General features: G+C 42.0%; 9 protein-coding genes and 2 non-coding genes across 29 annotated transcripts; 4 read left to right on the forward strand and 7 right to left on the reverse strand.

Moving 5' to 3' along the window:
- The first annotated feature begins 861 nt into the window (after positions 1–861).
- On the forward strand, positions 862–57581 carry abi1a (abl-interactor 1a). Of its 14 annotated transcripts, XM_030398620.1 has the most exons (13): positions 862–1107; positions 15174–15341; positions 32190–32366; positions 37593–37607; positions 38208–38311; positions 38928–39077; positions 46051–46151; positions 47241–47486; positions 50617–50913; positions 52809–52895; positions 54120–54305; positions 54681–54725; positions 55219–57581. In XM_030398620.1, exons 1-13 carry the CDS (start codon positions 991–993, stop codon positions 55392–55394), a joined length of 1869 nt encoding a protein of 622 aa, XP_030254480.1. In that variant the 5' UTR covers positions 862–990; the 3' UTR covers positions 55395–57581. The 14 variants fall into 14 exon arrangements, with proteins under 14 accessions (XP_030254480.1, XP_030254483.1, XP_030254481.1 ...); XM_030398623.1 differs by lacking the exon at positions 52809–52895; XM_030398621.1 differs by lacking the exon at positions 37593–37607.
- An 822-nt stretch (positions 57582–58403) lies between these two features.
- pdss1 (prenyl (decaprenyl) diphosphate synthase, subunit 1) lies at positions 58404–64054 on the reverse strand. Its single transcript, XM_030398641.1, has 11 exons — positions 63865–64054; positions 63110–63177; positions 62537–62669; positions 62134–62261; positions 61822–61963; positions 61629–61740; positions 60086–60195; positions 59903–59983; positions 59569–59682; positions 59382–59462; positions 58404–58559 (listed from the first exon to the last, which is right to left on the reverse strand). Exons 1-11 carry the CDS (start codon positions 64018–64020, stop codon positions 58419–58421), a joined length of 1266 nt encoding a protein of 421 aa, XP_030254501.1. The 5' UTR covers positions 64021–64054; the 3' UTR covers positions 58404–58418.
- Positions 64055–64416: 362 nt separating this feature from the next.
- Positions 64417–69774, forward strand: LOC115570212 (protein adenylyltransferase SelO-like). The gene is made up of 19 exons (XM_030398635.1): positions 64417–65219; positions 65309–65427; positions 65513–65641; positions 65959–66023; positions 66105–66161; positions 66277–66375; positions 66639–66706; positions 66791–66878; positions 66984–67053; positions 67226–67298; positions 67382–67465; positions 67555–67684; positions 67800–67844; positions 67931–68012; positions 68173–68265; positions 68414–68490; positions 68919–68962; positions 69129–69208; positions 69306–69774. The coding sequence occupies exons 1-19, from the start codon at positions 65006–65008 to the stop codon at positions 69426–69428; spliced, it is 1740 nt and encodes a 579-aa protein (XP_030254495.1). The 5' UTR covers positions 64417–65005; the 3' UTR covers positions 69429–69774.
- A 259-nt stretch (positions 69775–70033) lies between these two features.
- Positions 70034–96419, reverse strand: apbb1ip (amyloid beta (A4) precursor protein-binding, family B, member 1 interacting protein). Its single transcript, XM_030398619.1, has 14 exons — positions 96203–96419; positions 90047–90106; positions 88094–88181; positions 86315–86607; positions 84576–84653; positions 81994–82153; positions 77533–77654; positions 76237–76311; positions 75922–76065; positions 75480–75590; positions 73161–73259; positions 72939–73062; positions 72757–72818; positions 70034–72028 (listed from the first exon to the last, which is right to left on the reverse strand). Exons 2-14 carry the CDS (start codon positions 90104–90106, stop codon positions 71387–71389), a joined length of 2058 nt encoding a protein of 685 aa, XP_030254479.1. The 5' UTR covers positions 96203–96419; the 3' UTR covers positions 70034–71386.
- A 3934-nt stretch (positions 96420–100353) lies between these two features.
- On the forward strand, positions 100354–107309 carry nell3 (NELL (neural EGFL like) family member 3). The gene is made up of 5 exons (XM_030399054.1): positions 100354–100838; positions 100957–101674; positions 102135–102694; positions 103457–103523; positions 103680–107309. Exons 2-5 carry the CDS (start codon positions 100978–100980, stop codon positions 105209–105211), a joined length of 2856 nt encoding a protein of 951 aa, XP_030254914.1. The 5' UTR covers positions 100354–100838; positions 100957–100977; the 3' UTR covers positions 105212–107309.
- Positions 107310–119078: 11769 nt separating this feature from the next.
- gad2 (glutamate decarboxylase 2) lies at positions 119079–140207 on the reverse strand. Of its 2 annotated transcripts, XM_030398304.1 has the most exons (16): positions 140132–140207; positions 139796–139858; positions 139492–139638; positions 138574–138807; positions 135967–136057; positions 134091–134203; positions 133473–133588; positions 133010–133089; positions 132199–132253; positions 131993–132109; positions 130503–130567; positions 130321–130399; positions 130076–130225; positions 129275–129382; positions 126343–126432; positions 119079–123323 (listed from the first exon to the last, which is right to left on the reverse strand). In XM_030398304.1, the coding sequence occupies exons 1-16, from the start codon at positions 140205–140207 to the stop codon at positions 123150–123152; spliced, it is 1758 nt and encodes a 585-aa protein (XP_030254164.1). In that variant the 3' UTR covers positions 119079–123149. The 2 variants fall into 2 exon arrangements, with proteins under 2 accessions (XP_030254164.1, XP_030254165.1); XM_030398305.1 differs by lacking the exons at positions 138574–138807; positions 139492–139638; positions 139796–139858; positions 140132–140207 and adding an exon at positions 137005–137117 and having other exon boundaries at positions 123150–123323.
- A 2858-nt stretch (positions 140208–143065) lies between these two features.
- myo3a (myosin IIIA) lies at positions 143066–209509 on the reverse strand. Of its 3 annotated transcripts, XM_030397469.1 has the most exons (38): positions 209422–209509; positions 200751–200934; positions 197212–197346; positions 189046–189150; positions 188773–188872; positions 182828–182904; positions 179002–179147; positions 175047–175112; positions 174741–174896; positions 174286–174327; positions 172688–172784; positions 171908–172024; positions 170614–170718; positions 170389–170472; positions 169672–169874; positions 167386–167484; positions 167149–167263; positions 165602–165728; positions 164952–165162; positions 164030–164177; positions 162113–162266; positions 161734–161822; positions 161483–161612; positions 160861–160943; positions 160558–160599; positions 158949–159029; positions 158628–158708; positions 158341–158546; positions 158125–158236; positions 156346–156508; positions 156156–156242; positions 155951–156074; positions 154524–155856; positions 154285–154429; positions 150562–150653; positions 149380–149420; positions 145374–145709; positions 143066–143752 (listed from the first exon to the last, which is right to left on the reverse strand). In XM_030397469.1, exons 1-38 carry the CDS (start codon positions 209448–209450, stop codon positions 143638–143640), a joined length of 5760 nt encoding a protein of 1919 aa, XP_030253329.1. In that variant the 5' UTR covers positions 209451–209509; the 3' UTR covers positions 143066–143637. The 3 variants fall into 3 exon arrangements, with proteins under 3 accessions (XP_030253329.1, XP_030253330.1, XP_030253331.1); XM_030397470.1 differs by lacking the exon at positions 158949–159029; XM_030397471.1 differs by lacking the exons at positions 158949–159029; positions 174286–174327.
- On the forward strand, positions 167881–167962 carry trnas-gcu (transfer RNA serine (anticodon GCU)). Its single transcript has one exon. It is a non-coding gene; the product is annotated as a tRNA-Ser (tRNA).
- On the reverse strand, positions 168437–168509 carry trnaa-agc (transfer RNA alanine (anticodon AGC)). Its single transcript has one exon. It is a non-coding gene; the product is annotated as a tRNA-Ala (tRNA).
- Positions 209510–219990: 10481 nt separating the features above from the next.
- LOC115570115 (coiled-coil domain-containing protein 106-like) lies at positions 219991–231330 on the reverse strand. Of its 3 annotated transcripts, none has more exons than XM_030398411.1 (6): positions 231145–231328; positions 227387–227426; positions 226875–227092; positions 226573–226785; positions 226272–226478; positions 219991–220948 (listed from the first exon to the last, which is right to left on the reverse strand). In XM_030398411.1, the coding sequence occupies exons 2-6, from the start codon at positions 227407–227409 to the stop codon at positions 220569–220571; spliced, it is 1041 nt and encodes a 346-aa protein (XP_030254271.1). In that variant the 5' UTR covers positions 227410–227426; positions 231145–231328; the 3' UTR covers positions 219991–220568. The 3 variants fall into 3 exon arrangements, with proteins under 3 accessions (XP_030254271.1, XP_030254272.1, XP_030254273.1); XM_030398413.1 differs by lacking the exon at positions 219991–220948 and adding an exon at positions 223375–223930 and having other exon boundaries at positions 231145–231330; XM_030398412.1 differs by lacking the exon at positions 227387–227426.
- Positions 231331–232590: 1260 nt separating this feature from the next.
- On the reverse strand, positions 232591–241373 carry anxa13 (annexin A13). The gene is made up of 11 exons (XM_030398414.1): positions 241225–241373; positions 239996–240071; positions 239803–239897; positions 239543–239713; positions 239412–239445; positions 237363–237442; positions 236985–237053; positions 236798–236899; positions 236465–236540; positions 236107–236219; positions 232591–233878 (listed from the first exon to the last, which is right to left on the reverse strand). Exons 1-11 carry the CDS (start codon positions 241237–241239, stop codon positions 233759–233761), a joined length of 951 nt encoding a protein of 316 aa, XP_030254274.1. The 5' UTR covers positions 241240–241373; the 3' UTR covers positions 232591–233758.
- Between the last annotated feature and the right edge of the window lie 20357 nt (positions 241374–261730).

Here is a 261730-nt window from a genome sequence, read left to right on the forward strand (position 1 = left end):
TTCATAGCATCTGAATATTTGTTACCATGTGAGTATGAATAGATGCCTAAATGAATTCAGACGTAAACATAATCATAAGATAGCAATGTACAAAAAATGTGAGCTATATGTGTTTAAAATGAAAAGAGCTATGCAGCGTGTTATGACTAATGTTCACAGTGTATGTGTACAAAGTAAACTTAGATAAAGCAAAATTTCCAATTTTCTTTTTACAAAAAAATTAAATAGTAATAATAATACACTACTTTTCTTTTCTTTTTATGTCAATGTTTTTAATATTCTGTGATGTTATTTTGTGATTTTATGCTTCTATCCTATGTAAGGTGACCTTGGGTGACTTGAAAGGCGCCATCAAACAAATAAAATGTGTTATTATTATTATTATTAATTATTCTTATTCTTATTCTTATAATAATAATAATAATAATAATAATAATAATAATAATAATAATAATATTAAAGAGATAATTATAATTATAGTATTCAGGAATTGATTGCTGTTAACACATAATGATGTTGATGCCTTGCTAGCAGGGCCTCTACAGACATATTCTGATATTTTGTAGACAACAAAATTAATCAAAAACCATTACTTTGGTAAGGTAGGCTGTATATTTATAAGTTATCTGTTTATATTTGAACATTCATAAGCAATCGGTTAGTCATATATGTATAGGAAAAAAAATAGATGAAATGTATTTTAATGGGAAAATGAATGCATATATAAACATTCAAATTAAGTTTTACATTGGAGATTCTTTTAGGGATAGCAGGTTGCTAGCATATCAAATACTCGTCCCACTTTTTTTAAACCTCAGAGTGGCTCCTCCTTCCCGTCACAGACGATCTCGGGCCTGACGTTACGCCAAAGCGAGGGCAGGAATCCCACAATAGCATTCAGAGGATTTTTTTACGAGGCAGCGCTGAGCTGGTGGCTGTTTCAATCAAAGGGAAGGCAGAGGGAAGGGAGGCTCTGCGGAGAGATGTAAGATGGCAGAGCTACAAATGTTGTTAGAGGAAGAGATTCCAGCCGGCAAAAGAGCGCTTGAGGAGAGTTACCAAAACCTGACGAGAGTAGCGGACTACTGCGAGAGCAACTATGTCCAGGTGAGAGAGTTTAACCGCCGCGGTACGTTCAGGCTCCCCTTTTGTCGCGGGATTGAATGGTTGTTGGGACAGGAAATGTGGATAAAGAAACTGGGCTCGGCTGTGAAATGTAGTTGTCCGCCTCAGAAAAAAACAAAAACAAACTTGGAGCTGTGGTAACAGTTCGTTTCGGACGCTCTTTACTGCAGCGGGGGATTTATCTGTTCGAGCCGTTTATCACATTTATTCGGTTCACACAGAGGGTGTGTCTACTTTTTTATTACTACACTGGGTCGCTTCAAAAAAAACTGCTCCCACTCTCCCTGCTCATAGGGAGGCCTGTGTGTCTCACAGCAGCTGCCTCATGAAGTTTTTACCTGCTCGAAATGATTCATTTTAAGACACGGGAAAGAAAGCTAAAGCAGTTTATTCTCTTTTAAGCGAAATTATAGCTATACGTGTATGAATATCACAGCAACACAGGAGTTCTTTGCATCCCATAAGGTCATTAAACGCACCATTTAATACCACAGAAACAGTTTAAACCCCCATTGGGATGCTGCAAGGAATATTACAGTGGAGGTATATGGACTTGTAAGCACTCAGTGCCATTAAAGCAGATGCTGTAATGTCAGTGCATGGCTGTTATTGCTGCTGCACGGCGAATAAGTTAATAAAAGTCGCATTAAATGCATGGAAGACAGCTTATTTTGAGACCTGTGCAGGATGTATGTCGTGTTGGACAGCTCTGCTCTGTTGTGAGACAGATGGAGGGACTGTAAAGCAATTGTTAGTTGGTCAATAAAAGGTTGGAGGTATTGATTTTTTTCTCTCTCCCCCCCCCCCCCTTCACTGAACTTCTTCTTCATGGGAACTGGAGCTTGCTTTAATCTCATGTGGCCTGCATATCAGACTCCACATCTGCTTCTCGATAAACTGGCTGATTTCTGTGTCTGACACAGAGGAACTTGACAACCAACTCTGCCTTTTTAATATGGTGTCACGGTGACCACAGTCTGCTTTTGCGTCCATTAATTTTAGTGCAGTGATAAATGTGGTAAGCCACCGCTGAGAGAGAGAGAAAATAGAGTCCGAGCTTTGTCTGATTGAGTGACAGACAAACAAACGGTGGCGGCGAGAAAACATGTTTCTTTTTCTAGCAGGAAGACAGCCCACCATATCTGCTACAGGGAGGGTGTGTCCGCTCCAGCTGTACTCCCCAAGGACTCCCTGTAATTTTGTTTTCTTCCTCGTCCTCGGATGATTTGGCACGGCGACGCAACGGCTCTGAAGCTGTGTGCCAGTTAAAGCAGCTCTCGGGGCCAACACTGCAGAACAACAGGGCGGTCATCTTTTTAAAAAAAAAAAAAAAAAGCCAAATGGGACTTTCTTTGAGGGGGGTAGGCAGTTATTTGTCATGAGAGCTCAGGTGAAATACTTGATCTGGCGGTGGAGTTTCCTTTGCTGTGGATTTTGTTTACCACAGCCTTCTGTAACATGAGAGAGGGAGAGAGGGAGAGAGAGGGAGAGGCATGCAAACTGATTTCCCATGATAAATGAGATCTATAATAAAAGCAGAAGCAGTTTATATTGGGTTAGGATGGGACTTTTCTTTACTTTCGAGTTCATTTTTAGCAGCATCAAATACGCAGCTCTTGAAGGCCAGTGTTTATATCTTAGCCTGTAGGTTTTTGCAGATATTTAGTATTTCAGTTCACCATTTCCTACAGAAATAAGATTTTTTTTTTTGACTGTTTGACTGACAAACCTTTCATCAGTAGATATTTTTCTAAACTGTTAGGTACTGAAATGTTGATTCTGAAAGGCTTCTTTTGGTTAATCTTGCTCTGCTGTCTGGGCACCGGTTGCTTAATTTAAAATTGTACCCAGCTCTTGTTTTAAGAGCCCGACCAATACATCAGTCAGCCGATATTAGCAGCCGATATTGACCCACAGATATATCGGTATTGGCGTAAATGTCACTTGATATGAAAACTCTTTATTGCAGAAAAAGCTGTCTGGGATCATTTTTTAAAATAAGAAATTCACTGCAAGTTTGCTGTTTCGGTGCATGGATGTCATTTTGGACAACACGTTTGTTGTTAATCTGGAAATACCCTGCCTTTGTCACGTGATATCTTTGAGGTTTAATTGCCAATAATGTGTTTATAGACGCAGAAATCTTTACTTCCCATTATCAGCGTCAGCATCGGCCACAAAGATGGGAGTATAAACCAAAACTGATGTTTAATTTCCCACATTTGTTTTAACTAATTATCTGTTGGCCTGTTTTTGAACCTAGTCTGTGGTCTTCGGATGTCTGATTTGGTTTCCTTGTCTCACACCTTGTTCTGTACTGAGACAGTTCTTGATTTAACTCATCATGTTGCCATTTTTAGACTTGCACGTATTCTTGCGGTGTTTCGGTATATATATATTTTTTTTAAACACAAACTTTAGCTTGTTCTGTTGGATGAAAATAGAAAAACCTTTTGGGTATTGAAGTCACTGTTGATTTGGGAGCACTTCTAAAACTTCTTCTCATCAGCAACAAGTTTTTAAAGTTAAAGCAATAACCTGGACACGCTTGAAAGGTCAATACTGATACTGCTTCACTGCCTATATGTGCCCTAATTCTGTCCAAAGCAACTCACAATCAATTAATTTAGACCTGATTGGGAATAGAGGATGGAAACCCGACCTTCTTTTAGTGAAAATGTAGCGTGAACATGAATTAACATTGTGGAAGATGATGTGAAGTAATAACTGATAATAACAGATGTATCTGATGAATCTTGAATGCACCACAGAGGCTGTTTGTTACTTTCTCCACTGCACATGTCTGTAATCAGGGAAAACAGGCAAGCTGTAACCATGGTAACAAGTTCATGACAGGATAACACGAATTCAGGGCTTCAATTTGCACGAACTGCGTCGGGCAGGAACGCCAAAAAAACAGAACGCGACCCCGAGCGTCGATCTAAACATGACCTGCGTTGTTTGAAACGGCGAGAATTTAGTGTTTCTTCCCCAGAGAGGCTCCAAAAATAGCATTTAACATCCTCACGGGACTAAAACGTCTCCGCTGAGAAGCAGATTTAATGACACTTAAAATGTCATTTTCATGTAGCTGTGGATGAAGAGCACAGCAGGGGCGCATGAAGTCGACAGCCCTCCGTGTAGAATTCATCCCAACTTTAACTAAACCCTTTGAAAAGTTCAGTTCGGCGCGTTCGACCGATTTTCGCAGCAGAGCACCTTGTTTAAAGCGCCGGCGTTAAAAAAAAAGCAGGATTTTAAGCTTTTTTCCGGCACACTCACTCACCCTGTGTGTCAGACCAACAGCGCACTTTTCGTAAGCCCTCTCTGTCTGCTGCAGATAGAAACACACACAGAAAACTGTGCACAGAGAGCGCACATGTCAACATGCCTCAGCTTGAATCGGCTCGTCCTCTCAGCACTCCTCCCTCCACGTTTCCATCTCTCTCCCTCTCTCTCTCTGTGTTCTCTCTCTCTCTCTCTGTTCTTGTCATGGAGGCTTTGCTTGTTGTGGACTGTGGTGCAGCTCAGCAGGCTGAAGCAGATGGTGAATTCTCCCGTTCGACCACGGACAAATCACTGTCCCACTTTCCCGACTTGACAGTGACTTTTGTTTTTTCGTCCGAGTGTTTTTTTTTTTCTTCTCGACTGCGTGTCCAAATGTGTGTGGGTGTGTGTGTGCTGTATGACACACTGACAGGTCAGAGTTATGTTTCCTGTTTGCTCCCTGGAAATTCCTCCTCTCCATGTCAGGAAGTGGCTTAATAATAGAGCCAGAAAATGACCTTTCACATTAAGATACCAGCATCAGATATTATTCTGAGTAATCCGGAGGTTTTGTCTTTAAATATTTTCCTGTTTTTGTAAGGTTGTTAAATGGAAAAGAAACGGCTAACCTGAGAAGATATTTTGCTCACTTTCTTTTTCTCTTTCTTTCTCGTTGATTGAATTCAGCGCCCTGTTTGTTTAACCTCTGTGACAAGGACGCGTACTACACTGTATGCAAAGTGGGCCACCTGGCCATGTTGGCAGGACACACTCCAGGAGCTGCTGGCTCCTTTGTTAAATACAGCGATGCTACAAGTCAGGCTCTGTTAGCTGTATTTGATAGAGAATACATCTACTGATATTTTGAACAGTTTTATGTATATTTTTCAATGATTCCAGCTTCTTTGTGTGAATATCTGCAGCCTTTTCTTTGTCATACAGTAGCTCAGAGATGCGCAATATGTATTTTTTTAAAACCGCTAATCAATAATTACCTGCTTCTCATGTCAGATACCGATAAAATTACTGATAATTTCACATTTTTGTATTTTAAAAAGACGTTCCTAACCTGTGGTTTATGCGCACCTGAGGGTCAGAAAGGCTGAGATGTGGTGAGCAAAGACGGATGATTTAATGCATCAATCGTTTTGATAAAAAGTTTCAGCTCAGGCTCTAAAAAGCACAAAACACTTGAGAATAAGAGTTTGGGTTAAATTGAATCAGCATAATTTCTTTGTGTTGGCCACACTGTGATGTCAGCTTCAAAAACTGTCAGCAGCCTGTCGGCACCTCGGATTTAAAGGCTTGTTTACATATTTATTCTTTAGATAGATATTTATTTATATATTCTATCTTCATATATGTGATAGGCACTCATTTGTAATCTGTAACAAGACACTTCCTGATGGACCTCTGATTGTCAGCTAACACATTTTAATTGGCTAATGCTTAACACTAATTAATAGATTATAAAATGAATCATTAACATCCGGTGTTGGCAACTTGCTTCTTTCAGTTAATGATGGTGTAATCTATAAAGATGTCGTCATAGAAAAGGTCACATTGTATGAAGATGGAACAAGAGAGTGTTTGTCATTCTCTCTCTTTATTAATGATTTATTTATTAACAGTTAAAGCTCAATAATGTTGAACAACTTCAAGTCAATGAATCAATAAATTGACAAGTAGTTTCTGACTTAGAATACTTAATATAGTTTAATTACAATAAGGTTACCTGAGAAAATTGTATGGTCCAGGGCCAGTTGTACATAGCAGGATGTTGTTATAATGTGTATCAACAATGTGAGATAACTTAGGTTATCAAAGGTCATAACAAAAGAAGTTGTTAGGTAAAAAAATAAAAAAAATAAAAAAATAAATAAAGAAAAGAAAAAAAAAAGAAAAAAAAGAAAAGAAAATGTAAAATGCAAAAGACAAGAAAAGATCAGGATGAAGATTTTATCCTGTGGGTAATGGGGGCGGGACTTGATAAGCTTTGGCTTCTCCCACTTTTCCCTTTCGGCCATGTGTATTGTATTAATTGAACAATGATGAAATGTGATGTTTATGAATTGACATGCCTGAAATAAACAACATAAATAAAATAAATAAATAAATAAAAATATATGGCTATTTTATGCGGAAATCAAACGTTACCATCACCCATTAATTAATCCCTTTCACTTCTTACTTTTTAATATAAAAAGTCTTCCACAAACAAAAGGGAAAGGACTTGATTAATTTAAGATTATATAAACCATGTTGCTAATACATGTCCATGAAATTGATTGTACAGTCATTACAAGGAGCAGATGGAGAATAAAGGTTGAATAAACAGCTTACAGTAAGATGGAAAAAGGGAAATGGAAGTAAAATGTGTGGCAAACCAAGAGGTCATAAGTCCGACCAGGACCGCTGTTGCAAGCTCGGGGCATGTGACTTCGCCTGCTGAGCCAGCATGATGCCCACTCCATCTCGGACTGTTCCTAAATGAGCAGCTTTGAAATGTTGTGTTGTAAATGCAGGTGGCATGTCAGAGGAGGAAGGACAGACGGCCACATAACCTTGGCGTACCTGTCCTCTGCTGCAGGACGAGGGATGTGGGTTTCTCTCCTGGAGGAGAGCAGGTGGCGGATATATTTTTTTAACACAGTTCTGTCTCTCTGGGTTACTCCGAGTCCTCATTTCCTGTCCTTCTTTCCTCGACTCTCTCTCGGCGGAGTGGCCTGGTTTTTCTCCCAGCATGGAGAGGCCTGGCGGCTCTCAGCCTACCAGCCAGGCCCATTCATCCTTTTGACCACCTGTCACTCCTCCCCCTCAGTCGACCGAGCATTGGTTCGCTCCAGACTGATCTTTTCCATTCTGGTTAGAGCGGAGAAGTTTCATACTGACATCATTGTTTCAGACTTTTAAATGCTGTCTGCTTGTGGTCGTTTCATACGGAATATATTCTTTCTCCAAAGTCACCTTTTTATGGAACAGAGCTCCTCTGAAACATAATGAAATGTTTGTGTGTAGTATTTTGCTCTCAGGTAGGGAATAGTGACTTTCTGCCTGGATGAACCAATTAACAAGTCACTCAAGAAAGGTTAATGAGTTTCCTCCATGTGCAGAACTGTCCTTTGTGTCTCTTCCCTGACATACTGAAGGAATTTTTAATTGTGCGCTGGCAGTTCTTCAAGGTCAGGTAGACCTTATGGCCTTTCAGTCAGCCTCCATCTGCCCCGGTGTAGGAGGAGGAATTATGGATTCACGCAGCGTACCGCTGAGTTTTTATAAAGAGCCAAGACTTCGCTCACGGAAGGTTTGAAGTTGTTAAGATGCTGGCTTTTCTTTATTCTCGACACGTTCCAGAGTCACTTTCAGCGCCCTGTCTGTCTCCTCAGGTGGTTGTGTTGGTTTTTCACTTTTTATATTAAAAACGTGTAGATGGTTACTCCTCATTCTGAGATTGATGAGATCTCTGCCATTTTATTAAAATCAATATGTTCTGCAGCTCTTTCTTGGATTATGCTTTTAAGTAGAACTCCCCCCTTTCGCTCGGGTTCTTGTTATCATTCAGATGTAATCTTAAATGAGTGAGACTGGACAGGGTTTCCAGAGACGGTCAGTCACCTAATGCCACCGTGCAGTGGCGTGCACAGACTTTTTGAAGGGCAGGGGCGAAAAGAAGGGCACTTTAGCATGCGTTTTGGCTCCCAAGAGGGCACTTTAGCACACGTTTTTGCAACCCAAGAGGGCAGTTTATCATGTTTTAACCAGCCAAGGGGGCAGTTTAGTGTGTTTTGCCAACCAAGAGGGCACTTTAGTGCGCATTTTGGCTCCCAAGAGGGCACTTTAGCACACGTTTTTGCAACCCAAGAGGGCAGTTTATCATGTTTTAACCAGCCAAGGGGGCAGTTTAGTGTGTTTTGCCAACCAAGAGGGCACTTTAGTGCGCATTTTGGCTCCCAAGAGAGCACTTTAGCATGAGCTTTGGCTCCAAGAGGGCACTTTAGCGCACGTTTTGGCTCTCAGGAGGGCACTTTAGCGCGTGTTTTTCAACAATTGGGCCACCCCTTGTGCACACCACTGCCACCGTGATATCAAGTCCTAAGTCACCTGTTAGTTTCTCGCTCAGGTGAGGTTCATTCACTGTGAAAGAATTGAAGATTCAGAACATGGTGTAGCATTTGGCTGCGTGGATGCTTTTCATTCAGTCCAAACTAAATAAATGCGAGTTATTTGTTCAAATGAGATCGTTTTGAAAAGCGATTGACCTCAAAATCCTCCCACAGTCACCCCAACCAGGGTTGTTCTCGTTAGTGAGAAGTCACATTTTTCGGTGGTTAGTAACCTTGTCACCATGACCAGTACTCATAATGAACAATAAAAAGGGGAATAACAATTTCTCCGAATGACTGTAAAATTATCTTTGTCATTTTGTCATGTCAAAGGAAATATACTCAGAACTTCTCGTATCATTTACACCAGAATGTATCACCAGATAATGTATGGCAACTGGTTTTTACCTTCCAGTTTTTTGTGTAATCTATCACTGTAGTAACTTAATGGCCAGGAAATGGCTTGAGTAACACCCCGCCAGATCCTAAACGTGTCTTTCATGTAATCTCACATCCATTGGCTTCGCCTTATTCCCACTCAGCTGATGGATGTCAGACAGCCTCATCAATACAACATCCCCACAGAGCGCCGGCTCTCAGCTGTCTCACTTACCCTCACCCTGTCCAGTCTGCAGTAATCGCCGATCGATACATCGCACGCAGCAAAGTGCCGCGTGAGCTCTGCGAACTTCCTGTTGGATTTACACCCGTTCTGCTCTCGCCCGTCGGTCGCCCTGCAAAACTCAGGTGTTGGGAGTTTGTCAAAGAGCTGCTTCTTTTAGAGAAAAATGAACCCTCTGCGGTTCTGTTAAATGTTTGTTTTTCAAGTCCTCCAATGCGTCTCTGACACTCGCAAGTTCTCAGGCAACGCTTGAGAGTTTGAAGATGTATGACATGGTGCAGGATTCCAAACATTCCTGTTAGTTTTTTTTGTTTTTTCTTTTCGTTCTGAGAGCATTCCCCCCCTCCGGACATGTGGGAGCACGGAAACGCAAATGTGCTTGTCAGCTGTACAAATGCACAGTCGGATTGCACAGTAGAGACACTGTTGAGTGTTGTTTTACTGCTGAATGTTCATACATGTCTCAACATTCAGTGCAGTACAAACAGATGTAGGTAGTCGGTGTGGTTCGTGTCCTGTAGTGAATACTCCTGTACAGCTGCAACAAATAGCCGATCAGATGATGGGATGATTAATTGATTAGTTGTTAGTTAATCACAGTATTACCAAATATTTGATGTGGACAGGTGATTTAAGATTAAAATGATCATCCTCTCTATCTGTCGAATGTATGTTCATATGATCATTTCACCGTATTGTGCAGCCCTAGTTGATCACGATTGATAATTTATCATGTCATTTCAATCATTTTTCAAGTAAACAATTCAAACATTTGCTAGTTTCGGCTAAAAATGTGCTGCTTTTCTCATTTCTGACAGTAAACAAAGAGTCCTTGGGTTTTGCACTGTTGGTTTGGTTGGAAGAAGGAACGTGAAGACATCGCTTCAGGCACTGCGAAATTGTAATGAGGATTTTTCATATTCCTGACATTATAAAAGCCAAACGATTAATTTGTTATTCTTGAAATATAATCTGCAGAATAATCAACGAAGAAAACAGTCATTAGCCGCAGCTGTAAAGCCCTCATGAGCTTTGTTTTTTATCTCGCTTCCCTTAGATCCTCTGAGTCATGTCAGGGAGTCGGGAGGAATACTCATTTTTATCCGTTTCCTACTTGCGCTCAGGCTTTCTGGGTGGAGGGTGAGCAGCTTCAGTCCCCGGGGAGGAAGTGTGGACGTTTCCTTCCTACTGTGTCAGTGCAGCCGGCGGGGGCCTCGACTGACTCTGAAGCAATGCACCACCTTGTTTCTCGTGCACTTGGGTGGCGGTTGTCGGCCGTTATCTTACCCGACTGGATTGGCGACGTAGCGAAATTGAAGTATTTAACCAGTTCGGCTGCAGATCCATTCTTGTGACTGCCACTCCCTTCTTCCCTGCTAAATTTATCAGCCCACATACGTGAGATTTTGGAGAATTCTTAACTTTAGTATCACAGACTTTCCTTCACTGGATCTGTATTTTTTTTGCTCTATTCACGCAGTTGTTTGATTATCTAGCTTGCCTCAGCTCCGAGCTATAATTTAATTGTACGTACACACACATCGCGCATTCCTCCGTGCTCCCCTTTTTATAAACCCGGCTGAGGTGCTGACGGCCTGTCTTCTGCTGCCTGGATATTCTGCACTCTCTCTTTCAGTCATTACTCAGCTCAGAAATATGAGATAAAGAGCCCCGGGAGCACTAAAGCTCTCTGGGAGCTCACCTCATTCTCCCGCGGAGGTATTGTACTGTCAGCTCACCGGTGCTGTTATTTACCTCACTGAGCCAGCACACAATTTGTTCCTTTCCTGGCAAATGTCTCCAGCGCTGTACCCCTGCTGGATTCCTCCCAAAAGATGGATGTAATTGGGAGTAAACAATCTTGTGGTAATTGGACAACAAATGTGGTTAGTTTTTTTTTTTAAGGATTTGTAGCCGGCCGACCTCTGATGCGCCAACAAGTGAAAGGACGAGGGGAGGGCTTTAACCAGAGCAGACGGGTCTAAGAAGCCGCCAGTGGCGATGCAATCAAGTGTCGCATCTGTCCTCCCAACGCCCACCGCTGACCTCACATCGCGGCTCCGGCAGCTAATGCAGCTCAGATCGGTTTATCCAGAAATACAAAGAGGAAGCTTTTTTTTTTTTTTTTCCCACCGTACAGCATGTTTTCCCAACACACGGACTCTGTTGCGAATCAGTTCACTTCAGCCTGGGTTTTAGAAAAGTATTTCAGCGCAGCTGACCGCAAAACACGAGCCCTGGATTTGACAGAAGAGTTACAGATGTGCGATCACCGCGAGGCCAGAGATTTAACCTCGCGTAAACCGAGCGAGGAATTGACGTGTTGATCTGATGACGTTGTAGTTGCGGTTACCGTGTCACTGGGGGAGGAAAAGAACTGAGTAACTGTAGGAGAGGGGGATGACTGTTATTGGTCATTGGAGAACTTATTTTAAGGCCTCGTTTTTGATTTGAAACGGATGCACTTTAGTCGTCTTGTGCTGTTTCATCTTCAAGTCAGTGAGAGAGAACATTTCTTTTCATTCAGATCCTGCCATTGAACTATTTTTCCTTCAGCTTATATGAAGTCTATTGATCTTCATCTCTTACTTGGAGGACAAAGCGAGCACTCATGCAGACTACATGATCAACTTAAAGAGCATGAAAGTGGATTGGACACATCTTAAAGAAATCAGTCGCGGCCATTGAAACGCACAAACAGGACAAACAGCGTCACATGATGTTCTGTGGACTGAAACGACGACTATGGCTTGAATGAATGTTTGTAAGAGAGAGGAAGTAAATTTGTATTTCTTTATCTGTTTACATCACAGATCAGCATTTGTGCACTGAAGCGTCAATGGGGCTGTTTGTCTGTGCACTACAGCTGCAGGAGCAAAAAGTTAAATACACAGTTTTATTACTATTTTGATTACAACAGCGAAAAGCAGTATGTGTTAGATTTTGAGTTTATACAGATCAATGCAGGATGTAACTTTGTTTTCTGTATATATCACAGTTGAGCATTTGTGTTAGGTAGCTGGAGCCTCGGTGAACTCTGTAGCAGCAAGATATCGGCTAAACCGAGTTAAAGGGTACACCAGCTATTTAGTATTGCACGTTTATTAAACTGAAAGACTAAAAAGAGGCAGCGGAGGCCAGGATATGCAGATTTAAAGTCCCTAGAATGAGTCGAGGATCACAAGATTCCAGAGTCATGTATTTTTAATTCTACAACACAGGGTTGTACAAGGAAATGTAAGCAGTGCTAGTCAAGAAAAACTATTTTTTTCGTTGGAGGATGAGTTGAGGAGTCTCGCAGCCGGAGGAAAGATGTTTCTAGTGCTGTGGGACGGCCAGAGTCCGACATTTCCAAGAATACAGAGTAGATCTTTGGTTCCTGATAATAAATACCCACATCTTTCATGCCCCACACTCAAAGTTTGTTGCGCAGACTCTCCTTGTGTGTGTGTGTGTACATATATACAACATTGTAAGCCAAAACCTGCGATACCCCGATGACGTGATCAGGGTTGTTTTCTCAGAATTTGGAAAGCTCCCTCGAGAGCCACAGAAGATGATCTACAACTGTGTTTACAGGCTGTAAACATGATACAATGCACATCCTAAATGCAAGAAGGGCTGGGCAAACACTTTTGTAAGTTTTAATAGCCACTTGTCATGATGTGGACACTCAATATCATAATGTTATATTAGGTGATGTTATCAGTGTCGGTGATCAGTAGGTATGTTGTCACGTCACGATAAGGACATAAAAGTCGATATATTGCCCAGCCCGATGGTAAACAGCTCCTTGAAAATTGATCGTCATGTCTAAAAAAGGTGGACGGCCGCTTTTGATTGTGCAGTTTCTCAATGTCGCTGTCGCTATTTGCATTGCAAATCACAGCAAAAAAGCTGTTGCTTTACATATCACAGTTGAGCATTTGTGTCCGGTAGCTGCAGCATCAATGGTGCCGTTTGTCAATGCTGAGTTAAAGTGGTACACTGGAAATTCAGAATTGCATTTTCATGAAATTGTGGGCCTTTGAAGAACCGAAATGATTTTAAATTAAAGCAGCAGAGACCAATATACCCTGACGTATTGCTCCCTTGCATGCGTCAAGAATAAAAAAATCTTGGATCTTACATTTCTTGAGTGGAGTGTCTTTTAACGTAATAGTAAGCTGCAAAGTACTCAAGATAATTAAACTCAACTTTGCAATATTGAGAAACTGGGGCACTCCAGCCATTTTACACACAGTGTTTGCATTGCAAATCAAAGCGAATAACTATATTTTTTAATTTTTGCTTCTTTTTTCTCTCTGCAATAGAAATGAAATTCTCGTTCTGAGAATTCTCGTAGCTCGAACAACCGCCTCTTGCAGCGTGATATGTAGGCCAGCAGTTCTGTACAGGCAAGCATATGCTGTTCATTAATCTGTCTGAAATCTCTCGTCCCCGTACAGCAAAAGCCCATCTTGCAATTTAGAAACTGCTGTCGTGAACATAAAGCTTTTTTTTGTTTGTATGTTTCTGTTGTTTTATAAGTCTCCCTGCAGCTGCTGCTCCGTCCACCGCACTGGATATTGCAGCGTCAGTAGTAGTAGGTGTCTGTGTGTGCACATGAATGACTTGCATGCTTTCAACAGATGGCCTTTTGCTCCGAGCCCTCGGGAGGAATCTCTCCTCCTTCCCCGGGCTGTTATCTCACAGCACATCTGCTGCTCTGATCCCCGCTAAAAAGAAACGCCACTAACGCTGTCAGCTCCTCACCCGGCCGACGCTAACCGGCAAGGCGGCTCTCCAGGTCGGGAGCTTTTAGCCGTACGGATTGCCTCTGGATTAGTTAAGCGCTGCCACCGGGAATCCGTAATGAGAGTGACACGGTTGTTTTCATTATATCCGGCCATCCTCTCTTGACCAAACGTTCTCTTTTTTTTTTCCAGTTTTGCCCCTAACCACAACTACCGATAATTATCTCCTTCACCGCTGCCATGATCACCGACCCCCTGCTAAGGCGAGCCTGTTATCACAGCACAGCGTTGCCCCTCCAGGCGCTGCTCTTTGGACTCAACTTTATGAGTGAGCGCTGTTGGGAAGATCCCACAGAGATCAAACGTGATGGCTCAGTTAGGAGCTCAACTCTTTGCCTCAGCCTGTTTTTGATGTGAATGTGTCATTACCACAGTTTGTCTGGTTTAACCACTTTTTTGTACGTCTGAAGCTGTCAGTGTGCTGTTGTATCAAAGCGCTTGTCCATGCATAGAAAAGAAATCCTACCTAGCCTGTTTTTTTTTTGAATGGTTTCCCAGCAGGTGAGAGTGGGGCCACGGTGGAGGTTCTTGACTTTTACGCAGTAGTTAATGAATGTTACAATCGGGCAGAATAGCGAGAGACGGTTGCCACGATGCTACCTCACAATGCTACGTTTGCCACGTAGCATTGTGAGGTACACCTTGTGTCAACTCTGTCACCTGCTAGTTAGCTCAATAACCAGCCAGCAGCCTCATGCTAATGAGACTCATTGACTCATTGGCAACTGTGACAGATTTGTTTTGTCGCTTGTGCAGTTAGCTGTTAGCTTTTGCCTTTTGTGACCAAGCAAACGTGGTTAAATGCTGCAAACACGAGCAGTTGAATGTCCCAGTGACAAACAAACATTCAGCCATATGTATACATAGTATGAAGGCCAAATACATTTTCAAAAAGCATTTTTTAGGCTTCTAGATGGCTTCACAAATCAAAATGATCTTCTCTCAGTGTGGTTGAGTTAAAAGGTGCTGTTTGCTCTTAACACTCGGTTCTCACAGCTTCCAATATGGCTGCCGTGGGATCAGTTACATCATCCCAAATCCCTCCAGAGAGAGTATGGTATCTGGGGAATGAAGGGGGGGGGGGGGGTCTAGGCTGCTCTATTGGCCCGAATCCACCGCAAAACCTGACCTGAATATGGGGCTCGAAGATGGATGCCAATGTTGTGTGATATTAACAGTAACTGGGTTCCTCCTCCATCTTTTTTCTAACTGTTTTTTTTCTCTCCTCCTCCCCTTTTTAATCCCTTGTTTCGTGCTCAGGCCCAGGACAAGAGGAAAGCTCTGGAGGAGACCAAAGCCTATACCACCCAGTCCCTGGCCAGCGTGGCCTACCAGATCAATGCCTTAGCCAACAATGTACTCCAGCTGCTGGACATCCAGGCCTCGCAGCTGCGGCGCATGGAGTCCTCCATCAACCACATCTCCCAGGTCAGAAACACACAGATACACACACACACACACACACACACACACACACACACACACACACACACACACACACACCACAAACCGTACAGCTGTGAAGAATGGTACCCCGCATGTCCCACTTCTTGTCTCACTTTCACACTGACGCTGTTATTTTCAAACACAGAACGAGCTCTCTGTCTTGTCTATGGTTCCCTTTTCATTAGTTTATCAGCCTCGTCCAAGTGTCTGACTGGCTGTGTGTTTAGATAATGACTAGCGGTCTGTTTGTCTTTCTGTTAACATTGTGAAACACACAGTCAATCTCATAAGAGTCTGCATCCATTAGTCTGCAGCTCTAATGGCTCAGCAGCCCTAACACACATAAGGACGTGCCAGTATTAATATCTAATATTTTGTCTATGTTTTATCTTTTCAAATCGGTCTTTTAGTTTCTTCTTTGACCTGCAAATGCCACATATTTTAGCAATAAGAATGAATTTGACCACTAGCAGACACACTGACCTTTTATTGGACATAGAACTTTTCTGTCTCGTTTTACCTCGTGAAGGTAAAAATCGACAATAACTTTTTTTTTGCAAGTAGAAGGACCGTGTGCGGGAGCCCTCTCTTCTCTTTCTAAGTTTTGAAGTTGAAAGCGGCTCACTAACGGAGGGCAAAATGATCGTCAGAGATCTCGCCACACCCTTTATACACAGGTAGCTAACTCTCTAAATACCTGGTTGCATGAGGTCATTGTGGGACAGGTTTTGAATTAAAGAGCAGGACCGTTTTATAGAAAATAAAACTTATATGATATCATGATTGTTATTAGGATACCAACATATACCGTGATGAAGAATTTCATACATGTGGCTCAGTCGAGTTTTTCCTCACCTAACATTTCCCTTCTGACAGCATGCGGCCATGTGCAGGTAAATCCAGCCGCTCATCCAATGAAGGCATTAAGAGCTCAGACAAATCAAACAAAGAGCACCAGGCATGTGGCATCACATAGATTAGATCTGCCAGGCATTTACCTAACCTGGAACAATTATAACCCAGTCGTAGTTGAATCAGGAAATATTCTTTTGGAGCGATAGGAGGAAGGAGTAGTTCCTTTTGGGTTTTGTCTTTCCCATGTCCGCTATCTGTGTTTTTCCTCTGACAGAGCTTCGCCACGAGTGCCAGAAATTCTTTCAGGATACTCTGAAGGTCAGATTTTCAGTCTAATGGAGGGAAAGAGGACTTGTGAGACCTGAGGGCCTGAGAGAGAGTGAGAGAGCAAGAGAGAGAGAGAGAGAGACGGAGAGAGATCCGGCAAATCGGAGAAAAGGCAGACAGAAATGGAAGATGGATGATGACAAGCAAAGAAAGGCGAGAGAGAGAGAGACCCAAAAAAGGCATATTTGCACACAGGTTTTTCGAGTCAATATCCTGACAAACAGCGTTCAGCTAACACCAAGGTCACGCAGCCGGGCCTCCGTCTCTATGACAACCCCCTGGGCCACGTCACAGAAGCGTATGAAAGACAGTCAGAGACGGTACTCCAGACGGGCGAAGAAAGCCATTCCCTTACATTTAACTCCTGGCTTGGCTTACATTGTCTGACGTCTGTCTCCGTTGTAAATGCCCATCACTGTCTTTTGTCTTGTGCATGGGAAATTCCATCCCTCTCGCGCTATATTTATGCTTCCCATGCTTGTGTGTACTTTGTGTAGTCATGGTGAATGGTGTCCCAGTGGGTCAGCTGATTGCCCGGGCAAGATTTTCCCCATTCTTTCAGCCGGGTTTCTTCTTTTTGCTAGCTGAGGCCCCTCATGGTTTGTGCACACAGAACTATCTGTCGGTACTAGTCGGTAAATTAAAGTCTTACCGAGGCAAGATAACATGTTTTCCATCAAAGGAAGACTTATGTGCCGTTCTCTGGCTTCTCTCGCTCGTTGTCACACCCAAAGAGGCTGACGCACCCGGCCGAGGACAGACACTGTCAAGGCCGTTAGCAGCTGTGACTCTGTTCAGTGCAGTGTGTCCTGCATCACTGGCACTGGACGGCCCGTGTCAGCAGCATTTTGGTCGATTGAGGATGTAGAAATAATGACTCCAGGTAGGCAGATCAGAGCGTGAAAAGCCTCAGAGAGGCATATTATTATATTATTACATATACCAGCTATTTCATATTCATGGTGTGTTCAAGTGCAGCTTTTTTGCCGAGACACAGGTGACGTGAGGACACAGCTAGTTCTTTGGCGTCAGTTTGGTGTATCAGAGCATTAAACCGCAGCCGTAGCTGCCAGTAGTTCCTCAATCAGTTCAGCCACAAGTGCGTAGCTTAAAGCCCGGCACGATGGATTCGCCAGATCACGTGACCTTTTTGTTTCAAGTCAAACTGAAGTCGATCCAAAGCAGATCTTCCAACTACAAACTCATTTTCCCTTCAACATCGTAGCTGCAAAAATAACACACTAATCCTTCTTTGGTCTCTCTCATCATTATCCAATTTGCATGTCTTGTCAACTGAAAAATGCGGATGATTTAACAGCTTTGCCTTGATAACTAACTGGAAAACGGAGATTGCCTAATGATCCTTGCATTCGCGACATCTTCATCTCCGTCTAGTTGGATAAGCAAGAGGAGAGGTCCTGATGTTGATGGCCGTAATGAAGCGGAGCTCTGTTTTAATAATAAAGAGGCCGGGCTGCGAGCTCTGCAGGCTGTGGGCGTGTTTTATTGCTCTCCGCGGTCTGGTTCAGAGGTGGATCATTATCATGTTGCCCTCGCAGCTCATGGTTGTGAGATTAGCGGCAGCCCTCGAGGCCGGTGTTGCATACTGCTGAATGGGTAATGGGGAGGAAAGCCTGCAGTTGGCAGGATATACTGTATGTTGTTTTAACAGGGGAAAGGGAAGGAAAGGACCCTCAGGTGAATAATGGAACAGGAGAGATCCGACTCCTTTATTCTCGAGACACCATTAATAAACACACCTCAGAATTAATTAGGCTATACAGCGACATATTTTCTTCCTTCCATAGTCGTCCTGTAAGTCTTTTTCGGTACCATGAAGTGAGGACGCCTCAGAATGTGGCTCTCTGACATTAACGTGTCAGTCAGTGTGTGGCGAGACGTTGCCTGGCGTCAGGGCTGTTTCCTTTCGGTCTGCCCACAGTTACAAGGGGTTCGCTCTGGTCAGGGTGTGTCTTCTTAGTGGTGGCATGGAACTGATGCATCCTTTCTCAGATGAATACCAACTGTATTGTACTAAAGTGTATAGTAACAGTTCAGTTCAGTTGTAAGTCATAAGAGCAGTGTTTATCTTTTGACACATCTTCAGCCTCTGGAAAGCCTCTAAATCTTATATTAAAGGAGACATATAATGCTCATATTCAGGTTTTTGATTTGTTTAGGTTATTTCCTGCTTTAATGCTCAAAAAACACATCAGTTTTCTCATAATTTCTCATACAGGAGCTCTGATTGGTCAGCTCAGCCACGCCTGAGCAGGCCTCGATAATCGCATCTGTGAGCTTTTTAACTTTTCAACAGGTCTCCTCTAAAAACCTACATTTAAACAACTGTAAGGCTGCAATGAATGATGAATTTCTCTATTGGTTCCTGGAGCCCACTTTGATGCTGTCAGAATATTTATTTCTACATTATTTATTCAATTATTTTTGTTTTTGCTTGTTTTATTTGAAGGATTTTCGGGGGCTGGAAATTAAAAGTGATCCAGAAATTTGCAACAAATAAGCCCAGGTTTGACGAAGTGTACCTTATTTTGTGCTCATGTTTTTTCTGGTTTGAAACAACTAGTTAATCTTCTTATTGACTAATTGTCAGACCACTAATCAGGATGATGATAGACAACGTTCATCATCTGGGAATACGTGCGTTTTGGAAGCCATTTCACTCTCGACAAAATCTGAATCTTAGCTGCTAGAATTGAACATGATTTTAAACAGCGTGCGGTGTCTTTATTAGCTCTGTAGCACCTCTACCTGGATCTGTCGTTGATATTCATTGGACGTTCGGGTCGGGCTGTGTGTGACTTAACTGCAAAACGCGTGTTTTGAATCTGCGACCACAGATGCACAAATGTTTGTGTGTGCGCGCCGACAGGTTTGACAGGTTGTTTGTGTGTGTGCGTGTCGCCTCTCCCGCTGCGATTGCCATTCACAGACCGGGGGTCGTTTCTGCAGTACTGAGGCGGAAGGGCTGATGGGGGGGGGGGGGGAAATAGAGTAGCTCGCGGGGCTTCCACCTTGTGCTGCGTGTGAAGTGGCTGCTAAGAGGCTGCGAACAGGGAGCGCTTTGTCTGCCCGGAAAGAAAATGCCTCACAGTGAGAACCTCTCTGTGATACCCCGAATAAAGAGGGAGAATAGTGTGTGTGTGTGTGTGTGTGTGTGTGTGTGGATCATGCGCATACGGCCTGTGTTCGTGCTGCAGCTCATGTGTCCTTTGTCGCATTTTTGCTTTTTATTTATTTAACTATTTATAACTTTTTTTCACCTCAGCCCTCAGCGTATTTTTCTCACGCACCAGATTATTCCTTTTTATAAATTCTGCCACATCTTTAGTGTGTGCCGGTCTAAGAGCTCAAACAGAGATAGAATCATTACCGCCAAATTGAGCGCGACGACCTCAGAATACCCAGTGATGCATTCACACTTTTAACGTCCACACCACACACACACACACACACACACACTGAGTCATAATGGACACTGCTTTGATCAGTTTTAAGCGTGTGGTTGAAACAGAGTGAAGCACAGCCGCCGGCTGAAGAACGTCCGCTCAATTCTTTTAAATTGTTTTTGAAACGTTAGCAAGAACAAGTGACCAGTTCTGTCCACATCTGTGTCATGGCAGCGTGTCAGTCGGTCGCGGAGGAAATGGTGAGTCAGTCGCAGGCAACAATTGCAGGAAATGCTGGTCAGCAAAAACTTAAATTGGGAGTCGAGACTATACAGCAGCATCAGTGAAGTCCCGTAGAAGCAAAGTGCGAAAGCCACATTCATCCGATCAGTTTGTAAGCAGAGCTGATGAAGTGATTAGTTGTCAACTATTAAAGGCGTAAAAGGCTGTGGGAGATTTACTAACTCACTGTCTGTTGATCATTTTTGAGGGTTTTAAAGCAAAATTTCTCACAAATTGTACCTTTAGATAAATCTCCAACTATTTTTTTAATCTGTTGAATCGAGAAAGTCAAAATTCTCTGATATCAGCTTCTTTAATGTGAATATTTTCTGGTTTCTTGACTGGTTTCTTCCTCTTTTTTGGGTTGTGGAGAAAACAAGGCATTTGAGGATGCCGTCTTGGGCTTTCGGAAACACATATTGTGTTTTTTCAGCCATTCATTTTGAGATTTTATACACCAGACAACTGAGAAATGAATCGGCAATGAAAATAGTCGTTAGTTGCAGAACTGGGCTGCTGTGCTACCACAGATTGACCACTCGGTGTTAATTAATCAAGAGAAAATCTGAGTTCAGGAGTTGACCATGTGACCTGATGGATTCATGGACGTGATTGCACAAAATCACATTTTACAAGCTGTGTACTACAGTGATGTAGACGACCTGGACTCACATTTGGAGCCGGTCAGTGTGCCGATTGAACCTAGAGACCACAGCGATGAAGCAGCACAACAGCAAGCTGGATGCAGAAAGCACCTGACACACACACACACATCTCGAGTGCACTCCCAGTTGGCTCCCACAGCTGCGAGGTTCACTGAGATGCTCTTACAGTTACAGAAGACTCTTATCTGATCACATGAGTCAGCCCGCGGTTGGTGGACTCGGTTTTGTAATTGTTATCTCAGTCTGGCACGCCTTTTTTATTGTTTTGGTTATTTCTCATTCCAGTCCTCATTCCTCGGATTTAAAGTTGCATGTCGTTACACTCGGCAGCTAGTGTGTGAATGAGTGTACGGTGTGTGTGTATGTGTGTGTATGTGTGCAGTGCTGTGATAAGAGCAAACACGCATGCAAAGACTTTGTGTCTGTGTGCTGCAGTGCTGGCTTTTTGACCTACCGTCGAGGAAGGATGGCACTCATCCAAACAGGAAATGAAGCCGTATAGCTCTCCCTGTGTGCGTGTCTGCGAGTGTGTCTGTGTGTGTGCGTGCCTCTTAAGTTTCCTGCTGATCCTTGCCTGTGTATTTTGGTCTCTCTCCTGCCTCTCCTGGTGGTCTCCTCCACGTTGCCTGGCTGTGAAATGCAGAGTTTGTCTGTATTTTTTTCTCTCACTGTTGGATATTTAAACTATTCTACAAGCCTCTCTCTCTCTCTCTCTCTCTTCAGTGGATTAAAGCGAGGTCTGTGTTTGTGTGGCCCGATCTTTGTGTGGTCCATTGCCTCCGGGCACTGGTTATTTAAAGGTTAAATACATGGGTCTGATATTGGAAAATGGCAGATTTGTATTCAGAGGATGTTTTGGAGGGGAGAGTAACAGTCATTGACTTGAATTCACGACACGCCTGCAGCTGATGATTATTTCCATTGTTTGATCTGTCTCTGAACTTTTTCACGATTTGAATCATTTCTAGGTTTATAACATACCGAATTGTGTGAGAACAACACTAACATGGTTCTGAGAGCCATTTTCAAATGTCAAGTTAAAATAATATGAAATGTCTAATAAATCCCAATCTGTGAGGCTTGAACCAGAAAACCACTCGCTATCTTTAGGCGGTATAACAATCGCGTAGATTAATCAAATGCACAGTTTGCACAGTAGCTTTCAGTTGAGAAACTAATTTAATAATCGTTTCGGCTCTAATTGAGTGATTTTGTCATTTGCAGTACTGATTAATTGAAAAGTAGAGCGACAGTGTTTGTTTGCATTGTATTCATAAAATCTAATAAATGAATTCTCTAAGTATTTGTTGATTCAAGCCTCTCCAGCATAAAGGATTTATTGTTTTGTTTTTTTTAAAATCTCATTCCATCATAAACTGAAGCCCTTTCGACTTTTTAAAAAAACATTTTTAGAGACACAAAAGCGATTCCAAGGTGACGTCTTCAGCTCTGAGAACTCACAAATAATTATTAATACATAAAAAAAAAAGTGATTCATCAAAAAAAATTAAATGACATCGATAATGGAAAGCTCAAACATGGTGGCGCCCAGCTAATGCAGCTAATGAGAGTCAGTGGGGGGGGAGACTGATGATGGTGAAATAAATTAGAATTGGAAGCAGTTTTTAATCTGGACTGGAAAATGAGTTTTGTAAACCAGAACACTCAACATTTGGTAGTTATTGTGTAGAAGATCATTCTGTTGTCAACCTTTTGCAAATATAAAATATTACAGGCAAAAACTTTGTATTCTTATCTTATCTATAATCGTATTGTACTACCCATTGGGACTGCAAGAAAACACTATTCCCATCATATTGTACTTCTTTTTTCAATGCATACATAAATAAAACGGCATGAAAAGGCCCATCACATCTTCCCAGTGTCCAAGGTGAAAATGCCAACAAACAGTCCAAAACCCAAAGTGCATCCCACGGATCTTCACGTTCGATCAGCCGCAACCAGTAAATGTTTGTCAGATTGGCGAAATAATTAATTTCAATAATTCATCAGGTGTCAAGATTGGTTAGGATATCTCTCAATCTCTGCTTGATTAATCATTTATCAATTCAGGACCGTTTAGACCGAAGCTGCATTTTCTTCCTGAAAGTTGTGTGTTTTTGTGTGAGTTGCAACGCCTTTCGAACGTGAAGTCTGGCAGCGTGTGAACAGAGGTAAAAATCTGAGCGAGTGATGATGTGAAACGACTGGGGACTGATACTGTTCAGTGAATCGTCAGCTGCTCGACTGTGTGGTTGCTTCCTTCTTCCCGCGGCAGAGCACCATCATCATTACCAGCGCATTCTTTCCCACTTAACAGCCCCTCTGCAATTACATCTAATCATTAAACCTCTGTTCTGCAATTTCCTCCCAGTGTAAGAGAAATGCGAGCAATTATTTGACAGCTCCGTATAAACACAGCTGATTACAGGAGACGCAATCTGTAGCTGATATCTCTGCCGTCATGTTGGGATAAGCCTTTGCATCATACAGGCTTTACGCTCAGCTTGTATGCAAACTCAGTCAGAGCACTTTTCCTGGCCTCAACCCAAAAGTTAGATTGGCAAAAGTCAGCTGAGGTGTTTCCATATGTGCTGTGTTGGCAAACAAAGCGTCGACCTTGGCATGTTGTCCTGACTCTTTTTTTTTCATAATGGAGGGGTTTTTTTTTTGTCTCTTCTGGGAGAGACGATGCCTCAGAGGCTTCACACTTCCAATTCTCGCAACCTCCGCTTCTGGCTCCTTCATAACACACATCAGGCTGTTAGATTTACCAGAGGAATCCGGCTTTTGAGGGATGTTTAACAAGAAGCTGCCAAACTGAGAACTCCCCCCGGGGCGTTTGACCTCCCATTTTGGCTACGACTGCAGATGGAAGCGCCGACATTCTCTGATTTGCAGTAACTGCTCGGAGAAACAGCCCCAGCAAAGGGCCTTTGGACAACTGTTTGACTGCACAGATGAGGGCCTTCAGATGTGGCTGGCTGTAATCACGCTGAGAAACAGACCAGACAAAGACTCATTCGCTCTGCTTTAACAGCCGTTTTGGCCCAGTGCAGAGTTGGGAGGCTTGGATTGCACTGTTTGTGCAGATGAGGCAGGACACAGTGACAAAGAGAAGACACAAGACTGGAAGCTGCAGCAGACTCGAGGGTTAAAGGGGTATTCTGCTGTGCAAATAATTCATACTTACCAAAAGTTTTGGAATTGGTCCAGTGGATTGCCTCAGCTGGCAGCTGTGACATGTCATTCTTTGGGGCAACTCCAACTGTCAGAGTTACTTCCACATAAAGACAGATTAATATTCAAGTGTTTGACAATGTTACAGAAGCAATTCCTACAGAAAGTAAAGAGTAAGATCCTTTCTGTAACCAGAAAAGTCCCTCTAAAGGAGAAGTCTTGCTCTGAAATGTAGCTTGAAGTGAGCCTTTTAGCGGACGTAATCTTGACAGTCTGAGTTTCCCCGAAGGATTCAGTGCAGTCACCGCAGCTATGATGCAGCTGCCAGCTGAGGAGATCTACTTAGAACAATTGCAAAACTTTTGGTATGAATCATTTACACGCCAAGAGGCAGGAATGTGACTGACAGTTAACCAGTTCAGATTTAGAATAAGGGGCAATAGAGCACTGGGTTCTGGTGTTTGGGCTTCACTATTGAGTCTCAAGATCCACCTGATGGTCATGGTTAGAAACATTTGATTTGACCAAGTTTGATAACTGTTTTCCTACAAATATATGTTTTATCAATCAAAATAACACAAACAACACAAACACTTTCTTATCTGTCTGGGAAATATGGAGCTACAGTCAGCAGCAGGTTGGCTTAGCTTAGCACAAACACTGGAAGCAGATGGAAACATTTAGCCTGACTCTGTCCTTAGTTAACAAAATCTACCTACCTGCCTACCAGTTTGATAATTCATACAAACCAGTGTGGAAAAAACAGCAATTTGCCGTCAATTTTGGGCACAACCATCCCATTTAATATCGTCTAAACAAATGTTGTCTGTAAAAGACTGTAGCCTCCATAAAACACAGTCAAGAATTGGCAAAATTTAATTCAGGAGTCAAGAAAGAGTTAACAAGACCATGAATCTGAACAGGCAACGTTTAGTCTGCACTTGATAGATGTTGCCAGGGACACATTTTGGATAGCACCAAAAAAGTATTGAGGTTTAATACTCAGCCCTTTTTCTATGAAACAAACCCAAAATGTTTTCAAGACTCAGTCCTCAGTTGTACTCTCAGCTCATCGACGAATCTCACCCATAACAAGGCTCTGAGTCTTCAGTGGTAAATCATTACCGACATAGACATTGCTCCATGCTGTCAGAAATCCAGTGTTACCAAAGGCAAAGACAGACGCCCATTTCTCCACCAACAGCAGACTCGACACATGCTGACGCAACAAAACCACAAGGTGTCTTCATGATACAGCTGTATGATCACATTTCCAGTGCGTCTGACATTCCACAAAAGCAACATGTCTAGGACTCCTATCTGAGGAAGCTATTTCAGGAAATGTAGGAAATAACTGTATTACAGGCAGACCTGGCAGGATGAAAAGTAGAAAAGCATACATCAGCACTTAACACACTTCATGAAAAGAAAAGCTGCTAGAGCGCACTTAGCATCACAAATTGTTCAAATCCGAAAAGCTAAGAAATCTCAGCGTTTCCTGGAAAAACAACAGTTAGATGGAGAAATGTTCGCGTTCTCATCTGGCTTTCTTCACCTGTTCGCTGCTCCGACCATTGTGTGAAATCCTCTTGGAAAGTAAGCCTGAAATTGAGGTTCAAATGTGTTAAACAGGCGTGTGGTTCACAGTTATTATCTCCTCGTAATCCCACAGAACAAGGATTTCCAATTTCTGGACTGCTGTAAAGACAAGCTTATCTTAGCTCCTAGCCAGGAACGGCCTTTAATAAGACCATGTGCCATGTCTTGTTTCATAATCATTTGTAGATCTGGTTTATGACATTACTCGCCAGTAAAAATAGTCCACGTCTTAATGTTCTTGGATAGCGTACCATGGGAACGGAGCACTTTTCAGTGTGTGTGTGGTATTTCAGAGGAGCAGGAAGAAGATTTATTTTTCAAATCTTACCAGCGTCTTGCCGTGGAAGTCTTCCATTAACGACTGGCTCACCTGTCTGGCTATCCACAAATAAAAACACATCAAAAAGTATGCAGGGTGCGTTTGTCTCGTTGCCAGTTTTCCCCATGTTGTGTGTAAGCTCCCTACTACGTCTACAGTACATGCTCTGCAGCTTTTTGGTTTGTCTGTGCGTTTGTGCATAGCAGGCATTTAATTGAGGATATCATCCGCTGGCCAGCCTGCCGAAGTGCTGAAAAGGCTGTTTTTTTCTTTCTCTAACATGTGCTGAAGTGAAACCAGCTGTCTCGATTCCATATCAAAGTCTACAGAGGTGTTTTTTTTCTTCTTCTTTCTGATCTTCTTCTTACCTCATCCCTCACAACCGTGTGTGTTTGTCTGGTGGGAAGTCGTCAAGCAACGTTTGCGTAAGGCTTCGAAATTCCGTTCCATTCGTGGTGCTTTGATTGGAGATTTATGCACCTCTTGCTGATGTTGTGTGGACACATTCTGTCAATGTGTGGCCGGCTTCCCATATACTGCCTCTAGTCTGAGCAGTGTGAATCAGTGTGAGGGAGCGAGGCGGTGTCAAAGGAGTTCACTGTGGAAAGAATCTCGTCATACATTTGCAGATTCCTCATTCACTGTCTTAAGTCTAGAAATGGTGCCGGATGCAAAAAACTGTGTCAGTGAAAAGATATTTAAGCATCTGCTCTTCACTGCATACACTTAATGTATTGTCTAAGATGAGAGGCACCTAACACACAGAGAACAATGCACAATGCTGGGAGAGTCATTATTCATTGACACACCTGCAGTGATGGAAGACGGTTACGCACAGATTCTTATGAAGACTTCCTTTTACCTAAGTAAACATTACATGGAAGTGGAGGTGTGCAGTTTGGATTAAATTAACTATTAATGACAGGGAAGCATAATAGTATTGCAGTGTCATTGGTATCAGCCAACAAAGACTTAAAAAAGAAATATCGGCATTTTTCCCAAATTAAAATTGCTGCCAACATGACGGGACCGAAAGTTAATGCTTTAGCTAATTATGTGTAATGATAACCGTTGACTAAGCAGTTTTCTTAGGCATAATAATACGTTTATTCTGCCACAAGAGAGACTTGATGATCTCTGCAAGTAGTCCAAAAAAAATATGTGCATATATTTGTATCAGCAATTACCCAAATCAAGTTTGAAAATATTGGCAGATCAGATATCTGCAAAAATCCAACAACGTGCATCCCTAAGCAATAATGTACATAATTCATATCACACTATAAACTCAATTTTCTGGAAAAATAACTTGTCAAGCATTAATATCTTAAAGTATTTGGCTTATCCAGCAAATAAGAAAGATGAGCACATTATTCCCATTTGACTATTTAATATTGCCATTCTGGCTCCCCCTATTGGGAAGCACATATTGTGCTGTTTATTGTTCCCTGTATTTACCTCACCTGTGTATATTGATGTAATTACCAGGATACTTTCACAATCAGCAGTGACTCTGTTCAGAGAAACATGTATTTACAACGCTGGGTCTTTTGACATCATCTGGTCGGTGTCCAAAAAGCGATCCCGAACTGCCCAGTTGGGTAAACAAGTCAATGTTTCATCGAGTGACACAGCATCACGTCATCGGATTCCTGGGTGTTGAAGTTCAAACATTTTAAAAACAGCGGACCCTGTGTCCTGTTTGGAGCTCCGAGCTGGCCAAGTGCAGCTGTAACCAAAACGGCAACAATCTGGATTAAAAAGAAATAAATAACACATTGCAAATATTTAGGCACTTGTTGCTACTAACAACACAGCAAGGATCTCTCATCGTGGCAACCACTGCACTGACTCACTTGAATCCCAAAATGGGAAACTTCTTCAGCCCAAAGTGATCTCAACTTGATTTTTTTTTCTTCTTCTGTCTGGCTAGAACGTGTTGATGACGATGATGTAGTTGGCAGCAGTTCCATTGTATGACCTAGATCCGCAAACTAGTCAGATAGGTGGGTGACTCTATACTGGGTGTGGAATAACTGAAAAGACACAACTAAAAGGTTGCAGGAGAAGAATTGGGTGGAGGGAAGGGAAGATAATGGAGGCAATGAGTAAAAGAGCAGTTCAGCAGCGAGAAGTGGGGGGCACTTAAATCCTAAAAGCCTGTAACTGATGGATTAGCTAAACACGAGAGCCAAAAACTGCTCAGTGTGCTGGGAAAACACCCGCAGGCCTTTTAAACATATGGAGGACAGTGGATGAAAACACATGTGGATCATCCACCTTTCAGTTTGGCAAGATGTGTTCTGAGTTCAGTCTCTTTCCACTTTACACATGGACCATTGGGATCAAGTTGAACGCCTTCCGTGCCAGTCAAAAAGTCACAGAGCCAGTCAAAGGAAGAGACGGGCTTTTAAGTAGCTGTTGCTCAGATTGTAACTCCCGACTGGGTTCCGTCAAGAGGGGTCATCCAGAATGTGCTTTTCTGCTTAGACCTTTTGCATCTTTGTCAGATCCATTTAATGTTCTTTGGGCACCAGTCATTGGATTAAAGAAAGCCCTCTCGACAGGGCGTAGGTGCCACTCGCTGTGTGAGAGTTGTGGTTTTTGAATTTACCCTTCTGTCAACACTTCTGTAACATCAGCTCGCACTCTTACAGTACAGCGGGGCTGTTTCTCGGCATACAGGAAGGAGATGAACTCAAAGCACTTCGCCTTCTCACTTCCCTCCTTTGCCAGCTGCGATGATGTTTGCCTGCCCGCTGCCCTCCGATAAGGGAAATATGCTCAGCCTGGACCAGATGCATTCCCAATTTAGCGAAGTTATTTCGACATGAGATCTCTTTCTTGCAGCGGTCTGTGCTGGAACTTAACTATTTTTGAGTGTGACTGACAACCACTTCTTCCTCATGCTGTCTTAAAAATAACAATGTTCCATAACTTTACAAGATCGCTGCAAGATTAATTCAATTTGATATAGTTTGTAGTCCCTTAATGCTACTATTAAAAACAGAAAGTATATGGATGGGTAAATAATTAATATGTCGTAAAAACCTAAGGTTGTAATGGGCGATGTTAAGGCTCATTTATGCGCAACGTTAGATACCCATTCAGATACAGATGGAGCCTTCTGTCCCTGCTCTCGGTTCATTTTGTCAATTTTTGTGAAAGCTTACGGATACGGAACAATGGAGCAGTACCTCCAATAGTCATAGGGAGCACTGTAGCCAATAATTCAGGGTAGACCAACTACTGGACAAGAGGAAGAAGTTGGCATAACTTTTTTTGAGGAGAGGTAATGCGAGTTGGTGAGAGGGTTTAAACGTCGGTATGAGGATTCTTATTCCATCCCCAGAGACAGACCGTTACTAAAGAACAGCTGGCAGGAGAATGGATGAGAATTACAACTGAGTTGGACGGTGGCGAAGGAAAAGTGGCGGTCCATGCAAGACAGATTTGAGACTGAGCGCCTTCCTCCAGGGATGGTATTGATTAATATTCATGCCAACATGCCACTTTTTAGCCAAGGTTAGCCTGTCCAGGTCACAGTGAGGTGAATTGAGGTGAGAGAAAACCAGACCTAAAATCTCTACTCCCTTCTATTTAATACCTGCAGTGCTTCAGTCACAGCCACTCCCCTGCAAAAGGAAGCCGAATAGACTGATGAGATTTCGGCCCAGTTGTGTTCAGACGATCATGATTTGTGACAGTTCAAAATTTGGGCATTATCTCTGAGGTGTGTTTCAAGTTATGAGCTCAAATCCAATCATGGTGGAGGACTTTCACAGTGGAGTTTGAAGTGGTGCTAAAATGGAATAATTGTGCATTGGTGTGTTCGCCTCATTGGGAAGACTTTGTCACCGCAGGTTTTTTTTTTTTTTAATATTAAGAGCCTCTCGTGTTCTGGAAGCCTGGTTCAGGTTAAAAACGATGACTGCAGTCGATGCACTGTCATTCCTCTTAATTCAAACAGACGCACCAGGGTATTGGAACAGAACGGATGTTTCCCCTCTGTATGGGAAGTCTCTGTGGGAGCAATTATGTATGAGCAACTTTGCCTGCTATGAAATATTGATTCCTCTTTTTTTCTGTCATTTGGAACAATCCACTGTCTTCTACCCTTACGTCTCCTGTAAGACGTAAAATCAGCTTCTTTTTTCAGATACTAGAGATACCAGAACTTCTCAGCTCCCAAGTAAACCTCGTTTTGTTTTAGAGATCCCAGCAGTGACCGCACTGTGCAGGACTAGATTTACAAGTCAAACAGTGCGGTTGATTCCCTCCACTCTGGGACGAGTGATACTTGAAGGCGAAGTCGTCCATACAGTGGAACAGTGCAGCATAAAGAGACAGAGCTCGGTCCAGCTCCAGATCCCCGTGGCATGAAAGGAATCCTCTGTTGGCGCTGGTCGCTGAGTCCTTCCCCCCCCTCTGTGAGAGACCATCGTTTTACTGGTCTGCCCTCTGCAGACATTGCACCCTTTCATCTCTCAGAGGAAGGGCAGCTGCTGCTCCTGGACTCGTCTCCGCTCGGTGGGAGTGTGCAGGCCGAGCAGGGAATGGTAATGCAGTGGTCAGTGATGGTCATGAGATCTGTATGAGATTTCACAGGAGTGTTTGTACATGATAGTCGTGTACAAACACTACTATGTTGCGTCAGCGATGGCAGTCAGCTGGCAGAAAAATAAATTGTCATGCAAAAATTACAACATACTTTGGCACTGACTTATTTGCTTCCTTCTGCTTTATAGCAGTTTCTTGCTTCGATCAAAGAAGAGATTCGAAGACCTCACCGTGGCCTTTATTTAACAAGTTTTGCCATTTGATAGACCAAAAGATTAAACAGTTTATCAGATCAATCCATATAGAGAGTAATTGTTAGTTGCAGAGCTAAACCAATACACTTGGGTAGATTATCACAAATGTATAAATATGTGTGCACATGTTGGCTAATAAGAGAGAATACAATGCATTACATAAATGCCACTGAAAGTTTTTTTTTAAATAAAAGAGACGTGTGAGATGTCTGTGTGTTTGGCCCCAGCGAAGGTATACACTCTACCGTGTGCCATTGTTTTTATTTGATATATTACTTTCCAACATGGAGTTTTATTTATAGTCTCTTACCAACGAACATATACAGCTACTTATTATACATTGTATAAGGCTGTTTATTATATCCTAGGATGTCAGGATAACATGAAACATTAATACATTCACACACCAGAGACGTAAACTGTCAGTGTGTGGGTGTGTGTTGTGTTAGCAGAGGGTAGGGGGGGTGGGGATAAGATGTATATAAGATTTGTGTAGGGTGAATTAATGCACATATGTCTTATCTTATTTTACACTGTAAACATGTTTGTTATTGAGAAAAACCAACACATTTAAAGGCTCTGTATTGAGATTTTGTGCAACTTCAAGCAAAATATACTACTAAGCAATATTTTATTACGCAAAAATCCCAAATACCAACATCGGTATCGGCCTGAAGTAACTTGAAACTCTGCACCATGTACAGTTCAAACAAGGGTAGCATGATTTCTGAGTTCTGAGTTTTCCAATAAGTTATTCCTGTCATTTTGGAGCCAGCAGCTTGCAAGCTTTCCTAATGCATCTTTAAAGTAATTAGTTTTATGAAGGGGACTGGGGAATTAATCGAACACTGGTGCAGTTTCAGTAGGAAAACACTCCGGGTCTCCAAGAGCATAAATAATGCACCAGGCCTCGGCCCGAGCATTTTGCCAAAGGAAGATGGAGACGTTTTGCAGCTAATAGAAATCTGTAAAAATATTATTTAAATCCACAAAAGACTTTATTTTATTCTCCTGAAATATGAATGAGTATCATCACATCTCTTTCAGTTCAAACCCATCACTCTCTGAGTATATATTCACGTTTTTTGCAACTAACTTATGATTTTATGAAAAGGTTCCGACAGACGTGTCTCTGTCGTTCTGTTCGGCACCTGGTCTCCACCACAATCGATTGTATTAATGAGCATCGGCTGTTGTAAAATGATTACGACCTCGCTGATGAAAAGCACAGCCTCATGATTTAATTAAACCTTCTTAAGCTGCTGTATGACGAGTTCATCCGCTCCCAGAGGTCCCTGTTGTCCTGTGTGTGTGTGCGTCTCTGTGTTTCCACTTTGGCATCGATCACATCCCCTCGTCTGTCCTCACTGTGTCATTTCCAGACGGTGGACATCCATAAAGAGAAGGTGGCCAGGCGGGAGATCGGGATCCTGACCACCAACAAGAACACCGCGAGGACCCATAAGATCATAGCGCCGGCTAACATGGAGCGGCCGGTCAGGTACATCAGGAAGCCGATTGACTACAACGTACTGGATGACGTCGGCCATGGTGTAAAGGTGAGAACACTTTTTCTTCCAGATTTTTTGGAGTCTTTTTTTTCTCTGCTTTAGATCCGTTTATCTCTGCTTCTGTACTGCCACTTTCTTCCTCTACTGTATCTAATTTTCTTCCCTTCCCCCTCCTCTCATTCTTGCCAGAGGTATTCCTATCTCCCTCCCTTCTCTTCACTCTCCCACTTTGACTCGTTTTTCTCGCTCACACTCCATCTCTGGTGCTTTCTCTTTCATCTTCAGAAAAGCACCCCTTCTGACCCTACAGGAATATGTTCCAGTGTGGGTTGGTGGGAAACGGGTTGGAGGTGGAGATGAACTAAAAAAAAAAAAAAAAAAAAAAGTGATTACATCATATATCTTTCAGAAAACAGCTCTATTATTGAGAGCGTTGTGAAAATGGCAAGAGGAGACCCATTTTGTGAGACGTATTTAAAGCCACTTAAGGCCCAGACCATCCTCGTAAACACGTCCTCCGGTTTCTCTAAACCTTAGCAGAGGAATGATGCTTTTACAATTAGATTTGTAGTTTATTTCCACGTCAGAACAATCTGAAAGGCCGGGAAGAAGCTGATTTTGATGTGATAAACTCTGCGGATGATACGAGTGTGACATAGTCACTCTTCCCCATTAGGGCTTGCTTTAGGGGTCACTGGGTCGTGCTGATAGCGGCGGTAATGACATCATTTCCTGACGGCCGCAGGCATTTTTGCGATCTCCATCCTCCCCCTTGAGCGCTCGCCGCCCCATCAATCAGCCAATCAATTGCAGCTTTCAGACAGATTGGATTAGAGGCCCGCCATTACCGTCCCGTATTGTCACTCTCAATTTACTGTGTAGGGAATTACATTGGAGCCCTCTGTCATGGTAGGATGGTGTGATGGGTAATGGGGAGTGAAGCGCTTTTATTTGGGTGTGTTTCCCACGACGTGGAGCAGTTCTTCACTGCTTATTATGAACTTTAGCATGTATACAGGCATTGTTTCGTTACACAATGAGTTTTTCTGATCACTAAAGCATTTTTTGAGGAAGTTCACCGATTCACGCTTGTTTCAAGAGTGAGATGACAAAAATGCTACCATTCTCGTGTCTGTATGCTAAATATGGAGCTTAATACAGGAGGCTGTTAGCTTAGCCTAGCATAAAGACTGGAAGCAGTGCATTATGGCTAGCCGCCTGGCTCCGTGCAAAATTCCTAACTCTACCATCCAACTAATTTAAAAACATGTTGTATCTATCTTATAAGGGATCGGCAAGTGAGCATAGTGACTTAAACAAGAGAGGAAAAGTATAATTTAGTGAGTGTTAGAGGTGCTGGAAGGCAGATTTACGAACTATGGAGTAGAGCCTGACTAGCTGTATCCCCCTGCCTCCAGTCTTTGTGCTAAGCTAAGCTAATTCACTCTCAGCTCCACCTCCAGAATTGTGCCACTTTCCTCAAAAGTCTGAAGTCAGCATTGTTAAGCATGTCACGCCAGAGTTGACCACGATCCAGTACAAGAAGTAGGAAAACCAAGACAGGACACCTTCAGGAAAACGTCTATTGTGGCAGCAGTACTTGTTGAACAATGCTTCACAAAAAAATGAAGACAGCAAGAAACAAAAGAGAGAAAAAGCAACCAACATTAAAAGCAGACAAACAAACAAAACAAATTAAGCAAGTCCAAACAAATGGGTCAAACAAAACATTTTATTATGGCCTAATAATGTTAATACTTTGTTTTAAATTTAAAGTACATTTTATAGAATCACAGGGCAAAAAATCAATCAAAATCAGAGTGCGCTTCCACAGTTCTGACTCGACAGTGTTAGAAGAGCTGCTCCTGATCAGGATCCCACCACCTCATCTCCCGGTAGTGTCAAATTACTGAAACCATCGCGCTTCGTGGCTGCTGCGGGAGCGTCTGTTTGATGTGTCTATTTTAGGAACATTACGTATTACTCTGTGCCTAATCTCAGTGGATTTTCTGCTTTAAATGTCTTTTATAAAGGCTACATTTAGTTAGTGAATGTGACGGGGAACACACATACCCACACACACTCCTGCAGCAGCCCCTACATCACTCACCTCCTCTCATCTATGCGTGTCACAGCCCAAAGAGCCAATCAATACCCAACATCGGTACTCCATACTAATTCATATAGTGTCCTGTGATGGGGGGCGCTGTCAGATGCCAGGCTTGTATGGAATATCTATAGCCATGGTTTACTTACTGACCAGAATCAATACTTTAATGGGAGTTTAAATCATGTCTATTGCCTCCGGTTAGCCGTGAAACTCGTTGCGTGTGCTCGTGTTTGCAGCGGCCTGAATGTTGAATTGGTTTTTACGGCCTCACACTGTGTTTGTATAATTAAACACCAAAGCATGCGCTGTAATACAGAAGAGAAACATCGTGTAGCGCTCTCATACATTATTGGTTAGAGGCTGCTCTCAGATCCAGAGGAGCGATAAAAGAAGAAAGGGAAACAAGAGCAAAGAGAAGGTGAAATTCATCCAGCGGATAATCAGATTCTTCTCCGATCACGGCGGCATCATATTAATAACAGAAATGTCACAAGATCGGGATGTTCCTGCATCTCCCGGCGCACTGACAGTGACATGACGCTTTTTTAGCTTTAATATGAAAGATGAGATTTATCCTTCCAGTCAGCTGATGTTTAATCTAGTCAGCGGGGCTTTCGGAAAAATCCAGGGACGCTGGTGTCAGGTGTTTGAAGTTAGATTGCAATCCTTTGATAGTTTTGTGTTGTGACAGTTATGAGTTTACAAGATTAGCTGAAAGGGATGGGTCGGGTATTTTTTTGGTGAATTTTTTGATATTCTTCTTATTGAAATAGACTCAGGCTTGGTTGCTATTGTATTTCCTTGTATGCAGTTAGAAAGTCAACATTTTCTTATTCGTAAGATCACAGTTCTGGTTGATTTGGTGTCACCTGTGGTCACTGGAAGACACAGAAAGTGTAGTTCAATACCACAAATAACACTCCGCGGCAGAAAGTCAACTGTTGCATCTGTTTTAGGGATCGACCGATATGGAATTTTTAGGGCCGATGCCGATTTTTTTTTTCATCAGCCTTAGCCGATGACCAATATGGACTGCCGATTTTCTTGAGCCGATATTTGGAGCCGATACTACTTTTGCTCCCTCAGTTTACATCAGCCTGAAATGCTGCCACACTGGATTGGTTTTCTGCTCTGCCAACGCAGCAGCCCGCGTAGGCCGATGCCGATACACGTAAAAAACGCAAAAATCGGCCGATAATATCGGTCTATCACTAATCTGTTTAGCGTGCAAGCTAACAAATCAGTGGTCAGAAGTTATTTCAACTGCAGTCAAATTTCACACGGCACAATTCATTTTCCACATAACAGCCGACTGAAGTGACGTTGTTACTTTGCTCAGGAGACGGTGGGTGATCCGACGATTGTAGACTGTAATCGATCTTGAAGGCACCAAAATCTACTTTTCAGGTGAATCATAAGATCACGATATTAGGTGCCCTCTTTCTTCCGTCTCCAATTTGACATGACCTCGATAACTAGCAGATCCGCTCTACGCGAACCAACCAATAGAGTAATGTAGCCAACAAGATGGCTGTATTGATTGAACGGATTACTTCACGTAGTCCTTCCTTGGATTAAAAAATGTAGACGATTAAAATGTGAAAGGAGGTTGTTCCAAACGATCTGTTTTTAAAGCAACACTCTGGTTTATAGGTGTAAATGGAGAAATTCATCATCGCCATTTCAAGTTTAGCTATTAGTCCACAAACAAGTGAGACAAACTCACTTGATTTATTACCTCAGTAAATAGTTTCCTAATGAGTTTATGGTCTCAATCGCTGGTTACAGATCTTCTTCAACACAGCATGACGTTCACTCTGTAAATTATGGTGCCATTTAGAGTAAAATAGATGATAAAACAGGATGCTTTATGGCACTTGTGATTAAAAAGTTGCTACCATGCCGTGTCCAATCAGGATATCCCGCCACGTTCTGACTCCTATCCAAATATGGTCACTTCTGGGTCCAAAAAACCCCTGACCCCACACGACAAGATGGCTACTCTGTTACAAAACCGTAACCCACAAATCAATGGGCGAAGTCACATTGGGTTTACACTTGGTCACAGCGTATTTGTCAGCTTGTTTAGACTCTTATTTGTTGGGGTGTATCCTCGGCGACTACCCCGACCTCAGAAAGCATCTCTGTCCTTTTATACTGAACATCGACCCGACAGACTCGCCCCAGCTCTGACAGACCGCATTGCTCTAGATTTTCCAGCTCGACACGCTAAGCCTTTCTGGACTTGATAATGACCTCAATCTGAACCCGTCTGTCCGTAATTCAACTTGGACGGATGTTACTAAAGCATTTCCACGCTGACGGTCTGGTTCGTGCAGCGAAAACAGAGATACGGTATTTGCCAGGAAGATAAGGGACGGGCAGTAGCGGGTCTTAGCATTTTCTACCATGACCTAGATTGTGAATTGACTCCGGTCTCGCTGTGATAACAACGGGAGGGTGAAATTTACCATTCACAGATGCACTGAAGGTGTTTTCTGCTTCACACTGACCTGTGCCATGGATGTGCATTTGGTTTCACTTTCTCTTTTTCTCTCTTGACGCTACAATGCTTTCTGCGAAGGCCACCGGGGGAAGCTGCATTATAGATGAGCCACTTGACTCTGCAGTTGTCAAACCCCGCTATGCTGGCTCGGTATTCTCTTTGACACACAAGTACAAAGGTCTTCTTTATCGCCGCCGGTAATGTTATGATTATGTGTCCACGCCGAGATAAATGAATGGAAAGAACACAGCAGACTTAAAATTCATGTTTGTAAAGGCTGTCTTTTGACGCACAAAGGTGAATCTATCGGTCTCAGATGCCACGTTAAGATAAGACTCGTTTCACTTTTGCACAATAGCTCTGCCATCAGATCCCTGCAGTTTCCCCTCCAGTCTGACTGTGCCACTGGGTGTGGCACTGTAGGTCTAAGTAAAGAGAGCAACAGTCAGAGCCAGCCACAGTGTTTTCCTCTTCTATCTGCCGACCTGCCCAGGTCTTACTAAATGTTTACTCAGTATAAATACAACGAGGAGTCGTTTTTCTCCTCTTGCCTCTACTTTGACTTCTACTGATCCGCTCAGACATGGCCATTTTGACATGCCCTCTTTCTGTCTCTCTCCTCTGTGTTCTTTTTTTTCCCCCCTTCGCCCACGTTAAGTGGCTAAAAGCCAAGGTAAGTCTCGTTTGTCACATGACCCCTTACACTGTAATGTATTATTGATAGATTCGTCCGACACCCTTTCACAGCAAACCCCCCTTACATGTGGTTTTTGTTGTCCTTTCCCATGTTATCCCCGTTAACCGACTTGTACTGTAGTCCTCTGAGGCTCTGTAACATCCTCCTTGTCATTTTACCAACCGTGTGTGTCATTATTCACTTTACATGTTGTGTAGTTGTCCATAAATGTTCTGTAGTTTATTTTAAAACCCTTACAGGCTTCCCAGAATAAAAGCATATGCCGTATATAAAGTTTTTGACTTCAGTTACAGTATGTAAGTGTTTTGCAAGAGGCCCTGTTGAAACATGGAGCTTTTCTAACCTGCAATCAGCTGCAAACAGTCTGTGACTTGACTTAAACACAAGCTGCATTGGCATTACATAACCCCTCAAATGTTCCCAACTGAAGCATATACGTCCATGCTGTGGAAGCGTTGTCATCTGGGCAGCCTATAACATTTGATTTTTGCCACACAAGTTGTAATCATCACCCACACACCGCCCGAAGTAATTTGTTTGTTAAATAAGTGGCTTTTTTTTCTCTCCTGACCACAGCAACATGGAAACAATCAGGCGATCAGAGGAGGAACACTATCGAGGACCAATCCGCCGACGCAGAAGCCGCCGAGCCCTCCCATGTCAGGGCGTGGCACACTCGGGTAAGATTTCCATTTCAGTCACCGTGAAAGGAAGACTAATCCTCTAATTATCAAACACATTTTTTTTAAAAAAAGCAGAGCTCTTGTGGGGGCGGTTCAAGCACAAATCCCGTTTATTTATTCATTTATTGGATTATTTATTTAGCATTTTTAATAAATACATGTGAGGTGAAGAGTAAGAAGAAACAACACAGAGAACAAACACTTCCTTCTGAGCTAACAACACAGCCCCGGGACATTACGTTTCAACTCAAGTGTGGTCGTGTTTGCTGTGTTTTTGTGGGTTTGGCTCATTATACACATTTAGAATAACAAAGCTGATGTAAGTGCAGCCAGAGAAAAAAGAGAAAGTCTGGAAACTCTCACGGATCAGTGCAGGACAGGTCTCACACACGGATGAACCCTGTCGTTGGCAGTCGGTGACACTAATCAGATATTAATTCTGAGAGTAAACTGCCGGCCCGTTAGCACCCAGCATCCAGCTGGGTAAACTGATAGGATTTACAACGCTCTAGCGAGCACTCTCTCGCAGTTTTGATAGCAGGATTTTCACAGGATCATGATCATTCTCATCACTGAGTTATCGTTATTCCTTATCCACCTCTGGTCGCCGCAGACGCAACACGCCCTTCAAGACCCTGGAGCCGGTGAAGCCACCGACGGTGCCGAACGACTACATGACCAGCCCTGCCCGACTGGGCAGCCAGCACGGCCAGCACAGCCCCGGACGCACGGCGTCGCTCAACCAGAGGCAACGCACACACAGGTAGATGAAACAAAGAGCGAGCACACAGTCTCAGCTTCTTCACCTGCTGATTCCACTTATTGATTAATCTTTGAAAGCTTGATTTTGGAACTCTAACACAAAAATGAGAGCGTTTTCTGCTGGAGCCACTGCCAAACGAGTTTACACAGAGCCGATTAAGCTTTACCCTCCAGATAAAACTCTTTGTATTTTGCAGTATACCAGAGTATTTTAATGAGGTGTCTGTGGAGACAGACCTGCACTGACGCACCTGTAGCAGCATTTTTTTTTTTTTTGTCAATTCAGCTTCTCGAAGTTGAAAAAAGGGAATGCTTTCTCCGTTTTATATCATTATAAATTTGAATGTCTTTGCATTTTGCACCGTTACTTGAGGCGGAATATGTGGACTCGTGCATTCTGTACTCGCACAAGTTTAAGTCGAGCCGGGTTTATTTATACAGCCTAAAACTCTCCCAAAAAGCCAATAGATAAAAAAAAAACAAAAAAAAAACTGCAGAGAGCAACAGAGGATAAATCCCTTTCCCTAAACGGATGAAGTGGTATTAGAACAGCAATGTTGAGGAATAAACTCGCGGTACATTACACCCCCGAGAGCTATATGGTAGCTAACAGCAGCTCGCGAGCAATTTTAAGAAGCAACTCTAGGTTTTGTAAGGTAACAGCTTGAACAGATGCAAAGCTGAGCAGATGATATGGAGTCCATATTGGCATCATGATATCAAACAGCCGGGCGGTGTTGCGCTCTGCAGTTATGATCGCAGTTTGTGATGTAAACGTTCACAACAAAGCCTCACGGATAAGTCTCTAAAACCTGCAGATGAAGACTCCGGCTGATCAATCGGTGCATCGCTACTTTGCAGAGCTTTTAATAAAGGCAGGTACTTTTCTCCCCCATTGGATGGGTATGAGTGGAATTAGTGGTCCATCTACACCTCTAACTGGATCGTAAATGTGCTCTCAGTGTTTCGGTAATGTGAGAAAAGCGTCTCTCTAAAAAGCACCGGTGCCAGGTAGTTCTAATCTCTTCACTTAGTTCAGCAGCTCGGAGCTCTTTCACACCTCCTCCTCCTCCTCTTCCTCCTGCTCCTCCTCCTCCTCCTCCTCCTCCTCTCCTCCTCGCGGCTACACTAAATCCAGCGTTTGTCTGACAAGGCTCGGAGGGTTTCTTACCACAGCCCGAATCACTCCCGTATTAATATCTGTAAAAGCCTCAGTTATAAAGTGCTGTTTCCCAAAAAAAAAAAAGAAAAAAAAAGTCAGCTGCAGCACGGAAACCCTCAAACACAGTTACCCAGAAACCTCCACGCGGAGGAGGCGAGAGACGCTTTCATCAAATTTGAGTTACGAGTGAGCGAAGTGGCCTCATTAGCTAAAAAGCCTGTTATGCTGACTGCGATGCTCATAAATATTGCATTACTTTTAATTTTTTTCCCTCCCCGTTGCCCCGACTTCTCTTTCTCGCTCATTCACGCAGATATTCCTTCTGTTCTTCCTTTGCGTCTTTGTGATTAAAAACCAAACTCCAGCTCTTCTTCTGATTACTGGCTTCACACGCTTGAAGGCTGCGGAGCAACAGCAGCAGATCTCCTGTCTGTCAGGAGATCTGTGGTTTAAAGACGACCTGCTGTCCCTTTCTCAAACTGACGCCGTCCTCGGAGTCGGGCTGCACCCACCCCGCTTCAGCTAATATTGCTGCGGCATCACTATTTGATTACACGGGCTTCGAAGTCAGCTGCTCTCGTTCGGCTCATCAGTCTCTGCCATCCTCTGCTGAGGTCTAAATTCGATATAAGCATCTCCTGCACGTATTTCCCCCCTTTATTTAATATCTTTCTGCGGGAAAGATAACACAGTTAAGTCACGCGGGTATCATCGTTTTAAGAAAACATGCTTAATATAGCCTCTATAATATCGTGGTGATGAAATGTGATTACCAGGATTCCAGGCAGGATCAGTTTAAGATGGTGTATGACCATGTGGATGAAGCATACATCACAATGCAATGAATTATTTTTTAAAAAAAGAGGACGCAGATCATAACTTGGTTTAACTTCATCTTGTTATGTTAAAGTATTCGACTTGCCTTTCCCACTTCTTCAAAACTGTGTTTTGGCTCTTCTTCTTCGGCGACTCTCGTCTCCTCCACTCCTTCATTCTCTGCTCATGTTTGACCAAATTAAAAGTAATTAGGGTGTCCCTCGAGGCCGCGGGGGGCCGAGGCACTGACCGTGAACGACAGCGTCTCGCGGTTTGGGTCCAGCAGAGGACCTTTGTTGCATGTATGTGCCACCGTCTCTCTAAAAAAAGGCACAACGCAAAAAATTGAGTTCAGGGCTGAACGATAAGCATAAAAAGAAAAAATTGCGTCGTGATTATTTTGACGGATATTACGATTGCGATGTGAGACACAATTTTAAAGGGAATTGGAATTTGTCCGCTGAGAAATAAATACATATAAATTGTGTGATTTTTGCTGAGCTCCAAACAAAAACAATCACGCTCCCGTACGTCTGGATGATTTGATTTGCAGCACCACAAAGCTTCATTTATTATATTTTGTTGTTCCAAATTGAACCTCTATCCAAAAAAGCTGCTGTAATTTCATTAGCGCACTTGGCCGTATTGCAATTTTGACTACATTTTAAATTAATTTTCCAGCTGTAATGTAATTAAATAAAAAAAAATGTTAGCAGATCGGCAGCTCCAACACTGGGCTCTCCCAAAGCAGAGAAGGGGTGAACTCAGCTATTCAACACAGCAGCTCCTGCACACAATATCATACCAATTAAATATTAAACAATGTGCTGTGAAAAAGAAGACATTTTACTGCAAACATCTCTGAAATTATTGCAATTGTGCAGCGGGATAAGCGGCTGTTAAAGAACTTTTATTTTATTTCCTGCTTTTTCTAATGGAACCTGTGCATTTGGGACTTGTTTCAGTTTTTGACTTAGAAACTTGTGTTTTTTTGTTGGTCGTGTGTTTGCTTGGTAGCCGTAGCAGATTGTATAATGTAATGCGTTTATAATCACATTGTCTCGGGGCAGGAGACGGAGACAAGATCTCCGTTAAGGAAACAAAGAGTATAATGAAAAAAAAACAGTTACGAGACAGCACGTAATCGCTATTCAACAGGAACAGCGACACTGCAGCGATTCCAATCAGGCCTCATGAGATTAAGTTTGTGTTTGTGTGCGATTGGTGCGTGATTGGGTCGAATTTCAGCCACGATTTTATCTCAAATTTCAAATCAGTAAAGCTGCAGCGCTCTCTTACATAACCGCTCGCTGAGTTCCTAAAATCGGTCGCTCTCACACAGAGGGCTGATTTGACAAACTCAGAAGATCTGTTTTCGTATCACGCAGTCACCGTTGTTGGTCGTCCCTGTCGTCCTCACATTATCCGAGCGCGGTGTTATTAAATCCTTTAGCGGGGGGAAGGAGCGAGACAGTTGATCACTTTGTACACTAAACAAGCATCAGCGAGACACACAGAATGCCTCGATGGTTAGGAAGTTATACCTCTAAACGATGTTACCGCGGCGGTAACTTGATGGCTTTTTATCCCGAGCCTCCAGGGTTTTTTTGCTTGTAGAGGAGCGAGTGTTGTTTTCCCAGCTTGCGATGCAATACGAGTTAAATGAGGCTTTTCAAACATGTAGTGGAGAAGAAGCAGAACTACAGATATTTGATATTTTAGAGGGTTGTATTTATAATTGGCTTATTTTGCACCAGCAAGATTGGTTTCCTGTTTACCTTCCTGTCACGTCACATTGTCTGAATACTAAACGCTGTTTTTAAATCATCCTATCAGCAACTTATATAGTAAACCAAGTGCAGTAACACCTGCACGAGTATTAAGCCTGAAAGTATTATGCAAAAACATTTTAATTTACCATTATTGACCTTTTTTTCTATACCGATTCTGTCAGTAGAGCCCTGAAATCACGTTGCATTAGATTGTTATGCTAGATTACAGCAACCCCTCTTGTTCATCTTCTGCTTCAGGTTATTTATGCACATCTGAAACCTAGATAACAAGTTTCAGTCTTTTGTAAGAGAGGAGCTTTCAGCTTTTCACTTTCTCATCTCGGATCACGCTCTGGGCGACTTTGTAAGTCTATTTCTCGCTTAAGTCGAGTCACATCATGTCACGCCGCCTAAGCACACACTTTCTACATATTGTTTTGACTTTTTGTTCCTTTTTCAGTGAGAACAGTGTCTTTTTTTTTCATTTGCTCGAGGGATTGTTGTCAGCTGTGAGCAAGTGAGCTGGAACTTTTTTTTTTTTTCTTTTTTTTTTTGAGGCTTAGCTGATTTCTAAACAACTCGCAGTGGCTGAATGAGGCAGGAAAGTGGAGCAGGAGAGACGGAGCTGAGTGCTTTTTTATTTCAGAGTGACTGTTCTGAAACAAAAGCGGGGGGGAAGGATGGGGTGAGCAAAAAGCTGGGGAGGAGATAAATGGGTTAGCGAAGGAATGGGTAAGTTATACAGGGATTAGATGGGATAAACCCAGAACATGCAGATTGGGGGGGGGGGGGGTGAAGTACGGCGTTCACTTCAAAAGAGGGATGACACGATATTGTTTTTTAGCCTTTATCCCCGAAGACACTTTGCTCCCACCGCCACCAACATCCTTCAGAGGGTTACCCCTGCTCGTTGTGCCTGGAGAGCCCCAGGGCTTTGACTGACATGGATCGGAGAGAGAGGGGGTTGATGGGAACGTGGATAAAGCGATGCGGGGGGGGGGGGTTTCAGAGGGATGGAAGGAATCAGAGGAGACAGAGGGGTGAGGGGTGAGGGAGACGGACGGGGGATCACTTTACATTCGATGAAGAGATGAGAGGACGAGGTCGAGGGATGGTTAGGGGAGAGAGGTGGAGAGGAGGATCAGTTAAAAAAGCGAGGATGAAAGAGGAAGGCGAGGCTGGAGCAGAAATGTGGATCAAGGCCAGCCCAAGAGAGAGAGAGCGGGAGCGGGAGGGGGGGGGATTTATTCGGTCAGGGCATTGATCTACAAGCCCCGGGGTCAGACGCAGGGCGAAGGAGCGCTTATGCAGTTTTCTAGAGCTGGCGTACAGCCGGCATTCTTACTTCTTCATCCTCAGGGGAACGGCAGTATTGACATAAACAGAGGAATGGATATGATGTCAAAGTTATTAATTTGTTCTGCCTCTTAACATAAAATGCCTGACAAGTGATATAACGGTGTCACTCTACTGTAATGCAGCTTTTAAATGCAGAAAAAACAACATGAAGGACCCAATCATGAAAAATATAAATGAATAAACAACCTTAAAATCAAAATAATAAAATTCTCTCAGTTCCATAAAATCAATAAGCTGTCCTTTTAATTTTTAATCATTTTTAATGATGTCGATATTAATTAGGGCTTCACCTAACACTTTTTCTCATAAACAAATTGTTCATTAAAAAAGAACAGTTATTAAAACAAGTTCTCCGACCAAATGATAATAATTTTACTTTTTCTTCCAAGCTAATTATCCAAAGGCTAAAAATATTCACTTTAGAATGATTATTTTCTTTACGTGATCAATGATTTCACTAATAAATTACAATAAAAGCAAATCGGTGAATTTGTCACATTTGAAACATGCAGCAAATAAACTAAACTTTGTCGTATAAACACAACTCGTGTGGTTTTTAGATCACATGATGTGGCCACATGTGATTTTTGGATGCAACCCGATCCCCAAACATGAAAAATATAAACGAATAAACAACCTTAAAATCAAAATAATACAGAAAAAAGGGTAAAGCATCTTTTTATTAGTTCATCCATTCTCTCAGTTCCACAAACTCAATAAGCTGTCCTTTACATTTTTAATTTTTAATCATTTTTAATGATGTCGATATTAATTAGGGCTTCACCTAACACTTTTTCTCATAAACAAATTGTTCATTAAAAAAAGAATAGTTATTAAAAACAAGTTCTCCGACCAAATGATGATAATAATTTAACTTTTTTTCCAAGCTAATTATCCAAAGGCTAAAAATAGTCACTTTAAAATGATTTTTTTTTTTGCGTGATCAATGATTTCACTAATAAATTACAATAAAAGCAAATCTGTGAATTTGTCACATTTGAAACATGCGGCAAATAAATGAAACTTTGTCGTATAAACACAACTCGTGTGGTTTTTAGATATTTTACATGTGATCAAATTCACATGATGTGGCGATATGTGATTTTGGATGCAACCCGATTCCCGAAAAGTTGGGACAGTGTGTAAAATGAAAATACAAACATAACATATTGATCATTGTGCAAACACTTGTTGACCTATATTCAATTGAAATATCCCAAATCATCATCAATCAGTTCATCAAACCAGTTTACCTAAATGAACGTGTAGTTTTTGGACACTAAGTATGCAAAAACTATCACATGTTGCTTTTGTTTTTATTGGACTAATTGATAACATTTGACTGGATATATTAGCAGCACCTGTGGCACGTCAGATCCATGCGTGAACACTTTTTTCATGAAGCTATTACGCTAATACGTCAGAGATCAGTCTGTAGATTATTTGGCAAAGGCTCAGACTAAATACACAGTACGTTAGATGATGACTGTAATTTGCTGCTTTGTATCGAAAAAAAACATCTTTCCCATCAGTTTCACCTCTGGCCTCAATTTCATTTTATTGTGTCAGTCTGACTCTCAAATTGGGTGAGTCATACCTGCTCACCTCAGTGTCACTCAGTCTGCAGCTCAGTCCTAACGAGCCAGCAGACAGAAACCATCAGAATGAAAGAAGAAGTGAAAATGTGGACAAAAGTAAGATACTTGAGTAATGCTTTCAAGTCCAGTAGTTTTTACAGTCTGAGATAATTAGGACACGAGCAGCAGGGTCCTTATATCTGCAGTTACCTGCTGTGCAGTCTGAGCAGGTTGCCCTCAATAAAACAATGTCCTCCTTCTCTTCCATGTCTCTCTCTCCTCCTTCAGTGGAAGCAGCGGGGGTAGCAGCAGCAGGGAGAACAGCGGCAGCAGCGGTATTGGCATTCCCATCGCCGTGCCTACACCCTCCATCCCCAACTCTGGACCAGGTGAGCCTCAGACCAGTCAGCCCGTCACAGTGCTGCTCAGCCATCTCAGAATTTCATGAGTTTTTTGTTTTTGGAGGGTTGCCTTTGCCTTTCCCATGCTCCAAACACTGTCTAAAACAATGTTTCTGTCCTGATAAGAACACTTTTGACTATGAAAAAGAACAAATATCTGCTGTTTACATTCCACAAAAATCTGTTTTTCACCCTTCGGAAACTGTTATCAGCTGCAGTCTGGTCTGTTTGGCCTGTGTGAAATGAGATAACGCTCTTTAAACATTGACAGACAGCGATGAGAATACACTGTGCGCCGAGAGCCTCTGAGCCCGAGTTTACCTTTGTACATAAATTAAACGGCAGACAGAGTAAACTCCTGCGTAACACTACAAAACGCCACATGCCTTTAAAGGATGAGTTCACCTAAACGTGAAATTTCAGTCATCTGCTCACCCACATGCTGATGGAAAGGCTGGTGATTTGGAGCAACAAAGACACGACAAACATATTGATTTAAATATACTAACCACGTGTGCAGTAATAAGATATAAGATGTAAATGTACTGTACTATTTGCTAGTGAGACGACACTACACAAAGCCTATGTTTATCAGACGGGGATTATGGAGGCCCATTGTGTCCTAAGCACAGCTGATTCTCTATCCTACTGTGTAAATAGGCCAAGCTGCGTTAGTCCTGCTGCTTCATAGTGGAACAGTAAGGCCCACATAACAGCGTGCGCACAAGCATCGCACCGCATCGCACCATACACAAGCCTGAGATGCTACTGTGTTCAACTTTTTTTTTTTTTTTTTGGTTTTTGCAAACGGTTTGAGCTGAACGAGACATATTTTAGGTTCCCGCAGCAGCGCCAGGATCAGACCAGCAGCTCAGAACTAACCACAGCTCTCCCCAGAAGCCGGTCGCCATGGAAACACTCGATTCACAGCACAAAGAATTGTGTGCGGAGACAAAGTCGGAGCACTCCTCCGGCCCCGAAGGCTTCTCGAGTAAAGTGATGTGATGTTATGTAACCGCGGCCGAGGACGCACTCCGCTCTGCTTTAAGTGGTTTCTAACGTAAACGCTCCTTTCAGTCCCGCCCATGTCCCCTCCTCCCGGAGCACCTCCCCCGCCCCCTCCTCCGCCACCACCTCCGTCCATGGCCGGGCTCGCCCCCCCAGCTCCTCCACCGCCTCCTCCTCTCATGGCCGGGCTCGCCCCCCCAGCTCCTCCACCGCCTCCTCCTCCCATGGGCGGGTTTGCCCCCCCAGCACCACCACCGCCACCTCCTCTCATGGGCGGGTTTGCCCCCCCAGCACCACCACCGCCGCCACCCTTAGGTGAGACTCTTCGACCTCCGAGGCCGCTCCCGACGACTCTGATGGTGGATAATCAGCACGGCTACAGTGATTATTCTCATGGTGGAGACGCACAAATGAGGGTGCTGAGGGTGCCTGTGGAGGGTTTCTGTTTGTGCACACTGCAAGCAAAAGATTTGGTCGATTCCTTTTTACGAAATAATAAGTAAATAAAAGATAAGGCTGGATATGCAATCCAAAGTTGTATATCAAATTGATAAGTAGGGCTGCATAATATGGTTTTAAAAAGTCGTATTGTGACAAATATTGCAATATGAGTCACTCTTTCTACTGAAAGGACTATAAAAATCATCATCTTGTAGCAAATTAAAATGTTTTCTCACATCTGGAGAGTAAGATTTGTCTGAGGGGGGGATCTTTGCAGCATTACAGAACTTTATCAAACACAACTAATATAACAAGAATGATAAGAATTGTATTATTCAGTAATATTTTAAATTATTGTGCAGGCCTAAAAATTAGTAAAAAAGCATGTTTAAAACCAGTAAAGTCAGTAAAAATGGACCAGACACCTATTAGTTTCCCCTCAGACACTTAATAATGGGTGCAGCTGTTCTACAGGCTCAATTTAAGATATTTATTTCTGTAGCGTTTGAATTTAAAGCTTTAGAGAACATTTTCCTCCTGTAATTTGCACTTACTAGACACAGCTACAGCTCATTAAATCAAATAACATCATAACGAAAATGAGGCAGGATGCAAGTCTGGTTCTCTCTCGACTGATGGCGGCTGGTTCAGCTGATAAACATGCTGACCTTTCAGACATCAGCTGGGTTCCCTGGCTGCTCCGCTCTGTGAGAAACAACATGCTGATGCTGATGTTCTTGCTTGCAGTGTGAACAGACTGATTTGTGAATTAACAGGTTATATTCTATATGAGAATGTATCTGGCTTACAGTTCATTAACATTTTTTCTTAATCCTCAGCGGTGGTGGTGGTGGTGGTGGTGGTGGTGGTGCTCCCTTAATTTTTCACCAATATGCAATGATTTTGTAAAAAAAAGAAGTCTCATATCACCTGAGGCCAGACGAAAGTTAATTACAACTGGAGAATATCCAAAATGATTCATTTTCATTTGACCTCAAGCTGCTGTAGATCTGCTGTAGACATTTACAACTTAATTTCATGAATTGAAGATCCTGTATCCCATACAAAGATACAGGATTCATCAACCTTAAGGACTTTGAGACTTCTTTTGCAGATATGTTACTGTTTTATCTGAGTTGTTTTACTGGTTCTTTTTTTGGTTTTGTTTTTTTACTGGAAAAATAAGTTTGGGTAAAGCTGCATCAGGCAAAAGTTTCCTGTATTCTATTTTAAACCATAACTGCTACAGAGAGGAACCATTTTAGCAATTAGGATTAATTAGCTTAGCCTAAGTGATCGCTAAGTGGAATTTAACGCATCGGTAAATAAAGAATTCATTATTTTTTGAGAAGAGTAGGCTGTTAGATGTAAGTGTCGCCTAGCTTTCTGAACCAACTGGCAAGGCTAATGTTAGCATGCTAACACAAGACCTGTGTAGATTTAAAGTCAACATATCTGCTCTAATGTAGTTCAATAATGATACAAACTGGAGAGATTTCACATCACATTTCACAAAAATACAGAACATGCCAGGCTAGTAACAGTAAGCTAGCTAAATCGCCGAATACCCTAGCATCCGTTAGGTTAGCATGTTCAGATGTTTCCCCCCCAATCATAAATAAAAAGTCATGAAACAGTCATTATTATTTTTACAAGCACTGTCAGTTAAGTTTGATATATGGTTTTAACTCTTTAAACTGTTTCATTGTTGTTTTTGTCACAGCTTTTGATGCTAAAGTGACTTCCTGTTAGCATAGTTGATTCCTTTTAATACAGCAGCATTTCTTAGCAACAAATTTACACCCATTTACTTGCTAAAATATTTTCTTTAGCTGCAACATAATTTCTTGAGAAACTAGTTTGAAACTAGTCAGTAAGAACTTAATAAGTAAATGATTTAGCCTGTCTAGGTGCACGTTATGGTTATTCAGCGACATCGTTACGATGTCACATAAATGATTTCTGGGTAATGGCGTTTTAAAACATCTAAACAGCCATTTGATTGCTGGAAACGTTCAATCTTGCCTAATGCAGCTTTGATTCACATGGTGTATTGACTGTGAGCCACTGAGTGATACTGGCTTTGATTTACTGTCAGCTCTGCACGGCTGAGGAGCATCCAGCTGTTTGATTTGTGTGTGTTTGAACAGCAGCTGCTTAAATCTGATTCATTCCAATCTGCAGCTAGATGGTTATTTGAAACACGCACATTTTATCCTCCGAACATCAACGCACACTTCCAGCTATAATTACTTCTGTCGATATGGAGAAGTTTGTTTGCTCCCCGTGTTCCACTGAAAGTCTACTTCCTCCGGTTCCACCCATCCCTATCTGAGAGCAGAGGCCTCTCCTCAGAGACACCGCATTATCCAGAAATGTAACAGGAAATACTCTATTTGACCCCGTCTCTTGGCCTTTCTTTCTCTTTGTTTTTCACACACACACACACACACAGACACTGCATTTTTAATCTTTAAACATTTTAGCGAGGTTGACGTTGCTTTTGTTGGAAGAGAGGATTTCAGACGCCCAGCCCGACGATACTCTTGAACTCGATCGTGAACTGGCCCCTCGACTTGCGATTGCTCATTTCTTATCAAAAATGTGTGAAGAAGTTATTTTCGCTGCCGGCTCTGTTGAAACCTGAAGGATCAGTCTGTTCTGCTGCTGCTCTTCCTCTCTTTGCTCACTGAATCTTCGCCGCAGGATTTATTCGGATGACCTTTCGGGAGACTCTTGTGCTTCATTGTACCTTCATGAAAAATCTCTGTTTAACTGTGTCGTCAATATACATTCTGTGTTACTTCCCGAGATCGCCTGCTCCCTTTAATTGCTCATTGATTGCCTTTCATAAGCTGTCGGGCTCTGATCAGGTTTTAAAAGCTCACATTATCTTTTACGATCTTGATGATTCATGTGTTTGGGTCCTTTTTTCTTCCCCTTTCTGTCTAACCCTCCTGTCTGTCTTTTCCTCCCTTCCTTCCCTCTCTCTGGGTGTTTCTAGTGGTGGCCCCTGGGCCTGGGCTGGGCCCCGCTCCAATGTCCCAGTTTGGAACCATCTCGCGGCAGATTTCGCGGCACAACCCCTCCAACTCCTCTGTCTCTATGGTTTCGGCCACGGGCACCTACCGCCGGGCGCCGTCGGTCACTTCCCAGTTCTCCTTGCAGCAGCAGCAACAACTACAGCAGCAGCAGCAGCAGCAGCAGCAACAGCAGCAACAACTACAGCTACAGCAGCAGCAGCAACAACAACAGCAGCCTCACATTAATGGAGGCACTCCTGGCTACGGCCAGAACTCAAGTAAGGCCCTTCTGTCTCCAGCTTTATAAACCCTCAACTGTCAGTGAGGCACAAAAAAAAAATCACATTCTTTTAAATTGTGACAGTGACAAACTAAAGCAAGCTAACCTTTTGTAGACCAATATTTCATATCTGCAAGTGAGTCACTGCTGTCTGAAGGTCAAACTTGCATTCCTGTCTGAATTATTGACTTTTTCCTTCAGTCTGAAAGTGCAGGTTGAGGCTTTTTGTCTACCTTTATTGATGCAGAACGTCTCGTCCTCCAGTTCTTCAGCAGATACAGAGCAGACGATCGATGTCTGTTCGGGCTCATGTAAAGGCATGGGCAGAAGTTAACATCTACTTTTGAACATCATTTCGATTTTTATTCTCTTAAAACTTACTGAATAGGCATCGTCTTGATTCCGCCTGCATCAGAATAGATCTCAAAATGCAAAGTTATCAGTCAGGACTAGTAAACATGTCTGATCCCAAGTAGATCCTGATTAATAGTCCATTTTAGGAGCTGGTTCTTATCCCAGTATCAGGAAATACTGATAGGTCGGCTGATACCAACACACATTTTTGCAATGATCCCTCAAATGTTGTTGCTACAAAGACATGTAACAGAGGCAGGATATTTCACAGTTTAACATCATCCTATTGTCTCAAACGATTACAGAAATGATGCACTGAAACAGTCAATTTAACTGGGAAATCTCATTAGTTTTGCTCAATATATCAGTATTGTATCATTATCGTGATATGAGCATCCGTTCATGCTTCGAAGTCTCTCACAAAAATGTTTATCGGAGCATATCAGGCAACGTAAGAGCCAGAACCGACGTATCTGTGATAGACCAATATTGATATAGGTCAGCCGATAACTCTGGGTTTGAATCACCGAATCAAGAAAAAAACAATTCCACAGATGGGCGTCGTTCTTTTTTTTAAGTCACTTTTCCAAAGAAAGACTTAGGTAGCAGGCAGAAGCCGCGTTGGATCACCTTTCGACCGTCTCGGCGGAGGTTCTGTGGTCACACCTGGCTGAGATTAGATCACAATGTGAGCCAGAGCACCTCCAGATGTGGCCGATCACATTCCGATCCTAATGTGTTTTTTGAGCATTAACACCTGGCAGTAGCGTGTTTTTTTTTCCTCCAGGTAGAATATCCGGAGACAGATTGCGTGTTATCGCCAGGTGTGAACGGGCTCCTCGTGCCTGATTTCATTAGACTAGATGTGCAACCACTGAAGCTTAATTGGTCGAAGTGTCTCTAACTTCGGATCGATCAAATTACCTGGAAAATGTCTGAGAAATCTAAATTAGGAATTCAAACTACTCTGCTCAAACCTACAGCAGGTCTGAGGAGAGTTGAGCAGGCTCCTCTCGGAAAGGGGGTCGATCTCAACACCGAGAGGGCGAACAGCGCCTCCCCGTGGCCAACCGGCGGCTCTCCCCTCTCTCCTCGCCATGAGTAGGCGCTTGTCTGATTGACAGAAATCAGACATAATCCGCTCTTTATCCTCTGGCCTCGGTGATCCTCAGAGACCATGTGAAATCTCATCACACTCACAGACGTCACTGAGCTCCTCACCGTCACGTTTGTGTTTGACGCTGCAGCTTCAGACAGTCAAATGAATTCATCTGTAATTGGCGGTTTTCTCTGTTTTAAAATGTTGAAAATGTAACAGTCGAATTTGGAATTTCATTAGCTGACAGGTTAATTGATTTGACTGAGGATTTCAGCTCTGTCGTGACCTTTTAGACTTTCAAGCTTCGTGTGTTTGTGTCTTTTGTGGCTTTTTTTTTATCCGGGTGCACTCTTAACTGTCTCCTGTACATTCTCGGTGATTTACGGGCCTTCTCTTCTTTTTGTCCGCCCTCTTTCTCTGTCCTCTCTGCTGGCTTTCAGTGTCTATCGCTCCCCCTCCTCCCCCCATGCCCCAGCTGACTCCACAGATACCTCTGACTGGCTTTGTGGCCAGGATGCAGGAGAGCAGTAAGTGAAGAGGATAAGACGTACTTCTCCTCCTTATCTGTGCCAACTGTTCCCACTTCCAGAACACCCAGCATGCATTGTTCGTGTTCATCCTCCCCTCTGCTGTCTGTCGAGAACAATTAATGCCGACGTCTCGCAAGAATGTGTCTCATTAGAGTGTCGTCACGGTTTACGCAACTTTTTTAAGTAGCTTCATCTGCTGTTTGGAGACAGCAACAAAAATCTTGCATTCATAGCTGAAGAGTAAATCTAAGTAGCAGCAGTAATACATAACAGCTGGAATAATCCCCCCACTTCTTCTTTAAAAATATGTGCAGTGGAAAAGCTGCCACCACCCACGCTGTGTTTTTTTGTGATTTCAGTGTCACGCAGGGGGCTTTATCGCCGACTCAAGCTCAGCATTCATATGCAGAATTTCCTTGTAGCACTGCAGGGTTGAGCTGAGGTGAATGATAATGTTTAGAAGGAAAAAGTGCCAGAAGTCCCCTGCAAGTAAGAAGTGGGGAATGTGGGGCTCTTTGCTGCCCCCTGCTGGTTCAAAACCCGCAATACGGTCAAATATTACAGTTGAGCGAGCATTAGTTGCTTTATTTCTTGACAGGAAGCAGCTTTAGAGTTCTTTGCTGGACATTTTTTTAACGTTTTAAGTTTGACACAATTATAATGTTAGATGTAACCTTAATTAAACAGATTGTGAAGCGATCTACTCGCCTTTTTTAAAGTTTTACTCCCCAAAATGTTAGTTGAGCGAGCATTAGTCGCTTTATTTCAGCTTTAGATTTCTTTGATGGATATTTTTTTAACAAAAACGGTATGAAGTTGATTAAACTGATTGTAAAGCTATCGATTTATCTTTTTATAAAGCTTTTTCTCCCAGTGTAGATGCTGTCAGGCAGACCTGTAACCTACTAAATAGCATGACTCTGCATGTGTTATCCATCAGAAGAGCAGTGAAGTGTTCATAAATCCTGTTCGGTTTCCGAGCCACACGAGAGGAGCACAAACTACTTAAACATTCAGTATATCATCAGAGCTAACAGTGATGCAGCCTGCTTGATGAACATCCTTTTCATATACCTTCCCCACACACACACACACACACACACACGCACGCTTCTGCATGTCTTATCATTTATTCTGCATGATTCACGCACGGCTCATGTCGATCAGCGATCCTCCACCGCCAGGAGCGTCCCGTCTCACTTCCTGCGTCTGTTCTAACAGTTGCAGATACTCCCACTCCGCCGCCCCCTCCGCCTCCAGACGACATCCCGTTGTTCGATGACTCCCCTCCGCCTCCACCGCCTCCTCCGGTCGACTACGAGGAGGAGGATGCCGCGGTGGTGCAGTACAACGACCCCTACGCTGACGGAGATCCACAGTGGGCGCCCAAGAACTACATAGAGAAAGGTTCGCTCCAAAAAATAAACTAATTCCAGAGATGGCTGCAACTCACAGTTACTTTAAATATCGCTTAATCTCAACGATGAAATGTAACCAGGTAGAATTACTCCTACTAAAGGTGCATTATGTAGTTTTGGGGAAGCGATTTTAATCAGAAGAGAAAGATTCTGAATATTAAAAGTCTCCACTAAAACTGCATAATGCCCCTTTAAGAACAATTTTCAGGGTACTTGTATTTTTTTTTCTGCCACTTTATACTTCCACTCCTCCCCTTCCTTTGTAGGAAACTATAGTCCTTTTTACCCCAGAAGATTTAACGTTGTAGATTGTGTTTAAACTACAGTAGTGCATTTTTAAATTTGTGTATTTTTTTGGCTTCAGATACAGAAAACACTAATTCCGACAATCAGAAAAATGGGGAGTATAGTAAGTACAGTCGATGGTAACAAATGTATAATTCATTTTTATGTGTAGTGTTGAAAGTAGAAAAAAAATCATTTTCGGGTAAAACGTTTCTGAAGTACTCGTAACATTAGATTTCACGGTTTCATTACTCTTACTCAAGTATAACTTTTCGGTACTTTTTACAACGCTGCTTAATGTGTCGGTTGTTTCCATGATAAACCGAAAGTCTAGTTTTTAGTCTATACAATGTCACAAAATTTAGAAAAATTACCCGCAGTGACGTCCTTAAATTGTTAACTAAAACTATAAAACCCAAAGACTCTTAATTTTCTGTCATAAATGTCAAAGAAAAGCAGTAAAATCCTCGTGTTTTAGAAGCAGGAAGCAGCATGTGTTTTAGAAAATAACTCAAAACAATAAATCTGATTATCAAAATAAACAATGAATCGACTTCTCATTCATATCTCTAACATTGGATCTCTTCCTGATCAAACGTCTCCCTCCCTGTTTTCAGTGGTGGCCATCTACGACTACAGCAAGGACAAGGACGACGAGTTGTCGTTCATGGAGGGCGCCATCATTTACGTCATCAAGAAGAACGACGACGGCTGGTTCGAGGGCGTCTCCAGCGGCGTCACCGGACTCTTCCCCGGGAACTACGTGGAGTCCATCATGCACTACGCCGACTGAAGGGACCTGACAAGCAACAGTACAGTCTATTTATTCAGTCATATCATATTCCACTGAGAGACTGACCGCAGCAAACTCCTGTGACGCATAGACATAACTGTATGACCCCCCCCCCCTTTTTTTGATATGACAGAATGTTCTTTCCCTTACTGATTGCAAATAAAATGAAAAGTAATATCTATTTAGTTTATTTTGGTGTTATATGGGTGGGCGGGGGACATTTATGGAATATGTAAAACAAAAAAATGTTTAAGTTTCTAAAGAATCGGACTGCACGCGCTCAGAACTCGGAGACGACGCAGCTGAAGGATGTACGACGTCATCTTGCCTGGACAAAACAAAAAATAAAGATCAGAACTGAAACCTTTATGAACAAGAGTATTAGGTCGAACGGAACAAATACAATATTAATGTCATGTTAAAACACCTTCAGTCGAAGCGTTTGTACTGTCAGTTGTATATAATGTGAGCTGCAGCCACTCGTGGGGGGGGGGGGGGGGGTTTTATGTAATGTGAATTCAGTGAATGTCGATTATATGATAGTTTTCATTAGCGGCGCCCTCCTCGACTCCGTCAGGCTCCAAACCGCAGACGAGCCTGTCGATAATCTGCAAATTTAAATACTGCATACGGTATTTCAAAGATAAACAAATACTCCTGAAGATCAGTCTTGGCAAAAAAAAAGCATGCAACATTTTTAAGAGATATAATGTAAACTTAAGTTTATTGCCATTATGCTTCCAATTATGTTGTAAATGTATTCAACTTTTAAAATTTTTTTTTTATTTTTTATGACACTGTTGAAATCACTGAACTTTTCGGACGCTTTCCCGTGGTCTCACCCTCTAAATGCCAACGTGTGTTTTGATTCGCATCAGGGATAGACCGATTATCAGATCAGATATTAATTATTATTCCAGTTCGCTTCTCTCTGTCTGTAGTAAGGCAAACACTATCTGACCGGTTACACAAGCAATATCATATCAACACAGAATGATCTGAATGTACTGAGGCTGGTGATGCACTTGCTGTTGAACCACTCGTCCACGTAGACAACCGCGCAGTTGTTGACATACTTGCCTGTATACTACGCATGTTAATGAAGGATGCGATTAGACGGCACGCGCTAGGTTGTCTAATTCTTTCTCCCGCGCTTACCGACCAAACTGCGCTACACTGCTCCTACTGTTCATGTGCGTATTGTAGCTTGTGTGACGTTTATTGTTGAGGACGTGCACAAACGACGCTCGAACCAACGCTTTTATCTGATTTCACAAAAGAAGATGTCATGACGGACTAGGAAGCTGGTGCGAACTTTGGTAAAATTCAATACATGAGATAAGCAAATGCACACGGCAAGATTATCCTCAACTCCCAGAACATGTACAATATTTGCGTCTAAAAGTAAAGAAAATGGAAATGATTGAGGAATGTACGAGCAACTAATAATCTGTATCGGTCTATCCCTAATCTGCGTTATAAAAGTGATCTGGAGTTTCCTTTTTCATGCATTCGATCCGTTTGAAGCACGAGAACACATTCCATTTCGAGATTATGTCACATCACTGTTATTAACTTCGTACTAATCCAGATGAAACCTGTTAGGATCCTTCGGTAACATCGGCAATAACGGCCTCCGGCGAGAGAGCGGGTGTTGCGCAGCGGCGATGAAGACGGGAGCTGTGGTGCCCGACACTGCCATGTTGACGATTCAGCTGTAACGTTAAAGACCAACGAAAACAACTAATACCTCCTCAGTCCTCCACCGAGCAACAGGGACCATGTCGAACGCTCTGATCATGAAATCCTCTGGGCTGCACAGGTGTACATACTTTCACTCGAGTTAAAATCAGCCAATCAATATCAGATTTCACTCAGGTTTAGGATTCAGATTTATAACATTGTATTTTTTTTTTTTTTCCTTTCTCTGTTGGCCCTTGAACGTACATCTTCATTAATTTTTTTTTAACTTCCAAACGTCACCATTTCAGGATACTGCAGCTAATGCCTTGATATATTTTGCCTGTTCGCTTTCCAATAAAGCAAAAAAAAAAAAAAAAAAAAAAGTGTTCCAGCTCAATTTAATGGGTAGAAATATTGAAATCTGTCTGCCCTCCATTTGTACATATAATATGTTGATTGAAAAATTAATGTACAGTCTTTTATAATAAACAATTCTATGTACAACATGCGTGTGTGTGTGGTCACTTGGTGGTTATAAAGAAGGAGCAAAAGACTTGGTTTAAATAAAAAAAAACATGATGGAGGTTTATTGAGAACACAGTCATTGCAGATGTTAAGGCCTTGGCTGCTACAGGACAGAGTCCGTGTAACATCACACAAGTCAAAAAAAAGACACGTGATTTTTTTTTTGGCCTCTGGGGGTGTGGACGGATCTCGGAGGACAACAACACAGATCCAAACGCACACACCGCTGACAGAGTGTCACTTTCATTTGGAATCGCAGAGATTTTTTTTTGCACAACGCCTCCGCAGCTCAGCGCCAGCATGTAACAAACTGTCCAGTCACAGTCGGCTGGTTGTGAGTCCTGGGAGGACGTCGCAGATACAGTACTGTAAGTGAAGTGTTGGGTTGCAGCTTTCAGTGCCATCTGTTCATGGAAGTTATATTTTCTATACATTTCCTTTTGCCAAATCATGACTTTTTTTGATAGCATTCAAGAATCAGACGGAGTTGCGCTTAAAAAAAAACAACACGTGGATCATACATACATTATTAAGCAACTCGGCTTCATAAATAGATTTTTTGGGAGTGGTTGGAGACGATGCTAGTTCAGAACGACCCCCTGGATGCAGTTTTGATCCCTTGATTTTGATTAAGAGTTCTGTAGTTGCACTGAAACCAGCAGCGGGGGTCCTTCTGAACCAAACATCCATCGCTTCTCTAACCGTTTTTCTTTTTCTTTTGTCCGACCCCGGCCTGCGTTGACACGTGTGGGTGCAGGGTGAGCCGCTTCCCCCCCCCCCCACAGGTAGCTGCCAGAAGTGAAGCTCAGTCGTGGATCACTTGTCCCTAGTAAGCACCATCTCAGTGAGCCTGATGAGGGCGTCCCTCTCCGCCGACGGCCGCAGCATGCTGATCTGCCTGATGGCTTCTTGACAGTAGCGCTGGGCCAGGTAGGTGGTCTGTTGCACTCCATCGCTCTGGAACAGAAGAAGAAGTCGATCAAACTAAGTAGACTTTACTGGGTCTTTCTGTTTTACTTCTCTAACAGCTCCACGTATTTCCCTGGTTGCATCTGTGGAACATTTTGTGAATTTTAACATCTTTAGGGAGCACCGAGTTACCATTAATATCATTCTCATAGTCAACATCACAGATTACAACCCTTCTTCCCCATCACACACTGAAGGTACTCACAGTTTACGTGATGTTTGATATCTTGATAAAAGGTGTTGATCACACAAAGTTACTAAATATATCAAAGTGATTTATTTACAATAAAAATGTCCGATAAATCAAGTCTTAAAGTCTAGTAAAGGACGACAGGGTGTCAAGATTTTAATTCTAAATAATAATATTACATCTTCTATAAATATGTAACAGGTTATGAGACTTAAGCACTGAGGCCTCTATATGACCTACATATGCAAACGAGACCATCAGGGAGAAGACTGGTTATTTCTGTATTCTTAAAGCCTCTCACCTGGTGGGAATCAGACTTATCTGGGTTGGATAAGTTATAAAATTAAAACTATTTTTGAAAGCAAAGCGCTGAGGATGATTTGAGGGGGCGAAAAAAAAAAAAAAAGCTGTTCTGTAGTCTTTTGGCACGGCATTAAAATAAAGCTTACTTCATCACCTTTTGTCCACAGAGGCTGGCAGAATACACACAAAATTAAAGTTCCTTGTACTCGCTTTCAATCCGACTTCAAGGCCTCAGTGTGGTATATAAATTATATAGCATCCATCACACTGGACGCCATGTAGCCTGTCTTATTAAAGAAGAATTTGAGCGGTCTCACCTGAAGGACGTACTGCCAGGCTTGATCTACGTCTCCTTTGGAGGTGAAGCGTCTCATGATCATTGCATGGAGCTCAGGAAACTGAAGAGACAGAAACACATTGAAATTGTGTTTTCCAGTTACATCAACTAGATGTACAGTTTCTATGAAAACACATGACTCTCTAAAATGCACGTGTTGCTCCCACCTGCTGACATGCAAACAGGACCGGTCCGGTGGCCAAGCCCAGTTTGAGATCTGCAGCACAGGGCTTCCCCAGCTGACTGGCCCCCGACGTGAAGTCCAGGACATCATCCACCAACTACAGGACAGAGAAAAATGACCCCATAGTATAATTTTACACACCTATAGACATTAAAAATGTAGTTCTACGCACCATTGTTCAGGGATATTAAGCAAATGTACTGTGATGTCGTTCCAACAGAGGGGATTGCCATCTTTTTAAAAAGGAGCTTTGGGTCTAATTTATCAATTACAACATGGACGGCTAAGATAAAGATTCAAAAAGGATCAGGAATTACCTGAAATGCGATGCCAACATTCTTCCCGTACTGGAAGGCTATTTCATGAACTTCAGGATCAGAATTTACCAGAATGGATACCTTAAAAGAAACAGAGGAGACAGTCAACAAAAGACATTAAGTGTGGAAGCAGAGGCTTTCCTCCAACTCTGAGATATTTGGGTGTAGACAGAACGTACATACTGCTTTACAACTGTTTGCAATAAGACTTGCTGTCTTCTTGAAGGTTTTCTCGAGGTAGTGTTTGAACCTCTCGTTCTCGGTCTCTTTGGAGCCCAGCTGCATGAATTCACCTGGAGTATATCAGAGATTGTTAACAGACGGCACAGATTCTGAACAACTGTAGAGCTTTATGGACAACTCAAAAGTGTTTTAAATTGCTAATGGCGGGTACACACTACAGGATTTTTCAAACCTTCACAGATTAGGAGACCACACACTTGATGATAAAGAAAGACAGATCGCACAAGATCTCTCTCTGCTGATCTTATAGTGTGTGGTGTTCTCCGTAGTGCACACCACACACTAACCGATTCTTCAGCAGAGTATCAGGTTCTTCACGCTCAATATTACAAATCTCGCGTGGTCAAACGTGACTTCAGTGTAAACAAACATGGTGGACAAACCGGAAGATACAGTGGTGGTTGTTTTAGGCCTATTGCTGGCTGAAAAAGTCATGGAGACAACGAGAGTGTGGGCTGTATGCGTTACAGCGCGAGCTGGAGGTGAGTAAAAATTGTCACAAGTATTACAGATAGCTTCGAGAGCAGCGAAAGAACCAATTTTTAATGTGGAACAAACTGCAGCACATTTTTCAAATCCTAACTGTTAACAGAACCACTAACAACACATTCATACAGCACAGTAATGGTAAATGTAAATGTGCCGTTAAATATTGTCCAGGACACTTTTTGGCAGAATATTATGATGTCACAGTTCATTTAACCTCTGACCTTTTGGATGTCAAATGTCACTGGTTCATCATTTTATCCCATTAGACATTTGTATGTCAAATTTTTATCAACATACAAATGTTTGGCGCAGTACACCCTTTTTAATTTCAAGACCAGGTTTAAATGGGTGATTTTATGTTACTTAATAAAGTTTCCAATGAATTGTTGAATCATTTTGTCAATAAATATGTCTTGCGGTTGTCACTTTTTATTTAATTTGAGTTGTTGTCGAATAAACATTTTCAGAATGATTATAGATAAAACGTGTTATCGAGGTTTTTTTGCATTAATATGTTTTTATGCGATACATGATGTTGATATTTTTTTATTATTCTTTTTACAGTTTCAGAAGTGGATAACTATGTGCAGCGATGTGGAAAAAATAAAGGATATTGAAGCAAACTGCTGCATTTCTTAATCACTCTTGTTCCTTATGTGCAATTTATAATGTCAAATGTGTTTTTCATGCTATATAATGAAATCACTGGAACTTCAAAAATAAAAGTAAATCACTTCTGTAATGCTCCTTGTTCTTATTGCTTTTAGGTCAGTGTGTTATGAATGTGAGTGTGATGGTTGAACGAGCACATTTTCAGACATGTATGAAATGTTTTGAGGCCGAGATGTACGTGAATGAACGCAGACTGCATGAAGAGTTCTGAGAAAAAGGGGTTCAGTATTCACCGATGCCCGTTAGCAATTAAAAACAACTGCAAATCAAGACTATATCTGACTGACGTTGCAAAATGGCACAAACAATCTGATTACCGTACCTCGCACCAGGTCCTCGATAACCTGGGAGAGCACCTTTACCACCGTGATGTTACCAATACGAGCCAAGGCCATGGACGCCGCTGAGAGGATGAAATCTCCAGCCAGGATCGCCTGGAGGACAGAAAAGAATAGATATTGATATTCATGTAAGGAGAAGAGAAAAAGTGCCTGAGCCGACTTTATTTCTCTTACCTTTCTTTCACCCCAAATTTCATTAATGGTTCTCTTCCCCCTCCGCTTATCTGATCCGTCTATAACGTCGTCGTGCACCAGGCTGGCAGTGTGGATCATCTCTGAGATCATAGCTATGGCCCTCTGCCCCGGGAGCAAATCCCTACGAGGACAAACCCTGGATTATACTTCATATAACAATTTAGTCATCACAGGGGTGTGGTGCAACTTCCTCTTACAACTGTATCAGAGGTCACTTTGTGTTAGTAGTAGCAGCAAATAAAACCTGAGATTCTGATGGAATATTTTGGGTCTGGAGTGATTCTATTTTACCCCGATCTGTTGCTGTGGATGTTGAGCGCCCGGGCCATCAGGACGACTATCATGGGTCGGATGGCCTTGCCTTTGCCATCGAAGTAGTAGTCACATAGATGTTTCAGCTCTTTAGATACAAAAAGCTCCTGCGAGGCAGAGTCACAAAATCACGTCTTTTATTTCAGCCATAATCAACTTGTGACAGCGACTGTTACAAACAATGTGTCACACACCACACAACTGTAAAATGGCTTCCGTGTTTAAATAATATGTTAATGAGATTACGACACATGGCTCACTCATCTGTGCCTGCAGCTGCAAGGTCAAATCTCCCGTCTCTTAGCTTAAATGTTAGCTGCAAAATTAACGTCACTTCTTACGAAGACGCACACAGCAAGTACACTCTGGATCTAACATGTACCTTTCTGATGTCGTCGTATAAACTTTTTAAATCTTTCTGGGCTAACGTGAAGGGGTCCTTGGGTTTGGCATCGCTGTGTATCGTTCTGCAGCAGCATGACTGTAGTGTGGGATCGAGCAACCGGGACCTGTGTCTGCAGAGGAACACAACACAAACCGTCAATTACATTAATCAACTGCCTTATGAGTCAATTTTTGGGGCCAATGCCAATATGATATATGGTGGATACATGTACATATTTCAGTGATCCATCAAGTGTGGTTATAAAAACACAAACATAGGCAACATAGGCAGGATATTTCACACTGCAGCTTTACTGTTTAAATTGACACCAGAGCACCAAAACACGTTTTTCCGCATTATGATGCATTTGACAACAAATACGCTGAGGATGATATATCTGTGATAGTCCAAAGTCCCATGACAATACTGGCTTTTTTATCCATTTAAACTCCTTTACGACTGTTACCACCACAACATCGGGTCCATGGGAAAAATACAACCACAACAATTTAATGCAATTTATGCAAAAAAAATACACAACATTTGATTACAGTGGTTAAAACAACTCACCTGGTGATAGATGAGGTTAAGTTTACAGTATGCAGCTTTTTCTGTGTTGGTAGTGCTGATGGCCGCCACTGAAAATTCAAAGAGGACATGATACAAAAAGGCGTTTTACTCATTTTAGACCAACTAAGCCAGCTAGTTCTGGTTGCTGGGAAAAGATCCTTAAATATAATATCACACCCTTTGTCAAAACTTAATTTACAGGAAGAGCAACTTAACTATCTGCAATAATACAACATGATACCATAAGTGTATGTAAACAATATTAATAAAAACAGTCTGAAGTCTTCATCTGATCATGAAATATTGTACTTTTTGTTGTATGTTGTTTATGAGATCTGGAGTGGCACAGGTGACTCAATGACAAATGAATGAATGTAGGAGGGGGTAAAATAAAGCTAAATGAATGGAGACTGGGCCGGACATTGGTTAGATTTACAGTGTACAGCCGGCTGAGTAAAGGACAGCGCTTAATGTAATATCAGAAGCAGGTTTTGACCTTTATGTCAGCTGAGCAGGCTGAGAACGAGCCAACACCTACTGCAACAAGTCTCCATTCATCAAGGCATTTTCTTATAAAACAGAAGTAACTCTGGCGAAACACAAACGGCAGATACACAACCAGGAACTGTCACATTCACTGAAGTAATAAACACGTTGGAGGAGTACAACCACCATGTACTGTGGCCGGTTGTCTGCTCGGTGGTGTGTATGACCTTCCGGGGTTTGACAGCCCAGGTGCTCTGCTGCAAACTCACCTCGTTCCCCGGCCAGGAGCTCCAGGACGTCCGCCCCAGAGAGGACGCGGACACGGACACGGACCTGACGCTGTATTGCCACAGTGTTTCAAATAAACCCGTGCTCGTAACGTTTGTACTCCACCTCCGGCACTGCCTCCACCACGGACCCGCCATGTTCCCGAGAAGCGTGCATTAGGACGGGTTATATATTTGAACGGAACCGGAAAAAGAGTCAGCGGGCGTCTGTTGATGACGTTTCATAACATGGATCATCGTGAGAGAGTTTAGGAGCTATAAACTACCTTCCAAATTAAATAAGGTGTAAACTACGATAACATATGTTTAACGTTAAACTAAAGTTATAAAATGTTTGTTGTTTGGCGTCAGAAAATATAGTAACCTAGCATATTTGCGACGAGGCTACAAGCTAGCTGGGTAGCTAGCTAACCTCGTAACCATAGCTACCGGTGTTTCACAACAGCTAACGCTAGCAACGCTAACGAAGCTAGAGGGGATATTTTGAGGGTAAACCTGACCTAAAGTGTGTTTACATACCGTTTTATTTCCACGGGAGTGTTGACAACTTAATATAAGAGTGGCTTCGAGTTTTACTTCTTTAACTGTCACTTCAAGTGTTACTAGGTACTTTTTTATGGGATATAAAGCATTTACATGCATGCTAACTGGTCATCTGCTAACATTGGTAGCTTTTTGCCAGTGGTGTAAAGTAACTTAGTAACTAATTAGTGAGGTATGTTTATACATGCATTGAATAAATGTACCTAACAACCTAAAAAATACAGAGGTACCTTCAAATTGTATTTTTGTACAGTTCTTAGTTACATTCCATCATTGTATACAAGTACTAGCCTATACACTTGCACATACTGATGTGTATTTTCATCTACACTACATTTGGGGAGTGAGGTAATCGAGTAGTAGTAGTGGTAGTTAAAAAAATATATACATACTTTTAATTGCAGCACATTTTGACAACAAATAGTAAGTAGTTGCTTTCTAGCTTCAGATTTTGAAAGAAAATCATTCCAAATATAATATGATGCATGTTTTAATAGGTTAAACTTACTAAGTACTAACATTTGAATATTAAGTATATAATAATTAACACTGAAAGGAGACAACTACTGTGTCTGTAGAAATGTGTCGTACGATCCACACAGTAGTCTTCGCTCTAGTAGCAGCAGCCAGCATCTCACCTGTACATGTGCTGGAGTTCTGTCAGAGTACTGACCGTGACTGCCACAGTCATGACAGAACGACATCAGACAGCGTCAAATCCAGGTGGAACATGAACGCTTCAAACCTCATACAGGACCTGGAACAATTCAGAGTGTCCTGCAAGAATCTCCTAGGTAAAACTGGTTCTGGACATTACAGGTTGAGGTGTTTAAACAGATGTCAACATAGTGAAAGGGTCACTATCGTTCTGTCCTCTCTGCAGAAGCATTCCCAGTAGACGAGGTCGATGGCAACTTCGTTCGCACCGTTAAGAACTGCGTATTCTCCAAATCCCTTCCAACTCCACTGAAAGGCCCGTTAAGACTGGCAGCAGTTTCGAAGGTGACGTAAAATCATCAACAGCATCTCATGATGTTTATTTACTAATAACAGAAGAATTCATTTATACTTCGAATTGTCTCTACAGGATGTCATTGAGGGGATCTTAGATGTAGACATGGCTGTAACACAGTCTGAGGAGTTCCTTCATTATGCCAGCGGTGGCAGACTGCTGCCAGGATCTGTACCACTTGCGCACAGATACGGAGGTCATCAGGTAGAGTTGGTTTCCAAACCCATTTAGTTAGATGAAACAATCCAGGTTTCACTCATATGTCCACACTTTGGCTGAGCTGAATAACTTAATTACTTTTCTCTACTGATAAAAGATCAGAAGAGATTTCTGGTATTTGTAAACATAAACAATCTTTCTGACAAATACAGAGTTACCTCAGCAGAAATGTTATCAACTCTATATTAAGCAAAGGAAACTTTGCGTTCTCTGTACCTTTAATTTAAGATGATAACACCTGTGAACATCAGAGACAGGCTCTGATCACTGACAAGAAAATGTGTTGTACTTCTCTCCATCAGTTTGGCTACTGGGCAGGTCAGCTGGGTGATGGTCGAGCACATTCTCTCGGTCAGTACACCAACAGGTGAGAATATTTTTTGTATATTTAAGGTGCTTCATCAGTTAAATCCGCAATATATTTCCCTTATAAATGTTTGCACCGCAGGAAAGGAGAAGTATGGGAGATGCAGCTTAAAGGCTCTGGAAAAACACCTTATTCAAGGTATGTTGGTTATTTTTCTTTGTTCCCTTTTTCTTCCTTTTCATCCTTGTTTTCTTGTTTCTCTTTTTGCTACATCCGTCAACATTGCATCACATGATACCAACTTTTATTGCAGGTCAGGAGATGGTCGAGCTGTGATCCGTTCTTCTGTGAGGGAGTTCCTGTGCAGTGAAGCCATGCATGTCCTGGGTGTCCCAACCAGCAGGGCTGCCAGGTGAGAGAGGAGGGCAAGGTTTAGGTTTTAATAATTTGTATTAGATTGTGAGATTGAGAGAATCTGTTAATTGATGGGGCCTGCGGTATCTGTATTAACATGTACACCTCTGGGGCACAATGTTATTTGACATCAACACTGATAAACCAAGATGAGGTACCTACCTAAACATTCTTGAGTTGTGTTTGACTTCTGCGAAAAGGCAGAAAAATGTTGATTGATTTTTCCTGTTATTGATCTGATGATGTTCTGCTTTGTTTTAGTCTAATCGTAAGTGACGAGCCGGTGATCAGGGATCAGTTCTACAATGGCAATGTGAAGACAGAAAGAGGTACAGACAACTATGTTCATTTCAGTTCCATTTAATCTGCGTAATATGTTTTAGCCAAGATTTTTAATTTGTCATTTTTACTAGGAGCTGTTGTTCTCCGGTTAGCCAGGTCATGGTTTCGGATTGGATCTTTAGAAATTCTGTCTGAAAGTGGAGAGATCGATCTCCTGAGGTGAGTCAGGTCATGTGATCATAATGTCAGTCCTTCTATAGCCTCCCAACGCAGAGAATATACTGTAGCTTGTAACATGATCCTTGTTTTCCTGCTGATTTTTAGAAAGCTGTTGAACTTTGTGATTGATGAACATTTTTCTTCAATTGAATCAGATGACCCGGATAAATATTTGGTAAGTTAAAAAAAAAAAGTAATCGGTTAAACTTAATCTGCTTTATTATAAAAAAAAATCCAAATTCATCATCCAAAATGTGGTTTTCTATCTTTATGTTGTACATAATTTGTTTCTTTAAGGTTTTTCCTTGTTTAATGCTTTGCTTTTTTATGTTTTTTCACATTTCTAGGTGTTTTATTCCACAGTTGTAAACGAAACAGCACACATGATCGCCCAGTGGATGTCGGTTGGGTTTGCACATGGTGACAATCTCATCTGGCTGTATATGTGATCCTACAGTCTTTATAAATATGTTACTGATATCTACTGTTTGTTATCACGACAGGTGTGTGCAACACGGACAACTTCAGTCTCCTCTCCATCACCATCGACTACGGACCGTTTGGCTTCATGGAGGCTTATAACCCCGGTATGTACGATGAAACATGACAGTGTTTCGCTGAAATCACTGATTGCCTTGCTTTCATCAGATATCTAAACAAAGCTGTAATGTTGCAGATTTTGTCCCCAACACCTCTGATGATGAGGGCAGGTACAGCATAGGAGCTCAGGCCAACGTCGGGCTGTTCAACCTGGAGAAGCTGTTGACGGCTCTCAGTCCTGTGCTTTCTAAAAAACAGCGGAAAGAGTAAGAAGAATGACATGATAACTGTTTAAAATATATATTTTGTAGTACATACATCATATTTTTTACATTTTCTTAGTATAATTTTGGGATATTTGTTCTTTTTTTCCTTCCTCAGGGCTAAAATCATTTTAAAAGGATACGCTAATATTTACCAGATGAGGTGAGTTCTGTGTCCCTCCTTTATATCCATGAAGTGATAGTACAGGAATTATATATTTTCCAGACTCAATCATGCATGTATTTCAGGTTTCACCAGCTATTTAAAGCTAAACTGGGGCTTCTAGGTGACGAGGAGGAGGACGGCTACCTCATCGCCTTTCTGCTGAAGGCAAGTCTTTGAAAATGAGATGGATGCTCACTGTGAAAGACATTTTTACATAGTTCATCTCTGTCTGCTAAATCAATTCCATCTCACTGTCTGTTTACTGGCTGTGTACAAATTGGATTTTATTTGCGCCCCCCCAATCTAATTTGGTTTGTCTCCCCAGATGATGGAGGACACTCAGTCAGACTTCACCACGACCTTCAGGCAGCTCAGTGAAGTTTCAGTTGAGCAGCTTCACAACAACAACTTCACACAGGTGGAGCTCGTGAATATAACAAAAGATGAATGTGAATTAGTATTCTAGTAGTCTATAAAACAGTGCTTCTTTATCAGCACGAATTCTGCAGATCAATTATGATTTTAAGGCATCCTTTCATGATACTTACCTTTATGTTCTGTGTTAGATGTGGGCCCTTGAAGACTTATCGTCCCACAAGCTCTTCTCTGATTGGCTCAACATGTACCTGCTGCGGCTCAGAGGGTAAGCAGAAAAAATATGAATTTGGTTTGGTAAACCAACGTTCACGTAAAGGTGCACTTTGTAGTTTTGGTTAAGACATTTTCATTTAATGGATTTTTTTTTTCAAGATTGAATACAACATTTTAACCAAAGGACAACACAATTTCATACTTTTCTTTTGGATTTAATCTGCAGGACCCTTTAAAGTAAGCAACTTTTTAGCTTTATACAGTGTTCTGGGGACGTTATTTCCCCCTGAGGGCTCCTTTATTCAGTCATGAAAATATATATATCCCAAAAAACGTTTATAATTACCTTTGTGAGTTTTCATTTATTTTCCCAAACTACATAGCACACCTTTAAAAACACTTGCTTTACTCTCTCATCACCATGTTGTGATTTTAGATTTCGATTGGAATTAACTGTTTCTCTGTTTTGCCTTTGTTCAGTCAAGAAAATGATGATGATTCAGATCGTCAGCACAGGATGAAAAGTAAGTCACCAAATCCAAATATAAGTGTGATCTGACCATGAAAGATGAGCATTTATTTGAGGTTGACATTGTGGTTAAAAACATAAAGTAAAAACAACTTCTGTTCCTGCAATGTGATGATGTTTCAACAAGAAGAAAAAGTGTAATTGTGAAAAATGTCTTACAGATGTGAATCCGAGATATGTGCTGAGGAACTGGATGGCAGAGTCTGCAATAAGAAAAGCTGAGATGAATGATTTTTCTGAGGTGTGTGTATGATATTTAATCACATTTTTATATAAAGTACTGTGGCAGGGTGTTTGATTGGTTTTAACCTGCTGTCTTTTGTTTTTTGCACCACAAGGTGGAGCTGCTGCACCACATCCTGTCCTCACCCTTTGTTACACAAGAGACTGCAGAGGAGGCGGGCTATGCAGCAAGACCTCCACTGTGGGCTGAGAGGTTAAAGGTCAGCTGTTCCTCTTGAGTGACGCCTGGATGTAGAGAAATACTCAAAGCAACAACAATCACAATGTAACTGAGTTTTTTTTGAGTTGCATTTTGTTAAATTCTGTCATGTCTGTGGAATCTATTAGGCTCAAAATGTGAAGGTCACTACTGTTTAATGTTCTTGATTAGCCACTATTTATGGATACTGTGACCAATAAATATTGAATGCAGCTCTGAGGGCCAAAGATGACTTAATTTGTGTTTGTTTGTTTTCTTGCTCATACAACTGTAATTTAATTTGACTGTTCGACAGCTAAATACTTGCAAATGTCTTCCATGTGATTCCATAGTGACACCAAAATAAAAACAAAGACTCTAATGTGGAGGCCGTTCTGTTTCTTTTTTCCAGATCTACATTCGCAAACAGACTTTTCACCTGATTCACATACAGTCATCTGAGCTAAAAGAAAAAAAAAATGGGAATCAGGGCCAGTATTTTTTACATATGTGATGTTTTATATTGTGATATTACAAGATTGTTTCCAGGGGGTTGTACCTTTAGACAGACATGTTATATACAGTGGGATGTTTTTTTTGTGCTAAAGAAGAAGAGGCAATGATTCAATACAATAAGAAATGCTGTCCATTTGTTTCATATCCCACCGGGAATGTTTTGATTATTTATTTCGGCAACAGTCATTTAAAAAGCTACAGTAATGGGCGACACTTTGTATTCCCAAATAACTCGTGTTTTTATAGTATTTACAGCCCTCCATACAGACACATAACAATATATACAATTCTATAAACGCTTCTCTTAATTATGACAACAGTGGTTTAATTTTTTATCATACAAAACAATAATAATACACCTCAACAGATGTTACATCGTGTTTGTTTGTTTTTTTCAGAAAATTGTGATTCACTGAAAAACTCAAGCTTTCAAACACAGAAAGAAACAGGGGCTTCATTACAGAAAAAAAGAGTACCCTGCTGAAAAAAAACAGCATTGACCAGCATGTTGGTCTATGCTGGGTTTTTTTTCAGCAGGCTAGCTAGCTGCTAGCTGGTTGTCTTATTTTAATAGAAGTTTCAAAGACAGTACGAATCTTCCATTTAAATCAGAATTTCTTAAATTCATGGCTGTATCTCCCTAAATTAATGGCTGTATCATATCCTACCTGTGCTATGATATTAACTTCTCCAGGCTAACATCAGTGTTAGCTTCTCCTATAGGCTAACGGCAGTGTTAGCGTCTCCAATTGGCTCGTTTTGATTATAACTTCTCCAACAGGCTAACATCAGAGTAAATATCAGTGTTAGCTTCTCCAAAGCTAACATTAGTATAAGCTTCCCAAACTGGTTGACTTTTATATAAACTTCTCCAACATGCTAACATCAGCGTTAGCTTCTCCAACAGGCTAACAACAGTGATAGCCTCTCTAGCAGTTATGGTATAGCCTTTCAATCATTATATTTCAGTGTTTCTGTTGTTACCCCATATGTATTGTCATTGCCATACTGACCTAACAATAATGGTGCATCCATTTTGGCAGTTATTCTGAATTCCCTTACAACGTTTAAGTTGCGTAATAGCTACATTTCCTGAAAGCAGTTATAAAACCAGTTTCAGTTATACCTGAAGATCCCCAAATGTCATCATGAACTGATAGAAGACAGGGTTTCGAGAATTTTCTGTAATGAGGTCCCTGGTATATAACAATTGCAACTCGTTAAAAGTTGAACTCTTTGGTCTTAATAATAATAATCAACCTCTCAGTTGATTCATGCAAGATTATGTCTTGGATAAGCAGTTCAGAAAAAGGGTGGATGGAGCAGTGTTTTCTGGGAGAGGTGAAGTCTACAGCTGATGGATGTCCACTGGCTCCATGTGGATGTTTAGTATTGTTGTGGATGTCAACAGTAGCTGTTTGGTAAAAAATCAACACGTGGCAGTTCTTACTATACTTGTACTCCACAAATTCCAAACTCAGGCTAATGATTGCCACGCTTCTTGTTCATGGCCATCATCAGTTCTGACATAAGGTCTCCATCTCCTCCTCCTCCACCTCCTTGCAGCGCTGGTGTAGTTCTCTTTGGCGGAGTAGGTGGAACCTTCTTCACCGAGCCTGTAGGCCGCAACGCCGCTCTTGGGGCAGCAGCAGGTGGAGGCGGAGGCGGAGGAGGTGGTGGCGGGACTCCTCCAGCTCCTGTGTACATTGGCTGAGGTGGAGGTGGTGGTAAAAACCCTGGATCAGGTGGTGGAGGAGGCAGAGACTGGTCCATACCCCCGAAACTAGCTGGGGGAGGTGGTGGTGGTAGGCAGCTCATAGATGGTGGAGGAGGTGGCAGTGAACCAAAGCCAGCGGCAGGAGGAGGAGGTGGAAGGAAGTCTGGCGGGGCCTCTGGGCCGTCGTCAATGGGTGGGGGTGGCGGTGGGGGAGGGAGGTTGTCCATTGCAGGTGGAGGCAGAGGGAAGTTGGATGGCAGGTGTCGCTGCGGGGAAGCAGATTTGAAGGATTTCTTGGCGGCCAAAGGGGGTGGAGCAGGGAGGACTGGGTCCGGAGGTGGTGGAGGAAGGAAATCAGCCGTTGGTGGAGGAGGAGGTGGAGGCGGAGGTGGGACATTTCCAAAGTCCTGAGAAGACAGAATATAACATAAATATACAATATGTCCAAGAGGGGAACATATTTTATAACATTTCTAAACCAAAACCCATCTGAGGTTGTTCACCAGGCAGGAAATCATATGGTGCATTATGGGAAATGTAGGATTAAGCAAGTTTTAGCTTGACTCATATGATGGACAGAACGTCTGGAAATCTCAGACTCTGTTCTTTTGATTTTGACTGTTAAAATGTTTAAAACTTTTTTAAAAATGGCATCACAATGTCTCGTTCACACGTTAATGTCTTAAATGTGCTCAAACTAACAGTTAAATAGTTTTAATTTATTGTCACTTATGACAAAGAAAAGCAGCAAATACTCACATTTAAGAAGCTGATACCATAGAAATATTTTGTGATATGTTTGCTTGGAAACTGACTGGAGCGATGAGTCGAAAATAAAAAAAGATCGCCAATTAAAGTCACTGCAGCTCTAGTTTTGTTGTCTTTCCATTAAAATTTTCTTTAAAAACTGTAAATATTAATTCAATATCATATTTTACTATCAAAGACTTTTAAGGTTACACTTAAAGTAAAGTATTGCACCATTTGCTGCTCTTTTTTTCATTTTTTTAATTGGATATTCCTGAATATTTGGGAAACTTGTCCGCATTTAAAACATTTTTAGAGACTAAACAATAAAAACAAATAGATTTATAATGAAAATAGTCAATATTTCCAGCACTTGGAAGTTTTGTACCTGAGACACAGGTCCTGGTTGGGGCTTGGGAGCGTGACCGTTGGCCTGGCTTGGTAATTTAGCTAGCAGAGGAGGAGAAACACACTGAGTGAACACACTGTACACGTAAAAATCACCACATCTGGGTCGTTTTACATCGATGAAACATTCCGTTAAAGGCAGCTCTCGTGTGCCGTGCTAACCTTTGATGGTGGGCGAGGGCGTTGATGGATTGGAGCTTGATGGAGTGCTGCGGTTCGTCCACGCCGAGCTGACAACAGCCTTCTTCTCGGCTGTTTTATAGTTTTCATACAGCGACGCACCATACTGTGAGTGGAAGAAACACACCACAGAACAGAGCATGAGTTCTGTTCCACTGGAGGTCGTTTCCTGGTATTGAATAGAGAGCTGAGAGTTCAGTTTACCTTTGCGATGCGTATTCCGGTTACCCACAGGTTCATGGTCCAAGCATCGTCGCAGCACAGGTACTTGATGTACTGAGACTCTTTTTGGATCTGAGGATGCTGAAGAGACAAACACAACACATCAGAATAACACAACACACACAACCGGACGGGTTTCAGTGTAGCACACATTAAATCTGAAGTAAGTTGTTTTTGGAACACACTGAGATGAACTCTGAGGTGTCATATGAGACTGTGACCTTCTTCATTTTAGCTGTTATCCAAACATGCATAATTTTAAAGGAGCACTCCACAGATTTAATGTTGAACTCCTGTAATATTATTGTGCAATGTCCAAAAACAATTATCAAAATTGATCCAGCATAACCAGAAATGCTGTCCTAGCATTATTGTATGGAGTCATAGGTGTGTCATAAAAAAAAGTATGTAAATGTAATTCTGTAAAATCTTGAGAAAATATACGTGAAAAAATAAAGAGGAATAAATGCGGTAAATAAAAATGCTGGATTGTAAAGAGAAATAAATACATACATGAAAATATAAAGCTACCAAACAGAAAATAGAAAAAAATAAAAAGGATTTTCATTACTTCTGCATTTATTGTGTATATCAATTGCCATATATTTAAAAAAATAAAAAAAAATAAAAAAAAATAATTAAATGTATATATTATTTTTTTCCATATTGCTGTCAATCTCTGCTGTCAAAAAGTTAAAGATATAAAAAATAAGTTTCACTCGGGACACAAACCCCTCGGAAAAACACCCATTCAGACCCCGCAACCTGCTCCTTAAGCAGTAGCCTACACTACCCACAATGCCACTTGACTGCTGATGACTCAAGTGGAGATTTGCTTATGTTATAAACAGCTAATGTAGCCTCAATTCGCAGCACCGACTGGACTTTAATTTGTAAAAAGTTCCTCTGTTAGTTTCTCCCAGGCGGCCACAGGGGGGCAGAGTGAGTCAGAAGTGTTGACAGGAAACACAGTTAAATTGATGATATGTTTTCAATTCCTGTTGTTTGAAATAGCCCAGTCAGCATTTCAGAACAGACAAATAAGGAACCAAGAAAGTGAAATGTGTGAGTCACTGAGTGCATCCTGTAATTTGTTATAATTTGGGGGGGAAATACGAGATGATTGATGCTCAAATGGTCTTTAAAGTAAGTCGACCAAATCTCACTGGTCGCGGAAAACATTTGCTGCGCAGCTCATAGTTTCAGGTCCAGCTTTAATCCCGCAGTCAATCGTTTCACCCCGAGGCGGAGATCGACTTTGCCACAATATAATACATAATGAGGACGGCATTAGCGATCACCTCGGGCTTTTCCTCTGAATATGTAACAGCGACATCATGAAGCCGAATTGTTTTTGTGCTCACGTCCTTGAATTGCTGCTGCAGAGTTGGGCAGCCTGTAAAGCAACGCCACGCCTAAGTGTCAAACACACCCAGCCTCTGCTATCATCATGTCATCTTTATATTATCTACCAACACGGAATCAGCCTTTCTTTATCTGCATGATTCCAGACCATGGCTTCGAATCAGGGGCTGGCCTCCCACGCGACCTCCACTCCGACAGGTCATTTTCGTTCGCCCTTGGCTGGCAGCGCCTTCAAAGTCTCCTCTCTTCCTGCTCAGACCTTGAAGACTCTGTTCTTCACTTGTGGATAATTCACTTTCTTTGCCTCTCTAAGCTCTTTTCCTTTTGATCCTCAACAACTAGTCGAACGGTATCTGCTGATTGCTGTATTTCTCAGACAAGATAGGGGAAAAAGGAAAGAAAGTGGACTTTCACATCCTTTAAACACTGACCACCAACCCGTCTAATTCTTACTTTTTTCACGTCGGTCAGCGTTTCTCGCTCTTAAACGGATACTGTAGGTACCTCCCATTACTGTTAATACTCTCGACTTCAAAGAACGCGTCTTAATTAAACGCACTGTGCTTTTTACAGTCGTGCCTTTGAAAGATATATTAGGGGCTGATTAAAAAGTCCTCAGCTCGCCTTCTCGCCACTTCGAGCTCGATTGGGCAAAAAAAAAAAAAAAGAAGAAAAAGCCGTCTCCTTTCACTTCTTCAAATCAAACTATTTATTACATTTCACATGTCCAGAGGAGCTGCCAGCTGTCTTCCCAGAAACCATTGACAACGATTAATTCTGCGCGCAACATACCGTTCGGTACACGCCCCTGAAAACAGACACACGGGCTGTTGTTGTCAGTGTTTTTCTGTTGTATCATGGTCAGCAGAAGTTGCAGCTTCTCTATAAAAAATCTGTTTCACATTGTAAGGGCGTGTGAACTCATCGCCGACGTACCTTCAGAACGAAGCAGAAGTCGGTCAGGGCCTTGTATTTGCTCTTGAAGTCTTTGCCATAGTAGACGTTTAAGTTGTCGAACTGGACGAAGCAGACGAGGTCACGGGACGACTGGAAGGAGATGAAGAAATGTGTTACAAGACGACCTGTAGTGTGGATAATGTCCTGTATGAATGCTGTGTTTGGGAGTAAGAACTCCTCCAGCAGGGAGGAAAAAGTCCACTTATACTTAGTGTTGCATGAATCAAGAGTGTGGTTCATAAAGCTGGAGGACTACACACTAGGAGTTTATAGTCAAACTGAAATCAGAGAGATCAACCTCATATTTCTGCAGGTTTCACTCGACATCGCAGGAGTATCTGCAGGAGTTTGGTTTGGATGTGTGTTTATAGTCTTTGTTTCTGCCGCAAAAAGAACCTGATTCCCCTCGTGAACCCCTGACCTTAGTTTTCCCTTTGGGCACGTAATAAATTCCCGAGGCCCTCAGCTGGAAGAGCCGCTGCTTCCACGACTTCTTGCCGTCTTCTTTGAGGTACATGACAGCCTCGAGATCAGGCACGATGATGGAGGTGCCGCAGAAGTTCTCCTGCAGAGAGAGAGACGAGGGGAAGGAGGGATGAAAGGGGGTCACTGAGAGGAGCTCTCACCGGGAGTACTGTCACTTTAAAGACAATATTTCTCTCAAGGCTTGTGTGTGTGTGTGTGTGTGTGTGTGTGTGTGTGTGTGTGTGTGTGTGTGTGTGTGTGCATATCTTACCTGTATTAATAACTCCTTGTCCTTGTCTTTTATTTCTTTGAGAGATTTCTTATCCTTCTTCCATAGATAAAAGTTCTGCAGATAAAACAAGAAGTGCATTAATGGTCGCAGTAAGTCTGATACAACAATTTGTCAAATAAACTGGCAACTTTTAGACATGCTAGCAGCAGAACTCTATAGATAGCAATGTCCAACTGTCTCGTTGACAGATTGAATCGTCTCAACAACTCAGACGTGGATTGCCATGAAATTTTGCACAGCGATTTTTGAGTAAAATCTAAATTATTCGACAAAAAGTTAAATAATTTTGTCATTTTCACTCTTTAAATGTCACCAGAATACAGGAAACACAGTCCTTGAATCTGGAATTTTCATGAATAGGCCCTTTGATAGGAACTTTGGTTTGGTTTTGAAATCCTGCCTATTACTGAGGTCTCAAGGTGGGCAAGTCTCCGCACACACGACTATATTGAATTATACATTATACATGTCTGTTTCCTCAATTCTGATCAATATCTTGATGTTCATGAAGCTATTGGATCTGCGTGCAGCCTCAGATGTTTTTGTTTTTCATTCGAAACACAATATTAACTTTAATTCATTCATTCATTTTTAAATAAAAACATATTTGAAATCAGAACAAAACTTTGGCGATCAGCATCACGAGGGGAAAAAACAAATGATCACCTCTGAAAAACCCCTGAACCCTGCTCTCTGTCCCTGTGTGACTGGCCTGTTTCCACTGTGGTGGGAGAACGCCTGAGGGGATTTCTATTTTGGTAGCCCCTGTCAAAAGTTAAAAACTGTAAATTGATCAGGACGTATTGTATAAAACAGATCTGTCTTTTGTCGGGGGGAGGGGGGGGGGACGTGGAAGACATGATGGAGTAGTTTAAAAATGAGAATATCTCGCTGTTTTTTTTCCGACCCGGCTGTTCGTCTCTGCCAACAGACCGAATCCATTAAACATTAAACACCAGTGAGATTATAAAGGGTTCCCATTATATCAACAAACATGCCAAGATCTTGATGTCTTCTTGCCTGAGGCCGTTTTGTCTGATATATTACAGCGAGGACGTAAATGTAAGAGGTCATCCTACACGGAGGAAAGACATCTCATAACTCACACGGTGAAACTAGCCAGATGGCACGAGGCTGAGACAACGTGGAGATAGATCTGCACGAAGCCAGGCCAGAAATAATGAACCGGCCCTCGTTGGATATATGAGATCTGATCCGTCAGCGTGTGTTCAAAGACCCGTATAAAGACACATACAGAACAATGAGAGGACCGACCTGCGGGTTTTTGAAAACCTCGTTTTTTCCCGGCCGCTCTTGAAAGAGGATTTTGTTCTCGCTGTCCCTCGTCCACGCTAGGAGAGGCTCCACAAGGTTCTCGTGGTCTTCAAACGTCCGTTCTGTCAGGGGAAAAGCAAAAGATGTCAGCAAACGATAGTAGTCGGATTATCAACTTTGGTGTCATTCTTATGAGATAGTATTTGGATGGCATATGTCTTGGGTTGCAGACAAATGAGACAACTCTGGCGAACGTTAGTGGCATCCAGATGTTTATCTATGCCGGTCCACATGTGTATTTTAGATTTCTGCCAAAGTCGGACATTTGCGAATTATACACAAAGTGGCTTAAAGCAAAAGTTTCATGATGTAGACATTCTTCATTACGATCAAGGATAGACTACTTATAACCTTTTCCGCTGATCATCTAACTTTGAATTGTTCCGAGCACTGACTTAAAGTAAAGTAGTTCAGAATCCAAAAAGTTAGGGGGAAAAAATACAGGTTTCCTTGACCTGAATCAAAAACGTTTTTAAGGGGTTCAAGTTCAACGACATCTTAAGTAAAGAGCTAAAAATGAAACACCAACCTGTTTTTTTTTTTCTACATTTTGTACTACCATGTCAATCTTAAGTGCTACCATTTAAAACAAAATAAAATAAAAATGTAATTGAGAGTGAAAGTAGTCATTAAGCGTGTCTTTTTTTTATCGCAAGTTTTAAATTGTTACGTGCACCGCGTACGTGTGACGCTGGTGTTGGAAGCATTCTTCCGTTTGTCATCTGCGTCGTATTGACCAGCCAACATCAGCGCAGGCTTTGGCTGCATGACGGTAAACTGGCCAAGAGGCAAGCTCCGAACCTGACAACTTCTCTTTTTAGAAATGTAGCTGCATTCATGTCCACTTGTTGATAGAGATCAGCTGAGGTTAAGCTCAAGTTGATAAGTGGACTGCAAACAATGACACGAGAAACATTGGCCGCCGCTCACAGAGACTAGATTGCCATCAGACACGTATCTGATGGGGTTTGCGAGATTGAGGTTTGGCCAACAGAAGACTCCAAAACTGGTAAATAAAAGAACAACTTTATTGTGAGGCCAACATTTTTCGGCAGGGTCAGTTTTGATCTTTATCGACTTTCTTTCCTTCTCCGCGCTCCCTTGAAATGACTGAAGTTTTGCCAGAAAACTCTACCGAAAGGTTACGCAACGAGAACTTGTCCAAACAATGATAATACCGGTCATTTCAAGCACTGACAAACGACAAAATTGTGTCATCTTCCTGGTGAGGGCGGTCTTAAAATGTTGTGGAGTAGCAGTTAAAAGTCCTACAAGATGGTACAAAGTGCTCGTGCTTTAATAAATGCAGTCGCTTACATTCAAACACTGCAGTAAACAGAGCTGATCGCGTCTCTATCAGCCCGTAAAAGATCATTTCTCAGCGCAGTCGGGAAGAAGATTAAAAATGTCTCCAGAGTCGACAGTTTCATTATTATTTAAACCAGAATCCGCAACAGTCTTTAATCTCACTTTGTATTCTCCTTGTCCCTTCTGTTTTATCTCCGCACCAGGGAAACAAATGCGTCACCGCGCGTACCTTTTTTTTTGTTTTTTTTTACTCTGTCACGAAATCTTTAAATCAGCTAAGCTCGGTTTGAAGTGAACGCCGCGGCTGTACAGTGCGATTGTCTCTTCTCAAGCCGGATGACTGAAAGAGGGGCTCAATAAAAATACAAGACTCGCCTTTTTGCTGGAAAGACTTTTAATGGGACTGTGCCTCGAAAACACATTAAGGGCAATTTCCACCACCACCACCTCCTTCTCCTCCTCCTCCTCCTCCTCCTCCTCTGCCCACCCAAACACTCAGTGCCGTAGATCTCCATCATGTCCTGGGCATTTGACTGTAGTTTAGCCACGGTCCCCAATTACAGGATACAAGCCGAGGCGGAGGCATTAAATAAATTGCTGCCAGGGTTCCAGTCTATAGTTTGGCTATTACGATCATTAAACGGATGGTGTGACTTCGCTGCTGGAGTGAGTTATTAGGAGTAAAAGTCCCTTTGAACTGCGTTTACCACATGGTGTGTTTCCAGTGGCGTGCATGGTGAGCACATGGGCGAAATCAACAGTGGGGATTTGTTTGAAGATGGTGTTGCTGTTGATCTCCACGGAACTTTATTGGCCGTGACTTCTTTTTTTTTGTTCTGTGTCGTTGTTAGAGCGCAACACATTGTGTGTGGGGGCGTTTTACAGACCGTTAATAATAAACTATCTCACACTGTTTCCAGTGACAAGATGTCTCGTTAGTCAGAGATGACACAAGGTCCTCTCCACCACCCGTGCTCATGACTCGAATGAGCTAATCGTAAGAAGTTCGGGATGGATGACGGGCTTTAAATAGCAATCAGTGTGTCAGACATCTAATTTAAACACGGCCTATCATTTGGGTAAAAATAAACTGTGTTGACTGAAGGGAAATACACATTTCCTCATTTGTTATGCGCCTCCGTCAAAGGCCTCTCAAATATCCAGAATAAACGCCTGAGTTCCTCTTTAAAAGTATCTGCAACAACAATTGTACTTGTGAGTTTAAATGTAAGTACCTGGTGTTTGAACTATTTCTAACTCAGACAAAAGAATCTGCTGTTTTTGAGAATTAGAGGAAGTTGTGAGCTTTTCCAAGCAATTTTACATATTGTTCTTGAATGTTTTCTGTGGCAAGATATTTGCAGCAAATAAAAGGACTTGTATGGTAGGTCTGCTGATTAGAGCTGCAACAATGAATTGGGTAGTTGTTAACTTGATAACCAATTAATCTGTTGGCGTCCTCCTCAACTGAGCTGTAGCATTAGCTAGTTTAGTTAGCATAGTTAGCTGGCAAGTCATGCTTTCTGGACAGAGACACTGCTGATGAGTTTTTTTTATTCAAATGTATGTTTTTGGCACTTACCAGCCAAATTCCATTAAACTGAAGAGAATGCACACTCTCTAAAACTTTGCAACTCACACCCAAAACAATCTAGACAGACAACTAAAACTACAGGTAAGAGGAAATATATTCATTTTGGATTTTGGAGTGAACTATCCCTTTAAGCCTTTAGCATAATAAATGGAGGCTGAGAGCCACAGTGAGGTTTGGGAAATCTTGCAAATTGCGCTTTCAACACATTCTTGATTTACGTCTTCTCATGGAATTGGTTGAAAATAAGAAAAATATGGAATAAATCCAGGCTTACCCTTTAATTAAATGTTTCACAGCTTAACTGCGTATGAAATTACTCGAGTATAATTCAGGCAAGCAAAATAACATTGACTCAGACTTTATTGCTCACAGAGTTAACGACCTTACCATCGGTTTCTAATTGAAAAAAGCTTCGGGATGCAGTAAAATGACCCCCATTTCTGAATTATCTCCGTAACAATCCGATGAAGTTGTTAGAAAACAGTAGAAAGCAGGTGGTAACGAGCGGCCGCAGACGCTAAGAGTGCAGCAGCTGAAGTAAATATAGCACAGACGGCCCAGACGGAGGATTGAGATCATGAGGCCTCTATTTCCGCGTGACAGGGAGGATGACTGACAGTGTCCGATACAGCAAATTAAACCCACCTGTCTACGCTGTGTGTGTGTGTGTGTGTGTGTGTGTGTGTGTGTGAGAGAGAGAGAGGGAGAGAGAGAGATACATAGAGTGTGGAGGAGGGAGAGAGAGATAGATGGGAGTAAAAAAATCAATGTTTCACTGTGAGCTCGCTGCAGTGTGGCTGCCGTCGTGCCAATAAAAACACAGTCCATCATCTGGACCTGAATGAAATATCCCACCCTGCACATTGTGTGTGTTCAGATGACAGTCCATATAAAAACACGCTGGGGGCTTATGTTGTTAAACTGGTAGTCGACAGTGCAAATCTTTCTGGTTCCGTTCATAAATTAGCCCACAGCTAGCAGACTTCACTTGCGATGTGATAGCAGGCATTAAGAATGATAAATCTTCCACTTGGTGGGCTTGTTTGCCAATAAAAGGTCACATAGAGGCATCAGTATAAAATTGAGATTACATTACTGTACATTAAATTACAGATTAACTTCTTTTTAATATGTAAATATTCTTTCGCTTGCCTTTTTTTCTGTCTATTATCTATTTCAATTTGGTGTCTTTATTTTATGTACTGTCTTTATATGTTTACCTGTAAAGCACATAAACTTACCTTTTTTATTGATGACATAATAAAGACAATGGTGATAACTGATGGTCTAATGACTGGTTATAAACACTCTTCAGCCTGTCTTCAAACACTTCTAAAACTGTATGGAAACATTTCATCCGTCTCCATACGCTGATGACACACCGCTCTATGTGACCGTGACTCATGGTGACATAAGATCCGAGTGCTATGAAGATGTAGCCACAGCACTGTGTAGCATAAACCACAGCACAGTATAAATAATGCTGTGCGGTAACTCACCAAGGTTCAGTTCAGGGTTGGTCTCACACAGACTCCAGTCCACATTGCAATCACAGTGAGTCTTCTCGAACAGGTTGTCCAGAACCTCCCTCACGTTCTGCCTCTCGTCGACCATCAGAGTCTTGGAGCTGCCGTCGTTCAACAGCACCTTCACCACCAACTGTCAAAACAATGTATATTTATTTTACTTTGCTGTAGTGAGAACTCTTGTGTGAGGAGCTGGTTAAGATGATCGATACCCCGATAATATTGCCTTTTAAAAAAAAATACCCATTTCATATTGAATATGTGCAGATGTGAACGGAAATGAAGTGAAGCGATTTTTTCACATCTGTATGAAATTTCCACAAGTGAACTTACTTTTTAATGTGAAATTAAGATATTGCCACATGTGAACAGGACTTTTTGACATGTGAATGTTTTTTTTCATGTACTGTAATAGAAAAGTTCCACATGTGAAAATTCAAATGTTCCTTGAGAATTACAAAAATACATATGTAAGTGGCTTTATGTGGAATTTGCTTCTTCATTAGTGAATTCCACATTTTCACACTTTCCTTTACATATGATAAACTATTTGCACATGAGAACTAAAACTTTAACAGGTTAAAAGAAAACAGTGTCACATGTGAACCTGACATTTTCACAAATTATCAACTTTTGTGTGTGAAACTTTCCACATGTGAAAATTAAAATTTCACATATGAATTCCATACATTCATATGTGATTGGCTTCTTCACATGTGAATTCCACATTTTCACAAATTCACAAGCTTTTTTTTCATGTGAATGATAATTTTGCATTCCACATTTTTACTTTTTTCATTTGATTGTCCATTTTTACATGTGGACAAAAATATGTGAAAATAAATTATTTTGGATTTTTTTTTACTTAAAAATAAAAAAAAAACTCACATACATGTAAATTTTTGCACGTGATTTACTTTACTTTCATCCATGATTGGATTTTTTTCCACATGTGTATAAGAGTATCCACAGGCCTGTGTCAAATCTGTACAGTAAATATGAAGCTTTTGCCAGCAGGTGGTTAGCTTAGCTTAGCAAAAGTTGGAAACAGAACTCAACCACCCTCGAACCTAAAAAATTGTTATTTAAGCTTTCTAAGCTCGCTGTCTCCTGGTTGTAGCTGCATATTTAATGGACAGATATGAAAGTGATATTGATCTTTTCATCTAACTCTAATAAAGGAAGTCAACAAGCATTGTTCCCCTACTTCCTTTGGTTTTTCTGCATTACCTGCTTGACAGATTGAAGTTAAACATGTTGTGCAGAGCAGCAGGTGTCTCTGAAGCGAAACTCACAATCAGCCCTGGACCACATTGCTTGTTTGCCAGTTAAATTACAGGCTGTGTACAGTAAACGGTTGTTTCTGTTGTCTAATGTTAGCTTCACCAGAGGAGTTGAAGCATCAGCACTTCTGTCTCTCCATCCTGCTGAACTTCTTTAAGTCACTTCAGTAATTACCTTTCCATTGTGCTTGTCTCTTCTTGGCTGAGACGAAGTTGGCTGAGTTTAATTTTGCCCTGGAGCGGAGCAGTGCTTTCCTCACAGGCTCATATGGCCTCACACTTCCTCTCATCTGAAACAAATCCCGCTTTGGAAAGCTGAGGAGTTTTGCAGAAACCAAGGTCGGCCAGTCGCTTGCCTTGTGTCATAAAAATGTAGGTTTCAGAGATGTTATCACAAGAGGATTTAGAGCGTTAGATCGCGCCTTACTCGGTCTTGACCTTCCCTGGAAGACGATGTGGGTTTGGCATGCGGTTGAACGAAATGTCGCTGGATGTCAAGTTATTTCTCCTCTCATGCGAGGTTGAATACATATCTTAAAAATACATGATCCTTGTCTTAAGCATGCTCTGGAATCAACGGGTTTATCTGAGACCTGAGGGCCTCAGCTGCCAGTGGTTTCTGGTAAAAAACCACAGAGAGCACACCTTGCTTATCTGCGTCTAACAACCCCGCGACAGATGTTCCTGCGAAACTGGCCAGTGGTCTGTGTTTTCTCATATCCGCACACACATGGCCGCTTCCCTTTCTTCTTCGAGGGATTTATAATTACTCTCCTAACAAGGAAATTGGCCATTAAATCAGTCACACCCATGTACGTTTCAACCACTCTCAGCCAAGCATTTCCCAGAAGCAGTTATATCATCCATCACATCACCTAAGGTTCAAAAAAACAAAAAAAACAAATAAAAGAACTGCTATGCTATTGGCAGGAAACTAGTTTGCATGAAATTGCGGTTCCTGATGTGAGTCTTTGCATGCAAGACCACATGTCTGTGTTTTGTTGACTGCTTTGAAGATGAGAAAGTGTCCACATATCACCCAAAGAGGAAACCGCTATCCTACAAGGACGTTGGCTGGATGAAAAGTGGCCACTCTTTACTTTGATTAATGGCTCTTGCAGAAGAAGAAGAAAAAAAGAAACAGAGCCACGCTACGTTTGAACATTACGTCCTCTGCAGTGACGTCCGTGTAGCTGTAATTCACAGTGTCTTTTAAAGTTTACGGTTGCCAGAGGACGTGGGATCAGAGGCTTGGATGTTTGGTCGTCTTACCTTCTTCACTTTGGCCTCCTTGAGCTTCTCGAGAGCGAGCTTGATCTTGTCTGCTTTCATCTGCGCCTCGATCTCCTCCTGAATGGGAAACAATATGTAATAGTTATGAACTGAAGAATAAGTGCTCACCTGCCATCAGTTATAGTCTAGTATAAAGGAGATACGCTTTGATAGCATCAGGCTACATGTGCATACAACTCCTGAAATGTAGTGCGGCTCATATTCACTTTTACCGTCCACACGCGAGAGTGCTATCAATCTTTTCTTCTAACTCTCTATAAAAAAAACATAACGAACAAGGATGACTCCCTCTGTGTTTAGCTGTTGCTTTTAAAAGCCAAATAAAAGGAGAATATCTAACCGCGGTGAGTTCATGTCTGTAAATGTGGCCCTTCGTTGTTTTTCAGGAGGTGTTCTGATTCGCTTTTAATTTCACAGCCGGTGTGTCCGTTCAAGAATTTCATTCGGGACATTACATCTAATCAACTGGATCTCCGTTAGCGGGGATGTGATACCCTTAATTCTTTGGCCGTTCCTGCCTACAGTGCAGCTTTAATGAACGTGCACACCTCCACCTAACAATGACACATTCTCTGCCCCGGCGCAGCTGGTGTTTTTAACCTCGGAGGGATGAGGTAACAAACCCTGCTAAAGCAATAAGCTCCCGTCTGGCTGCACCCCTCCCTCCCACCACTGCCACATCTTTACCCCCCCCCCCCCCCTCTTCTCCAATCTTTGGTATTGATCCTGTTACTCTTTCCTGCCTCATGGCTGTACGCGTTTGATCTGTTCCAGACAGACTCGGCTGTTTCGCCTCATGAGTAACTCTGTAACTGTAACAGATGCCTCCATCCAGCAAGCAGCAGCTTCGCCATGATCTCACCGTCCTCGCTGTTATAGGAGAATACCACTCTTCCCAGTTCCGCACAGACAGCAAGAGAGCCCACCAGAAATTTATATGCTGGGAACCGGCGGTATTTTCGTCGTAATGCTGTCTTGTCACGCACGACTCTGAGGGCGCTTCCTCGCGGTGAACCAATAAAAGAGACATCGTGACGTTATTGCCTCTTTCTGCTTCGTGTTTCTCGTGTATCATATTCTGAGGGCATGAGAGTGCAAAGAAACGTTCCTTTTTCCTTCGCTATCTGTCATCCATTACTGTGCGGTGTTGTAAAAGTAACCCAGAAGTCATACTTGAGTAAAAGTAAAGATATGACATTAAAAGGGGCCGCGTGTTATCATTTGTAGCAATTTAGACGATTAATCACCGTTTTATTGGCCACATGTGTAACGTGACATGACTTTCCCCCGTCTCTCTCAGTTGCCTATAAGAGCCCCTTTTTATGTTTTCATGTTTTTCTCCTTTACTTCAGTTTTATAAAGATTCTTGTGCCTGTAACAAATCTTAAAAGTTAAAAAGTCCACACCAGCGGAAGCTCCTATCTCCCACTGAAAACGCTGCTCCTTAAATGCCTCGTCAGTACAGGTGTATAGCAAAAATACTCCTGTAATGTACCACACATTTGTGCTTAAACACAGTAATTGAGTACATAAACATAGTCACATTCCATCACTTTCATTGTGGCACTTTCCTGGACACAATAACAACCAAAGTCAGCTCTCTATTACTCTGACAAGCCTCGATAAGACTCTCACTTCTTTTATTTTTGGACCACTTCCCAGTCGAGAGGTGTAAAGGTTCGTGCTTCTACAAGCTCACAAACTGTGCTCTGGCTCACCATCGTAGGCTTTGCAGACTGAGGAGGCGGAGGTGGTAAAGGGGAGGAGGCAGAGGAGGCCGGGGTGCTAACATTGCTGCCGGTGCTGCCTGCAGGGGACGTCGGGGAAGGGAGGAAGGGGGCAGGGTGTGTGCTCGGGCCCTTGGGTGGTGGCGGCAGGTCGGGCGGGGGCGGCGATGGCACCTTCAGACCTTGTTTGTCGGCTGCAAGTTTCTCTTCCGTCGCCTCGAGGTCGGCCACCAGATCAGCCATGAGAGCGTCCAGATCATTGTCTTCCAGCTCATGGAGGGACTCTGGCGTGAAGAGGGAAATTCAAACTCAGGTTACAGAATGTATATAAAAGACACGGGACATTTAAGTTGTGAGGTTGTTAAGGTATTTGACCAGTCAGCAGAAGCTTGGCACAGAGAGGATCCTTTTTCTTAGATGACTTGGACTTTCCCCTTAAACATTAAGAACTTTCATTCCTTAGAAGTTCCCTTATTTATGCTTTCATTACCCGGTGCGAGAGCATCAAATTAAATCATTTCTTTCACTTCATTCCAATTTCATTTCACTCTGTCTGCCATGACAGTCAAAGACTGGTGGTGCTGTTAGATTAGGCTGGGCTGAAGCGTTCCTTAACAATTAATTAACCATTATTAAGACAAATAAACCCTTTATGAAGTTCGCATTTTAGGACATGCTGGACGTTCCTCACCCACTGATGTGATATCTCAACTTTTCTGGATGGTCTGCCTTGAACTTTGGCGCCATGAGGGTGATTCATTTAGAAAAAGGAAGCACATGGGCTAACTTCATGCACACTCACTCCGAGCAAGGGTGTAGTTAAAAAGAATAAAGGTCACAAAGGGACAGTATCATTCACCGCGTGAGGCTGATTATGTGATTCAGCGTGAAATCTCTCAACAACTATGACACGGCCTATCGTGAGATATCAAAGTCCTCTCAGGGGGCAATTAGGTTGAACAAACACTGGACTTTCTCTCAGAAGGCCGCTGTTCTCATCCCGTAATTGAGGTTATGTGCATATCATATACGTGCCTGGAGCATACGTAACCTACGTCTAGCTTAACGTAATACTTTTAGCCCAAACAGCAGTGTTTTTCTAAACCTAACCAAGCTGTTTTAGTTGCGAAACCTAACAAAACTGCTATCGATACCTGTCGCTGCTTGATGTCATTTTGGGAGCCGCTGGAAATCGACCTATTCAGACATTTATCTTCGAGGATGTGTCGTGCTAACCATGAGCACGCTCACATCGCCATTCTGAGCATGTCATCATGATGATGCTACAATTACGACATTTATTTTTAGTTAATTTTAGAGAGGTTTGTCCAAGGAGTTGCATAAATAAACATTATTAGACAATACCTAAGTACTTAATTACACATCTGCTGAAGACAACAGGGAAAAGGAGACTTAAAGTGCTTGTAACTGACGCTGTAACCTTGCTTTAACATTAACCTGCTTGCTTTACAGCCCATAAGAGCCGGAGTAATTAGCACGTACAGTGACCCCAATCTCCGTCTGAATTCACCTCTCGAACAGCAGCCAGATACCCTGCAGGGCAACTGACTGCTGTGTTTCTACCCTCTTCACGTCACTACCGGCTCTCAAAGCTGTCTTGATGATTTTCTAGATAACTGATGAAACACCTGATACATCGTGTCCCCCCTTGCACAACTGCATCGCTGTACTGTAAGTCACCGTGCAGAAGTTCAACACTCAGCTCTTTGTGGTGTTTCCACACACTCGACAGACAGAATGTTTAGTCACCATTCAGGTCGGTGAGGCATTTGTTGAAGTTGACTTCCTCGTTGGTGCTGGGGAGAGGCTCGGGAGGTGCCGTTTCCTGGCCGAGGCTCTGCGGGGAAGAACGAAACAAGGCGGTGTGTTTATAAGAGCACGAATACTAGACGCTGCACAGCCACACAGACCCCCAGAGGGCTCCGGGAGTTAATCCACAACACATTCTGAAACATAAACTGTCCCCAAAACATTATGCAAGGAGGTATAATGTTTGCGAGTGTAATGTTACATCTGCTTCTAGGCATTAAACCCCTAACAGAGCTTCTGTGTGTTATATTAATCCCTCCTCTGGTGGAGTGGCAGTAACTTAACATGACCGGTGTGTCGAGAGAAACATCAAAGTGATCAGCAGGACTTTTCACTAAGAGAGAAATGTGTAATCCCCGAGCTGGCTTATGAGGTTGGCATTTTGACCTCGCCTCCGAGAAGAGGGTGTAATTTACGGTTGTTAGATGACCACAAAGAGTGTTTCCCCCCCGCTGCGTTTGTTGTGCTTGCCAGTCTAGAGTGTCTGGGTGATCGATGGTGGGCTTTAGTGAGTTTGTCGGCCGTCTTTCCAGTAAAAGAGAAGTCCATTTAAGCAATAAAGTGAGAGAATTAACCACAGGAAGTCCAGCGGGGGAGAATGTGTTGTGTTCACTTGTTGCTGCTGCATTAAAAGGTGTCAAAAATTACATTTAAATGTGAAAACAAAGAGGAGCTAATGTACTGTGACAGCTTAAAAGGTGAGCTCCTAAAAAATAAGAGAGGCATTTATCCAATTGACCTTGAGGACTGTGTGTGAAAACAAAATGTTCTTTTGGGCTAAAGTGAAAGACGCACATTTAACAGAAAATAGCGCATGAATTCTAAATAATGCTTAAATGAAGTGAAACCAAACAGTGAATGTTAATGTTGTTAATCAATTCAACCTTCAACTAAAAAACACGGTTTGAAAATGTACCCAGTGTGACGTCTGAAACACTGTGTTAACTTGACCCCATGTTATTTTGATATCAGGCCGGTTTTGTTGGGGGTTTCTACTGAAGCTGATACCGATATAAAGGAAGAAAAAACGATACACATGCATATGTACTGATTCCTTGATTGTGGTACGTAACAGAGGCAGGATATTTTACACCTTACCATTTAAACTTTGTAGTCTTAAATGACATCACTGCACTGAACCAGTCAACGTATTTGGAATTTAATAATTATAAATTACCCCAGTAATTCTCCAACATCTGATAACAAATGTTGCTATCGTTGAACCTGTGATGGTCCGGTATCAACTGATATCTGTACGAGTCTGTTTTCTACCGATTGGTGTTGGGTCAAAAAAAGAAACCCCAACCCTCTTTGTGATTTACCCACCTGTGTCTATTTTTAAAGGTTTTTTTCTCATTTGTTTTGTTGTTGTTGCCTGTTTTTTTTTAGACTCTTAAGTTCATTTTTGCAAAGCGCGTTGAGTCATTGATACAAAATAAGTTGAAATGAATAAATACATAAAAAATCCTGAGCAATAAACCTTTTTATATCATGTTATTAAGACTAGGTTCAGGTTAAAGAAACAATAAAAGAATTAAAAATAAATAAATAAAAATTCAGTCATTTTAACATTAACATTACTTTTTAACATGGCGAAAAAACAGCTATAATACACACACCGTAATAAGGCTTATTATTAAGAAGAGCATGAAGTCTTTAATACCTTAATCAATATTTAATGCAATAAAATGATAAACCACAAATGAAACATTTGATTCAGATTTGCTTTTTTGAATATCAAAATACTGTAACGAGCTAGAAGTAGACTTATACTCCTAAAATAAATTACTAATAAGAAATAATGAGTAATAAATAATTCAGAAAGGCTACAAAGAAAGTCTGAAGATGTGAAGTGAAGAGCTGAAGTTAAACTGCTGTCATGACTGAACTCACCTGAGTGAGGAGGTCCATCTCCCCCAGCAGGTCGCTGAACATGGCGTCGATGTCATCCATCTGTGAAAAGTCACAACACAATAAAATACTTAAAGATCAGACTGTCAGATTGTAAACGTGTTCACCACGTGACAAACACTGTCCACTGACAACACACCCTGTGAATCAACGACCTGTACTGAACCGAAAAGCAAAGAGTTTCCACTGATTTGAAAACAGTTGAAGGAATGTGAGGAATGAAAGTCCATCTGCACGTGAAACAAGTGCTCAAAAACAAAAGCATGTCACGCAGCCAGTGGTGAGACTCAGTACTGCTTCTTTACTCTGCGTGCCCCGAGGCTGTAATATCTCGCATAGCATCTCCAACCAGACTGAGCAAACAGAAGTACATATGCACGACTTCCAGGCATTCATTTCTCGCTGCAACTTGCTGTGTCTTGTTGCACAAGTCCAACACCAGGGACTAATATCATTTCATTTTTGTTTCATTTTCTATCAAAGGGGGAACAATAGATCCTGCACTTCACTAGTGAAATCAGGCCAGTCATGCACTCACATCACATGATCACAATGCAGAAAGTTTGTTTTGATTATTATGGATGACGATACCATTTAATTTCAAAACCTGAATGCTTAAAAATGTATTCATAATACTTGATAACTACAAAAATGGATCCCTGAAACATGCAGAGTGAAGAATAACCAACCATGTGCAGTATAAAATATGCAAAAGTAGAACAGTGAAGATTTAAATAGTTTAACCTGTAAAGATTTATGCAGTTTGATCAGCATCATTACAGTTAATAACTTAGGTGTGCACTTAAATCCTTATTTCTTAGAGCAAATGTTATGATGGGCTCGACTGTGCAGCCAAAACAGAGTCCCTGTTTTCTTACAGTGGGACACGACCAGTAAGGGGAGTGGAGTCAGTGGGAGTTCATGCAGTTGAGCTTTAATTCCACAAATGTAACGGGCTGTATTTGAGCTACTGTGCAGCTCCTGTGTGTGCTAATGGTGCCCTCAATGACTGACCAAGCATTCGACTCAGGACATTTCTACTGGAAGTGCGGCTGCTGTACCGGCTGAACCAGTTGATTCTGAGTATTAGCAAAATCCCCATCGTCACTAAAAACACCTCGCTGGCGTCTGAAATACTGCTCTGTCGTCTGATCGTGTTTCTGTGGTTGCTTAAAGTTTCACTGTGGTTTTGTGTGTGTCCCACTTTATTTTAATCAGTCTTTAAACTTGAAATGTGAACCAGACCTGAGTATTTCATTTCAATATATGGTTTAAGATAGTAGGAATTATGACTTATAGCACTTTCAAAAACAGAGTTACAACATGCTGTACAGTACAGAGGCCAGCATAAAACAACAAGTATTAAAGGGGTATTTACAAATATAAATAGAAAGACAACAGAATGAATAAAACAGGTATACAAATAGAAAAAAAAACTAAAGTTTGAAACAGTAAAGTTTCAACTACAGAAATATTTGATGGTTTATAGAAACCTACTTAGCTAACAATCATTATGTTGATTTGTTAGCATGCTAATGTTAGCATTTAGCTCAGAGCGTTGCTGTATCTAAGCAGCTGGGCTAGTTTGAAACAAAATCTGAGAAAACAAACTGCTTTAAGTTAATTCAAGATGTTATAGCGCTGTATTTTTTTTACATTCTGGCTATGAGCGCTTTTGATGTTTTACAAACCTGTTACCATTCAGCTAATTGGACCGCTGTGCCTGAGCAGCTACGCTACAGCCCAAACAGCTGCTAGCATACCACGCTAGCATGAACATGGCACTGGCAGCGAAGGCAAACCCAGCATTTGTTGTTGCATAATTGCCTATATTGCTAACATTCAAATGTTTTGTCTAATGTTTGGAACAAAACATGAATAAAACAAACTGCTTTTTTGTTGATTCATGGTGTTAGCATTGATCATTTTGGAACGGTTCAGCTATGAGCTATTTTCAGAACAGCTAGGCTCGCCTGATGGCACTAGTGGGTTTCTGACATAACGATGACACATGATTATGTTTAGCTGCAAGACCTGAGGTGGGTATACTCAAATATAAAGTTGAATTCGGTTGTGTTAGACCATAGAAATGGCCATGGTTAGGTTTTGGTGTGGTTGAAGTGATGGTAACAATCTACTGATCATGACTTCTGCACGCTTTAAATAGAACTCGTGGGGGTTTCAGTGTGTTAAGCTCACACTTCACACACGTTGTATTTTTATAGGCCTCTCTCTTAGTGTTAGCCGCTAAGCTAGAACACTTCTTTAAAGCTGAGCCCACCCCTTAATCTCATTGGTTTAACTCGACCGATGAGATTTCCTCCCCCTCAGAGAAAATGTTTGCATAGCTGAATCTCCAGACATCCCTTTTGTTTTCCTGTCGTTATGGTCCATTAGATCCGACAATATTACCTCTGTCAGAGTGCAACTCGCTGCTCTCACTCATCACAGTGTGGCAAACTTTTACACCAGGCAGGGGAAAAAAAAAAAAACATTTGCAGAGATTTAATCAAAAGCAAAGTTCGACACTCGGGGGGGAAATCCTGCGTCACACTGCGGAGGACACAAGAGTGACTGATTGTGTTCCAGGCGAGAGTTCATTGTGACATGATGTTTCTCATTTGAATGTGAAGTGAATCAAATATCGCTCCAACACCTCACATATGGCCGGTGCATGTGTGGTTTTAAAGAGAAACGCTGCAGCTTCTGATTACAGAGAAACTTCTCAAGTCGCGATGACATAACGAGAATTTAAAAGCTGATCGTGAGACAATAATTTCCAGTTTTGCAAATGTGGGTTTGTTCTCACCGTTGCAGCGTGCAGGGGGGGCCCGCTCCCTCCACCCCTTTTACTCGAATGGTTTGCCCCATGAGGAGGAAGTGGTAAGCTTCCTGCCACACGCAGTGTCGAAATTGTAATCGGAAATGGTGACACCTGCAAGCTTAACTCTGCTCTTTCCTTTTACTCACACCAACACTGAAATAAAACAGAATTTCCAACGACTTGCTTTTGTGGTCGCCACGTGACATTCTGAGTAATGGCAAAACAAAACCATCAGGAGAGCAATTAAAGACTTTAATTCCTCTTTTCTTCCTGTGATCTCACATTTTATTTTCTTATTCTTTAGTATGACAACCGTAATGCAGCAGAACTCCCTGCAGCGACCGCAGCACGACCGACGTCAGCTCGCGTTGCTCACCGACAACCACGCAGCACACGTAAACACTGTGTGAGAGGCTGATGCCATTTTCTTTTCTAATGTGTAGTTTTAAAACCCCAGAGGGGAAAAAAAAACAAGTGTCAGCCAGGTCCCTCCAGCTGCTTTTAGAGGCCAAATGCATTCATTGGAGCTCTTGTACAGTAAGGAGAAGTTGGAAATGGGGGTCTGGGTTTTCTGCTGAGGGAGTTTTTTTTTGTAACGGCTAAGTTTGTGGTCACTTCATCTCCACATAAATAGGTACGGATTCATATCTTTGTCAAACAGCTTCAGGAAGTTGCACTTTTTTCTAACTCTATTCACAGGTGTGATATTGTTAGTGAAACAAAGAGGCCAAATTATATTACAACGATCGTCAGCACAGCATTTTAGAGTCACTTGAAAGAACAGTTTAACATTTTGAGAAATAAGCATCTCCACGTTCTTGCAGAAATTTAGATGAGAAGACCGATTTCTCTGTTAGAGGTCAAGAAAGAGTCGACCCAGAGTGTCCGTCTTAGCCAACCTGGGAAACCCAAGGCAGCAGTGTTGGACGAACTGGGACAACTGAGGTTCAACGATCAGCTGTCTTACAAATTATAGATTTAAAAAGGCAACCAAGTATCGATCCAAACAGTCTAATATACCCGACGTGTTTGGCTTCACGGTCTCTTTGGTGGTAAAGGTACCGATTACAAACATGCTACACCCAGATACAGTTTCGAAATACAAGCTACTCGGTTAGGTTCAGTAAAAGATCCTGCGCAAAAGTACCCTGTGGCACCTGTACTGCCAGAAAACCAATTTACAATGTGGTTAATGCAACAAGTTTGCAGTTAAGGACATAGATCATAAACTCAACTCCAAAAAATTACACAGTTTCATGTCCTCACAGGTCAACATTTACATTTCCTCACGTTCATCAGCATCTGTATGACACTGACAAATGGCATTTCATAATGTGTTCATAAACGTTGTGAAATGGTTGTATTTTGGTTAGAACTTCTTGGTTTGGTTTAGGAAAACATGATATTTTCGCTGCAAGTGCTTTTGCTTCACGCAGGAGTTGAACCATGGTTGCCTGGATGAAAGGCCTTTGAATAAACAAACCCAAATGGACTTCCTGGCTCTATAACTGTGTTCATCTGTAGTTCCCGTCATTATCAACCATGTTTGTACTTCACCTTCATACACAAGTGTACTTCTCACATGCTGACAGTGGCTCTATTACAAGCTTTGGCTTTCTTAAATCTGTATAGAAATTGAACAGAGTCAGGCTCGCCATTTCCAGTCTTTGTGCTAAGCTAAGCTAAGCTAAGCTAAGCTAAGCTAACTGCCTCCTGGCTCCAGCCTCATCTCTGTGCACAGACATGAGAGCGGTGTGGATCTACATCTCCTCAAACTCTTAATCATAAAGAGAATAAACACCCTGCCATTCCTAAATCAACCATGAATAAGGATGAAAAACTTTTGGCTGTTTACATCAGGGCTGACATGGATCTGCTGTGAAAGCATGCAAAAGATTCGCATCGGTAATACCGGAGAACTCTCGTAGTTAGAAGATAGAGTCCGGTGTGACTAACGACATTTGACGGAACAATTCCTGCTGGAAGAACGGAGCTCTGACATGAACTCACTTCTCCAGTTCAATCGAACATGTTTCCAAAAGGAGGACAAACTGAGGCTTCGTCTCCGAACAATAACTGCATTTACAACAAAGTTCATATTCGTGAACTTCACATTCACTTTGGACAATTCTGCCTCTTAGCACCGTTTTCCGCCCTCTTTCCAGAAACCGCTCCGGAGAAAATATGTGATTTGTCAGCGTTCATAAATATTATTGGAAACAGTCGGGCATGAAATCTGGCGCCCTTCCAAACCCGCACAATGCTTTGAGAAAACACGGCGCTGAACTTTGGGTATCTAAAGAAAGAAAAGGAGACTGAGATATAGCACGAGAGTGACTTCTGCATTCCTCCAGGAAATGTTTCTCTCCTAAATAATCTCAAATGCACTTCAGCCTCGCCACACATGTGCAGCTGAGTTTTAAGAAGGAAAAAAAAAGCAAACCAGGCAATAACTCTGCGATAAGTGGCCGTATCGAAGCGCAGAATGTTTACCATAATGTGCTGAAACTCCCTCTCTTACTCCGATCAAATGTCTGTATTTGGAGCTCAGGCAGATGTGTTTGAAGAACTGGATGTACTTGACGTTGCAGCAGCAGAAACAAAGCGCTGAAGGGCAGAAAAACCAGGCATCATACCTGGCATTAAAACAGAACAAGATCGTATCTTCGGACGGCTGTTTTGTGCTTTTGCAGAAATCAAACGTGGAAAAAAAACCAGTCTTTTCACATTTTCTACAGCTCCACCTGAGTCATTGGTCAGCCTGCGTAGATTTTCTTGGCTTGACAGGAGTGAAAATAACCTGAAAACAAGCTGTCAGCTAAATGGTTTTTACACCAAACACACACTGACACAGTTTCGAAGAAATTCAGTCCATTCTTCTGTGATTTAATCTCGCCTCATGAAGCCAAATGTACAGAATGTTCTTATATCCAGGGACAAACTGACAGCCTTATTAGCTTTAAAATAAGGGTCCAACCCTATCGGTTTCATGTGGTTATTGAGTCATACAGCGGTCTGAAATTAGAGCCGGGTCCACCCAGTTGGAGAGCAGACAAGAACACATTTATGAACTAACACCCTTTTCATCACAACGAGCCCAAATTGCTGCCTTATCTTAATCAAACGTTATCTCACGAGTGCAAAGACAACAACTCTTTTGTGTCCGTCCTGCGTAAAGTTATAACACGATTTGACAAGTCATTGCGATCAAATTAAGATGATTTTACAGGAAAAGTCAAAGTCGTGTACGCCGTACGGGTGTTCACCGTTAACTGGAGGCTCCAACATCCAGCTCAACGGAGAATGAAACTCACCTTTTTCAAAGTGTGTTAATCCTCGTTTCACCTGTCGGTTTCAAGACAACAGCTTCTCATCGGTTCCACCTCGAGGTTTTTTTTTATTCTCTAATACGCCTCGACACCAGAGAAACTGTCATATACAGTCAGATTTGGGTGTGCTGCGGTGGATTGCATCTGGCTCTCTGACTTCTTCCTGCCTTAATGCGGAAGTTCAGGTCCAGACCTGTCACTGCATTCCAGCTAAGAGCTTCGACAACTTTCACAACAGTCTTGTCTAGGCAGCACTGGGCCGTCCCTCTTATCACAGCCTCCTTATCTGCTCCCGACTGTAACAGTTTCAACCACGTAAAACACGGAGAAAGCAAAGAGGGAAGTGACGGGCAGGTGACCTTCCCATCAGGGTGCCGATTGACAACCTTCTCGAGCAGATGATGAAGGGTCGTGAGGGGGAAATTAAAAACAGCGAGGTCTCAGTGGGATCGAGAGAACGGCTGATTCAGCAGGAGGAATGTGGCGGGCCTCGGTTAATAATTCACCTCCCTGGAAACTGATTTACAATGGCTCTTCAGGCGGGAGTGGTAGCGTGGCACGTCATGACAGTGAACCAGACTACAGCTGAGCTCCGAATTCTCTAAACAGATCCTAAAACAGAATTATTCTGTGCACACCTGTTTAAATAAAGTTAAAAAAGTCTCAATGTACACAATCGGGGCGTCTCAGGCTCACAGAAATTGGCTTCCACTTCGACTCGAGCGCTAGAAATAGGGAAGAAATATCTTAAGACACTGGTGTGATGCAACAAGGTCAGTTATCTTCAGCGTGGGGGGGAACCGAGGCGAGTTAAGCTGTCAAGCTATGAATAGCCTCTGGGCTCTTATCTGACCACGCAGACACAGATAGCTCTATTTATTTGCATTTCTCCTTGAGTCAACCTGGGAGGCCAGAAAACAAGATTTCACATCTTCTTCTTTCATCTCAACTTTCCCACGTTGCTAGACTCATTTTTTAAACGCCCCAATCTCTTCAGAAAAGGAAATATTACTTTCTTTTTCCATTATTTTGCCTTTATTAGCACCTCTGTTTTTGATTCAGGCTCTTGGTTCTGGTGGGTGGGGGGGGGGGGGGGGGAAGGCCGACCACCCTCTCTGTGGCAAAATCGTGTCATCAGAGCGGCTGAGCTCAACGGGAGGGAAACCAAGTAACCTTCAACGAGTCCAAGAGCCTTTTGTGACTCATGATGAATTAAACAAACACTCAGGCTGCGAAGCATGCGTCCGTTCCACCACCACTCGTTCCCCCAACTCTCTCCGGGGCTGACAAACAGATGGACGGCTCAGAGCTCCTCCTCAACACCATTTCTCAAACAGATAGACTGATTAACGGCAGCGGAGAGAGGGGAGATTTTTCTGCTTTGTTTTGTCTTTGCAGTCACTCTTAAGTCGCCGAGGGTGGTCCGACAGAGTGGATACTATTTTTTAAAGTGCTTTTAGCTAATTTTGTGTTCTGCAAACTGAGATTTTAAGGGATGAGTTCACCAAGAAATGAAGACTCAGTCGTTATCCTCCTCTGCCCCATGGTGATGGGAAGTCAGGTGAAGTTTTCGTAGTCCACGAAACATCTCTGGAGCTTCACAGCGAAACAGCTTTCTGATAAACAACTGAAGTGGATGGGGTCTTGTTTTAAAATGTGAAAGAAAACAACATTAAATGCCTTCATAATCATGCGCCGTGATCCAAATGCGTGACGGGAAGCTTGCTAACGCTTTAGGTTCAGCAGCTACAGCCAAGATTTCTGCTTTAAAAAGTTTAAAAACATAATAATTAAAAATGATTTTCAAATCAAGTCGGGGTTTCTCAAGGTTTCTGGAGAATTAGATTTAATTTGAGGAGCCATCTGGAGCCATTTTATGTTATTTTATCTGTTGTTTTTAAAATAAGTCTCCATCCACCTCCGAGTTTCCATTCCGGAGTAAAGTTCTTAAAACATTAAAGCTGAAATCTTCACTGTACCTGTTAAGTTAAAAGTGTCTGCATGCACCCCGTACGAGGTGGGCGCACGAGCTCAACCGGACATTGAGGGTGTTTTCAATTAAATTTAGCATCTTGGAGCTTCCTTAAAAGTTCACCAAACAACCTTTATTTGAGCCATATTGTGTTTTTTTTTCCTATTGTTCGTTTTTTAAGTCTCCAACTAGGAGAAAGCTGCAGCGACTACCCGTCTTTGCGTGCACACTTCTTGACACAGATCAGTATTCTGGTTCAGAAGCTGCAGAGCTCCAGATGGCGAGGTGTGAGGTGTACAAGAGGGCATACATCAAAAGTCTCCACATTAAATCTGAGCGCTCCAACACACCTCTAAATACCTTTCCTTTGGCTTTTTCTGCTCCTAAAAGCAAAAACGGGGCGGTAATGACAAAACCAGGGTTTCACCTTGCAGAACAAAAAAGCATTTGTCAACTGTGGCGCCGCAGAGGACAGGCTGTCACAGTGACGATGTGAAAAGTGATGCATATCGGAGCGTTGTGGTGCCCTCTGTTTGTACTCTGCTGTACTGTACATACCAAACGCTGCTGAACTCAGCGGGTGGTGTCGAGCAGCCTGCACCACCTTGTTTTCCTTTGCAGAGCACCGATCCACTCTGAAGGTTTGCACCAGGAGGAAGACAGCAAAGAGTTAGTCGGATGTTTTTTGTCTTTATGTATGCAAGTTATTAAAGTCTCCAATCAGCCCCCCCTGCTCTGCTGCGCTTGGCAGGATTCAGGCGCCAACAGAATCTAACAAACAAAAGAATTTGAGATCTGTTTTTATTAATCTTGCCGGGCTATGGAGGCCCAGACCTGCCAGGTTAACAAATAAGAAAAGTTAAACCTACGAAAAGTAAAAATGCAACGTTGTGAAGTCAAAGTGATGATTATATTTAGTTAACAGAAGTCAGATATGTGAAGAAGTACATCAAAATGTCTAAATAAACAACAAATATAAGATGATCAGTAAACATCATAACATGAGACATTAAAACAAAATGATGAGATTATAAATCAGAAATATGAAAAAAGAAGGACACATTTTGAGACAATGCCTCAAAATAATGAAATAATGAATAAAGATTATTTGAGATTAAATAAAAAATGTGAGAGAATAAATAAAAGCATTGAGGAAAAAGAGTAATAAGTCAAAATGTTGCATTAAAGAGTCAAAGTTATGATTTCTTTAACAATTTAAATCAAAATTATGAGCTACTGAGACAAAAAGATGATATGATATTTTACTAACTTGAGACAAGTTTCTAGACTTAATGTCTTATCACAAGATAAAAAAAGAATCTAAATTATGAGAGAATAGGTCAAACGTTAGTAAAAAAGTAAAACATGATTATCTTATTGTTCTGACAATATGAAACTCAAAATGATGATAAACCAAGTCAGTATTAAATAATTAATCCAAATGACTTGAGGTTAAGTAAAAAAGAAAATGAAGAGAATAAATAAAAGCATTAAGGAAAAAAGTTTAAAATGATTTAGAAAAAATATTATTGTCATGAAATTATGAAACACTAAGTCAGAATGATGAGAAAATAAATCAAAATTATGAGGCACTGAGTCAAAATTGTCATAAATATAAGAGTTTAAGTGAGATAATAAGTCAAAAAAGAAGTCAAAATTATGACACTTAATTTGTTTTTTACAATTAAGTCAAAATTATGATATTTCCTTTTTTTCCTCCAAAATCTTTAGAAAAAAAATGAAAAATCATGAGTTAAAAAAACAAAATAATGAGAGAATAAGTCAAAGTTTAAGAGAATTATTAAAGTAATTTAAATAAATAAGTTAAACATGTTTATATGTTATTATTGTTGTGATTATTGTCATAATGTCTAATCTCCCTTTCTCTTCATGGCAGCATTCATCCTCCATACCTGCCTGACCTCGAAGTAATTAAACAGAAAAATGACATCAGAACCTGCCAAACTACAAACGTCAGCCTCAGATAACCTCCAGACCGGACACGTGTTTGTGCTGAAACACTTAAAAAATGAGTATACTGAGATCTGGTCCAGAAACCCGCTGTGGGCTCCACATTCCTGACTCCTGCCAAAGGTCCCCTTCACAAAAACTCTGACCTCTGTTGTCTCCGTCTGTAAAGAAGAAGGGCGCTCGGTGTTGACATGGCCAGTATAACCTGAAGGACAGTGGGTCAGGAACCAGCAGCTGTCTCAACACTGCCACTTTTTTTTTTTTTGCATCTTTGGATGGCCTGTAAAGGTCACAGGAGAGTCAACAGTGAGGGGAAGGAAAAGTGACAGTCATGGAGGAGGAGATTTGGACAAAAACTTACCATTTTTTCTTTCTTAAATCAAAAACAATTGAGCCAGAATTCATAATGCTGTGATTCAGAAAGTGTTTCTTTTCCTCCTCGGTGGGGAATTCCTGCATGCAGAAACAAGAGGGGGGTGGAGGGAGGTGAAGGGGTTAATTTGTGGCCGGGGAAACCTGATGCTAATTAAGTCTGAGGAATGCCACATACTGACATCGTAGCGCAGGAGCCCTCAGAGTGGCTCAGGCGTGGAGGGAGGCGGCAGTAATGCGTCTGTCTAATGTTTGTATTCCTTACTGACAGACCTGAGAGCAGCCGCGCACAACCTGGAGCTGAAGGTAGTCACCTGTCATGTGTCTCTATCAAGCATCATGTGAAAGTTTGTTTTGAGGATCACTGATTGACTTTTTCTTGGAGATTTCATATCTGAGAATCTAACTTTTCCTTCTTTCGCAGGGGAGAAAAGAGATCAAGCCGATGCAAAAAATGGTTTTAGTGGCACCGGCGCTGTTGCTGCTCCTCTCCTGGGCATCGCTGCAGGCTGACGCAGAGGTCTGCCGGGGGGCGCACTGCTCCGGCGCGGAGCACGCCGATCCAAGACCGTGCACCGGAGCGCACTGCCCGGGGAGCAGATCCTCCAGACCTCCCCGCCAGTACAACCCGGCGACGCAGGGGAGGGCGGCGCAGATAGTCGCCAGCCAACACCACGCGTACCCGGGCTCTCCAAGAGCGGCGTCGGAAGCGCACCACCCGGCGGCCGCGCAGCCTCTCCGCGGGCGGCACGGTGACAGCAGCGGCGGCGGCGCGCGGTTCAGAGCGCTGGAAGCTCTCCCCGCAGGGTGCACCGATCTGGACTGCGCCGCTCTTGTGAAGCAATTTCAGCCCACTAATGACACCCGAGACTGTAGAGGGATCGAGTGCAGACTGCCGCTGAGGATACGGCCAAGTAAACCTCGAGCGAGGTCGTGTGTGGGAGAGGGATGTCTGGTCGGATCAGAGGAGAGCGTCTCCTCCGCCGCCGCCGCCGCCGCCGCCGGCAGCCAGCTCCCTCCTCCCGTCCATCTGTCCGACAGAGCCGCGCAGTTTCTGGGAGATTTTCCGGAGCTTGGATATCCTTCACCGGAACTTGGCAGCGCGCCTCTGGGTGTCCAACTCACATGTGACATCAAGCCAGGTCTGCTATCACCATCATAAATGTCATCTTATAAAATTAACTGATGTGTTTAGATGATTAATGTCTGTTTAATCTCTATCAAATGGGACTTGTGAGACATTTCTGGTTGAGAGACAAGCTTATGAGTTATGATCTTGGCCTGATTTACCAAAATGCATTGCGTCCTCCTCTTTATTGGCTTTGACCCCCTCTCCCCACCTGTGATCAGCAAAAGTGGATTCCAGTCTAGAAGGAAAAAGGTAGACTAATGTTGACCTTTATCCTCGACTGATATCTGCAGCAGCTCAACTGGAAAAAATGTCTCGGAGTCAATTGTCCAGAAAATGTAGAGAGCTTTGATGTCTGTCCATATAGGAAACTTTCACCGCCTCCGCCAACAGGAAGGGGTCACCGGGTGTTCACGCTTGTTCCTGCACATCTCATTTAATCGCCTCTGATCTCATCTTTCATTCTGCACCAGGTGAGAATGAAGTTCCCTCTGAAGATGCCCTCATCCTGCACCTCCAGCTGACCAAGGGTCAGGAGAAGCTGGTGGAGGCCCTGCGAGCCCAGCAGGTTGTCATCCGTGACCTGCAGCTGAAGCTGGCGGACCAACAGGAGGCGCTGCTCTCCCAGCAGCGGGAGATCCTGGACCAGCAGCGGCGCATGTACGAGCAGATGGACGTGGTGAAGGCCCAGTACGGCCTCCTCTCGGACACCGTCAAGCAGGTCTCCTTCCAGGGCCTGCAGGGCGAGCTGCAGAGCTACTTCGAGAACCACCTGGCGGGGCTGCAGAGCCAGGCCCGCAGCCACCTGCAGAAGTCCTACGCCGTCCACAAAATGGATGTGGACACGAAGGTGATGGATGTGGTCGGGGAGGCTCATCTGCCTCAACCTCTGCTGGGGTGCCCGACGCCCTGTGGGCAGGAGGAGTTCTGCGATTTTCAGAGGGATCCACCGCAGTGTGAGAAGTGCACCATGTGTCCGCCGGGCTTCTTTCTGATCTCGCAGTGTTCTCCGACTGCAGACAGGATGTGCCAGGTGTGTGACCTTTCAGATACTGATGCTTCCTCATGACTAACAGCATTTTTTTACAGCTGTCTTGATGGTGAGAATGATATGTGTCCTATTTTTGTGTTATCTGTGAGGTGTGAAAACCGACTGTGACTGGGTTTCAGCTGTTTCATCGGTTTGTCAGGAATAGCAACACTTAAAGGAGACATTGTATTCTTATTATTATTCTATTTATGGTTACTACTAGAATGCAGTTTTGAGAGTTTTTAGCTCCTGTCTCTTTTAGGTCCCCTCGCCTTCTGAATCCCAGGTGTGCTCTGATTGGTCAGCTCTCACAGGCCTGAGCCATAACGTCGCTTGCCGTAACTCAACTTGGCTCTGCCGTGCTTTCAGCTCCCAGTTAGCTTCACTTTTAGCCAGAATATAGGCTTAAATTATGCAAACGGGGTGACGTAGTGATGTCAAGAAGTCACAGAATTAGAGGCGGGACTACTGACGAGGCATTTAAGGAGCAGCGTTTTCTGTGGGGGAGGGGAGCTTCCGTTGAGCACGAGAACATTTATAAAACATGGAAGGAAAGGAAACAACTGGGGAGCAGAATAGGTCTCCTTTAAGGGCCTGCTATTATCCCTGATTAGTATGGAAATTAAGTTAAAGTGAGTTCATGAGGCGAAAAATATCAGCTGTCTGCAGCTTCAGTGCAAAAACATCAATTTCAAAATCGCCTGAACCTGTTAATATCACCCCAAATATATTCCTGATGTTATTCTTCATTTGTATAAATTGCAGGACAGAGATGAATGCCTCGAATTACCAAACATTTGTGGAGAGCGAGTGAAGTGCCTTAATACTCCAGGTGAGTTCAACACGTTGCTTATTTCCCCCTAGAACCATTTTCTTCCTTTCTTTTATTCATAGTTCATCATGTTTGAGTACAATCAGTACTACAATGCACCGCAGCTCTAATATCTTCTTTTCACTCCTTGGATTCCCTCTGGTCTTGACTCCACAGGGGGCTTCAGATGTCTGGGAGTGTCTGAGAGAGATGCAGTGATGGGCTTGTGCGGTCACGACTACTTCTACAACCAGGAGCTGCAGGAGTGCCAGGCCTGCTCCGACTGCGACGGAGAGCCCATCACTGTCCCCTGCACCGCCGTCGTTGACTCTGTCTGCGGCCCGTCTTCAGAGAGCCGCTTCTCCCAGTCTTGGAAGGCCAACGTGGTGGTTCCCCCTCCTCGGACTTCTGGCGCCCACATCCTCCCCGGGCTTCAACTAAACATCCGCGGCAAAGAGACGACGGATCTGCTGTCCAACGAGGCGGGGCAGGTGACGTTCCTGCAGCACGGCCTGGTGTGGTTGGATCACAACTTTGCGATAAAGCACAGCTGCAGGAACTTCCTTCAGGTGGGGATGAGGCTCAATGGGAGCCAGGAGGAGGAGGGCCGGGACCTCAGCGGCGCTCGCATCGAACAGCCAGATGGGAAGTACTTCCAGGGCGTCAGCGTCAGCAGCGGCGTCGAGGTGGAGCCCAACCACACCTTAACTCTGCTGCTGAAGAGCCCAAATCAACACTGCAACCACAGCAAGGATATTCACGTCTACGATGTCACCACTCCCTCTTTCAGCCTGCTCTGGTTGTCTCATGATACCGGTGCGGTAGCTATGACGGCTCAGTTGTCCCTGTTGGCGCACTACCAGACCAGCTACCGCCCAACTTTCCGCATGACCTCCGTGTCCGACCCGTATATGATCATTCTAAGCCACGACAACCGCGCCGTGCGCTTTACAGAAAGCGGTGTTGTAAAGTTCGTCCTCCAGCAGGCGCTCTACTCCATGGGCCAAACCTGCATTCGAGAGGGTTTCTCCTTGATCGCGTACACTAATCACAACGGGACCGGCCAAGAGGTGATGCAAGCCTTCAAGACGGGCGTCAACTACAGGGACACCTCCATCACCCTCTCTGGCGCCGTGAGCGTGAACGGCGGAGACACGCTCAGCTTTGAGATCTCATCTCCGTCCCAGTGCAACATCCGCTACTTCGGGGACAGCACTGGTATCAGCATGTTGAGCCTCATCTGGATTCCTTCAGCGGTGTCATCCGCCCTGACTGCTACTGTGTCCAGGACCGGTCTGCCCTCCGGAGCAGTCAGGAACAAGCCGCTGTTATTCCAGCAGATCAGCGCGGACACACCGCAGGTTCATTTGGCGCGCTCAGGGGAGCCGAACAGCCGGAAGAACTTTATATTCCACGAGAAAGGGACGGCGAACATAGCCCTGAACCTGAAGCTGATACACTCTTGCAATATTGTAAAGCTCACCTTGCAGCAGGTGGGGGGTCAGGGCGGGCAGGCAGGTCCTGTGGCTCAGCAGGTGTCTGGTTATATGCCTGAGGGGAGCCAGTGGGCCAGCGTTGGGCTGCGGGCCTCATTTCAGGTGCAGAACGGTACAGCTGTGTTTGTTACTCTGGACTGTATCCGCGGACGAGTTAACCAGATAACACACGAGGGCGGCACTAACATTTCGATCCTCTGGGTTGCAGTCTGATCCAAGAAAGGGATGAAACCTTCAGTAACACACTTTGTGAAAGAAAAAAAAAAAAAGACAGTTTTGCACGATATTGAATTGCAGAGCAGATTCAACAACTTACCAAATGACGGAAGAATACTGTTTGATCAAATATTACACATATTTTGTCATATTATTGTTTTAAATGCATCAGCTGTTTAGACTTTTATTGTGAAAAACTCTTTTGTGTATGATGTACATCCTGTAAGTACTGCCTTTGCTTGAAGTACTTCGGCTGGTTGAGCAGTGACCAATTCTTTATGGAGTGTGTGTGTGTGTGTGTGTGTGTCTGTGTGTGTGTATGAGTGTGTGTACATACATGTGCAGTGGTGCTTATATATGTGTGTGTGTGTGTGTGTGTGTGTGTGTGTGTGTATGAGCGTGTGTAAACACACACTGGCATGCCTACTTTTGCATAATGAGTCGTACGTATAACCTTCCATTCCTGCACATATTTAACTTGCGTACTGTATGTAACAAACCTTTCTGTATTATATCGTTAGGCGTTTGAAAAAAATGGTTTGACATTTCAAGGAGATATGCTTATTTGCTTTCCGGAGATTTAAAGGTCATATTGATAACATTTTCACTGAGACAAATCTTTGAAAAAAAAGAAATAATAAATCTACAGTGCTTGTAGAAAGGTGCAGAATAAAGTATCTATTGTCCTTTAAAACATTGTTACGATTGTGAGTTATTAGTTTTAAGAATTTTGTCAGATCCAAAATGATTGTTTTGTTAACTTCTGTGTAAGAATTTGAATTTGAACTAAGAGAAAAACAACATTGGTGTCACGTTTAGTCAACAATCAACAGTCTTGGTAGTTGGGAGAAGAAATGTAAAAATAGCAAGTTCTACGTTATGCCCCAAGCATACCGTACTGCCCTGATGCTAGCTAGATAGCATTAGCAACGCTTGTTAATTCAACAAACTAGCAACAACATGAAGGGGCGGAGGATTTGTACAACAGTAGTGTTGTCACATAAATGCAATTGTAGCGGGATGATGGAATGCTGAATGTTATCGATAAGACCTTTAAATGAGAAGATTGACTCCAGTTTTAGCAGCTGGTTAGCCTAGCCTAGCACAAAGACTGGAAACAGTGGTAAACAATTAGCGTGGCTCTGTCAAAAGGTAACAAAATCCACTTATCCATACAGAACCTGCAGTAACTTTACTAGACCAGTAAATCCAGTAACTCCATTGTGGGATCCACAGGAATCTGCTGAGCTCATTGGCATCATTTGAGTCTAACCTGTTTCTCCCTGTTTCCAGTCTTTGTGCTAAGCTAAGCTAAGCTAAGCTAAGCTAAGTTAACTGCCTGCTCCTGGTAGCTTCACACTAACCCCACCAACACAAAAGTGGTATCGATCTTCTCATCTAACCCGAGAACAAAAAGCAAATACACGCATTTTCCAGAAAGTCACGTTAATGCTCTGAAGAGTTTGTCATGTAAGAGCTACATATACGAAGATACTACATAGTAAACTTTCAATACGGAGGAGTTTCTGGTATTGGATGACGTTTTTGATGATATTTATTTGCCTTTTATAAAAACATGACTTTGGCATTTACACTATAGAATGCATATATTTGTCAGACATGAGAAAAATATACAAAATATGTCCTGTATAATGCCTGTAATGCACTGAGTAGGCAGTGTTGATATTCAAATACATGCAGTGATAGCTTCTGGTTTTTTTTTTGCACGCGTATAGTTTAACACAGTATTGTGGAATGTGCAAACATCATACTTTGTTATTCTTTTGCCTGAATGCTGTTTCCCTGTGAAGAGTTACCCATGCGTACCGGTCCTAATTGCCTCTGTGTGTATTCTGTCCTCGAAACAATTAGGCACAATTAAGTGTTGGCACTGAAGCCGCCACTGAAATTCTTCAGCTTTACTCTCACTTCATTATGTTCAGTGTTTTGTGTTTTTTTTTCTCTCTCTCGCTCTCTCTGTTGTTGTTGGGCTTTCTGCACATGTCAATGCATGCATGTTTGTTCAACACCAAATAAAATGTACATATATTTTGCCAGAAAAATGAAATTTCTACTCCGGCTTGTAAAAGCTAAATTGCCTTGTTGGTTTTAATCCAAAGAAATGTCAACATTAAGCGCCAAAAACAACAAGATATCCCACCAGTTTGCTGGATGATTTCCGTTGGCTTGTATGAATTTAATTTAGCATCATGTGCACCTGAAGCATTCCTCTCCTGCCACATCACCTGGCCTCTCATGTGACCTGTATTCCCGTATCTCGACAGTGATTTTATAGTGGACTTACCTCTCATGAAAGTCATCAGCGGCTATTAATTTCCATTAAAGTTAAAGGGTAAAAGTTTAACTTTCAGACGTTACTCATTCCATCTAATCTCCAACATACTGAACCCATTTAAAAAGCCACCTTATTCAGCAGCAAAGGTGCCAAATTTGCAGACATAATACCTGGAAAGTCATACACTGTATTTTCCTCTCAATTGGTCTTAATCAAGTTTAAATTGTCCCTCCATCTATTACAAATAAGAGAGCTTTTTTCTTCGGTTTAAACAAATAGCCTGCGAGTCAATGAGAGGGAGAGACGGGGGGGGTGGGGGAAATAAGGTCTGGTTGTGAGAAACAATCAAATGTTTCTGTCGGTTGTCTGAATTGAAAACAGGTGTTTGAGCGGAGCGCTGCTCCAGATGTCTGACGCTGTAGATCAAATGAGACCCACAGCACATGAAGAGTTTCAGAGACATCAGAGGGAGAAACAGGGACAGCGAGTCACAGCAGGAAAGAGGAGGAAAAAAAATAACAGGAGAGGAGTGTGTGTTTACTGCAAACGTCGTCTTTAAAGCTCCCGTACTCGCTATCGTCTACATTAACAGATAATCAGAGGCTACGTGCTTATTTCATCCAACTTTTTAGTTCCCCTTACCTTCTATTTCTAGCAACTGGCAACTGTTTCCACCAAAACTCACTTCACGCTTCCCCACCCTGTGCAAAATGGCAGACAGATAAAATTAGCAATTAGCTGGTGAAAGCTGCCAAGTCAAACGTCTCGCAGCGATTGTAAAGAGCCAGTTATTTTCTCCTGGAATGGGTAGAGGCCAGAACTACAAAAGTAGAGAACAGAACTAGATTCATCAAGTGGCCAGAAACACTCCAGACAGGGTACACTGATTGTTAGGAGACCTAATGCGCTCAGGTGAGATCCATCAAAGTGGCAACCAGTCGCTGGAAGTTTTGCTTCTTCTTGTGAACAATAACTGTTCATTAATGATCCAAACCTCAGACCATATGCCGCAGTCACTACACAGTTGTGGTATTTCAGGAAGTAGCAGCGTTTGAAACATAAATTGATCGCTATTGTAAACGGCACGAATTACAAACTACTTGTAATACGCCCCAGAATGAAAGAGAGGAGACATCATTGTAATTAAATGATAGGGTCTGTTACACGTTTTGGTGTGCAACCGGACTGCACAGGATGAATTTGAATATCTTTATTGATCTTGTGACGTCATCAGGTCGAAATATAATATGTTTAATACTTTGTTCTATAACCGTAAACCTGCAGAACTGATGGCATCCGAATTAGCTTACCTGTACATGAACATTTGAAGCCAATTATCATTAAGAATTGGGAGAGGAACCTGCTTAAAATCGACATGTTAGCATTGTCTTTGTAGGTTTGTTAGTGTTGTCCACTAAAATCCAATTGGTTAAAGTTAGGAAAACATCATGGTTTGGCTTAAAATACATGTTTTGGTCGTCACGATCATGGGTGGAGATGGTTCGTCTTCACCCGAAAAATAGCTTGTTTTGGTCCCACAAAAATAGCTGTAAACGTCCCCAGGTGTCCTTAAAATTATCCAATGGTGTGACTCAAACTGTGGTCGGCTGTCTGGCAGCCATGTTTGCTTTTAATAATAGAAGATTAGGAATAAAATAAGAGCATTTTGAAATACTTTGACTCCCGTCTAGAGGAAAATGAGCTGAAAGCTTAAAGCTCACCAGCTGAATCGCGTAGCTTCATTATTGAACTTGACTTAAACATAAGATTTCTTCAATTCAGGTACAAATAACACCATCAAGTTTTCTGTTGTAAGAAAATAATCCACTTATTGTCTTTAATTTGTTTTAAATATGGCCAGGCCTATTAAAAATGTGATCAAGTCGTACCCATTTGCACGGTAACATAACTTTGTACCGTACAGAAGTGTTTCTTCAGCATTATTCTGTAACTCAACGGCAAAAACCTCCATAATGAGGACATTTCAATTTCACAATGGATTTAATTTCCTTATTTAGACTATTTAGTGTGATTTATCCCCAGAAGAAACCAACAAGCTGCTTAAAAAATCAGCGACATCATTACAGACTTTCCTCACACCTCGTAAATCCACTGAGCACCGCGACAGTAACACAGAGTCGGGAGGACTGCAGCATCAAACACAACCACATGCTCTAAACATTTCTCTGTAGACAAGAGGCCTCGGCTTTTACAGTAACATCCGCTTCTGATTAAAGCGAGCCCGTCTCCAGCTTTGTCCTCTTTAAGTCAACATCGGAGCAGACTGGGGCCAGGTTTGGGTTAGGAGGGTGTTCACCTCGACCGCAAATCACTGACTGATGTGTCTATTAACATGACACCATGTTGTAGTTTCCCAGCACACACGAACAAATGATGCGGATTTAGAGGGTTAAGTTTCATATTTTCCGAACTTTAAAAGCGGTAATTTTAGATGTATTGGCGTGCTCAGTTCCCTGAAAGGCTTGTGCTTTTTGGAATCATCAGAACTTGCCGTTGTGTTTAAGTTACTTCCTCACATGCCTTCGACTGTTTGAGTCGAATCCAAACACGAAAAAAAAAACCCTCAGAAAGCAAATAAACTCACAACAGATGCATTGCGGTGATGAATGATGCCTCTCTGTTTTGCCACAGATACGCTGGCATGCAAGTCTGCAGCCCATCCAACATGTCCTCAGACCTCAACGACTGGATGGGGGCAACTCCCAGAACAACATACATGACTGTTGGAGAGCACTAGAGAGAGGAGATCTAGACCTTTGTCATCATGTGGTTGACTTTAAAAGAGTTTGGTCACGGTGATGTGCAGAAATGACTTGGATAGACTTGAGAAAAGATCATGGTTTGGGTTCAAATAAGTATGTTTGGATAAAGCTCAGTAAATTACGTTACATATAAGTTAAAGATGTTACATTTGGGTCTCCACCGTTTGGCGTACATTGTCGTTCTTTATACTACGTCCCCTGACTTCCTCCATTGCTCCCATCATATTAACGGACACTAGAGGTCACCGCGAATACATGTAAATATGTGTCGTACGTAGCTGCTGCACAGACGAGCTACACATTTTTTTCTGGTGGCCCATCAAACTGCATGTGGATTGATTTTAATGTTTTACATAAACAAGAGGTCGCTCCTTGCAAACTCCAACATCTTTGCTCACTGTCACCACTGTCATGTCATCATTTCCAGCAGCAGAGCTTTATTTTGAGCTCTCAAAACCGACTGTATGCTATCTGGTCATGATTAAACAGCAGAAAGACAGCAGTTTGCGACCAGCTAGCTGAACAAAGTCAAGCATTTAGCTGCAAAAGAGGAGGTGGAGACCAAAAACTGAGCACAAAGTTTAAAGCTGCAAGTATTCATTTATAGTCAACTTTTTGATGTTATGGTGAATTTACGATTTTAGCCAAGATCCTTGAAATGTCATACATACCATGTTGATATTACTGCAAATCCATCGTATCACGTTCAGATCACAGAGGGGTTCAGAGGGGATGGTGGTGGAGAAGGCTGCCAATCCAGTGACCGCAGTTCCAGACTCCATTTCAACATTGTAAGTGTGAAACCACTGGATATTTATAAGAAGGCCTCCGGACAATTTCCAGCTGAGTTTGTGGCTGTGTTTATCATTTTACAATCCCATGGTTGCATAACGGTCCCTTTATGCTAAATCACAGAAAAAAAAAAAAAAAAAAAACTATTTTAAAGAGTGGAGCGTGGAGGATGAACTGAGGAGTCATTGAGGAGTGAAGCTGCTGTCTATTCTGGTGGTGCAGTATTGGATACTTCTGTATCTTTTGCCAGATAGCGGCAGGATGAACAGACTGTGGCTGGGTGGCTGTTGTCTTTCAGTATCCTTTGGGTTCCGTGCAGACATCTGAGACATCTCACTGATGTATCATCACTGACAATTAATTTAATGGTTGTTCAGGTATCTCACTCAGAGATGTTGTGTGGAAAGATGTCTGAGCCGATCTCTACTTTCTCTGTCTCTGAGAGAACTTTGTCTGACGTTGTTGCTTCTTAAGTGCAAAGCTACACAATCCTTATATGTGAGTTCTTCGCGAGTGGTTGTTTTTAGTCTTCGTTTCATCATTAACTCTCGGTTGTCCTCCCTTCCTTGTGCGTCCACTCATCTGTCGCTATCTCCTCCCCTCCTTCGTCCATCTGTGCCGGTGTTTTTCTCCTCATTAGAGAGCTTACTGATGCATGAGGCAATGGGCTGGCAGGTCAGTAGCCGCTACACAAAAGTGGGGCTCGTATTGAACTGCCTGTGAAAAAGTTTCTCGCTCTGACAAACACACAAAAAGTTGACCATCTATCTCTTCGAATTCCTGAGATTCTACGTCACCACACATAGAAAAAGTCTATTAAAGACAACTTATTCTTTTATAGCAGTGGTTGGTTGCTTGACAATGTTTTGTCAGTCGAAACCTCCACTACAATTGGAAATAATCATGCAGGAAATGCTGTATCTCCCTTTTTCCAGACTTGGCAAGACTTCTGCATAGTTCCTTCCAGTGTCGGGTAAATTCCCTGATCGCTAGGAATGCAGAATTTAATTTTCTTGTTCTTTAGCTGACCTTAATCATTTTTGCGTCAAGGGCAATCCGAGACTCCCGAGCCACAGGGATCAGTCAGTCTGGGTGTGGAAATAAATACCCGTGTGTGTGTGTGTGTGTACAAAACACACATGTATATGTAAAAAGAAGTGAGGCCTGTCTTGCTCGCTTCATGAAGAGGCCGTTTAAAGCGCTGATGATGAATAATAGGTGGGCTGAATATGTGCGAGGGAGTCCCTCTGGTGTATATTTAAATGGCGGAGAGATGCTCTCTCACTCATATCAACTCCCCCGTGGTCCGGGAGGTTAATTGCTTTCTCCGGCAGGCGCTTACAGATTAACTATCTCACTGAATGCATCCATACAAATGACTCTGCATATACCACAATAAGTTGGGCAGAGTTTCCTGTATGTGTGTGTGTGTCTGTGTGTGTGTGTGTGTGTAGTAACATAGTGTATGCCACAGTAAGGTAGGCAGGCAGGGTGCACAGCGGGGTCGGAGAAGCTAATGAGCAAGGCTGACTTTGACTGAAGAAGCGGGCTCGACGGAGGATGTTTGGATTAAGTAGTGTTCAACAAAAGTGAAGCAGTTCTGCATTTATGTTATTAAAGCAGGTGCAACAAGGCAAGCATGGATTTGGGGATTCGCAGGTGAAATTATGGATATTTTCACCTGCACAGTCAAAGTGTTTTAGGCTCAGGCTGTGTTACAAAAAGTACATAGACTACTTGAGTAAAACTAAAGCTGTTGTATCTCATTTTACTTTAGTAAAGCACAAGTGAGGTATACATAAATGTATATACTGCATACAATGGGTAAAGAAATAGAAGTAGAGGTAGAATTAGCAGAAAAATACTCAGGTATAAGCATCTAAATATTGGACTTAAGTAAATGTACTTAGTTGCACTGACAGTTCCAATTAATTACAACCTTGATCTTATTTTTGAGGTTCTGCTCATTATTTATTTTTGGTTTTAAGATGACATTATACTTGCTCAATAATTGCTCAGTTCTGGGAACATGGACATTTCTAAGACTTTGTCAGATGGTGCAAAAAACTGACCATTATAATCAGAAGAATTCCATCTTTATTGAATCATTACACACATACAGCAGCACTAAGGACAAAACAAGATATAATAGGAAAGTGAGGGTGTTTTAGTTGCCTCACCCTGACAATATCTTTTGCAATCATCCTTTCTTTATCGTAACCTGCAGCTGCCACATGCAGGTGTTAGCCAGAATTTTCTAAACTGTCCTTGAATGTGATCTGTGGTTTTGCAGAATCGTCCCGTATCAACATTCTTATCTGGCAATAACACTTAAGCTGGAAACAAAACCAAAAGTGAGCACACTGGGAATGTTGGTAATTATCCCCCATTGTACATGATTGTGTGCATGCACAGTTTGCCCATCGCTTTCGCTGCGTCCTTTTACAAAAGTTTGGATAACCTAGACGCTTGTTTGAAACACGTCTAAGTGTCTGATTGATCGTCCCTCCTGCCTCATTAGACTAGCTTACACGAACAAGCTGTCACGCCGGAGCAGAGAAGGTGAACCCAACAGCACTCAAAGAACAGGCAAACACAAAGGAAGCGCAACAGCAGGATCAAGGAAACTCAACAAAGACTGAACTTCAATACAATCTAAACTAACAAGGGGACGAGGTGCAGGTGGAGTGAGGAGGAGACACACAGGTGAGGGCAATGAGAGGAAAAGGGCTGGGTTAATGAAGGAGATACAGCAACTTACACCACAAAACATCATAAACACAACGCTGCCATACTGCACTATCGCCTCATAAAGGCGACATGGCGAACATGTGAGCAAATCCTTGTTTATTTGCAAATCAGAGACATACGGAGCAACATTTGCTTTCATTTTACACTTTGTTTTTGTCCAACATAAACTCTGTAGTTTCCATATGGCAACCAACTGAATATCTCTCCCTTCCCTTTCTCTTTCCAAGTAGAAAAGGAGAACCCTCGGGGCTCTTCAGGTAACATCAACCCGATCAACAAAATGCGTCCTATCACGTTCAGATTACATGAGTATGTACTGACTGTCATAGCAGCAGGCAGAGAGGGGACGGTGGTGGAGCTGAGTCGAGAAGGCTGCCAAGCCAGTGACCGCAGTTCCTGACTGCGTTTCAACAGCGTGAGTGTGAAACCACTGGATATTTTAAGGAAGGCGTCGGGGTTGATTTCCAGCTGAGTTTGTGGCCGTGTTTATCATTTTACAACACCGGGGTTGCACAACCAGTCCCTTTGTGCTAAATCACAGAAACAACAAAAAGAAAACAAACTATTTTAAGGAGTGGAGCGTGGAGGATGAATTGAGGAGTCATTTAGGAGTGAAGCTGCTGTCTATTCTGGTGGTGCAGTATTGGATACTTCTGTATCTTTTGCCAGATGGTGGCAGGATGAACAGACTGTGGCTGGGTGGCTGACTTTAAATATGACCAACAAAACAAACTGTTTTGAAGAGTGGAGCGTGGAGGGAGGAGGCTTCTGTATCTCTTGTCAGATGGCAGCAGGATGGGTTGTCTTTAAATATCCTTCGGGCTTTTGTGCAGACACTTATATTACTGATGTTCTGCAGCTGGTACCAGAGAGGTTCTGGGAGGTTTTTTTCACCCGCTGTAGAGCCTTCGTGTCCTGGGCCGTGCACAACCTAACCAGTTTATGATGTCTCTCTCTCTCTGGTCTTTAAGCAGATCTTGTGACATCTCCTGATGTGAATGCAGCGACCGAAAGCAGGCATTTTAAGCCAAAACATGATCTTTTGTCCATTCTGGGCTACTGTAGAAACACGCCAGACTCCCTGGAAGATAACTCGTTCCCTCTGTAGATATAAAAGTTCAATGTCAGGTAACAAAAGCACAACACATCATAGTTTCTGCTGATTATACACTAATAAAAACATAATTATAAATATAATATTCTCCCCTGAAATCCTGCAGACTGGTCCTTTAAAAATGTTGATTAGAGCAGCTTTAAGCGTGGACGTCTTTTGACCTCTAAACCTCTAAATCCTCATCGGGCGAACTCCCGGCCGGACAGCTGATAAATAACACAACATGTGGGGGAGGAGAAAAAAACAAAAAAAACATGCCTTTGCAACTTCTTCTGCTGTCAGCCAAGCATGCGGCCTCTCCCCTAAGGTGACCGGGCTTTCATGTGTTAGCCGAGGCTGTGTCGGAGTGAAACCAAACACCAACGGATGACCTACCAGCTTCTGGGTAGACATTAGGGCAGAGGCAGAGTTCAGCGAACGTGAACGCCACCAATTCCAACAGACACCAACATCTGGCTTGGCTTAGGCGCCCTACACACTCACACTAACACACACACGGTCTGTTTTCAGGGAAGACTTCAGTCGTTTATAGAAGCATGAGAATCCTTTTGGCCTTTCTGTCAGAGTGCTTTGGTAAGCCTCTCTCAAGCCAGCCACCCTGATTTTACCATCTGTTGCAGCGCTCATAAATCACAGCCGAGTTTGAGAGAAGAGTATCTTCTTCGTCCTAAACTTTACGACATGTTTGCTACACTTCTCCTTTTCTGCGACCGGTGTGTTTGGACAGCGCTGCTCTTCCTTTTTCGTCTGTTGTGTAATCACATGTAGGATTAGAGTGTTGGGACTTTACGAGGCACCGTGATGTGCTCCACATGGCCCGGCCCGCTGCGAGCGCCGAGCAGATCTTCCAGGTGACGCCGGTGATGAACTGCTCACGTGGGAGCGTCGAGGAAAGGAAACCTCGCTGGGTGAATCTCTGAGAAATGTCTGACCTGGTCATTCAGTCATTAATCTTCTCATTCCCTGAGTTAATTTTCAATCCGCGAAGCCAGGGATGAAAATATTTACACTCGGTGGAAGTTTCCAGTCACGATGATAACCGCAGCAGAGTCTGCGGAGGCAGCGTGTCAAGGTTGATTGAAATTAATTTGGTCTCCCGACAGCAGGATCCAAAATGTGATGTCAAGAGTACACATAGGTAACTCCTTGATGATAATTAATGGAGGATGAGCTGACAAGTCATTTCGTCTCAGTGTGGCTCTGCAGCAAGAATAGTGGATTGCAAAACTCCCCATGTGGGCTGTTGGGGAGGATATCTCACAAAATCACCACATGTGTGCATCCTGTGTGTCTGATGCTTGTTGGGTCCATGTGTGTTACGTCTTCAATGTGTTTTTGCACAACACAAATGAAACCAAAACAACACATCCTGTCACCCTGAAATAACAGTGTCGTTGATGGCAAGTGATCTTTAATGGAAAGACTGGCTGAACTTAGTGTTTATGTATTTATGTATTTTCTTGATTCCCAAAAAGATGAAACCTCTGAATTTTTTTGACAACCCCAAAGCTTTCCTCTGGAGCCACCATCATGCCAAAACTTCAACTTATTTGCAAGAAAAATTGGGATATTAATAGGTAGATGATGAACCCCTTTCAATTTAGATACTCCATGTGTGTCCTGTCGCAGCGATCTTAGGTAAAACTGGCAAATTTGCACTAGAAGATAGTGAAAAATAACAAGAAACCGAGGCAAATACTGAGAAATCTGTTGAGAAAATTCATTGTCCCCAGAGGAAGAAACCTAATACTTCTAGAAAGTCCTCTGTCCTGTCCTGTCGCACCAGCTTTACGCCAACATTTGTATTTGTATGCAGCAAATTTCCACATCTGTCAGTTGGATCGTCATCCCCTGAAGATGAACCATTTCCATTTTGAACACCACACACTTCGGTTCAAAGTGTCAACCCCATTACGACTTTATAATTCAGCCGCACTGTGAACCACAGCCTCCAAAATGACCTTAACATTGAATCCATTCATGAAGGACGGTTTTATTAGGCTGCATTAGTTTCAGCTATCTTGTTATCAAACAAGCAGATGGCTATTAGATTTACTGGACGGTTCATACTTCCAAGGGGTAAAAACCTCTCTCAGGACAAACCGCACGATATCTTCAATTCACATATTCAATATCTTTGATTCACATATCCAGATTTTGTAAGAACTATCTGGGACTCATCTCATTAATTTTCTTACCAAGCAAAGAAAAGAAGAACATGAGGTAGAGTTTGAAGGCTGAGCAGTGAGACAGATTTTCCTCTTCATCCTCGACTCTCCGGGGTTCCAGATTCATCAGTGACGGCGTTTAACTAACTCGGAGCTCGTCTCAAACTGCTGCGTGGAAACAGTTAACTAACTGAGTGATTACATGTCATGTTTGTAATGTAAGAACCATTCATTTCCTCTGAGCGGCTCCGTTCAGAGCCAGCTGATAGTGTGCTGCCCAGATGTTTTATTTAAAGCGCTGCTACACGCTGTAAATATCTCACCTTCCTATCCGGACCTTTTCTTTTTGTCACCTAAATAAACAGATACAGTAACTCTCAGGTGTCTGGATGTGGAGCCAGTCTCTGTTATACCCATTTCCCATTTTCTCGACTGTACTGTGTGTTTGTGCACACGAGAGGGAAGACGAGGCGAAGCATCTGGGAACCTTTCACATACTTGTTTCATCCTTTCTTCTCCTCTGGTTTGGACATAAAAGGAGGCAGTAATCAGAGATGATTGAGGGGGATATGTAAAAATAACAGCTCGTTCAGACAATAACGGAAAACAATATCTATTTGCCAAAAATGTTCCGGCCACATTTGCAGTCCATGTCTATTCTGAGGCCCGCTGCGCCCTCACGACTGAAGTGTGGGGCAGCAGTGCCACCTAGAGAGACGTCAGCAACCTACCAGTGATGTTTCCTCACCGGACTGATGAGAGAAGCTTTTTGTCTTACAACTGTGATTATTATATTCCTATAAATGTTATATTTAAGACATTTTGTGTTCAGATCTGCTCTTAATTTATGGTACATTATAAGATGTATTTTTTTTTTATTCTTCTAAATGAGTTTTCTTTTGTTTGCAGGGCTCCAATGGGTCCTTGAAATCCGTGAAATGTTACGAATTTGGGTGGAAAAATGTCAAGAAATTATTTGGAAATAGACAAATGTGTCATTGAAAGTGCTTGAGGACATTTTATTTACATATTTTTCTATATCGTTGTGTTCTGTAATAGCCCCCAACTTCTCCGTGTCCGTGCTGGGTCCTTACATTTTTTATGGAATTGGGCCTCAAAAATCCTTGAAAAGTCCTTGATTATGTAACTGTTGCCTTGAAATAACAGCTTTAAAAACATTTTTATGTCACAGTCAATGGTCTCTGATCTCCAGCACTTGTTTCTGCGACATGTAACTTTGTTCAGCAGGTAGGATCACAGTGTTTGACCCTTTAGGGCACCAACTATCACAGCCTTTGGTGTAACTGGAATATGTTTTATAGAGAAAATGCTTTCTGGCTCTCTGCGATTTGCGGAATTTCCTGAAAGCAACCTGTAACTGTAGCTGCGAGTTGGCTCAGCTAGCTGACGCCGGGGATAGGTGGTGTTAACGCCGCTATCACAGCAGCTCTTCAGGTCCGGGGCCAGAATGGGCAGCAGGACAGGAGGGGCAAGCAGCCAACGCAACTGGGATGGAGGAAGCTAAGAAAAAAAAAACGGGCAGAGATCTAACGAGGGGAAACAGTAGTTTAGTTTTAAACCTTTTTCTTATGATGTGATCGCATGTAGTTCTGCATCTTTGGTTAATTCCTGAAGCCTTCGTGTAGGCATAACGACAAACTGTCGCTCTCTGCCGATGTGCCGCTTTGTGTCGAGCATCATTTTATCATTTTAGAGGCACTGAAACAATCTGACACGTTACATAAGCATGAACAATGCTGCACAGACATCACTGATCATCACCCTCCTTACCTTGTAGTGCCACTCGTCACGTCCCAGTTTGCTGTTCGAGGACTCTCTCACCAGTTTACGTAACCGTTCAAACTCTCCTGTTCACGTAACACCCTGCTTTTGTATGAGGCACAGCAAACGTGACGGAGAGAGGACGAAGGAAGAAGAAAAAAAACCAATAGCAGTGATCTTTGTTTTGACAATATTTATTTCTATTTTCCCAACAGTAACATATAGATCAGGACAAATGAATGTTTTGAGAGAAGCTAGCACAGCAGTTTGCAGGTTATATGACTCAAAATGGCACCATGTTCAGTGAAAATGAACTGCGCTCTGAGTACTAGGGATTTTAATTGTTCTCATAAACAAACCATATTGCCTGTATGCAAGAAACCAGGGTACATATATATTTTTCTTCTATACTTCTGTGTTAAAGGCTGACAACACTTGCATTAGACAAGCGTTTTTGGACAATCAAATCTTAAAATTCCGTTCCTCGTTACATCCCATCGAGTCAAGGGCCTTGGTGAAACAAAAAAAGAAAGGGGGGAGAAAAGGGTGACGTTGTGGCACCGTGACACGAGCCAACATACCGCCTCAGACACACAAACAGAACCGACAGCGGGTAGCCAAGAAACGTTAAAGAGGAAAGCGCGAGGATACGTCGTCACTGCTACCGGAGGCCGAAAAGCGGAAGAGAAAGAGAGAAAAGGGGGGTCGTTACAGGTGCAGAGCAGAGAGAAGCTTTCAGAGAGAGACATGCTGTGGGACTACACACACACACACATATATGTATATATAGATATAATACGCTACGTTTCGGAGCTGCGACAGTCTTCAAGCGGAAGAGAAAGACAGAGGATAGAGATAGTCAGATCAAGCGCGGAGAGGATTACAATGCTAGGCGAGGTTAGCATGCTTGCGGCACGGAGAAACTTTTACAGGTAAGCGCAAGACACAGAGATCACATGTAAAGGCTAGAGCGACAGTGCACTAATCTACAGGCTAGGCTATACATCGGACACTAAAGCTAATTACAGGAGCTACACATACTGTATATATGTATATATATATTTATAAATAGGTATATAGGAGACTGTATATCAAACAAGCTGGATAGGCAAGGCATCGCATGCACGTGCAAAGGAAGCAAGTAGCAGCAGCAGCAGCAGCAGCAAGAGACACAAAATGGCTTTCCGAGACTACCACAGTGAGATTCCTTTGTCGCTGTAATAAATCCGTTGTTGTCTGTGTCACAGTGTGAACGCCAACTAGGACCAAGAAACCTTTAAAAAAGTGTTTTCTGTCGGGATGTCGGACCGTTAAACAAGAAGCTTTACAACAGAATAAATTAAGTGCTTTCATTTTCCAGCAGACCCTTGATTCATGACACATTCAGGCCAAAGAGCTTCAGTTACATTTTTGATAGCAGGTAATTTCTTTTTTTTAAACATCAACTTATGAACAACCATTGGACATTGCACGTTATTAGGTCATGTGTATACTCTAAAGTGCACGACCTCCCCGCTTCGGAAGGAAAACTAGACAATACTGGCAAAGTTATACTAAGGCAACACAGTTACAAACACACTAAGGTACACGTTGGCACATACCGTCAAGTATCACTTGTGCACAAAAAACACAGTGCTTCAGAGTCAAAATGGCTTTGCATATTCGTTTTAAAATCCCAAAACACCGGAGTCTCCGAGCAAGACTGATTTTCAAGGTGACATCTTGTCCGTTTTCTTTTTTTTTTTTCTTTTTTTTTTTTAAAGCCAGTCCCTGAAACACGTTTTCTTTGAAATAGCTAGAAGAAGTCACAAACCAAAGTCAAGTAATCCGACATACGTACGTACACACGGGAGAAAAAAGAACAAAAGCCTTTTGGACGAACAGGATGAAAATACAGGTAATCTATATCGGAGATAGAGAAAATATGAATAACTTTACCTCACAAATAGTCTCTGGTTATATGTCTTATATACACGTATGTATACACAAAGATATGTACTTAGGACATCTTGAAATACTATTTACAGTCTATGATCAAAAGTGATTGTACACTGAGCGACCATGTTGAGCAAATTGTGCTTTTCTAACGTGTTCTAATGAAAATGCTACAGAACCTCGGGTCGTTGAAACCAGGGTTCACATTCCTTCAACTAGCCTGCCTACAGTAAGCATCTTTTTTTGATTTTATTTGCTAACTACTGTGCGTAGTAGGAAACTTGATTATCGTTAAACTATTGTACACGTGAATTCACCGTCTCTTTTGATATTTTGCAGGGCATTTCGATTGGACCCATGCTCGTCTATTGCTTGTGAATGAATAAAGAAGAAATCTCAGTTGCAATGCTAAGAGGGGCGCTCCTCCCCACTCTGTGATTTAGTGCAAGTGATGTCAGGTTTACAGTAGCTGCAAATCTGGTGAAGTTCCTGTATTCAGACGAAAAAAACCACCGTTATTGCCTCGTTCCCGGTTTCTTAAGATCCTCGATCTTTCTTTTAAGTGCTCACCTGAAGACACCGCTGACAAATAGCGTCTCTCATTTTGGTAGTGTAGATGAGGGGTTGACATCTTTAAAAGTCATAATCCTTAAGATTTCAAATGTGTTGTTTTTATTTTGTTTTTTTCTATAATACAGCTCTCAGGTTTCCATTCAAAGTGGCTGTTGTGAGAGGAGATATTGGAGCTAGTGGCCACAGTCGGTACTGTCACGTGAAAAGTCTTCCCATCATGACCGGATTAATCACGATTAGCTAACCATTGATACAGTTCTTTAGTAGGTCAAATGTTCAATTAATTTAATTACCAAAACCCATTGAAATGCAATGAATTCTGGGCTTTAGTGGCCCCTCTGGGTCTGGGGGCCCCTTAGCAGCTGTCCACATGCCCCTTTGGGAAAACAGCCTGGCTTCCTACACAAGATTGTTCCCCAAAAAGCAAGAAAATGTATATTTCAAGTGTTACAAACACCCCAGGTGTTGAGTTTATGGTCTCAATTGCTAGCTTCAAGTCATCTCCAATAAATTATGGTCACATTTACAGTGAAATGTACAATAAAGCTGGATATTCTTTAGGACGTGGAACAGTTTTTTTTTTGGTTTCCAGGCAGATATAATTAGGATTTCCTTGCCAGATCCACGCTTTTGTCCCCTTCTGGCTCCAAAAACATCAACATGGTGGCAGCCACAATGCCAAATTCGAGGCTTCAGAAACAGCGGTCCTTGGTTTTTGGAACAAACAAAATCTTAAGGATTAAAACTTTACGTTACATGTGAAGTGTTGGTTATTCTCATTTTAGATTCTAACATTTAAAAGCACACTCAGCACAGTTAAATATACAGCCCGGTTGGAGGTGGTACCAATTTTTGCTATTAGCATGTCAAACAAAAATGGACTTTTAACAAGCCTTTATCACCTTAAATACGCTAGAAAGAAGTGCGTGTGTAAAAAGAGTAGAAAGTGTTGAGACGTAATAAGCGACGACATTAAACCGCAGCGCGAACTGTCAAAGGCTGAGGTGATGCATGATGGACCAACATGCCTTGTAAATGCTTTTGAGCTGACTTAACTGATGTGTAATTGTGCTAAACATCGTCTCGCCTGGTTTATTACACATGTCCAAACCCCTTTAAATGGCCTGTTGTGGTTGGGATACTTATTCAACGCGTGCTGGTTCTGCTATACGTCACCAGTCGAGAGAATACTGTCCAAAGATCGCTGCTTGAGGAGCTGTGTGTGGGTGTAAAGGCAGTTGATTAAGCTGAGGTAAGGTGAAGTGCTTTTTGTTGTTGTTGTTGTCTTTGTTTTAAACCAGGAGTTCAAAATGTAAAAGTTACAGTAGAACACAACCACTTTTGGCACTTAACAACATACTCGGCAAATGAGAGAAAAATGACCCAAAAAAATAAACTCTTCCTCATCGACCTATTGCACAAGCATTTCATATCACCAAAGGACATATAAAGTTACATCACTGACACTACTCTGGGCTCTACTACACTATAGGAAAGGCAGACAGAAGCACTTTTACATGGCTCTGGACCAAAATGAGTCCACGGCAAAGCTACAATACATAATATATGGATATATCTGTATATCTTGTTTTTTTTTTGTTTTTTTTTCTCAAATATACTCTTAAATATGTGACTTTGGAGGAAAAGAGAGAGAAAAGAAAAAGTTTACCAGTACATTCACGACAAACAATTCATCCGTCAAGGGGGAAAAGTGCGGGAGGATTGGCGGGGGAGACGAGTCTTATAGATCCTGGCCGAGCCGTTCAATCTCCTCGATAAGAAAGTCGATGTCCTCGAAGGTAGCGGCCGGGTTTGAGATCACCATGCGGAAAAAGTTGACCTTGTCTCCCTGCGGTTGGTAGCTGACCATGGTTGTGCCGTACTCCATCATCCTGGCCTTTATCACCGGAGCCACCTGAGCGAGACAGGAAGTACAGAATGAATCTGTTTCAGAGGAAGAGGAGGAGCTGCCTCTAAAAACACAAGGGTAAATATTTTGTATCATGTATGTTTAAGTGTCTCCATCTTAATATTTAATAAATACAGTACATTTCCCACATGTGAGAGTAGCATCGATCTTCTTTTCCAAATCACGGCAAGAAAGCAAATAATAGTATTTCTGAAAATGTCAAACTATTCCTTTAAATCTCTCTCTATACTGCTTTTAAATCCATCCTTGCCTGCTGACTAATTCATGCTTAAGTCACGTGTTGTTTTCTCGTCAGGATTTCTCATTACTGAACTGCCAGAGGTGCCTACATTTCACTTTGAGCTCTGTTGGCAGTAATTAATTGATGTAAGGAGAATATGTTAAGTGAGTGTGCTTTCTGCAATAATAATGTAATTCCAATTAAGTACTCAAAAAGTGCAAAAAGTTTGGTGGGTATAACTGAAGTTGAGCGGCATCGTCTCCTCTCATGCAGTCATAAGTCTGGAAAACTTTTTTTTTTTTTTTTGGTCACATTTCCTCCTCAGCTTCCCTCAGATCCTGTTCCATGTCGTCCTTAATCTCCCACCAGTCTGACAGCTAAATCTGACACCAGCCGGGTTCATCACAGCACTCCGACTGCTGCCACCAAGTTAAGAGGTTATCTCCGAGTGCAACGCAGTCACAGTGATTTATTTTGTGTCTCGATGGTGGTGTGTATTCTGCGCCGTGACAGATCCAATTACAAGTTTGAAACTCACACTCCATGTTTCGACCAGAGTCGACCCATTAGGATACTTTACTGAGGCAAACATTTCAATATACGTATGTCTCCCTGATGTATCTTTTTAAGGCTATTGCTTTTCGTTCGAATGAATAATACAGAACCTTTAAAAAGACAGTTATAAATCACTACTTTGGGAGTAAAAACACTGAAGAGACGTCGAAAGAGTTCACAGGGACGGCATGCGGTACAAGAAAGAATGTAATGCCTCATTTTATATCTTTTTTGGCTGATTATTTTACCCAAGAATCATTACTATATAACCCAGACGAGTAGCCTATCTAGCAACATGTGTTCTCTCAGCTTCTGATCCATTTGAACTAGTTTGTTTGAGAAAATTAGCTTTAGTCTGATCAGGCTGCAGCTTATAGGACTCAAGTGTTAAGTTTCCATCTGTCTGAGTCAGCTACTTGTCTATTAATGTTTATATGAAGCCAATATAATACATTAACTTGAAATTTGATCATCACATTAAACTCACTCCAGTCTAGAAAATGAGGTGGCAGCTATTAAGATCTGCTAAGCTAGCTACAACTTTTCCAATGTATTTGTTTTTCTTCTTCTACAAAAACAAATAGCAACATTTCAATTCATCAAAATTGATATTTTCCTTTTTACAGACAACAAATAGATAGAAAATCAATCACTAAACTCAACTTTTATTATTACAATTAAATTATAATTCTACCGAATGCTACCCACAGCTATCCAGGAAGCTACCTTTTACTTGATATAACATTATTCCTCTTACTTTAGCTGTTAGCTGTCTTTCTGTGGAATACAGTGCCGAATAAGTGTGTTGAAAAGTCCGACAGCACACAGATTAACAAACCAAAGTACAGATATGCTACATTTTGGCTTTATTTAAGGTCTGTTTTGTAGTTAAAAAGCTGTTGTTGTGGCAAAGTATACATGGTAGGAAAAGTCCTATAGTGCACTCATAACTTAATATCAATCAAAGTATAAGAAGTTCCTGTGTTCTGCCTTTATAGAGCAGCATAATGAACTGAAGGATATGCAGGAGGTTTAACTTATGGTGACAGTTTGCTGCAGTGAGGACTTAAGTTAACTGTGACTCATTTGCTGAACCCTCGAGGTCAAAGATTATCTTGTAAGAAGTTTAACAAATCTCGGGGTATTAAGTTGAAAAATTAAAACAGACTTTAAAAACTCCTCAAGCGAGCTCAGTTGGTTTCCCCTAAACTATTCTGAGATTTACATAAGGTCTTTATCTGCTTAACCGATAGTTCCTTTGCAATAAAACAGGAGGTCCTGAAATATTATAGTTGGTTTTTTTTTTACCTTATTGTGTGTTTATATTAGTTATAAATACTTGTATGTATACATTTTCTTGTGTGCATAAGATACAAATCAGCTTTCTGGACCTAGAAGGCTCCATCTTTAAACACCTTTAAATTTTGCGAGTATCTCCTGAGTACTCTTTCCACCACAGCTCTTACAGTACAGAGACTGCTCTGATCAGTACTGTAGTTTTCATCACATAAACAGTCATTCCCTCTAAATCTCTTGCAGGTGTCCTGCTGCTGTTGGCAGGCCTGCAGTCAGTTTCTGTAAAATAATCAATCAGCTGCCGCAGATTTCCGTCAAATCAGTCTTTTGACAATTTTCCAGTCATTTAGTGCAAATTGAGGGAGAAATCCCTCAGTTTGGACTCAAATCTGGCACCATTACATCACCCCTCAATCTTCGTGTCGGAGTGCGTGGAAAAGAGCGAGCTGGCCAAACACTCTTCTTCAATCAGACTTTGGAAAACAAAAGGAAATCTCTGCATTTGACGGGTAATGACAAACATGGCAACGATTTATGGCTGATGGTTTTACAGCAGGGGAGCGAGGGGAGTGCTCTTTGTATGGCCGGCACGTACACCATCTGTTTGTGCTAATAGTCAATTAGTAGGCCCCTGCTGCTGTGGGACCGCCTGAATGGCCGCCACTTGAGCTAACTGAATAGCCTCAGTCTGTGATAGCCTCTCTCTGTGACAGCCTATTTTAAGACTGTCACAGTTTACCTCATGTGGATGTCAAAGTTTTTTTTTTTTTTTCATCCCGAGTATAAGTTGATGTCCGTGTTGTCCCTAATGAGGAGGGCATGTGATGTGTCAAGCTGGATGGGGATGACAGGCTTGTAGGGCGAATGAAAGGTGCAGTGAAAGGTGTTTTTTGGTAGATATCACAGTTGGGCTTCTTATCTCGGCTCACCCACCTTGTGCAAGTGTTTCTTTCTCTCCTCTTTGTCCTCCATGTAGCGGATCCCAGGGGGGAGGTACCAGAAGCAGACGTTGGTGTGCTGAGGCTGCGGGAACACACACAGTTGACAAGAGATGAGAGGAATACACCGGCAAGAAAAAACATGCACGCTCAGGGCATTCCAGTGGAATGTTTCGTGCTGATATAACTGTGTGGTTTTTATATCAATGTGAAGTTTAATTACAGAGCGGTAGTTTTATAAACGCCAACATTGTCTCAGCAAGGTTTTTATGTCATTCTTACATTTTCGGTGTCCACTAGAAAATGTTCATTTGCTTTACTGTCAAAAAATATCATTCTTTCTCAAACTGTCCATCGTTGCAGCACCTCTATTCACCCTCACTCACTCCCTGCGTTCCAATACCCACAGTACCATACTGTCTAGGATGGCAGAACAAGATTTAGTATGTCCCAATAAGAAGTATGTGAAATGCAGTAAGCCAGAGATACCAGGATGTCTGACTACACCCGGTACCATGTTGTAGTATGCAAGCCAGCATGCATATCTGGCAAATCTGACCCATAATCCTCTGCGCAGTGGAAGACATGTCACATACGTCATGGTTTGTAAGGTGAACTATATAAACTATGTAATCTACTAGTAACTTTTAATATCTTAATTGATTAATGAGTACAAGTTGGATTTGAATATAAACCTTTCATCGGCATGTTTGTAGTCAATAAGACTGTCTGATGACAAACAGGCCAATTAAAACTCTGACACATGGACAAAAACACACAAACTCAGAAGCAGGTGCAGGTTTGGAGAGGTGACTGTGCCCACAGAGCAGAACAGAACCAGAACAGAACCAGAACAGAGCAGAACAGAACCAGAACAGAGCAGAGCAGAGCAGAGCAGAACAGAACCAGAACAGAACAGAGCAGAACAGAGCAGAACAGAACAGAACAGAGCAGAACAGAACAGAGCAGAACAGAACAGAACAGAACAGAGCAGAACAGAACAGAACAGAACAGAGCAGAGCAGAACAGAACAGAGCAGAACAGAACAGAGCAGAGCAGAACCGAACAGAGCAGAACAGAACAGAACAGAGCAGAACAGAACAGAGCAGAGCAGAACAGAACAGAGCAGAGCAGAACAGAACAGAACAGAACAGAACAGAGCAGAGCAGAACCGAACCGAACAGAACAGAGCAGAACCAGAACAGAACAGAACAGAACAGAGCAGAACCAGAACAGAACAGAACAGAGCAGAACCAGAACAGAGCAGAACAGAACCAGAACAGAGCAGAGCAGAGCAGAGCAGAGCAGAACAGAACAGAGCAGAACCAGAACAGAGCAGAGCAGAGCAGAACAGAACCAGAACAGAACAGAGCAGAGCAGAGCAGAACCGAACCAGAACAGAACAGAACAGAGCTGAACCAGAACAGAGCAGAGCAGAACAGAACAGAGCAGAACAGAGCAGAGCAGAGCAGAACAGAACCAGAACCAGAACAGAGCAGAGCAGAGCAGAACCGAACCAGAGCAGAACAGAACCAGAACAGAGCAGAGCAGAGCAGAACAGAACAGAACAGAACAGAGCAGAACCAGAACAGAGCAGAGCAGAGCAGAACAGAATCAGAACAGAGCAGAACAGAACCAGAACAGAGCAGAGCAGAACAGAGTAGAACAGAGCAGAACAGAACCAGAACCAGAACAGAGCAGAACAGAACCAGAACAGAGGAGAACAGAACAGAGCAGAGCAGAACCAGAACCGCTTGCTGCTATTGATAATACATTAAACATCAACGGTTAAAAAGTTACTAATACATTGTTGAGACAAATACCACTTACTTTTTTACTTAAGCATCATTTTAACACCAGTAGTAATATTTCAGTAATGTCACTGAACTTGTACTTAATACAGATTTTCATTACTTCTTCCACCACTGGTGATAAACAAATTGAAGGATCATAGCAAAAACCGTATTGGCCGATATATCGATACCAGAACTTTTTACTCCCTGATATGGGCCCCAAAAATCTATTCTCAGTGGGGCTCTACGATATACAACACACATATTCACCAGTCGTCCCTGCATGAAATCCTACAGATGGGTCAAACTAAAAAGTGCTGAAAGCAACCCGAGCCCATTAATCTCACTGAGCCAGAACAGATTCTGTTCAGCTCAAAAAGGAAATCCATTAGACATCAGCAACATCAGAGAGGTAAAGTTCCTCCTCCTCAGATACTCTTTCTCCGTCTAAAAGCCCCACACGGTTCTGCTTTCTGGAACCTGAAGCCCCGCTGGAGCAGCCAGCCTGCCTCCCTGTGAGTGGAAGAGCATTCATTACCAACAGCTGACTAGCCATGCACACCAGCCTCATTTATACAGCCGGGGCCGGTTCGCCAGCAGTATATTCAACATCAGATTGATGTAATGGCTCAATGGGAGGCACAGACAAGTGAACACCTGGGCCGCTGCCCAGAGGACTTGGCTTTCTCCCCATCACCCCTCTGGGTTATGATGCTCTTAGCCTTTTTGTGGCTCGGCAGGAAAACAATAAGGCTTGAAACATTAAAGAGCGTTCACTATGAACGACCCCGTGTCCAAGCTCTCCTTTCATAAAAGAGTACTGAGCCTAATAACCCCGTCGTACCCGTGTGTTTGCGCTGTTGCTCGGTGGAGGATATTTCAGACACCACGCTATTCATATGCACATGAGCAATTACAGGCCGTTACGCTATTCATTAAACATAATAGCAGCACATTATACTGGCAGCTAGAGGTAAAAATGGCATTCATCCAACACAAAGCAAGGGCACACAGCATGCCAATCAAGTCAGCCGCAATGATACCGAACACACTGAGGCAGAGGAAGCAGTGTGGACTAATGCGGGCTGCAGATGAATTATCTGCGTGGGGAGTGAAAGTCAAATGTGGACATACTTTGCCGTCAAAGACCATCTCGTATCCTTCTCGGTCTTTGATCTTGTTGTAGAGGTACTCTGAAAGCTCCAAGCACTTGTCGATCTGAGCCTCGAACCCGATGGTGCCCTGTTAAAGAGAGGGCTGTTAGTGTTGACACAGAACAGAGACGAGTAAAGATATTATGTAATTAGTGTAAAACTGAAGGCATTCAGGCAACTGTGTGCACAAAAAAACTATTTTTTCATCTAGAAAATTAAATGAGAAGGTCCAAAAATGTTTTCTAATTTATACTCTTGTTACTTTTACATGTGTCACACATATAATATAGAAAAATATGTCTAAAAGCTAAGTTAAAAGGACACAATTGTGCCAAAAAAAACCCCAAAAAGAGAGCATAAGAACATGAGAGCTTAAATATCCATATAAAGAAGACAAAAAAGAAAATAAATGACATAAATCCTACAAATACTGAAAATACTGGTTCTTAATAAATAAGCACAAATAAAAATGAATATAAGGTGTTTCTTGCTTGAAAGAGGGGGGAAATGCTGAAGGAGCAAGTGAAAATTTTCGGGGAAATAAGTCCCTGTTTCTCTCTGAAATGTTACTTTGTACGTGACTCTGTAATTAGTTATTTTGTCTGGAAATGAGGCAAATATCCTGTTATAAATATAGTGTTTGACCTTACACAAAAACATGTGCACTGAGTAAATCAAACTAATCAAACTAATGAACATATAAAAAGAATAAAGACAAAATTAAAGCAAATAAAAACAATAAAACTTGTAAAACAGAGCAGCAGTGTTTGCGTTTCTTCACCTTGGCTCTCCACATGAGCCACAGTTTGAAGATGTCCACGTGGCGTCCACACTGCAGCGCTTTGTCTCCGGTGTCGTAGGAAAGGTCGTAGTGTTTGTCCTGCTGGAACAGGTAGCAGGCGTGCATCTGGTTGCAGTTCTGCATCAGACCCTGCGAAATCCCATCCAGAATGTTAATAATTATAACAGAAATAGTTCAGTCTTCGTATGTGAGAACGAGGTTTGGATGAACAGGACGAGGCCTACCTCCTCTCTGACCAGCAGGGCTGAACACTGCAGAGGCACCGACATCATCTTGTGTGGGTTCCATGTCACCGAGTTGGCTCTGAAGTTAACAAAAAAAAAAATAACCAGCGACCCTTTAGATCTTCACAAACTTCTAACACTTAGTCCAGTTTGTGTTCCTCACCCCCAAAAATATCACTTACCTGTCAACTCCGTCCAGCTTCCACCTGTGTCTCCTGGACATGAGGAGGCTTCCTCCCCACGCACCCTGACAGGAAACAGCGTCATATTTCAGATGTCACAAAAAATGAAGCTGATTGTGATATTTATTGTAATTTGTTCTTAATTAATTCTTAAATCTTTGTGTCATTAAATCACAGTGTGCATTAATCAACATTCAAACAATTTTAACTGCACACAAGATACTTTATGCTAAAACAATTAGTTAATTACTAGATTAATCCACAAACAAATAATTATTGCCAACTATTTTGATAATCAGTTAATTGTCTAGATCATTTTTCAAGAAAAAACTTCCAAACATCATCTACTTCCAGCTGAAATTGATATTTTTCATTTGCATGTTTTCTGACATTTCAAAGGACCAAACGATTAATCAAATAATTGTTTCAATTTTGCATGAAAAAAATCAAAATCCCTCATTTTTCAGATTCTTTTTTTCTAACCTCAGAGGAACAAATGCTTTTTTGCTTTGTCACATATGATGTATTGATGATTGGCTATCAGCATTGTCACTCTAAACATTTGGTCTATATACAGGACTAAATGTCAGGCACTTGTTTGGATGTTTTTGGAGGCATTCCCAGATTTCTCATCCTCATGTTTGCTATTGTGACCGCAAGATCCTCCCCCATCACGACAGTTTTGCCTCATCATCAAGTCGAGGACAGGCCTGACCTAAACTTATCATCCCCCCATTATAACGTTAAGTCTAAACCTCCTGACTCAGTTATTACATCAACGCACATCTTTTGAATATGATGCATATTCTTTGTACTTCACTCTGTGATCGTTTGCCGTTCCTGCATAAAAATCTACAGCTCCTCCATTTCCATTAAAGTCATATTGTACATATTTATCATATTTAACTGTCAATTCTTTATTTTCCATTTATACTTCTTGACTTGCAGTACTTGCATTCCATCTCCTTACTATGTTTATTGTTATGTATTAAAACACTGGAGCACATTCCACGTATGTGCAAACCAGCTGTGCAAAACACCTGATTCACATTCTGTGTGATGTTTGTTTTCATTTCCACAGGAAGCTGCATCCACAACAAGCAGGATGTTTTTCTCCCATCTCTCGCCCGGTCGAGGAATGATAGATAAGGCCATTTATGTCTCTTAATAGAGGTGTCCCCCTGTCAGGACTAAATCACCTTCATTAATAGATAGAGTGCCTTCAGTGAGAGGGCCCATGATGGCAAAGTCAGGGGAGAAGATGATTTACAGCCTCTGTTCCAGTTTTTCTAATCCCCAGTGTTAGATAGGAAATGGCTGGCTCCTATCTGGGTCAACCGCGAGCAGTTAGAGGCGACACAGACATAATGGATTTGTCAAACTCACTGCTGAGCTCCGTGTTTTCCACGCATTCCTTCCGTACAGTGGAGAGATATTGCTGCATCACGGAGGGTTTTAGGTAAAAACATTTAAACATTTGTGTTACTCACATCCACGTGCATCCAGACGTTGTACTTTTTGCAGACGTCGGAAATGGCGATGAGCGGGTCAAAGGCTCCGTACACCGTCGTTCCCGCTGTGGCACTGACAAAGAAAGGTACAAAACCCTGCAAAGGCACCGACAAAAAGGATGATTTCACACACAGGAAAAAACAAATCTATATGTGGTATCTATAGCTGTGTTATTAATGCGTACCTTCTGTTTGGCTTCCACTATTCTCCTCTCAAGGTCAGCTGGAATCATTTTACCACTGCGAAAGGAAAAACAAGATTTTGTAGCTGTGGTTGCAGAAATCCTGCAATGAGGATCCTTATTAAAGGTTATCTTAAAGTGTGTTTACGGGTCTTAGGCGAGAAATGTACTGAAAGAAAGAACAAAGGTAAAGAACTTCATCCGGGCAAAATGTCTCCTGTATTAATTATATTATTATATACTGATGATTCAATATGTAATTAACTGCTGTAGCAGCTTGAGGTGAAGCCAATTTCTATATAGTTTCAGATTCCAGTGGTAGTCCAAATGGGAGAGGAAATAAGAAAACGAAAATTACGTTCTGCTCCGGAAATATGTATCTCAGTTTTCTGGACTTCAAATCTTTTGCGGATATTTGTGAAATATTGGATCATTTTGTGAAACGTCTGTCTTTGTGCTGGGAGTCGGCCGTTTGATTGTGTTTGCAGACTCTATCTCTAGCTTCCTTCATCCTAATGATAAATAAAGAATAACGACAACTTTTTGGTAGGAAATAAAATAAGATTTTCATGATATAAATGATAGTTACCACATATCATAACACATTAAAGTCATAAAAGATAAAAAGTAAAAAACAAAACATTCAAAATCCAGAAATCACAAATCACATGGAAGTAGGAAGATGCAGGAAAACTAACGTAAGGTACAAGTACCTCTAACGTGTATCTCGATTCTCTCCAACTCTGGAATTTATCTGCTAACTTGCGACATGTCACGTTTCAGTTGTGCAGCTGAAATGAGCGGCTGCCTTTACCTTTCATCTACTTTGATGCAGATCACACTCTCTGTCCCGATGCCGAGAGCTGCGGCGCCTTTTTTGATTGAAAAGTGGCTCTGAAAGATAAAAACAAGCAAAAGAGGGAACATGTTTTACTGTCTGTTACATGAGAGGGAAGATATATCATAAAATGTATCTACTGAAAGGTCTGTGTGTTATCTAATGGCCTTTTTTTTTTCTCCTTCCCGCACAACATCTTTCAAACGTCCTTTCAAGATGAAAGAGGTGGCAGACACGGCCGTCACCTCGTGTCCTTCCGCGTCCGACACGCGTAATGTCGGCTTTATATCGGCGTTTGTTGTGTGAAAATGATCCTTAAATTGACACACTGAGCCACAGCTGATGTGCAAAATAAAATGTGTAATCATTCCTGCACAGGAGAGGAAGATCTGTGATCCAATGAGACATCATGCAGCTGAATTAAGACACAAGCGCCTACGTGTTCTGATGTGAAGGCCACCAGTCTGGGAACCGATGACATTCCTTTCTCCTTCACTTCAGGGAACATCTTGAAGCGCGCCAGAAGCATGGCATACATGTTGGAAATAGCACCACCTAGAGGACGGACAGGGAAGACCAGTGTCAGTCCACATCACAGCCTCATCTGGCAAGTCTCATGGGAATGTTGCAGGGCTTCTAAAAATGCCTGTGCATGCTCAAAACAACAAAACAATAACAACAATTTGTGTACAGCGTATCGAGGGACGACACGGCATTCAGAAATCACAGCTCACTGTCCGCAGTGTCACAACCAATCACGGCCTTTGTCATTAAATTCTCCAACGGGCGCTGCTGATCATGTGTCAGGCAGAAATGTGTGTGAGAAATTAAAGATTGGAGGGCGACGGGGAGGGAGGGGGCTCAAGTTGGGGAAAAAAAGAAAATGATTTTATGCTAATTAGCTCTGAAACGAGTTCCATTTATATCATCAAAATGCAAATTGACACGTTACAGCACTGCGCTCAGACACACACACACACACACACACACACACAGGCTGTTCCATTTTCAGTGAAGACAGAGGGGTGGTTGGGATTGGCGCTGTCGCCTCACGTACCGGGAGAGAAAATGCCATCTCCTCGCCCGTCCTGCCAGCCAATGATCTCCCTCATCTTCTTCAGGCTGACGTATTCCAGCAGCACGAAGACAGGAGCCACCTCATAGGTGAACCTGCCGTTACACAAGGGACATCACGTGGTGCTGGTTACACAAAATGTGCCATGACTCATCACCTAAAATTGCCAGTAAACGGCCATTTTTTTTCCTCTGCAGTTTGGCGGTATTTCGAGATGAAATCGGTGGATTTTGCGAAGGCAGCTTAAACACATTAGTCAATTTTTTCAAGGATGAGAAAGAATCATTTTTGGACAAAAGATGTAGAATTATAGCTGATTTTACAGTTTTGACCTTAAGATTTTAATTTGTACGGATGCTTTGGAACAAAATCTACCAGCATCCACTTCAAAATGTACTGTTAACTCAAGATTTACATTTATTTTCCATCTTATAGGCTACTATTCTGCTTTCTGTTGTACAGGAGTCTCACATTTTCATCATCTTTACTGCACCTCAGAGGTGAACCTGGCGTTGCACAAGGGACATTACGTGGTGCTGGTTACATAAAATGTGCCATGACTGAAAAATAGCCTGTAGACGTGCATTTTTTCCTCTGGAGTTTGGCTGTTTAAGGGCACAGTTCGCGTTGAAATCACTGGCTTTTGCAGAGGTAGAAAAACACAACATTCTAACTAGTTTTGTGCTGAGGATGCAGACGTATTTCTGATTTTACAGGCTTCACTTTAACGTGTTGATATCGAGTGACGCTTTTGAACAAAATGTACCAGCACTCACATACAAATGATCTTTTTTTCGGACTATTTATGCAAAACATCCCAGCAGCACAAAGACGAGAGCCACCTCATACGTAGGTGAACCTGGCGTTACACAAGTCACATGACTCATCACTGAAAGTGCCGGGAAAGGGCCATTCTTCCTCTGGAGTTTGACTGATACAGGACATACAGTATTTAGTTTGACGGCTCTTGCAGAGGAAGATAAAACACAAAACTCAAATTCTTGAGTGAAAAAAAAAATAGAGATGTAGAATCTTGGCTGTGTGCTGATGCGTCCGAACAAAATGTACCAACATCCACATAAACATTTACCGTTTTCTGAGGATTTTAGGCTATAATTTTGCTTTCTCTTGCACAGGATTCTCACATTTTCATCACCTTTGCAGCACAAAAATGTAAATGTTCAAAATGTGCCTCCTATTATGATTTTTCCGGAGCAGTTTGGCTGTCGGGGAATGTATTTAAGGTTGAAATAGGTGACTCTGGCAGATGTAGATAAGACAAAGGTTTTCACTCAGGCTTCACTTTATGAGCTTTATCTGCGGTGATGCTTCTGAACAAAATGTACCAGCATACACAGAAAAATGGACTGTTTACTGAAGATTTACATTTCCGTTTCCATCTCATACTACACAGCGTACATTTCCAGCACGTGCCTCCTGCTACATCTTTTTCCCCATGAATACATGAGCTGCAGTGTCAACAGCAGGCCTGTTCTGCACCGTCTCAAATGTTCCAAGCCGGCTGACTCTTCCAGACTTTATCGCCCCAAAAACACACGCACCAAAATTAGCTTCAGATTAGTCTGAATTTAATTTCAGAGCTAATTTTCTCCCCTTGAATCCCCGTGGGGATGGGAGGTGAGGGGGAGGGATAAAAGGCAGAGGGGAGTGAAGGGAGGGGGGGGTCTGCCTTTCATTTCACCCTTTTCATTTGCAGTGATTGAGTGGAGAGAAAAAAAAAGAGCTGCTATCAGCCGGAGCAGACGCAGAGCAGAGTGCACACGGACGGACCGGAAATGGAATTCATTGTCATTATCACCATATAAAATCATGATGAAGCACACGGCCGCATACTTACATATTGGTGTTGGCGGTGGATGTTAGCCAATCGGCTGCCAGTCCGACCATGTCTAATCCTGTCGAGAGCTGATTGAAGTACCTGGGGTGGGCTGGATGGGAAGGAGCAGAGGAGGAATGAGAGGGTGGGGTGAGATAGATAAACTGTTCAGCTATCTCCATCGAGCGTCAGGAGAAACTGAAATACTGTGCTGCTTTTTTTCTGTTTGGAGTTTTTGAGGCGCAGAAACTGTCATCTTCTAAATGCTTTAATTGCAGGTTGGAGATGCCGCAGCAGTGACGTTTTAAATCAGCTTGAGAAATAACAAAAGTGTTGTGGTGGAACATGGGTATACAACCATTGTTTTATAATAATCGTACACAAAGGAGCTTGGAAAATGAGTAAATTAACAAGAAAAACGCAATCTTTCATTTAAAAGGGTTGATTTGTGATCAATTTGGATGAATAATGTTTTTATTCTTTTATTCTATAGTATCAACATAAGTGTCAACATGCAACAAAGGCCAAACACTGACCACAATTTTGCATTCAAACAGAAATAAATAACTAAATAGGATTCGTAAAGTAAATAAAAGAAATACAAGTTACTTCTCCCAGCATCAGGCTTGGGGAGTAACGGAATACATGTAAGGTAATCAGGATATTTTGACATAGGTGAGGTCTCCCGAAGCCACGCCCCTTTCCGGTTTCCCTCAAGGGAACGTATTCCGGAAGAAATATAATAATTTTTTGTTCCAGCTAAATTGTGTCATGACGTACACATATGATGTTTGTCAATTTAAAACTTAGCTTTACAAGTCAATAAAGCCGCAGTTTGTCATAAAACTAATGCAACATGAGTGAAAATACGTAATTAAAAACTAACGTTAGATGGTCAACAGTCGGGTTAGTGACATTGTCTCGACAAATCCCGTAAAATTAACATTTTAGAGCTGCTCCTGTATATTAGCTTGACCACAACACTGACGTACTACCCTTTCACATAACTACAGTTATCAATATAAACTGATTTATTGTGATTTTTATCTTCTTTGTTACCTTTTCCCTGCCGAGTTGGCGGCCATGTTGTTGTTGGTGACGTAAGAGACTGAGCCGTTACATGCCAAATGTTTCTCTTATCTTTATGACAAACTGCGACTTAATTAATTTGAAAAAAAACAAGCAAACAAAAACACCTTTTGCTTTTAAATTCAAACCATATGTGTAATTAATGGCTCAATTCAAACGGGATTAAAAATTAATAAATGTTCTCTCCAACTGTGTATTTCCGGCCCATGAGCGAAACCGGAAGAGGCGTTGCTTCTGTTATCTCTTCCGGTGCAATACAGAATAAAGATTTGATTAAAATACAGGTGCATTCAGTAAAAAAAAGGGGATTATTTACAGGATTATAATTTTAGAATGAAAAAAAGACATAATATTCTGAAAAAGACTCGATTTTTAGAATAAATAAAAGTAATTTTATTGATATTTCTTTTCTTTTGTCTTTATTCAGATATGTTTTGTATTGAGGTAATCCAAAAGTAACAGAAAGTAATCAAGTTACATTACATTCATATTGTGATACTTGGATTACTAAATACTTTCTTAAAGAAAACCCTCCCAATACTGAGTATAATACACTTTTAAACAGTCAAATGTTTGTCAGCAATATTGTGTAAAGGAGTAAGTGGGTTGTATAATTCATAATATAAATAATGTTGTGTTTAATATTATAAAGCAAATCGTTACAGGAGAAGTTAAAAATATGAGGCAATAATTAACACTTATAAATCTCCTTATAGCTGCTAACAAATGTAACAGTACCAGTGCGTAATGCATCATTAATTACATATTTATAAACTGTTTATAAATGTGAAATACCGAAATTAAAGTAAAATATTGAGAAATAATCTTTAAAAAATATATTTGTATTATATTCCTGTGTGTATTGTTGCTGTAATCGCCCTCGTGTGTGTGTCAGTCAGCAGTGAGTAATGGCTGTGGCCTGCAGTGAACGCTGTTATTAGCCTATTATCTCCTACTTGGTGAACCAGATTTACTGCGTCACTGCGTTTATCGGTCTGGTGGACAGGAGGAGAGAAAAGGAGGACAACTTCCAGGTTGATTTTTTTTTTTATAGACACAATTTCTTTCTTTATCTCCTCATCATTGCTGTCTGGTTTTCTCCCTTTCCCCTCCCTTTTTTAAAAAAGATATCTTGGATATATTCATTGTAGAGTATCTTTCAATAATAAAATCCGTGTATTCAAGTAGAAATCCTTTCTTATGCTGATTTAATATTATTTAAAACGTTTTCTTGTAGATGTTATAATCAGTTTCTTATTCAAACATCTTTTTTGTTATAATCTAGGATTTGCACTGCGTCTGTGCTTTTACCTTTTAAATCAATTTAGAATATTTGTGGTTATTTCAACATTTACATTTTTAATTGTGATTCCGACATTTTCAACATAAATCAGGCCTAAAATTAGGCCCATATATATGCTAAATTTGATTTAATATTTCCCAAAGTACCAACTGATTTTACTTAAGAATATGGAAAAGTCAGATTTAAGTCAGATCTATATTTATCTATCATGCAGTCAGTATCAGACTGAGGCCTACCTGTCTTAATGGCGTATTTGAGCGTCGCACGACAGCTGATCAAGATGTCATCCAGGGTGGCCGGCTCGTCCTGCAGCTCCCAGTTGTTCATCTGAAGCAGCTCGTTTGGATAATGAAAATCAATAACTTTCGTTTCCCGGTCGAAAGACTCCACGATGTAGGCCATTAAAATATCCACAACTTCCTGCAGGAAGGTCATTGTTTTGGTGTCGCCGTCCATGGCGGGTAACAGGTCTGCAAGAGAGGAGACATTTTGTGATGTATGTGTCTGGGAGCAGGGGAGAAAAAAGTGCTTTCATGCCACATAAAGATGCATATAAGACTGGGTGTTAATGTGAAATTATCCGTATAGGCCTACAAAATAAAACAGAATATCATTTAATGATTTTAAAGGTGTAAAAACTGGTTGGGATTCTTGATTTCTGCGATGCTCAACACCCCCAAAAGCCTCAGACTGTGCTGAAGGTGACCTCTCCACAAAGAGTCAGGCACTGCAAAAAATGTTCAGCATTACTCACTGAAAATTATAGATATGAAATTTAAAAGTATAAAGATGTATTTGATCCAAAATGGCACACGTTCTGTCATTTGTGTCCTTTTGATTTTCCATGTACATCCTGTGTTTTACGGACGGTGGGAACAAAGAATAAAGCGGGTCACCTACTCACAACAATAAAAATGACATTTAAATGAAGGTTATTGAAATAAAAAGTCGATTTACTAAATGTCAAATGCAACACAATTTATATATTTGCTGTTTTTGTTTCATTTTAAAACCCGAATCAATGCACTTTGTATAACAATAGCTGATTTTATGGCTCTTTTACGCAAAATAAATCACCACAACGCACGACAAGGCCAAGCTCAGACTCAGTGAGAAGGATCAGGGGGTGTTATGAGATCCGTTTGCTCTTGTACCTGTTGAATAGAGGTCGGAGAAGACCACTGGTCCTTTGGTGCAGTTGCAGGATTTGTTGCAGCCGCAGGTGCCCGCAGCTTCTCTCTGTGGCGGCTGCTTGGCGGCCGGGTCGGCGGGTTTCTCCACTTCCCCGACATTGAGCAGCGCTTTTGGGCGACCGAAAAACAGCGAGAGTGAGACATTTCTTAAGACTCTGGCGACAAATAATGATGTGCTGGCGGGGGGGGGAAAGGCACGTCCCAACCCAACCCAACTCCACCCCATCCCACCCCCATCCCCATCTCCCTGTGGGCAGCGACATACCACATAATTTCGATCCGAGTCCTCCGGAGAATTTCTGGGCCGCCGCTTGGCACCAAGCCCTGGCTGGAAGAAGAGGAGATAAATCAAAAGAAGAGGGTGAGCGGCATCCAACTTTAAGATCGGTTAGCTGAAGCGCCATGCAAGTTGTAAATAAAACAAGACACAAATCCGTTGCATTCCTGCAGGAACAAACAAGAGAAAAGGTGTAAAAGCAGATGTGTCGATTATAAAACACAGCAGGCCAAATCCAGAGCACTGGAATGAGACAATGCACTGGAATGAGTCCTTCAGAGCTCATTTTCTTTTTTTTTTGGACGACTAAAAAAAGCCACTCACGCGTACTGGGGCTCTGACTCCCGGGGTTGGCCCCCGCATTATCACCGCCAAGAGACCAGAAACCCTGTGATGCCATTGTCGCCGGTAGTTAGGAGCTGCAGGAGACGGAGCCCATCCACACCGCGTCGACCCGGAGCTGTTCACGGCTGATGTGGTGCTGAATCTAACCCAGACCTGTCCGCTGCCTGCTCACAATCCAGCCTGTGCATCCGACACACGCGTTATGCTGCGGGGTGGGGAGGAGGAGGTGGAGAGGAAGAAAGCGTCTGGAGAAAAAGCGCAACAAAAAAAAGAAAAAAGGCGTCCACAGGTGCAGCGTCTTTTTTTTTTTCTTCTTCCACGCAGGGGAAAATCCGCAAAACACTTGACTGAGCCGACTTCAGCAGGTCGGCGACGCTCCGGACTTCACGCGGGATGAACAGTGCGAGAGGAAGTTCGGCTGCTTTGAAATGGGAAAACAAAAAAATGAAAATAAAGCGCAGCGAACAGGCAGGACAAAGGACAAAACAAGGTTTCAGTAAGCAGCTGAAAGCTCCAGCTGCCGGTAGATACGCAGCGCAGAAGCCATGCCTAATTGCATCTAACCTAAATTTCACGTCACCGCAGAAATCCCATCGTGATTCACTTCAAGTCATGACGAACTGCGCTGCGTCGTGCGTCGTGACTCCATACATCCCCGACACTTGGTCCCCCCCCCACCGCGTACTCAACTCACACACACACACACACACACACACACACACACTCTCACACACACAGACACTCACTGATTCATCTGCCCCGCGCTCGTGGATCTATTTCTCGGAGACCGGAGGCTGTAATTGCCCGCCTCCGCTGGAGGAAGCAGCGGGGCTTCAAATACACGAAGTGCGAACTGGTCCCTCCTCTCCGCTCTCAGTGCCGGGGCTCGTTACTCCGAGAAGTATTTGGGCGATTACTCGTTACTTGTTTTCTAGCTGTAGTTTTCGAGGCGAGCTCCCTCTTCGTTGCGTAATTGCGCATTTTGGCACACGTAAAGACTTTGTTTACCATAAATGTTGAGAAAAGCATGTTTGATATCCAATGTGTTGTCACCTTGAAATAAAATGGAACTATCCAGTCACTGTGTGAATCCACATATTCACTAATCATGACTCTGGTTGGACGCTGGTTTGTCGATTTTGGTTAAAAATAAACAGAAAAAAGTGTGCACGATCCCTCTTTTGTCTGGCTCTCGTTACTCCAACAGTATTTAATCTATTACTCGTTACTTGTTTTCTTACAGGCCAGCAGTTCCCCCCATCTCCTTCTTTGTTGCGTAATTGCGCATTTTGGCACAACTAAATAGGATTCCCCAGGCCATTTTTTACCTTAAGTACTGAGAAAATGATGGCTGATATCCAAAGTTATGTGATATTAAAACAGAATTTATCGATTGAGTCCTGTGTATATCCTCATATTTACTAATTATGGCTCTGTATGGGCGCTGGTTTGTAGATTTAGGATAAATACGGTAAAAAGAACAAAAAAGTAGGAAAGTAGGAATTCGTGTCCCCTTTTCACTCTTCTCAGTGCTGAGGCTTCTTACTACAAAAGTATTCAAGCTGTTACTCCTTACCTTTTGTTTTTGTTGCGTCATTGCGCATTTGGGTCTTTTTACGCATATAAATATCATGATCATCCACGACGTTCTCACCTAAAGTATCGAGAAAAGCTGGGTGTATAGCCATTGTGTCATCTTAAATAAAATTTCAACCTTGAGATTTGCTGCTTAAGAATCTTGGTGGCTGGTTTATGGAATCTGGGTTAGAAAAAAACAAAAAAACAAAAAAACCATACAGTATAAAGTATCATCGCCTCATTCCAGCACATTATCCAATTTAAAGTGCGCGATCAATCAAACGCTGTCACCCTGACCTGCGCTGTTCTCTCATTGCTTATCCATGAATGAGAAACTCAAACGGGGCCCTGCAGGCGTGAAAGCCAGCCTGAGTCACATCTGTCATGAATCACCAGCAGAAACCATCTAACGCCAAACAAAAACAAACCAGAAAGACTGATTGAAATCAATCGAAGCCTTCAGAAAAGGCAGAATACTTTTATATTTGTGTGTGGAGTGACTGTAAGTCTGTGGTCCCCAGTGATGGAATGTAACTAGGTACATTTACTCGAGTACTGCGGCTCACTTGAGTGCAATTCTGAGCTACTTTCTACTTGCAATTGAGTGTTTCCAATCTTCCCTGCTTCACTCCGCTACATTCTGGGGGCAGGTATTGCACTTTTGACTCGATTTATTTGATAACTTGAGTTACTTCACAGATTACTGCTGCATCAGAGCCAAAGTAGAACATTTAAACAAATATGTGATCGGCAATACGATAAATCAGACAAAATATTGGATCCTATAATCAGACAGGCCTAAAATCAGTTGACCCATATAAACAAAACCTTCCTGTAAACATATGTACAGAATAACATACAGGGGGTAGAGCTAGTGTCTTGTTATCTGAAGGTCGCTGGTTCGATTCCCCCTGTCTGCACGTCAAAGTGTCCAGGATGTTGTTCCCTCTCTCTACCTGATCCATCCCAGGTCTACATCTGCTCCTCCCCTGCAGGGTTTCTGTTCTAACCCTCCTCTCTTGCCGTCTGTGTTTTGTCTGGATGTTTTTGGCCTGCAATGCAGTTTTATGTCCACTCTGTGCAGTCAGCATGTAGTTGGGAATCGACTAACATTTCCTGTGGGGGTTTCTCTTCTGTTAAATGTTACATAAATGTCAGAGGTTGAATCTCAAAAGAAATGCTCGCAGCAACGTGAGAAACAGGAAGAACATACACCACAGCTGGTTTGATATCAACGTGACGCAGCTGCTTCTGATGTCTTGGAATCTTTTTGATCACCCAGAAAAACCTCAAACAGTTCAGTGTTTTCAGCTGAAGGATGAAGGAAACATCACAAGGACTTTGATATATTTTATGTTTAAATGAACAAAACAGACATTACAGCCGAGGAGAGAGAGAGAGAATGTACATTTCTTACAACATGACGACACTGAAGCCGATTTTTTCCAAATGTGCGTCCTTTCAAAATGGATTGAAATGCAAAGTATTCAAGTGTAAGAGCATGGCTTTCGTATTTACATGATCTACGCATATTTTATACAACTCTACTACGATGTTTAGACGGACAGAGACAACAACCTCAAGCACAATATTTGACACACAGTTTTAGAGGAACACGAAATTAGCAGCAGCAAAAGTAGCAGCAGTGATGTCTAGTTTAAAAATTACATACATAAAACATTCATTTACAGCAAGTTTAAAGTGTGGAGTGTTATTTACATTTACCTTCATCCTGTCAACCTTTAGATACTTTAGACTGGTGACTCTTAATGCAGTCGGTGCTTTTCGAGGTTTTTGAAAAAGATGTGATCAAAACCTCCTTCATCATACAGCAGGACACACTGCCACATAGTGTGTACCGTGCTTCAGATTATGTAGCCAAATCACTCAAAAGTTCAGCGCTGCGTTCAGTACTGTTTGATGAGCTTCCGTCTCTGCGAGGTCTTCCTCAGCAGATGTCTGAAGTCGTACGGGTTGTCCTCGGCGTGGCTCTCTGCGGAGGGCATCCTGGGAACGGAGCGCCTGTCAACGACACAGGAGGGAACACGTTCAACACAACGAACACGAGGAAGACAAAAAAAGAAAAAAACAGCGGGAGAAAGGAGATGAAACGATTCACGTTGGGGAGAAATATTTCATATTGTTTATCGTCTTCGGGGATCATTTATCATGAGCGTGGGCAGTCGGAGGCGACGGCGAGGCGGAGACTGGGAAACAGATGGAATCTGTACGTGGATTTGTCAACATCTGGGCGATGACCAACCGGAATGCGAATTGCAGGGGTGGCATTTGTAGAAAAAACAGAAGCACCGCACTCTTAACATTTTCATGTAACAGGCACGATTTAATGTCGGATGTACGAGTCGAGTTAAACCCTGCATCCATCACTGAGCAGCTGGGTTGAGTGATCCATCTGCAGGCTTTAATTTTAAAGGCGTCCTCTATTAATATTTTAAAATCAGGCGAGCAAATTAATTTTCTGTAATGTTAACTGGTGGGTATCTCAGTTCCCGCAGTCACCTAAATGCATCAAAATGCTCGCTTTTAACACAGTTTTACAGAGCAGAGCAGCCTTTTCAATCAATGTAGTAAACCAAAACAACTATAATTTACAGTTAAACGTTTGCTTTAGCACAGTTTTCCTGCAGATACACCAGTATACACTATCATGTAGTCAGTGCACACAGACTTTAGATCAGCGGACAGCTGGAGAGAGTTCACGGAGGCCATTCACAACCGAGACAGCTCCGGTCTCTGGTGACAGTCAGGAGGTGTGGTAGATAAATGTCCTGAAGGGCGAGGAAACGGGCCGAGATAATTCTGTCACAAAATAAATGTAAAAACTTATGATGATAGGAATTTCAGCGTCTGCCGTAGATGCATGTTTGTGGCGTTGAACATTTATGCTGGGCCTCCAAAAACAGGAAGTAAACTCTCCGCTGCTTTTAAAAAAAGACTCGAGGAGCTGATATGATTGTCCAAAGAGTCGTCTAAAAGGTAAGAGTTACAGCGCATTCATGAGGTGTCAGATTAACTGGGAAAAATACGTTCCCAACTGGAAAAGCTTACATGGAACCACAATACTTGTGGTGCATGACTGGTGACTTTGGCGACATGCACTTGGCAGACACATGGTGCCACGTGGTGGAGTAAAGTAAATGTGTGGTTGAAGGTCAGACTCACACAGATCCCTGTGTCCAAAGCTCCCATTATCACAGTATAGGTGAAAAAAAACACTCTGGCTTGTTTGTATTCTTTAAACCAATCACACAAGTCTAGTGCACGGCTGAGGGTGCTGCAGCAAAATAGTGTCGGGGGAAACCTGGTTGGCAGGCAGGGAGGCAAGCCCTGGCATTAATGTTCCTAAATCTGCAAGAAAGAAAAGCTAGAAGCCGCTAGCTTGCTAACGTTCGCGCTGTTAGCGTTAAAAAGAGTTCAGTTGAAGTTAGTAACTTGCCATTGTCAGTGTGAAGGTTGCTAGCTTGGAGGTTGTTGGTGTTTCCTGCAGTGATTTAGAACAAAAAACAGTAACACTCAGAGAGCGGAACGGAGGACAGAGAGGTCAAATCTCTGACGTCTCAGATATAAAACCAGTCCAGACTGGACCATCGGAGCCTTTACGAAAACCAATGCAAAGACAAACCTGTTGTCGGTGGCAGGTGTGGAAGGCTGTGGTTCGGTGACGGCCCTCTCTCTGGTCTGTCTGCCGGCTGCAGCTGGTCTCTGCTCTGCAGCCTGCATCGTGTCCGAGGACCTCCTCCTCTCTGGAGACCTCGTCCTCTCTGGAGACCTCGCCCTCTCTGGAGACAACGTCCTCTCTGGAGACATCGTCCTCTCTGGAGACATCGTCCTCTCTGGAGACATCGTCCTCTCAGGTGACGCCCCCTGCGACGTGTCCTCTGTGGAGATGCAGGGTGCAGACCTGCTGGTGGTCAGTTCTCTGTAGTAATGGTCGTCTACATCCAGCAGCTTTCCTGGACTGGAGCACAAACAGAAGGGACGGAGGACAGACTTTTGTTACAGACCGTTTACTCACGATGACTGTTTATGAACAGCCCAGTCTGGTAACTCCTATTCCAAATACTCATCATGATAACAAAAGACATCTGGTGTCAGGTTCCTTTGAGATGTGATTGGAGCAATGAGGATAACAGCGCTTTAAAATAACCCACTGAAACATTTCAGACTTTGTCTTTCTTACAGAGGAAGACACAAAGATGTTTAAATAGACTCCTCCTATCGGCTGCAATCAAGACTTGACAGATCACAGGCGTGTCCTCCCTCACAGAGATTTAAACTGGACCTGAAATATCTTAAAACATTAACACAAAGCAGTTTTAATCAACAGGGCACCAAGTATCAGAGTTTGATTGGATACAAAATCAGACACATTTACACATTTCATCACTAACAAGTGCCGGCTGAGTTGTTCGAGGTTCTAATGCTGTCTTTTTTCACTTTACTGTATAAACGTACTTTGTATGTTAACCTCCTTTAGAGAGGACACACACCTGTGATCTGTTGTCTTGATTGCAGTGGTTTGCCTCAGTAGCTGTGGTCTATATAAAGCCTGTTTGTTCACTGATCTGTAACAACTGGTTGTGTTCTTCCTACTGTAGCTCATTTACGTACAGGACAGTATCGGTTAATCATTCAGCTGCGGAAGAAGAATTCAGATCCTTTACTGAACTAAAAGTACATGCAAAGTCATGCATTAAAGTGTTTCTTGAGTAAAAATATGTAAAATGTTCACTGTTTATCATTATATATGATGTTTGTGGAACAATATTAAAGCCTCCCTCCGGCTCCAGAGATGCTGTAATGAAGCTGAACCTTCGATCTGACCTCCATACGAACAGAGCCGAGAAAAAGTGAATTTCCGCGTGGCGATCAATACATCTCACACGTTATTAACATGCAGCGATGGCTGCTATTGGAAATCAGTGCGTCCGTGACGACACAGCTGCAACATCCGACTTGTCGACGCTGCTCAGTAAACTCTAAAGTAACACTGTGATGCGTTTGAGGCCCGAGCTGACCTTATAACCACCGACACACAATCACTCCGCTGATGAATCATGATAAATGTGCTCAAATGAAAATGTCCCCTTGATTGTAATTACACTATCTCCGTGTTCTCTGGCTGAATTATGTGACTGGAGCAGCCTCGATGACACCGACCCCGTCAAATGAATATTTATTAAGTTTTCACACACAGATCCTGATCAATACTGAGAACAATTTACATCGTATGATTAAAGTTCAGGAGAGCTTTCAGGTTAAAGTGGCTAAAGCTAATGTTTTCATAGCATAATTACAAGTTTCTGACAATGAGAGGTCATTCTGTGATGCTGCATGTTTCTGGTTGTTTTGAGGGTTCCGTCTTTAAAATGTTTATTATCCTGTGAAATATCTTAACATCTACCAAATTAACATCTCTTAAAGAATATTAAGTCACAGTGAACATCCCCCATATATCACGAGCTCATCAGTCAAATAAAAAAGCACTTTGGGACATCATTTAGATATTTCTTTCCCCTCCAGCACAATGCATGATGGGATATACTGCTTGGTTATTGACCACTGGTTGTACACTACCATTCACAATGTATTGTGGGAAACTTTGAGTCAAATGTATAGGGCTATATAGGGCTGGGTATCACCGGGTACCTCGCATTACGATAACATCGCGATATTTTGCCCATGATAACGATAATAGCATGAAACAGCGATTCTGCGATAATCGATATATTGCAAGAAATTTCATTCACGATACATCACTGAAGAACTTCAGAATTTATTGATTGCACTGAATCCATTTTATAGAAATTACAAAACAAACTTAAATATTATTAAATAAAATAATAAATATTAAATATTGATATTTGGCACCAGTGTATCGATAACGTACCTCAAGACGAAATATCGCGATATATCGTAGTATCGATATTTTGGTACACCCCTAGTATATCAAATTCCACTACACATTTGGACGACACTATAAATTTGCGGACTCACCATATATTCCATACATAGTGAGATGTGACTGACTTTGGTATACACACTTGCTAAATATTGGAAGTTTAGCATTGATATTGCGGATATTAGCATTTCACTCAAAGCACTGCTGTTTCTAAATCAGCCGGTTCTCACTCTCAACGTGGCAAAGTATGATGTTGTAGACACTCTGTAGCATCATTTTTTTGAGTGTAGTATAAAGAGACAGAAAAGTCCACATTAGGGGATGTTTGAGTGGATCAAACACAGGACTTCCACCCAGGAGACATGAGTTTAAGTCCTGTGCATAAATAAAAGTCAACTTTTTTTTAACTTTTGTACCTATTTTAACCCAAACCATGATCTTCTTCTAAACCTAACCGAGTAGTTCTGGTAGGTAAACCTTTCAAAACCGCCACTGTTTCGCAATGTCAACAGTCTAAAAGTCAAAATATGTATTCATTCTGAAAGTCTAATATTTATTATCGTTGTCTTGACCATACAAACATGATGCTAGCCGAGTATGTAAAGCATCACAGTCTGAAGCTTAGAGCCACGACTATACCGCCGGCATTCAACCGCACAGAAGCACTCGAGCTCTAAAATTCGTGATTTGCAGTTTTGCAATTTGTAGCTGCTCTTTATTTCCTGCTGAAGCCGCCGGGGAACACTTCACTTCTGCCCTGATAGCTGAACCAGAATTGTTTCACAGGCTGGTTCATCTCTGGTTCAATGCTCATGCTAACTACCTTGTTTTTTCCTCCGTTTACTTCCAGCAAGCCGCTGCGGCTGCGATCAGAGACATAAGAGACTGTTTTCCCCCTGGTACAGAGAAATTTTACACAGGAACGCTGTCGACATCAAAGTACGAAAGACAGGTTGATGAAATCTGACTCCTCATTTCTCCTTTTTTCGGTGTCTTCACTCCTATTTACCATCATCACCTCTGTCTGCTCTTCAGTCTCCACTCCTCTTTGCACCCACGCTCTCCTGTCTCCCATCCTCCTCTGCTGTCAGCTTTGGGCAGAGATGCTATCTTTCCTGCTGACCTTCTCATCCTTAATGATGCATGTAAACTGCTCCTGTCCATCGCCGGCTTTATTTATCTGCTAACAAATTATTACCCTTGATGTTTAGCGCTGTGTTGCATTGTGTGTGTGTGTGGGTGCCTCTTCAGGCTGCTGTGATAAAGTACCCTGGCCCCCTTCTTGTTCAGCCAGCCCTATCGGTCTATCTTCACCCCCTCACTCTGGGCGGTACGCTCACCTTGTGGCCTCTACGGCACATACATATGCATGAATACACACACATCCACACACACTTTTTCTAGCTGCTTTATGTTGTGTGGAAAAATTCCGATCTGCAGATGAATTTAGCAACATATATGACACATTTTACGTTTTTCTGACGTTGAACTTGTGTTTTTAGCTAATGTAACCACGGTGAAAGATGAGGCTAATTAATTTTCACAGAGGATGTGCGCGACGCTGCAGATCGTTAAGTTTGGAACCCAGACACTGTCCTTATGTCGGTGCCAGGCTAAAGTCATTACTCTGGACCCGGCGTGCCAAGCAAGCAGGCAGCACGCCAAGCTCTTAAAACAGTAGTGATAGGTTGTTAAAATGAGGTTGAAATAAGAACTTGCCACTTACTCCTCTTTCCTCGGCTTGCGTTTATCATCCTGGACAGACCTCTGAGTGGAGAAGAGACAGAGGACAGATTACCACGTGTCAATCAAACACTCCTCATCTCTAGCAAGAGAAAGTGGTTTTAGAACAGTGGTTCTCAACCTTTTGGCTTGTAACCCCTCAGTACGAAGCAAAAACAGCCCAGGCCAGTTAGCTAAAGAGTAGCTCGAGCTAAAACGGCATCAATTCATCAATCAATCGATGCGTTGTCAACTAGTAGATTAATTTCCAAATATTTTGACACCAATGTCGGAAAAAGGACTTCCAACTCAGGAAGTGGGACCGTCGGAGGAGCACATGAATGCAGCAGTAATATCTCCCCCAGGATGAATGCTAACAATTTGATGCTAACTTAGCTAATTTTACTTCTAGCGCCACCATCTACTTCTGCTGTACATTGTTAACTGCCGATTAGCATTTGTTAGCATGCTAACAAGATAAACTAAGATGATGCACATTATAGCTGCTAAACATCAGCAAATTAGCATCGTCACTGCAGGCATGTTAGGCAGCCTTGATTATTGTTTTTCATGTGACCCTCCTGGGGGGATGTGAGCCTATGTTGGGAACCACTGTTTTAGTAGTTAGCATAATCATTTCTACGTTCAAGCTCCAATACATGTGATCAAATTTGTAAGTGAGTCATCGGGTTATCATTTGTTTTAAAACTACTTAAAATGCTTCTATATTTTCATTAAAAAAAATATGGCACATTAAGTGATAAGGTTATCAAATGTTGACTTGAATGTCTGGTCTTCATTTTTAGTTGATTCAACTATTGATTGAATGCATTATAATGTTTTTCAGTATTGATCAACACTATAGATCAAATAAAATGTATTGACATGATAGTAAACAAACCTGAAGGGCTTGAAAAAGAGCAACTTTGCGCTGCACTATTGATCGCTGAAATTCACGAAACATCACAAAAAATGACATAAAGAAACTTTTACAGACAACTTCCAAACAGGCTGATATTTCTTGCTTTATGAACATATGTAGTTAAGAGCACTATAGAAAGAAACGCGGCCGATCAATAGTGCATTGTGGGAGCCGGTAGTCGGGAAAGCAGTAACACTGACACGTGGCAGAGCTTTGTTGTTGTATGTATCTGAAATCGTTCTCCATCTCTGTTCTATGACTCACATGAATCAGGTTGTAATAGGTGGAGTCCTCCGGTGTGTTGAGGGTCTTTGGCTGCTGGGTCCTGCGGGGGGTCCGCGAGAGTCTCTTGTCAGCTGGAAAAGGAACAAAACCAGTGAAAACTCGTCTATTTGTTCCAAGAAAAAACTGACTGGTTGTGATGTTTTACTTCCTTACGTTACGTGTTGACATGAACAGACACTCAGACCCAAAAATATACATTTACACATCATCAATCTACAATATCTGGTTTATTTTTGCATTTGCTTCCAATTAAATGTTGTTATATACTTTCCTACATTTCCCAGAATGCCTTCAACAACAATTAGGAGGTGTAAGTGTGTAAATGTCATTTAAAGTTGTGTTTTTGGAAATCTATACACAGTTTAAAAGATTTATGATTATGTTGCAACTTTAAGGCAGTAAAAGTACTTCCAGATCTTTTGTGTGATTTGTGTCCATCCGTAAAAACTGCAGCTTAGTACATATTTTTCAAAGAATAAGTATTTGTTTCTTTTTAATCAAACGCAGGAAAATGACTAGTAAATATCAAAAAAATGTTGTGTTGGGTCAAAAGAAGAATATTTGCCTCCAAACTGTTGTGCAGTTGAAATATAAAGAAGCAGAAAATGGACAAGTACCTTTAAAATATCCTTAAGTACAGCACATGAGTAAATGTACTTAGTTATTGGTTGTATGATACATGGACAGGACTTAAATGCTCAGGTCAGCAGGGCACCTTGAGCACTTTCTCTTAATAAATGTCATCTTAAAGAAAAGCAGCACAATGTCTCGTGTTTTTTCAGCTGTAAGTCGGAACAAACAGTCTCTTTCTTGGTTTCCTGTGTCGAATTACTTGTTGTTTAGTCAGTTGAACCTCCTGTCTGTCTTCCCTTCACTTAAATGAAGGGTTGTCACGATGTCTGCAGAAACCTGTAACCTTAACAACGCCATTTGATTTTGCGGAGGTGAGAATAAAACTGACCATCTCTTCCTGTGCTTACACCCACATATACAGTTCACTGCTTCTTCAAACAGCCTCGAGAGCCGGTGGGATCGTTACACGTATGGTTGGTTGGCTTTCCCTGAATGTGATTTGACACTGCGCTGACTTTTGACTGTGTTGTGCTTATTGAACTGCCCCTTCATACATGGTGTTTGACCCTAAGGCCTTTAGCCAGTTTGAATTTTCCAACAGAGATTATGTGCAGCAACCTTTGACACAAACAAAGTGTCCGATAACTTTGATCGATTCGCTGAACTGTACTGAACGTATAGAGTGAAGTGTGCTTGCGTAACATCCTCCATACTGTACAGGATGTGTTGTAATCTATTATATATAATTCCTCTTTGGGCACGTGATATCGCAATTATGACCATGTTACCGTGACCTTTTGCTTGTTGCTCATTATTAATCGCTGCTCATATAAACGGGAAACACACGCAGCATAAAACAATCCATCATGTGCCGCAGCTCTCAGGTAGAGGAGGTGAAAAGTTTGTTTTATTATTGAACAACTCCATCTAAAGGTCACTCTGGATTGCGCAAACGAGTAAAGCCAATTTCACGCGCCCTCTTATTAATTCCTGCCATAATTGTTGGGAACGCTGGCGCACAAAGCGTGATTAACATTTGACGACCTTTCCCATGAAGAACAGTGTGACTGGCAGCCCTCCGCCTTCACCGCGCGTGTCACAGATGATTCCGATCCACGTTTATTACGTTGGGAGAATTTACGAGGACGGCTTTCGGACGGTCGATGGAGAAATGACCCGGTGGGGCTGAAAAGCATGATTTTGTAGGAGTTGCAGCAGCCTTTGGAAATAACACAGATAATTCATTCTGCTTCACCTCAGGCAACACGCTGTGCTAAAGAAATGCCTGTAAAGGGCAAACATGCCTCGATTACAGGAACATTGTGCTCTGCTGTGAAACTCTGTGAAAATCTCTTTCTCTCTCTCTCTCTCTCTGCATTCGTCGCCAACATAAAATCAGATTGAAGCGGATTTTATAAGCACACCGCAGCTGCACGTTGAAAGAATATTTTTGACATTTTGGGATGGCTGCTTATTTGCTTTCTGACTCTGAATCTTGACTCTATATCACTTTAATGTCTGCGCAGTAAATGTCAAGCTACAGTCAAAATCCAGTTAGCTTAGCTTAGCTGAACACAGTGGTAAACAGACAGCCCGGCTCTGCTTAACAATCTGCAAATCAGCACCAGTAAAGCTCGCTAAATAGAACGTTAACTATTCTTTAACAATGATCTTGGACAAGTCACAAGTTCTTAAGAATCTCGTCTTGGCACATAAAAAAAAGGAGATTGTTTACCCATGTTCAGACAGAGTCCATGCTAATGCTGCAGAGAAGATTTTGGCTCTAAAAAAAGCATTAATTATGTCTTTTATTGTTGGACTGTTACTTTAAAGGGGCAACACGTAGGAATTTTACTTGAAAACATTGAAATATTCACTAAAATCATCAACAGAATGTCAAGAAATAACAGTTTTTGACGTTACGATGTCGATGTATTGTGTTGCAACGACATCTACTAGCATGAAAACCTGACCCATCTCGGTCCCTGAGCTCTCAGCTGGAACCGCTAGCTGCGCGGCGAAACTGAGCTAACTAGCTAAGAACAGCTATAGTTAGTTGTTCCTTGCTGATGTGAGTATGAACTTTGTTTGGTTCAGGTTAGGGAAAGACAGACCTCTAAGCTCTCACAGACAACATTTTTACTTACATATTTCTGCTTTGGCACTGAAAGCGGTATTGGATGCAGTTAACAGCCGCAAAATTGTCCCATGTGAACACTGATTGTCGGACACTGAGCTTCTTTATTATGGAAAATGGAGGCAGATCTGACATAAATGAACACATCACCTCAAAGTTTGCAAGACTTCACTCTGTGTTGTGTAATAAAACTCAAAGAGTCACCAAAGACCAAATGAAAGTCGGAATAATCACGATGCCAGTGACAGAAAGACAATCACTGGTATTATTACATAATTATTACATTATATCCTCGGGACACCTGAACCCCGCGACGACGGAGACATTTTAGCTGCCAGCTCCGTTTTGCAAAGACGACAAACTTTCAATTTTGCCCCCCCCCCGCTCACCACCCTGAAAGCAATTACACCTATCACCTGTGCAAATCAAATTTTTCTTTTTGATGACACACTGGGTGGAGAAGCGCTTCCTGTTTTGGCACTTGACTGTCCCGGGCTTCCTGATCTAATCAAGCCTTCAGAAGTCGATAACATCTAGTTATTCTGTGAAAGGACGGTAATAAAATGTCGGGGGTTTTTTTAAACATAAAGAAAACATGAAAAGTGTGGAAAAATGGCTGGCACAAGCTCACACACCTTTAGCTTTGAAATAATAAGCACCGAACAGGAAGATTGAACAATCAAGTCTCCGACATAATCATTTCTTTTCTTTTCCGTCTGACAGGAAATGACAGTTTTCACCCTTACTTACTTTGGTGAACATGAACTCTATTTGGCTGCGTGTCAGCGAGGGTTAACCTCGGTGCAGCAGAATCAAAAAAAGACTCTCTGAAGGATGAATATACCAAAAGAAAAAGATAAATTTCCTCCTTTACTATCTGCAGTTCGGGGATCCAAATACGCATTAACCTCGGGTCAATCCGTGCCAACATTATGCTCGGTATTTATTGCTTCATAATCTGTTTTTCACAGAGCCAATCTCAATCATCTTACTTGATTGGTGATTCTGGGGAGGGAAGCCGTTGACTGTTTTCCCTCTCACAAACATGCCGTTGTTCTCCGGGTTTGATTGATGGGCCTGGATGATCTCATTCAGCTTCTGCTGCAGGGCCAGAAAGTCCTGAGACGTCTTTGTGATCTGTTGACGAGATTTGACAAAAACAATATGCGAGGAGGAAAGACGGACGGAGTCGGAGAGAGAGCTGATAAAAATGCGTGTTTGGTGAAATGACCTCTTTGGAGAAGCTCTCCAGTTGTGCGGCTTGTGACTGCGCCGTCTGCTTGTTGGCCTTCAGGTTCTTCCGGTCCTTGTAGCCTCTGAAGTTACTCTGGATCTTCACAGCAGCCTGCTCCTCCTCCTGCCTCTCCTTCTCAGGATCCGACTCCTCTTTGCGCTCTATCTCCACGTCAATAACATCCAGGACCTTCTCCTCCTCTGCCTCCTCTACAGTTTGCTCAACAATGGCGGGTTCTTCCGTTGCTGTCTGTCGAGTTTCCCTGTCTTCTTTCAGTTTCTTTCGCTCCCGATGGCCTCTGAAGTTACTCTGGAGGACGGTAGCAGCTTTTTCCTCGTCCGCAGAAGGATCCGGTTGGGATTCTGGCGCTGGCTCTTCCGTCTGGACCACCTGCTCTTCTTTTTCTTCATTCACAGGTTCTGGTGTAGCTTCTTTTTCCTTCTTCCTCTTCTTCGGAATCTTTCCCTCCTCCTCGAGGCGTTTACGCTCCTTGTGGCCGCGGAAGTTGCTCTGGAGAACCACGGCTGCTTTGGCCTCGTCTTGATCGTCTGCCTTCACGTCACTTGAGGAAACATCCGGAGCGACCTCTGCTTCTCCGTCCTTTTCTGTTTCCTCGCTGCTGTTTTCTTCTGCCGGTGTTTGAACTTCGGACACGTCCTCCTCGCCTGTCGGACTTGTAGCTTTCTGTTTCTTGGCCGGGATCTTGCCTTCTTCCTGCAGCCTCTTCCTCTCTTTGTGACCTCTGAAATTACTCTGAAGAACAGTAGCAGCTTTGGTTTCTTCTTCTACGTTGACGACCTCCTCCTCCTCAGCCTTTTCGTCCTCCTTCTTCTCCTCTTCCCGCTCTTCATTTCCAGCATCTGCTCCTGCTGCTGCTGGTGGTGGTGGTGGAGGTGGTGCGTCCTCAATCACCGCTTCATCTGCCACCCCTGTATGTTCGTCATCTTCTGGCACCTGTGTGTGGTCGCTGTCGTCGTTGTCCTCCGCTTCATACGTACTTTCGTCTTCGTCGTTCTCCTCTTGTACGTCAGCTGGCTTTTCCCTTTGCTCCTCTTTGCTGGTGGGCTCTTGCCCGCCTTCTCCTTCCATTGGCGGTATCTCTAATTCTGCTCCGGCCATCGTCTTTTTTCTCTCCTTAAACTTTTTCCTCTCTTTGAAGCCCCTGTAGTTGCTCTGGAGAACCACGGCAGCCTTGGCTTCCTCGTCCTCGTTCGTCGCTTCATTGTCGGGGGCAGGGGAAGTTTCCTCGCTGGTGCTCTCCTCCGGTTCAGGAGTCTTTTCCTCTTTTTCTTTCAGGGCTTTCTCTTCTTCCTCTTTCTGTTTGGCTTCCCTACAAACAAAATTGGTACATCTTTGTCAAAAAAACTTCACCACCAAATTTGCCATCTATATTGAGGTGCTATATCGTGTCCTCTGTCCTTTACCGTTTCCTTTTGAAGCTTTTCCTTTCCTTGTGCCCTCTGTACCGGGCCTGGATCTTGGTCGCAGCTTTGTTCTTCTCGTCTACCAACTCCTTGTACTTCTTTTTCGCCAGATAGCCCCTGCAAACTGAAAAACAAGAAAAGGCGAACCAGTGTCACAAAGCCTATATTGTGTTTGATAAATGATTCCAGCTCATATCGTCCTCACCAGCCTGAAACTGGACGATGAAGGCCTCAAACTTCGCTTTGCTCTTGTCTTCAGCCACCCTCTTCCGAGCTCTCTGACCTCTGTAAGCTGCAGAGAGCGAGCATAAAAAATCAAAGCAGGAACGCTGATGGAAAACATTAAAGAAAACTGCTCGTGTTCCGGTAGATAACAGAGTGCACAGTTTACAAACCTGACTGCAGCACCAGAGCACTCTGTTCTCGCTCTTTTAATATCCGCCGGTATCGTTTGGCTCCCAGCCAGCCTCGGACGTAGGCCTGGACCAGAATGATCCGCTGTGTGGCCTGCTGCACTATCAGGTTCAGATGTTCCACGTGGTAGTACTTGAGGAACACCTGAAGGAAGGGACACAGAATTAACCTCAGTGAACACCTTTTTCCCTTCACACAGTCAACTAAAGAGCCAGTGACACGTGTTGGATTCATTTTAGACTTGACTGCTTTCTTTACAGATACTGCTTCAGCTGAAAGTTGCAGTTTAAATCTCAATAAATAATCAGGAGTTTCTGTTGCATCCTTTTTTTTTAAGTGACACTATTCTGCTCTACACTTTGGTAAAACTTGGAGTCAGTGACTTTTGAGGCTTGAATCCAGGTCCTGTGGTTGAGTGGCATGCTCCCCACTTACCACTGCCAGACAGCTACACTGGATAAAATGCCAAAGGTTGCAGACAGGATTTGTTGCTGTTAATAGTCCGTGCTACTCCACCATAGACCATGCTGCAGAGTGTTCAGATGTGAAAAATATTTTCAGGTGCACCGGTGCAAAATGTCTCTAAGCTCTGACACGCTCACATTCAGGAAGCAGCTTCCTGTTTTTAGCCTGCTTTAGCCAAACTAGCTAACACTCACAAAGGAGTCTTATCTGGTAAAATCTTTAACTGATTGTTTCACATCCATTTACCAAGTCAGGATTTCCCAGTTAAAGGGATATTCCGGTGTAAGTTTAATCCATGGTCTAAATCACAGTGAAACTGTGTTAGTCTCCCTCTTGAGAGATCACGTTAGCAGACCGCTAATTTACGGAGTTTTATCAACCTCAGAAACGACCGCACGACAACAATACACTGCAGTGAATGGATCCAAATATAAACCGCCACTAATAATGCTCAGAACAGCACCAAACTTCATCAACAGTACAAATAGGGTCTCAGCATAATTACTGAGTTTACCGAGTGCGGTTAGAAATGCTCAATTCCGTTCTTTTCCCTGTCCGCTCTCGATAATAACTGTTATAAACTGGCAGGTAAGACACATATGAACTTTTGCTTTTCCATGGAGTCATAATCATACATTTTCATCCATGAGCCGCGGAACTCTGCTGCACTCGGTAATCGAGTCGTCGGGACTTCCCGTCAACAGGAAGCTGCTGCAGAAGAGTGGTAAATTTAGTCAGCTTTTCAGTAGAAATCCAGCTAAGCTAGCAGAGTTTTATGATTATGACTCACTGGAAAAGCAATCAAAGTTCACATGTGTGAACTCCCGGAAGCTGATGGAGGAGAGTTGAACTCTGTTTTTAGCTTCACAATAGCTTCCCTAACTAAGCTAGCGGAGCTTAGATGCCCCGGACTATGTGCTGAGACCCTATTTGTACTGTTGCTGAAGTTTGGTGCTGTTCTGAGCATTATTTGTGGCTTTTTGGTGGCGGTTTATATTTGGATCCATTTACTGCAGTGTATTGTTGTCGTGCGGTCGTTTCTGAGGTTGATAAAACTCCGTAAATTAGCGGTCTGCTAACTTGATCTCTCGAGAGGGAGTCTAACACAGTTTCACGGTGTGTTAGACCATGGATTAAATTTACACCGGAATATCCCTTTAAATGTCATTTGTATCATATCAGAAAACGTAATGTTCCCAATTAAAGTGAATTTAAATGCCTACAAATAAACGTACTGCTACCTTCAAACTGCATTATAAAGTGTAAAGTTGTAAACATGAGACATCTCTTCTGACCTTAGTCTTCCCCATCGCCCAGTTCTCCAGCTTCGCCTTCTCCAGTATCGTTGAACATGTTTCCTGAGTCACAGCGGGCTCCTCGTGAGCCGGGAAAGCCAAGATGTAATACCTGTAACAGCCAGTGTGTAATCAGCCGGGCACTCACACACATTTTGATGCAGCATCACTTAAATAATCCGCTTCCTCTTGGCATGAGGCGAGGAGCCTGCTGACCTCTTAATGAAGTTAGCGAACAGGATGCGGTGAGAGTAGCCCTGCCGTCTGATCTTGGCCGTCTCCAGGACTCCAGTGTACCGCAGCTGCACCAGGACCTTCTCTCGGTCGAACTTGTTGGCCTGACGATCGTTGTTCGGTTTGATGCAACGAACAAAGTGAGGCTGGCCCGCCACCATCTTGGACAGCAGGTCCATCAGAGAGTACTAGAAGGAGTAAAAGATGAGTTAGGAAGCTTGATTTGGGGTGTATGTGACAATCTTGATTTGAAAAAAAGAGAATCTCACTCTAAAGTAGGAGGCGACGGTCTGCGTTCTCATGTTGGTGGTTTCTCTCGGGTGGCAAGGCGTGTCTCCAGGTTCCCCCGGCTGAACAAACAAACATAAAACTGGTCATAAATCACACTAATTCAATGCTGTATGATATATGTCTCTACCTACATCTTTAAGAGTTGCATGGGGACATTTTATTACAATCCAGGTTAAGTCAACTCTCTAATTTAGCGTGAGCCTGCAGGTGAATCTTTAAAATTGCAAAGCGGGCCATATTTTCATCAGAACTTTTTCCTGTGCACTACTTTTGTCATCTTCATTTGAAAAAAAAATCACCATTTGCATTTGTACTTTGTCATCAAGAGGCACATGAAGCAAGCCTTTTTTTTCAGGAGCGTGCTTTAATTCCAGAGAAGGCTGCAAAAGATCAAGAGCCAAATCAAGAGACGCTATTACTCCAAAAAAAATGTTTTTTCTCAGATCAAAATTCCAAATCAAACAACAGCTATGTGCTTAAAAAATGATCTAATGAACTAGGCGCTTACAAAAACAGACAGTATTTGTAAGGCAATAAAGAATTCTACTTGCAATGTAAAAAATGTACAACATCCAGCACGACTACATCTAAATCTCAGCACTATCACACCGAGGGGAAACCAGTTTACTGCAAAGCCATCAGCCCCAGCGGTGTTTGCAGCATTTAAAATCCTCATTGTGGCTCTTAAGAGCGGAGGCTTTGATGAGCTTTTTGTCTAACATATGCAGATGAATGGAAATAGATTCAAGAACTCATCAAACACAGTTCATTTGAATGTAGCTACTGTCAATTGCTTTTAGGTGAGCAAATTGCCTCAGGCCTCACATCGAGCGAGCGGGCGCTGCGGTCGTGTACCGCTGCCACAGAAAAGTTGTGTAAATGTTTTAAAATGAAGCTCCTATTCGGCCAGTGGCGACTGACCGAGACGAGGGGTGATTAGTGAATGCTTGGGATGCAAAATGTCATACTTTTTTACGCATTTCTTTAAACTTTGACTCACTGTGGAAGTCATTTGACTCACATTAGTTATCAGCATGAAGTGTGGTCCTAAAAACAGACAGTTTACTACAGCAGTGGAGACACATAGATGTCTAAATGTCGCATCCTACAAAGGTTGCTGCCATTTTTGACAACTTCTTTCTTCTCCTCTCTACATTTTATGTATTTTTATTTTTGCGGTATTGCACGCCGCTTTGCCGTCAGCACAAGACTGATTTTGACATCAATCATCACACGTGGCAGATGTAAGCAAGAAGAAATGACGTAAAAAGATGTAACAAGATATAAACAGACAGAGAAGGAGATTGTAATAAGGAGAGAAGTCGTGTTAGTGGCTCGTATGTGCAGAGACTGTTTTTTTTATTTTCTATAGTTTTTGCTGTGCTAAGGACGCTTCACCAACCGAAAATGACGCTATTTGACGTCCTGGGAATCAGACCCAACAACCAACTAACTTTCTGGTCCATTTACAAACAGCTTGGATAAATAATACTGATTCTACCTCGAAGTTTAACAGTCTTTGAATTCTATTGACATGAGCTTAAGTTGGCTTTGCGCAGAAATGGCCGGTAGAAATGTCCTTCAGAGGGGAGACTTTGATACTTTCAGTACATTTCAGAGCCTGTACTTTATACTTTCACTTGAGTAAAGAACTTGAATCAGTTCTTCTACTTTTACCAGACTCTTTATTTACACAACTACTTGCATGTGTGCACTTTTGACAGCTGGGAAATAGCTTGTTTTGCGTAAACTGTAAAAATGTGACATCTACACAGGGTATAGCCGTCACTGACTCTACATGCAAACATTTGGATCTACTTGTACATTTCAAGGGATGAGGAGTGAGTTAGGGTGTCTAGACTGGTAAAATAACACTTGATACGAACTTCATGGAAATGTGTTAATTACCTCACTGAAAGAAAAAGAACTGTAAAAGGTTAGGACTCCCATCTTTCACGACAGAAATGCAGAGACACAAAGAGAGAGAGACGAGGACAAAAGGAGACAAAACAAGGTAAGAACAGAAGAAACTATAATTACAGTTAACAAAAGAGCAGAAATGAAAAACACCGTGGACACAAAGAGAAGGTGAACTGTTATAAAAGAGTGGTTTTTGGATTAAGGAAGTGAAAAAAAGATAGACAACTTTTCAGGTGAAGTTTCTCGATGTAGAAGATAATACAGCCGTGATGCAGACGGCGCTGTAGGTACCTTGGCGAAGGTGATGGTGCGTGTCGGCGTCCGCGGGCTCCGCAACGTGTTTACGCCTTTACCCTTGGTGTGGGCAAGGTTGCCTGCGAAATAAAACAAAGGGAGGATGAGAGTCGGGAAACAAGAACTGCCCGGACGCCTCAGAGGAGAGTGAGTCACACAGAATCAGGGCTGCATGCATGTTTTTTATCAGTCGGGGTAAATTAATTACGAAATTGAGATAAAGCAGAAAATCAGCCAAAAAGTCAGAAAATGATCTGCTTCATACAATCGACAGAGGAGTTCAGGAGTCTTTCTCTTTTCACATGAGCATACTGTCGATTAGCAGTGAAGCAGCGGCGCTCGATACGACAGCTTCAAGACTACTTTAAGAGAGTGATTATGTGATTATTGGCTTTGTGATTCGATTATGACAGAGCTGGCAGCCCGCTCTGCCAATTCTCGCTGCCAAGGTCGGCTTATTACAACAAAAGTCTGGCAGGCGAGAGAGGAAAGCCTGGTCAGAATAAGGAACAATAGCTTTTGTGTTTCTTACAAAACTGTTTATTAAAAGTTGGCAAACAAAACACCTGTCTTATTCTTCTTCCTAGCTTCCAAGTAGCAACTCTTTCTGCTTCTTTACCTGTTTTGGTGAGCGGGTGTGTGACAAGTTTGCGCGTGAGCTCGTTTTCCGACGACCTCAGCAGCAGCACGATGTCGGCCGGTAGCATGTCCCTGTTCTTGGCCAAGAAGCCGGCCGCGTTGTAAATCACCTTGGAATTTGGGAGAGAGGGAAAATACTTGTGTGAAGGCCAACGTGCACCAAGTAACCTCAGTTTAAAGCAAAACTTCTGCGCGTTCTGTGCATTTTTTTTTAGATCAAATATCGATTACCTTTCCAGCGTAGTGATGAATACCGAAGCCGAGGTCAACCCTCTTTGGTCTCCAGAAGCTTTTGGTCTTCAGGTTGTCGTCAAATTTCTCTAAAACGTCCAAGAAAACATTGTAATATATCACAATATGTCCTGTAGCACCAGATCAATCTCATACAGTATATTAAGTTATCATCTTAAAGTGATTATATACATCTTGAACATAAAATGCATAAATGTTCACTTTCTGATTGCTCTGCCAAAGGGGATTAAACTTTGTTCAGCCACTCTGAGACGGTGAAACTTTCAGGTTCAGGGCTGGAAAGCGGTGCAAAACATTGAAGGAAATGGGAAAAACGATTGGTTGTTACTGAGGAAGAACTCGCAGTGAAGATACTGACCTACGAGGGTCTGATCGGTGGCCTGCGGGAAGCGACTCTCCTCGTCCAGCAGTGAAAGCATCCCCATGGGCTTCTGCAAAAACAGGTCCAGGAGGGGCCGGTTGTCCTCGTACTCAATCATCCGAGCGTCCACCTCCTCGTTCAGGTACTCGTCCTGCACAGAAATGTCAGACCAATCTGTTCATTCCCATATTGTTGTTGTTGTTCCCTATTATTAGATCATAAATAATCCTGGAGGGCTCAATCGGCTCCACCAAGGCCTGAAAAGACACCTTGTTACAATCATCAGATCAAAATGTGTCCAATGCACTTTTAAAACGAATAACATGTCCATTAGTGTTCATTGGTCTTTCTGATCCGTACCAAGTAGCAACTGTTAGCATGATAAAACATAAAACAACAGCATTGTCAGTAAGCGCATCTAAGCCTCACTGATCTGCGAGCATGGCTTTACAATGTTCACTCTTATTTGATGAATAATAACAAGTTTAACTGAATTACTATAAAGCACAAAATATCTTAATCTTTCTTTAATGCTGTACATGTCTGATGGTCGATCGTGTCGTTGTAATTAGCGAAGGATGTTCGGTCTAATTAATATTCTGAGTCCGTAGTTTTGGGACATGAACCATCTGAAGCATCACTGTTATCAATGGAAAGTGACAGTTTAATTTTAAAGCTTCAGTCCGTCATTCAAAAGAGCTCTTTTATTCAGATAATATATCCACATTAAAGCCAACATGGTTAAAACTTACACTAAAATAACATGTTCTAGTGTTGAAATGTCAGACCAGCGTTGTGAAGTCAGATGTCGCTCTCGTCTTGTTCTGTAGTTTCACTTTGTCGACTGTTTTTTCTAGTTTTGCTCTGACTTGATGCATGCATGTCAGGAGTATCACGTGTACCTTTAAATCCACTTCCTACTCCAACCTGTACATTTCTGCTCTCTTATCTTTACAATGTCGTTTTCGAAGCCTAAACTTTAGAGCGACAGTGACACGCGAGGGATAAACCGGCCATCAGCCGACCAATAACAAGCCAAAACCAATGCCAGGATTTGTCGCCTCTCTTTGTACTGACATTTGATCCGGAGGGCGAAGTGAGCTAAGACCTCCACTGTACACTCGGCTAACCTGATCACATCAGGTTGACTGACTCTCAGAGCTGCTAGCGTGACTCAGCAACATTACCGGGGACTTCTATTCCGACGAGAAAAAGGACAAAATGGGAGCAAACGACATCAAATCAGCCGGCTCATTCTGGCGTGACCTGCACACTGTGAAGCAAACGAGCCACGTCAGCAGATCTGCAGGGATGCAGACATATTGTGGCGATATGAACAAGTGTAAACATGTATGGAAACATGTACGGGAACAGGGCGGTAAATCTGCTTTAGCTCACAAGTGATGGGACAAGTTCGGCGATTCTTCTTCATCTCACAGCCGACTACAATTCCCTTATGCTCTCTATATATGTTGGCAGTATAGGACAATGTATTTCTGGGCCGGCTGCCAACAATCCCCAAGAGTGAGATTAAGTCAAACGTTAACTGTCTTCAACTCTTAATTGACCCTCGTTTAGGATGATTTATAGCTCCTCTCCATGGGTGAGACCAAATCATTTAACATTAGCAAACCATTCTCTGCCCCCCCAAGGCAAAACACTCCCGCGAGGCTGCATAAAGGAGAGAATCGCGGACCTCGTTCTCCCCGTAAATAAAGACAGCAGCATATTTTACCCTTGCCATCTTTCTTAAAGCGCAGAGTGACAAATTAAAACATGTTATCACCATTTAGATGGAAATGAGGTAGTAGAAGGGGAAGAAAAGCATACAAAGTGCTCTCCAGGACGGATTCAAGCGCTCAGGAAACAGTCTTTGAATTCAGTGATAGTTTAAAGGTGGATGTTGGTCTTCACCTGTTCCCAAGCGAATATGTGCTGGTTGAAGTAAAACTGGATCTGCTCATTGGCGATGTTGATGCAAAGCTGCTCGAAGGAGTTCTTCTTGAAGTTCTCGAAGCCGAAGATGTCCAGGATGCCGATGTTCAAGCCCTTGTCTTCCTCTCTGGAGGTGAGAGGAAAGAAAACGTCAGTTTATTTAAACACATCTTTTGTCCAGTGTCAATAGTGAGCCAGGAGTTCATTTTGGTTTCTTCTCAAACAGGTTTATTCTATTCAAAACAACAAAAATAAACCTGGAGCAAAGTCTGTGTAAAGACAATTTGGGGTTTTGAGGCTGGAGCCACTTGTCCTCACTCGAGATTTGAGAATAAATTGTCATTATAATCTGTCTAAAACAAAAGATGGATTGAAGTCAAATGCTGCTCATGTGAAGGAAGCTAGCGATAGCAGTAGCATCACTCCAGCCATGTTAGTGGGTCTGAAACCCTGTACCCAGGTTGTGCTTTCAGCTAAATGCTAATGCTAGCTTTGCCAACATGCTCACAGTGACAGTGCTAACATGCTAATGTGCGGCAGCTGTAACCTGTTTAGAGAGTGTTAACATGCTAACATTTGCGAATTAGCACTGAAGACACATTATAGCTGAGGCTGATGGGAATGTCATTAGTTTGGTTGAACAAATTAATTCCAACTTATCACTAAAGTCATTAGGATTCATCTTCTGGGGACCACGAACACCAAACTATGAATACAACATTTCATAGCTGCCAATACATTTCGCATGGCCATGACTTTCCGCACATTCCTCAGCTTTCACGATGAAAGTCAGTGTGCACAGTGTGTCAACCACACAAATCTGCAAACTTTCTGCGATGACCTCATTCTGCAGTCATGACAGCCAAACACACCACATCACACTTCCTGCTCCTGATCTCACCCTGGGTGGCTGTCGGGCCGCAGCAGCGCGTTGATGCGGTTGACAATCCAGCTGAAGAGGCGGCCATAGAGGGCCTTGCCCATGGCGTCCCTCACCTCCGCCGCCTTTTCCACCGTGTTGGGCCTGACGATGGTTTCTCCCCGGGCCACGACGCAGTGGGAGGTCAGTGCTTCCTGGAGCTCGTCTGAGCGGATGCACAGCAGTGATGCCACTACGGGGGCATTAGATAAGGAACGGGATGAAAGTAAAGCAGAATGAGTGCAAGTGATACACGCAGGGTGTGCAAATGTGCAATGTTAACTGTCCTCATTCAGACTCGAAAATAAGAATAATGTTGAGTTCTGGGTTTAAAAACGAGCAATACTTTTGTGTACATCTATTAAATACAATTGATAAGTCTCCATTATTATCAGAATAGATGTTTGATTTAGAAAGAATAATCAGAGGAAAACAATGTCCTCTATGTTTGGCAACCGTGTTTCTGTAATACTCGGTACTCCGTCTGCACTGATGGGAATTGATTTCAGAAGAATAGTTTAATTTAGAGCAGCCGAGGAAGGAGGCTGAGGATCGGGGGGTGTAGCCGAGGTAATTTAAAATAATATGCGGTTATACATCATCTTATACCAATCGTCTTTCTCTCCTCTCACCGTTCTCCAGGACAGAAATGTTGGAGATGTCACTCTTGTCTGTCTGGTGCTCCGAGGCGACCGGAGAAAATTCGATATCGCCGGAGTTGAGGATGGCTGCCAGAGTGCTGTAAACACTGCCGAGCTCCTGCAAGAAGTGATAGACAGCTATTTACTGTGAAAGAAACCCTGAGAGACAGTATGATGTTACCTTGATATCAAATGACATCAGGCACATCTAACAACCTTGTGCACTGGCTCACCTGAATGGAAGATTTAAAGAGACTGTCTTTAAAAATATGCCTATTTTTCTTCTTTATATATCAATTAATATAACACAGCAGGACTCGGATTGGACAGGACAACATCACAAAGTAGCAGGATGTTATAGAACAGTGAATCATCACTATTGTAGGTATTAAATTCAGATAGCACCTTCTTATCCATCTATCCTTGGATGGTGAGGAATCAGGCTTACATTTGTGAAAAAAACTCCTGCACATTATTCATGATCAGTATCTCAAATGACCCTCAGATTTAAACCTCATGTACAGAATTTGTGCTTTGTAATTATTCCACTGTTGCATGTAAGCGCTATGAAGGCTAATGGTTTGGAGGAGTGGCACTATTTTGCATTTAAGTTTTATTTTGTAGTTACTTTTTATGTTTTTACACTCTTTTTCCCACCTTTTTCCTTATCTATTAGTCCTTTTGTATCAAGTCCACGCGTGTTTGTTTGCACTTCTGCATTTTCACGGCTGCTTTTCGTCATCCTGGCTTGCACTTTGTTTAGTTGTTGCTTTTGTTGTCTTCCTTTTGTATTTTGGAATCTGCTTGTTATTAAAGTTCGCTTTTTGTCGCATCGATCTGCCGAATCGTAACACATGTCAGTCCATTATATTTAAAGTGGCCAAACAAATGTTCCTTTCTTCATAAAAAGACATCAAAATCATAAGAATGGGACAATTTTGGGGGTTTGGCTTTGTGAGCCAGGGCCTCGTCAATTTTAATCATATTTTGCTGGATAAATAAAGGCTTCATTCAAACTTTCTAAATCTGTCCAGTTAATTAAACTGAGGATAATGCGAAAAGAAGAACTCTGCCTGATGGGCAGCTACTGTCTCAAAATAGATCAACCTGAGCGTCCTCATACATACATACACACTCTAATTTCATGCACGACAAGACGTACTGTAGGAGAGAAGGTTGTTCCTTCGCTACTGCCAAGTGATTACAGGATAAGTGCTATTGACGTGCAGATCCCAGAGGCAATCAGTTCTTTTGGCCTCATTAGGCGCCACAATGCCAACAGCTGACTGCCTACATGTGCCTGCAGCATCATGCTCCGTACATTGGATGTGACAGACTCCTAGAAGAGCTTGTGTATTTTTTGAGAGCTCACTGATTTGTATTCTTGTGTACTTAGTTATACACAGACTCCCATGCATTAACAACACAGGAGCGTGACAGCGTGTCTGTATTAATGTCAGGATCAAGACTGTGCAGTTAAACCTCGTGGACAGAACACCTTCAGCTTCGTGCCCGGTGATAAATGCAGTAGTTTGTACCTCCAGGGTGAATCCGATGACTTTGAAGCACTGCTCCACCGCATCAAACTGCTCCTTGTAGAACGTGTTGTTCACTATGTCAGGCCCTAATTTAACGTGCTCGTTCCACAGATACCTGCAGATCAGAATGGAAACACAAAGATCCCCGATTGGGGTCACGGGAGGCAGGAGGCTTGCAGTGTGAGCGTGGGGGAAATAACAGTGTTTAAGAGAGGGGCGAGGGAATGTCAAACCTACTTAGGTGTTTTGCTGTCGGAGAGCTTGTAGTGGGCTAGTTTCTTCCTGTCAGCCAGGCCAGCATAAATGTAGTAGAAGATGTGGAAGTTCCTCTCGCCCCTGTGGAAGCACACACACACTTAATAGGGCAATACATGGAAATACTGCAAGGAAGGAACAAAATGTGCTAATAGCTAACAGACAGGCAGTGACATATGAATCACTAACACCACCGGCGGAGTTGATGCAGAGTTCAAGCCTGTCCATCCAAATAATATCATAGATCTCACTGTTATTCATTCCCCTCCACTGTTGAGGAGATAATGAATGTAAAGTCTTCTGAGGAACATAGGCGTTGATCCCGCTACCTCTCACATGCTAAGCGAGCACTCCACCAGATTTTTCACTCCCCTGATGAGTAATCAAGCTATGAAGGTCAGGCTTTGTTCCATTTTTTCCTTTGCTTTCTAGGAATGATCACAGGCTGAGTAGTCGGCTTAAAAGCCCTTTAAATAAGACGAGGTGGCCGAGTGGTTAAGGCGATGGACTGCTAATCCATTGTGCTCTGCACGCGTGGGTTCGAATCCCATCCTCGTCGCAGTTGGCTCATCTTTAATCTGCCGTGTTATCAATGGAGGTCTTATATCACCCCAACCTGGATGACTGAAAATCTGAGTCACTACATCCCTCGGCATGCTGACGCTTTTGGGCATCAGCTTCACGGTTTCAGTCCCCATCTCCCCACCGGGAAAATAAAGTCTTGAGGAGACGAGATGACAGGCCAGAATCATCCTGCGCTGTTGGATTCCTGTGGCTGCCGAGGCCGGACCACCTGCTACTGTCTGTCCTGCTGTTGCTCCAGTGCAGCTGCCAGAAACACTTTGCCTGCCAATATTTCTAGTCTACCGCAAGACACTGAAGGAGGAGCATAAACTGAAACGTAAAACAAAAAATGCTTGCAATCTATGGAGGGTAGGGATAGATATCACAGCTTTACAGTAAGTAAGATTCCAATCTTTCTATCCCACCACTATCACCATTTTTCACTTCTACACAGGAAAGTAAAGGCTTGTGGAGAATGCGGGCATCGATCCCGCTACCTCTCGCATGCTAAGCGAGCGCTCTACCATTTGAGCTAATTCCCCTGTCGAGAATTGAGCTGCCAAGGCTCTACAACCAGCAGCCCTCCGTTCTAGGGGGACGCACACATGCACTGCACAGTGGACCTGAAGGCAGCGCAGGACGACTAAAGGGAGAGTCAGTGCTGGTCCTTCTGATACACCAGAAACTGTTCCTGCCCAAGCGGATTATGAAGTTTAATGACTACCACTGACATTAATGTTTGTAGAGAGATGCAATCAACAGCTTTTAGTGCTGCAAGTTAATTTGCTTACTGTCTGAACTAGTAACAACACCATGGAGTTGATTCACAGTTCGGTCTGACTGACTGTCCAATTATCGATCCCACTACCTCTCGAATGTGAAGCAAGCGCTCTAACATTTGAGCTAATTCCCCTTGTGAGGGTAAGACTTGTTTCTTACTACATTACACAGCTCCATCGTGCTCGGAGAGAGACAATAGCGGTATTGTGTCTTCTATAGCTCTGCAGCAACTTTCTTAGTTGGAGAATATAACGCTGAAAATGTCAACATGGTAATCTTGGATGCCACTGTGCTAACTTTTCAACAAATGCCATTAAAATGGTCTTCAGATAATCTGCATAATCTAACAAACACATTGGAAAACATGAGGCTTCTGGCAGAGGTTATTAAATATGAATGCATCTCTGAAGCGCACAATTCTTGTTTGCTATCTCCCCCAGTCTGAGTATTCAATGCCGGGCAGAAGAAAAGAGTAGCGACAACACAATGCTCGCAGTTAAATGAAACCCTTTGACCTGTGTGTCTGTTTTCTGATGGTATACTTGAGACTGCCTTTGAAGTTCCACTAAGAATACTTGCGAGACCGCAATCTTTGATCAGACAGGAAATAAGCTAGCTGCTCCACTTGACCCGCTTCGCTCCCCAGACACATGATAAGAAGAAAAAGACAGATTGACTGAAGTGCAGGTTCGAGGCAAAATACCGCCAGATCCAGAAAGGAAAGCGAGACAGAGTCCATTACACACTGATCCCTGGCCAGCAGGACGAAAAATGACCTTCTTGGCAAATGCTCAGAAAACGTACAAACATGTGATTTAAATTCATATGGATCAGATGAACAAATGAAGGTCGTACCAGTAATAAGTATCATGGGGTCGCTTACGTTTGACAGATAGAGCAAAGCAAGAAAGAAGTGATATTTACGCTGCCTGGTGGATGACTCTGGATTTCTCCAGCAGGTACTCGGAGATCTTCGCTCCGGCCACCGTTCCCCCGTTGGTGAACTTCATCTCCAGGTACTTGCCGAAGCGGCTGGAGTTGTCGTTAATGACGGTGCAGGCGTTTCCGAAAGCCTCCACCAGGCTGTTGACCAGCAGGATCTTCTCCTGGAGCGTCCGATTATTGGCCTGAATAAAAACATTATTCCAGTTAGTAACCGGGAAATCAATACAGCGGAAGCAATCACTCTTACGTCGGGAAATGATGCATGATTTCCTGCCGTGCGCCTCTCTGCTCCTGTTTCTGTTACAACTTCTCATTCTTCCACTTATAAATCATCCAAGAAGTGAACTGAATAGAGCCTTTTTTATTCCAGAGGATGGTCAAAGTGCTTTAATGGTGCACGTGAGATATTTGAATTTTCTTGTTTTCACAGTTGATTTCACAGGTTGTTTGTCACATATGTCCTGTCTCTGAAATATTGTTTTGGACTTCTTATAGACCGTTAACCATTTTTTTTTTTTACCTTCTTATCTTCAAAATACGTCCGCTTATTTTTAGTATTTAGTTACTTGTATGTGTGTCCTCTGATTCTGTGTTATTTTAAATAGCTTTTCAACTGTTTTTTTTTGTCATTTTACTGAATAAATATTGGAAACAAACGGCAATCAGATGTTATATTTATGGACATGTATGACTCACCTTTCCAAGAACTGTCAGTTGCTGCACCAGCAGATGAGCCCCCTCTGTTTTCCCGGCTCCACTCTCCCCACTGATCACAATACACTGTACACAGAGAGGCACAAAGATTACAGGGACTCCAGCGAAGACAGCCAGTTATCTCAGAAACCATCAGCACGAGTCAAAACAACTTCCAGCCCTCGGGAGGCTGTAAAATGCTCGAGTGTGATTCCGTGGCAGCATTACCTGGTCTGTGTTGTACGACACCATGGACTGGTAGGCGACGTCAGCCACAGCGAAGATGTGCGGTGGGTTGGCTGTACGCTTAGCGCCGATGTACATCTTAGTGTACTGTGAAGAGAAGAAGGTTCAGAATAAGAAAACATTAAAACATGCACATGAAGCTAATGGATAAAGCCGACATTATGTGGGAGGAATTAATGTTGTCATGAAGAGTTTTTTATGCACCACACACCGATAGAAATGTTTCCTTAGATATACGATAACATTTTTTACACAGGTCCTTGTCATAAGCATTAAGTCTTGCTAACTAACAATATTTACTACATAAATGGTAATAATTGCATAACAGACATGTACAATCAAGTCATTGTCTAACTTTAGATCCGGTAGCTGCAAAAAGCAAAGTTAAATGTTAAAAAGTGCAAAATAAAGAATGTATCTTAACTCTAAAAAGATGTTTTTTGGGGCGCCTGACTCTCCTGAATTTATTTTGGTTTTCCTCTCCTATCCTAGCAGTCGGCATCAAGTGCCATACATCATTTGATTCAGGAGAACCTCAAGCTTCAGTCTATATCATTTAAAGTCCACATTTTTAGCTTTGCTTTATCTGAGAATGGATGCAATCTGATAGTGTTATCACGTTCACTACGGAGTGCCTGGATGCCCAAAAAAGACACGTGTGAAGCCACTGAATAGCTGTGCTTCAAGCGTATGGACTGAAATGAATGGTTTAAAAGTTATTAAACGTTTAAGAACAATAGCTATCATTAGCTGCTGGCAGCTGTCCGGGTCTTTGTGGGTTAATAAAGCAAACAACAAAGCTAATAAAAGGTTCAACAATGATACAATGGGTAAGTTATACTCAGTTATTGTGTTTATTATGCTAATATTATCACTTAAATAGTCTTTTTAATGTAAAATAGTATCTTATAAGGACATATAGGGGCCTTATTACCTGTCACATGAAGGGTTACCATATATATAATGTTTTCATTGTGGGGGCTGAGGAATGAAAAATAGCGACAAACTCGAGGCAAAGAAAAACATGATGATTGGGATGAAAATACAGTCAGTCAGGTGTGAAAGAGGCAGCGGAACAGGGGCAGTGTATGTGTGTGTGTGTGTGTGTGTGTGTGTGTGTGTGTGTGGAAGTGAGGCTAAATGGGATGCAGCCGACTGAAGAGCTGCAGGGGCACTAATGAGATACATTCAGTGCGTTATTGACCAAATGTAAGAGCACAGGTGCGTAAAAAGAAAACACACACACACACACACAACGGCGTATGCGTCCACAGACCTGAGGAGTGTATATCTCCATCTTATGGAAAGGGTTGACGGCGATGAGGATGTCTCCCACATACGTGTAAATCTGATCACGTCCGTAGCGGCTCTGAAGCTGCTCCGTGACCGTGTTCTGGAAGGGAAGAAATAAAGCGACAGGCGTGATTCACACATCCGGTATGAAATGTTTCCTAAACAAATGAACACCTAGATCAGTGTCAGAACCGTATGATGAGACACAGCAGGCCGCGCTTTAGCGTGCGTCCCGCCTCGAGTCGAGGCCTCGTGACGCCTGTTACGTCAATACATTATCTCCATGTCAGGCGGTGATTAATTCTCCTGTCTTCTCACCGCTCACGACAGGTACATCAACAACAGCACTGCCTCTCTCATACCAGCAGAAGTCCTCACAGTGAAGGATGGGTGGAAATATCCGCCGGCAACTGAGACCGATTGTATCATTCAATACGTCAATGCAGCATTCAGATATGATAAATTGCTCTCAGTGTTATTTGTGCAAAAGATGCTGCCGCGCATTTTTCACTACAGTTGTTGAACAGACCGACGTGGATGATCGGTGGGAGAACGATGCAGAACGTCCTGCTGCGACCGGCCTTCAACTGTGTTCATATCAAGGTTTTATAACACAAATAGCATCGGATGCCATCATCACAAGGTATATAATATAATATTCACTCTTCATGTTGGCTGGGAAGACATGAAACTTCAGTGCCAATTACGTCAATATGCAATTTAAACATTCTTCTATCAGACATCAGACTGTCGACCTTCTTACCTCGTCCAGAACTTCGAGGGTGGCGAGGTCTTCCACCTCGTCTGCGTCGGTCTGCGTCTTCATGTGGCCTCCTCTTTTAGTGTGGATACGTTCATGCCTACAACTCACACAAACACACAACCAAGTCTCTCACTGAGCATCGCACGTAACGTCCTGTAACGTTCTCCACACGACAACGTAAGTAATCTGAATTCAAACTCAGTACATCATGAACACATACTGTAGCATCACACTGTGCTGCCTATGGTGCTCCCTTCACTTCAAACAAACCTGAAATATCTTGTAAACCTTGTAAATATCATCAAAGCTTCAGCTAGATAAACATCTAGAGCATTAATGTTGAACCACGGCGTCCAGCAGAGTGTCGACTGGAGTTCAGTAAGCCAGAAACTGACTGAATTGGACTTAAAGCCTTTTAATAAATGTTAAATCTGCCTCCAGGAAGACTTATTCAATCCCGTTTTTATTGTCAAACACAAAGACAGAAACCTTTTTTTAATATATTTTCACAAACTCTACATAGGAAGGAAAACATTTTTTTACTATAGCAGACACGATTTCTGACTTTTAAGACTTATACCTCAATCTTTTTGGGATAATTAAAATGTCAACGAGCTGCACCTATAAATGCTCTGTTTTAGCTTTACAAGATGAGCAGTGACTTGTTAAAGAAATGTCACCAGTGGAGCCTAAAATGCTGGAATTGGACATCAGCGAAAAACACAAGTTTATGCAACAATTGAATCGATGGAACTTTTTTTATAAGAAGAGGGACGCTGATACTTTCAGGCAGCGTTCCGTACACCTGTACGCAACTTAACAGATCTTTTACTGCACAGAAGTTCAAATTCTTTAACATCCACGCAAGGTTAGTAGTATAAAGTTACAACAATAACATACTGCAGCACTCTAAAGCCGTCATTCCCAAACTAACGATGACGCTGCCCAGTATGAAACTGAAGAATCTCCTGTGGCCCAACAAAACATCTCTGATCATTGAAGTGATATAAGATACGTGCTGGTCGAATTCTGTTCCCCTGTCAACTGATGTGTTTCCTGCAAGGCCACCTATGACCTTAACCTGCACACAACGTGCTCATACACCACCAGGAAACAGAGCTCAACACAGCAGAGCACCAGATAAAAATAGGTAAGATAAAAGCAGAACATTATCTACTGATTACTCAAATAATGCATGTCAGAATATGCTCGATCACTCTTGATTTGCCTGCCACATCAAAAAAACCTCTTCATTATTAAGTTAATCATGGCGGTTAATTTCCTCTCGTGAAAAACTCCATTTATTGATGAATTGATGAACACAAATGTTGTAAATTTTACAGTGAAGGTCACAACCTCCGCTACAAGACAGCATCAGGGATACAAGAGGTAGAAAAATACAGAGGCAATGTGTAAACAACACGACCCGTGGAGACAGATAACAATGTTTAGCAGGTAAACAATCTAAAATCAGCCCATGTAGTTGATTGCAAATACATGTGGGATCACAACTACAGCAAGCGCTCTGAGTGGTCTAAAACAAAGCCGATTAACATCTACTCCTACTGCAGCATAAAGGTCATATATGCGTGTGTTACCTGTCATTACTGTCTGTGCTTCTGTCTGTCTTTCCGTGATGGCTTAAAACGACAGAAATAGGATTAACATTTCATGACCGTACGGGCAACACACACTTTTCCTGGGCCAGCGGTTTGACTCATGTGACACACGCCGTGGAGCCTGCACCTCGAGTGGAGCCGGGGGCAGGATGGAGCTGTTGTTTATGTGAGGGTGACAGGGCTTGTAAAACATACAGCAAGGAGGGTAATTTGGATTATACTGTCTGCAAACGTTAAACTGCAGCCGAACATATAAAACCCGCTGACAGGGGGAGGCTCGCAGACTTTGGGGTTTAAAACAAAATCTATCAAACTCGTTAGGATGAGTGAGTATTCTGCTGCGTGCCGCAACAAAAATAAAGAAGCAGCACGACTTCTAACGTGTCAGAAACACACAGGGGAATGTGAGATTTAGGAGGGGTGATGGACAGTACCTTGTTTTTTCAATGACTCCTATTTGTTGGTTGAGATCAATGAGCTCAATCAACTGCTTCTGCAATATTTTCTCTCTGCCGACAATCTGTTTGATGAACACATGCTGGAGCAGGTCTAGCACATTCGGTCTCAGCTCAAAGTCCTTTATCAGACATCTGCGTGCGAGAGGGATAAAAAAGAAAAAAGGTAAAGGAAGCGGAGGACGGCAATGAATTTATTGGATTTACATTCAAAGTGCATCTGGTTATGTGTAAATATTTATTCATTCGAGGAGACACAGCCAACACGGGAGCATCCGCACTCACTTGCAGATGAAGTCGTTAAAATCGTCTGACCACAGCTCCGGCTGGTGGAGAGTAGGCGGAGGATTTCTGTTAAAGGAAGGAATGGAAAAGATAAATGGAAAGATAAGATGAGATGGGATTTACGCGGGCGGGCCGGAGAACAAAAGGCCGAGGCACCGAGCGGAACGACGGAAGCCAAATCTTCACTGTTCGTCGTTGGAGGTGTTTCTGAAGCAGTAACAAACAGTGCTCCACCTGTGCAGCTGGGTGGTGTGGATACAGCTGACTTTATAGCAGAAAAGCAACAGTAAGCAGCATTGGAGGTCAAACATGTAAGCAGATCTTAAAAGCTTAAGGTTTCTTTGGGGGAACAAAACCTGTTTAGACAGGCTAACACTGTTCAGGGGTCAAGAATAACAAGGCTTTACAACTGACAAACAACTGAGCTAATTTGCTGTAATTCCTTCGTCTTCTTTAAGTACCTTTTTTTACGAGAAGGGTTCCTGGCAAGTGGTGGGAAGTCGATGCCGCCTGCTAATACAACCGGGGCCTTTTACACGACGGCTCTGACAGCGACGAATCGGTGTAATGAGAGAGCATACATCTCCTGTTTATCACCAAACACTCGCCTTATGGACACCGTCTAAGAACCGTCCTGCTAATGCTGTGTCTGGTAAAGTGTTTCTATCTGGAAGACAAGCGCAGTCTTTGCAGAGACTTGAATTAAAACAACTACTTTGAGTTTCTCGCTCCCTGGATACAAATACCGGAGCGTGTTTTGATTTTCATATCCGGAAAATGTTGTATTCGCCTTGTTCTGCAAGGCACGGTGAAGCAAATTCAAATCGTCTATTTTGCACATAATCAAGAATAAATGCTTAAATCCTTTTACTTGTACATAATAAGAGGAGCGCTTTTAATCTTTATCTGCGTCAGAATGTGACGCTTTGAGCTGGGATTGGACTTTCATACGTATACTGTCATCCCAGTAGCTTCCTGCTTTTCTCTGTTTCTCTCTTTTATTTAAGGGACAGACAGGAAGACAGAGAAAATCTGACTTGTGCTTGACAATCAACTTTTGCCTCGTCTTTCTCTATTTGGGTTTAATTTTATGTGTTGAATGTTCAAAAGAATGTAGGTTATATACGTTCAGGTGCTGTGTGTCAACATACAGTGGTTATAAATGTAAACATTGAAGAGGGATTTGAAGTTATGGTTTATATTGGTCTCAATTGCCAGAAGATGGGCCAAAAGTGTATTACTCATGGGCAAAATGTTTGATTAACTAGAAAGCTAACAAACTAGCTTCCTGGCTAGACAACCAACTAATGAACTACAAACTACTAACTGTTGGTTTGCCTCAATTTTAAGGTGTAAGGTTAGACTTAATTCCAATAGGTGGCTAGTACGCTATGACTTCACTGTGTCACCAAAGCCCAGCGAGCTCACTGACTATCTGTTTTAGTGGACAAACTGGTGGAATAAATTATAATAACACAGTACAATCTAATACAACAATACCAAACTGCAGATCGTCACAGTGTGATAACAAGCCATACAAGATGCTCGGGACATCATTGTTTTTTTTTAAACTAGAACTCAATTCAGGCAAAGCAGAAACAAGGTTTGCAAAGGAACAAAAGCATAAAATCAAAGGCTTTCAATCAGCAGCTGTATCTGTTTCAGCCTACACCAATTTACCCTGTATGGCTGTAGTAAGCTATAGTAGGAGCATGTGGGGCCGCACCTGGTAATGGTGCCTGCGGTTACAATCGACAGCATCGACCACCATGAAGGTGATATTTGCTGCAGGAATGGGATTGCGTATTTTATGGTTTCATACATATATATGGTAAAATTCCAGGTACAAGCTCCGCTATAAACAGCAGCACTAAAGGACGACAAATGTATCCAGACATCGTGGAAAACACATGGAAATGAATGTCCTTGATGATCTTCTGTTTGCACACGCCGCAATTTAAGTCAGCCTGAATTAAATAAGACGTGGTGTGGTTGAACCGCTGCCTACAGCGGGGCTTTTTTCTGAGACTGCCTGACGAACGAACTGGGAGTCATGAGAGCAGAGAGCTGAGGAGTGTGAACAGACAGCCTGAAGCTCTGGCTGCAGCAGTCACATAGATTTTGAGAAAGCTGTGTGATGGCTCCTGTGGAGCACGACCCTCAGAGCGAACACACAGGACCGCCACGACACAGGAGTGTGTATCTGACGTGTGTGTGTGTGTGTGTGTGTGGGGGGGAGCACACTGTCTCGGGGCAGTGATTGACAAAGTGCTGTGCCGTTAAGACGACAGAGACGGTAAGTGCTTATGCAGCCCTCACACTGGAATCAGGAGACGATAAACAATTGCTTTTCACCTTCAGCCCACGATACACAGAAATGAGAAAAGGCCGCGTCCTCCCCCACAGGATGTACGGGATCAGTGCCAGGAGGGGAGGGGTTTACGGATAAGTCCCTGTGAGCTCGGAAAAAAAGCCATTTGAAATAAAGAAGACTGTACTTTGTGTGGTGGCAGTCAGTATAGACGAGCAGGAGACGGCTTTTCTGGGTTGCAGTGCTGCAAACAACTGTGCACCACCCGTTCTTTACGTTGTAGCAGGCTGCATCACGAAGTTGGAAACAGTACCAACTATCTACTGTTAGAAAATGCATATATTAAATGGTGGATAAAGTATTAGTCTGTAAAAATGGTTAAATGCCAAACATGACACTGGTTCCAGCTTTAGAACAGTACTTCTCAAACTTTTTTACACCGTGTACCGCCTCAGAAAATATTAGGCTCTCCGTGTACTTTAATGACTGACGCTGAGTCATTCCTCCTTCCTGTTTTGCTGCTAACATTAGCAAGCGCGGCGAACACGTCAGTGGCATCAACTTCAGTGTCACCAGGGACGCTCGAAATGTTCTCCTGTTCTGCACTTCTGTCCCCGCTAGTTCTTGTTTCAAGGTACGTTTGTAGCGGCTTCGAATCTTGAACGGAAGAGTCGTAAATATGTGAGCTAAAGTCATACTTGAGTAAAAGTTAAGATATCGTGCTGAGTTGTTTCTCCGGTAAAAGAGAAAGTCATCAAGACGCATAATATCTGTAGTAGTAGTTAAAGTATAAGCATTACACATGTAATGCATACAATACATATTTACGTGTATATTTATAACGTTATTTCATATGATTATCAGCCTGGCCGATCATCTATCCGACTTTATACAACAATATATAACTAGTAACTGAAGTTATCAGAGACATTTATTAGAGTAAAGTACGAGATCTGACTCCGAAATGCAGTGCAGTGGAATATAAAGTAGCAAAAAATGTTTTTGTTTCATAAATTCATGCAGTATAATTTGAAACTATTGAATAAACTCAATGCGCTCGATGCAAAAGTTACAGTTAATTACAGCCTCGAACACAATGCTCAGAAAATGTCCTGTTATTGAAGCAAAAAGCCAATCTTTGTGTAAAATTCCAGCTAGAGGCTGACATATATTGTCTGTTGAGGAAAAGAAAAAAATCACAGATAGATGAACGCTAATGCTCGCCTGTCCAGATCACCGTATAATAAGGTATGTGCTTGTTTTCACATTCTCAAAGGGAGCTTTTATTTCTCAGCCCATAAGTTGCAATTAAGAAGTCACCATGTTTAAGTGCATCAGTGAAGAAACATGCAGGATGTCAAATGGATAGAGACACTGTTGTTCCTTTACTTTGACACAGTCATTAATCATTTAGTATCAAAACAAAGGAGATAGGAAATGCATATTGTGAGGGATGAATGTGAAGAGGGTCGTTAGTGTCTCCGAACAATCAATCAAACTCATTTCCAAACATTCATGAGGCATAATGCGAGCAACTGAAGGATTTTAATTCAAATAAATGTAGTTCATATTGAGGGCAGCACTGTGGCTATAATGATAATGATAATGACTATAGGCTGCAGTGTTGGTGTGATGCAGGCTCACCTGGGTATTTTGAAAAGGGCTCTCATTGGGTGGAGGTCAGACAGGGGTGGGTCTCCATCTCCCAGCTCTATGGCGGTGATGCCGAGCGACCAGACATCACAGCGCGCATCGTAGGTGGAGTCTAGCTGCTGCTCACATGCGATTACCTGCAGCAGAGAGAACGGACATTACAAAAACACCTACATATGTATATATCAGCCCAAATACGCTGAAGTTTATGTGTTTTATGTGTTTTTCAAAGCAACGTTTGACTGAAAGAATCCCAAAAGAGGCCATTTAAAGAATCACAAACTTTGTCACTGACCCCACTAAAAGATAGCCATGAAACAACATCCTCAACAGTTCAACAGTCTGGTTACATTTTAAAAATAAAGGCACCAAAACTACTTTGTTAAGTGTCAGAAAAAACAGTCAGCACTTGCTGTTTGCCTCACGTGGGACTTAACTCTCTGTAAAAGTACAAAAAAGGTGTTAAACTGCCCCGACCAACCATGACTTCCTCCCACTTTAGGACTTTCTGGCTCATTAGATTGCACTCATACGTTGTTTTCCTCACTAGCGCCTCCTGCTGGTAGTTCACCTTCACGTGTGTATACTTTTCCTGCGAAGGCCAGGCCAGAGAAAAAGTAGAAATTGCCCTCAATGACTCCCTGAGCTTGAGATAAAGGTCTGATATCATCTTTATATAGTACGTACTAAGAGGGGAAGAAAGTTATAAAGTTCTACTTCCTTATTACAGAGTCGGTAGTGTCTGTCTTACACACACACACACACACACACACACACACACACACACACACACCCTATACAAACAAACATGTAGCAGAGCAATATGTAAATCAAAATATCAAAGGAAACTAATAAAGACCGAGCCACAGTCTCATCTTTATCTGCTGTGAGCAATATAATGTTCCCACACACACACACACACACACACACACACACACACACACACACACACACTCTATCATAATTGTCCTGGGGGCAACATGGTACCCAATCAACGATATGAATCATCTCTGAGTGGGAGGCATGTGTACGCATAACCGCAAACAAACACACACATGAAAACACACATTCACCATTACTGTCGCTTCACTGGAATCAATAGAATTTGTATTCCCAGCTGTCGATAGACACGTGGCCATGAACACAGACAAGACAAGCAGAAAAATCGTTACTAGATCGGCAATAAGACATCCCGAAAGACAAGCGTACGCACACACACACACACACACATACACAAACCCACGCACATACACATGCCGTCTCATTATTTTGTAATAACTCTACATCAAAAAAAACACAAGAAAAACAAATCTGTTTCATCAATCGTCACAAAGACTTTTTTGCCAAATAAGTCAATTTCAATTTTCAAAAAAGTGTTCACAAAATAACCGAAAACTCTTAAATTAAGGCAATGAAAAGTAGGCGCCTTCAAAATGTATAAAATTGTGTAGAAACAACAAAACTTACCCCACAACTCAAAGTTACATAACCAGATCCTCTTTAGACCGTGCAAGTATAAAAACAGAGCTGCTAAAATCATCCAGAAATGTCGCCTTTAATGAAGAAGCTCTCACAAAACTCAGTGAAAATCTTTCTTTTCTGGTTATAACAACACCTCAGATCGTTGTTTACAATCTGACTCCTGTAAACCACAGACTGTCTCCAGTCCGTCAAGGCTCCATCAACATCTTACACAAATGAGATTAAAATCTTCCTGACAGGATACGACATTCATTGTATTCTAATGTAACATTTGCAAGGCATGCAAACCTCATGTAAAATAATTGAGTTGAAGCCATGAAAGGTTTGTCTTTGTTTAAAACAAACGTACTGCGGGGTAAGTTTCCCCGCCGTGTCCCTACAGAGGTTGCTCATGCTTCACGTAATCTCGATCAGTGTTGAGTTTAAGTGTCCAGATGGGTGTAGATGGGATGCCACTACTAGTGTTGAGGTTTTCCTGAGGTTCAGTTTGCTGAAATATAAATGAAAGGTGCCTGTTTGATAACCCTAAACACGCCTCGGTCTTCACATTTAATCATTTCACTGCACGGGAAAGACGTCTGCTGAAGTTAATCTGTGTTCTCACATCTATAATATCTGCTTTCTCTGGTAGTTTATCCTTGTTTTTAACTTTATGTGTCTTCTAATCGTCACTTGCCACTACTTTTGACATTAAAACAGATGCTTGTGATACAGACCTAAAGCCTGAATGCAATGTTGAAATGACTGTTGCTCTACATACAGTATTGATATCATTTGTGTGATATATAAATTATATAAAAATGATTTTAAACTGCTTCAGGCAGAAGCGGCCTACATTAAGCTGGAGGCATTCGGGGCTAAATGAGAGCGAAAACATAAACACAATGTTGAAACTGCATCAACGGCTCACTGTTTGAAAATGTTAAGTTTTAGTTTTATCATAATATGTGGGATATTTGTCAAGAGAAGGATTTAATAGGAGTCTCACAATCATCCTGGTCTCAATAAACATATGCAATTTTTTCCTGACGCTTACCATGTTGACCTATTTGACCAAACTGATAAAGACGTCATAGATATTTCATAGATAATTATGTTATTGCACAATATTGTTTGTTATTTTTCTAGTTTTTACGTTTATTTCAGTAAAATAAAATGTTTTTTCACATCTAGTTTCCGTTTTAAGTTTCAATTTAGCCCTAGTAACCTTTCTTATACAACACAGGAGAAGGTTACATTCACCTGCCATAAAAACTAAAGGACAGGAGGGTGTGAAATGACTGTTGCTCTACATACAGTATTGATTTAATTATTGTGATATATAAATGATATAAAAATGATTTTAAACTGCTTCAGGCAGAAGTGGCCTACATTAAGCTAGAGGCATTCGGGGCTATAGGAGAGCGAAAACATAAACACAATGTTGAAACTGCATCAACAGCTCACTGTTTGAAAATGTTAAGTTTTAGTTTTATCATAATATGTAGGATATTTGTCAAGAGAAGGATTTAATAGGAGTCTCACAATCATCCTGGTCTCAATAAACAAATGCAATTTTTTCCTGACGCTTACCATGTTGACCTATTTGACCAAACTGATAAAGATGTCATAGATATTTCATATGGCGGCTGTAGCTCAGTGGGTAGAGCTGATGGACTACTGATCGGAAGGTCGCTGGTTCAAATCCTTGTTCCCCTGGGGCGGGACTGAGGTACATGTCGAAGTATCCTTGAGCAAGATACTGAACCCCAAAATTGCTCCTGATGTGCAGTTGGCACCTTGTGTGGCACCCCATTGAGTAAAAACTGGATTTGGCCCCAGTAAGCCCTGTAAAAACATGGCCACAACCCTCACGGATAAGCGGAAAGACAACGGAATGTTAGATATTTCATAGATAGTTATGTTATTAACAATATTGTTTGTTATTTTTCTAGTTTTTATGTTTATTTCAGTAAAATAAAATGTTTTTTCACATCTAGTTTCCGTTTTAAGTTTCAATTTAGCCCTGGTAACCTTTCTTATACAACACAGGAGAAGGTTACATTCACCTGCCATAAAAACTAAAGGACAGGAGGGTGTGACTGGTATAAAGAAGCAGTGTTTCATGAAGCCATTTCTGTGAAGACAGTATATGAACTCTAGTGCACTAAAGCTATGATTAGGCGGGAAATGAATGACGGAGGCCGTCCATTCCATTTTTTTCCCCGTGCACGTTGTATTTGACAGTGTTATCTCTCTGATGATTATTAACTGTGGCCCACTGGGATCTGCTCCAGGCTAATGTAGTGGAAAGAGAGGAGGCTGCGGGAGCGTTTATGGGCCCGTTTTACTGTACCTCAGGAGCCATCCAGAAGGGGGTTCCCACAGAGGTGTTCCTCCTCAGGCGGGTATTTGTCAGCTGGGCCGAGACACCTGCAGGGAGGAGAATACACACTTTAGACATCTTAGGACGAGCACTCAGTGGAGACGATTGGAAATAACTTCCTCAACGTGTTTTTTTTTGCTCTCCTAAAGATCAGACTGGATGGCAGAAGTGATGATCTGTGAAAAGGGAAACAGTGAATGGTAAACAGTGGGGGGCCGCTCTCGTACAGCTCTGATAAAGCTGTCACTATAGAGACGAGGAGGAAAAACAAAACACAAACACAAGTACGCGCTCACATGCACACAAAGCCATCAAGCTGTTTTTTGGGGGGGTTTTTTCTTCCCCTTCGAATGATAGATGGCTTTGAATTACAAATTCTTGTATGACTGCAGGTGATTTTTTTTCCCCCGAGCATTTCAAGAACAACATTTGAATATAATTCAACTGTAAACTGGCTTTTGGCAGCTGGAGACAACATTCACCCCCTCTCAGAACAAGATATACACTTGATTTATTAGCTTACGTTATGCTTTATCTGCCTGTGCACAAAGAGGGTAAGCAGGGAGGGATAAATTCAGCAAAAAAAAAAACAGGGAGGAAGAGAGAGCTTGTGTGTCCTTATGCGTGCCTGACAAGGAACATGCTGACCCACAATCGTGACTTCAGTCCAGTCCAGACCAATCAGTGTTACGCCGCACAGCGATGTGTCCCAGGGCGGGCTCTGCTGAAGCAGCACCCGGGAAAGAAGCCGAGCCCCCGAGACAAAAGCGGTGACCGACAAACAAACGGTGATCTAGTGCCGCAGCAGACCAAAGCTTTTGTCCCGCGCCCTCATTTTATGAGACTCTGAATCCCACAGTTTAATTTTTATCTGCAGATTGTGTGTGCAGTTTTCACAACATGCATGTCGGCGACTGTTTCCCTGTAAAAGCTCATCATTATTGGTTTACAGTACAGTTATATCCCTGATGCTCTGTTGGTGACGGTGGGCTGGAGATGAGCAATGCAGGGGGAAAAAAAAAATGTAGCAAACATGGAAAAAGGGATTAGAAAACATGCAGGAGGGGAATTATGCAGAAGGCTGACACGCACGCACACACACACACACACACACAAACGCGCTGTCAGCAAACCACCTAACCACCACACAGTAACACATCAGTGGCATACTGTAGATGAGGGCAGACACACACAAACAAAACCACCCCAGTAAAACCACATTGATCCGAACAACCTCATGGCTACACACACACACACACACACACACACGCACAGACGCCTGTTTCAACCTACAGAAGGTATATGAGCGTGTGAGGCTACAGAAACACAATGAGCACCCTATTAAAGCTCTCACAGCCCCTCTCTTTCCGCTACATTAGCCCGGAGTGGAGCCTGGTGGGCCACACTTAATAATCATCACACAGATAACGCTGTCAATTAGAATATTCATGAGGGAGCCATGAACGAGCTGCTCTTTCCCCCCCCCCACCACCCCATTCTTCCCCTGCTCTTTTTGGGTCCATCTCTTTGCTATTTTGTTTCTCTGCTGGTGATGAGTCACTGCGGGGGCTTTATCTCCTCAGCTGCTTAGTGCAGCGTTGCACCCCTCCACATGAAAAACCATTAACGCCAGCGTGACGCAGTGCCAGCATGCAGCACAGAGGCGAGCACGAGCCGGGGCCCTTGTTTCCTCACCGCTTTCGTCACTCTGCAAGTTTTTATACACACAGAGCTTATTTTTACACCGCTCCTCCTTTTTTTTCCTCCCCCCTTCCTCTGATGACGTCGTGACCGAAATCCGATAGAAATTTAAACTCAGCGGTGTGATAGAGATGTAAAGCAGCCGCACAAAAGATGTTAGAGACATTCTTGTGCCTTCGGTTTCCAGTGTGGGTTTAAAATTCTTTGCATACTGCCAAAGTCTTAGTCGGCAGCTGAAAACACAGTCTCTACCTCATCTTATGTGCTCAGTTTGCTGCCACCCTTCATCTCAGGTGGATAACATGACATTTAATGAGTCATGGAAAGATGACAAATTCAGTTTGTTGCATCTGATTGGCCGCTTTATATCATTTGGTACAGAAAACATAAGCATCGAAACAGACTAAGAATCTACATCCATTTAAAAAAAACAGTTTTGGGAGGTAACTATTACATGTAACAGCGGTAAGGAATTAAACAACAGAATGATGTAACAGATGAAGAGAAGAACTTGTAATTAAATTACAGTTACATCATGGGATTACATCATTCCAATGACAATGTTAACATGTTGATGTTTAGCAGGTGTAATATTTGTCTCGCTCGCCATTTTAGTTGAAGATGTTAGCATGCCAACAACAACATGCTAATTAGCATTAAGCACAAAGCACAACTGAGGATGAGGATTTCACTTTCTTTTTTAAAAGTTCTTGGTCATGACTATATTTCACCAGATCTACTAAAATCATGGTACTCCGTTGGATAGTCGTTGAGATATTTCAGTCTACATAATCTTTAAATGTTTATCTGTGACACGACAAAGATAAAAACACGGCCGAGCATTGCACAAACTTTTCCATATCGTATCACGGTCACACTGGTGCTAATGCTGCTTCTTCTGACATTATTCAATAAGTTCATGAGTTCATAAATCATTATAACCCTGCTGTTTTCTTTCACAAAGAGAATGTTTCCTATTTTAATCTCTATCACTGACCGCATTTGTTTTGAGCAGCCAGCGGAGCTAAAAGAGCAGATAGCAGTGAATGCATTCGGATGAGATAAGCTAACATGGAAGCTGAAACTGTTTCGCTGGTCCACCTGCTTTTACAACAATTACTCTCAGATCTCCAAGAAATTAAAGCAGTGATGATTTCTCGGTGATAATGCCACAACTTTAAATGTTACTACTTCCTGTCTGCTTTTCAGGAGCGTCTCGCTGAGCCGAGAGTTTAAACTTGTTGTTTTTATGTGATTTCTCCACAGGAACACGACCACAGATACTGTAACATTCTTATCTTAAAGATTCATTAAAAGTTCAGCCGGAGAAACGATGAAGCTAAGACGTTCTGATGCAAACAAAATCTGGATACCACAACGCAACAAAACGGTCAGATCTTGTTTGTGATGTCATATTTTCAGATGAGTAAGATCTTCTCAAAGACCTTCAAGCCCTGAATGAAACTGTGCTGTAACTATTTTAGACAATATCGAGATTATCTAATCTAATAAATACTGGAACTAGACGCGGCCAGTTTGACATTTCCCAGCAGACATGTTACTGTCGCTCTTCTCAAGAGGGACTCGTGGTGCATTATCAGACAAGAGTCTTTCTCAATGACCATTAAATAGCTCAAGTGGCTGTAGATGGACGGAATGTGCAGATCGATCCTGAGATGCAGCAGCTCTCCACAACAAGTTACATACTGTGTGACGGCTTCTGTTATAAAAGCCCAGTAACTTCCTGCTAATGATGCCGTCTCTCTTTTATTTTTTTACAGTGTACACACGCCGCAGGCATCCAATTTGAAAAATAAAGTTGGTGTAGTCATTATTTCAAAGGAGCAGATGGTGATGATCGAAAATGCAGCAATTTTAATGACCAAGAGTCTGCTACTAACAATTGAAACAAGAAAGACAGATGACACTTTTCCAGCACTTAATAAAAGGAACATTAATGCATTTGAGTTTTGTAAGTAATACAGAGTAATTGTTTTGTCTATAAACTGTCAGCAGATTGCGCTAATTGCTGATCGCGCTTTTTCAAATTGCTCATTTTGTCCAACTGACAGTCCAACAGCGTAAATTACATTTGTCGTAAAAGTTAATCGATATCCACACTAAGAATGTCACAGATCACAGAATTTAAAGCTGATTTTCCGTGAACAGCAGAAAAAATTATAAAACTATAAAACTGTGAACTCATGGACAGCTGTTTGTTCCACTGCTCATTTGGGAACAAGGTGAATTACTGCAGTATTATATCTTATACAATATATTTTTTTGGCTTTGCTGCTACTTTGTTGAGGCAAACAAGAACACTGAAATTCGACCTTTAATGTTAAAAAACAGAACAAGTGTTTGGTTAGCTGTCAGGGGTCAGGATGTTTAGTTTATATCATACATGGTAATGCAGCACATTTCTTTTATTTGCTGTATTTCAATTAAACTTCAAGTAATCGATTATTAGTTAGCTTGTTAAAGTCGCACTTGAAAAAAGGCCCATTGAGCAAATGTAAATGTTTCCGTTAAAACACGTAATTGCTAAAAGGAATTTAAAAATCATCAGGACCCTCGACGAGGCTTTTATCACCAGATGTAGACATCGTTAAACATTCATGAGACATTTTGAAATGTGCAGTTTGTGTTACATCTCTAACTTTTTTTTAATTCCTAAAGACCTCCAGGCTTTCCTACTTCAGAACTGGCAGAACTGGTGAAACAAACAGGTGTTGAGAATCTCTGACAGCCACGTGAGGAGGAAGAAGCTGCTCTCAGGGCGGCGGGTGGCCCTGCTCCATATTAGCTACTTCACATTCACATATTAAAGTGATTCCATTAATACCCCCCACCCTCCTCTTCCTTATATAAGAGCTGTGCACTTTGCGCTTCATGGTTAGAAAAAGGCTTTTAAGAGAAGCCCACAATTAGCAGACTAAATGCAAACCTACACACACGTTGAGTGGGGATTTTATTTGTAATGAAAACAGGCAGCTGGTTTTTCAGCCCCTGAAGAAAACAGGGGGTGAGTCATCGCCCTCGAAAATAGTCAGATTCACTTTGCCTATCACGAGCCTACAGTCCAGGAACTGTGGTTGTGGTGCTCGAAGTGCCTCATTTGGTTATGAAAACCCAAAAGCAAATCAGAGCAAGCACGGGTGAATAGCAACGATGTTTGCAGAACGTACAGGACGGGGTGTAATGGAAAAGTATAATCGTCTGCCACCTTGTCGGGTTGTGTAAACGTATTCCAGCCTCTCAAGGAAACTAATTAGCGGCACAATTTATTTGGCAAGCGGCTGAAGGTAATGGATTTGACCCTCTTCGGTTAAATACAGCCATAACATGATTTTCACAGATTAGAGAAGGATGGTACAAAAAAGACACATTGTTAAAGGGATAGTTCCCCCCAAAATCCCCCCCAAAAAACAACGTATTTTTCTTCTGACTTCCTCTAAGATTGTTTTGATGGGAGTTGCCATAGAGATGTCTGCCGCCTCTCAAACATAATAGAACAAGATTAGTGTTTAAAGTGCCCAAAAAATACTCCACAGCAGTGTCTCTTTGTAGAAATCACAACCTGGATAGTCTATTTCCTGACAGCCGTGGCACAGCACACAAGAAAATGTGCATCCTCTTCAAGCGGCAACTTCTAGAGCTAAAACAGCCAACGAGGAAGTGCCAAAAAGTGCATCTCCTCGATAGCTACTTGAGGCTCATTCCAAAAGCGAGTCAGTCCGTTTAAGACTCCGTGTCAAACTAGCCGACTTCATGACACATATAAATATATGGAGATAGGAGCCTGGAAGTGCCTAGTTTCCCCATTTTTTTACAACTGTACGGGGGCAATTTTTATACAACTCACTCGTTTAAATTAAATGTAAAGAAGCATTGGCTGCTCTGAGGGACAGCTAGGCCTCAGTTCAGGTAATTCGAGTCACTGAGCTGAACTTTCTCGGCCGTGTTGGCTAGTCCTTACGAGACACTTGGTTACACATAGAGACGTCATCGTTGAGCTTCTTAAACATATTTTGGGGCGCTTTGGCGAGAAAGGACAAACATCTCTACAACCGATTTCTCCAAAACTGGGCAACTCGCACCCAAACAATGTGGATAGACAAATTGCAGTACGGGTGAGAGCTAAAGTACGGTATGTATTTTTATTTTTGGGGCAACCCATCCATTTAAAGTTTGACTTTTTCAAAAAAACGTACCAAAGTCAACGAGTTTGATCCCTCCATGCGTCGTCAACAGGATGTTGTTGCCTTTGACGTCTCGGTGGATGGTCTTGTTGATGTGCAGGTGCTGCAGGCCCTGTGCAGACAAAGTGGTTAATGGCCTTTTTCCTGACAAGCACCTGCCTCCAAAATGATCCCGTTTAAACCCCTCTATCCTTTTCATTGAAGCCAGCGCATTCAGTGGGAGGTCGTTCGATTGAGCTCGACATTACAGCATTGTCTCCCCTCCTGCTCATTCGAAAGGCTTACCATGAGGGCCTCGTGCAAGATGTATGCAATAATGGCTTCATCCATTCTGTCTCCTCTCTTCAGCATGCCTTTGGCCAGATCCGTCACGGAGCCCCCGTTGCAGAGCTGCGACAGAAAAACCCACAAAGAAAAGAGAATGATGAGAGGAAGCTTGACATGAGTCAGCACTTATAGCTGAACTTATACAATGTGCTGAAATCTGTGGCATCTGAGATGTGCAGAATTTCCCGCGGAGGAACAGCGGAGGATTGAAAACGTTTTGATCATGAGATTTCACAGTGAGAGAAAGAGATGCTGAACATAATTCTGTCAATCTTTAGCAGCTTATCTTTTCTGAGGCAGCTTAGTGGAGAGGTGAAAATCACCCCCGCGGGGAGAATGTACATTTTGCGTGCAGGGTTTAATCTACGCCGTGATGACTAAGCAGGGTAAATATTAAACACGCACAAATCAATCTTCAAATGAAGAACATCCTCTTATGTTTTCATACGATGCCGACGTTAATGTCAGAAATTACACACCGTTTTAAAGGACAACCTTTCGTGGTGGAAACAGAAAGCACCGAGATAAAATCAGCAGGAGCATTTCCTCCTCCCCGTCGCAAAAAACATTTGATTTTGTGTGTTTATAGTTTTCCTTTCTTGTGGTACACTGCCTCTACTAGATATGGACTCCACTGTCAATAGCAATCCCTCTCTGGAAAATTACAGAAAATTACCCAGGAGGTTGCCTTGGCAACAATAATAACCCTTAATTTGGGCCTTTTCTTCGGGAGATGCCAGAGGTATACGGAAAATAAAAAGCTCTGAGATGTCAATCACTTTGCTGGGGGGGGGGGCTGCTGGGGAAGATAAATTGTAGATTCTGCATATGAAAACTGTTTGTAAACACGTACCATGCCACTGTGGGTGGTAGAATATATCATCCACAAGATGCGTTAAACATAGAAACGCATGCCACTTTTTATCAGCTGCTATGACGGGAAATTTCCATCGTATCTTTTTATGTATGAAACACTTGTTCTTGTATAATTACACTAATTTCCTGCGCTTGTAAACTGAAAGCTTAATTAGGCAAAAGATGTGCAGCGGTGTGTGGTTATTTAGGATAAGAATCAGCCCCCCGCGGCGATCGTACTAAAGAGAGGTTACTACTGAATAACTTATATAACACGGCATCAACGACAACTATAAGATTTGTCAGCTCACACCTAAAAAATGACAGGGTGTTGTACATAAAAGCAACAGCATGGGGCTTACAGTGCGACGTGTACTTTCCTAAACTGGTTAGGGAAACAAAATGCTGCATAACAGCACCAGCTAGAGAAATTATGGTGTAATTTTGTATTATTACTCTGCAAATGTCTTCCCCCGCAGTCCTAACAAAAAACTGCTGACTGGTACAATCCTAGCATCATAACACGGGCACAATATTTGCAGCTGCGCGCCCAAATCTACAAGTAAGCACCCATTTTGTCATCTCATTATAGTTCCACCCACAGGGCTTGATTGCCTTTGTACATATTCTGTGTTTCTATGCTACTTACTGCAGCTAATTGAGTTAACCGCAGGAAGCTATGAATTGCTTTTTCCCCCGACTCTTCACTCACAATGAGTAGAACAAAACACCAGATTTAGTTGATTATAGTGATGTGAATACAAAATACTGTCCTTATTGATTGGTCTAATGATTATTTTTTTTGGATTTGATTGTTATGACAGAAAATAATGAACAAGGTTAGTCGGGATGACTCAGAAGCAAAGATGACTCTCATATTTCTAATCACCAGGAAATCACATTTGGTCAGCTGGAACTGGTATATATATTGGTATTTTTTACTGAATCCATGACTTAGTTTAGTTTAGTTTAGTTTCAAATTTAAATCAGACACCGTGCATAAAATACATAAGTCTCAAGAATGAGACAAGATGCTTTGTACCAGATTTGGCTCTGAGCTAAAATGATTATAGCGATAGCTGCCAATTTATTTACTGTTAATTGGTTCAGCTCTGATTTAAAAGCCACTCTAATGCATCATAACCTCCTTTACCTTTCAATGTGAAACAGAAATAAAGAAATAAATACTAAAATGTTCAACCCAGATTATGAAACGAACAAACATGCCAGAGGCCCCAAACCTCTCCTACATAAAAACTAGACTCTGAGGTTTGTGTTGTCATTTTGTTTCTCTTTGCTGTTGTTTTGTATCGTTGTAGTCATTTTAGTCTCTGTGTAGTAGTTTTGTGTCTCTTTGTGGTTGTTTTGAGTCTCTTTGTAGTCACTGTGTTTCCCCTGTGGTAGTTTTCAAACTCTTTCAGACATTTTGTTTCTCTTTGTTTTTTTGTCTCCTTGTGGTTGCTTTGCACCTTTTTGTGGTTGTTTACAGTCTCTCTGTAGTCATTTTGTTTCTCTCTGTAGTCATTTTGTTTCTCTTTGGAGCTATTTTGTTTCTACTTGAGGTTGAGTTGTATCTCTTTGTAGTCATTTTGTTTCTCTTTGTAGTTATTTTGTTTCTCTTTGTAGTTATTTTGTTTCTACTTGAGGTTGATTTGTATCTCTTTGTAGTCATTTTGTTTCTACTTGAGGTTGATTTGTATCTCTTTTAAGTCATTTTGTTTCTACCTGAGGTTGATTCGTATCTCTTTGTACTCATTTTGTCTGTCTCCATAATGGCTTTGTGTCTCTTTGAAGTCATTTTAGTCTCTGTGTAGTAGTTTTGTGTTTCTTTGTGGTTGTTTTGAGTCCCTTTGTAGTCATTGTGTTTCCCCTGCGGTAGTTTTCAAACTCTTTCAGACATTTTGTTTCTCTTTGTTTTTTTGTCTCCTTGTGGTTGCTTTGCATCTTTTTGTGGTTGTTTACAGTCTCTCTGTAGTCATTTTGTTTCTCTCTGTAGTCATTTTGTGTCTCTTTGAAGTCATTTTGTTTCTCTTTGTAGTTATTTAGTTTCTACTTGAGGTTGATTTGTATCTCTTTGTAGTCATTTTGTTTCTCTTTGTAGTTATTTTGTTTCTACTTGAGGTTGATTTGTATCTCTTTTAAGTCATTTTGTTTCTACTTGAGGTTGATTCGTATCTCTTTGTACTCATTTTGTCTGTCTCCATAATGGTTTTGTGTCTCTTTGAAGTCATTTTGTGTCTCTTTGAAGTCATTTTGTGTCTCTTCGTAGTCAATCCTTTTGACTTTCCAACAAAGATATGACAACAGAGACTTCCAACAGAAACCCTGCCTACAGCATCCACTTGGGGACCCCTAAGTAATCCTTCTATATGCCACATGCTTAGAGTGAAGCAAGTCTTTGACCTTGAATAAGTGATGGCATAAGTTTTCAGTGCCGGGCCTCGTTTCTGTTTTCAATCCGTCTATCAATCTACCTATCCATCAGGAGCCCAGAGAGCCGCTGCACGATAGATGGCATGTATCTCAGCTGCCACATGGGGAGCTTAATCACTCCTTCCCTCTACTATCAGACGTGCAGACAAACTGCAGTTAAGCAGAGAATACCGCTGAGGCTTTCAGAGACAGCACAGCACTCCGACAACGAGCCGCGCCTGACGTCAGTCCACATCAGTGCTGCCATATCACCTGTCATCATTAAATTACACCAGGCAGACAGACAAATCCATATTAATGAGAGGTCTGGTGCCCTAGATTTAGCACAGCTAAACGTTAGCGCTCTCACCTTAGCCACAGTGCCCACTTCCAGAAAGTGATGCTCGACATGAACATTAATTATTTGAGACGTGGTGAAGACTCCACTGCAGAGTGGAAACGATATATGAACCTTCAGTCATGGTTTGATTGAATTCTTGTACTGATTACACCAGATTTCCTGTGAAGTCAGAGTTTCGGAAAAGATATTTATACAATTATTATTATTCTTTGTCACCACAGATCTGCTGAAAATCAGAGGAGAAACTGATAATATAAAAGATCTGTTAAGATCCATGACTTACATCTTCATCTTGAACATCACGTGAGTTTCTACAGAACTGCCAATTTTCAAAGAAAAAGCTGAATACATTGAATACTGAGTGGGATGTTCTCCATCACAAATGAATCAGGTGCTTGTTTAGTCATGTAAATGAAAGTAGTCGATCAAAGACGGGTAAAAGAAGCGGATGAAACGGACATAAAGATGAAACAAACAGGTGCTGACTTTTTAGTGAACTAACTTTGATGTCCCTGCAAATATAATTCTACATTACATTTTCATTTAGTGTTACTGGAAGTATGGATCATGTCTCCAACACTGAATAAGCGCGTGTGTTCGTGTGTGTGCAACCCGCTGGATCGCCTCCAGAAAAAAACACTACTATTGTTACTGTGGCCTTATCGTTTACACGGGCATAATAGCCGAGGTGTCTACTTTCTGGCACCATTTATTGAAAAGCCTGAACAAGGAATACAATTTTAAACCTCATTGTCAATTAATGACTGGATACGAGGCCAGGAAGAGTCAGGACAGAGACTGATGAGAGTCAGTGCAGGCGGTGTTGGTTTGTCTCTGACTTTCAGAAGGTGTCCGACCAGAAAGCAATGTTCTACAATGAGGACAAACACAGTGTCAGAATGTCTCTGATGGGGATTTCATGAATTCTTGCAAACACATATCTTTGAATTAATAATCAGTATTTTATAATTGTTAAAGTCTTCTTTGGTTTTTCAAACACATGTGCATTTCCTTCGACGGAAATCTATGTGAATGTTTGTTTCATTTGTTGATTTCTCAGTTTCGATCAGCCCCTAAATCACAATGCCATCGTCATCATTTGCTACTTACACATTGTTGCATCAATATGAGCATTTTAACTTTGATACTCTAAGTATATTAAACTGCTGGTTGGTCATTTTACTAAATATTTTGAATGCAGGACTCTTTGCTAAGACACAAATGAACATATAAACCAGGTGTTTGTCTTTTCATAGTGATATATTTAAAAAGGATTTGTTATAAATGGTGATGACACACTGAAAAGATATAATATGTGTCCTGAAAAGCCATTAAGCCGATCATAAAAACAAGGTTTCACAGCAGAGGTGAGCAGCTTTTGGTCAAACATTAACAAAGACTTCTCCATGTAAAAGTTATTTCCTTACTAGCATTATTATAATTGGTAGGAACAACAAAACAGCAGTAAAAGAACTAGCAATATTCAGAAATCAAAGTCCACAAAGGCACAGAGTAGTGCGATTTCCATCAGCCTTATGACAAAGTGATTTTTTTGTTTTTTGCATAATGGAAGAAGAGATCCATCTTTAGGATGAGCTTTTAAAAAGGTTGAACTAATCATTGGCCTTCATTTAACTGAGCCTTTGGATGAAACCTGAGAGCCCACAAATGAAATGCACATCCAAATCAGGTTTTTTATTTCCAATTAGAGAATAAAAGTCGCTCCTTGGTTGCTATCTTTGAAGTATTTTTAACCTCTGTGTGAGCAGAATTAGGCGTCATACATGAAAGCCTGCTCATCTCGGCTCACATCTGCTATCATAAATGAGCGCACTACAGAGCGAAGCCAAAAGCTTGCAGACCCCAATGAGCGGCTAACAAAGTAGAGGATGCAATTTGTATGAATTCTGCTCGTAATGAGCGGCCTGTTGTCGGCGCAGGGCAGAGAAAGGCTCCTCTCGGCAGAGCTAAAGGATGGAAAATTACAGTTTAGAAAGGAAGGGACAGTAACCATGGTGAATGACCACCTCGCTGCCTGCTTTCCTGTCTCTTCACTGCTAAAACCCCTTCAGAGCAAACACTCTCTCTCACACACACACACACACACAACCCTCTTGCTAAAAACTGTCAGGCAGTGATTTCAGCCTCAGGATTAGCCACCAGATTTGGACTGCTGGCTCCAGAGTTTTGCAAGGGAAATGTTGAAAATGGATATGCAAACCAGAGCTGAAACAGGGAGTAAACAAAGTAGCAAAGCCGAGCGAACTGCACGAACACCAGATTTGGATTTATACTCAATAAATGAGTCCTACTAATACAATGCAAATCTATCAATCAGACAAAGGTCTTTGTTTCCCTATAATGCAGTGTGTGGTCTGGTTATTCAGCATCTTAGATTGTACTCGATATCCTTGCAAAGTAATTGCAGGGTCCTCTAGAAAGGTCAGGAGGAAGGACGGCGATGAAAAGGGAAAGAAACACAAGCTGGAGAGGTGAAAACTATCTACTGGGTTAGCATAACACAGCTGCTGTTGATGCGAAGCCCAATGAGCTTGGATTACAGAAATATGGACACTCTGTTCCAGCACTGCTGTACCTGATAATAGAGAAAAAGGAAGAGAACAATGTGGAACAAGGTTGAAAGAGATGCACGTTTCTTTGCTTAGGTGCAGTCAGAAAAACCTATTTCTTTGTTGAAAGCAAAGGAAATGCATGCATACACACACAATTCACTGAGGGTTGAAAAATACATACAATATGAAAGTCTCCTTTTTCTGTATGCTTTATGTTATTTATTCGTTCTTTTGAAATGTTCTCCCGCATATTTGATGTTGTTCTTTTTCATACTATTGTTATTGTGGTTACTGTGGGTTTTGAAAGGGTAGGTGGGCTTTGTCTGGGCTGGGGAATTTAATTATTTTTTACTTTTATTAGTTTCTCCAATTATATTTTTGTTGAAATCATAGTATGTTTTATTAGTTCACAAAAAGTAGGATGTTACTATGCAGGAGAGTGTAGTGAAATTCAAAGCTTAATGATAGCATCAGTGATGCAATACGATACGATACGATACGATACGATACGATACAATACGATGCAATGCGATGCGATATTTTAGCTATGATGTTAACTTTTCATCTTTTTATTAAATCAGTCTGCATACATACAGTATCTGTTTAAAGAAATTACCTTAGATGTTGCTTCTCACATCTGAAGTTGCCAATTGGACTGTAAATAATGACTGGCACACAGAGGAGGAAGTCTTGACCCAGATATCTGTGATCTCGAAACATTGGCTTAAAGTGGTGGCTTAAGGAGACCAGAAAAGGCATTTAGATTCATCCTCTGGGGACCATGACTATCTTTACAGCATTACCGGACAATAGCTGTTGGAGTAGTTGATATTTCAGTGTTAGGACGACTAGCCATGAAGATAGCGTGGCTAAAAATGCTACATTCTCAGAAACAGTCCTTCAGAGACCTTTGTGTCCACAGCTGTGTCTACTCTGCCACCATTCTTTCTTATCATCCCTTCTCAAGTGTGCTGACTGTGTTTACCAGACATCTCCAGGTTTGCGCTGCCCTCTATCAAAGCATGAGCATAAATTACATGGTCAGAAAGTCAAAAGTTAAAGGAAACCCACGTCTGCCATCGTGCTGGACCCCACCAACACTTCTCCTCCTCTGAGGTTGACCTCCATTACATGTTTGTCTGGAGTTTGACATTTGGAAAGGGCTACAGCAGGCAATGGAATATGAAAGATGGAGAACCGGGGAGCTGGAGGCAAGGTTTTTTTAGATGAACAGAAAGTAGCTGTGGCAGCAAGGTCCCCTTGAACTTTCGCATAAAATATCACAAGTACACACCTGCATGAAACCATTTCTGTATGTCAGCAGGTGTAGGAAAACACTCTTCAAGTCAAGGCAGTAATGTTTTTTAATGTTTCTTGATTCAAATTAGGCCACTTTAGATGCAGTCACCAATTCAGCATTCATAACTTGCAACTGTAGTTTTACCTAAAAACCTCAAAATGCATTATATATGTTAGCATATTTTACCCAAAATCCAAACAAGAGAAATCAGCTACAAGAAGAGAAATTTGCATTTTAGGTATATCAACTAATGCAGTAAGACATCCCCTGCAAACAGAAATCCCTGCTCTGCTGCTCTCAGCAGGGTGTCCGCGTCACGCGAGCTAACCTAGCCCCAACACATCCATGTTGTTGACCTGCGACCAAATCCCTCCGGTGGCCTGCAGGTAAACTCCTAGACTACCCATGGCGGATTAAAGTGTTGCATAATCCCTGGCCAGATTTGGTCACCGCTGCATATACCTGGCGAGACGTGCTGTGAGAGAACCTTTAATCTGCAACTTTAGGCTTTATGTCTGCACGGTACAGCCACAGCACACAGGCGATTGGTATTCTCAGTCAAATATATGGGTTGCGGCAAACACAAAGTGGCTTCTGTATTCAAATATAATAACAGTTCCTACCTCCAGCACCAGCCACAGCTGATCTCCACATTTCACGTCCTTCTTGTAGTACATCCCAAAGAATTTGACGACATTGGCGTGGTCAGAAAGAGCCATGAGGATGTTGTACTCCGCTTCGATCTCCTCATCGATATCCTGAAAGAAAGGACACACAATGCGTTTATCAACCATGTTTTTCTATTTTGCTTAAAAGATACAAAAAAAAGGACGAGAGAGGCAACAGATCTAATGGTGACGATATTAGATTTATAGATTAAAGAAAGTGTTTTAAGTTTATTTCTTGGTGAGAGTTAAAAGAGAGGAGCCTCACCAGGAGCCTCCGAATTTAGCATAACGACTGCAAACAAGAGAAATCTAGCTTGGCTCTGTTCAAATGTAAGAGAAATCTGTGTCTCTCTCTATCAAAACAACCAACCAAATAGGATATTTGCTGAGTGTTGTTTAGGTGCAGATCCAGAGCTTCTGGAGGAATAAACACCAGCAGTCACAATAGATTCTGCTCTGATGCTGAAACGACTCCGGCACAAATGTTCAAAGACAAGGCTTATGTTTTAAATGTTTGTTTCTGTTAAATTTAATCCCGTCCTCTTGTTGGAAACATTTGGGATTATGTAAACACACAACTCAACAAATACAACAAAAGTCTAGGTGTTTTAAGACATTTTAATGCAGAATTCTTACGTGTTGTATATTTAAAGCTGAACAATTTACACTGACTAGATTACGTTGGCTTTGCTCGTCTCTTTGATCCAGCTCATATTCAACAGCGTAACAGAGGATCGAGACCCAAGAAAAGGAATAAACACTTCTGTTGTTGCTTATGAAGCCTTCATCACAAACTCTGGATTTTTAATGTGGGTGAAAAGGGCAAATCCAGGACATCTTAATTACAGCAATTATTGGCTGCACTTTAGCTGCATGTTGCCGCCCTACAGTGTGATTAATGCTAACAAGACAGGCAGAATTTACATGAAAATCCAGCAGGTGCATATTTAATTCTACAGCCTTACAAATTTATTTTCACCACAGAAACAAATTATTCAGTGTTTAATGTCTTTATTTTCAACGTATTGAGTGAAATACTGTTGAATAATTTCTTGATTTACTCAAATTAAAGTCAGAAAATGGTGGAAAATGTCGGCCAGTGTTTGTCAAATCCCAAGATGCCGTCTTCAGATGTCTTGGCCCATAACATCAATGTCAGTGTGTGAGAGAAAAGTAATACTGTGAGAAAGAAATATGGTGATGAGTCTCTTTCGTGACCTCTCGAAACTATCTTGCGACCCCTTCGTTGGGCTCTGACCCCATGTTGAGAACCACCGCTCTGCTACATATTCAACAGCTGCTGCAAAAAACAAAATCTTGGGGGACTTTTCAATGTAGTTGTACCAGCCTACACATGAAATAATCAACCCAGTGATTAAAATGATGGCGATAATGATGGTCCTCACAGACTAGTGGTCTGTAGATAATCATTTCTCAATAATGAGAAACAGCAACAAATTCAGCAGAGACTAATGAGACTTTTATTAGCATGAAGGCTGGATTTAATAGATGAAAATGGCTTCTCATTAGAGCTGCTAAATAAGCCATACAATTCAGTGTACCTTCAAAACAGACAACAGAGGAGGTGTTGTCATTTTGCAGGAAACAAGGACACCGTGATATGAAATTAAGGGTGATTCTTTTATGTAACTGTGTGAAAAACAGTGATCTTTGCACATGTAAGTTGTAAGATGACAACAATAGTTCTTGCCCAGTAATGTTCTGTAGTTGGTAAATCTTTTCACTGTAGAAAAATCCTCCCTGTTTTGTAGGATGCATCAGTCCCACGCTGCAGGAGAAACATCATGTATCTCTGCTCTGTGTCAAAATGTTCTTCCTTTAGGCCAAATCCGCTTCACAACATGTGTTTTGGCTCGATGTTTAAAATGCTGCGCAAGCAAAGGAGCCCCTGAAAATGGTGAGTGCTGCCATGATACATCCCACAGATGATGAGCAATTCATCAGAAGCAATTTGCTGAAATAATTTGCTGATGGTTGTAGACAGAAACCATCAGCAACGTCCTAAACGTCCTGTGCAGAGAATAAAGCAGGGCAGTGTGGAGTTGATCTTTCCAGTGAGTCAACCACTCTGCTGATGTTGGATCAGATCTTCCAGAGATCTGTCAACATACTTTCCAGGACTTTTCATGCCTTTCCCACCTAAAAACTCCTCTGTGTGAAAGGGTTGCATCCTTTCTTGAAGTTGTAACTGCTGTAATGTTGCAGGAACGTTGAGCTTTATAGGTCAGACCGTTCAGTTGTTTGGCAAAGTGTGTTTCTTTCCTGCAAAGTTGAGTAAACATGCTAAGGGTTTGATATGAAAGTCTCATATGTAATGTGTGTTTGTTTAGGCACCAAAACAACTTGGTCAAGTTGAGGAAAAAATACCTTAGATTAAAATAACGTTGAGACACGTAACTTACGTAAGTACGTAGTACATTAACTAACTTACGTAACATTACCTAAAAACAAATCAACCTTAATGCTTGGTCAAATTCAAGATGCAATCCCCAGTCTCTGGAGGGAAAGACTAATCCAACGGACCCAACCACCCCAAGATTAAAACTTTTTCCTATACTTTAGAAAAAACGCTTTGAAAAAGCCCTCCTGGATGCCCCTCTATGCAAAATAAAACATGATAAAGTGCCCTCTCTTAAATATAAACGTGTCCTTTCTTCGCCTCTACCCCCCAAGCATCCTGTGTCCGCTGCTGACTAGAGGTCGCTTCAAGAGGTGAGCCCAGAGGGGTAACAACAGAATCAAACTTAGAAGGGATGACCACTGACCAGGCTGCAGTATTTAACACATTGGGAGTGCTGATTTTATCACATCAGGGTTGTGGACTGTAGCCCAAGTCAATGCAAATACAAAGTATAATTCTCACAGGGGTTATAGGAGGAGGAAAGCTATTTCATATGTTCTGAAAATCACAGAGCCATACCACTAAAAACACGACACATGATGTTTAATGAAGAGTCTTTGGGCTTTGGACTATTGGTTGGACAAAAGAAGCAATCTGAAGACTTCACTTTGTGCTCTGGGAAATGAGCTGTGGTGAGCATTAACACATTTTGTTTGGCATTTTATAGACATCAAAGATATCGAATAATTGTGAAAGTAATGGGCAGATAATTGGTAGAAATATACTGCCTTAACAACTGGAAGGAAATAGATACATAAACTACAAGCAAGATGGATGCAAAGAGAAATAATGGTTAGCCAGATCTAATCTGTGTGGGTGTTTAAATCTCTAACATACAGATGCTGTAAATGCGGTCAAAAGTCACTAACATGTGCCTCCGCTAAATGCACAATAAGCTTATAGTTGCCTTAAGATGCACAGCCTACACCACGTGTACGGCACGGAACGAAGACATTATCCAACTTTAACCTACGCTAATAGCAGTAGAAGCAATATAAGATGAGATCTGTGCCTAAATTAAATAAGCAGCATGCATCAACTTTTGTATCAAGTCATTTAAACAGACACTTACATGGATGGGATCCAGTATCTTCACAGCTGCTTTACTTCCATCGATCTTGTTGAGCACCTTGTAGACTTTTCCGTATGTCCCTTTCCCGATTGTCTCGATGATTTCCCATGTGTCGGTGGGATCTGGAAAGTTGTCAAAGACAATCGATTTCCCTGATTGTGGAAACATCTTCAGGAGAGATCTCCTGTGAAAGAGGAGAACATTGGTCCCGTTAGAGAAGAAGAAAAGTGGCAGCTGAGTGGGAACAATACAAACGGCAGTAAGCACAGCAGGCTGATGTGCTTATACTGATATTAATCCATTCGAGAACTCAGTAAACATATTAGTCAAGAGCTCAGCTGAAGGAGTCTTAAAGCCCAGTGCACAAGTGCACGCTAGAAAATAGAAAACAATGCTGATAAATCAAACAAAGGACGTTGTATTACCTGCCAAGTAATAGTTTCACTATACAGAAGTGTAACCAGATGAGTGGCTTGTCTCGTTTTCATGCTGGTTTGTTTGGGATTTAAACTGGAAGCACATCAAGAGTTTAACAAGAGGATAATCCAGTGGTAGCTGGGCCGTTGGGGGTTAACGTTGGGCGTTTGGGGCTTTAACACTTTAGTAACACTCTTCTATAGTAAAAGCAAACATGTAAATACAAACATAATAGTAAATAGCTGCAGCTGTTATCAGGTAAAGCTGCAAAACTAGTAGAATTACCCTCTTTTACACCTTGCAGCCTTGTAGCTGTATTAGTTGGATCTTTGTTCGTGGAAACAGACTTTTGAAGTGTAATAAATGTTGTGTCGCACTGTATTCTTACGCAAGACGGAAATAGACGACCGACTCTCAGCAGTTAACATCTCTATTTGAAAAGACTCATTCGTGCCACAAAAGACTGGGAACGCAATTATTTCTGGGATTCTGATGTTACTTCCAGTCATATTGCATCTAACACGATTTAGCTACGTGCTTGATGCAGATAAATGATGATACAGGATTACACTGTTACAATGGTGGATTACTGACTCACAGCTTTGTATTTTTGAGAGGTTTAAAAAGCACAACACACACTGATACACAAATATGCATGTGGGAACTGATACTAAATGTGGACCCTTCATGCAGCAGCTGTTAAAAATGAATCTAAAGAACTGTGGCTTCTGGTAATCAGTGGCATTTCCTAATTTAAAAGTTAACAATGTGTCATTTAAACCTTGAGAAACTTTTAACTTGTAGAAGTCAACTGCAGAACTGAGGTGTTTTGCTTCACCTCTTGATTTGTTTCTTGTCTCTGAACTCTCAGAGAGGTGTGTGTTTCTTCCAGCCAGAGTCAGCCGAAGCAGAGTAAGTTTTCAAAGTAAACTGCAGACGTCTGCAAATGCAATTTGTTTTTCTGTCCGAAACCACAATGCAGTGATTCCTCTATGTTCATTCAGGAGCGGTGGACCACAAGAGTAAGAACATATCCACCACAGCTAGATGAAATGGTAAATTGAATAACCAAAATAACAAATCAAAGCAAGTGTATTAGCTCTTTAATCATGATCAAGTAACCAAATATAACCAATATTAGTGCTGCAACCACTTACAGTGCTGGAACCACAAATGTGACCAACAGAGATTAGCATGGAACAAATAACAAGAATAAACACCCAACGGGCAAACACTGCAATGCAACACCACTACAAAGAGAACAAGGTTGTATCTCGTGTTCAGAGGAAAAGTTAATCAGATAACCAAATGATCATGTAAAGGAAACAATGCTGAATCCTGCACAACCACCTCTCAACACACTTTTCATAAACCCTCACGATTTGCATTGGAGACAGAATCCAAGCTGAAACCACGATAAAAGCATAACAAGACGTAACTTACATTGTTCTCTAAATAAGACTTGGGACATTTTCGAAAAAGTAATTAATCCATTTCTGTGCAAAAGGTGAGCGTGGGTGAGCGGTGGTAGGCCGGCCTGGCCCGGCTGTGAGTGTGAACCACAGAGCAGGAGGAGCTAACAAGAGCTAATCTCACTAGCAATTCCTTTGCTGCCATTGGAAACCATCTCTAAGTGGTAGAAGATACGGCAGGATTAGCAGGAATTAGGCACCGTTGCAGCGTGAGCCTTTCCCTATATAGATGCCCATTCATACACAAGCTGGTTAGAGGCGCTAAGCACACGGTGCTGTTGAGGGCCACTCCTCTTTTTTTAACCAGTGGTCACTTTATTTATGTTTGCAGTAGATTAGTCCCAAGTGTGTCATCTTACAGTCTTTTCCCAGCAGTTATTTTATCTTAAATCATGATTATAATGACTATTTAAATCAGTTTGACTGAGAGCAAATCAGTCCAGAGTGAGATAAAGCTGGCTGCATGAATAATGTTTTTGCAGAGATATTATCAGTCATCGCGTTCACAGAGCAATTAGACTCCCATACATGCGTCCTCATGTAGGTAATTGCACCTGTGTTAGCCTAATGTACAGCGTCTAAGTAACCTGCAGACATCCTCAATAATACATTGCTGTCTCTATATGTGACAACATGCTGTGACACACGAGACAGGAGAGCGAAACCAAAGGACACACACTGGACACCTCCAGTGTATGTGTGTATGTGTGTGTGTGTCTGTTTGTGTATGTGTCTGTTTGCATGGGGTTACCTAACCCTCTGTGCCCCTGGGGCTCTGGCTAGCTGTCACTCTTAGTTAGCTGTCTAGGGATGTGGCATTAACCACAGTCTGTGTACAGGCGCACAAATAATGAAGCGCACACGCATTACCGAGCGTGTGTTGACTGTGCGAACAGAGGCACTACTGTGGTATGAAAAGAAAAGAATACAGATTTTATAATGTCAAAAAAATGGTTTAAACCAAAGATAAATTACAGTCAAAAGGTCTTCAGTGGAAATCTACTCTTTGATGTGAGGGCAAAGGTTCGGACACTCGAGGCACTTAGAGGAAACACAAGATCCATTTGGCTAAAGTGGACACCGGCATGGACTAATCTGTGACGCTGATGAGTGGGTTAAAGTTTCGGCTTAACCTTGGCACGAGAGGACTGCTTGTCTACAAGCCATGATAATCTGGCTCGCTGGAAAAGACCGGAGTCAATAAGTGCAATACTTTCACTGAGAGGCGCACAAGTTCTGCTAAATAACACTGAGATGCAAACGGTTTAAAGATCCTCGAGCGACATCATGCAGAAGAATCTTATGTTGTTAATTTCTGGTAACATCATAAACTATAACTTCTTTCAAATAAAAAATAAAAGACTCCACATCTTATGAGACCAATCTCTACTGCTGCTCCGCAAACAAATAGCACCATAACCTCGTCACACACTCACAGTAAACTTTCTGCTCTTTACAGATTGTTTCACAAATCATTGCGAAGATTAACAGACATTTAAATATCCGTGATTTACTGACCTTTGATTGATGAAGATGGTGAGAGGGAACAAAGCCGCCAGGAGCACATGAATAGGAAGGGATGAAGCATGGATTAAGACACATACAAACATGCAAAGAAACACATAATGTATGTATGTACAGGTACACACGCACACACACAGCATCAACATAAAATTGTGCTCGGCCACTCCCAGATCTTGCAAATGAGAATTCAAATAAGGGAACCATAGTTACTGTTTAACCAAAGAAGCTGCTGCCCGCACTTTTTTAGACTCAGGCAAGCAAAATGTTTTAGCATCAGAAGAATATTTAGTTGAATAGAAAAAAAATCCAAAAATCATCATACTTACTGTCTTATAATGTGCATTTACATGCTTGAGTATCAGTTGTAGATGATAGCATTAGCAACCAGGAGCAGGGTGTAGTTCCTGTGAGCCCCAACCTGCTCTGCTCATCAAGAATAAGGAAGACAATATTGCACAGCATACATAAAGTTATTAAGCTTGTAGTAATTAGTTAAGTAATTAGTTCTTTAGCATGAGGGCGTCCGGTAGCGAGCAGCCGATGAGTCTGATAGTGTCATAAATTAGCCTGGAGAAGACAAGCTAACAACAGGCGAGAGCGTGGACGGCAGCGAGGAGCGAGTCAGGTGTAACAGGCCATGACTGCACTGGAGTGCTCTCAGCATCGTTTAGCAGTGTCCCATTACACAGGCACGGGCTGGGGAAAGAGCCGCTGTGGGACCGAGCCAGAGGTGGACTGAGAGTTCAGGTCAGAGACTGATGATACCTGCAGCTCGGTTCAGATGAATTCAGTTGGTTAGGGTTAGAAATCCTCGTTCTTCTTGAGGTATTTGTAGGATTACTGCAGCTAAACATGGGGGATCAATAATATCGAATCACTGGATCAAATTTCCTTCCCTTTGGATAAAAAAAGACCTTCCAAGACTCTTGCCTTGGAAGGGATCCAGGCCTAACTGTTTAACAGGATGTGCCCTGCTGAGCTTATTTATCTTCCCAACTAGCCACATTTCCTTTTGCTGTTTACCCTACCTAGCTATCTCTTTAAAACCACAATGTCTAATTTTGACAAGAACTGTTAGCAAGCTAAACACTCCCACACTGTTAGCATTATTTCCACGTGTTTAGCTTGCTCACATATGAGCTGTTAACACACTAAACCACCATCTTCTGACCTGTTTAGCTACGGTACACATGAACTGTCAGCAAGCAAAATGCTCTCAAACCATCAGCATTATTTTTAGCACTTGTTTAGTTTGCTAACACACAAACTGTTAGCAAACTGAACCACTCTCTCCAGACCTGTTTATCTACACAAGAGCTATTAGCAAGCATAATGCTCTCAAACCATTAGCGTTGTTTCTGCACTTGCTCAGCTTGATAACCCGCAAGCCGTTAACAACCTAAGGCTCTTAAACCATTAGCAATATTGCCACACTTACTTCTTACTGCTAGCCTACATGTTTAGCTGTACATGAGCTTTTAGCAAACTAAACACAAACCAAGTATTTGTATTCTTTCCACACCTGTTTAGCTTGATAGCACGCGAGCTGTTAGCAAGCTAAAACACCAGCATTATTTTCACACCTGTTTAGCCTACTTACGCATGAGATATGAGCACATGTGACCACTATTGTTATACCTGTATAGCAACACATTAGCAAGCTAAAAACTTACTAAACCACTAGCATTATTTTTTCCACGCCTGTTGAGCTAGCTACCACGGGTGACTTTAGCAAACTTGTTTAGCTACACATTAGCTGTTAGCGAACACTAAATTAACCCCAAGTAGTATTTCCACACCTGTTCAGCATGCTAACACACCAGCTTGTTGCTCCAGACTTGGTGGTTTGATAAATGAGAATTTCATTAGCTTCATTAAAAACTTGAAATCTTGATGCAAGTCATCAATTAGGCCAATCAGCATGTTGGACAATGTGTTATTACTTTTCTTGCAATTGTGTCCTCTGTTTACATTAAAGATAAAACATGACAATGCAAATTAAACTTCTAAACTTTGCCCACTTACATCCATTAACGGCGTCTTCATGTGGTGGGAAAGTGAGATTTCATGCAGCTATGACTCTCTCAGCAAATTATTGATTGTGCTCAAACTGTCAGAATAATTGCTCAAGCAGTGAAGCTGTTAATTTATCTTAGAGACTAACAGATGGCACCGTGATTGTTTCCCCCTACACACTCGGAGGCATTTCTACACCACAGGGAGGAAAAAAAGAATCTCACCGAACAGTTTTGTTATTTAACAAATCAGCATAAAACTATTAGATCTGTGTATTCGCATAATTGTTGTTGCTTCAACTTTATCAACGTTTTGAACTAGAAAAATCAAGTCGTAACAAGGCATTTACATCCTTGTGCTTGGTGTTTTTCCTTCAGAATAATAAGTAAGAGGTAGTTGTTGGGATTCAAGAAAGCAACGATCTCAGCCCCTTCCGGTCAGTGGAAAGTCCAGTCGGTCAGTCAATTACAGTGACCTCTCCGGTCTACGTCATTCCTGTGCAATGCAACATGACCCCAATTTGCAAGAAAGCATGCAATAGCAGGTCGAACTCCTATAGAGACCTCACATTGGCTGAAATATTGATGGCAGTTGCTCAGAATGACACATATTTGGCTTCTGTTGCTCCTAACCGCTGTGCTTTTTTTTGGCTCTTACCCCTGACTGGAGGGCTAACAGACAATTATTTTATTGGATTTCTACAGACAATGGACTCAAAACTCTGAAGATTTATGTGCAAAAGCCGACAGGTATTGACGTATTGAAACCAACTGCTATCTCAACCTATACTCATTTTAACAAGACTGCAAAATATCAAAAGTCTGATAGATGGCGTCGGACTTGTTTTTAATTTTCACCGGAAAAGAAGACGAGGGAGATTTAAGAGAAGGTTAAGAATCAAACGGCTGATGAGAGGATCTAATTTTTCATTTTTATAAGAAGAACTACAAAAGGTCCAGAGCTCTGACCGCGCCATAAAACCTCATCAATCCGTCTGCTTTGGGGACGATAATAAATCTGGTGGCGAGTGATGTCTCAGTCCTCATCTCCACCTCTTACTGATGACCCCCCTCGCTCTCCGACCAAGAGGGACCCTGCGAGATCGACGTGCCCGACTTAACGGCGGGCCCCTTCAGCACATCCTCCAGGCTTTGGATGCTGCAGCAGCAAAGGGGACCCTCATTTCCTGCTCCGCTGATTTACAAATGGCTCCTGAAAGCTGAACCAAGACGGAGGACGGAGACGCACTGATGGTCATAATAGCCGTATGATTAGAGCGGGCAAAGGTCCAGCTCAGTGTGCAGACTGGACGCAGCTCCCCGGTCTCTGCCTCCCTTGTTTGAGAACATATCAGTACAAATGATGGAAGAAATCTGTAAAACTAAATGATGATAAGCTTAATTATGGCTTTTAGTCCTTTTTTGACATATTTCATGGTAGATGGTGGGTGAAAGATCACGTTACAGACTTATTTTACTCAGATTTTAGATTTTCTAGGCAGATTTTTAGCTTCTGTTTATTTTCCTTTCATGCTATTTCACCATTTCTTCGGTTTTAAGTGTTTTTTATGGATGTCACTGTTGGTCCACCACTTTTGTATTTCAACAAAGAATATTCATGGTTCTCAGAGGATCATTTTTAAGACTTTGATGATCCCCTTTCTTTAACTCCATTTGTGGTTTTCATCGAAATTACAGCCACTGGATCGATTGCCATTAAAATTTGGCATAGATATTCCTGATGCCCAGAGGATGAACCCTAATGATTACTGTTATCCTCCGACTTTTCCATTTGGCATCATCATCATTATGTTCCTCAACTTTATCTCCAGCATGACCAACTTGAAATTTGAGGTTAATAAGTAAAATGACCCGACAGCTATTGGAGGGGTCATCTCAAAATTCGGTTCACAAATTGACGTTTGTTTGTTATCGTCAGATTGGGACAACTTACTTTACCTTTTCAAACGATAGATTGGGAAATGCTAGCATACTGATGCTAGCATTTTAGCCCAAAGGATTGCAACTAGCATAGACAGACTCTTGTTTGTAAGATACTCCAGAGGGAGATAAAATTAATTGCATCCTGCATAGATTGTAGGAAGGATAAAACACCCATTGCCCGTATGACTCAGTCTCGGGGTAGAGCTGATAGCGTGAAGTTGTGAACGAATTGCAAGCGGCCATGCTTTTCTAACTCTATCAGATAATGGCTAATGGTATTGTGATGACACCAAGGTGCTACTCCAGCACAAGAGAAGCCAGGAAATGTCCAGAGGGACTGTTTGCTTAAACTCCACCGAAGTTGGCTGATGATATGTGAGGGTCTTGAAGGGTTGTCCCATTTTATAGGAGATTTTAACCCCCAACCCCACGTAAATCTACAACAGGGCACCTCAAAATGAGATGCAGGTGTACAAATATATGAATGTATATCGCTACTCTGATCATTGCTCTGCTAAAATCATTTTTCCCAACACGGAAACCGAAACAGCTCCATGAATAAAGTTTGATCTCCGGGTTGCGCGGCGTCTTAACACCGTCTTTCCAGAAGTTTGCCGCACCGTCTTTGCCACGTACTGTATGAGACATTGGATGAGAACCTCACGTGCGACACATACACACACAGCCAAATAATGTGTGACGTGTTACATAAGCAGTTAATAGGCTTAATTTCCTGACAGGTAACCTACATACTGCTCCGCTGCACTCCCAGCTTCTCAGCCACCGATCAGCCGCGAGTCTCAGCGCCCAGAGAGAATCATCCCCTCTGAGTGACATCGTGCCCGAGAGATATCTCATCTTACGAAACACATAATATGGCCGCGTGATTGAATAATCCTTCTCACGTACTTTATGGAACATCATGTCCTTCTACTGTAGTTTGATTTTGGCTCAGTCTTCTCAGTAAAAGCACCCTCTGAGACTGTCAGAAACTGAATTAACAGGAAAATAAGATCATTTTTAAAGGAATAATTGGAGACAGAGGAAATTAGATTTGCTAAACCTTTAACAAACATACAAATAAAAGCTTTTGTAGCATCAAACACACATAAAACACAAGCTCCTACAGTCTCACTGGGAGCACAAAAGCCCATTTCCAAACAGATCCACCGGAGCACTTCTTTATCCATTAACGACTCGTGTAATCAGCGCATTCCAAAGCCACCTGAAGACATTAAACACAACAACGAGAGCCAGATACTTAAATATTAGCGTCGTTATAATATTTAAGAGTCTTACCTGAAATTAAAGTAGCCGCTTTCACACATGTTTTTCAGACCTACTCTGCTGACAGGTAATGTGGGGAATGTGTTGGGCTTCGGAGCCGTGTTAGGGGTTGAGAACAATTATGTTGTTGAAAAACTAAGTGGCACTGAAATGACAAGCAAGACACTTAGCTTTGTCTCTTGTAGCCCACTCACTGAACTCTGGCTGTACTGTTATTATGCGTTGTGTCATAAACGTGTCAGGACAGTGATTTTTCTTGGCTTTTAGACAGAAAAGATGAACGCTCTGCAGGGAAAAAGCTAAACCGAACCGGGGTTACATAACCGTGTTACACAAGGCAGAGTTATTCCCTTTTTTTTTTTTTTTTTTAATCAATACCTGTAAATTCACATTCACACATTGGTGAACACACAGCAGGTCGCTTTCTAAAACAAAAAGGCGATACATATTGAGATTGAGCTCAAACTGCAGATCTGCTGCAGTGGCGATGACACGCTGGTGGTGAAGGGCGAGCAGCAGTTCATGAGGGCTGATTGATAAGGACATTGATTAACACGGACACTCCCTCATTGTGTGTGTGTGTGTGTGCACGTGTGAGAATCGATATCAGGCTCGTATCGCTCCTGACATCAACACCCAGCCGACCGGGGGGCCCTGCGCCGTCCTGCGCCGCCATTACAAGGTTAATTCCAGCCTGAATGACTTCACTGAGGTTGGATCTGTGTTTCATTTCCCCCCATCTCATCCTCCAGGGTTTGATTCTGAGGCACGCATGTTAATATATGTATTCAGACTCACCCTAGCTAACTGTTGGCATTGTACGTTTCTGCAAACCACTGATACTTTAAATTTGTGCATGTCACATGGATATTATCAGCAGAGTTACTACAGTTTTTACTTATAGAGCAGTTTATCGACCTAGATGTGCTGAATGTTGTTGACTTAAACACCTTCCTTTGTTCACTCCTGCTAGAAAAACAATCCGTACAAACAGTATCACGGCGTGCCTTTGTCCCCCCCGTGCTAATTGCGCGGTCATACTCCAAAGCGCAGCGTTAAATAATGGCACAGTGTCGGACACAATCAAGGGAAATCAGAGATCGCTTCAAGGAGATTTAAGGAGGGACGCTCTGATTGTTGATTCCTCTGTGATGCAGATCGGCGGATGGCCGGCTGGGTCTGCAGCGCCCGCATCCACTCCGTCTGCGAAAGACTGATTGAATAAGGCCACTGATGAGGCTATTGTGGCCGTAGGTACGTGGCGTGAATGCCTGACGGGCCCCGTCAATGACTGGCTGCCATTGTGGCGAACCACTGGGCCGTGACTTCCCCAGCTGTGTTATATAGCTTATCATGAGCCACTTAAATTGGGAGTATTGGGAGTGTGCAGCTGATCGAAAGGTCATTAGGATATCATCGGTGCGACCATATACATGCAAGAAGCTTAATTTCTCATTTAGCAGCCGTTATAACAGATGATCGACAACTTTGCCCATTAAAATGTTTATTTTCTGTTCATTTGTATTCTCATCCATTTTTCCTTTCCCAATCTGGTTTGTTCAGAGGACAACGCCGTCTAAAGCATTTCACCTTGTTCGCTGATTATTTAAGCTGTGGGAAGACAAAAGTGCCTTGAGGTGAAATTGGGGTGGAAAAAAAAATAAAATTGTTTGCATAAATTTGTTCAGTTAAATGCGACAGGGAGGGAAAAAAACAAGCTCCGCATACAGCTAATCTGGCTGAAAACAGAGGAACAGCTCGCGACATCGGCTTCCATGTGATGCTAATGAATTTGTGGCAGGTTGTGTGATGTCGTGTCACGTGAATGAAAGTGTATTTTAAGCAGCCTTTGATATACAAAATTGAATTCTTGTTTAGATGTCTATAATTGCAGATCTTAACGTGCGGGGGGGGGGGCTTCGTTTAGACGTTTGTTCACAGCACCCTCGGCAGCAGCTGTCAATTTAACCTGTTCAAAGGAAGCAACATTTTCATTTGTGGTTGATGTTGTGTGTTCTATAACATTTGTATTGGTTAAACTGAAGATTTCAGCCAGTTCGTTGTAGCTTTTAAAGGTGTTCTTTGTTGAAATATGACCAGAATTTGAAGGGGTCTCCAAAAATATAGCCGTAACCAACAGCTGCTGCTCTTTGCTTCCAATCCTTGGCTGTAATTAGCTCCATTAGCTAAATAGCGCATGGCTCAGTTAGCCGTGGAGCCACTGTGACGTAGAGTTTCTCTGGACCGGGGTGTTTAATGGGTCAAGGGGCTCAGCTCTACTGGATTTGGCAGTCGTGAGAGTAAACACAGCTGAATTTTGACCAAACACAGTCTCCAATAATGGTCAGTTTGACCACAAGGGACACAGTGCAGAGGTGTCTTACAGCGACTTTCTAAAGACTTGGAGGCAGAGGAAAGACACGGTGGTGAAAACGTCACGTAGCCAGAGAATTAACACATCTTACGCTGGGAGTTGTGGATTTATTTCAACCAAACCAGAGGTGATTGTGGGAAGACAAACCAAGTGTGTTTTACAATGAGTGGAGATATATCACTCAAAACCACAAATTTCAACCTCATGGTGGCACTAAAAAATGTCAGTGGATCACCAAAATCATTAGGATTCATCCTCTGGGAACCACAAACCTACGTATACAATTTCATGGCAATCCATCACGTCACTGTTGAGATATCTCAGTCTGGATCACAGTAACGGACCGACCAACATTACATCCATACAGCCCAAGGAAATCCTCTTGAGTATCTGGTTCAGTAAGCTGTTTGATGCATTAAACAAAATGCAAACAACAAACTGTTTTTGACCGTCCATGCCCACTCCCACTCAGTACAATCAGCAGGGTTCATGACACGGCTCTGACTCGCCCCAGCAGTGACTCATCACCAAAACAGAGTCGGTCCTCTTCCCCACAGGAGAAGAGTTGTGTAACGTCCTGATGCAAATGCCCTCAGTGTCTTTTCAGAATTCATTTTTCTCCCCCAGATTTTCACATATGTCTCTGTGACTGTGTGTTTTCATCTGTGCATCCCTGGAAGTCCTGAAAGTTTACTTGATTTATTGAGTGCAACAGCATCCGAACAAAACTGAGTTTTCGTGTATTCAGGGGGTTTAAAACAGGTTTACAGCAGAACATAGACACTGAATCACATGCCCAAGTATTTGTGAGGGTGAGCCACATCCACTGCTATTTTATATAATGTCATTTTAAAAAATGTCAATATGCCAACTTATAAAGGTACACTGAATTTTTTGTCAAGGCTCCATCGAACCTGTTTGTTTTTCACATTTCAGTTAAGTTTTTGTTTGACCTCGGTGACATCTTTGGTGTTTAGCCATATGTTCTGTCATTCTTTGGCTCCCCGTTTCCCACAGATCTTCATTTTAACTAGATTTATGTCACAGTTTATTCCAAAATGAAAAAAAGTAGATATTTTCTTGCAGACGAAACACTGCAGAAAAGGGAGGTAGATTGGAGAGGCTCGTGCTCGTGACAGCAGGGGATGTAAACTTTAATGGCGTCCTATTCGGTTGAGCTGTAACGCTAGTTAGCTTAGTTAGCTTGGCACTCATTAATGAGTAGATGCTCGCTTCTTTATGTGTGCTGATACAGTGTAGTCTGGTAGAAAGAAATAACACCTACATGAAACTGCTACCGCGATGCACTGGGGCCCAAAAAATACTTTTTCCCATAAGCTTACATTTTAAAAGAAGCACTTGTAAAACAATGGTTAATTTTTTAAGTAATTTGTCACAACCCTGGTGAATTTGAGTCATTTGGTCTAATAACATTTGGAAAGTCTAGAGGTGCAAAATTAAATAATATGTATCTCTCTTCAAGCTAGCTGGGCGCTAAACCGGAAGTTAGCCGGCTCTCTGCCTCCAACACAGTTTCCAGATCCTTGGCTGTAACGTTAGCTAGCCAAGTAAGCTAGCCTTCGTCCATGAGTAAAAGCAGGTTTCCTTCTGCGCTGCGATACAGTGTCTTGTTGTAGAAAGTAGTACATGTATGAAACTCCTCTCTACACCTACACCCGGCAACCATGTTACAGCACTGAAGGAATTTCAGCGTCTACTCACGTGCTTGTGGAAGGTCGACATCTCTACGGTCGAAACCTCCAAAACGCGACAACTCACACCTAAACAAATCTAAATGGAGGAACAGCACAACATCTACAAGGAAAAATATATATTTATGTGTTAGATTTAATGCTAATTACTCAGGGTTCCTTCATTTTCAAACAGGTAACTGTTAGCTAAGTGGCAGCTTTACCAGGTTTGACTTTGAGTGTGTCCTCTCGAGTATTACTTTGAGTTAGTTTGTTTTTGCCATCCTCAGCTTATTCTGCCGAGCTGGAGTTCCCTGATGGAGCAAACATATTGAACAAACTGATTCAATTGAATCAGCTTTCGCTCCATATGGCTGCAGACATGCTTTTCCATGTTTCGCTGTGGCGCTGCCAAGTTCAGCTGAGACTCGCAGCCACGAGCAAACACACCCACCTCTTGGAAAAGAAATCGCACAGAACTCACATTTTGCCAAAGAGAATATCAATGCGTGGTCTGCCAAAATGGGGAGGTGCAAGGGGAACCTGCAACGTGTGAAAACAACAGACGGATTCATCGGGAAACCCGCCACTGTGTAATTAACATCTGCTATCATAATAGAGGTCAAGCAGAAGAGAACACACAGTAAAAACCCAGCTTCCCCTAATCTGACAGAATCCCTCCTTTACAGAAAAAAACACACCCAGACGAGACCATCACATCATTTTTACAGAGACAATGTGCGGCGTGCAATCACCATCATACTCCAAAGTGTATCTTTCTAGTGGGCAAATACGAGACTATTATCACGGCAGACGGTCAGAGCATTTCCCCCGCGGCCGAACCCCCCATCTATCTGTGTTTCCAGATAATATGACAGCTTTGATCGGCGGTTAATGGCCAGTGGCGTTTTAGTCATTTCACTCCTCCGCTTTCCCTTTTTTTTTTTTTTTCTCTCCCCCTCTCTACTTTATCCTCTATCATTAACCCTGCTAGAGAACTGTGACTGAGTCATCCCACCTGAGAAAAACCTTTCTCATGGAAATAGACTGAGCGATGGCGCCCACTCTCTGTTTATGTTGGCGGACAAAATTATTAAAAATCATCCCCCAGTTATCAGCGGAATGTTGTGAAACATATTGTGCCTGTGCCCGGATCCAGTCCCCTTCAAATGTTTTTCTTTTTTTACTTTTTTTCCTTGTGCCAAAGATGTCTGGTTTCATCCTGCGTCACCGGTTGGATAACCAACTGGATTTTGAGGGGTGGGGTCGGGGTTCCTTTCGCGCTGTCGCCTTGCGTATTCTTCTACGTCACATCGCCTCTGTGTCCAAATGATGCATTCGAGGACGCGGCTGTCACGTGAGCGCCCATGACTGCTAGTGTCCGGGCAGGAGACGGATGCCATCACAGTTTTGAAATTTTATTGCATTTTTTTCACTTGTTTTATGCCACAAACTCCTTGAATGGTGTACAGCTGCTGGTCATTACGAACGACCCCTTTTCAAGCCTGCGGTGTACAACCGTTTTATCATTGTGTGCTCTTACATCTCCCACGAGGCACCCCTGTCAGTCAGAGGACACCTGGGGGGCTACGTGCCAAAACACAGCCAGTGCTTCTGACCCTGAAAATAGAGGTCACGGCAGCTTTACATGCTCCCCTCTGTGCGCAGACACGAGGCCCGACAGAGAAATATATCGACTTTGGCGCGGAGGCTCAGCCGCTGCGGCTTTGGTAGATCACTGTACAGTAAGCGTGGATGTACCTCATGTGTCGCGGCTGAGTGCAGCCATCTTGTTTCTCCAGGAGCAAAAATCACGCTCCAGGCGAATCATGACTGTGGCGGCTTGATGTCCCCACCCCTCCATACCGAGCAGGCTGTCTATGCCCGAACGTGCTCAAAAGAAGGAGGGTGATGGGGTTGGGTTTATAGGGTCCCGTTCTCTGGATTTCCCCCAGAATACATTACACCCCCCTCCCCTCTTCTCCCCTTCCCCTCACTACCCCCAACCCCCCTCCCTGCTTTTAAGCCCGGTGAGACTATTATCCAGCAGCCCCCAGTAAGTTCTTATCAGTGGCAACCAGATGGAGAGCGCACCAGCAATACCTCAAGACTTGTTGATCGAGCAGCGCTGGCAGGAAGCCTTGTCATTGTGGAGCGGATCTGTGGTTTCAGATTAGCATCTTAGCCTCTTTTTAAAAAAAAAAAATCTATTTTATAATTGCCAAGAGAAGTCTCATTAACGGCTATGATATCATTGGCTGGGTTTATTTGTCAGTGTGGACAGCTTGAAGGGTTTAAAAGAGCGTCAGGGAGGCAAACACGGCGATTCTGTCCGAGGTTTGTTCAAACACGCGTCTATCTTCTTTCCAGATCCAAGACTCATTCTCAATATGCACATTTAAAGACTACAACAGTGGGAGCTTTGTGTTGTTAACCCGTCAGTCTGGATCTAATCAGCTGCAGGAGGGCAAACTGTGCGTTGAGGGGTGCCTGCACGATGCGTCTGGCCACAAACAATGGAACATGACAAGCGCGAACTGGATGCAACACTGTCCTCTAGTGCCTCTCGCCACCAGCAAACCCCCGACGGCGCGCCACGCTAAAGCAAACTCTGCCGTCATCCAGTGGCGTCATGAAGCTCATGAGCGCGAGGATCTGGCACCGGCTCGGAGAACAAAATGTATGTGCATGTTTACACCGAGGAAAGAAACTGTTGTTCGACTGCACCACGAGCCATCTGCAGCAAAGAAAAAAGAAAGGGACAGGAATAGGCATCAAGCAGCACGCAGACTCCAGCCCCCACCTCAATTCTACCACAGGGGGAAATACCCATAATGCACTACTTGATGCTTTTGTATTGAATTGGCTTCGCATTGGTGCTCTGACCCAGATTTTCAGCGGCGAGCAGGTTATTTTAAGATTTTCATTAGCGAGGAAGACCAAGGGCGAGAGGAAAGGTGAGGAGGCTCAGACGCACAGTCGGACCGAGTGGCTCTTTGTTTTTAGGAATTCAGATCAGTCAGTCTGTCTGTGTGTCTGTCTGTGTGTGTGTCACAGGAAGTGTCGCTTCCAAATGTAGGGCGAAATATGAGTAACTCCTGCTCTCAAGAGTTATTAAGATGTCTTTTTGGCGCAGGGGAATGTGTCATCCAGTCATGGCTTGAACCCGTCACGACTACTGTTAAAAAACACAAGATGCACTCTGCAGACATTAAAGTCATTTAAACAGCAGGGGGGTGACATGGATCTCTGTCAGAGGGCAGAGCTGATGATCTTTAAAACCACTCTGTATTTGATTTATTTTCAAAATGGACAAACATAAAATGAACTTTTGGAAAATGCACTTTTGACTTTTTCCCGGTGTGTCTGCTTCTGTAGACTTCTGCCAGGATCGATGCCACTCTTATATGTGGACAGTAGATATGAAGCTAGGGCTAACAGCTGATTAGAAAATGAACATCTAAATCTCACTTTATCATTATATTCCCTTTTCTTTCCTTAAATCTACTTTTAAAAAGTCAAAGGGGCTCTGTTGTTCTCAGGTTTAGCGACTGAAAGTGACGCGGAAGGCCTCGTTTTTCACGTCTCGTTACAAGACGCTCACACATGGTCGATAAAAAATGTGAGTAATAGATATAAATTGCTACAAATTGTGACATAGAGCCCCTTTAAAAGCACACAATTATGGCACTTTGGACAGAGACAGGCTAACTAACTATCAGTGTTAGTCTGCAGCTTAGCTTCGCACACAGTGGAAACAAAGGGAAGCACATTTTTTAAAATTTCTTGAATTCTTGTAAACATTCACATTGATTTTCCAGCCTGAGTCCAGTTTTGTCCAGTTTCCTTTCCTGTGACTGCACATTAGCCAGGGGGCATCCTTAAACCAAGCTGGATCAGCATGGCACTTATTCTGACCCTCTTCCTCCATTTTTTGGGTTTTTTGTGCTGTTATTATGTTGTTTTTTTCCTGCAAAGCCACATCGGACAAACAGCGTATTTTCATGTATGCTTTTTATATTTATCATCTTTAATGCGAGTCCAGGAAAGTCACTGCACCCGACTGAGCACGCTGCTTCCTTTGTTTTGTGACATTTCCCAAAAATGTCAAACTATTTGTTCAAAACAAGCCCGTACTCCATTTGTCCTCAAGACAGAAAACTTCTAATGTGAAATAGGTATGGCAACAAACACAGAGACCTGCTCTTTACATGTGATAAACGTGCTGCTACATGTTCACAAAACAAATCCGTTTATCCCGATTAAATGCCAAATTTTGTGGCATCAGAAATCTGCTGGACAAGCAACAAGCAACACGACTGGCTACTCAATATCCTGCAATAAGCTCAGTAATTGCCAAAAAGTGACATTACAGTAAGTGTTTCGCAAACCGAGAACTATTTCCCCCGGAGAGCGCAAAATCAATTGCTCAAGTCTGAGCTCTTTTGCTCCGTTACAGGCCTCGTAATCCTTTACATAATATGTCTGAGGCCTTTTATTACTCGGCAGGTTTGGCACACACTGTCGGTGAAACAACAAAACGTAACCCCCGGCCCCGTCTCAACTCGCCAGTTCAAACACATTTTACTTGCACCATTAAGAGGGTGATTGGTGGTTATTACAAGCGCCGCTCTGTGAGAACGTCCAGATGCTCTTTTTTTTTTTCGTCAAGGTCAGGATCAAAGCTGGACAGAGGAGAGGAGAGGAGAGGAAGTGGAGGAGGAGGAGGAGGAGGGTGGGGGTTGATTTTGTAACCATCAGGCACTTGGAGCCCCCCCCCCCCCCCCCCACCAGCCGTGATGACGTGGTATGCAACCGGGAAAGGCACAAAATGGAGTCCCAGCTGGCCCCACACCAGTGTGAGTCAAAAGGCCAGGGGAGGAGGAGAGAATGCTTCAGGCTCGATTAGGCCCACATCCCATCTCCATCTTCAGCTCCGAGCTCCATCACCCCGAGTCATTAGCAGCAGAATTCACAGCTGCCACTCTGGAGTATTAGCAGGTGGAGGCTGAATTTTGTTACCCCCTTTCTTTTTTATAATAGTGGCGGTGTGGAGAAATGAAATAGCCATATACCTCGAGAACACCCTCTCCCTTCCTCTCAAGTGTCCTTTTTCATTTTCAGGATTTTTGGGGGAAGCTGCCGCAGCGTCTCGTGCTGGCGACGAGGAGAGCGGGAGTGACATTTGCACGCCTCGGGGGGTTGGGAAGAGATGAGATACACCCACCCTCTTTCTACCTTACGCCGCTGAGCGGACCAGCATGCACCTGTCCCCTCTGGCTGCGAACAGGCGGAGAGCAGAACTTTAGGTCACTCGCGGTCGCCTCTGCTGGCATGAAACGTTCCTACACCATCCAAAATCTTTTCTTTTTGGGGTGAGACAACAAGACAGTCAGAAAAAGAGGAAGGATTAAAGAGGTGATAGGTAATGAGAGACGACTGAATGAGTTCATAACAGAGGAGGGCGGGAGGTTAAAGGGGGAGGGGACAGACGGATTGGGATGTGATAGGATAGGCAGATAGCATGAGAATAGAGATTGACAGTGACAGAGTCCCATGCAAAGATAAACAGCCCGGGTGCAGCCCCCTGTAATGGCTTTGCACAAGTAATTTGTCACTCCGCGTGAAAAGCAAACAGCGGGGAAGGCAGCGGCGACACTTTGCACTGACACTTTCCGTCGCCCGAGGATGTCTGAGCGTCCCCATCTGTCTGCACATGTGGCGCTGCCCATTCCTCTGGTCAAGCAGCGCAGTCGGCACAATGAAATGTTTGCATTTCACGTTTCCGCAAGCGGATTTGTACGTTTCACACGTGTCGTATTAGCGTTTCTACCATATGTGGTGACACAAAGCACAAGCTTATCTTCACCCTGACCACAGGTGGGAAGTAAAGAGGTACAAATACATGTCTTTATCTTGTTTTTTTCTTTTAACTCCCTGTATTTTAACACACATATCTGAACCTTCTACTCCTTACACTTTCAAAACAGGCTGGTTACTTTAGTTTTAATGCATTTGAGGGGAATTATCAACTATTTGTTTGTCTTCCCAACATCGCAACTGCTTTGACCTAACAATGCACATCGAGCACAGCGGACGCAGCGAGACGAAACTAAGTAAGAGATGTAACAAGATGGAAACAGACTCAGAGGGGGACTTGAATGAGGATAAATGGCGCCTTAGTGTCTCGTATCTTGCTGCGTTCGGGACCTAACCGACCATAAGCACAGCGTTGTCACAACGTAAAAGTGAAACATTTGCAGAAATGTTTGTTTCCAACATTTATCCTGTTGGGATGAGAGCAGGGCCACATTAGTTGTGTTGCTTTGGTGCTATTTTCTTGATTTGATGCTTCTGTTTTACTCATTTACCAATCTGGGATTAACTGATTTTGACTCCTTGAAAGTAACCTTGGACGGTTACAGATTCAATAGCTCTATGAAAGGTAATATGCAGTAGTTTGATATGATAATGCATGAAAAAGTACACTTAAAAACAAAGGCAACATAACTCGGATCTGTGTATCAACAGTGTTTTCATTTTTCATTTGTTGGCAGTTCAGAAACATCAACACACTTTGCATCAAATGCATTTTTTTTTTTAAAACGCTCTGTTCCGTTACAGCTTAATGAATCACAGGTTAATGTCAACAAAAGTTATTTTCACAAAGTCCATGATCATGAGTCACACCCCCATCAAAAACTAGGAGCTGGAAAAAAGAAAATCCACCATTTTAGAGTAAATGACAAGAGTAGTGAACATAAATCTAACATGTGAGCACTGCCATCTTGTGGGTGTTTGTAACACTGCGTACACTCTGGCTCTTAAATAAGAAAACTAAATCCATCATTTTCCATTAGTGAAAGCAGCTGTGGATAATTTTTATGGCTATCAAGTACAAAATATACATCCTAACTGTGTTTAAGTGGATACTGAAATGCATATACTTAGATAATTAACATGTTTGTTCCCCTTGACACATAATTCAATAAAAAATGCAAAATTGCTACATTAAACGTCTGAATCCAGCCGTTCAGATTGAGGGAAAAACAAACAGAAGAGCATCATATTGTGAAGGCATTACGAAATTATCATCAACCTATTAAAATGCTTTCAGCAGCGCCCCCCAGCTGCGGCAGGTGAGAATGCAGTATCCTCGGCCTTTTCCCTGAGATGGGCAGCAGCTCGCCGTTGGCTTTCATCTGGTCTATTTTCCTGGACAGGTCGCTGTCGCTGTCGATGACCAGGGTGCACCTTTGGGCGTAGCTGACCAGAGTCTCTTCTCCCTGGCGAAACATGCCCACCAGGGGGACCATGTCTATGCCGGCCAGATGGAGCTCGGCGATCGACGCCGTGTTGGCGATGGTGTTCCGGTCGATTCCCAGATGACGGAAGGCTTCGCTCATGCTCTTCTTCTTGATGAAGGCTGACAGGACTTGTTTGTAGCGGTGGATGACGTACTGGACACCGGTGGCTGGGGGAAAGAATGACATGGTGCAGTAGTACTGTGGTTAGTACAGATGTAAAGAATATATCATTTTCAGACAAGTTCAAAAGGGACAAAATTTAACGATAAAAACTAAAAAAAACTTTAAAAGAAGTGTTTTTTAATGTGCTAATTATAAACATTGTCAACCTTTAAGACTTAAAGATTTGGTTTACTGTAATTTCATACAAATTGTACAATTTGTATTAGTATTTCTTACACATTTTGAAGAGGGAGGTAATCTACTAAACTTTAAAAAAATGTTATAGCTGTATTTTATACAAGTAAAAGTAGTATAGTGTAAGATTACTTGTTATAATTAATGTCCTGCATTCAAATTAATTTAATTAAGTATAAAAACTGGTATCACAATGTATTGTAAGTATCAAACATAAAAGTGCACATTATGAAGATTAGCCCATTATATTACTGGATTATAATTATTGATCAATGAGCAGTAATGTTGTAGCAGGTGAAGCTCATTATAACTATTTTCTGTGCTGTCAAGAGGCTTCATCTGCAATAATCACCATATAAATAATCAGCTGATTACATTTTGTATTGATAACTAAAGCTGTCACATAAATGTAGAAGAGTAAGAAGTACAATATTTCCCTCCAAAAACGTAAAATGGAAAGACTCAAGTATAACACGTGAGGACAACAGGATTGTTTTTCAAAATAGGTATGAAACAAGTAATGACTTGAGTGAGTGTGTATACATTTACAAATGGTCAGCTAGGATCCAAGGGGCGCTATGTAGTTTTGAAGAAGAAATCCAAACTAAGAATTGTAATATTTAGAACATTAATGAGGTAATAATACAAAGCAATTTCCCATAACTGAATAAACACGCTGTTCTCAGAGTAAAATAAGGTCCCAGATCACTGTGTGAAGATAGAAAGGTGGCAGGGTCCGCCACATTTAACCTGTTACGGATCACCGTTCCAACATAGGTTCCCTTCACTAAGAGGGGGCGCTCCAAAACTTCGTAAAAACTTTGCTAATAGTTTTAAGCATCAGATTTTAACAGTATATACTCATGCCACACACTGTTTGATGTCTGCATTTTTGCACTGTGACGTTTTGCACTGGTTTGCTCTTTTATATTTTGCACTATTTTGCTCTCTTTTATTCTTTGCACTATCTTGCACTGTTCTATTTGTATTGCTAAGTTTTTATAATATTATACAACACATGCGAAAAGAAAGAAACCCCAGGGTCTTAGCTTTCATTTGAGACCAAGATCGTGTTTCTAGGTAAAGGGGTTCTCAAATTATAAGCCTTTGAATCTCAGTAGGCGCTCTTGGAAACCAAAAGGACCCAAGCAAAACGCACAGACATGCCTTTAGAAAACAATTTGTGAAAAATCAATTTTTTAGTCTTTTGACTTCAAATTTTGAGTGTAGCAAGCTGAGACCTAATTGTGTCTGCTGTATCCATAGACATACCTGAACCCTTATATCTTAGTCAGTTTATTGGCATTTGAATTGGACGGAAACCAAAACCTGTGTTCCTGTGAGGGTGTTACCTTTCCAATGGTACCAAGCACATCCCTGAGTCTCAAACTATGTGGGAGCTGTCATGCTTTTAATTTCGGTATGTCGTTTTGGAAAAAGAACCTTAAAACGGGGGTGTTCATTAAGTGATTAAGGTCAATTTGTTTGATTCTTCACAATCCAGTACACAAAATCTTGAGCAGTCACTGAGGAACAAATGAGGAACAAATCAGTAACAAACTGCTAGTTGCTGAATAACTCTGAATCAAGTCCTCTATAATAGATATTGACAGGTTACATATGAACAGTCTTATATCTTCTGATATATTAAATATCTACTGATTAGCTCCTAGATTTATTTACATCCAAATAATGGTAATTTGCTTATTGTTCCAGTTTAACTCTGAATAAGGTGTGAAATGCTACTTAACCACTTGATTGTTACGTCCATACTCACTGCTATTTTTGTCCCCTGGAGTTAAGTTTTGTTACCACCCTTTGGTTGGTTCGTCAGCAGGATTACACAAAAACTACTGAACAGATTTCCATGAGGCTTGGATGGAAGATGTGTCTCAGCCCAGAATAAACCCCATTAACTTTTGGTGCTGATCTGAATAAAAGGATTGGTCTAGGATTTCTTTGCCACTCTAATCTTTTTGTTTAGTTAGGTACCATTATTAGTTGTGGTGATCCCTCAACTGACAAAGTACTTCACCCTTCCCACCTGACATAACTACTGAGTTACTGCATAAATATCTCCTTAGTACTTACCATTTTTTGTCTCACTTCAAGTTAAGTGAACCATCATCACAAGCAACTGATAAATCCTGAGTTATTATTCAGTATGTATAATTACAAGTGTTTTTTTTTTTGTTTGGTCTTCTAATTATTATGGAAATCAAAAGCACAACATGAGGAAGGTGTAAAAGATTTTATAGAACATCAGAGGAGTCCGGCACCATCATAGCAAAACTACACATCGGCACAAACAGTTATATTAGAAAAACTTCTGTACAAGAATGTAATATATTCAAACATTAATCAGATGAGACATAAATTCACAGTTGATACAATTATAATTAAAACTCTAAATCAAAAAATATGACCTGTTAGTGAAACCTAACTGTAAAAAAAAAAAAAAAAACATAACTAATATCTTTTGGGCCTGTTGTATATTTCTAATAATTTCCCAGCGAGCTTCATCTCCTCCACCTTCCCCTCCAAGCAGTCCTGAAATATTCGGGCTTTACAGCGGTTGGAGAAGGAGCACAGGGTCTCCCCTCTCCCCATTGTGGCCCGCATCTCTTTATATGCAGCAGTGTCCGCAGCGTTTAGCTCCGAAATCGGGGCCGTGTCCACTATTGTTTTTCTGTCTACGCCCACCAGATCGTAGGCAGCAGACTTGGTGTGGCCTTCCTTTACCACCCGCAGTACCCGCTGATACCTTTCCATGGCTTCTTCTGGGGTCAAGACTGAAAGAACAAAATAGCCAATATGTTATCAGGGTTATTGTGTTGTGTGACAAGTTTGCTGTTGCCTTCAAAACATTCTGTCATGGCTTTAAATAGTCTTCAGCCTCTCAATTCAAATGTTTTGAAAACAGGAAACCGACGGAACAGTCAAACAGTTCAGGGTATTTTTTTATTGTCTTGAAAAAGGATATTTGTGTTGCAAGACACATACATCACAGTCAAAACAGTAACACAAACACAGTTCAGACAATTTACACATGGCGCTAAGAGCTATACAATGTGGACAGTGCAAGAAAAACTGCTGAATATAAAAAAACAACCTTTTTAACAAACAAAAGTCTGTTCAGTCAAGTCTTTGTTTGTATCTCCCAATCAAAAATCCCAGCATCCCTTCAACAGAAAGGGCTGCAGACCCCAGGGTGTATCAATTTACAATATATGCAACTAACAGCTACTAATTTTCCATCTTTAAAATAATCGCCATTAATTATCAACAGTGCAGAGGCCTTCAATAGACAAATCTGTGACGGCAAATGTTTGACATCTAGTGGCCACCTGCAGTCAAGGACTTTATAATAAATGTCCACACCTGCTGACCAGGAGGAAGATAGACTTTTGGCTATTGTATCATTCAAACAGGAGACTTTCTGCACTTAGAGGGCAAACATCTAATCTGAACTATTTTCTAAGATGACATGCACATATTCAGTTTATGGCAGTCAGTGATTGGCTCTCTCCCAACTAGTGTTTGGCGATATGTCATCAGCCCCCACAACACTATCAATCCATGATTGTTCTCACCTATTTGAAGCTAGAAAGGTGGCAGGATCTGTCAAATATAAATAAAGTATACATTAAATCATGAAACTGTGTTTCAGGTCAGTTTGTTTGTCCAGTTTATTCAGTCATGAAAACAAAATGAGTTTGTTTATTCAGTCGTCTGATTAAACTGTCTTCCTTAAATCTACGTAGTGCACCTTTAGTACATTAATGGGAAAACCACTTTTCAACATCAACCCTGAACTTGTTACTGTAAAACTATTTGTAACCTCAGTCAGACAACTTAGCTAATGTTAGCAAAGGTGGCGCCAAAGAATTTTTGTTAAGTTTAACGGAATACTGAGTGGTAAGGAATTTTTACAATCAAAAATAAAATAACAATGTACTTACAGGATTGTAACTTCGTCGTTTTTGACGTGAAGATGACGTGGTGCAGGTTGCTTTTTGCAGGTTCCGTCCCACCCAACTAATGCCGGCCCCGAGGAACAGCGGCACCGTACAGGCTCAGTGGTGAACCGTGGTATTGCAAGTTACGTACAATAATTCCTTATGTGCCAAAAAGACTATTTCTCCAAAGGAACAATCGCATATATAAATCTTTTGGGTGACAAAATATGTAAACTACATGTGTACGTAATGTACGTGTGGTTACCAAACCCTTGTGACACAGATGAGCGCTGTGTAATTGAGGCACATTTTGTAGCTGACTACTTTAATCGGTACTTCTTAACTTTTTTCTAACATTCACATATTCATTCACACACACACACACACACACAAACGTTACACAAATTAACATAAATATCATGAAGTAAGTGTTTAGGGAGTTCTTCTAACACATCAACATAAACAGAACTGTAGCGTCAGTTTCCTGTTGTTAAAACCTTTGAATTGAGAGGCTGAAGACTTTAAAGTCATGGTGATACATTTTGAAGGCAACAGCAAAATTGTCACAGAACATAATAACCATCATAACAGCTATTTGTTTGTTTCAGTCTTGACCCCAGAAGAAGAGGCCACGTAAAGGTATGAGCAGGTAAAGGATGATCTGCTGAGCTTAGATGTTGCCCCCAATATCAGAGCTACATGCTGGATATAAAGAGATGAGGGGAAACCCTGTGCTCCTTCTCCACCCGCTCTGAAGCCAGAATTGTGCTGGGTGGCTTGGAGGGGAAGGTGGAGGAGATGAAGATGGCCTGGAAACTATTAGAAATATACAACAGGACCTGTAATTAACTGTATCAACTGCCAATTTATGTGTCACCCTATTAATGTTTCAACAAATGATGTTACTGTAAAGTTGAGTACAGTTGGTGTTGCTGTGTGTTTGGTCCTGTTGTGCTTTTGTGTTCTCAGTCTTTCCATTTTCGATTTTCTCCTTAATTATAAGTCGCCCAAACTCAGAAAGCACTTTTAATTATAAATACTGATTAATAATAGTCAGTTACTGAGGGTGATGTTCACTTAACTTGAAGGTTAGTGTGTTTTTATGTTGATGTAATCATATAAACACATTAAACTAACATTTTCTACCTTTATGATAATAAGGTGTGATTATTACCTCTCTTCCGGCTGTAGTCCTTCCCTTTCTTCGATCTTTTCTTGTCCTTATGGTGTTTCTTCCTTCTGTGTTCACTCGAGGCCGCTGAAACTTCAGATGACTCTGACCCCTCGGAGCCGCTGTCACTGCTGTCAGAGGAACTACAAGAAGGTCTTTCTCTCTTCCGAGATTTGCTTTCTGACTGCTGCACTTTGCTAGGTCTCGGGGCTGTGGGAAAACGACATAAGAGGTGTGAATAAAAGCAGCAAGTGTAAATATAATAAAGCCAAACATGGTCTACAGCTTCACTTTGGACACAAACCTTCGGTCACTGGACTGGGTGACGCAAAAGTGTGCATGGAGCGGTTACTCGTGAGGTTTTCGATCTGGCTCCTCAGGAACTTGCGGTCCTGCATCAGGTCCTCCACCTGTCTCTCCAGAGCAGCGATGCGCTCCTGTTTGCTCTCCAGCATGCACTGGAGCTTAGTGATGGTCAGCAGCACCCTGGGGGGCAGGCTTTCTGCATGAGAGGCAGCTAAAGGGAGACAAGACAGGAGGGTGAAGTTCCATTTTGTATGTATATTTGAAAAAATGTATGTAAGCTTTGTATTACAGTGCTCTTACCAGACATGGCGCTGCTGGGTGTGTTGTCCTGAACTGCATCAGCTGAGGCTCCTGACTGGAAGTTCTCCCACTTGATGATGCGCAGTTCGTCTTGTTCCTGCTTCAGCCAGGCCGGAGAGGTCATCCTGTCTTTGCACCTCACAGAGCTGGAGTCGATCTCTAGGCAGGGGGAGTAACCTGAAGGCTCCTGCTGCCACACAGATGACATCCCTTCAAACCTGGAAGAAACAGAGGTTGTTTATGTATGAGTCACGTCACCTAGAAGGTACTCACAGTTCAAGAGAGTCAGGAAATATCTGAAAGACTGGAGATGACATCACCAGCCAAAAAAAGGCCTAATCACACAGTGCTATATAAAACTTAAACATATTAATAAACGAATATCTGGCTCATTGTGCGTGCGTTAATGCCTGAGTTCGGCTTAAATGGAAATCTATTTATGCTTGAGTTACGGCATCATTTCACATGAACTGCTGCCACTAGATATTAATATAATAAAGCATCAGCCTTACTTCATTTCACTGCAATGGAACATCAGGTCGTTAACATGCCCTAAAAACAAAGACAAAATGCAGCAAGCTTGAGGCATAATGTGTACAGAGCTGATGCTTTAAGACACGTTGTTCAAGATTTTTTTGTCATTCAATCTTCTGATATTTATCTGTATATATGAAGAGCCAATCAGAATTTACAGTGAAAATACTTATCCGCAAACATATTTGCTAAACAAAGAATTACAATGCAGTTAATGATTCAGAGAGGCTGTAGTTAGAGGTTTAGGGTGGATACGTTAATGGGAAGAAATCATGTGTGAATAGCATCAATTCATGCGTGTAAATCTGAATGTACATGAATTGACAGCAGCTCATAAATGCTCATCTAAATAAATGATCAACACACTAACTGATGCAAGGACGGAGGTGTTTTCATCCTTTTAATAACAAAATTGATATTCAGCACGAACGCATCCTCCTGCAATTAAACGAAACAACACATCTGTTGAATATCAAAACCTTCATTAACAGCGTTCAGCCTTTGTTTCCATGACATTAGCATGTTTGCGGCTCTGCAGTTAATGTGGTGAGCTGTTTATTAATGATTGACGTGACTTTAATACTGCAGCAAAACATGCTTCACCTTCGTACTGAATTACTCAATAACAGGGAGGCAAAGCTGATAGCGAGTGACCTGATCATTTATTAATCCTGAGCCACATGAGTTCATGATATATGACGCATTAATACATTCATTAGAACATGATAAATCATGTATTAGCTAAACATTAATTAAGAATGAGCGGAGGACCACAGTTTATGTACTAGTGTCCTAATTTTAAACACTTCCTTATTCGAGTCATAATTTCCTTGATGATGTGAACAAGGAAGTGTTGGTATGTACTTCATTTTGTAATATATGTATATTCATGGTCTTGAGTCGTGATAATATCTTTGATGCAGAGGAAGTGAGACTCTTTTCTTTCCTCACTAATTTGACTTCATGGTAGGAAAACAACTGCGTACTCACGTCTACCTTATCTACCTTACCACAAAAGGAAGTTGTTCAACACTTTATATTCACAGGATCATTTTAATGTTTGACTTTTGAGAATACATGATAGATTTACTGATAATAGATGAGTTTCATTGTGAAGCCAAACTATCAGAATTTGGATTGTTTCCCTATATACCGTGCTCTCATATTTAATTGTCTGCAGCCTTGCAATATATTTGTCTGTTTTCCAAACCCTATTATAGCATAAATTATTGGATAAACTCGTGCTTTTGTTTTGTGTTGTTGTTATTTGCAACTGTGGGAAAAACGGAAACGATGGCGACGATATTGCCACTTTGAAAGGGCTTTCAGAATATAATTTTTTACCACGTGATTACCACGATTAATGGTATAAATATCATACAATATCTCTAGTAAATTTGCCAAAAAATCCTATCAGTCAAATTAATCTCTTACTTTGTTTACTGCGTGTTTTGTCTCTTTCTGGTAAATAAATTACAGTCGAAAGGAGCTGAAGCCATCACTGCACAAACTCGTAAAAAAAGAACAATTACATGAATAAACAGCGAAAAGGCAACCAGATGAACGGACAAAGATTTAAAAGGCCTAACATCTGGATTATCGTGTGTTTTATCAACACAATATCAGTATTGTTATTGTCAATACTGGCATATTGTGACGCCTCTCCTGGAAACACTAAGTGGTGGGAAAGTTGGCTGTGGCCACCTTAAGAAAGACAGAATTTTGCATCCTAGTCGGTAACCATATTATATGGTTACACAACACCTGCTTTAGTTACGCACGTTTTAATGAATAAACACATCATCGTGACAAATGATCAAGTCACTATGAGTTTATGTGATTAGTTGATGCTTGAGCGATCATTAATTCATGTATTTAACTCTACCTGTCAAGGTACATCTCAGTACGAAGACGACAGGTTATCGTATCATGTATATTTACTGATTAGTGTTACTACAATAAACATATTTCAAGTTTAGATCAAGTTACATGTCTGTCAGGACATTATATTCCTAATTATAATAAACCCCTTCTGTTTTTATTCCTTCAAAGGCCAATGTATCGGATAACAATATTGATAATTGAATAATACCGCATACGGTGATATCATCCGAGATGGTTATCCTATTAAGAAAATCTCATATGATGATAATGACTTACAGCATAACAAAACACTATTCTCAATGAAATATGAAGCCATTTGTCTAAACTGGTAGTCAGATATAAACATGTTCATTCTGCTGCATAATCCAGTGGTCTTTGTTTCACATTTACAAGATAAGCTGTAGCACTAGAGTTCTCATCTATTCTGTTATCATGTTGGTTTGTGGTTTTTAAAAGAATTTGACTGTGTTATGTGAAGATGATGGTGCAAAACCACAGTATCATATCTGATTGACACTTGCTAACAAGAGGTTGTCTCTGTTGACATGTTGGTGAAATGGAAACAGAAGATGCTGAGACATCCTGACTTTTAGACTTTAAAGCTTAACAAAAAACAGATAAGGAAGAATGATATCGATACTTTTTTTTTTACTGATGTTGATAATTACTTGCTTAAGTTTAAGAAAGGCTTCCTTCAAAAAGAGAAGAAGAACAAGCGTTGTTGTTGCGCTTGTTCTTCTTTTCTTTTCTTTTTTTCTCAAGCTGACTTTAAACGTGAAAACCACCAGAGTGTGTACATTTATGCGCAATAATTTCCCTGATACCGATATATAGTGAATATCATAAATGATGATATGTGATGATAATTTAATGGTCTCTAACACTGGCTCCTACATCTCTCATATGCAATTCAGCGGCATCTATCATTAAATCGCTTGGTTTCAAACCTCAATGGCGTCTCAAGGCAAAAACCAAGATAAACGACTTCCTTAATGAGAAAAATGGGTGAAGTGCCCCTTTAACTAACCACACAAACTCATAGTGACTTTATAATTTGTTAACGGCGAGTAACAGGAATTCATGCTACATTAATAATGATTCATTAAACCATTATGAGTCATGCATTAGTTATGCATTACTTCAGCCTGTGTTTTGTAACCATAGAAGGTGTTATATGGTTACTGGCTGCAGGGTGTTTCCACAAAAAAGACAAGTGGTGCATTCAGGTGCATGATGACCTGAGTGCAACATGTCAGACATCAGAACAGACTAGAGATGCAGCAGCTTTATCTGCATGTTTTTGTTGCAGGAAGTGGACATGAGTGTTTTCACTCCATGTTTCCATGGAGATGATGATGATGGGCTGTTTAACATGTGCCTGCTGCAGCAGCAGCAAAACACAATTAAGCTAAGAAGTGCTGCAGTGATTAATCTGGCCCCCAACATCTGACACATCCAGTTAACATGCGCATTACTCTCATGGGAATAAACTACCGCAGTCCATAAAGAAACTGGACATTTCTGAGAGCGAGCACATGAAGTAGAAACACTAATAAAGAGCTAAAGTCTGCAGGCCTGTCATCTTTATCACTATTGATTTTATTACACAGGCTATTACAGAAATACAGCTGTGTTTTTAAATCATAACATGCATGTACGGCATGACAGAAGTTATTAACCCCATGAAACAAACAAAGGTGTCACGCTGAGGGCTAAAGGGCCGGACAATTTCTCCCTGCGGTGGTTTTAATTAGCTAGCTCCTACCAAGATGGATGCTAATGACTGTAATTAAGCAGCAAAAAAGGAGAGAAAAGGAGACACAAAGCCGGTGAAACACGCAGGAAAACGTACCTTCAAGAGAGTCCAGCGGGTGAAACAGGTGGCGGAGACGTTCCTGTGTTTGTTTTCCTGCTCGCTGATGTGTCACTTCGTGAGAAATGCCCCGTTTTGATCAGAAACATCAACAGAGACGAGTGAAGAAATGCGAGACTACAGGGGCACGTCTGATGGGGGGCGTGGCTACAGGGCACGTCGCGTCATACGCTGCCTTCAGGGGCTGGAGGGAAAAGTCGTTGATTCATGGGATTTTATATGATCATGGTCCTGAACTACATAAATACATGAAATTAAGCCTAAAGAATAAAAAAGATGCGAAATGTATGACACAGTGTCAAATCGAAGACATGATTAATATATCTGCAAGCATTATCTTAGAAATAGTCTTATCATCAGGAAAAACTTGATTAACAGCTAGGTGATTTAAATGGCCTATAATAAACGGATAACCAATTATCACCACATGTCGACTGCTAATATGAAGATGCATATATTATTATTTCACACTTTGTGGGTTTACGAATTTTTAATTGGCATATTTCCGACAAAACTTAAAGGCAGCATAGGACTGAAGAAAGGGGGCGTGTCGTTTTATAGACAGCTGTGTGATAGACAGATGTTTCCCTCTGACATCCACAGTCTTGGCCACTGGTTGATGGAGTTTAAAAAAATAATTAAACTCCATTTATCTCGTTCCGACGCCTTAATATCGCGTTAATAATGTCAATAACGTCTTCTATTAATTAATCTGAATGTATAGGATAAGGACAAAGCAACATAAAATGGAATTATTCACATTAAATACAAAGATAGTGCTTGGGTAAATGTACTTAGTGACTTTTCATCACTGCTGAACAGTGATTTTAGGATATTATACGTTACACATAGATGGTGTGATGTTTTTGTAATTGGCAAGTTGCTCTCAATGCCTGACATAGACTTCTAAATTCTCAAAGTTAGTCATTTGTTTTGCTTTTGTGTCTGTGTTTTCAGTGCAAATGACTAGAGGGCCATGTCAAGCAGAGCATTAATATACCAATCTCTATCTTATTTATTTATTTTAATGTTTATTTAACAGGGACGATACATACAACATTGCCACAGAAAATGGGAAAATGGGATGCATATAAGACGTCTAGCTTCAGCTAATTTCCAGTCTTTGTCCTTGTCTTTGTTTGGCTTTTGATATAATTCAGGTTACAATGTTTACATAGAAACCTGGTTGTTCATATCATTCTATGCATCACTTTAACACTATACTCAGGTGTCTTAATTTCCCTATAATCTGTACCGCAGGAGAATGTTCAGAAACCCAGATCAGGAGTTTACATGCTAAATGAGGCTGGTTTCTACAGAGTACTAAGCTAATACAAAGAACAGATTACTAGTGTGCATGTAAACAAAAAATGTCCATCATCAGAGTAAATAAACATTGATTGGTTGAATGAAATCAGACACGAGGACGTTACAGGCAACTTTATTTGTTGTTAGACTAAAATTCTTTGGCTATAGAGAGACAAACACAAGTCCAACGACCCGACTAATGTCCTGGTTGATGTTGCAACTATCTCACCTACTGTATCTACTCAGCTCGTTTTACAATAGTGGTCATTTTTAACAAGTATCAGCTGCCGTGTGGGGACACAGATAAGAGACATCAGGTACTGAATGTTTACGGGTTTCTTCTCATATACCCTCTGGCCTACCTAAAACAGTAAACTAAATATTATTTATATATTAAACACTATACTGCGTTAGTCATAACATACAAAAAATGTATAACACGGTGAGGCGTCATTTGGATTTGTCAAGTTCGTTTTCTATTTGTGGTAAAGGATAAAAACGCAAAAAAAACAAACAAAAAAATAGAATAAGCAACCGATAAAATATATATTCTCTTCTGCGAATCAGCTGTGAGGAAAATGTATAAAAATCCATTCACGTTACATTGCATAGCCGCCATGACACGTACTGATATGCCCTCTTTGCAGACTTTCACAATTCTTCATTTATCAGGACAAACTTCAAGCCATATGGAGTGATTGCATTAGTTTAGACAGCAGTGACGTCAGAGTGAACTGTCACTGAGTTTCGGGGCACGGAGGGTGACAGATAACAGCCCTGGGCGCAAAGAATAATCAAGGTGTAATACTCGATAGTAGAAATTAGTACAGTACATGCAGCAGCAAAGACACACTGAGGCCGACTTTTTCCCCCGCGCACATAAAAATACCTCATGTTTACAATTTGATTACCCTATCAGGCCTCAAACCACCTGATCGGATTGCATCAGTCTGTCTGGAATTTGTAGAAATCTTGGTGCTTGTTTACAGCGACTGACACTGTGTAAATGCTGGTTAAGATGTTAAGAATTAGAGCTACAAATCGACACGATGAATCAATCCAGATTTTGTTGAAAAGGTTTTTTTAAAAAGAGGGGAGCCGACTAACTCAGAGTTTGGACGAGACACGAGGTCAGGTGATTTATCCCTCCCACCCTCCTGCTGCCTATATAATGTCACATGGAGATACTGAGCAGTATTAGTTTGTTAGACAGACGACAGCAGCGCCCCTCAGTATGAACATATTCTGCCGTCTCTGCCTCCGTCGTCCACGTCCGTCCCTGCCCTCAGTGGCAGATGGCCAGGAGGAGGCGCTTGAAGTCGCCGCTGCACTCGTCCCTCAGGGCGTCCTTCAGAGACACGTCGTACTTCTCCAGGTACATGTCCTTGATGGTCTCCAGGTCGTACTGTTGACAGCAAGAAGGAAAAAAAAACGTACTTACTACTTTTACATCCATTTGTACGAGAGGTCAATATATTGTATGAGATGTTGGAAGTTGGTTGTCGAGGTAAGCAGTAGGTGGCGCTAACCCTCTGAGGCAGGCGACATTGAACAGGAGGAAATGTTGTTAAAAGAGTGCCAGTCAAACTTTTAAAGGGACAGTGTGTAACGATTTAAGTAATTTATTAACTCAAATCAACGTCTACGTTCATAAGTAAGTCCTCATTGGTGTACAATTACCTCTGCCAACAATCTGACTTATCCTCCTGAGCAGTGATTTGCACAAGGGGGGTGCAGGGGGCAGTCACCCCCCCTCGTGGCCCAATTGTTGAAAAACACGCGCTAAAGTGCCCTCCTGGGAGCCAAAACGTGCGCTAAAGTGCCTTCTTGGGAGCCAAAAAAGCGTGCCAAAGTGCCCTCTTGGTTGGCAAAACACACTAAACTGCCCACTTGGCTGGTTAAAACATGATAAACTGCCCTCTTTGGAGCCAAAACACGTGCTAAAGTGCCCTCTTGGGAGCCAAAACGCGTGCTAAAGTGCCCTTCTTTTCGCCCCTGCCCTTCAAAAAGTCTGTGCACGCCACTGATCCTGAGCGAAGAATTACCTTTCTGAATATACATATCACGGGCAAGCTCTATGGAGGCCGCCATGTCTTTCCGGTTTAAAAAAAGCTATGGACTGCCGAGAGGGACACAAAGCACTACGTGGTACTACGTAGTAAGGCTAAACGTGTTTTCGCTCAGAGCCAGTTTGACTGCGAAACTGAGAGGGAACCTCTAGTTTTACAGCCTTAATAACTAACTACATCTTTACCTCATTACTTGAATCAGTAGAAATACTCTACACTGTTGGGAAAGATTCCATATTTTGAAAATTAGTTTCTTGTCCGTCAGGGCCACCGTAGCTTCCGGAACGCCTCCAACGTCTTCAGAACGGGAGGGGTGAGCAAAGGAGTGTTGCAATGTAGAACCTCACAGCTAGATGGCGCTAAATACTTGATATATTACACACTGTCCCTTTAAATGGTGGGAAACGATGTAGAGGATATATAAGAAATATGACATTTCTGTGTGTTTCATGAATAAAGTTGAAGAAGGTTATAGTCTTTTTTTTCCTCCGCTCACATTGTTTGTCTCTTCATTACATTGGAAGCTTCAGCGGAGGTTTAAAGTGAAACTCTCGCCAAAATGCAACCTAGGCTTTATTTGTGAATGTGAGTCAAACCTTCATATAAAAGCGTAATTACGACGAAAGAGGCACTTTTAAGATTTACCGTATTTCTTAATGTTTTAAAAATAGAGATTTTGATGCTATTGTAAAAGTGCCCCTTGCACTGAGAAAGTGAGTTTGACCCGAAAACGAAAATACGGTAAATCTTAAAAGTTGCTCTTTCGTCGTAATTATGCTTTTACATTCACAAAACAAAGCCTAGGTTGCATTTTGGCGAGAGTTTCACTTTAAGTCAAACTCGTGTTTTCATTTACTTTCATCCCGTCATGAAGTTTCTACAGCAGTCAGGCGTCAACACTTATTTTGTAATATTAGGGGGTTTTTTTTTTAGTTCTGCTTTTTCAATCTCAGTTCATTTTTTTATGTTAAAACCTAAAAGGCACATAAAAATGTTTATGATTCAATCTTTATATTCATGCCTACTGCCTGAGAAGCATGTGTTGTCATTCCATCAGGTGAATATTGAAACTAGTTCGCTGCTGGAGAAACAGGATTTCTTGGACATGAATAGAAGGAAGTGTGTGTGTGTGTGTGTGTGTGTGACAAAGACTTCCAACAAGTCAAAAACTCATTTACAGTCTGAAGATCTTTACAAGAAGTGGTGCGTTTGTACTGAAATACGTGCAGTCAGACTGAAACTGAAACTGAAAGCAGCTTCTGCAAGAACATTTACACAGCAAAAAATTCTGACACGCTAATACAAATTCAAAACTGTCAAAACAACAAAAATAAAAAGACCAGAAGACGCCATCTTGTCTCACTAATAGACTAAGTATGTCATTGTTTCTTCACGTGACCAGATAAGCAAACAAATTAATATTGATAGAATAAGGTAAAGCGGTGGTTTGGTATGAGGTCGGTCCCTTTGTTTCAGAAAACGAAAAGGATTTCGGTTGAGCTTTAACCTTCACTCATCTCCAAAACACACCTGGCTCCACCTGTTGTTCATTTCGAGCGGTTACCTCAGAGCGGCACACGATGATGCGGATGAGGGTGTCCTCGTCTGTCCCCGCTCCGGCCATCGCGTCGTGCAGACGCCTGGCGAAGTAGAGCTGAGGGTTCTTGGCAGCTCGCACTGAGGAGGAGAAAGGTCGATCAGCTCGACACTTTAATCAGCACTTTCCCTAAACGCTGGCGTTGCCTGCAAAACTTTAATGTGGGCAATCCTGTTTTTATCCATTATGTGTCTTTTCCCACGCGGACGCTACGACTGATTCCAGTTTAAAGCATGCTTCCTAGAAGACAACGTGTTAATGAGTCTAGGTGAGACTGATACCGCTGCTTTTTTTAAAAAAAAATGGAGACTTTGCATTTGCTTACCAAGAGCAATGTAGCATTTCTTCAGCGTGCCTGAGGTCTCATTCTCGATGGCATCCAGGATTTCAGTCCCAGAGAGCTACGGAGGGAAAATAACTAGTTAAATCTAAGTACGGGCTCTTCCAAGTCCATAAGTCACCCAAAATATTTGAAACTGTGACTGGTTATTTACTTTTGGAGGTTGTGTAATTAAAGTGTATTCATGGAAAGGAAAGTTTGAGAACCAACAACACTTCTAAAGGGTAATTGTAGGATACAAACCCCGATTAAGCTGAAGATGACACGTCAGGTCACATACAGTAAGCGACAGTACAGTGCAGCTACGGATGCTGTTACCTGCTCGTACACCTTGAAGGTGGCCTGAAGCTGCAGGTAGTTTCTCGTGGCCAGGATGTAGCTGAAGGTGGACTCGTCCGTCCCGAAACAACCCTCGCCAGCCTGCGGCAAATATCACTATTACTCAGGATTCATTGAAAGTTGATATGAGATCATTATGAGCATGTGTTTCACGCTGAGACATTACCTCGAACAGGGAGGTAGCATCTGCTTCGGCCAGATCGTCATCCACGTCGTAGCTCTCGTCTCTGGTGCCCTGAAAGAAGAAGAAGAAGAAGAAGAAGGAGAAGAAGAAGAAGAAGGAGAGTGAGATGACTTCTGCTGTGTGCTGCGCTGTGAGAGGCCTCTGCAACCAAATCTGGCATCCGTTTTACTAATGAGAGGGCGTCTGGAGTGAGGCCAGTGTGTGTGTGTGTGTGTGTGTGTGTGTGTGTGTGTGTGTGTGTGTGTGTGTGTTTATAGGGCATGATTGGGCACAGAGAGAGAGAGTGAGCTCGATTACAGTCTCACTGCCGACGGGAGGAATTCAGTTACTCAAGTGGAGCAGAAACCAAAGAACACCGACCTCCAACAGAGTCATGAGCAGGTTCCTGACGTCCCCGCTCGTATCGCCCTCGATGTCGGCGACGAGGTCGCGTTCGTGCACTGAGAGAGGGACACAGAGTTGGACCAAAAAGTTAAATTGAAGACAAGTCATGCTGTTTATTTTAGGTCTCAGGGTTTAAAAAGGGAAAGTACGGAAGAGGATTAGGGCCACAAATGAATTTTTTTTTTAAGCTCTGACTTTAAAGTCAGAATTCTGACTTTTTTCTGCATTTTTGTATATTACTTTTTTCTATTGCTATTTAATATGTTTAGGTTGTTCCTCTTATTTCATTGTGTTGTTACTGTCTCTGTGTGTAATGCTGCTGCTACACCGTAATTTCCCAGCTTGGGAGAATCCTGAGAATAAAGTCAGAATTCCGATAATAAAGTCAGAATTCTGAGATTAAAGTCAGAATTCTGAGAAAAAAGTCAGAATTCCGAGAAAAAAGTCAGAATTCTGAGATTAAAGTCAGAATTCTGAGAAAAAAGTCAGAATTCCGAGAAAAAAGTCAGAATTCTGAGATTAAAGTCAGAATTCTGAAAATAAAGTCAGAATTCTGAGAAAAAAGTCAGAATTCCGAGAATAAAGTCAGAAGTCTGCACATGTACATTTTTTTTGAGCTCTGACTTTTTTCTCAGAATTCTGACTTTAAAGTCAGAACTAAAAAAAAATTCACACGTGGCCCTAATCCTCTTCCGTAGGAAAGCACATTGCTGGATACGTTCTGGTTCTAACTTCCCACTTTCCCTTCACCTCCTTCTCGTTAAAATGTATAACTACCCTGCATTTTCAAGTCGGACACATTCTCAAGTCTCGCGTTTCGCCTAAACGATCTCGCGCGGCGGTCTCACGGCTTCTTCAGTGATTGATTCCTGTCTGTGTGACTGAGACTACAGAGTCTATAAAGCATCCTTCAACTGGGTGAGCTAACTTCCTCGCTGTGTGCGTGGGTGCACGACTATGAAATGACCTATGAAAACACACACTTAAAGTCTGAATGCAGAACGAATGTGCACAGTAACATGGGTGCTGGATTCACAGCAGCATAAAGCATAGGCCTTCATTTGACAGGCAATACTCCGTATGTAATGTCCTGAATAACGGACGCCCACTAGTTTATTTATAAATATTAGAAAAGTGAGATTTCGGACACAAACTTATCTTCATTTTGTGTCATTCTTACAGTCACACAACTACAACTTTCACATCTATGCAATGAGACAGATTGAATTGTGGCGCCAGGGGCAGTTCTGGGGGGGGGGCCAACAGGGGCCAGTGCCCCCGTAACTCTGAGTCTGGACCCCCCTGTGGCCCCCCTGACAGGGAGTCTGCATCAATAATACAGATGACAGATAATGACAGATTTCTTGCAATGATTTTGTTCTGAAGGGAAAGGCAGAAATAAAGTGTCTCAGCAGTTTACTACCCAATTACAATTGCTGAAATTGTAAACACTGCTTTGTCTGAATGAGGGATTTGTATGTGCCCCCTTACAAAAAAGCCGGCCCCAACCTGCCCCCCCTATTAAAACTGGTCTAGAACCACCCCTGTGTGGCGCTATTATCAATTATGGATGACAACCAGCTAACAACCTCAGACGCAAACTGGCATGTTGCAAGCACTGGCAGCACCCACACATTAACCTGGTGACTAATCTTTCCTCCCGTCACTCCTCGTTGAACTTTGTCTGCAGAATAATTTACTACACATTAACAATTAGTGTCTGGAGGAATCATACCAATACTTCAACACTCAATTCAAAGAAGGGAGGAGAATTCATGTTTAATGATGTCTGCATAAGATGGCTGGAGACCCTCGAGCTGTGGCAGCGTGACAGATGATGTTGGTAAATATAACCAGCTGTCAGCGCCGGTATCGTGATGAACGGGAAGTTGCGGCCGGATGGGCCTTGACTAAACACAGTGTGACCGCACATGACCTCACTACAGGAACGCTTCCTAATAACACAAGGAGGGGAAGTTGTGACCTTTAGTAAGCGAGCGGGCGAGAGGGTTCATGTCAGCTCACCTTGGAAGTAGCACTCCTTGAACATGGCGACGTCCTGCGAGGAAACGAAGAAGAATAAAAAAAAAAGTCAGAATATTCTCCACTAAAAATGAATACAGTGTGGGTAGTTTTTTTTTAAATTTGTCACTGACGGAGTTGGTGGCGGTGCAGAGGATCTCCACCAGGACGTCCTCATCGGTGCCCGCTCCCTTCATGGCCTTCCTCAGCTCCTTCACGGCGTAGATGACGGGCGGGTCCAGCATGGCGAGGATGGCCTTCTCGAAAGTCCCCGACAGCTCGCTCTTCAGCTTGTCCGCCAGCTCCTGTCGCAAATGGCACGATTTGGTTGAAAACAGAAGGAGGAAAAGCAGATTTCACAACGCACTTCCACGTCTTTCCGGGTGACACTCACATCGTCGTACTTGTCGAAGTAGGCCTGTTTAATTTCCTGCCGCTGAAACGCAGAGCGGTACGCCAGGATGTCGATGATGGCCTGCTCGTCGGTTCCTGGAGGGAGCACAGAAACAGATTCAGCGAGACGACAAACAACACAAGGAACACAATACTAGACAGATGAACACATTTAGCGAGTGCTTCCAACGTACCGAACCCTTTGCAGGCCTTGCGGATGGCCTTGATGTCGGCGATGGGATCAAAATCCTCATAGGGCACGATAGTGGGCTAAAGGAAACACAAGACTTCTGTCACATTGACGGCAAAATCAGCTGTCTGAACACATCACACTGATCAGCGTTTCAGCAAATGAACTTTCAGAGGGATTCATGAAGGCGACACAGGAGCAGCTGGTGGATGGGGGAGGGGAGGACCGTGGCACAATTGAGTCGCAGTTGAGGAATTCAGGGCCAGAAGTCTTTAAACAAACTTGTAGGGGGCCGCGTGGGTAACGGGGAGCAACCAAAGGGCGGAAACACATCATCCGAGCCAATAATAGAAATACTTAAATATAATTTTCTGTGCCAAGTCAGTGTTTGACTCCATCTGTTGCTTCTCAAACTTTATGAAAGCAGCATTTTTGGGGGGATGTAATCATGTTTTTGCATCCTGTAAATGAATTGGGACGATATTTACACCGTAAAATATCTTAACAACTACTTTATAATCAAAAATTAAGAAAGAAAATGAAAAAATAAAGCTGTAGTGAGTCATTGAAAGCCTTTTTTGGACTGTGTTTAAAGTAAATCAATGAAGAATTGAACATAAAGGTACCAACAAGATATACATCTGACAGAAATGGACACCCTCCCCCTCTTTCTATGCACTCATGGACCCTGCCCTTGCATAACACACACACACACACAGCCTTACTCATTCATCTACACACACACACACACACACACACTCAGATCTAACGGAGCTGTGATGAATTCCGCAGGGGAGTGGCTCCTTTTTTCCCCGTGCGTAAAGCCCAGACACGGAGCTCTGTCACACGGTGTCACTTGCGACGTTCATTTAAAGAAACACCAAATATTACAAATCTGAAGCCCGCAGCTCTCGTTTCCAGTCAAAACTACATAGATTCTTGAGGGTTTACGCACTGTGCGCGGTGGCTGACGGGCGGACGGAGGCGCTGCGGCGCTCTCACACGGTCCGTAATGCGCAATAACAGCAGTGTGTGATTGGAAATGACGCGAGGATCGGAATCTAATTGTAATCATCGTGATTGGCTGGATTAAAATCCTTCATTCATCAAGTCAGTCGCTCACACTCGGAGCGAGAACAAACGACTGATCGGTCAGATTTTCTGTTTCTGATCATGTTCATGATCATCAAGCGGCGCGTTAGAAGCGCAGTTTAATAAAGACAGTGAACCTACCTGACAGTTTCCCATGTTGTTGTGTCCGCTGGCAGCAGGCTGACGTGTTGCACAGAGTGTCGGTTTGGTTTCAGTCCTCCTGAACAAAAACCGTCTGCGGCCCAGAGCAGCGCAAACCAGTATGTGACGTCACCGCGGACCGCTACCCCGTCAGTTAACCATTTGCAGCCTCGATCACTGGCTGGACTGTGGTATCCCATGATGCACCTGCGAGGAAGTTTTTCGTGCTTCGTGTTGTTACTGTGTCACTGATGTTGGCAATGTGTTATTAGTTTACAGATCATGTGCCTGAAACAGTGCATTCATACATACAAACAAACAAACAAACAAACAAACAAACAAATAAATAAATAAATGTTTTACCCAGAAAACTGCCATAAAAATAGATAAATGAATTTTATTTTCAACTTTCAATGGGTTACATTTTTCAACCATCATATGTCCTGATAATAACATTTATTCATTGTCAGGATTTTAACACTTTAAACACTGATTTGTTTACATGACGCCACTGTTATTTATATGAGAAAACACACATAACATTATTTTTTTTTCCCACATACATAATATGGTGTATTCTTATGGCAGTTTTTGACATAGTCAAAGAATAAACAATCAAAGTTGAACACTAACATATCCCATCATCCTATACTAACTTTGAATAGTGTTTACTGTCTACTATAGTTTGACTGATTATCAGCCCGATGTACTGATAAATTAAGTTAAAGTTGTAGTCTGTAACTATTTTCTTGTTATATTTGCCATATATATTCTATTTGTATTTAACCCAAGTAAAGTATCTGTATACTTTTACCACTATCTATAATAGTGGACATGGTCTTTGGTTCCTATCAGCTCCCACTGTCGAAGCCAAATATAAATAACAAATACCTTAACAGGTATATTCTAAGTAAAATAGTGCGCAATATGTCTTACGGTGGCGTCAGCACCAGTACGACAGCCTTGTGCACAATACTACAGTGTATAAACAGCACAGCGTGATGACCCCGGATCAGACCAGAACTTCTAGGCACCCTTCAACCCTGTATTTTCCTTTTTTAGCTTCCTTGAGAACAGAGAAACAATAAATTAAATACATATTAAAGTGACTGTGCAGTTGTTACACACCTCTTTCATCACATTAACCAATCATTTACAAACTGGTAAAAGTAGACGTTCAGAAAAACTAGTACAAGAGAAGTTTCTCTGCTTTTAGTGTAGAAAGCTGCAAGAGGTAACTATGAACCAAACAGCTCGTCCTCTCTGCAGAGTTTAGTCTTCTGCAGTATAATTACCAACCTTAGCCAGCCTACGCTCTAACCAGTGGTGTTTCTCTGGCCCTTGTATCGGTCCCTACCTCATAATTACTCGCCTATAAAAGGAGGAAAGCTGCTGCTGCCCTCCACAATAAAGCCCTTAGCCTATGAAAACTGAATAAATGCACACACAATGTCCGCATAAACTGTTCCAATTAGGGCCTCGCTAACAAAGCCATGCAATTAAACAGGATGAGTCATCCCTCTTCACCGCTATAATTACGTGGAAATTACCTGGAAGATCAATCAGGGAAACTTTTTTTCGATAAATCATTAAAAGTTGCAGCTGTTTTTAATGTCCAGCACCATAATGAGCACATTAGCGACAGATTCAACCTAAGATGTGAGTCATTCACCTTAAAAACATGTCGAGTTCATCGTTCAAACTGCTGAAACTTTTAGCTCGGCTTCACTTCTCTGCTCAGTTGTTGTCCTACTGATTCTCAGCTCCTCCTAACATCATAAAGCTGTAGACTTGATACCTGGAGTCACAAAAACAAGGACGTTAAGGAATGCTTTTGCATTTCGGAAAATATTCACTTTCTCAAGTTTAAGATGAGAAGATTGATGTCACTCTCATGTCTGTACGATAAATATGAAGCTGGAGCCGGCAGCTGGTTAGCATAGCTTAGCTTAGATTTTATTATATTTGAACAGACAGCTGGTTGATTTTCTATCGTACCTGAGGTGATGAGATTCGTCTCAGGACTTGAGACTGACGGCAGGGAGGGTGAGGCGAGGTGTATTCAGTTGGTTGCGATACGCAACCTCGCCACTAGATGCCATTAAATCCCAAATGAGCTGCTGTGTAAAATGCAGTCCATGTAGCACATCTAAATTCAGGGTCTGCATCCTTCGAAGGACTCGCCTATGCGGTATTCGAAGGCGAGTCCTTCTGAGGGACCTTGTTAACCGCGTCAACCGTTGGTAAATGGGACGATCTAGCCTTTGGAGCATTCCCTGGTTGCGTCACCAGAAGTTTTACCCTTACGTAACGATTTCTGACGCCAAGGTCCGCAAAAGTAACAATCTACGCCACGCGATGTTGCCATTTTCTCTCTTTCTTTCTTCTTTTTTGGGCGCACAAAGAATCTTGGGATATGTGAGGCAGTGCATCCTCCAAAAACAGGGAAAAGAAGGAGCATTTGGAGGAGCCTTCGGAGTGACGTCACTGTCCTTCAAATGCTCCTCGGAAGGATGCAGACCCTGAATTGAGACACAGCATAAAGTTTGTCCATGGGTCTTTCATTCAGAGAAGAATAACTGACGACCATAAGCACATTCCTGGTTTGCACATTAACAGTTGCTGTTGCAGACACCTGTTCATGTGGCGACACATGCAGCCGAGAAACAGAAACAGAAACAGAAAAGCTCCCTTGTTTTAGTTTATTTGCATTCTGTACTTCTCTGCCACCATCAGACTTTGCTTGATGGACGAAAGTCAGCGAGTGCTGTTTGCCCGACTGCTCTGTAGCTCTCAGTTGTCTCACTTCGGGGATGTTATGGTCTTCATTTCACGGCCGGTGGAAGGGGGGGGGGGGTCCCCCTGAAAGCCTTCATCGCGGATCTGAGAACAAAGGCAGCATTCAGCAGCGCCGGCCAGAGAAACAGGCTGTAATGTCACGCCGGCCCAGGACCCAGACTCATGTTATGACCCAAAACACAACTTGTTTAGAGTCTGACCAGCTCCTACTGTTAATAATCACAGTCGGAGGGTTGAGTGTCAGCCGCCAGACACGCAGTGCGTGGAAACGCGGTCAGGACGGAGTTTTACCTACAAAAACACTGTTCAGGCAGCCAAGCTCTGCAGGAAGTCTCAGTGGGAGGTTTATTTAGAGCAAACGATAAGAAACAGGTCTCATCCAGAAGTTTTCTCAGAGGGTTTAGACCCTGTTTTTCCATGTTGTCATAAAAAAAAAAGACTGAACTGAGAGAGAGAGAGTCTGCAGCCATACAAATCCATCCTGCAGACTCTCTCTCAGTTCTTTTTCCTGTCAAAGAGATCAGGAGACCTTTCCGAGCACACTGGGCTTTTGTTTCGCAGAACAATCCTCCGCTAATAAACGGTGCATTGTCTACCTGCTCTTGTGGGGTAAAATCCCTGCGCTGGAAAAGGATTCTGGTCCTTTTTGGTCGTACCCAGGTGGTAAAATGGGGCACCACTTCCCGGCATCTCGCCCCCCCCAGATGGCATGCTGTCATTGTGCTGCAGAGGGTGGGAGAATATAATACCATCAGTCTTATCATGAAGGAACACAGGCCTCTCTTTCCGCGCATTACAGAATAGCTCTGTTGTCATAAACTAACCTTTTGTGCCTCCACAGAATATCTACCTCTTTTCCCCAACGTGTCTGTCGTTTCCTCTCCTCTACCTGCAGGCAGAGCTCTCTGAAACACTGACGTCTGTCTCCCTAAAGAAAACTAGTCAGGGAGATTTTAACAGACAGATAAGTGTTGTTTGGTTTTGGTTTCCCTGAGAGAAACAGACTCTCATCACAACCTGTTTGCTGCCTGCCAACTCACTGCAAAACATGGATCAACACCTCCATCTAGTGGCAATATTCACCAACTACAAAGACTGAAACTTATAATAAATTGATCCCTCTCACAAGTATTGCCTCTGCATCCTCATGAATCTTATTCCTTTGTCCAAGAAACTTTCAACTTTAGGCCGGGTTGCACCAACATCAGTTTGTTGTGGTGGTTGTGTTTGAGTTTTTTAAATATGTCCTGTTGTCTTTTAACCTTCTGAGATTTTCTTTTTAGTCCCTCAAAAAAGAGTTCTGCCTTTTGCCAGGCTGCCGTTGTAAATAGGAATGTGTTCGTCATGCCTTTCCTGATTAGATAAGGTCAGACCAATAAAATCAAATCAATAAAGTGAGATTTATTAAATCAGGGATGGTAAAAACAATCAAATTCAGATCCTTTGAATTAAGCAGAGCTGTGTTGCAAATTTAGAAACTCATCTCCAAAGTTTGTTAATGTAAACAGAACTTTTATTTGACTTTATTTTGAACTCTATGATTTAAATGTCTCAGAATTTTAAGTCAAAGCGGCTCCATCGAACTTCAGTGTCGTGATGGAAGCTGAGTCCTTTCACAGAGACATCCACAACCCAGCAGCGTTAAACAACTTGAACAAGTCACCCACAGGCTTGTGTAGATAACAGAGAGAGACGTTTTTCAGTTTTCATGTTACAAATCATGCACATGTTGCTCCTTTTAGGCTAAAACGCAAATGTGGTAGCAATCCATTTGCTACATCTGCCATCAAACCCACAGTGATGGGTGCAGGGACTGAAGACGTCCAGTTGGGGTCAGCGCTCGCAGAAGTTACAGTTCATCTGAATGTTAATTATAACAGAGAGTCTGATCAACAGAATATGAGCTGGTAAGAATGTTGATGTCATTTATCAAACAAAAATGGCCCCTCAAATGTTGGGATTTGCTTCTTTTCCCTGTTTTATCTTTTTAAATTGAACTACTTTTTGTTTTTGAAGAGTCAGTCAGACAAAACAAGCAGCATATGACATTTTTTTCCTGACATTTTATAGAGAAAAAAATAATCCAGAGATTAATTTGTTAATGCAAATTGTTAGTTGCAGCCATAATGTTATCCAGTCTGAAGTACAGCATTATAGCTGATCAATGCAAGTTTTATGACATGATTCTGTCTTTCTCACCTGCTCTTTCTGGTGCATTGTGATACATTCAAACCCGTCAGTTATTTTCTTGATTTGAATTTGCCTTAAAAAAGTGAGAAAGTGCTGAAAGAAGTATAATATTCACATTTTCCTCTTAAAACATGATCAAAAACGATTAAATAATTGTAGCTGTCGAATACTTCAATAGTTGACAACTAATCTGTTTCCAATAATTCACTGCAGCTCTACACAAAATGATGTAAAAGATTTGATTTGGCTCTAAAATCCCTCTTTGGTGAACCATATTTCAAATTTCCCAAAGCTTAACAGCGCGGCCCTGCAGTGAGCAGGCACTCACGCATAAAATAAATCAATAAATCTATTTTGTAAGCCAGACTGTCTCCTCCGCTGAAAGAGCCTGAGTTATCCATTTAGCTCCCACTGTAGTGGAGCCCACTCACAATAAGTTGTACTACTAGGCTGACTCACGTTCCCCGTCAGGCTCCTCTCGTATCACATCGCACTTCCCCCAGGCTGTCAGTGAGCGGAGGTGTGTGTGTGTGTGTGTGTGTGTGTGTGTGTGTGTGTGTTGTTATACCGGCAGTTGTTACGACATTAAGGAGTCTGAGCCTGATTGTGTAACAAATTCAACATGTCTGTAATGTGGATTTAATCCTATATGTGCTCCTCTATGAAACATCTGTCTTTATTTCAACACATACAAATACAGTGTGTGAAATCGGTCCTTCTTTTATTCTGCATAACTCAAAGTTCACTGTTGATGTTGGAAACAGAAAAAAACTCTCATATCTCATGTAAAGATTAAACAAATTGTCTTCTTTTAAAGTTACATCTGGACAAAAGTATGTAGACGTTCTAATATTGAATCCAATCTGATCGTCCAACATCACATTTTTTTCATAATTCCAGTATTTTTAAACACAGGTCTCTTTATTTAATGTTTTATCATCATGTGGATTACATTTTTCAATGTAACTTACAGTAGTTCATACATTCATACACTGATGGCAGTGGCTGCCATGCAAAGTGCCGACCAGCACACTTTAAGAACAGTTTGGGGTTCAGTATCTTGCCCAAGGACACTTCGACGTGCAGACCAGGGGAATCGAACGAGCGACCTTACCGATAACAAGACGCTGGCTCCATCCCTGAGCCACAGCCGCCATTTTTAACTAAAGTTCAACATGTAAGATGACAATAGTAAAGAAGTAACTCCAACGTTCTGCCAGGTAAAATTATTGTTTTTGTCAATGCAGTTTGGTGGCTGAGCAGTCATATGACTTCAGTTTCTGTTCTATTTAAAAGGCCATCAGGAAATTCTCATATGAAGCCGAAACAATTAAACATACTCTCTCTTTTAAATGTGCATCTGGCCAAAAGTATGTGGACAACCTGATATTTAACCCAAATGACGGTTGTCCAATGTCTTGTTTTTGTCATAATTAACCCTATTTATTTTATACATATTTCAACTGAAGCTTAACGCATTAGTTCTGATCTGAACTGGAACCAAAGATCACACAAACTGAATAAAATAAGAAATAAACCAATCAAGGTGGTGGAAACGCAGTAACTCCCATGTTCTACAAGATAAAATGATGATGATGTTTTTTGTCAATAGAGTCTGGTGGCTTTTAACAGAGAGATATAACAGCTGTTTCTGGTTAAACGTGTAAGCAAATGAAGGCTACGGAAAAAAACTGTAGTTCGAGGTGGAGCCACGGATGTGTTAAAGAGAAAGTAGCACATATTTAATTACCCAGATCTTCACATTAACTTCTGCATTGTGAGGCCCAGAGTCTGCAGCAGGCAGATCTGACTCACATCTGCCACCTTGAATGGGGATTAAGTGATATAACTGTGTATCTAGACTAAATGTTAAAATAAAGTGAAATGAGTCGTTATGTAAGGGTGTTGAAGCTCAAAAAAAAAAAAGATCAAACATTTCTATAGCCGAGTCTTTGACATTTAAGCCTATGGGGAAAAAGTATTTTTGGGCCTACAAGCATCACCCAACACTGTAAGTGCATGGTGTGGCCACAATGTCAAACCTGGCTTGGGTCGTGACCACAATTACCTCAGTGACAACTCGACACTTCCTGCTTGAATCACCTGCTAATCGAGAGCTCACCTCCAGCACCAAATTATCCAGGACTGCCGCCGGTTGAGGTCAAGTTCACCCACACAAAAACAGACGACTGTTTCCTGTATATCTTGAATTTGTACTGTTTGAAAGACAAGAGGACATTCCCTCAAACTCATGACAAGAAGCTTGGACGTCGTTGTCCATATACTTTTGGCCACATTGTGCTCATCTCCCTCGTCTTCCCGCCTCCTGAGGCCTCACCCCCCCCCCCCCCCGGCTGCAAACTTTCATCTCACACTCGTTTTTCTTTGCGTTATCTTTTTCGAGTATTTAAAAAAAAAAAACCCATCATGAATCCGCCACCGCTCACACAGTATGATTCAGATGCGTCGAGCACAAATGATTGAGAGTGAATGACTAACGGCGTGTGAATGATCTCACGTTGTTTCCCTGAGAGACGCCGCCTCGCTCCCCATCAATCAGCCGCCTGGCATGCTACCTGGAGGCAGAGACGGCGAGAGATGAAGCACGGCTACCTTCTGGAAATTGCTATAATTGAGCGATTAAGACCGATGACGTCAAATGAAAGCCCATTTTCTCCTGAATGAACCCTCACTCAGCCTTCATTCACACACGTCGGCATGACTGTGACTCACCGGCGTCCTGGCCTTGGGCTTTGTGCACGGCATCTGTGTTTGCACTCGGTGGTGACAGACAGAGTGACGACGGTGAGTCAAAAAAAAAAAGAAAAAAAAAAAGGCCATTTTTTTGCACCTAGTGTAAAATCAACACAAATTGGATTATTAGATGAGTGGACCTGCCTTTGTCCTTTCCACGCTGGATGTCCTTTTGTGATGCCTCCACTTTTGCATAAACAGCAGCGCCGGGGCTTGTACTTATTGTCAGAATCATCCTGGTGTTCATCATCGCTCTGTTGATGAGGCCGGGTTCATTTACCGAGCTGGATTTCGAGTAGGTCTTTAAACAACTTTTATGATTGAGCGTGACTCACACGCAAGGCAGAGAAACCTCGCTTGACATTTTTGTGGGTTTGGATGTTTTTCAACCTCACGCTCAGTGCTGGACTTTTAACATCTCACCACCACTTTTATCCTGCTCCAGGTGGTTTCTCATGACTACACAGATTTTAGCAGTGCAAAAAGTTACGTGATTGATGAGATTTACGATTCTGGAAAAATAAAGATTGAAGCAACAAACCGTGACTTCCTTGAGAAAGTATCAACCATCTTTCTCCAGGAAGTCACATTTTGTTGCTTACCATCTTGTTTTAAAGGACCAAGTTTGGTATTAAGAGTATAATGTAATTTTTTTAAACTTGAATTTTTAAATTTGCTTCACCGTCCTCACGAAAAAACCACCAAGAAACCTCAATTGACATTTTGGGTCTGGATGTTTTTCACCCCCACTGTCGGCTTCTCTTCTAACGTCCATATTTTTCCACCATACCTTAAAAGTGCAAAAAAAAGCTTGATTTTGAAATAAAACATTTGGGAAATATATGATTAAAAGCAAAAAACTGTAACTCCTTGGAGAAAGACTGTAAAGTTCTGATGCTTTGGGTTGGCAGCTCGGGTCTGATGCCAACCATCATTCTCCAGGAAGTGCGAAAAAGTTCTGTGCTCGACAAGATTTAAAATTTTGAAGCAACAAACTTCCACCTCAACAGACTCCCTGGAGAGGGATCGGCAAATACAAACACTTTTGGTTGGCAGCTCAACTATCTTTTCTCCAGGCGGTCTCATTTTGTTGCTTTAATCATCTTGTTTTAAAAGTTTGTTTCTTCTTTTTTACTAGTTTCTATCTTTTGATTCATGCTATTCCTTTACTAGCTAAATATTTAGAGTATTAAATAATTGTACTCTTAAATTTGTGTGTTTTTCTTCTCGCTCTCATGTTTTTCGAGTGCTAGAATTAAGAAATCCAAAAATCTAATGTTAATATACAGTGTATTCAACTTATCATTGTGCTGTAGCCAGTCTGATCTCAGCAAGCTTCATCTTTAAACCATCATTTTAGACTTAATTACAAATCTTTGTGTTCTCATTACTGGACTGTGTCAACTTATTTCAACAGATCATTGTCTCCTCAAACTCGGCGTTTTCTCACACAGAGAACACACAGCTGGAGTGTGTCTGTGTGTGTGTTTTATCGTCTGACGAGGGCTTCTCTAATTGGACGAGGTGTCATCAGGCTCCAGCAGTTAATCAGGAGGGAGATGCGTCTCATCGTTTTTTGGGAAAACAGACTCCTTTTTGTCGTGAGTGTTTGGACAGTCAGACGCAGAAACACACAACCTCCTGTCACATCTGCAGGGACTGTAACTGACGTGGAGTTTAGATAATTGTAATCAGTAGACCGTCTGCAGCAGAGATAATTACTGTAAAAGTATCTACATGACTGTGAGTCTCTGGTGTCATTTGATTCTGATCGACAGTTCGGATGTAATTTTATCTCGTAAATATCTAATGAACCCCGGGCTGTGGAGGAGGAGCCCGGGGATTAATGACATCCTCGGGTTTCAGTAACACTAATAACAACATCGATTGCCAATGTTTGCAGAGTTCATCTCTAAAAATACTGTATGCATCCGTCTGGGCCGAAGCCATTACCCAAAAGTTAATCATTTAATAGGAGAGAGGAGCCAAAAAACTGGCCTCATCCTGTCAGCCGGGGGAGATAAATTGCCTATTAGCCTTTTGGGTTTATGATAATTTTGTGCAATCAATCACGTTGTAAGAATAGCTGCCACACGGAGGTCTCGACTTGTTTTAGAATAATAAAAGGTTGTATTCATTAGGTGTCCATTGCTTTTTTTTTTTTTGTGAAATGTGCTGTTTGGGTTATTTAATTATCGAGCTATTTTTATGAGGGCTGCCATTGTTTTCACTGTCCGACAACAACTGTGTTTTTGTGCTGCTCCCATTTATCAGCCTCTCAACGTCTCTCATTAGCATCAAATGTGGATTTATTGCACTTTTGCTTTTGAAAATGATGATATATCTGATATGAATAGGTGCAGTGAGTATTAATAATGGATTTATATATATATATATATATATGAAATCCATTATTAATACTATATATATATGTTGAATCAGCACTGGCCATACTAACAGGATTCGTGACCTTAAAAAACAGCCTCACAAGTATTACATGAAAAGGTGACTTTATAGGGGCCAAAGGTCAATTTCTATAAAAGTGGTGTGCGCAGGGGGGGGCAGTCGACCCCCCTCGTGGCCCAATTGTTGAAAAACGCACGCTAAAGTGTCCTCCTTGGAGCCAAAACGCTTGCTAAAGTGCTCTCTTGGTTGGCAAAACACACTAAACTGCCCCCTTGGCTGGTTAAAACATGATAAACTGCCCTCTTGGGAGCCAAAACACGCGCTAAAGGGCCCTTTTGGGAGCCAAAACACGCGCTAAAGTGCCCTTTTGGGAGCCAAAATGCACGCTAAAGTGCCCTCTTTGGAGCCAAAACACGCGCTAAAGTGCCCTTTTGGGAGCCAAAATGCGCAGTAAGTGCCGCTAAAGTGCCCTCTTTGGAGCCAAAATGTGGGCTAAAGTGCCTTCTTGGGAGCCAAAATGCGCAGTAAAGTGCCCTCTTGGGAGCCAAGATGCGCATTAAAGTGCCCTTCTTTTCACCCTGCCCTTCAAAAAGTCTGTGCACGCCACTGTTCTATAATACTAATTATTTCACAAGAGCAAAGAAACCCATAAATAACATTGGAGGAAAATCCAAACGTTCTTCAATTTTTCTTGTTTCCATTAACCTAAGCTGATAAATCATTTTGTGTATTAATGTCAGATAATAGTGACAAACGCCTCTCACAAGTAACCAGAGCTCAATATGTACCGAATGCTCCTTCCTCTCCGCAATTATCTGCATTTAATTAATAATCAATCACTGTGTTTATCCTGTTTATGCACCGGTGTCATTCTTCTCCCACACACCAGTTGTCATAATCACATACACCAGATTCTCCAACCAGCTTTGTTAGAGACTTTTCACCCTGTTTAGTTGTTGCTCCTTGCTCCTTATTGGTTTCATCTGCCTCCTCTGACTGCCCACCTGTTCCATCCTTCATCCACACGTGGGTTTCTCGATCCAGAGTTAAGTAACCGGTTGGCTGAGCGTGTTGTTTTGTGGGAATCTGGAAAGGTTTGACTTCTCAATCCGAATGAAATGAGGCTTTTTTCTGTCGTGTTTTAGGCTTTGGTCATATTAGAAAGACACTGATCCTCTAGAGGAATCTTTTCAGTGTTGTATAAAAGGTTGTGTAGCTGTGTATTAAAGGTGTGCATGTGTTTTTTTTTTTAAAATGCATATTCATTGATTGTTTTTCACATGGCATTAGCTTGCATCAGTAGGCACTAAAAGCTGATCTCCCTACATAATACAGCAGCAGAGTGACGCCAGCTTCAAGGTTTTCCGTGAGCTGTGTTTCCCGTTGTTCGTCTCCGCTGAGGACAAACGGGGACATTTTTCTGACGAGGCAGAATTACTCACCGGATGACCCCCTCGTTACCGTCGTGCGTGCGCAAGTAATTGAGCAGTGAGCGTGTACCCAGATGCTGAATTGCAAGTAAATGCGTTAATGTGTGGATTATCAGCCAGCCCTCCAGTTGTGGAGGTGGTAGTGGTGGCAGGCGGAGGAGCGTAACAGAGGCTCTCTGTGAGTCACAGATGCTCACATCACCGGGGGCTCCTCTAATGATGGAGCCACCGTCGAGGCAGGGAGAAGCATGTGTAGGAGTCCAGACCGGAGCGCGGCCTCAGGGGATGGAGAGGCAGGACCTTGTGGGAGGCGGTTCTGCCTACTGGCTGAGGTGCTACGACACATCAGGCAGGAGGCTTTCACGAAATCAGGAGAAAATGTGATTCTGGTTCAGCGAGAGTGATTACTTAAAGGGTCAGTTCACCTAATACACGTGCAACAATCTGAACTCAAAAGGTCCCAAGGTTTCGTCATGACCCTTGAACTTTGGTCACATGGTTACAGGAATGACTTTGGCCCGCTCCCAGGAAGTCGACTGTGACTAGAGATGCCAGCTGTCCCGTTTTTCCCAGAATTGTTCTCTTTTTTCAACAGCTCCACAACAAACATAACATGATAAGATATTAGAGACATTTTCTTATTTATGACTGATCAGAATATCACGTCACTGACCTCCTCATGCAATTCTCATGAGTGATTGACTCAGAATCAGAATCAGAATTCCTTTATTGGTACTGCAAACAGGGATATCTGCGTGTCAAGACAGCCTAATCAATAAACATGAATAAAAGTACAAAATAAACAATATATAATAAAAAGGTAAGAAATAGATTCTTACATACTGAGGCACTAGTACATATATAATATGTACTAGTGCCCCACTCCTTTCTGTGACATCATCCCCATGAAGTCATCATTCACATTTAATTTAATTCATTTTATGATAAAATTCCCAAATTACCTGAATGCACACGATTACAATATTAAAGTAATGTAACTTGATTACATTCAGTTGTTTTGGATTAATAACAAATGAAGACCAGAGAAATTAAATATCAATAAAAAAGTAACTTTTTGTGTATCTTGTTAACAAGTGTTTATCTGTGTTTGGTCTATTAATTTTTATATTAACTTTTGACAAGAGAAGTCAGAGTAAATATGATGCAGTTGAGTTTCTCCAGCAGGGACTCAAACTCAGGATAAAAGCAAATTTATGAACACAGAACTCCTACTCTACCGACTGAGCTAAACAGCTTTGAATGGTTGGAGAAATCTCTAGCTGGAATGACGTAAACCACGTCAAATAAGTCCAGCCCACAGATTTTCTGACAAATCCAGATGGTGCGTGCCAAAAGGGGCGGTCCTGCTCGTTTTCCGCGTAAAGTTACTGCATTTCCCTCCAAAACGTCAGATGTGTATAATAATGGCTGACTGATCGTCACTCTGTTTGGAGCAGCACTTCTCTGAGGACACGAACACGGTGAGTAAACTGTTCTGTACGAATCTGCTTTATGTGCACAGTTACCTGCTCAGTACAGGTGTATTCATGTCTGTGTGGGAGGTGTACTGATAGTTAATACCTATTGATCTAAGGTAATTAGTCCAGGTGATGTTCCTTCATTTATCAGCAGCTCCACATATTAACTACCTTCATGCGATGTCTATGTGCGGGCTAAAATGGAGCCAGCCTCCCTCTCATGTGGAGAGATTTGTTTCTTGCTCAAATGTTTCTGAAATAACTCTGAGCAGAAGCTGTAGACGTCTCAGTTAACTGTTAACTGTTGAGGTACATTCAGCTGGAACATAATCCTGTAATAACATCCAATTAAATCCGTGATGGACGTTGTGTTTTGTTCCATGCACCAAACTCCATTGTGATTTTGGTCGTTTTTATCTCTGCCATGTTAATTACATGAATAATGCACAGTTAACTAAACTTTGGTCACTATCTAAAAACAAGACGGTAGTTTCGGTAAAGTCTGCATTACGTTTTTTATTTATTTATTTATTATAAGAACGGCATGAAAGCTGATAGCTAATGTTATACTGGTCAGTGTAAGTGAGTGGTTATGTTATGCTATGTTAGCTAGCTGACTTTAAAGTTGTTGCAGATGCACTGCATGGTTTGGAAACACGTTAGCAGCGGCTCAGCTGCCTTTATTGACTGGTAAAGACACATGAACCGGGTACTGACACTATAACGAACTTATAAAGACCTCTGAGTCATTTAATCATGGTGTTTTTACAGACAGGTTTGCATGTTAGCTAACGTGTGTGTCTGTTGGAGAGTGTTAGCATGAAGGCATTATCCTGCTGTGTAATGTTGACAATGTTCACAGTTAGCTAACAGGCTCCGTGTGTTGTGTTTAATAATGTCTGTGAGTATGTTAGTATGTCAGCATCTAGAAGGTCATTTTGAGCAGCTAAAGTAGTTTATACACACAATATGCAGCCTAGTTGTAGCTGCACATAATGGATTCAGTGTGTTTGTCTCAGTTCTGGTTTTATGTGTTGTTTAAATCACTGTACTGACTCTATGTGTGTCAAAAGATAGACTTTAAAATCATGTTACTCATCTATAAAGCACTAAATGTTCTCAGGGCTGAATACATTTGGTTAACTTTTAAAAACACATTTATTAAATCAGATTATAGCAGATTTTTTCGTGCAGAGTGATGTGAAACTCCTGAAGTGATGTCATGCACATGGTTACAGACTGCTATACCATTCTTTATTATGAAATTATAATCCTGTAAGAAATCCCCTTTTTGCCGGATGTGTCTGTAATCTGATTACATCTTCTATTTTATATAATCTGAATATATATACGCAAACACACACACACATATGCATGTAGTCATCATGTTATATTAAAGTACTTCCTCCTCTCTCCAGGTGAACAGTGGGACTTGTCTTCAGGTGGAACAGCTCTGACCTGTATGGTGATCAGACCCGGAGAGGAGAGACACCTGGTCCAACAAGGTCAGTGCAGTATAGGGGCAAAAATTAAAGGCAGAAAGTGTGAGATTTGTCAGTTGCTGTTCATGAATACTCTAGGATCAGTAAATGATTCTAGAAGATAGTTGAGTCTCATTCACAGGTCGTTGAATACTGACAGTTTGGGTTGGTAGAAGCCACTATAGTGTCTCTGTTAGGACACTAGTCTTTAAATTTAGTAGTATTTTAAATGGTTTTTGTTTACTAATGAAATATAAACAGTCTGTCTGTTTAAAATGCCTGCATTTATTTGATCTCATTTATATATAATAAATGATATAATCATATTTTATTATAACATGTATATCTACACTGTTCAGCCACAATATTGAAACAACTGACAAGTGAAGTGAGCATTGATCATCTTGTTACAATCAAATGTTCTGCTGGGAAACTTTGAGTTCTGTCATTTCTGTGAATCCTCTTTGACAAACACCACCCACCCAAACACCGTTCAGACCAACTACACTCCGCTCATGACAAAGAACCCAAGATGTCAAACTGGCCTCCTCATTCTCCAGATCCCAATCCAGCTGACCATCTATTGGATGCGCCAGAGCCAACTCCCATCCACGTTGGGGCCCCCATGGATCGTTCTTGGCTCTGACTGCATCCAGTGGAAGCTCAGGTGGATTGAGATCTGGGGAATCTGGAGGCCAGGTTGACACCTTGAGCTCTTTCCCACATTCCTCGAGTCGTTCCTGAGCAGTTTTTGCAGCGTTGCAGGCGCGTTGTCCTGCTGGGGGGGCACTGCCATAAAGGAGTGCTGCTGCCATGAGGGGGTGTACTCGGTCTGCAGCTGTGTTTGGGTGACTGGTGTTTGTCAAAGAGACATCCACATGAATGCTCGGACTCATGGTTTCACAGTCGAACATGACATTGGAACACAATGATGAATGTTATTTATTTCACCTGTCACTGGTTCTAATGATGTGGCTCTCAGTGTATACGCATGTTAAATACTTTATGAATTAGACCAAATAAATGCATTTAGGCACTGTAACCAGACCAGACTGTAACCAGTTTATATTTCCACTCAGTGAAACAAAACCTGTAAATGTTCAAATTTACTTTCGAATTATATTAAATTAAAACTCCATGTAAATAAATTATGAAAAGTGATTACAGGTTAAATAAAACTGAGTTAGGGACTCAAACCTCCACAAGGAGTCATAAAACTCATCAAAAATAGACCCAGGTCTCTTTGTGGAGGACAAACAACTACCACACAAACAAAACCTCAAAAAACAATAAAAACCTGCACAGACACACAAAACCTCTAAAAACCAACACACAAAAACCCATAAAAACCAACACACAAGACCCCTAAAAACACACAAAACCTCTAAAAAAACAAACACACAAAACCCCTGAAAACACACAAAACCTCTAAAAAAACAAACACACAAAACCCCTAAAAACAAACAAAAACCACTAAAAACAAACACACAAAAACCCATAAAAACCAACACACAAAACCCCTGAAAACACACAAAACCTCTAAAAAAACAAACACACAAAACCCCTAAAAACAAAAACCTCTAAAAACAAACACACAAAACCCCTAAAAACAAACAAAAACCTCTAAAAACAAAACACACAAAACCTCTAAAAAACAAACACAAAACCTCTAAAACAAACAAGCAAACATAAAACCTCCACAAAGAGACATCAAACTACCACTGCTCCTCTTCCTCTTCCTGCAGGTGACGCACGAGCAGCTAAGACGAATAAGATGAGTTGCCACAGGACCTGAAGCAGGAAAACTGAGTATCCGTCTTCTGATGAAACTCCTTCAGGTCGTGCAGTTGTTTGTTGACTCTGGTTTCACCTGCTCAGACAGTGAGCACTGTTGTCTTTGCTGGTTATTAACATAATAAAACCTTTTTTTGAATTAAACTCTATTGTGGTTTTTATAGATTTTTAAAGAACATGTTGAGTCTTTTGATGGAGTCCACTGTCTCCTCTCAGTGGCATTTTCAAAGCTTTAACTATATTTGATGTATACATTTTCTTTCTGTAATGGAGAGCAGGGCTTCCATTACCTTCATTATCTATTCCTATTCTGGGAATGACTGATTTAGAAACCATGTGTTGTTTAATAATGTCTGAGTAAGTTAGCCTCTCTCCATCTCTTATCACATGAATGAAGCTAACAGCAGCTCTGTGAGAGGTTTATAACGTTTTACCAGCAGCTGATATGAAATATACCTGAAGTGCTGCCTGTGACATCACCAAGCAGACAGATAAAAGAGCAGCTACAGTAGTTTATATGATCATTATGCAGCCTCATTGTTATCTGCACTTTAAAATCATATTACTGGTCTGTAAAGCACTAAATGTTCTCAGGACTGAACACATTTGGTTTACTTGTACGGGGATCGGGAGGGTTGTTTAAAATGTTTGTTCTGATACAGTTAATTATTTGAAAATAGTCGGTAACGTAATTGAAGTGAAACTGTCCACTCATCTAATTCACAACTGTTCACTGTGTATTTCAAATAAGTACATTAATTTAATGCATTTTTTTTATCTGTAGCTTATAATATTAGCTTTTTTTTCCCCGTTCTGTCTTTCAGATGCTGTTTTAATGTCTTAATGTTTTAGTTTTGATTACTTTCCATGTCTCTGAATGGATCTCTGAATGAGGCTTTATTTGACTGGAGGTTTTTACATGTCAACCTTGAGATCTCTACACCTTGTTTTACCAAGTACTTATTAATATAAAATAGATAACGGGACCTGAAATAAATCCAAAAGGCCTTTTAGTCAGGATAGTTTACAGACTCCTCAGCTGCACCAGAAATGGTCAGATTTTTCTCTGAATGCTTTTTTTCCACTCTCACTTCACCTGTTTGTTTTCAGCTAATTCAGTCCGAGCCTAAATATGCTCTCTGAACTTTAAATATTAATGTTCATGATTTTAATGTGATCACAGCAAAGGAAAAAGTGTGTGTGCGGCTTGTGGTTTTACTCTATGAACAATTTGAACTTACAGAAACAATATGGTCCTCGCACAGATAGTGCTCGGGCCCTAATAATACAGAAAAATCAATGAAAGTCTGTCAAGAATTTGATATTTTAATTTGGTCCTTGGATGTAGCAGCAGTACCCAATCACTAACAAACTTACGTTACAGCCGATCAGGTGGAAAGCAGTCAGGGGAAGAGAAAATGACAGTTGCAGCAAAAAGTTATCTCTGTGTATTTCCAGGTTGTTCACTAACGAGACCACGGCAAGTCGAACGGTTGAAATAGTTTATTATGTAGTGGGATGATTTGGAGAGGACGGAACGAAAGGGGGGGGGATCGAGGGGGTCGGACGCGGAGGGAGGGTCGGGGGTCGAATGGGGTCGGGGTCGGTGGGTGAAAGGGGGATGCCGAGCCATCGTGTGGCCGAGGGGGGGAGACGGTCGAGACTCAGGGTGGGGGTACGTCTCGATGAGCGCGCGTCCTTACGGGCGTGGCTTCATCTTCCCCCCCCCCCCGTGTGCAGGATGGCCCGGGTCCCTGCTCTGGTGTCTCCTTGCCGTGGAATGGTGGTGATGAAGGCTGGGCTGCCGGGGTCCTGTGAGGAGAGAGAGAGGGTCTGGGGGGGAGGGGTATCAGAACGTGCGACGAACGGGAGAGAGATGGTTTGGCTTACCTTATGTAGGCTGGAATGGTAATGAGATCGGGCGTGGAGGTGGTTGGGTAGGTTGGCGCCGGTGATTAGATTGATGAGGCGCAGGCGGTTAGGTTGGCGAGGTGTCTGGACCTGGGTGGCAGGTCGGCGAGCGGATTGGCGTGGTCCCGTTCCTGAACCTTAGTTATAATAACTCCATTTTTGGCTGTTTCTTTCTGATTTTGCACGTTTAGATGTGGCTTTGTTTCACAAACAATGTCTACATCTTTTGTTTTCGTCACACAAAAACTCAGTAAGACTTTCAGAGAAAAGCAAATCCTCCCAGTCCAAAGAGCTTGGCAAAAAGGTTTTGTAGACTTGTCTGGTTAAGAAACATTTCCCCTTGGAGCTGTTGTGGTCAGGTGGGGATGGACTGAACCATTTGTTGGGTGGAGGTCTTTCCAACAGCCTCCTCAATGGACGGGTCTTTGACTTTATGGTCCTCCAAGGCCCACTTTCTGTTTCGTGCAGCTACAGTACACAAACGAGAACCGGGATGGTTGAGAATAAGCTGCTGATGTAAAAACAAACAATTTTGGAAATATTGTTTAAATCCGTATGATTATAGCCTGACCAGAACTGGACTTTTGAGGCCAGTACCAATATTGAGATTTGTTTGTTTATATCAGCCATGAGTACATTTTTCAAACATTAACAGTCTTGATACAAATACCTTAGACTTTATCCAGGCTAGTAGCAGGACTATGAACGGCAATATTAGCCTGTTAGCGAGTCAAGTGTCCTTTTTTTTTCCACAAATGCAGGGTGGCAACCCTAACTGTGACCGATATTAGGTGTTCACAGATGTTTCCTGCTTTCAGGGCTCATTAAGTCTTCTGTCCAGGATACTTATTCATGCAAAAGACGACTACACACATTTTAAATTGAATCTTATAAGCCTGATTAAAAAAAAAACTTGGGACGTTGTGGTTGTTAGTGCTTTGCACGTCGACGGCGTCATGGACAGAGATTCCCCCAAGATCCTATTGTGAACAGAGATTGTCTAGTGATCTGGGTCACAGGTCGTCAGGAGCTATTGGGTGCACCTGTGATGTTCTCCCTCAGCTGACGGCAACCATTGAGCGGGGAGGTTATGTAAGAGGGCTGCAGTTGCCCCTGCTCAGATGGCTGCGTGTCTCCAGGGAGTCGACACCATCAGCTGGCTCTCTGGTTTTTCTATTTGAGCGAAAATCTGAGTTGAGTTCTTTTTTTATGTCCATACAGTACATACACCATTTTGCATCCTTTTCTTTGTCTATCAGTTTGATAGAATCAGTAGGTGGCTGTGTTTTTTTTTAATTCCCACCACCACCTTTAAGACACCAAGAGACCAGTTGGCTTTGACCCTTTCTTGTGATTTGTGATTTTGTTCGTTTCCCAACCGGCAACCCCCTGTCCTTCAGGTTTTGCTTTCTGGGGAAATGTAACAAAGACATCAGTTTGAACATGACGTATTTTGTCTTTGCGCTGCATTCAATCGAACAGACACTGAAAAGAATCAAATCATTGCATTCTGTTTTTAGTAACATTTTACGCAGCGTCCCAACTTCCTAAGAGGACCTTTTGGAACTGAATTCATCTTTTTTTTTGTCCAAAGGAATTGCAGTTTGAGTTGTTAAACATGCTCAACAACTCATGAAACCATGAGCCAGGGGTGTGGCAAAAATGGCTCTCTAGCGCCCCCTAAATTGCCACTTTCACCTCCACGATTCAAGTTTGGTACACAGAAACAACAGGACCAGGTGGACATTTTGAATTTAGTGCTCAATTTTGCCGTTGTTCGTCTTGTGAGGACAGAAATATAAACAGACCAAACCTGGCAAAACAATCAGAAACTGTGAGCGTATGCTGAGACACCACCAGCTGAAGTGAGAGACTGTTCGAGATCAGATGACCGAATGAGAAAATGTTGCTTCACCCATCAGAATATTCTAAAAGTTGCGTTCAGGAAGTGAGAGCCAAACAAACTTTGCTGCTAAAGAAGCCACGTGAATTGCGGGTATTGAAGTCGTCGGGGTCGTCAGGTGCAACGCAGCTTGTAATTATGCTGTACAGCCTTGTGTGTTCCCACATGTGTACATCTACCTGTGAGTGTCCCCCCACGCACACGGCCCTCCTTTGTGAGTCATGAGTCCAACCACGACACGCGATATGTCCGCCTCCTTCACCGCCGCCACCCCCTCCCTCCCTCCCCACCGTCCCTGCTTCTGACAGACAGATGAGTCAGCGACGGATGTGCAGGCTTGTGCCAAGTGATCAGCTTCCT

The sequence above is a fragment of the Sparus aurata genome, chromosome 19, assembly GCF_900880675.1.
Source record: "Sparus aurata chromosome 19, fSpaAur1.1, whole genome shotgun sequence".
Classification (NCBI taxonomy): Eukaryota; Metazoa; Chordata; class Actinopteri; order Spariformes; family Sparidae; genus Sparus; species Sparus aurata.

Excerpts from the sequence above, each read along its gene's own strand:
- apbb1ip (XM_030398619.1), bottom strand. The coding sequence starts at position 90,106 with ATGGATGACATCGACGCCATGTTCAGCGACCTGCTGGGGGAGATGGAC. Across the intron at positions 76,312-77,532 it reads AGGTTTTCAAAAACCCGCAG|AACTTTTATCTATGGAAGAA; the intron begins GTCGGTCCTCTC and ends TTTTATCTGCAG. Across the intron at positions 72,819-72,938 it reads GCCCTCGCCCACCATCAAAG|CTAAATTACCAAGCCAGGCC; the intron begins GTTAGCACGGCA and ends CTCCTCTGCTAG.
- LOC115570115 (XM_030398411.1), bottom strand. The coding sequence starts at position 227,409 with ATGTTCCATTGCAGTGAAATGAA. Across the intron at positions 227,093-227,386 it reads TTCCATTGCAGTGAAATGAA|GTTTGAAGGGATGTCATCTG; the intron begins GTAAGGCTGATG and ends TGTTTCTTCCAG. Across the intron at positions 220,949-226,271 it reads GGACTACAGCCGGAAGAGAG|CCACCGGTGTCCAGTACGTC; the intron begins GTAATAATCACA and ends TCTTTCCCCCAG.
- myo3a (XM_030397469.1), bottom strand. The coding sequence starts at position 209,450 with ATGTGTGAAAGCGGCTACTTTAATTTCAG. Across the intron at positions 197,347-200,750 it reads AGATACTGGATCCCATCCAT|GATATCGATGAGGAGATCGA; the intron begins GTAAGTGTCTGT and ends CCTTTCTTTCAG. Across the intron at positions 189,151-197,211 it reads AGCTGTGGCTGGTGCTGGAG|CTCTGCAACGGGGGCTCCGT; the intron begins GTAGGAACTGTT and ends TTTCTGTCGCAG.
- gad2 (XM_030398304.1), bottom strand. The coding sequence starts at position 140,207 with ATGGCATCACAGGGTTTCTGGTCTCTTGGCGGTGATAATGCGGGGGCC. Across the intron at positions 133,090-133,472 it reads TGGCCTTCACATCAGAACAC|AGCCACTTTTCAATCAAAAA; the intron begins GTAGGCGCTTGT and ends TTTATCTTTCAG. Across the intron at positions 132,254-133,009 it reads TGCATCAAAGTAGATGAAAG|TGGTAAAATGATTCCAGCTG; the intron begins GTAAAGGCAGCC and ends TTCCTTTCGCAG.
- LOC115570212 (XM_030398635.1), top strand. The coding sequence starts at position 65,006 with ATGTGTCGTACGATCCACACAGTAGTCTTCGCTCTAGTAGCAGCAGCC. Across the intron at positions 66,376-66,638 it reads CCAACCAGCAGGGCTGCCAG|TCTAATCGTAAGTGACGAGC; the intron begins GTGAGAGAGGAG and ends GCTTTGTTTTAG. Across the intron at positions 67,845-67,930 it reads GCTAATATTTACCAGATGAG|GTTTCACCAGCTATTTAAAG; the intron begins GTGAGTTCTGTG and ends CATGTATTTCAG.
- nell3 (XM_030399054.1), top strand. The coding sequence starts at position 100,978 with ATGCAAAAAATGGTTTTAGTGGCACCGGCGCTGTTGCTGCTCCTCTCC. Across the intron at positions 102,695-103,456 it reads CTGCAGACAGGATGTGCCAG|GACAGAGATGAATGCCTCGA; the intron begins GTGTGTGACCTT and ends TATAAATTGCAG. Across the intron at positions 103,524-103,679 it reads GAAGTGCCTTAATACTCCAG|GGGGCTTCAGATGTCTGGGA; the intron begins GTGAGTTCAACA and ends TTGACTCCACAG.
- pdss1 (XM_030398641.1), bottom strand. The coding sequence starts at position 64,020 with ATGGCGGGTCCGTGGTGGAGGCAGTGCCGGAGGTGGAGTACAAACGTT. Across the intron at positions 62,670-63,109 it reads TTAACCTCATCTATCACCAG|ACACAGGTCCCGGTTGCTCG; the intron begins GTGAGTTGTTTT and ends GTTCCTCTGCAG. Across the intron at positions 59,683-59,902 it reads ATGTTGGCATCGCATTTCAG|TTGGTGGATGATGTCCTGGA; the intron begins GTAATTCCTGAT and ends TCTGTCCTGTAG.
- anxa13 (XM_030398414.1), bottom strand. Across the intron at positions 239,898-239,995 it reads CAAGGCCTGCAAAGGGTTCG|GAACCGACGAGCAGGCCATC; the intron begins GTACGTTGGAAG and ends TGCTCCCTCCAG. Across the intron at positions 233,879-236,106 it reads TCATCGTGTGCCGCTCTGAG|TACGACCTGGAGACCATCAA; the intron begins GTAACCGCTCGA and ends TGCTGTCAACAG.
- abi1a (XM_030398620.1), top strand. The coding sequence starts at position 991 with ATGGCAGAGCTACAAATGTTGTTAGAGGAAGAGATTCCAGCCGGCAAA. Across the intron at positions 1,108-15,173 it reads GCGAGAGCAACTATGTCCAG|GCCCAGGACAAGAGGAAAGC; the intron begins GTGAGAGAGTTT and ends TTTCGTGCTCAG. Across the intron at positions 52,896-54,119 it reads GGCCAGGATGCAGGAGAGCA|TTGCAGATACTCCCACTCCG; the intron begins GTAAGTGAAGAG and ends CTGTTCTAACAG.